General features: G+C 39.9%; 10 protein-coding genes across 23 annotated transcripts in view; 8 read left to right on the top strand and 2 right to left on the bottom strand.

Moving 5' to 3' along the window:
- Positions 1-11,427: 11,427 nt before the first annotated feature.
- Positions 11,428-22,323, top strand: lhx3 (LIM homeobox 3). Of its 2 annotated transcripts, none has more exons than XM_028602270.1 (6): positions 11,428-11,503; positions 17,350-17,521; positions 17,649-17,851; positions 19,619-19,770; positions 20,929-21,100; positions 21,890-22,323. In XM_028602270.1, the coding sequence occupies exons 1-6, from the start codon at positions 11,428-11,430 to the stop codon at positions 22,321-22,323; spliced, it is 1,209 nt and encodes a 402-aa protein (XP_028458071.1). The 2 variants fall into 2 exon arrangements, with proteins under 2 accessions (XP_028458071.1, XP_028458072.1); XM_028602271.1 differs by having other exon boundaries at positions 11,428-11,497.
- Positions 22,324-58,464: 36,141 nt separating this feature from the next.
- tmem250 (transmembrane protein 250) lies at positions 58,465-60,694 on the top strand. Of its 2 annotated transcripts, none has more exons than XM_028602024.1 (2): positions 58,465-58,710; positions 59,354-60,694. In XM_028602024.1, exon 2 carries the CDS (start codon positions 59,543-59,545, stop codon positions 59,960-59,962), a length of 420 nt encoding a protein of 139 aa, XP_028457825.1. In that variant the 5' UTR covers positions 58,465-58,710; positions 59,354-59,542; the 3' UTR covers positions 59,963-60,694. The 2 variants fall into 2 exon arrangements, with proteins under 2 accessions (XP_028457825.1, XP_028457824.1); XM_028602023.1 differs by having other exon boundaries at positions 58,465-58,681.
- Positions 60,695-61,314: 620 nt separating this feature from the next.
- nacc2 (NACC family member 2) lies at positions 61,315-95,649 on the top strand. Of its 7 annotated transcripts, XM_028601659.1 has the most exons (9): positions 65,339-65,792; positions 70,356-70,386; positions 83,551-83,641; positions 86,909-87,090; positions 87,201-87,965; positions 89,558-89,734; positions 91,191-91,296; positions 91,535-91,632; positions 91,728-95,649. In XM_028601659.1, exons 4-9 carry the CDS (start codon positions 86,979-86,981, stop codon positions 92,252-92,254), a joined length of 1,785 nt encoding a protein of 594 aa, XP_028457460.1. In that variant the 5' UTR covers positions 65,339-65,792; positions 70,356-70,386; positions 83,551-83,641; positions 86,909-86,978; the 3' UTR covers positions 92,255-95,649. The 7 variants fall into 7 exon arrangements, with proteins under 7 accessions (XP_028457464.1, XP_028457460.1, XP_028457459.1 ...); XM_028601658.1 differs by lacking the exon at positions 83,551-83,641; XM_028601660.1 differs by lacking the exon at positions 70,356-70,386.
- Positions 95,650-98,871: 3,222 nt separating this feature from the next.
- Positions 98,872-136,770, top strand: nup214 (nucleoporin 214). 3 transcript variants are annotated; one of them, XM_028601164.1, is made up of 36 exons: positions 98,872-99,093; positions 99,913-100,105; positions 100,235-100,389; positions 100,945-101,143; positions 101,237-101,307; positions 101,420-101,483; positions 101,675-101,778; positions 102,456-102,562; positions 102,717-102,783; positions 103,179-103,302; positions 106,238-106,396; positions 107,073-107,508; positions 107,614-107,744; positions 107,879-107,967; positions 108,764-108,847; positions 109,737-109,886; positions 110,898-111,056; positions 111,160-111,263; positions 111,353-111,532; positions 111,923-112,011; positions 112,100-112,183; positions 112,616-112,912; positions 113,073-113,240; positions 113,821-113,929; positions 115,580-115,643; positions 117,846-117,915; positions 118,055-118,139; positions 118,733-118,785; positions 118,883-120,403; positions 121,376-121,443; positions 121,573-121,747; positions 122,536-122,688; positions 124,589-124,760; positions 126,152-126,297; positions 127,104-127,137; positions 136,447-136,770. In XM_028601164.1, the coding sequence occupies exons 1-36, from the start codon at positions 99,052-99,054 to the stop codon at positions 136,460-136,462; spliced, it is 5,922 nt and encodes a 1,973-aa protein (XP_028456965.1). In that variant the 5' UTR covers positions 98,872-99,051; the 3' UTR covers positions 136,463-136,770. The 3 variants fall into 3 exon arrangements, with proteins under 3 accessions (XP_028456965.1, XP_028456963.1, XP_028456964.1); XM_028601162.1 differs by lacking the exon at positions 136,447-136,770 and adding an exon at positions 128,597-129,465; XM_028601163.1 differs by lacking the exon at positions 136,447-136,770 and adding an exon at positions 128,597-129,465 and having other exon boundaries at positions 121,576-121,747.
- Positions 136,771-142,415: 5,645 nt separating this feature from the next.
- On the bottom strand, positions 142,416-152,880 carry fam78ab (family with sequence similarity 78 member Ab). 3 transcript variants are annotated; one of them, XM_028602054.1, is made up of 3 exons: positions 152,296-152,880; positions 151,183-151,486; positions 142,416-145,199 (listed from the first exon to the last, which is right to left on the bottom strand). In XM_028602054.1, the coding sequence occupies exons 2-3, from the start codon at positions 151,443-151,445 to the stop codon at positions 144,674-144,676; spliced, it is 789 nt and encodes a 262-aa protein (XP_028457855.1). In that variant the 5' UTR covers positions 151,446-151,486; positions 152,296-152,880; the 3' UTR covers positions 142,416-144,673. The 3 variants fall into 3 exon arrangements, with proteins under 3 accessions (XP_028457855.1, XP_028457854.1, XP_028457853.1); XM_028602053.1 differs by having other exon boundaries at positions 151,575-152,880; XM_028602052.1 differs by having other exon boundaries at positions 151,183-152,880.
- Positions 152,881-153,459: 579 nt separating this feature from the next.
- Positions 153,460-163,352, top strand: LOC114571105 (inactive phospholipid phosphatase 7). Its single transcript, XM_028601910.1, has 3 exons — positions 153,460-153,637; positions 153,804-154,535; positions 161,547-163,352. Exons 2-3 carry the CDS (start codon positions 154,052-154,054, stop codon positions 161,933-161,935), a joined length of 873 nt encoding a protein of 290 aa, XP_028457711.1. The 5' UTR covers positions 153,460-153,637; positions 153,804-154,051; the 3' UTR covers positions 161,936-163,352.
- Positions 163,353-166,309: 2,957 nt separating this feature from the next.
- prrc2b (proline-rich coiled-coil 2B) lies at positions 166,310-201,594 on the top strand. Its single transcript, XM_028602437.1, is given in 35 exon segments — positions 166,310-166,502; positions 173,571-173,748; positions 173,856-174,033; positions 174,449-174,551; positions 175,056-175,119; positions 175,291-175,434; positions 175,971-176,284; positions 176,461-176,585; positions 176,693-176,843; positions 176,845-176,856; positions 177,191-177,276; positions 179,570-179,732; positions 180,333-180,672; positions 180,788-181,080; positions 182,859-183,042; positions 183,163-183,370; positions 183,574-185,610; positions 186,530-186,693; positions 188,578-188,693; positions 188,782-188,923; positions 189,325-189,401; positions 190,036-190,323; positions 190,519-190,620; positions 191,115-191,307; positions 191,393-191,487; positions 191,623-191,756; positions 191,908-192,148; positions 192,313-192,480; positions 192,684-192,760; positions 192,922-192,994; positions 193,321-193,530; positions 194,721-198,277; positions 198,969-199,110; positions 199,216-199,320; positions 201,190-201,594. Coding segments are annotated over 31 exon segments (6,765 nt in total). The 5' UTR covers positions 166,310-166,502; positions 173,571-173,633; the 3' UTR covers positions 194,889-198,277; positions 198,969-199,110; positions 199,216-199,320; positions 201,190-201,594.
- Positions 201,595-201,940: 346 nt separating this feature from the next.
- On the top strand, positions 201,941-205,190 carry edf1 (endothelial differentiation-related factor 1). 2 transcript variants are annotated; one of them, XM_028602436.1, is made up of 5 exons: positions 201,941-202,214; positions 203,192-203,243; positions 203,373-203,533; positions 204,434-204,527; positions 204,615-205,190. In XM_028602436.1, exons 1-5 carry the CDS (start codon positions 202,137-202,139, stop codon positions 204,674-204,676), a joined length of 447 nt encoding a protein of 148 aa, XP_028458237.1. In that variant the 5' UTR covers positions 201,941-202,136; the 3' UTR covers positions 204,677-205,190. The 2 variants fall into 2 exon arrangements, with proteins under 2 accessions (XP_028458237.1, XP_028458236.1); XM_028602435.1 differs by lacking the exon at positions 201,941-202,214 and adding an exon at positions 202,279-202,820.
- Positions 205,191-213,750: 8,560 nt separating this feature from the next.
- On the bottom strand, positions 213,751-229,044 carry prag1 (PEAK1 related, kinase-activating pseudokinase 1). Its single transcript, XM_028602272.1, has 5 exons — positions 228,790-229,044; positions 224,965-225,306; positions 223,109-224,862; positions 215,815-215,960; positions 213,751-214,014 (listed from the first exon to the last, which is right to left on the bottom strand). The coding sequence occupies exons 2-5, from the start codon at positions 225,229-225,231 to the stop codon at positions 213,851-213,853; spliced, it is 2,331 nt and encodes a 776-aa protein (XP_028458073.1). The 5' UTR covers positions 225,232-225,306; positions 228,790-229,044; the 3' UTR covers positions 213,751-213,850.
- Positions 229,045-275,166: 46,122 nt separating this feature from the next.
- Positions 275,167-281,147, top strand: part of tmem38b (transmembrane protein 38B) — a 14,036-nt gene continuing 8,055 nt past the window's right edge. The window contains exon 1 of the mRNA XM_028600774.1: positions 275,167-275,619. Coding sequence (XP_028456575.1) covers positions 275,496-275,619 — 124 coding nt within the window. The 5' untranslated portion in view covers positions 275,167-275,495. The remainder of the gene's footprint in view (positions 275,620-281,147) is intronic.

Below are 281,147 nucleotides of genomic sequence, written 5' to 3' on the forward strand. Positions count from 1 at the left end.
TGTGCTTCCACTTGTAACGGATGATGTGTATTTTCTGTTACACAAGAAGATGAAAAAAGGTCTTTGGTAATTTTGGTGCATGAGAAATAAAGGCAAATGTGAAATACCAGCAAATCTTTTTTTTTTTTTTTTTTTTTTTTTTAAATGAAGGCAAACGTAAAGTTGATGAAGAGAAGCGGACCAATCAAGGGTTTTTAATTAACAACAAACATATGAATCATCAAATATGACTACAGCTACTGTTAACACCAGAAAGTCACCAGTTTTATGCATAGAAACCAAGTTTTTCACCTAAGACAGGGTTAAACAGATAGAGATAAAAGATGAAAGCTGATTGTAAACAAGGAGGAAGACATTTATGGCTGCATGCTGTTAAAACATACATTGTTTGTCTCTGCTCCAATAAGTTCCAAACACAGCTTATTTAACAGTAGGTATTAAGTTTGTCCCTCTGTGCAGACTGCTAAATATGTAAAGCTTGGGTTTATCATATGGTTTACACACATGTGTGAAGATTACTATCAATCAGTGCCCTCGCTGATTTAATCAGTGGGATTTACATTCTTCTAAATACATGCATTTAAACCTTTTAACTTCAATTTTTTGTTATTATTATTTTACGTTTTGCATTCCAAAGATTCAAACCATGTACCCATGTAGTCAACTTTGATTTGCTTTGTTTGCATGTTTGTACTTTATAATGTCAAAATATACAATATTATCAATCCAATCAATCAAGGCAATGCCGTCAACAATAAGATATCACTTTTAATTTGAAAATAAAAGCCAAATAAATTAAATTAAATTAATTAAAGTTTTTGGCTTATGCTTCATTCGTTTTGTGGTCAAAACAGCACCTGATGAATTACCATTACAAACATCTTTTCTCTTACAGTGTTGTTTCACGTCAGGACGATTATCCTTCAAACATTTGGTCTTTCTAATTTCTGAAAGCAGGACAAAAGGCCTATGCAGCTCATTATAATACACTACACTAAAAGCTGGCTATTTTATGTGCAGTTTGGTTCTAATGATAAAGCAATCTCTCAACAAAACTAAGTGATGACTGGGGGCTGGGGAGGAGAAAACAATCTGCATAATGGAAAAATCAGACCTAATCTACATCACAACTCAGCCTGCACAGGAGCTTGGAGAGAAGATGAAGGGAGGGAGAAAGAAGGGGAAAAGCAGTGGATGAGCCTTTAAATCTGAGAATCCAACTGGAGCTCAAGTCTCTCAGCTCGATCCTTAAACCTCTTTGAATGCCTGTTATCTTGCAGCAATACCCAAGACAATGCTTTAGCCTCCAACAACCCCCTTCTTATAGAAGCATAGCTTGGTTTGTCTCTGTTTTCCATAATGTTATGCAGGCATGTGTGATTTCCAGCAAATCCTGTAACCATCTACTGTAAACTCAACATTCCTGTGTAGATTTTCTCCTGGTGACCAAAGGGTGGCAGTGTTGTTTAGTCCTCTCTGGCATGAGTTTACTCAAGATGGACAATTGTTAAGGTGAAGATTATAAAGTACATTAACATTAGCATGCAGACAGTAAGAAAACAGTAGAAATGTAATCATGTATTCTAAAAACAAGTCTCAGATGTAAGTACATTAAAACAGTTGACTATAATGTAATTGTTAAGGGGCATAATCCACACAGTCTTTGTTCTGGGAAATTTATATTTTGATAGAGAGTATTTTATTGGAAGGATTGTAACAGAAAAAGAAGATGTTTTTCTTTCTCAACGTTGGATGATTCCCACTTTATTTGTCAAACTCAGTGCTAAAGCCTCATATTATTTGTCTTAACTAAGGAGTCAGGACAAATGCACTCTTGCAAACAGAACATGTAATGTGGATTTTGTCCTCCATGACTTGCAGTACAACGGAATTACATTTGGAAGCGATCAATTCAAAACTAGAGGCATGATTACAGCAACAAAAAACAGAATTGGCAAACATATGGCCATTTGATTGTTGATACATGAATTTTTAACCAATCTTTTAAGCAGCAAATCGTTAACACCTGAAAAATTTAAGTTGATGTGAGTTTCATGCTAAACCATTGGTGTGTAATTGGATTAAAGCTGACATATGCACCAATAAACAAGTAGATGTGTCTGATAGATTGATTGATAAATAATCTAAGAATGTTTAACATGTTTAGAAAGTTGTCACCATTCCTGTTCATTAAACTGACCACCTGATTTCTTTTAAAGGCAAGGATTACTTTTGTAATTGAAGGGACCACTACGCACATGTTTGCGACGCAACCCTGTCGCTAAATGTGCAGCAGCAACACTCTCAACCTTAACCAAGCTTTTTAAGTTGTCATTTCATGTTTTGACCAAGGGTATTATCTGCGCAAGCTCACAGGTTGCTGAAAGCAGCATATGGGGATTTATATTTAGAAAATTATTGATTTGTGTTCACAGCTTATACTCAGCCGTTCCTGCCACACTGAAAACAGGGCGTCATCTCCCATTAAGCCACTGTACCCTCAAAGAAAGTTATTATCTAATCAGAGGAAATGGAGAATAAACACACTAGAGTGGAGCTGATCCATTTTCCCTTCCAGTGGCAAAGTCAAACATTGAAAGGTGACTGCTGAAGAATAGAATATGGCTAAAGACAAGTACTGCAGGAGTCTGCATGTTACTCAGAATTGTGTAAGGAGGGCCTAAGAGAAACCATTGAAGCGAGTGTGTGTATAATTTCAGGTTAGCATCTGGGTGTGTCTATATGTCAGCTTGTCTATATTATACTGTATACCAGCTTATCCATCATCTGTCCATGCGTCTGTCTGTGTGTGTGTGTGTGTGTGTGTGTGTGTGTGTGTGTGTGTGTGTGTGTGTGTGTGTGTGTGTGTGTGTGTGTGTGTGTGTGTGTGTGTGTGTGTGTGTGTGTGTGTGTGTGTGCCAATGTGTGTGTCACTCTTGTCTGTCTGTCTGGCAGGGTGATAACGCTGAGCCCTTGTGAAGCCGCTTGCCTCTCTGTTGTGGTTCCTTGTTCTTGGCCTACTTTGGGAGAGGTGAATTTAGGGCAACTCGAGTCTATGGGTAAGGGGATTAGGTCCCCAAACACGCTCCTCTCCAGTTTGGGATTTTGCCCCGATGCCAGACACTTAAAGTCTGCCAGGGATTAAGATACAGAGAGAAGTAAGAGCGGCATGCATTGTGGTGCGCGTGGGGAGATGTTTTCAACAACAAAATATGGAAGAGGAGGGGCAGGTGGTTGTTTATAAAAGAATAAGATGTATGGTGGTGATATGATCTAAATAAATGCATCCTTGTTGACCTATTTGCTTGCGGCTCGTGCCATGATGTCGGTCATTATGTTTTCAAGGGATAAGACGAGAAGAAGCTGTTCTTTTCATTTCCTTTGTAATAGTGGATGATCTCTGCTTAATTCAGTGGTTTAATTAGGAAATAGCTTGGATCTTTGCTTAGTATTATTGGTCTCACAATTTCCTGATTAAGGAAACAAAAGCAGAGTCCCTGCATTTGACAAGAGCATCCAGTGTTAAGAAGCATCCCAAAAAGAATCATAGTCCATCTGACAGGAAGGTCAAGCGTAGCTTAGCAAAGTCGGCATGTTTGCCACTTTGTTCCACTTACTCATTTTGAATCTTCAAGTAAAATTGAACATCATCTGCATAAAATGACATTTTCGCAAGTCAAAGCTTAGCTGAAATACTGTAGTTTATATAAAGAATCTCAAGCATAACAACAACAGGTGCATTCAGGAATAAAAGAAGACTCCAACTAACAGATATTTCACACTGAGAACAAAGTGGCCCGTTCTCTGAATTATTTATTAGATAGAATGATAAGAGCATCAGGTTGAGGTATTAGCATTCATGAACCTCATATTTAGCTTTCAGGAGTCTTCTCAAGAGTCTGTCTTTTCCTTTGTCTTGACAAAGTGTGTGTGTGTGTGTGTGTGTGTATGGGGGGGGGTCCACCCTGCGTCTGGAGGCTCCTCCTGGGTAAGAGGCCGCTGCTCCACCACGCTCCTCCAAGAAAGTGGGTCATGAGTCTGAGACTGTGGGATTACCGGCCGTCAGGCAGGCGTGTGCCGGGCCGCCTCTTATCCGTAATGTTTAGACCCCCACCCACACCCCCTGCCTTCAGTGGAAAAGAAAGGCAAAAAACACATGCACTCCACCCACCAATCCCCGGTAAACAAACATCCATCTTTAGCCATAAGCCTGTTAGTCTAATATAATTCAGAAATGACTCCCAATGCATCATGTGCATCACTAATGGAGTGATTCAGGGAAAAGTACATCCATTAGTACAACAGTACAAGTCATGGAAATGCATATTCACAACAATTACAACATGGTATTACTAAAAAAAAATTAAAAACAGAAAAAGATTTGTACGATCTTCCCAATAAACAGTTTTCTAATTTACCGAATCCAAACCAGCACAGCAATAATGACATCTAATAGCGACACCATGATAAATGCTAGCTTTTGAACAGCTGACCCGGTGATAGTAATGGCAGGCTGGATGTCTGGTATGCTATGACATGGAGTATGATTAATCAGCAAATAAATTACTAATAAGAAATATATTCATTTTTCAGCAGAATGATAACATCCATCATTCAGAACTTTTGCCTTGTACAGTCGCTAATCAGTGTCCCGCTCTTGCCTTCCACCTACTGATAGCCAAAGAAAGGAATACATCAATGAGGGATTGTGGAGGCTTTGACAGGCGGATACAAAGTAAGAGTTGGAGGAAAAGAAAGATGGGGGTCAGGTATTAGTAATATGTGTAAGGGAGGGGTTTAAAATCAAGTAAAAACGAAACAAAAATAACACAAAATAATAGTTTGTTGTGTTTTAGAAATGAGGCCGTTTCATGCTGCAGAGAGGGAACTATAATTCATCTGCTGCTCTCATTGTTTTGGCCAGATTGGGGGTCTAGCTCACTTTGTGTCTATGGGGGTTCATTAGAGAGAGAGACAGAGAGAGAGAGAGAGAGAGAGAGAGAGAGAGAGAGAGAGAGAGAGAAAGAGAGAGAGAGAGAGAAAGAGAGGTGGGACGGAGATTTCAATTAGAGTTCAATTATAAGCACTCACTGCTACACGTGACCTTTTTGAAAATGCAAACGTGACATTAAATTGAGCCATGGTGTCCTTTTCAAATGAGTGAATATTTTTTGTCATACTAGCAGTTTATTTTCTTTAGGCCTTATAAGGGTGCTGACATAAATAAACAAAAATATTTACTGTATCAACAGAATTACGTTATGACTTGATACCATACGGTTAAATTACAAGACAGTAATATTACTTTTTGTCAGGAATTTACTTACTTACTTACTAACATTTTGTCTTCTGACTCTCTCTGGCACTTGGATTAAGATATTACACATACTACATGATCCCAGTACCCTCTAAAGGGTACAGGACAATATATATATTTTATAAAATTGTGCTTGGTTAAAATATTTCCTTGTCTTTCATTAAATCTATCAATAATTTTACACAGCACCGCACAGTTAATTTTACAATAAAGCTCTGAATCTAGACGTTATTATGAATTCTTTTTTATATTTTTTTTATATAAAGTAGCCTGCCTTAAATTTGTCACCTATATCCCACAGTATAGGACAATACTTACTGCTGATTGTCTTGACAACAAATAAAATTGCTTTTTGTGTTTGAATGCCAGAGCCCTGGTTTTGTCCTGTGGTCATCATCAGTGCACTAGTTACACCTGTGCTTTTCCACACTCTAAAAACTCCTGGGTAAAAAATATCCTATAATGGGTTGTTTTTGACTCCTGGGTTAAAAAGGGACCAACTAATTTCTGGGTTATTTCAACCCAGAAATTAGGATTGAAAACTGTCAGAATTGCTAATGGTCCGGACTCTGGAACATATTTCTTCTATAAAAAGATCCTGGAAGATGCAGACTGTAACATCAGAGCCATAACTAGAATTTTATAAGTAAAATGTTTCACTAATTTCAGTTATATTTTATTTATTTAGTTAAGTGTTACAATTTATTCAAAATCTTATTTCTCAAAGCCTGTTTACAAAGACTTCTTGACTTATCTAAACTGGACAAGAATTCAATTCTGAAGGGTAAATAGTAGGCAGAAATTAACCCAAATTCCCAGAGAAAATATGGAGGGCATAACTTCAGTGACCAAGCTTTTAGACAACTACTTATGTGGAAATATTAATTTGTGTTAGCTGAGCATTGTGTTATAGCCTCAAAAACAGCGGAATACAACAAGATAAAAAAAAACTTAATGAAGAAGAATAATTCAGAAATGTTGATATATTTGATTCTGTTCTGTCCACAACTGCATCATTGGCTACATGGATGCCTCTTTTTGATCAAAACCTGCCACTCTGCAACACAATAGTAAAACATAATAATAATAATAATAATAATAATAATAATAAATATCCTATCAAGCCTTTTAAAGCTGATTAGGTCTACATAACTTATTTTAAATCATCCTGTAGTAAAGCTTGTATCACTGGTAAGGTCTTCAGAAATCTTTATTTTCTTTATCAAGTATTTTTACCAAAATGTGCCACCTGCATACCAGATAGACCCCACAGCCGGCCAACATCTGTAATGACAAGCTAGGTCGAGCCTCAGCTCTGCCTGAAAGGTTTGAACTCTGACCTCCCAGGCATTATGTCTACCTCTGGGATGGCTTATCATTGCTCTAAAAAGCTGATATTTCTCACCCTGGACAAAGACGGGTAAAACACAACATAACCAGTTGGGTCCCCAGACAGTGCGTCCGAACAGAGTAACAGCATCCCCCATATAAATGGATGGACAGTTGTTGGCCTTTATTGTCTGAGCATGAAACCAGGGACACATGTTGGGTGGTAAAAGTGTCAAGGCCTGACTGAAGGGCCATTGTATTGGTTTCCAGTGGTAGCAGGCAGGCTTTGTTCCCTGTGTTGTTCATCATTAGCATATCAGTATTCAAAGGGTCTGATACTGGGCAGAGGTGGCAGCCTTTTTAGCCTAGAGTAGACCCTCATGCACAAATAATGAAACCTGCATTCAACTCTTAAGGGCCAGCTGTTGAGTTAAGCCCATAATGATAAGAAGTGTGATGAATCATAGAGCGGACTTTAAAACACAGCTTAGAGTGTTTGTCCATTTCGTCCTTTTCTCTACATTTCCAAAGGTTATTTCAAATATCTCATACAGTACACATGAAACAGTTTTTAAACCATTTTTCCAGTTCTCTTAGGTGAATAACAAAGGGCTAAACGGTGTCACCCACCCCACACCACCCCTCCAGCATACCTCCCTCCCCTTCCTTGACTCAAGCCAGCTGACCCCAAGACTGGCAGGCCGGGGAACAGTTAACCTTGTGTGTGTGTGTGTGTGTGTGTGTGTGTGTGTGTGTGTGTGTTGGAGGGGCAAAGCCACCAGAGAGTGTCGGTTACTCCGAGGGCCAAGCGGAAAAGCGGTTGGGCAGTTTAGCCAGCTGCTGGGGGAGCAAGCCACGGCTGGCCTGGTCAGTGAAACCTTGCCAGATGGAGCCATTTCAAAACAATGAGAGTTGCTTGCGATGGTTGGAAACTAGAGGCTGGTTGCTCTGGGGACGCAGCGGGTGGACCTACAGTATCTACAACCTGTGGTTGGGTTTGCAATATCTAGACATATTCTTTGGGTCAGCAACTTCTTCCTGCAGAAATATTAGTTTCCTTAAAGTGTTCCAATTCTAATAAATTTGTTGACATATCTCTCTAGCACTAATTGATTCAGAACTATCTAAAAATTCATACAACATCTAAATAATGTTAAGAAGTTTTTTCCTTCATCCCCTATTATATTGCATGTTCACTGTCAAGGCTCGTTAATTTCAGATTCAGAAGTCATTCTCCTGCCATCGTTGACATCCTATTGCTAATTATTTATTTCTCTATCTTATTTTCCCTCTCTCACACTCCTTCACACTCTCTTCCTCTTTCTCTCCAGACAGCAACAGGCTGAGGTGTCCTGGGACTACTCCGCTTAGGAGTAACCAAGCCTGGGTAATGAGGCGTGTGATTGGTCCCCTCCCTCCTGAACAAGGCCAGTCTTTGGAGGACATGATTGATCATGACAGGAGGACAATGGCAGCCTGGTGTCAGAGGGGTGGCATGGGTGCACATGGACCCCCCGCGGTAACACTCAGTCACCCAACTTAGCTGTCCAAAGGCAGTTACACACACACGGCATGTATGCACATATATGTGCACAGTTCAGGACAGCACAGCATACAGAGGCACTTGAGGACATACACAAGCATGTAAAATGGCAAGCACAAACAAAGTAATGTGCTCCAATATATGCATGTAAATACATAAAAGGCTGCACATTGACAGTCGGACTACACATTTTAAAAGATTTCTGGTCAAATCTGATGAATCACTCTTGAGAGATATAGGCAGTAGATTATAGAAGTTTATTCTCAAAATGTTTCATTCTTCTATTCAAAATTTTTGTCATTAATGTAAGGCCTTTAATGTTTTCTCTTCTAGAAAACCGCTATCTGTCCAATTTTGGTCATTTTTCAGTAAATGTTAACATTATCTATTTTGTAAATCACTGTCAAAACTAGATACAAAACAGTATTTTTATTAGTAGTTGTATCACTTTATATTTGTCTTAACACTTTATATTTGTTTACTTACACTTCCTGTATTTATATTTTTCTAATATTGCACTACATGTTTGTTATTGCACTATATGTCTGTATCTTGTCTTGTATCTTGTTATATGCCTGTTTTCCTATCTTGTTGTTTGCACCTTACTTAAGTTTAATTATCCATTCTTTTGTTTTTGCACTGGGACCAGGGAAACACAATTTTGTTCCTCTATGTTCAGTACTGCACTCTGTACAGATAAATGACAATAAATCCTCTCATATCTCTTATCTTCTTTAACTACATTATACATGGCTGCCAAAAGAAAGAATTTGGCTAAACATATTTTATAAAATGTTAAAGACAAAAATATACCATTCAATTATATATTGATAGCAATCCCCCAAGTGAATGGGGATTTTTCTTTTTATTAAAATTTAGTTTGGATCAGAAAGTAGACATTCATAGTAGACGTTCACTCTCATGTCTTATTTTTCTATTATACATGAAACACAACATATGTGAGTAAAGATTTGAACAACTATTCAATTCTCTTTTCAGGTAACAGAGGTTTCATGTGCAGTATACTGTTTGTTCTTTTCGAGTAATCCTTAAGGGCCGAGGCTTGTCATCCACTTGTGAGCCTGTTGAACCATATTCAAGGCCCAAAGTTCTAATAGGTGCAAAAAGCAAAGTCTTTATGGAGGACCCTTAATGTCTGATTGCAACTGCTTTCTCAAGTAGGACCCAGGTGTGTTAAGACTTTACCAATTTTCTGTGATGATGCTTTAGGTTCCACAGGAGACAAACAAAACAGGATAAAAGCTTTGGCTTGTTTTCAGGGTTGGCGCATCGTGATATTCATTTGAATAAATGAAAGAATACTGTACCAGAAGAAAAAAATGGCAGTCTCAGCTTAGTCTTTCACACAATTTATAATTTCTATTGCTGTTTTTTGCTCAGTTCATCCCTCAAATTATTTCTTTAACATACAGTAACTTAATGATATAAGCAATAATTGTGTTGTTACACTTTCTCAAAATAATAGAGGTAAAATGATTATGTTGTGGATTATGAATTCACCTTTATTAGTAACAGCGTCATTTGAGATCCTATTTTGAAAGGTTTCAAATGTGCATATGTGTTCCAGTGGAATAGTAAAGACTCACAGTGGATAAAAGGAAAAGCAAAGCAGTCCTGTTGTTGTGCTTGTAGTCTAAGCTCATTTGACGCTGCATTGGTTTTAGGTTACTGTGTACAGCTCCTTCCTGATTTGCAAACAGTTCTCCCTTAATCTGCATAAAGATCCACACTGACTTGTTGACCAGAGATTACTACCCATGAAAACACCCAAAATGTGCTTCTCATCCATAAAAACAAACATCCTCTAGATGTTGTTTTCTCTACATCATGTGAATGTAGTGGAATTACTGGATGGAGGGAGAGTGAGTGTAAAGTCAGTGAGGTATAATGAGAAGGAAAAAAAGATGGTTGATTTCTTTCCAAGTTTGGGAGGCTAATTGCCATGAGTGGACTAATGAACAGCATAGGTATAATTGGCTTACACCACTTGTGGGCTGGCGTGCTGGGCAAGTAAAATTGAATCAAAGCTGTAGGACTACGTCAGAAGAGTTTTGTGCGTTGTGGTGGTAATTGGCACAGTGTCAAAGGCATGAGGAATGGCACTGAGCCAAATAGCCGCCCAGCTCTGCGCAAGCGCCTGAATTGAAATCTTACAGGAAAGCATAAATTAGCGACAATTTTTTTTCTTCTTTTTTTTAGTAAGAAAGGTGTTAGCCTACTAATGGACTGCATTAATCTCCACTTATACCTATTAACCATAACCATACTATTCCGTACTTTGGGTAATATTTTTGAATCAAAAGTATTTTTTATTTAAAACAGTGTTGAAAACTACGTGTCTAAACTAATCCCAGCAGTAAACATGTGCACGTACTTTCTGTTATTCCAGTATAACATAACCGTACACCATAAGCTAACGGTATGTATGCTCCGTCCACTTGTATCACTAATGCGATGCGGTCTATTTTTAACCAAACAAAAGAGAAACGCAACGATGGAAACGCATGATACCAATGTCCCGAACAGTACCCAATTGCCCCATTATGCACTTTGAAAGACAGACACGTGCACCACAACATTGATAAGGAGAAAGAGGGGAGGACGTGTGTGTGTGTGTGTGTGTGTGTGTGTGTGTGTGTGTGTGTGTGTGTGTGTGTGTGTGTGTGTGTGTGTGTGTGTGTGTGTGTGTGTGCGTGCGTGTGTGTGTGTGTGTGTGGAGCAGCACACAAGCCTCCAGCGTGGTTAGAGAAACTCCCCTTTTCAGCACCCTGGACAGAGGCAGAGCTGACCGCCGGTTACTTGAGTACTTTAGTAAAGCCGCAGGCTGCCGGGCACACAGTCAGGTCAGCTGACGCTGCTAATGGTCAGTGGTTAAGGACCCTTTTCCACAGCCACCCGCCCCTCGTCTCCAGCGCATCTCGAGCTTATCAACACGGAATCCAAGAGCAACTTGATGAATATTCAAAGTTTCCGTCCTCGGTGGCTAACGAAAGGAGAAAGTTCGACAGGCGTCATTTTTGTGAACATTTGTCAGAAATCAAGCTGCCATCGAACAGAGCTCTCGCGAGGATAAATCTCCAGGAAAGTGCGGTTTTTAATCTATCGTCCATACTCAGTAGCTCGTTAGGCTTTTTTTTCTTCTTCTTTTTTTTTTTTTACAAAGTCACAGGCGTTTCGGCGCTGCTTTCTTCCGTTGGAAGAACGGAACATCTTAAAAATGTTGCTTGAACACCCGGGGTCAAGCTGTCAAAACACCGGAAACTTCTCCCGGTACAGTTCAGGCCAAGGTAAGAGCCCATTTTAACTGATTGCACTGTGCCTATGCTCAAGATTTGGGTTTGGGGTCAGATACAGACAGTTCTGAGGTTTAATTGATGCCCTGGGGTCAGTTGATGAGTTACAATTAGGCGTGAAATAGAGGATAATACAGCAAATGAGCACAGCAGGACTGAACGCGGCTCTTGTTTTACTGAGTGAACTCTGACAAGCGTGAAATGGACCTTGTAAACGGTCTTTATTTCTATTGTGAAAAGCAAAGGCCACGACTTTCAAATTTTGTGTTTGGTAATGTGAGGGTTAGATGCGCCGAAACAGGATACCTTGTAGACATCAAAAAGTGGAATACAGATGCAAACGGTTGCAGAAAACCTTTTGTTATTCACCGACCCATGTTGATGTATACAGACTGTTTAGAGGCGCTTCCTTTGCGCTGCGTGTGAGAGACGTTATGAATTTGTAATGAGCCTTCATTGTTGGAGAATCACACGAACAGATGTTATGCGCGTGCTGTCATTTCACACCGCCGCGTGCGGTTGTAACGGGAGCAGATATGGAGAGACCACCGGACCCACTGTGGCGACAGCAGCCTCTCTGCGGCTGTAGACAGACTGCCAGCAGGCGCAGAGCTGCTCCTTCCCGCAGTCCACCGACACAAAATGCTCAACAGGTGTCCCATTCCTGCCCTGACAGGTGGGACACCTGACGTTGCCAGTGGAGGTGATGATGTAGTAGTAGTGCTCGGATTCATCTTCATCTCATCTTCCTGATGAGAGCTAAATTATTAGTGGAATGTACAAATATTTAGTGTCACCCAAAGATAGGGAAATGCATGCTTTTTTTTAGTGCGGCCTGTTTCTATATTTTCATTTTATTTTGAATAAATATGGTGTGCGGTTGTGTGTGAAATTATGGAGAATTAAACTCTAGAAATACCATTTGATTCAGGTCACCCAAATTCATTTTAACTAAATTTACAAATTCACGAATTTACTTGATCATCTTGCGACCTTCTCTTACTTTCTTACTTACTGACCATTCCTCTGATAGTCATTTTATCGCTTTGTTGGCACATTACTGTCGGGCTCACCCCTCAAAAATGAGCGATCAATATGACATAAAAATTATTACAAAGCTGAAAAGTAAGAGGGGCACCCATGAACCCCGCACCTTTCTCCTAAACGTCTTTCATATACTTCTAAAATGCAGGCAAATAGGACATTGATTTTGGATTCATCAGCGGCACAGGGCTGTGGCACTACCCGTGATTTCCCCAGGCGCTCTTTTGTGCCAAAGATCAGTGTCAATAAAATTCATTGGGGTGTTGGCCCGATCAACATGTTATTGAACAGCCAATCTGTCCCCTAAATAAACACTTGTCTTTGAGCACTCAACGCACATGAGATGGAGATTGTGTGTGTGTGTGTGTGTGTGTGTGTGTGTGTGTGTGTGTGTGTGTGTGTGTGTGTGTGTGTGTGTGTGTGTGTGTGTGTGTGTGTGTGTGTGAGTGAGTGAGTGAGTGAGTGATAATAGCGACGAACAAAACAGTGTTTTTTTGTGTGAAAATATAGCACGTTTGTAAAAAAGAGCAATTATTTGAGAGAAAGAATTCCTATTTCACTGCTATTGTTAGTTTTTTATTTTATTTTATAGTTTATATTCTGCTGAAAAAAATAAATGTGATAATTAAAAAGGCAAGGGTCTAAACAAGACTGTATAGTGTTCCCTCAGGGCCCAATCTCTCCTTTATGCAGGGCAGTACTGGAATCTGAACTAAAAATGGATTACCATGGCAAATCCTCGCGAGAAAGGACTTGGGTTGATTCACATAATACATCAACAACCAGATTATGGTGTCCAGTTTTGTGGATTTTTTGTGGCTGTAGATCTAGTTCATTTAGTTGTTTTCAAGTGCTCATTGCATCTGTCTGCAAAGGGGTCATAAACATTTTAGGTAATAATGTTCTGTCTGAACGCATGGCTTCTTACTCAAAACACATAAGAGAATAATAAGAAAAACTGGGTAAAGCAATACTAAGCCTGCTATCAGACTTGGTTGCAGAGTATTTGGCATATACTATTCAAAAGTAGTATATGCATGCATTTACAAAACTGTATATGAACACTCTCTTTTTCTTTCCCTGTTATGCATGATCAGCTCAACCAAAATATATATACATATACACACATTATATATATATATATACATACATACATACACACACACACATACATACATACACACATACACACACATATATATAAAAAAAAAATCTTTTAAAAGGTTTACCAAACGGAAATCGAAATATAGCTACAAAATAAATTTTTTCCAACTCTGAAAAAATTTCCTATGAGAGTTCATTTCTTAAATTATTGTCACCATTACATTCAACAATAATATATATATATATATATATATATATTTTTTTTATATATATATATATATATATATATATATATATATATATATATATATATATATTATTGTTGAATGTAATGGTGACAATAATTTATATAACAATTTATTTAACAACAATATATATATATATATATATATATATATATATATATATATATATATATATATATATATATATATATATATACATGTATATATTATTGTTGAATGTAATGGTGACAATAATTTAAGAAATTAACTCTCATAGGAAATCTTTTCAGAGTTGGAAAAAAATTGATTTTCTAGCTATATTTCGATTTCCGTTTGGTAAACCTTTTAAAAGATTTTTTTTTTTTCCTATATCCTTTCCATGTTATTTGGAGAGTAATATAGGCTACACTATTGTAACGCGTATCCGAGTAACGTTACCACCACCCAACACTGAAACGCCGTAATCTATCTCCCTGTCGCCCAGGAAACGGCGCGCAGCGTAATCCCGCACAGGCTTCAACACAGTGAAGCAATAAAAGCAAACTCCACTGCACAGTCGCGCGCTCGTTGTCGCCATTGGGGCTCCTGATACACAAATTTGACAACACTTGCCTGGTCTGAGTGTGAATAGATCACAAACAAGACAGATTTGCATTCATGTGAGCGTAAATCATGAGCAATGGATGGACATGGTGAGCGCAAGTCTCTAAAAGAGGGACCCAATAACACGGAGATGCTCCTTGCTTTGCTCTCGCACAGTGAGGAGCTACGGAAAGGTAACCGGAAGCCTACATATAGTCAATGTATTCGTTCTTGCACTGTTTATATTACACATATTTGTGTGGACCTTCTTTAAATATGCCATTAAGTGTGGCTATAATTGCAGCATGTTGATAATGTTTCCACCATGTTGAATAAGTGTTTACTATCATAACTGGTATATGGATGATGGATGCTACAGCTGTGCTGTGTGTTTTCATTTAGGGCAAATTGTCCTGTCCCACGAATCAGCTTTACAGCTGGTGCGACAGAGGACGTGTGCCGTTTCCTTTGCTTCAGATCTTTTACGCATCTGGTTTTTTTTTTTATTTGGAAATTGTTTTTACGCATTTTCGAGTCTGACATAAACCTTGTGATAAAGATTCAGAAGGTTGTAAAGCACTCACACGTCAGCTCGCGTTGTTTTAAGTGTGCTTTAGAAATCAATTTGACTTGAATTGTAGTTGTTGAAGAGTACAGTTTCTACCACATGCTAAGGCGTAAACTAGGCTATACATAAAAAGTTTTGCATGAACTTTTGTTAAATGTTTGTAGCCTATGTTTATTATTCACCACAGACAGACGTCCACTCTGTAGTATTTACCATTACACGTGGAGTGATGCATCGAACCTCACCTGCTCCACAGTTAGATATCGTGAGTTTAGAATTATAAGGTTCTATCTCCGTTTAGGGTAGTTCTGAGATATTGAGCATCAAAGTTTTTACATCCCAGCTGGCAAAACTGTATCTACTATTAATAACTAACTAACAAAATATTTAAATATAACCCTTTTTTTTTTTTACAAAAATAACACCACATAGGCATTAATAAACACCTAATGGATCAGATTATGTCAAAAACTCAATTTCGACCAAAAGTGGAGATAGAACCTTATAATTCTAAGATCACGATATTGTGAATTTATGCAAGAGCTTTCCATTGGGATTTGCAAGCATCTATATTGTTAATATTTCAAGTGGGCTCAATAAGGCCAACAATTTACTTGGACACCTTATTGGTTTGCACCGTGAGACTATAGGCCGCAGCTTTCTAGTTTTACAGAGCGCATTGAATTAATGATGACCTGGATACACCTGTTCGTGACGTGGCTCCCAGCACCAAACTTGTGTAGGGCTTCGCTGGTGACGCCAGAAGAAATGGTTCATTAATGTTTCACGAATTAGAACAATAGGAATGCGATTCCTTACACAGATGGAATATGAAGTGGTTGAGCCTCTTTTAATTAGTAATAAAAGAGGCCGGATAACGTCTTGCTTGGCATTTTAGTTGTCCTTGTTTTTACTTATTTATTTATTTTAAGTCTCAGAAAGCTGCTGTCTTAATCGGTCGTCGTTGCTTCGAGGGGACATTGCTAAATAAATACCTCACTGTAAGCCTGTCTGGCTGAAACTGACCTGGCATAAAACTGCTGCTTGTTAAAGATCATTACGCGTGACAAAATAATAACCAGCCGACCACTATTCGATCAACGAGCTATTAATTCCCAAGATGATGCTGCAGCTTTCTTTTTGTCTTTTTTTTCATTTTTAAGAATCCTGCAAACTTCGGTCTGCAAAATTGGATATATGGCTTTAGATTAAATTCTATTCAGTATAATCTATTGGCAGAATAAGTTTGTAAATGTCTATTTAAATCCTGAATGTTTAAAAAGTAGTTTGGTTGTCTATTTATTGCTACAGTTTGCTGTGATATCCATACTTATTTATAATATTTCTATGACAGTTTTGATAAGTTCATCACTCTGAAATGTGAGTTATTTAATAATCTATTCATCAGTGAGATATATAAGGATAAATACACTAGTGGTTTTTAAGTCGTTTTACTTAAATGTATGAAAGAGCCTCTCTCTTTCGAGCCGATGAAACCCTTTTTTCCCACAGTAAGGACAAAGGCTGCCTCCGAAATGTAAAATAGAAACAATCTTTATTTATTATCTAGGTTAAATATTTCAGGCATGTGGTGATTAAGTGATTGAGTTTGGATAATGGCCTTTTGTTTTCCTTTCTCGACCATATGGAACTAAAGCCGAATGTAAGATATATTAGGAAATGGATTTCCTAATATAAAAGTCTGTACTGTAATGTAGCCTACTGACTAATAGGCCCATGTACGCTTCCATACACCACTGCCATTTCTTTACTTACTCTTTTTTATTGTTTATTTGTGTGTTTATACTGTGCAATGTAATTATGTGTATCTGCTATGTAGTAGTATTTGGGTGGTAGGCTACATTGATTCTGGGTTATGTACTGTAAAACAAAAAGAGTAAATATATGTCGAAGGTTGAAAAGGTTTTACATGCTATTTATGAAATACGTTAATATAATTAGCTATATACAGTATATGCTATTATTTTAAAGACTGTTTTATAAAATCATAAAAAAACGACCAAATAGGCTAGTATCTAACATATAAAATACAAACATAGAGAGAGAAAAAAAAGGATTAAAAAAGTGAATCGTTGTCTCGAGGTACACGTTATTCACGCTGCTGATCTTTGTTCCAGCTATGAGGTATAACATTCTTGTATAAGTTAACGTGTGTAGCACATTAACAGATAAATATACGTATTACGTGTGCACATATTTAGCACAATAAGCTGGTTCGGTTGTTATTCGACGCGTGTGACAATGTTTCCTCCACGCCATTTAACTTGTCTTAAACTGAAGTCATTCCATAATGTCTCCTGCAGAAATCCCAGTATGTGCAGGCTGCAGTCAACACATCGTGGACCGCTTTATCCTTAAAGTGTTGGATCGCCACTGGCACAGCAAGTGCCTGAAATGCAGCGACTGCCAGGCGCAACTGTCGGAGAAGTGCTTCAGCAGGGGCGACAGCGTCTACTGCAAAGAGGATTTCTTCAAGTGAGTAGCTTTCAAAAACGTACCTCAAGTCCATTTCAAATATATTTATTTATCTGTTACTTAAAATTATAGAATATTGTTTCGAAAGTTATTATGTATTGATGGAAACCGTCTTATTTCCCAAAAGGAGATTCGGGACCAAATGCGCAGCCTGTCAGCAGGGGATACCGCCCACACAGGTGGTGAGGAGAGCGCAGGACTTTGTCTACCACCTGCACTGTTTTGCCTGCATCGTGTGCAAGAGGCAACTGGCCACAGGTGACGAGTACTATCTGATGGAGGACAGCAGGCTGGTGTGTAAGGCCGACTACGAGACCGCCAAACAGAGAGGTGAGCTGCAAAATGACTGGCTCTACATTTCTCTTATTAGCCTGAAAATCGCGTCATCCGCAGACCTAACTCTGAATGTTATATGACGCGTGTGTCTGCAGAATTGTTTTTACAGTACCTGCTTTGAGTTGTGCGTTGACGTAACAATGAGGTCACCCATAAACTGTGACCCACCTGTGCTAATTGCGTCGTTGCCCCGCAACCCAATCGATAGCAAACTGCGTAAAGTGAAGGCCTCGAGGCTTCCACTTGCACTCTGCGCCTTGAAGGAATCAGCTTTCAATAACTCTTGTAGTAGATACAGAAGGAGAGAAGTATGTGTGTGTGTGTGTGTGTGTGTGTGTGTGTGTGTGTGTGTGTGTGTGTGTGTGTGTGTTAGAGAGAAAAAAAAACTATTATTATGTTTAATTATGCTATAGGCCTAGTTGCAAAAACTATAAAGCTATACAAAATTGAAATGAGTTAAATGAAAAAGGTATATATAATATTTAGTATTATTTTATTTTTCAGTAAATTCACTCTGTAGTTTCCTGCTTTTCTGCTTGTGTAGTAGGTAGTTGGCCGCAACTCTGAAAGAGAGAATTTTCATGTATGTCTCAAAAACAAATTAGCATTTTTATAATTTCAAGTCACGCCATTGAAAATGCATCAGAACAATAATGCTTAACAACAGTATTTTATTTACCTCAAAAGAACTCATATTCATATTTTGTTAATAATAGCCTACTTTAACAACGTGTTAACAAACAAGTTATAAAAAGTTCAATCAAGTCATATTATCAAAAACAAAGACCTACCTCCAGTATTTAGGTAATTTGCTGTCCAATGACAAGAAATAATTAACAATCATAATGGCTTTTACAACTAGATGTGATTATTGCTATACACAATTTACCAGCTGAAACGTATTGCTTTAAAATAGTTGATTTGCAGTAGTTAAATATACTTTAACATGTGTTGTCAGGAAAAAGTTAATATCATTTCAGATATCCCACCAACACTTTTTATAAGCACAGAAATATTTTCATTATATACCCTGATTATATCAACCAAGGCCACATTAACTTCCCAGCAGGCTCTGGGCAGACTGGGCATGGTCAAGTTTTATCTCCCCATCTGTTTGTTTGAATTTACTGCCCGGCACCAAGTGTTGATTTATGCAGCGAGTTAACGCTAAGTTTTCACTAAAAACACACACGTTTATTTTACTAATGAGAGGGCGCAATTACTTGGGCAGCATCCATTTGGATGATGGTTTTGTATTTTGCTGTGCTGGCCAACAGATGTGCAGACAAGATGCAATTATGCACAGGATGCCAGGTTTTGCTTTATAGACAGAGGAGAATTTATCCATGTATGGCAAATTAGAAAGTTGTATATTATACAAGCTTGTTTTATGCTATCGGTTGCTGTGAATATGTGTTTCTATCACAGGATTTCATGTAACTGACCCAAAATACATCCACATAAAGGAAGATGAAAGTTATATTTTTATTATCATAATTTCTTTTTTGCATTATAGTGTAAGAGACAGCAATTAATTGATAAACTGTACAAGTATAATAGCAGTTGGAATTATTAGACTATTTCTGTCCATTCTCTAAGTTGTCTTTTATTTTCTTGTTAATTTAATTATTGCAAAATGAAACTATTTTTCTTGAGACGTCAGACCTGAAACCTTTTTAAAAAAAAAAAAAAGAGATGGCTTTGAAGCAGAATAACTGTCAAGCATTGGCTTACATTGTGTGTTGTCTATTCATTTTTCAGAAGCAGACTCAACTGCAAAAAGGCCACGAACAACCATCACTGCTAAACAGCTGGAAACGCTGAAGAACGCTTACAATAATTCTCCCAAACCTGCCCGACATGTCCGGGAGCAGCTATCATCAGAGACGGGCCTGGATATGCGGGTTGTGCAGGTAAAGTATATTATTATCCATTAAGAGCTATTCCATTAGTGTCTTGGCTTCATTATCAAGGGACAATCGTGGCTGAACTGGCACAAGCCTACTGTCCGAATAAGTGTGTGTGTGTGTGTGTGTGTGTGTGTGGGGGGGATTTACGGCTAGATGGAGTAAAACGAAGTCCACATGAAAGTCAGCATGGTTTAAGTGCAAGCTCGTTAACAATGCTAAGAGGGCCCCTCGCATATTGTCTGCCGCTGAGGAGCCTCACGCCGGTTACTAGGTGGTGGTCATATATATTGTTTTATTTGCAAGGACAAAAGTAGAGACTGAAGCCACTAAAATGCTCCTCATTATTCAGTGAAAGGGAAGGGGTGAAGAGGGTTCACTTAGGGCGGAATACCATTAAGGTGAATGTAAAACTGCTTTTTGTGCCTGTGCCTGAAATTAATTAAATTTGTGCGTAAGATAAAGATTAATAAGAAATAGGATGCATTTCTTCATTTTGTATCAGAAATCATAGACATTTGCAAGCAATGAGGTTAAAGGCTGTTGAAGTTTATGGCTATGTTGCGTTGGTGTTTTCTAAAGCTAAAGTCTATAGATCAGATCAAGAGTGGATAAAGAAAACTTAAACTTGAATAATTTATTGCTAACCTGTCTGCTCCCGGGGTGAGGACAACTTGTAGCTCTCGTGGAGTTAATTAAATGCGTGATAAATCTGGTCTGGGGGGACGCTGGTCCCAGGATTACAGTTCAGTGTCACTGTTTCAGTCTTCCACTTGGACTCACAAAGGTGCGAAGCCGGGTCCAGACGGTCCTTGAAAATTAATTTGGTCTTTCAATGTTTTAAAGCATAATATTATATCATTGAAAGAGCATGCAGAGGACTTTGGATGTAGATGACCTTGACTTGTGTATGGAGGCATGATGACTAAAAACATTGAGGGTTATTTATATAGTTATGGTCCTCCATACTGAGAAGATTATGTAAATTAGGTGAATAAATGTAAATTGTGTCAGAAAGCATTTTGTTTAATTTTGCTGTATCAAAAGTGTATTTGTCTGTAGTTTTTCTTCTTTTTATTTTATACTCAAGCCTAATTTCTCTTGTGCTAAACAATTAAAATGTATTTCTAATAAGTCACCAAAGCCCATCTTTTTCCCCTTCAGGTTTGGTTTCAGAACAGGCGAGCTAAAGAGAAAAGGCTGAAGAAAGACGCCGGTCGGCAGAGGTGGGGGCAGTATTTCCGCAACATGAAGAGGTCACGAGGAAGCTCCAAATCGGACAAGGACAGCATCCAGGAGGAGGGCTTGGACAGTGACGCCGAGGTGTCCTTTACAGGTACAGAGTCAACCACACTAAATAAATAGAGTAGGCATTTTTCACAGGGGACATTTTGACTTGTCATAGGAAAAGCACAGGTTCGATTCAAGCATTGTATGCAAAATATCAGGACCCTTTTATATACCGGGACCCTTTTATATACATATCCATATACATGTGCTTTTTCTACGGGGACATGTTAAAATGACTGCCAGTAGTGCCTTGCTTTATTTAGGCATGTCATTGCCAGGAGTTTTACCTCCTAATGCAAAAACATATTTACTATTGTTCCAGATAATTCATTGTTAATTATCTGAAATGGTTGATAATCTCGAAGAGAAATTGAAGTGTTTTGTACTTTAAAATGTTTGCCATTTCCTTGCGTTTGTGGTTCTAGAAGCTTGGTGAAATAGTGACTTATTCATGAATAGCTGGCTAAATATTGTAGCTGGCGAGCACACTAGGGAACATGTTAGCGCTATGCAATCACAAAAGCTTGCCAAACTTATTTCTATTGTTCCTGTACTATACCGTTTACCCCATCCTTGCATTTTGTTCATGAATTTGTACATTATTTTATTTAATAAAAACCCCTAACCCAGTTATTGAGGAGGGGATAAAGCTATCCAAGCCAGTGAAGCAAGCATGTTAGCTCAGTCACTAAAGGGTCAATAACTGCAAGAAAAAAGATGGTGAAGAAATATACAAGAAATTCATGTTTTTCATTGTGGACTATTTCAGTTTTAGTAAATGCAATCCAATCAGAATAACACATTTCACATTTGCCTTCTTGTCCTTGTTGCGCAGATGAACCCCCAATGTCAGAGCTTGGCCTCACTAACGGCATCTACAGCAGCCTGAGTGAGTCCTCCCCAGCCATTGGGGGCCGCCAGGGGGGCAATAATCATAGCTCCTTCCCCCTAGAGCATGGCGTCCTCCCCTCTCAAGACCAGTTCCACGACATCCGCTCCAACAGCCCCTATGGCCTTCCTCAGTCACCGGGGTCGCTTCAGGCGCTACCCAGACACCAGCCTCTCATCTCTAGCTTGGTCTACCCCGACTCCGGCCTTTCTATCATGACCCAGGGCAGCGGGCCTGGGATCAACTCTGCCGTGAGGGTCTCCATGGGGGCCGCCAACGGCCCCAGCTCGGACCTATCGACTGGCAGCAGCGGAGGATACCCTGACTTTCCTGCCAGTCCTGCCTCCTGGTTAGATGAAGTGGACCACGGGCAGTTTTGATTGGTCAACAACTAGAAATTTGACTTTTTTTTTTCTTTGGGTTTCTGTGTCTTCTTTTGGATTTTAGGAATTGGAAAATAGTCACACAGGACAGTGATTGTGCAAAGGACTAGACTGACCTTGGATCTGGCAAACATCTGATTAACAGGTCCATTCAATATCTGGGATCAGGATGGAAGGAAGGAAGGAAGGAAGGAGAAAAAATGTCCTTCATTTACAGCACTTGGCCTAACAACTGCCCCTCAGTAGTTAAACTGTATTTAAAGCAAGACATCTGTCAAAATATTCAGTTTTCAGATACCACTATAAGCTTTCTCAAAACAATGAGACTCACTCGATTATTCGGATTTGCACCAACTTCCCCTCTTTATTCTCATCTCGTTTTCTACACTGTGTTCACGTGCAGAATTCAGCTCAACGTTCAGAGTCTTTAAATGTCTGGTTGTTGCCAAATGTCGATATATATATATATATACTGTATATATATAATGGTTATCATTGTGGAGACTTTATTTTTATACAAACCCCTTCCTGGAAACGAAAAGGAACCCAGATATGAGGACTTTGTACATTCTTAAACAGGGATATAGGCAAAATGTAGATGTTGTCTTAAATGGTACCTAGGGGTCCAATTACTTCTATGCATTTGTGTGTTCTCAGATGTATCTTGTTCGATTTGTTCTACCGAAAACAACCCCAAGGAAGAACTTGCTGTAGCACTCGGGGTTTGATGTATATGTTTGTTTATGTGGAAAATGTTTTATGTCTTATTTATTCCCTCTGGTAATGATGACAATGATGATGATTCCTGATTAAATGACAGGACTTTAATAAATTTGTCACCTAAATCAACAAAAGAGTTCCATCTTTTTTGGCTGGACTACAACATTGTGCATCATATGAGACAAAATAATGTAATGAGTGGTCTTAAAAATAATTGTGGACAGTGGTTAAAGAACTATGATACATTTCAAAGTAATATGTACAATTAGAAAATGTCTTGTCAAAGCCAAGAATCAAGAGCCAGGTAGAATCATCCTTGACATTTATCTTTAATCTTACCTGACGCATCTATCCTCCCTTGCATTTATCTTGCAAATCTATAGCATATTACAGTGCTGATAGTGAAACCAGAGCAAGTCCACAGTTTTGCCTGTGTCTGCAAATTGAGTATCTGGCTAACTACCAACACTGTATCAGGGGTTGAACAGCTCTTTAGTGGAGAAATTTGATGCAGACAGAGAGTCAACTCATCAATTCAGAGATTACTGGGTCTTGTTTGCCCAAATGCTCCTATGGGAAAGGAATCTCCAATCCATTAGCTGAGAAGGGATCAAGTGCCCCTTGTGAATTTCCTCATTTGTTTAGTTATTCAAAGTCAGGTGCAATTAAGTAGATTAAACAGTATACAGTATGTGTAGGTGTGTGTGTGTGTGTGTGTGTGTGTGTGTGTGTGTGTGTGTGTGTGTCTCTCTCTGCCACTCCGAGGGCTAAGCGGAAAAGCGGTTATGTGATATGAAAGGCTTGCATGATTGAGATAATCAAGTGATATATTATAACTTTTTTATTATTATTTGTTCCTAAAAAGTTTGTGGGACTCCATATTTCAATTTCAACTCAATCCTCCTAAATATGTAGATCAAATTTGTTTGTTTTTTGGACAACCAGAAGTGGAAAGTAACTAAGAACATTTATTCAAGTACTATACTAAAGTACTCCTTTACAGTAGCCTGCTTGTGCTTTACTTACAGTAAGTATTTCCATTGTATGCTATATAAGTTTACTGCATTTCTGGGGGAAATGTACTTTTGTTGTACTCGCTACATTTATCTGACAGCTATAGTTACAAATTACTTTGTAGATTAAGATTTTACATATGATGCATATTCCAGCAACATTAAAATGCATCATCTATTAACACGTTTCCATCATGATAATTTTGACTTTTGATACTTTATTGGGAGTATATTTGCTGATGGTACTTTTACTTCAGTAAGACGTTTGAGACAAAGCAGTCAAAGTAAATACCGTTGTGTGCTTATTGTGTTACTATATGCATGAATGTCCGTCTGCATGACTGTGCAGCTTTTTCTGCAGATGTATGTCTATGTCATGCAAGTATGACATGCATGAAGGTGATAGCCAGCTGTCCTCAAACCTTTTGTTTTGGAGTGCAACCTTCAACTTCCTCCACCATTAATGGCTGCCTTCCTCTGCATCTCAGGTTCCCAAAACAAGAAAAGGAACACCAGACAGGATATCCAGATGAATCCTTCCAGCTGAGTGGCAGGTATCATTGTTGCCTCACAAAAGCGACAGGTGTGTAACTTGAGCCAAAGAGAGTTTGGTGAAGACAGTAAGGGGGTGAGAGTGAAGTGTCAAAGGCTGTGTTAATCTCCTAGATACCTGCATTGGTCAGTTTACTAAACTGTTTGTATTTGGGATTAGACAGGCTGAGTTGTTGCAGACTCAAAGCAAACAGGAAGTACTGGGCTCAAATGTCCAAGCTGTGTTTCTGTTTAGCTCAATTAAATTTACCAGTCAATCAACAGGCCACCTACACTGAAGCTACATGCACTTGCACATCTTTGAATTTGTTGACTGCATGGCATTTCTAAAAACCACAGTGGGCAAACTCTGTCACAAAGCAGGTGTGAGATTTTGGTGACCACGGGCTGAACTCTTTAAGCAAATACCTGGGATTATCCGAACCACTCTTTCAGATTGAGTTGGAAATCCACCGTTTTCTGAGTAAAGAATTCAATTAAATTGGGTATGCAATTTGTCAGATGGGTTGTATAAGACCGGCAGAAGGTGAGAAAAGGAGTTTTGGGTGGGTTTTAGTGTCAACAAAGGGAGCTAGACAAAAATTAAGTAAATGGTGGGAAAGCTAAGTGAGAAAAAAACTCTCATTCCTGGTGATGAAGTGTAAAGCTGCCGGAGATGAGGAAGCTGAGAGATACGAAATGCAACGCTATCAGTTATCTTGTATCTAAGGCATGTACGAAGATAATTGAAAGCTAGTATATGTGCAGAGAATAAAAACTTTGGGAGAAAAAAAAGTTAACAAAAACTGTGCGTATTGGACATAATTATCGTTCTAAATTTAAAGCCATTTGAAGGCCAAATGTTTTCTTTCTTTGAAGAGCATAGTAGTTTTCAGATACTGAGCATTAACTTTTTCTTATCCCAGAATTTATAATCTAATAAGAAATAAGGGAAACACAGATACAAATATTTTAAATAAATAATGAATCTACATCTGATCTAATCTGAATGTATTAGATATCTCATCATTTTGAGTCTCATATCATCTCATACAATATAATACATAAAGAGAAATATCCCCACTAACACCACTTTTAGGTTTGCACACCATTAGTGCTCTTTCAGAAGACATTAGCCTCTGATGAAAAGATTTTGATTGGTCCTCACTGGGACAAGTTTGTGATTGGATTAACAATAAATATCTACCATGCAATTTCAGAGATAGACCTTTTTATTAAAGCGATTTAATCTCTAAATGCTTTAAGAATATAACTAAATAAATTATATAAGCATATCATTCTAAAGACCAGGCTTCAATATTTAAGGCCACAATCTATAAACTTCAAGGTGTAATTCATGAAAAATAAATTCATATCCCAATGACTGTTAAGGTTTCCTATTTCTTTGCAGCTACTGTTAAACTGTTGCTTTTGACTGTCCTTTCTGTAAAGGACTCTTAGCCTGGCAGCATGCCTTTTTGTCTCCACATGCATGCACACACACACACACACACACTCATATATACACACACACACACACACACACACACACGCCCCCCAGTCTCACACACACACACCCCCCAGCCCCATGTCAGATGGTGGTGAGTAAATCAGGTCTGACAATAACACCTCCCTTGGGTCCCACACATCACAGCTACAATTCAGACCTAATGGAGCAGCAACGGCGGGGAGGCCGTGTGGTGCGTTTTGTGTGTGTGTGTGTGTGTGTGTGTGTGTGTGTGTGTGCGTGCATTCGGCGTGCGTGCACAAATGCATGGAGGCAGCGTTACTTTTTGGGACCTAGGAGGAGAGGGCTATGGGGGAGAGAAGAGAGGAGGAGCCCAGTGGATTATCTGTGCTACAGATATCAATCAATTAAGACAATGTGTTAATTAATAAGATCCTGCAGTGGTTAGGGCTTTATGGTTGTATGGAGGCAGATATGGTAAAGAAAAAAGCTGTTGGGAAAACTAAGAGGGAAGGACGATTAGTCACACATAGAAGATGATTTGAGTTTTTGTTTTTCCAAAAAATGATCCGATAATATTTTTTTTGGTTTGCAATGGTTATTTTCCTAATAACAAAATAAAAACGATGTATAAAAGCTGCTTTAAATTGAATGTAAATGACTGGAGAGTTTAAAAAAGGAAAATACAAAACGGAGTGTCTCCATGATGGTGCACACATAGAGGCAAACAAACTGCAAACACAGGATACTTTTGTTTATGCTGTAGATTAATGGCAGCAGCCGCATTAAAGCAATCTAACTAATCAACACGGTCATTAGTGTTTACTGACAACTTTAATCAAATCTATCACGGCTCCACCTCTCCATTACCCGCCGGCCACATAATTATCTCTTCATTTCATTCTTAGACGGGAATGCAATATCTGGTAATCTGTCTGCAATGGTTGACTGAAATGCATTCAGGAACATTCATATTAGAAATGTATTGGTTAATGTATCACTCAGCGCTTCTTCTCACTGCTGGCATTTAGATGTTTGTCATTTTTTATGCAATCTTCAAAGCACTTCATACAGGCATTCACCGGGGAGTGGGTACATGAGAAGCATACTGATTTTCAGCATGTTTGCTCATCATTAACAACAGTTTCATTTGAGCTGTATGTGAACCCAGTGATATTTACCAAATGACATGGAAAGTTAACATAATTTTAACAATTATTATCCTATCTATCTTATCTTATTCATCAATAACAGTAAAAAAATATATATATATATATATATATATATATATATATATATATATATATATATTTATATTTATATTTATATTTATTTGTTTCTAATGATGAAATTGTTTACTTATTTTGACCATTTAACAAAAAACTCTCAATCTTTAATGATAGAAAACTATTTTGCATTATCAAGTTGTTTTGATAAACGACTGAAACAAATTAGATTATCCAATTTGGATTTAATTAATTTTCCATGGTTCAACTGAATAATTGAGTAATCATTTCAGCATTAATTGTTTTTTTATAGGTGATAAATCTTGCTTCTACAATTCTGTTGGTTTATCGCAATCAAATTCCCTGGTACAATATAAAAGCAATGATTTAGCCGGTTGCTGTGTGGACAACCTGTCTGTGTACAGGCGCTGGCAGAAATTCTATGAACAATTTTAAATACTGATGCCTTAACCATATTTTTTGCTGGATTTTGCCATCTTATAACTGTTGTCAGGATTCATAACAGCACGTGTTTATATTTGCCTCACAGTGGGATAATCACCCTTTTTCTCATTAGGAGCCTTGGCTCTGCGAAAGGCCATCTTGGGGCCTTTCGGCATCTACGAGGTGTTAACAGCTCCCCACGGGAGGCTGTCTGGCTCTCACATAACCCTCGACCTCCCCGCCCACAAACGCAACACTCACCAAACCACTCAGGCTCACAGATGGTCGCTATACCAGCAGCCAGCCATCATGCTTTTCAATTATCGCTACACCCGGGAGAGGCCATTGCTCAGCTGTCACCACTCAGTGACACAGAGGGTAGGGGTGGAGCCAGAGCGGGATGGGAGACATAGAATTCCTGCATCCAAAAGTTGGAAAACTCAAAAAACAGACTCTAGTATTTGGGGAAACGCACACACGATCATTGCTCCAAACAAAGAATCCAACCAGCAATGCACTGCTTGACAGTGACCATCAAAGAGGGTCTTCCTGGTACAGAGTCTGCTCTGATCTCTGGCTGAAGGAGGCAATAAATCACTTAGTATAATTGTTGTTTTTGAAGCCAGCTGTTGATGTGGCAAAGGATAGCTGAAGCACTCGTGGCTCACTTTTGTTGCCTGCATAAAAATTGAGGGAGGGGAGGGGAGGGGAAGGGAGGAGGGCAAGCCTTGCATGATTGCTTGTTAGCATTTTATTTTGAATATTGCTTCATAGTGGAAAGAGGGCAGGAAATTGTGGATCTTGAGTGATGTTCTCCAGTTGGCTGTTTTCAGACAAAAGCACATGTATCCATTATATCTCAATATGTATCATTTCACCATATGTACCTTCACATACCTGTAATTTAGCAACCTATCATCAGCCATCAAAAAACAAGCAATATTAGTATTCTACCTGAGGTGAATTTATAGCTTCATGTTTGACAAACAGACATGAAAGTGGTATTGATCTTCACATCTAACTCTCTGCAAGAAAGCAAATCATTTCTAAAATGTCCAAAAGCATTCCTTTAAGCTTTTTGTGTCATAACTGTCTCGAAAAAATTAAAAATTAATGCACTCCAGGTGATGCAATACTTTGAGAGATTGTGGTGCTCACCACGGTGCACAATATAGTATACAACCCCAATATTGTGTATCATTTGCTTTATGTCATTACAGTTTACACTTATAGAGTAAATCAAGTGCATATTTTCCAAATCCAAATGCAAATTTCTTTTGACATTTTCCAAATGCCAATTTGGGGTTTTCTTTTTACCATTTCCAACTGTATCCATCATTTAGAGTTCACCTTATTCATTCCCTGCTGATCCCTGTTGGGTGCTGCTTCTGGGGGGCAAAAGGTAATCAATGAGGCCAGAAACATGTGGCACGAGCCAGGTCTTCTCTCATTAGGCCTGACAAAACAGGAAGACATCTGCCATATATCGGACCGGAGTATACCTCTGCTGTTATACAGATCACAGTTTATGGATTTATCTGTCTTTATTTGTTTATAGTGGTTTTAACAGTTTATAGGTAGTTCCTTTTTTGTGATGATATACATTATAACTGCAGTTTGATTATCTTTCCACTTCATGTCTAATTACGTAGTTATGATATATAGTTGTATATAGAGATTAGTTTTATGTGAATACATTGCTGGTATAACAATATCTTCTGATGCTGTAATTTTAGGTTTAATATGATTTTTCAAAATTTCTAAGATGCGAGGATGGTGTAACCGTCTGTAAATTCATTCATTGTACCTATCCTTAACATGAGTGCCTGGGTTTCCATTTGACTGTTTCCTGCCATGCTATTTGTCTTTCCCAGAGAGAAGTAATCCCGCTTCAGCCCGAGGGCCCCCCAAGGTTATCGCCATCAGTCGCCAACACTCAATCCAGGTTGGAACATTTGTTCCAGCCCCTCTCTCCCTCAACTCTAGGCTGTTGTTTTCTTTCTTCTTTTTTTTCATAATTCATGTCAAAGCATCTTTGGAGAGATGAGTGAGGGTGGGGTGGGGGGGGGGGGGGGGCGATGGGTGGAGAGGACAAGGGGGTGGAGAGGGCACACACTTAATCCCTGGGTCAAGATGTATTTATTGAAGATTAATAACCGAGCAGCAATCTCATCATGCTCTCGATGATTTTATAATTTGGTTTCTGGGGGTAGGGGGTGGTGGGGGGCGGGGGGGGCAGGGACAAAAGCAAGAGGGAGATGCCAAACTATTGTTAACATTGGAGCAGAATGCAGTACAGTGCACGACTTTCACGTTGTGATTTTAAGCTTAGATATTGTATCTGAAAAGGTTTATGTGCTTTTAATGTTGCAACTTGGAGATTCATACAGAACTGATCTCTTCTCACCGTAGTATATTTCAAAAGACATCGCCCACCATACATTTTTCACCAGCACTGAAAGGAATCTCTCTCAAAGTCTAGTTAAACTACAGCAACTTCTCATTTGACATGTTGTAACCAAACCTTAAAGTTATAGGACAGCATTATGCGCTCTCACCTTCTGTCCTGTGTGTGCTGTTACGTTAACCAACTTCACAGAGGTGAATTATGGATTTACCACCGTATTTTCTTCCACCAAGCCACCTGGTTGTGTCATTTTTTTAATATAATAAATATTTTTTATTCCAACTGACCACAACTAATCATAAATATCTGAAATTACATCATGTTGACGGTATTTGGGGTTTGAAGATTCATATTAATATTTTCGGGCATACAGTGTTTCTTGCCAGTGTAAAAAAAATAAAAATAAAATAAGAATGTAAATGTATGAAAAAATTTTGATTATATTTAACCTATGTTTCAATAAAAAACTATATTAGGGCCATACATCTGTCTAACTCTACAGTGGAACAAGACATTTGTCTATGTGGAAACTGTATTTCCGAATATTGCATATGTAGAGTGGCAGCATCCATCTCATTCAGTTAATGGATTTGTTGCACACAAACACCACAAGAGAGGGAGCGGTAGAGAGGTTGAGGAAGAGACACCTTTTGTCACCAAGCAACAGGGGGAAAATGGCAAAAAGATAAATTTCAGCTCAGGGGAAAAGGTTCAAGGTTCAAGGTGCAGTCTTCCATCCAAATTTATTTATACCCCTAATAATAATGAGTGGATTGAATAGATTGTTCGTCCCTGACCTTGGTTATCAGGCAAACCTTATGCCACTATATCAAAGCAGACAGGCAGACATGTCTGAGCTGTGTGACGGCTGCCACCGGGAGCCACCAGGAGATGGAGGGAAGGCAGGAAGGAAGGAGAGGTGGAGGGAGGGAGGGAGGTATGTAGAGCAGAAGTGATGGGAGGTGAAGGGGCACCGTCTTTGCATTTTGTATGGAATGAGGAGCGTGTGTGAAGGACACTAAGAAAGGGCAAATGTTCTGTGTTTTTATTTTTGCATGTGTGTGTATTTGTGTACCTGTGCGTGTGGCTGTTCATGAATGTGTGTGTGTGTGTGTGTGTGTGTGTGTGTGTGTGTGTGTGTGTGTGTGTGTGTGTGTGTGTGTGTGTGTGTGTGTGTGTGTGTGTGTGTGTGTGTGTGTGTGTGTGTGTGTGTGTGTGTGTGTGTGAGATAGTTTTAAATGAGGCAGAAAAAGAAGGCCTGGAAATTCTTGACTACACTGACGACAATGTATTTTTACTGGTCTGTGTGTCGACTAATTGCCATGAACTATATGTCTGACATATACAAAGGAAATACTAGTGTTAGTATCCTATGACAAATTACAGCCTTGTATATTGTTACTTAAACTTTCAGTAGTTTTTGGTTCATTTTGGGGGTTCAACATTAGGCTAAAATATTTTAGTTAAGATTAGGGTCAATTTTGAGAGGGTTAAGAATAGAGTATATCACCCTGACCTTAGTCAACAAACTTAGTCATCTGGTTTGGGTAATGGTTCTGTGTAAAAGCTGTGTAATGTGTGCATATCCGTTGAAAAAAATGTAACTTATTTTTTGCACAAGTAAGTAAAAATGTCCACTGAAATCAGGCTCTTACTGCACGTAGTCCCACTGATTTCAACATCGAAGCCCTTTTCCAACTTTCTCGTCACACAAACTGAGTCAACCTTCCTCAGCACATCCCTCCTGAGACAAGACCATCACTTGAATCTCTGAGCATTAGCCATCAAAGGGCCATCCCTGGCTACATTAAATGTATTTAGATCTTATAAAGTGCTCCCCCTTGAATCCATCACTTCTTTCCATGACTTGAGAAGCAAAAAATAAAAGGAAAATAAGAAGGAGGGGGTGGCGAACAAGAGAAAAAGGGAGCTCTGGGATTTACGGTGACAAAATGCCAGGGTCAGGCAGGGTGTGTGGCGGCGGTATTGATCAGTGAGGCATGCAGCGCACACGCAGCCCGAACCCTGACCCTTAAATAGCGAATGAATCTCAATCCAATAGACTGGAGTGTCTGGTATAGCTTGTACACACACACTGCACATAAAAGCACACACACCACACAAATATATATATATATATATATATGTGTGTGTATAAATACACTCACGGTTTCACTGCCATTGCTACTAAATAGCACACCACCCCAATCAATATCAGCACAGCATGATTTCCACATTATAGATTGGCAGTCCCTTAATAAAAGAAAAGGTGTGCATCTGTGTATGAGCATCAATGTTCACGTGTTCATGTGTGTGCATTGTGTGTACAATGTATGCTGTTTATGTAGAGAGAATATAAAAGATACTGAGAGGAAAAGAGAGTGTCTAACTATAGTTCCAGCTGCAGCAGTTTTCAGCAGCTACAGCTACATTACGTTAGTTTTTTGACCTTCCAAAAAAATATGTTTCAAATACATAAGGAAATCCAGAAAGGACATGGGAACAACTTTGCGCACAACAGAAGAAAAGGCAATCTGTTGTCACTAACAGCTCAGTGAATCACCCCTTGAACAGTGAGCTGCTTCATACACACACAGATGGAAAAAAGGCTAATGGGAAAAAACAATGCAGGACATGATAAAATACTCAACTCAACCTCTAATTACACTGATTGAATGAAATCCACACAAGGACATATATATATATATATATATATATATATGAAAATGATGGCGTAAGCAGAGCAGCATGAAAATATATTAACATGCACCCACAAGGACATGCAGAGTGATAACATTTGGAGATTCATACATGGATTGGATTGTATGTCAGAATTGTGTATGTATTTATTGGAAAAGGTATTCCTGAAGTCAAGAGAGAAACCGTTTAAAATGGATTATGCATATATTTTGTTCATGTTTGATTTTGGGCTGAATTCATGAAAATGGTGAATGATTAAATTAATTTCATAATAAGCTTTTATTATTGTCTGTAATTATGGCCACTTTCATACTGATTTTATTTTATAGTAAGGCTGCACGATATGAGGAAAATATGTGATAACATTGTTGAATGTCGCAATAACCATATTTCTTGCGATAAATAAACAGATGTTAAAGTATACTCAGTTCTGCATTTCTGCTGCTTTCAGAATTCTGCTAAAATACACAAATTGCTCATTGAATTAAGACAAAAGAAATTAAATAATTTCCAACATTCTTTTATTGAACAAATTGAATATTGAATTGACTATAAAAAGGTACGCCACTAAAAAAAGAATGACAGTGACGTTTTAAAGTGCAGTTTTCCACTGCTATTTTCTTTCAACTAACACAAAAATCTCTCTAGTGTTATCTGTGAAATGTCACAGCCTTTGGCAATGTGTATATTGCGCCAGTTGATGAACGTTACTGTGAACCCGTTCATTCTGGTGTCTGTGAACGGCACGCTCTCTCAGTTTAACTTCGTTCAATAGGGTGCTTGATTTCTATATAGCCTTCCAGGCGAAAACCCGGCTAAAACACATCGTAAACAGGCCTTCATATGTAGCGGAAAAAACACCCAATCTGGCAACACCCATTGACATATATATATAATGGACCAATAGACCCCGTTGCTCTGGACGGAGACCAGTGAAGGCTATTAGAAGCACTTTTCCGGTGATCTCTTGCTTTGCTGCGCAGCCTCCAACTGACAGAGACAATGTGAGCAACGTGTCTGAAAGTTGTAAGTCTTCTGGTAGCTGTGCCGAGAGAAATCTCAATCATTTCCAATCTTACAGAGACGGAGAGTGTAGGTATATGTAAGGAGATAACATAAGCACAGGCTAAGTATTGCTAACTAACATGCTAGTTAACATTAGTAATTAAACCTAAACAGCTAATGTAAGTCGAAACTGCCTGCAAGCTTCTCCTGTACTATACGGTAATTCCTCTACTACGCGACAGTAAGTCACTTGGTTATGACACAATCGTTAGCTTATTTTTATAAAAGCGTCTGCTACGGAGCCATAACGTGAGATACAAGGTAATGGAGCCTTTTATACATTGTCGTGTTTCTTTAGAAATAAACAATGGACAAATAGAGTCTTTAAAAACTTCAGATGTAAAGTTATTCGCAGTCAAGTGACGTAAAAAAAAAATGGCGGTCAGTGTAATGCTAACAAGAGGTGATTGCTTTGTAGCAACAAAATGGCGCCATCAGAGGTTTGCGTTCTGAAGCGAAGCTTACCCCCTGGCAACACCAGCCACCAGTGTCGCACCGCCGCATGCGTCATCAAAACAAAAAGCAGCATGTAGGCGACGAAGCAGCAAGGAGGCTTCGTATGATCATTTAAACGAGTTTTATGACAAGGTCGGTGAGGGTGGGAAAAATCTTACATTTCTGTGCAAATTTGCCCGCCGGCTTTCAAAAAGAAAATCTGTACTTCAGTCACATCCACAGCAAACCTGACACTGCAGAGTGAACTAATTGGATATGAAGATGAAATCTGACGCATAGTTTTAGTGTTAAAACTGATAATATAATTGCTGTCTGTGGTTCTATATGGGCAGTGGCAATCATTTTGAAAAATAATAGCTTGCAGCAACATATGAAAAAAAAAGAACTATGAACTAGTTCATTTTTGGAACTGTGAACTTAGTTCAAAATTTTGAAGTATGAACTATGAACTGAACTAACTTTAAAATCTGTGAACTGAACTTTGAACTAGTTCATGTAGAAAGTGAACTTTCCCAACACTGATTGTGCAGCCCTATTTTACAGCTTGCTTTATTTTTGTTTAGCTATTTTAGTACCATCTAATTAAGCAGCTTCTTTGTTATGACATGTAAAATGTGTCATATATATCAAACCATCATATAAAAAACACGTCTTTGTATTATCTTTATGAAAGAACGCTGAACAAAACACAAAAGCATGCTGTTATACAAAACATTAAATGGTACATTTTACAATACGCATGATTGTATGGGATTACTGGTATATGGAAGTGCTGTTTTTAAGCACCATAATAAAACATACTTCACAAAATAAAGCACATTTCTAATCTTCATTTATGTTTCTCATGAGGTTTATCAAAGTTGAGATCAACCTCTGTTTTACATTACTTAGAATATTACAAATTATTGGGATCTGACCTTTTCAATTTAGTCCCATATGTAGAGTGCCTACCTACATAAGTGCATGGTCAAATCTCCAAACAAAAAACTGTTTGGATTATTCTAATGTCAATGAAAGGCTCTCCTCTTTACTTAATGCCTCTGCCTACTTTGCATTTCTGTGATATTCATGCTGACACACATTCACCCTACACAGTACGCACAGGCATGACACAAACATAAGGCTTTACTTATAATCACTTCTTCTATCTTCTTAACCCCCAACCACAAACAGAACACGTGCCCACACACACACATACATATACCTCCCGCTCTCCAACAAACACAAAAACCTTTTACGTAATGAAATTACATAGAGTCATATGTTACACCGTCGACTAGAGTTATGGGTACGTTTTACATAAAATTCACATCGGGGCATTGTCCAGGATGCATGTGTGCATACGGATTTACATTTTAGAGAGTATTAAAGAAATGAGCGGGGTGCAGTAAAATAGGAAGGGGAAAAAATAAAAAAGCGGCCCAATTTCCTGTTCTATCATCTCAAATCCTGGCAGCCATAAATTGCATAAACGCACACACAATTTCTCTCTCGATCACCCTTATACACACACACATGCACAGAAAGAAGAAGAAAATCAAAGGCATATACAGTATGTGCAAAAAGTAATTTTCTCTTCTTTTTTATATGGAGGTAGAAAACATATTTGTATTTCTGAACCAAACTGGTTTGAGATTTTTTATGCACGGATTTTTGCCAGAATCTTATCACTGCTTAAGATGTTTTTTTTTTAAACATTTTCATTTCGATGTCAGTACGGCTTCACTAACTGGAACTGTTACACTATCCAATTCTTGTGCTTTTCACACTTCCCTCCATGTCTCTCCGTCCATCCAGAGCCCTGATCAGCAGGAGGCTCAGAGCCACCGCCTCTGGGCCAGCCTAGGCCATCTTTAATCCAGCATGGTTGGATTCCAACAAGCAAATCTGATATTTCTAAACACTGGATTATGCTTTTCTTTTATTACTGCTGAAGCTGGAGGAGAGTTGTGGGGTTAGGGGGTAAGGCCGAACTGATAGGATTACCAGAAAATCCTGTGGACTTAAATAAGAAGGGAGGAATAATAATAATAAAAATACATATATGTGTTCATTAAGATGATGGCTGAATGAAAAACCTGAATAAAAGAATGGCTAAAAATACTGATAAAAGGTAAAAGTAGGTCTGACAGAATAATAATCCCAAGATAAGCCCAAAAGCAGTTCAACAATGACACAGAAGAGAATACGATTGCGCAAAGGTCCTTGATTACACTCAGAGTGGAAACATAGTGCAGACACATCTCACATAAGCTCCCTAACAAAGAAATGTGCATATCGGCTGAACCAAAGAAAAAAAAAGGTATACACAGACAGCACACAGACACACATTGCTTGTGAACGTGGGTCAGATGCTATGATGCTAAGGATAACCTTGTCACGATGCAGCCCTTCCTACGTGTGTATGTTTCCCAGTGGTCACCCCTTTACGAGCATAATAATACCGTCGTGCCTCGGTGTCACGCCGTGCTAAGAAAAGCAAAGAGGAGAAGCTGAGGGAGAGCGAGAGGGAGAGAGACAGTGAGACATAAGATGCAGAGGAAGGGGGTAAAAATGACCTTGCTGAAAATAACAACAGCAACCCTTAATGTGTTGCATTACAAGATATGTGATAAAACACTTTTATGGGGAGGGCTGTAAATGCTTTGGTCTCATCCCACACTGTGCCCACTCAGCGACCCATTTCGTCTATGTGTGTGTGTGTGAGTGTGTGTGTGTGTGTGGTGGGGGAGGTGTGGGGGGGGGTGTTGGTGTCCAGTGTCCAGATCCAGTGATCCTGAATGAGGGGGGGGTGAGGGGGGCAGAAGCAGCACTGACTAATTGTCTTTGTTCTCACCTTGGTCCAGGCTCGTTGTGGGTAAATTAATTTGTTGCCTGTCTCAAGTCATGCAAACACTTGTATCTCAAGTGTGCATCATTACTTTTATGAGAATTTGTTTTCTCTTGAGGCATTTATCATAATGAGGGCTTCATTTTTCTGCACAGCTATATGATACATATATGGGGTTTCTCAAGTTGGCTTGAAGAGGTGTTTTTCATGTTTTCTTTTCTACTGTGTGTGTGTGTGTGTGTGTGTGTGTGTGTGTGTGTGTGTGTGTGTGTGTGTGTGTGTGTGTGTGTGTGTGTGTGTGTGTGTGTGTGTGTGTGCTGAAAGAGGAGCATAGAGAAGATGCACATAAACTCAGCATTGCCCCCTGATGGATGTGTCACAGAATAACAGCACCTTAACTTGAGGTATAATATGTGTTACATACGTGTTACCTAAAACAGGGCAACAATTAACAATTATTTTCATTATTCATTAATTTGATGATTATTTTCTTTATTAGAATATTCATTGTTTGGTCTATAAAAACCACCTTAAATTACCTTAAGTTCAATATGCTGTGTTAAAATGACCTGTTTAGCCCAAGCAGCAGTCAAAACCCAAAAGATATTCAATTTACTGTCAAACATAATACAAAGAAAAGCTGCAAATCCTCACAACTGAGGAGCTGGAGAACTAGATCATATTTAGCTTTTATTTTGCTTAAAAAATGACTTAAAAGGTCCAATATGTAATATATATACTGTAATAAATCCAAAATTGACCCCAATGCGCCATCAGATATTAAGGAAACATGCTAAATTAAAATACTATCTTTTCTGACAACAATGCTAACGCCAGTATTTTCTCCTTTTGAAATTTCCGTTCCGTGACGGAATTTCTGTTTGTGTTTTGGACTGTGTGATGTTATCAACTACCCAGTTTGATAGCCAGGCCGGGTTGCCAGATATACCTGTAAAAACGTAAACCCAGCATGCTACAGCTGTAACGTTAGTACAGCCATGAAAGCAGCAAACAAACAAACAGGATCAACGGAGATAGATTCTACCCGACATAAAAAAAATGCCATGTTTCTAACAGTTGCGTGACCAGAGACGTAACAAACCCCGGGTAAATATTGGAGATGTATTTGAAAGAAGGAGACAGCTTAGAGCCCAAAAGGATGCCAAGTTGAACAGGTAAGCATTAGTTTCAGGCTAATATATCACGGCTACAGGGGGGGACAGGCTTTTTATGTCATTTCAACATTTGTGTACTTACATTGAATTATATAGCTACCCAAGTTGTTTACTCGCAACAACAATTGAGGCACAGCCAGTAAAGTGATCCTGACTGGTCCTGGCTAAAGCCGCCATGCTAACCCTGCTAACTGCTAGCTAACATTACCAGAGGACCAGTCAAGCGGGCCACAGCTGTTTACAACGTGTAGCCTGTTCAGCGGCCAAAGCCGACAATGGTGAGTTATTTTAAGCCAAGAGAGGGGGGCTGTAAATCGGTTCCTACTGTAATTCCAAGCCGAGGAAGTGTGTCTGTCCGTCGGGGGGAGAGGACGGCGAGTTTGTTGTGTTTTTAGCGGTTCCTACCATAATTCTAAGCAGAAGAAATGTGTGTCAGTAGGGTACAGAGCTCCACGTGAGCACAGGCTTTTATGACTGTCAATATAGCCAGCATCTAACGTTAGCTACTCCGCTGTGCTGTGGAGTAACGTCTGGCTATGTGAGACAAGCGTCTAGCAACATTGTTGTGGATGCTGCAGTCTCAGCCTGGCAACCAACGTCAACTTCAAGTCTGGGGAGGAGGGGGCGGGGGGAGACAACAGTATTTTGAATTTGGACTGCAGTAGCTATTTTAAACACTAGCTGTCAATATTGCACCTTTAAATTAATAAACAATTACCCATACTGTATGATTGCAAATACATTCAACTTGTTAGTCAACTGATTTATCAATAAATCAACTAGATTAGAAGTTCTTTGTGAAAAGTAGACATTGTTTTAACATATGTCAGTTTGCTTAAAATGCACCCGTTCAAATTAACTATGAAGCCTTAAAGATTGCAACTGTATGGTGGTTTATTTACATAAAAAGCTGCTTAATTGTATTTCCTTCCGGCATTTCGATCATGTAATATTTCCACTTCAATAGCTTTATATATAAGTGTTAGAAGAGAATTGGAGTTGTACAAAGGCTGACAGGCTTTCTGTAGTAGGTGCATCGAGATTAGTGTAAATTAATCAAACCTCAGTTGTTCTTTCACTCACTTATTTATGATGTTTTTGGTTCATGTTCTTGACCATGTCATCCATCAGTCTTGTACACCACTTCAGCAACATGTTCCATCCTTTTCTCCCCTTTGTTTCAGCATCTGAACATGCCACGTATTGTCATTTTCATTATGTTTTCAATATAATATGATTTCCAAACTGCTCTCTCTGTGCTTCTGTCTCCATATCTGCCTCTGTCTGCCTCTATCAATCTTTCTCTTTCTGTCACTTTTTCCTTTTTCAAGGTTCACCTTTTTTCCCATTTGTGGACCCTGACACTCCTTCTAGCCCTCATATCCAGGCAGTGTAGATGTTAGGCCAGGACTTATCGATCAGACTATAAATTACCCATGCATCACTTCTCCTCTCCTCATTGCGTGTCTCACAAGCCGTCTGAGACCTCATAGAGAGAAGAAGAGAGGGGTGGGGATGGGGAGTAGAGCGGGGAGGGAGAGAGAGTCTCCAGCAAATTGTTAATTAAATACGAATCAATCCTCTGCCATTTATCAGGCCATGCATCCACCTCACCTTTGAGAGGGGGGTGGGCTGAGAAAGGTTGGGGGGAGAGAGAGACGGGGAAAATCAATAAGGCGGACTGAGGGGAGGGATAAGTGTTTAATCCACGTATCAAACTATATCATGGCCATTATAGAGAGACAACTGGACAAGGTGGGTTCACGTTTTAGCATCTTTTAGCCTACTACGGTATGTAGGATTCCAAAAGTGGCCCACTGGATTGTGGCAAGTCAAATATAATGACACATTTTATCTTGAAAGCCCTATTCAGTATAATTTGAAAGACCTGAAGAATGGTAATTGCAGAGATAAACTAAAATCCATTTGAAGTGAGAGGGCCACACAGTTTAATCAACAAACATGTGTACTGTGGAATCATGACCAGTGTTGGAATGTAAGACATTACTTAGTCATTTATAATAATGTGATTATTTTTTCAGTAACAAGTAGTGTTAAGGGATTACACTTTGAAATGTAGTACTGTCCAATATTCACTCCTTTGGTATCTACCAACTCCTGAGGGAACTATACAGCTCTTTAGCTGATAAATGCTCCACTATGTTCACCAGCTAGTCGCTGTGTCTGTCTGCCATTTGGTGCTCAGCAAGTAGAGTACAGTGGTTTTTTGAGACCTTTCTCACTAAAAAAAGCTGCCTGCTGCAGCCGACAACGTCGCTATGAGAGTGAAGCAAAACAGTTAAATTGCAGGCTTTAATGTAATTATCAACATAAGTGCAATTTATTGTGATAACTGTCCCATTATGCACTTTGAAAGACAGACACGTGCACCACAACATTGATAAGGAGAAAGAGGGGAGGACGTACGTGTGTGTGTGTGTGTGTGTGTGTGTGTGTGTGTGTGTGTGTGTGTGTGTGTGTGTTTTCTGTTCTGGCTGACCAGAGAGACTCACCCAAACTCCATAAATCTGTGTACACTGAGAATAACAAGTAATCTGACCCCTCTCAACTGTAAATCTGGAGGAGAGTGCCAAAGTTAGCAGAGGCAGGAAAACGATCGTGATAGGAGTTTTAACACGTTTACATTGACTGAATGTCTAACACAGTAGGTCATTCTGTGGTTAGAAAACAGCCGACTGATGTCAAGTTGGATTTGATGAAGCAGCAGAGAAGGATATTCTGTCCTGAATTCCGTTGTGACCTTTGCCTGTTCCAACGCAGAGATGCACAATGTGACTTTTGTCCACAGACTTGATTAAATCCATAATTAACATGCTAATATTTACAGTGCAATAAACAGCTAAATGTATTTAGGATTTATCATGATGAATTGGTTAAAATATTTCAGGGCCTTGGCTGTACCAAGTCCAAGCTCCTGTTGTCCTTGACCTACATTGCTTTTCTGTTGTTTCTGCAATTGGCCATTACAATAAAGCAGATTAGGCTAAATCTAAACAGTGTGGGTTAGTGGGGTTAGGCCTAACTTTCTTTCTGTCAATTAACCAGAGTCTACAGCCATGCCAGCTCTGTGAGGCTGTAAAGTGTTGCTTTTAGCTAAATGCTAACATCATTATGCTAACTTGGTGATATTTACAGTAGCAGGTGTAATGTTTACCATGTTCACTAACTTAGTTTAGTTTCTCAGCATGGTTACTTTAGCATCTTACCCTTAACACAAAGTACAGCTGAGGCTGATGGTAATGTCACTAATTTTGCAAGGTTTTGGTCATACCCCTCCAAAGTACTGGAAACATTAATATTTTGACCTGATGATGGCGCTACATCAAATTACCAAAGTTATTACAATTCATCCTGAGGGGGTCAAGACATTTCACTCAAAACCACAAATGTCAACGTCACAACATCCATGTTGAAATGATGAAAGTGGTGGACTGACCGACCAATCAACAGAGCAATATTGCTCCTCCTAGACACCGCTAGCATGGCTAAAAATGCACTTAAGTTTGGAGTAACCCCCAAATTACAAGAAATAACTGCAGAGAACATGACCTCCGTGCTTCAACCCTTCACTCTCTTTCAATGGGTCTTAAATGTACAGATAATAAGACATCCCCAGCATCTACAAAACCTTTCTCATACTTATTGACACAGAGCTATTTTAGAGCCACAGTCAAGCCATTGGCAACTCTCACTTCTCCTTCCCTAAGAACCCTGAGAGCTTAACAATCATCCAACATCTGTCTGGAGCCCAGAGAAAGGCAGAGGCCCAGATGTCAGAGAGATTGGTCTTATGGGAGTAGGCTTCTTGGCCCCTTCACTGGGCAGCCCAGTCAGTAAACTATGGATTAGAGTTACGACATATCCTGGAGCCAAATATAGCCGGATTCTATCCTCAGATTTAGAATTTGTAACTGTAAGAACATCTCTGCTGTTAAAGTTTTCACATCTTTTATTAAAAATAATTAAAGATATAGATAGCCATAATAGTTTTAGTAACATTTCCAGTCATTTTGTGATGCTATGTTAAAGATTAGAACAATGTCCTCATAAAAGACAAATTAACAAGGTGTTCTAGATCCAGAACAGTCAGGGTGATAAATAATGAGGCTGATTTATGACAAATATTTATCACGTCTCCCAAATATTGCTCTTGGCCCACTGTCTCATTGCTGCTAATTCCAAGAAGTCTAAAATCCACTTTTAAGTATGTATGTTTTTTTTTAGTGTGGAGTTTATGTGTATATCTCTGTGTCTGTAATTTCTTGTTTTTGTTTGCTTTTGCTAATGTGTCTTCCTGGGTGGGTGACAGAGTTTGTTCCAGGCAGCTGGATTGTCCTCAATTAGTGTTGCTTCTGTTTCGCAGGCGTAATCCTCTCCACTGGAGCCTCGCCTCACTCCTAATCTGAGGCAAAATCTCTCCTGCAGATGGTTCTCTCCTTAAGCATCGAACAAGAAGTGAGCTCATCCTTATCTCTCCTGTTATCTCTCAACTCCCTCATCCCTTTCTCCTAATATTACTCTCTCATTTATCACCCTGATCACTTGATTTTCCACAGAACCATAAAGCATAGAGCACTTTCGAGCATAGAGCACTTTCATGCCATCCAACAGTGTGGATGTGTCAGCCTTACTTCCTGCACTCCTTTAAACCCACACAGACTGCACACTGCAACCTAAAGAAAAACCCCAAAAGACTATTAAAGAAGATTTCTGTTTATTACAACATGGGTCTTATTTTTTGTCATAATGTATATCTATATAGGATTTTATTTTGCTCACCAAAGCAATTGCTGAGTTCTGGGAATGTGGCCAGTATAGTATTACCAGAATATCTTAACGACTTTATTTGGGGTTAAAATGTTTAAGATATTTAATTATTTTGTGATGACCTGAATGTTTGCATTCCCCTTTGCCTGTTGCGATGTACAATGTGATTTACATTCTTAGATTCAAAAACATAAAAGGCCATATCAGAGCTTCTCCAATTTACTATGAATCATGTTTTACATGATTTTGCAAGCCATTGGTTTCAGTTTATTTTAGAGTGGTGAGCTAATGCAGACTTGATATTTACTGTGAAGAATTACACAAACCGGATAAGCTTTATGAGTCAGCTAACTGATTTTCATACTGTACAGAAAAGATTGTAAGACAATGGCTGCCTCGAATGGTGGGAAAAATACATCTAAAGACGCATTCAAAGTGGTCAGAAAAAGGTGAAATGTACACAGAATCTGTTGTTAGAAACCTACACACAATCCATTTCATTTAATTTCTCTTTATTTAGACTAATGTAGGTTATGTATTCTTAACTACTTTATTCACAAATTTGCCCAAAACTGTATTTTAAAAAGGGTACTTTTGAAGAGTCTGCACAACATAGCCTTTCTAAACTGTATGGCTCTATTGCCAAACTTCCACATCATCCAACTCAATTAGAGAAGCAGCTGCCCTCTCCCTGGAGGACTTTTACTTTTTCTTCCACTCCTCCCCCAGCAGCCACACTAATAGTCAACAACTGATAGCACACTCTGATAGGTAGGTGTCTCTAAATGCTGCACCAGGAGGGGCAAGGCAAAGAAAGGGATAAATGATGAGGGGTGATGAACAATAATCCGAGGCAGGTTTCTATGGCAACAAGGAAATAAGAGCTAGGTATACAATCTGGTACAAGGTGATCAGCTGCTGTCAGGATACTGGGGAGCGGGAAGTAAAGCTTTGGGTGTTGGAAATGGATTGCAGGGTGTGATTCACTGCAGAGAGAGAAGAGAGACCAAAGAGGGGGAGGGAGGAGGGGAGGAGGGGGGGCAGTGGAGATGAGAGTTGCAGCACCATTTTTCACAGCAGACAAAAACATTTGCTGGGATATCAATTTGAAGCTGCAGCAGTCTTCCCCTCCTGCCCCATCATCCATCATCTTTTCGTACTAACCACCACTTGGGCACTCCACCCCCCCACTCTCCTCCCCCCTGCGACCACCCACACACATGCACCCTTGCCCCCTGTTTTCCTCCCACACTCATGGCCACACATACAGCAACACTTTCTGCAACCTCAAGCAATTACACAAAACATACATGCACAAACAAACACACATGGATGCAATGCAATGCCTGTCTCAAACAGGACATAAAAGTGGGACCCATAGATGCTGTGTGTGGGAAGAAAATGCAAGGCAGAGTTGAAACGCAGTGCTGAACGGGGTTGGGGTTGAGAAGGCGGGGCTGAGCGGCCGTCTCCCCTAGTCTTCTCCCATTAGCGCCAGTAGGGAGACCCCACCCTCCGGCTGCCCCCCTTATTGGCACCTTTGCCTGCACCCCATCACTCATCTCCCAGCCATCATCCATCACCCATCGCGATCAATAGTAGGCCACACATTCATCAGCCCCTGGGTGCTGATGGGAAAGAGGAGGGTCGGCGGGGGGAGAGATGGAGCGAGGGATCACATGGTAAGGAGAGGGAGTAGAAAAAAAAGGCGAGAATATTTGAAAGTGGGGAAAAGGAGTAAAAAAGGAGAAATAAAGGAGGAAGAGCATGTTGGAGAAAACGTAAGACTAGGAGCTACACTGAGAAGCAACAGAGGTGCACTGACAAAGCAGCAAGATGACAGCAGAATTTTAACTTGTTATTTGGTGTCACCAAGAGGGAAATTAATATGTTTTGGGGCGTACGATATAAAAATGTATAGAACTACATTAAAATGTAAAAAGAGTGGCCGGGTTAGCTCAGCTGGTAGAACAGGCGCACCCATATACAGGTTTACTCCTCGACGCAGCGGCCACGGGTTTGACTCTGACCTGCGGCCCTTTGCTGCATGTCATCCCCCTCTCTCTCCCCCCCAAAAAAAGTTAAAAGAAACAGTTACAGGAGTCTTGGGCAAGGATTAACACCATTACTCTAGCAATGAATAAAGAAGGCTTGTAATTTTCCAAGTCACATTTCTATAGGTGACAGTGTTGAAGCCATCATAATGATAAGTGGTGGTTGTGTACTATGTGACGAGTGGTATATAAAAAAAACAAAAACAGAAAGAACCTTTAGGGCAAAGAGAGAAATATAACTGAAGGGAGGTTTAATGTGCATGATTACACACACGCATACAAACATGCACACACACACATTGAGAACATAATGGTGCAATGTCCCTGTCAGTCATTCAGTGGTTGTCAGTTTCCGGCAAGGCTCTGCACTTTGTGCTGACAGCCCATAAGTTGTGCCGACACACACACACACAACCCACACACACACACACACACACACACACACACACACACACACACACACACACACACACGCTGGCTCAGGCCTTTCCCCTTCTGACTGAAGGTGGACCGGAATAGATCGCACTTTAAGATGATGGATGCTCCCGCTACCCAGAAAGGTTAGGGACGGGACGATAAGTTACTGAGCACCATGTTCAGGGCGACTCTTAGAGGTTGGCCACAAATATACAGTAATTGTGATTGCTTGACAGCTGGGACATGAACCTCTGTCACAGCTGGACCACACCATGACGTACTTTGGGGGAAATGTATTAAAAAGGTGCAACATTGTTTTTCTCAAATGCCTGTGTGTATTCATTTATTGTGTATTTTATTCATTTTCTCAACTACCTATTTGCAAATATAAATAAAAAGAACTGTCATCAGAGTTTGTTACATGAGGTAATATCTCAGAAGATTCTCTTCTCCGCATCTTCAGCATATTCTTTTTGTCTACAAAATCAAATTCAGATGCAAAAATATCAAGCCAGACCAGAGACTCTCTGGTGGTAACTGGACCCTTCAAGGCCAGGTGAGATTGTGTGTTTATTCCAACCACTACCCGCTCTTCCCCATTTAGACATCAACAAGGGCTCAAACGTGGGTGGGGGGGGGTTTAGATGACATGTCCAGAAGCCACACCACCACCAACCACCTGAAGTCATCCAGTCCTCAGGTCCCCTCTGTGTGTGTGTGTGTGTGTGTGTGTGCGTGCGTGTGTGTCAGATGTCGCTCTCGGGTTTCGAAACCCCAGGCCTCCATCTACCGGATGCTCTCATTGGATTATTCAGGAGAGGCTAAACGTTCTTTGTAGCAAGCTGACTGGGACAAAACCCCACCTGGGCAGGATAAGCCACCACAAGCTCTGAAGCAAGTCCACTCTTGTAGCATGAAAATGTTGTTACATGCTAGGAATTGTGGAGGAACTAATTATCCTGGTAGGAATCATCTCTTGGTGTGGAAATGCTGATTTTGAAAAAATAAAACTTGTTTAGTTCCAACCTTTTTATGATAGTGACAGTTTTGGAGTTTGCCAAAGAAAATGACACCGGAATCTATATGGCTATATAAGTGTAGCCATTTACTATTTAAAAAAAAAGGTTTTTTTCATGAAGGTGTGTTAGCATATATCTCAATAAGACAAAACGTATAAAAGTGAAACAATAGCCTAATTGATTTCCAAAAAAACATGTTTCTTTCAAAGTTCTGAAAAACACTATATATACAGTATAAGTGAAAATAGGAGAATGGTCGCAAATATTGAGCTAAAGCACATGTGCTAAAAGCTAACATTAGGGATGTTGGGAGGAGCAGGAAACAACTGCATGAAAGCACAGGAAGTGAATGTTGCCAGGACCATTCCAGTTTTAAGCACAGAACCACAAACCTCTAACACCATATGTGCTGCTAAATATTTCATTGTACTTATAGTTTTTTTTAAAGATTACTTATTTGGGCTTTTTCCACCTTTAATGGACAGATGGACAGGACAGGTGAGAAAGGGTAGTGAGAGGGGGAAGACATGCCGGAAATCATCACAGGTTGGAGTCGAACCCCGGACCTTTGCATCAAGGCAAAAACCTCTAAATATATGTGCGCCTGCTGTACCCCCTGAGCCAACCCTGCCACATACTTATAGTTCAATTCACACACACATACATACACGGGCACGCACACAACCACACAAAACACGCATGCATGTGTAAAGGCGGTCACTTGTGTATGTGCTTTCATGTGTGCGTCTCTGTGTGTGTCCCAGTGTAAAGGGAGCTCAGTCGCAGATAATGGACGTCTGTGTTTAATATTGGAGGAGTTTGGAGGTAACCGCAAACCTGCAAACCTGGGGTCACTGTGTGTGAAGCTGGACACCTGATCTGCAGCACTGCTGAACACAGCTATTGTCAAAATGGCAGCCTGTAGGACTGATATCCCTAACCTGATTTTTGTTCCATTTGCTTCACTTATTGATACATTGTATGTGTGTTAAAGGGACTAGAAGATGTAACAGTTTATTTACTGCTATTCGCAGCCAAAATAATGCTATTCCTCCTCATGTGAAATTTGAATGCGAAATAGCAATATGCAAACGAGAAGAGTGCTAATAAATGCTGTATCTTTCTTCCAATAAGGTTATTAAGAGAGTTTGGGGAATCCTATAAACACTAATTGACACCGGTAATCTCCTGTCAGCTAGACAAAGAAATATGAGGTTCAAGAGCGATCAATCAGATACTTAGAGCCCTCTGCTGACGTCTGGAGCAAAAGGTGGAGAGAAGGAAATGTAGGAGAAAGGTGTAGACAGCTATGCAGCGAGTAAACTCATGCTGCCAGGTGGAGAGATAGTGGAGAAAATGTGCAACTAGAATGAGTTAAGCGGGAGCAGTAATATGTGAAATTCTGTGAAAGGCGACTTAAATGAAAAGCAAACATGGCTTATGCAAGAAACAGAGAAGGTACAGACAGCAAGTCCTGACGTCACCGCTGGGCTGACTGCTGTTCCACTAGCTTCTGTAACTCTATACAATCTCTCATTGAGCTTTCCTGGGGTTCAGGGCTATTAAAGCTGTTATCAATATTTTTACATCAACAATATGCAGAGGTGAAACAAGTTACTCATAGTGACCCATTCACATACACAACTGATGAACACAGAGGAGCGTTTAGCTGCTAAAGAGCCAGATATTTCCCTCAGGAACTGGAGACCAGATCAGAGCCGTGAATATTGGACTTGCATTAATCAGGATGACACAAGCATAACTCCAAATGAATGCTAATTTTGCTCCGTATCTGCTGGATGCATAAATGGCCAACTGTTTGCTAGCATGTTCCCCATATTAACTTTATAAGATGATGGTTGGATAAGCTTGGCTTCTCCCATATAAATGATATACATTCTATTCTAATGTCTTTTTTTATGTTATCCACAATCGTTGCTGTGTCTACAACACCATTGGCCGTCTGTCTCTTCAGACATGTCTGAACTAGCACTCGACTTGCCCATGGATTCACTTGGTGACATTTAACAAGTGAAAGTGAAGTAAGTTCGTTATTTAGATTAAGGTTATGTTCCAGGTCTGGATTTTTGTAATTAGCTTTTTTTCAAATCAATTTGATGGATTGATTATTTATATAGCACTTTACAGTAAACAGCAGGTATCCAAAGTGCTTCACATCAGAAACCAAGAATAAAACACATATCATACAACATATCATACAATAAAAAGAATGAAACATAGAAAACAGTAAAATCAGAAAAGGTTACATTCTAAACAGATTTTTTTTTAGTTTTGAGTTTAGACCTAAAAAGAGCTACATCTGTAATCGTCCAAATATCAGGGGGCAACTTGTTCCAGAGTCTCGGAGCAGCAGCCGCAAAAGCCTGATCACCCCACCGTTTATACCTTGACCTTGGGACTTCTAAAACCAGCTGATTTGAGGACCGCAAGGACCGGTTTTGAAATTTAGGTTAACAGGTTTACTACTTCCCCCGTTTGAATCATTTCATTGCTGTGTTGGTGGCAATGATGTGATGAGGTTAGGTCACCTGCTTTTCTGACCCTTAACCTTTTGAACCCTGACATCATGTGGCCTGGAGCAGCGTGTGGAGGTATTTCTTTCTAGTGGCTCTGGCAGATCTGGATTTGGCAGGTTAAAGGAAGAGTGGTATCCGAGCTGGGGTACTTTTGTACTTGCTGTATCATTAATGGATCACAGATAAAGACACGCAGATCTTGTGGCACTTTGCTACAGATTAGGAGACAGGCTTCGAAAACTGATGCGTTTATCTTGTGTTTTCTATCTAGGCCACGTTTTGGTTCAAATCACATGTAGGTCTGGCTTTTTTTTTATTAATAGGTGTAATTGATACACTAGTGCAAAGACAATGGTGATATATTTTGTTTTAAAAAGGTGAAGTGAAATTGTTTTAAGAAATAGATCTTAGAAATATCACACACAAATATCAGATTTCTTACCGTGTGTAGTTTGAAGAAAAAATCCAACACAAACACACTGCTCAGATGTCAGATCTCATGCACTCGTATTTTACAACTGTGATGTAATTTGCAGCATAAATCTGCTTACATTAAAAATGTTCTCTTGAGCTGGTCAAGAGGGTTGACAGGGCAGCGCAGTCCTGGCGTAAATCAGCATAAGTGATCGGATAGATTTTTCTGTGTTAATGTAACGTAGCCCTGGCGTGCACAATAACTCAGATGAAAGGGAGGGAGAGCAAGCGTGTCCAGCGTCCAGCCCTCTATTTGCCAAACCAATGTGGTTGGGTCATCAAATCGACAATGTGATTGACCCATCAATTGACCCTTGCTGACCTCTCAGGCCAATCAGGCTAATGGTGGCTAGTGGTTCGAGCTTTACCTCGCTGGTATCCTTTCACTTGCACTCCTTATTTGTGTGTCCAAAACACACACACACACACACACACACACACACACACACACAGACTGACATCCACTCTTATCTCACACCCTAGGTTTCTAACCCATCTCAATTTTAACTGCATGTATTGGCATGCCCTTTCTGAGGGACTCTCGTTAGCATTGACCTTTCTCCCTCTGCATGCTTGTTAAAATCAACAGACCTTTGATCAGTTCACTTTATGATACAATAATAGGCTAGCCTGTTTTGGAAGCATGACTACAGTTCTGCTGTCACAGTTCTCAGTCTTGTGTAAAATGTACAAAATACTACGTTTGGTAATCACCATATTCCATCAAAACTGCCTCATGTGGATCAATGTTTCTGCAGGCTGAATCTCCATAAATCAATTGTATAGTAACATTCTGTGTGTGTGTGTGTGTGTGTGTGTGTGTGTGTGTGTGTGTGTGTGTAGATGGGAAGTGGCAGTGATCAGATCCAGTATGTGGTAACTGTATCATGTTTCCACTTATTTGATGTAATGGTAGTGTATGGATCCTTGATTGACAAGAGGGTTTACATCAGGGGTGTCATTCTATACACTGTGGGGAGGTCAGGTCAAGCTCGAGTGGGATAAAAAGAAGTTGACAGTTCAGAAACCAAACCCTCATAGGGCGCCTGTATTCACTGTCACTTCTTAGACATGCCGGAATCACAGCATCACATCAAATAATGGTTCAGTAGCTGAGATGTGCCAAACAGAGGAACAAATGTGATGAATTGCTGCTTTTCCAGAGAGTTGAAATGTGTCAAGATGTAGCCAGCGTATGGGATTTTATATTGATAACAATCGGCACAGTGGTTTTGCCTTTAGAAATGATTGACTTGCAGGGCGGCCTGTAGCTCACCCGGTAAGAAAGTTCACCCCATGTTGGCTGAGTCCTGCAGCGGCGTGGGTTCGAATCCTACCTGCTGCCCTTTGCTGCGTGTCATCCCCTGTCTCTCTCTCACCCTTTCGTGTCTATCCACTCTCACAATAATAAAGGAAAAATGAATAGGGGCAAACGCTGCTGTCACTGGGTAGCACGAGCTACACATTGCCTGCACCACTTTATGTAACCAGTTTACTACCTATTCTTTTCGATGTTTGATTAAAACTGCTCTGCCAACGAAATAAACATAACGTATAGGACTTAGCAGTCAGTTGCTAACCTTGGTGAGTAAGTCAACTCTTCATATCCAAGATTAAACGGTCAGCGATGCTTTGCTGGTGGAAGGTACTGAAACAGCAGAAAGCCGTGAGTTTGCACAAACAGTAAACACTGCAGCAACCTTTAATGCTCTGCTAGAACAGCAAAGTAAAAAAAGGATCCAAAAACAGATGGCACAGTTACATTGGTTGCTGTCTGTTACATGGATGTAATGGACAGTGGTCTTACTGTTTTTGGCCTCACATTGTATGCCGTTTACTTCAACACAGCTCATTTATAAAGAATTAGACTGCTACCACAAATAGCAAAAAAAAGAGTTGAAAGATTTTCCTAAAAACAAACTGCTGCAATGTGCTTGCACTGTACTCTGGACTATCATGATTTATGTTACTCTAGAAACCATGCACATACTCACCTGTTTTTAACCATACAATGAGTGAGATCACCCTGCCAGTTTTACACTAACCTCATCTCAGCCCTCTTTTTCTCTCTCTCTCTCTCTTTCTCTCTCTCTTTCTCTATCTCTCTCTCATATCAGCTGAAATAAATTGCACATCTTTTCCAAACAGAGCAATTTCTCCGCCATCTGTTCACCAACATAAATCAGGGCTTGTTGATGTAAACCTCCTCCTTCAAACTCCCCCCAGTGACGACTGAATCAGGCCTAATCCCAGTCTCCCCTGCCCTCTAAATCATCCATGCATATTAATGGATCTATGCAGATAGAAATGGGTATATGCAAAATATGCAAAACACAAAACCCAGGCCTCATGATGAGCAAGAAGAGAAACAGATTTGTTTAACAGCTGAGTGTGCTGGCAAATTGGCAGTAAAGTAAAACAAAAAGAAGAAGACTTTAAATATCCTGATCCAAGAAACGTTACATATCAAAACGATTTAGTAGCCTTTCAGTATTAATTATTTTAGAGTAGGCCTAACAGAGTTATCAGCACAATCTTAAAATAGCAGAGCTGTTTGAAATGTGGACAAAAATAGTTTTCTTATTTGTTGAAAAATGCTTTTTACTTTTACTATAATGTTAGCTAGGTAGACTAAATTAAACCATTGATTATGTTATTTTCCTCTTAACACCCACTAGCCCACTGGCGACCCGTTTAAACTGGCATAAATGTCAATATGAAACACATAGTTAGACCGGCTGGACTCTCAACTATTCAGTTGTTTATTTTGTTTCTACGTAAACCATGTTGAGCAGGTTATAATTCATTCAGATTGGCATGGTTAACAAAACAGACGAAAAACAGTGGTGACTCCCTACCTTTCCTTTGAAGCTGTCCTAAAGTCCCAATATATGTTCATTACATTATTACATTATTTCCTTTAGTCCGTAGGGTCCGCCAGTCAAAAGAACCAAAAGGATTTCTCATAAAAATGAATGCAATATGTGAAGTCCATTGCTAACTATCACCTAGCTAGCTTAGCACATTTTCCGAAAGAATCAAAGAAAGTATATTTTTTTAACTTCCTGCAATAGTGTTGTTGGGTATGTTTGTAGGTTGCTGCCTACAAAACGAAAATATCCCCCAACTTTTTTAGTTAAGTTTTCACCCCAGGACAGCTCTTGGAGTACAGCAAGCGCTCCCAGTTTGGAAGGCCAATCATGGATGTATTGAGGCCAATGGGCTCTGTCAAGTATCTTTGCGGCCATGATATGACGAGCTGTTATTGGCTAGCAACAAGTCAATCATTCAAGATTGTAGCAAATCATTTTCCCTTTCCAACGGCGTATGGTGCAAAGTCCCTCCTTCAGAATCTGAAAAAGGGTTTATAACTGTTGAATAAGGAAAAAGAGTGTAGTGTAGTGTAAAGTGTAGTGAGTTGGGGGTGGGGGGGTGGGGTGGGGGGTTACAATGTGTTGAGTGAGAACAATTATGATCTGCTAATCATCAAAACTACAACAGCAAAACAAACTTTTGAGCCATGTTTGAACTGATGTAGTTTAGGTTGTGTTTAAGCCACATGCTAAAGAATTTTCAGAGAGGATTTGTCCTAGCTTTTCCATTGTATAGTTAAAACAAAGAAGGAAAAAAAAGGTTGATTTTAAATTAAACTCTTAAATTAAACTATAGTTGTTAGAATGCTGATTCTGTTGTGTGCTAAAATAGCAGTTGAGAAAAGACATCCATCACAAGATCTGGTGATGATATTTATGATATGTGACATCTTGGAGATTCAAATGCAGCTTCACCACCCTCTCATCCACGCATGCAGATGTTTCCAGATAATCGATAATCCAGCCTAGCCCCCTTATGCCAAGGATTAACACTAGCTAGGCCCAATCCAGCCACATGTGGAGGACAAGAAAGCAAGACAAGACAGACCAAAAGGGAAACATCTGCATCAATGTGAACTGTTCTCTGTTTTGTTTAATAATTTACTTTTTATAGACTAAATCTGTAGCTAAGAAGTGCATTATTGAAATAAAAATATTGGATAGCATTCGTATATTCTGAATTTGAGCATTTCCCCAAGGTGTAACTCTTATAAAAGTACTACAGAAACCACTACTGACATATGTGAACTTTGAGGTTTGTGCAAAACAACCAGCAAAACTTTGAGCTACAATAGTTCAAAGGAACATCTGGCCAGATGAATACTTGGAATCCATGGTGCAACAGGAGCAGGTTTTAATGACAACAGATGGCTTGACAGGATTATGAAACACACACACACACACACACACACACACACACACACACACACACACACACACACATGCATACACTTAACAGACATGCACAAGAGATGATGAGATAAAACCACAAGAAAAAACACTGTGAAAGATTAAAAGTGTTTGAACGGTCTTGGGGCTATTTCCTTAATAATTCAACTTTATATAGCATAGAAACTTGGAAGCAAAAGTCTGACCCGGCTGCCTGCATCCTGTTTTATTTTAATTAGCTTAATTGGCTACTTAATTTGCTCTCTGAGGCTTGGCATCCTAGGCACACCTAACTGTGCTGGAAGTGGATAAGTGTTAGGCCCTTTTCTCATCTTTTAATTTTATTCGTTTTACTTTTTCAAAAGGTTTTTCATTAATAATTTGATTCCTCAACAGAAATGTTTAGACACATGCATTACATTCCTTAGAAACAAATAAAAGAGGGCAGAAACTCATATTACTAAAATGGAACAAACACATAAGCAAATAAAACACTTATATATAAATATATATATATATATATATATATATATATATATATATATAACACATATATATTTCATACATGTGGCCAAAGTTCAGTCTGGCCTAATGGATCTTTCTATAGGAGATCCATTGAGCTGCTTCAGAGCGCAAACATGGCTTTGATTAAACTTTCACTAATTAAAGTCTCCCTCATCTTATTAGCCCGACTAATTGATTTAATTTGTCTTAGCTCCACTATTGGCTGTGACCTCTACTTAGTTAATGAATTAATTGATTTAGCCCAAGTGTATTTGGAAGCATCAAAGAGTATTTTGACATGTTGCCCCTTTAATCCTGCTTACTCTAGACACTCTTTGGGTCACTATGGCAATGTATTGGCAAAGGTTTGCGGGGATGGAGGGGTGAATAGCTGTGGATCGCAATTGCCACTCCACAAGGCTACGAGAACAGGGTAGACTTTGGCCTTCTGCAGTTTGTCAGTGAATGAAGACATAGCCTTGGCATTCTTCACTTGCTTTCAAACTTGGAAAGAAACTTAAACCTGCACAGAATCTGCTTTACCTGGCCAGCCTCTACCTTCAGGAAGATGAGGCAATACTCCAAAGTTCAACATGTTTTGGAGGAGAAAAATATGAGTCAATAATATTGCCATAATGCATGATAAGAACCAATATACATCCTTTACAAGGGCACTTGGATGCCTAAATCACTAGCATCCACTTTATTGACATCGTTTTTCTTAATAATGGTACGAGACAGAGGAGCTTCCTGAGCTTGGATGCAGTTATTAACCAGATGTAGGTGAAAGGCAACATCTAAACTTGGCACTTTTTAGAGGCATTTGCAGCTGTAATGGGTGCTGCATGTGTTCATTTATCAAAGAAGGCAGTAATGTAGGAGCTGGATTTTGTTCAAATACGCCTATATAAGAAGGAAGAGATAGAGCTTGGTGCCATGCCCTTGAATGTGCTGTTCCTCATGGACACTGAATTGGAAGGCACTCTTACATGCAGTGTAACCTGAACAAACAGCTCCCTCCACTGGTGGAAGGGCTACATGTTTTCTTTAGCAAGCTCATCTCCAGGCCAGCATCCAAGGAAAGTTTCATCCAACTTTTCATCCAAGACGGCAGAATAAATGAAAATGCACTGAAGTGTTTTAAGACAAACAAGCAAACAAATAACAAACAAGTGTAAAAAAAAATATAATATAAAAATAAAATATCTTTCTGTGAATATTATATACAGTATTGATTGTTATTTATAGTGAAAACTTCTACTGTTGTAGGCCTGTGTTCCTGTGAGCCGATTATATCAGATCTCCCATTGTGAAACACCAATTTGGAATTTGGCATCACAACTCCATTCAAATGTTGCTTTGTTCTGTTTGATCAGTGAGCCTTGTAAATAGGCCAACTCTCATTAAAAAGAAACAGCTGATGTGTGTCAGACAACAGTAGATTGAAGAAGTGTTCTTGTCCGTTTTTACAAGATTATGAGTATATGCTTAAACGCGCACTTAGATAATCAAAGTATAACCGGATTAATTTTTCATTTGCAACCCATCCTTTGACATTTACTCTGACCTCAAACTTCCTCTTCTTCTGCTTCTGTTTCTAAGATTTGTCCACAACTAATTTCATATTTGTATATTTTTAATGCCCCGATGGAACCTTGTCCTTTCCTCCTGAGCCAACATTATATATCATTGAGAAAGGAATCTCGTTCTTCACTACCTGACAAGCAAGGATAACCCTCAAGGTATTATTTTTTTCTCCAAACGACCACCATTAATCTTCAAACCAGAACTCAAACCTCAAACCTTCAAACCTCTCTAGTGAGTTACAGAGGAAGATAAGCAGAAAGTTTTTTTGCCAAATAGAATCAACTCAGCTGAGATAAGAAGCACAACAACCTGCACAGCAGGTTCTGGTCCTAAAGTGATCCAGAATCTAAAAATCCAATTCCGATAAGAAGATTCCTGCTGAAAGTCTGAACCAAGTTACTGCTGTGATAACTCAGTGATTAACAGTATAAGGATGTTTTTGTGAGTTCACAATTACATGGTTCAACTTTTGTGAGATATTGCGTTTCAAAAGTTTTCAGCATCAAATTTTGTGAGTTCTATTTGGTTTATGTTTAAATTGCAGTCTCAAAAATAACTACCATACAGAAGTTCACCAGCACAGGTGGAACTGCTTTGGTGGCTATAGGTGAACTATTGTTTGGGGGTATGATTGAATAGTTATGAATAAATCGTGAATAAATGTTCAAGGTTCCTATGACAAATGTCCTAATTAATATAATTTAATATTGATTATATTAATTAATTATGATTATTTTGAAAATGAAGAGGCTTCTCTTTTTTCTGAAGCAAGACTTTCAGTGTCTTGGTTTAAGATTGTTTGTCAGAGCGATGGCATTGATAAAAAAAAAAACGAATTCACACAGAAGCAATAAGATTACATGAGCAAAGGAAAGAGAGCAGTGAAAGCAGCTCTTCCAATGAATTCAACACATGACCCTGAGCTTTAGAACTCTTTATCAGAAAGCCTTCATAGAGAATACTTCAGAGAAAATAAGCCATTTAGGCAAAAGGACCATGCAACACTACTGTCGACAACACACTGAATATAGAATGGCTGGTGCGTGTTAAGTGGGTTTTAAAGCTGCAGTCAGTTGCCTCTAGCCAACACACACTTTTTGTCATAGCTTTGATGTTCACTGATGTAGCAGATGACACTTCAGATTTGGTTTTGATAAGAATAGATGAGACATGATGAGCTGATATTTGTAAACCAGGACTCAATTTAAGTGTAGGCTGTGACCTGCACAATCAGGGTTTATTCCAGACCACTGTGGCTTCCTCAAGTGTCAGGTATATAAACTGTAAAGTACAGAAGCTGTTTAGGTAAGTGGTGCACCATGAGCGCTCTCTTGTGGACAAAGAAAACGCTCTCTCTATTTTTTTTTTTTTTAAAAGCAGCCATTTCAATATGGCCAGAGCTGACTGAAGACTTTGGCTGCCACTCAAATTAGTATGCTATGGATTTCATTACTAAACTCAATCATAATGTCAAAGCATAGTACACAGATTAATATATTCAGCCTTAGCAACAGCTTTATGTATGTTTGATTAAATATTATAAGGTTTGTTTTTCTAAGTTTGCGTAATACATCCAATAAAGTGATCCAGCACTTATTAACAGCAATGAACTATCTCTCTCTCTCTCTCTCTCTCTCTCTCTCTCTCTCTCTCTCTCTCTCTCTCTCTCTCTCTCTCTCTCTCTTTAAAGCATGTATTTATTATGATTTTTTTCATCAGTGTCATCTGGCTTGCTGACAGATAGCTGGGATGTAATCATTTGGCCTATAAATCTGCCCAATGAAGGTTACTTGATATACAGAGTGAGAGGCTTCACACACTTCTGAGGACGTGCGTTTGGACGCACTGTGCAACCTTGTGTTAGGTTTACAGACACATGAGATGCACACATGACCTTTGCAGTCCAAGTCTTCTGTTTGGGGAATGTGGAACTTGATTGTAAGTAACATCCATGCTGCAGGTAGATAGGTGATGGCAGAAATAATGATTATGAAAAAAGAATGTAATACACATTTCCTCATATTTTGAGTTACTCTGTGTTTTATTGTATTTTATTTATTCATTTTTTAACATTGAGACGTTATTCCTGAATCTCTGGTCTTTGTGGTCAAATGTTTCACACAATGCCATGAATCTTGTTACATATTAGCTGCATGTTATTTTAAATGTCATGAATGCTGTACAAAATTAGTTTAAAGGCCAACTGGTTGTGAAATTGACCTTGCCTTCCCCTATGTTAAAGGGAAGTAGGAAAAATCACAATTTAACAATGCAGTTTGGAACCTAAAATTAAACTAAGACCATCTTAACCAAGTACTTTTACTTCTTTTTTTAAATGACACCCACACATACACAACACAGCGTAGCTACAATCCCTACGTGATGTTTGCTAAATGTGTGGTTGTTAAAGCTGAAATGCAAAGCGAACATACTTGGGGCACTTCCCCTTTAACTCGGCAGCTGTCGTCACAGCAGGATGACTCGTATATTTTGCGACAGGATGTACATGCGCCGGCTCGCCGTCGCTGCCTCATCTCCGCTGGCATAAAACAAATGCGTCCTGTATGGGGGGAGGAGGGAAAAAGAAAACAAATTCCGTGTGTTTATGTTAACAGCCAACTGTTTATAATGTGATACAATGTTCCAGTCTTTTGAGACTCAAACACTAGCTGTTTTTGGTAAGGAGGAAGACGTCGTAGTGTTGCATGTTAGATTACCATTGGTTCTGCTCGATCACTTATTTCTAGACCAGAATATGGATGAAATGTCCTTTTGGGGTTAAGAGATACTGTGTGCTAGCTATGATTTAGCCATTAAAACATAATTGATTGAATTTATGCTCAGACATAGGCTTACAACCATCTGTTAAAATGTAGCCTACCTATACCTTTTGTTTGCAACTTAAAGATTTCAGTCCTGGTTGCTTTAGAATTTCTATTTGAGTGAAAGCAATGGAATTGTGCTGAGTTCAGCAGTCTGGGGCATATCAATTTAATGAATATTATTCTATTTCTATTGTCCCGATTCTTGTTGTTGATACAGAATTGTGTGCATATTTCCATTTTTGTGTGTATACATAAATGTAATAAGGTGTTTTTCCAGCAATGTCACCACAGACACCCAGTTCGTAATACTGCAAATATATAAATATTGCAATACTTTCATCAGTGGACCATAGGCTCAATCAGCATTGTGTTACCTCCTTCAGCGATAGATGGTGACTTTAGAGATTACAGTACATTAAGTATGCACTGTTCTGCATTTCTTGTATTAGGTTTGCAACAAAGTGTGCATATGCATTTTGAAAATGTATCAAAACATACAGTAACATTATCTTGTTGCATTCAAAGGGGACAACGTAGCTGACTGGAATCCACAGCAGACAGACATTAGCAGCAGCTACATCCCATTCCTGGGCTCCTGTAAGAGCCACTCTTTGTCCCACAACCCGATGAAGCTAACTTCCTCCCCAGAAGCAACACTCACAGAGGACTCCACCTATAACTGGGACACTTGTGCAGGGCTCCAGTAGCCCACCCATGCCTGTGATCCCCATCCCACGGCGGGTGCGCAGCTTCCATGGCCCCCACACCACCTGCATGCACTCGGCCTGTGGGTCGACGCACGCTTCCAAGCTGGTGCGCACCAAGTACAATAACTTTGACCTCTACCTGCGCTCGCGCTGCATGTACAGCTTCCTCCGTTTCCTCCTCTACTTTGGCTGCAGTCTGCTGACCTCTCTGCTCTGGGTGGCGCTCTCTGCTCTCTTCTTCCTGCAGTACGTCAGCGTGCGTGTCCTCCTGCGGCTGCAGTACAAGCTGTCTGTCATTCTGCTTTTGTTAGGACACCGGCGCCTTGACTTTGGGGTGCTTAATGACCTGATCATCTACAGCATGCAGATCACCATGTTTCTGGTAGGGGGGCTTGGCTGGTGCTTCATGGTGTTCGTGGACATGTAGCTGCAATGTAACCAACGTGGGAAATGTAGTGTGCGATGTGGATGCTAAACACTAACTTCAGAATTGTGTGATGCTACGGGACAACATAAGCCTTTAGCATGTTCTGTAGGACTGCTCCATATCTCCGCTCTAGTCAAAAAGACCCATTTGACGTCAACTCAAAGTTCTATATGGTTTAGTTTCAGATATGATAGAATCCAATAAGAGTCTGTGTACCAACTAACTGTGTCCATCAAAGAATTATGCATGAGTCTGACTGGAGTCATCATGCAAGACTCTCAAGAGACCAATAGGGTCCAAATCGCTTCAGTTTCAATTGTATTTTAATGCCATTTGCAAACCGTTTCACACATTTTGAAAGGCATCTTGACTAAAAACTAATTTGTTTATAATAATGGAAAATGTGAATGTCAAAGTCAGTGTTGCATGGAAAAAGTGACTGATGTGCATCATGGCTGTGTGATGCAAGACAGTTGTTTGTGCTAAAATGCAATCCAAACGCAAGTCTACTCTGATTCCTAGATTGTGATAATGACAGTTATGTATATATGCAAATACTGTATACATGTACCACAGAGACGCAGTCACTTATGGTGGATAAAGTGACCAAAAACAAGTTGTTGACAGTGTGTGTAATGTGATTTTGTGGAAGGGGATGGGGTAGAATAGGAGAATAAGTGACAAACGTCAACTCTTTTTGTAAAGTGAATAAATACATTTTCTGTTGATGAACTGTTTCGTGCTTTAAAATGCCAAGTGACTGTGTTTACTGTGTTGGCTAACACCCACGACGGCATGCCTCGAGCTGTGTCACAAGAGTGTGTGACAGTTCAAATTGAGAACGTCTTTGGGTCAAATGTTCCATCAGTCGCTCTTCATGTTGATTCAGAGCTGCTCTGACAGACTTCTCTGTTTAGCTTCCTGCAGCACGCAAACACCAGCCACAACTAGACCCAGCTGTTGCTGCCAAGCATAACAATGGCAATGGCTGTGTCCCAATCACCTTATATAGCCTCATTTATACATGGCATGAAGTAGGCTTACAGGCTCTAAGGAGGACTGAAGCACTCAAATACGCTTTTTACTCTTAATCTGGTTTAATTGTGAGGATAACTGTTCTGTCATGTACAAAACATCTTCGATGTTTATCATTGGCTAATACAGGAAACGGAGCAAGTGGCTGGAAACTACCATCTTTAGATATGAACTTTAGACAGAGGCTGGTGACCTGAGTGAGACATGCTTGAGACTGGTATGGCCTCAGGGCTGTAATTGGATAATCATGGGGGAAACAAAAAGCTTTTGTTCTGAGGATCAACACATCATATGCCTCATGCTCTGCGCTGGGCTGATCGGACAGCCCAGTTACAACAGAGGAGAACTAGAGAACATGAGTCGTCTCGTGATGTCAATATAGTGCAGAAGGTAGGTGTGATGATTAAGTCATGACCTACTGATTTTCATTTCTCCTTGTTTGATAGGCTGAAGTTGATTGCTTATGTCTGAATGACTTCTCAGTTTCAATTTTTGTCCTGATCATTGATCGACATTGACGGCTCTTCTGCGTTTGATTACCTTTTGAAGGTCATGAAGTATGTCATGCCATGTCATCTTCATTCATCCCAAGTTTGATTTACTGTGTTGCCACTACACTGCAGTTAACAATAGGAGTGAACAAAATCAGTTGCCATTTTATTAGGCAACAGTTACAGTTTTACAGGTTTAGCTGAACAATAAGCCATGATGAAACAGCTTTAATTCCCTTGTAAACATTAATCTAAGTGTTCTAACGGCATTGAGCTAAGTACAATGAGATCATTATAAACTCGCCACTGAGTACCATGGATACCTGATAGTCCCTTTAGGAATAGTCTACTGCTACCATACACTTCAAAGGTCCAATGTGTAGGAATTTCACCCATCTACCGTTGAGATTATATATCGCAATCAACTCTTTCGCACCACGCAGTTCAAAGTACGTATTATAGCTTTCACGCTTCAAAAAGCTGGGCTCTTGCTCTTTTCAACATCCTTTTTCTTTTTCTGGGCAAACAAGAAGACTCCTGTTCCTGAAATTTGGATTTTGAATACATGTGGTCCTCCATGTTTTCTTCTTCAAACTTGCCGGGGACAGGAAGCTACGATACCCATGTGCAGCATTAGCAGCACCTATGAGTTTATCATGTGACGCGAAAGGCGGAGCAGTATGTCCTGTATGTCCCTTACCGGCTAACGTATTTCAAGATGGCGCATGAATATGGAGCGTCTACCCCAGTGCATGCGAATGCAAACGTAAAATTTCAAGCCAAAAGGAATACTTGGAATTGATGGTGGTGGTAAATATTCATGAAAAAGGACAAGTTTGTGAACAGGCAACACAGATTTTGATAATGAACAACTAAACATGTTACACACTGGACCTTTAAAAACCAAGGGTGCAATAAGGGCACTGTAAACTCTTATTAAATGTCATCAGCCCACTGTAAGCTCATAGAGGAATATAACGGGACAGAGGAATTTTCATCATGGTACAGATAGATGTACATGGTACTTTATTTCAAGGAAACTGGGTACCACATAGAAGTACTTTCACAGAGTAAGATATAATAGAGAAGAGAAGAGAAAAATAAAGGTAATTCAGTGTTACATGAAATGAAGAGATAAACACCAATGTCAGATGAAAGAAGGAATTGTAGAACAACTGGGATATGGCCAGGTTGGACCTTTTTCACAGCAGACATTTTGAATTGTCATAGTAGGAAAAGCACAGCTGAAATTGATAACCTTAACGATGGCTCAATTCCATCAAGTGTCCCAGGCCTAGTCCACACGGACACGGGTATTTTTATAACCGTGATTTTTTTTACGCGGTTCGTCCTTCCGTCCACACAAAAACGCAGTTTCAGGGCACTGTAACCGAACATTTTTGAAAACTCCGGCAAGGGTGAGCATTTTCAGAAACGCCGGTTACAGTGTTGTCGTGTGGACAGTATAACCGGGTTTTTTGCCTTGCGACGTCAGAGTGTGCGCCGTTATCCGCTGTGTTTGACGTCATATTGTGCGCCGCTAACTGCTTTGTTGATGTTTGTTGACGATTCTTTGCAATGGCGGATGAGTAGGATGTAACTTTTTTTCTAGGCTTCTGATTGGCCAAGGTGACTTTACGATTTGGGTTATATCGCCGCCTGCTGGTGTGGCATGCTCTTGACAGCGCTTGACAGCGTGTTTTTGCGTTTTCATGTGGACGGAGATTTATTTTAAACCGAGCATGTGTGGACGGGTTTTTTTTTTAAAACGGAGGAGAAAAAACTCCGGTTATAAAAATACCCATGTCCGTGTGGACTAGGCCCCAGTAAGCTGTTCCAGTGAGTCAGCCATATATATATATATATATATATATATATATATATATATATATATATATATATATATACAGTACAGGCCAAAAGTTTGGACACATCTTCTCATTCAATGTGTTTCTTTATTTTCATGACTATTTACATTGTAGATTCTCACTGAAGGCATCAAAACTATGAATGAACACATATGGAATTATGTACTTAACAAAAAAGTGTGAAATAACTGAAAACATGTCTTATATTTTAGATTCTTCAAAGTAGCCACCCTTTGCTTTTTTTGTTAACTCTGCAAACCCTTGGTGTTCTCTCAATGAGCTTCATGAGGTAGTTACCTGAAATGGTTTTCACTTCACAGGTGTGCCTTGTCAGGGTTAATTAGTGGAAGTTTTTCCCTTATTAATAAAAAAGCAAAGGGTGGCTACTTTGAAGAATCTAAAATATAAGACATGTTTTCAGTTATTTCACACTTTTTTGTTAAGTACATAATTCCATATGTGTTCATTCATAGTTTTGATGCTTTCAGTGAGAATCTACAATGTAAATAGTCATGAAAATAAAAAGGAAACGCATTGAATGAGAAGGTGTGTCCAAACTTTTGGCCTGTACTGTATATATATATATATATGAGTCAGCATGCACAATACCAGGGCCTCTCCTAAGTAGAATGCAGCCATCATTAATGGTTTTGAATACACCTGTGCTTTTCCTACTATGACATGTCAACATGTCTGCCGTGAAAAAGGTCTATTTACAGTAAAAAAGAAAGGAAAAAAATAAATAAACAAATACAGTTTTGGAGACATTGTAGGCTACTTAAATGTATGTACCAGGCAGTTTATTCATTTTATGCAAATTTGTAATTTATACTCAATTTATTTTTTACTCAACATGTATCTGATGGCTGTAGTAATAAGGTATGTTGGATTGCTGTAGTTTAACATGGATCACTTACAACAGTGGTTCCTAAGCTGGGGCTTGGGATCCCTTCAAGGGGTCACGGGATCAATTTGAGGGGTCACAAGACAATTAAGGAGTTAGAAAAAAAAGGAAACATCTTAACATGCAACTATGATTCTCTTATCTTTGGTATGTACCTTTCACATAAAATGGCTTTACCTCTTCGGGCCACTAAAACGTAATCAAATTAAAAATCAAGGAAGGTAGAAAAATGGCTGCTTGAAAGGCTCACAGCTTACATTTATATGTAAACAGGTCGCGTTTTGACTTCATTTTGTTTAAAAAGGTTGCAAGCCAAAAAAGACTATTAAAAGAGAATATTAAAATACAGGTGAATACAAGTTTATTTTTCCTTTTTCTTGTTTGTTCTTGTTATAAAAAAACAAAAACAAAAGTGAACCCAAAACAATTGGAAAAAAAAAATTCAGAGACAGAGACAAAATTTGCTGTCTTGACTTGTAATGAAATAGTTTCCATCACTTATGGATTTAATACAATGTTCACCACTAGGTTTAGGTACAGCTCTGAGGTATGTCAATACACTGTGGGTGATACCCTGCCATGGATGTGTAGGAAGAGTGATGAATCATGAGGTTGAAGAAACACACAAACATACAGTATATTAAAATCCTAGTGCACGGTAAACATTTTAAGTATAATGTTGCATGCTATGTAGATTGACCATGGTTACCAAAAAAATATGATAAGGGAGAATATTCTTCATGAAGTACAGTACCCCCTGTGGTTTAGTGAGCTGTGGTATTTTGATATCGCATGCCTGCAGTAAAGAAAAGTTGACGTGAGGACACACTGCCAGCAGTTGGCGCTTATAATTTAGCAGAACAGCACACATGCGCATCATGTAGCCTGAGCTGTCATCACATTGGGACACGTGAGGTAACCACACTTGTACAGTAAAAGGAGTACAACTACGCATCCCTGTCTTAAACATAGCTGAAAATGTGCCCCCATAAGTTATCTTTTCATAACATATTACACACAATGTTAGTAGCAGGCTAACTCGCCCCGTGGGTTTGCTGTACAGTACTGAAGTCTGCACCTTTAAGCCTGCAGAGTGCACCGAGTTCGTGTGTCCGTAAAGGCGCACGATATGACCGAACACTGCTGACAGTCCATTTGCCGCGTAGACTACAGTAGGACAGTGTACCTACAGTAACCTGGCAGGTCCTACTAAAATGTCTGCGTCTTTAAAAAGAACTATTTGCCGAGTGGTGCATGATGTCAGGCTGCCTGCACTGTTCATGTGAGCGGCGTTCACTTCCTGCAAAGGGATAGAAGCGGGCAGAGAGAGAAAGAGAGAGTGGGATAGAGAGATGGGGGACGAGCAGCCAAGATAGGACTGGAGCGATAGAGTGAGCCAGCGGACGAGGTGAAACCGGGGCCTGCTTTTTTTTTTTTAACACCCCGCAAACTTTATAGGTTGTCCGAAGAGAAAGCCTGCCACATCTGCGCCAGCTGACAGCCGCAGTTTATGGAATAGCGACATATATCGGGTAAATATATCCCCTTCTGTCTTGGCTTGATCTTTACAGTGCCTGATTTATGTGACGCATAGGTTTTACCATGCATTATTTCCTCGCTTCTCCTTCTTTATAGGTACGATAGGCAGCTGCACACACCGACAATCTGCTGACATTACAGCATGGGAGTTGATTTAGGTAAAACTACCAGCTAAACTAAGTTAGACTCTTAAACTTTCATGAAGTAATATCGCGAAATGTGAAGGTTTTACGCGGAGGATGATAGGTGTACCACGCGCCACGAGGAGAATTTAATCAGACTGATATTTGTAGTTCCCAAATGTCATTGTAGTCCAGTTATAATGTTGGGCAATACTTTTAAACACTTAACCACAAGAAATAGTGGTGTCATTAGTTTCAACTGTATGGAGAAAGTGGCACGACATCTTGCGTCACAATGAAGCCAAAACAAATCTCCACCCATAATGCATCCATTGTAGTGCTATATGTTGCATGATTGCGACAAGCATTACTGTACACAAATCAATTGAAGTTGCTGGTGTTGTCAGGGCCATAATTCCACAAGTGAGTATTGTCCAATAGACTACAGCTGGCTTCTCAAATCCTCAACCATAAGTATTTCCCTTGTATTTAAATTGCCTACACTGTTAAGATATATATATATATATATATATATATATATATATATATATATATATATATATATATATTTTTTAAATTATATTTATGTCTTTAAACTCTTGCCTTAGTACAAGATACACAGCACTAAGCTTTCTACAACATAAAAAAGACATGATATAAGCTATAAAATATTTGAGCTCTGACGATTGTGAACCAAAGTGGATCAAGAAATTTAAAATAATTGTGTGAAATAAGTTTAGCAAAATCAGAGTGATTGCATATTAAGATTATATTTAAAAAGTTAAAACAAATCTAATTTATACACTTTACTGTCAGGTAAGGTCAGTTGTGGCTTTATTTACCTTAGCTGAACCCTGCAGGAGTCATCTGACTATACATGCAATACTCCCCACCCCCACCCCCTTTCTCCTGTGTGTACATGGGTGCAGTGTGAGTGTTGCTAGCCAGTATGTTTGTTGCAATTTTCTTCATTTCCTGTCACTTTCCTTCCCTCTCACATGTGCTATTTCTCTCTATCACCCTGCTCTCATTCTTATTCTCTTGTCTGCCGTCAAGCAGTGAGTTTGTTCTCAAGATGACTATGAAAAAAAGCCCCAACATTTGCAAGTTGGTTATGGTCTATATCTTTATCTATATGTGTGTAACTCTACAGTAGCATCCTGGTCCCGGCCAGGTGTCGCACAGGTTGGAAGTTAAAATGACAGCTTTCCTTATAGAGTCATATGAATCATTTAAAGCAACACAAGATAACTTTTTGTAACTTAAAATAATTTTTCCCAAATCGTTTCAGTGGTTCATCAACTCGTAACAGGGTGAACGGCATTTCTGCATTCGCTTTGCGGCTCTCTACCGGCTATAACCACGCTATGCAAGTTTGCCAGATCGGGTAGCGGATCTGTAGTTCGAATGAGACATAATGGGACAATTCCGCTTCCAACCTGTATGGGGACAGAAGCGGTTAAAGTTCTCTATTGTTGCTTTAAGTAGCGTAGTGTGAAGTGTGTAGCGTTCCTCACCATTTTACAGTTTTGAGTGTTTGAGCATTTTAGTGCCCAACTGTTTCTGCCTCTCCCATGTAGAAATATCGTGGGGGATAACAAGATGTATTATACTTCCCTTTTGAGCAACTAAAACAGTATGAATCCATACCTGCCAGCCCTAAGGCAACACAATATGGGGAAATCAGGTTGGGGTAATTTGAGTTTGTGCTGCCAGGTTTCTATCTTCAGTGTTTAACGCAACATACATGGAAAATGTGGGACATTTTTGTTTTTGTCTTTCTTTCTCTATGGAGGCCTTCCACCACTCGTCTTTGACTTGGATGTCCGCCAAAGGGTTGTGATGGCTCTCAACAGCTGTATTTGTCTGTGTGTGCGTGTTTGCATGCATGTGTGTGTGTGTGCTCTCGCCATGTCCCGGGATACCCTTCCTCCATAGGCCTCACATTATACAGCATTCCACAAGGGGGCCCGGGGCTGTGTGCAAGTGGGGAGTGTCAAGGAGAGAGAACGACAACACAGTTTCAAATATAACCGATGCGGATACTGACAGAGAAGGTGAAAAAGGGAGGGAGTACAAAGACTCTGAAAGTCTTGCCTCATTTAGGGTATTGCGTCATCTCTTGTTAGACCCATAAATAAAGAAGAGTTGATGTTGCCTCGACATATTGATACACTGTAACAAAAAAACAAGCTCTAAAGCTTCGTAAGAGACACATAAAGGCGATTTCCACTCTTTAATTCTTAGACTGCACATATTTTAGGACAACAGTAACACACTTTATTGATCCAAACTACATTTAAAACCTGGAGTTTTTGTCCAGAGTGCTGCTTAATTTGCTCTGTGTGTGTGTGCGCCCTCATGCTGAGTGCACTTTTATCTGCACTGTATATGCGTGTATACTCATGTGGGGAGTGTGTGTTTATGTCTGTTTGATTTTTCTTTCCTGAGATGGTGATGAGTCATTGCTGATGGTATGCGATACAGGGAACCAGTCATACATCATATTCTCATACATCTTCTACGTAGAAGTACTACGGCTGCTGGTGCTGCTGGTGTGTTCAGACTTGTTGGTCGCTGTTAATGGAACGGAAATTTTAGCAGGTTATCTGTGAAGAAATGTCTTTCTACTGAATGTAGTGTCACCGCAGTGAGAAATGTGAATTGTATATTTTATTAGAAGCTGATTATAATTATATTTACATTTCCTGGACCAATCGGTTGGCCTGCTCTCCAGCACACAGTAGTCTAGTTTCTAATTGACTGTGTAGGTTTGAAGGTGGTTTTGTCTTGAAGTGGCAACAATTAAAATCTGATTGTAAATTATACTTAACTATTTCCAGGTTTGCATGGCACTGGTTCTGTTTGGCCAGCATGCAAAGGTTTTGTAAGGTAGTTTTTCCTCTTGCAGCATTTTTCGTAGAGCACTGAAACTATTTAATGTACCACAGAGAAGGAAAAGAAAGTTTGGTTCTCTTCTTAGTGAGGTGATAGGTCTGTCAATATGAGATTAGTTCAGTATAAATGCCTGGTTAATCCGTACATCGGAGATGACTTCAATGTTCGCCATCCACAAGGTTTGAAAGATACAAACCGAGGAAGAGTATCCACTTAACTCAATGTGTGGGTTTAAAGGGATATAAATTCTCCTGAAATGCAGATGGATAGTAAGTTGAAGGCCCCCATGTCCTTGCCTTGTCCTCATATTTTCTTATCAAAGCCAAAATGAAGTTGAGAGTCACATCAAATCAGATTGACTGCTAAATCTGTGAATTTGGCAGCGCTGCTGAACAATAAATTAACTTAGATAAACAAAATTACGCTCAAATGACCAATGTTCCCCTAGTCTGTCTTCTAACTGATGTACAGTAGCTACCAAGTAGGTAACCTGAATCAATAGTAAAGAATGTTTGATCAAGAAGGGGAAGTAAAAAAAAGTAAAGATCAGCCTTTAATGATATAAACATGTAAGACATAATCAGTAAAGATGGCAACGGAAGATTTGCATTTAACCTGCATTAGTTCGCAGCCAAACTACATGTTTATGGTGTAAAAGGTGATTGCCAAAGCCACAAAAGAGGGTTGGGCACTTCCTCAAATGCAATGCTCATTTAATATGGAATGTAGCAGACTTTGTTTCTTGGAATTTGCTACTACCCTTTGTTAGTCCCTCCTAGTTTTAGCCTCACTTTAAGAACACACAGATTTGAGGATTTAAAAAAGGAATACTTCACCTACAAAATGATCATTTGTATATCAAATCCTAACCCTGTTACCTTGAATTAAATTCTTCATTCATTGTGGAGCCATGTAAGAAGACAATTTTTCTTTCAAGAATTCAAGGTAACAAAGGGTTAGTAATTGATATACAAATGTATGTATGTATGTATGTATGTATGTAAGTATTCCTTAAAAAATAATTTCTTATTCCCTTATTGGTTTGTAATCCACACATTTCCAATCCACAGCTTATTATCTAAGTTTCTGCTGCTACCATTTCCTTTCCTTTTTTTCTGTACTGTGCACAAAAACACGGGTACAGTCCATTTATGTACATGCTGAAATACAGTAATGTGGAAAAATAATGAGGAAGCAAATGAAAGAAAGAGAGGATCAGCAAAAGCCATTAGAAATCTAGAAATGTAACTGAGTTGGGCTGCTTTGCCTTGCTAAATGCTTTTCAGGAAGCCTTCCAAGAATTTAGACAATGAACAGTAAACATGGCATGTTCCTCATAACAATTCCACATTAGATCTCAAAGATCACGTGGCTCTTTTTCTCAGAATCGACTGCTCCCACACCACACACTACATTGCTGATAACTGTAGCAGCTAAATCTCATTTACCCTGTGTATGTACTGTACTTACACTTGACAAGGAGCTCTCACAACTGACAAATGTGCAGACTCTCTCTTTTTCTCTCTCCCTCTCTAGCTCGCTTCTCACTCTGTCTCAGAGATTTCTGGTAAGTGACATGTTTGGCCGTTGGCATAGTGCCTAGCAAGATCACATGGCATGAATGTCGTGCCTGTGTTGTTTGAGTGTGAGTGTGTGTGTGTGTGTTCATGTCTGTGCATTTGTGCTTGAGTATAAAAAAAAGAAAAGAAAGGGAGCATGTGCACATTTGATTGTTCCAAGTATTTTCAGCATGAATAGGAGCACGTAGCCATAGAAGAGAATTACACAGTGCCGAGAAGTATGACGAGGATGTGTTTCTAATACAGTCATGAGATTGCATTCTCAAACTGGATAGAAAATTTGATTTTGCACAATAATATGTCATAGTCGAAGCTATTTCAGCAGATAAAAAATTCCTTATGTAGCCTTATAGAGAACTTATTTCACTTGTGATACTATGCATCAGGGGCGATTCTGAAAAGCTTAAAAGATTTCCAAGTTGTTCATTCAATGACTGTAATCACTCTCAGTATTACCTGGTACTTAAATTCCAGTTCTGGGAACCTTGGTTGAACTCCTTTTGTGTATTTAATTCACAGTTTGTCTGGGCTCACGACCATAAGGTCACTGGCAATCACTTAAATATCTCTAGAGAAGAATGTGTGAGCTTAAATCAACTTTTTAAACTCCCAATATATCTTAGACAGACAGTAGTCTGATACATTTTCTCAAATCCTTAGCATTTCAGCGACGGGGACATTACATTTACTGTGAAAGTCAAACCTATAATTCGGGGGATGACGCACACAGACATGCACAAACACACACACACGCATTCACAAACATAAATAAACCCCACAGAATCATGCCGATACATACACTCACACAGAAGCAGAGAGAGACAGAGAGCACACACACTGTGGATGGCATTTATGCTTGCAGCCCACCTCAATTTTCCATGCCATTTTGCTGTCTGCTGTAAATAATTAAATTGCTGCAAACTTCAAGCCTCTCTCAAGACTTGTGGCAGTAAAGAAAGCTTGCTAATTAGTGCATAAGGTTATAAGTGAGGAAAGCAAATAGGCTGACCCCTTCTCTGTGGCGATGATCTGTCCTGTATGTGCTCTTCATGGCCTAACAACCTGGCAGAATACTGGTAGGAGCCAGTGGAAAAAGACAGGAATCTTGGGGGGTAGATTTTACTACCACCCCAACCCTTCCCATTTTCACAGCTATCATGCGTTAGCAATTATTGCTAAATCACAGCATAACCTACCTGATGCTTTCATCATGTGTGTTCCCTGCAGAAGGCGAAAGCCACTCTGACTTGAAATTTTGCCCCAACGTTTATTGGTTTGTAATATATTAAAATGCTAGAAATGCCATTTGTGGTTATTCTGATGGCAACAATTCATTTTATCATCCATTGATGTACATTGTACACCTTTTTTGGTTGCCAAAAGTTAGATGAGAGAATTAGAGGATACTGTCTGTTTAGTATGTAGCTGCAGCCATAAGATGGTTAGCGCTTCTATAAGTAAGGCCGGTTACACACTGCCTGTGTGGTGTGAGCGTGGCGTTTCTGTTGCGTGTCAGCTGCGTGGTCTTTACACACCAGAAACGTGTGTAACGCGGAGCTGCTGCTGCTAGACTTGTCTGTACACATGTATGTTTCCCATTTGATAAAATGAAATACCATGTTAAACATAAATATATACTGATTTGATAACGGCAAAGACAACATCGGCAGTATTGACGGCAAAATAGGCTGCAGAATATTTTGTTCTGTTTTGACAGGTGCAATAATTTTTTTTATTACATTTATATCTGCATTTATGTCAAAACCTAGAGACTTTCAAACATCAACATGTCATTTATTAATATGTATTTGTGTCAAAATGACATATAAACATATTTTCCTATTCTATTTTGTCTGGAAACGTTTGCATGTCGCGTGAAAAATAGGAGTCGTCCTATTTCTAGCATGCATGCGTTTTTTCTGAGACGTGTGTAAGCTCTAACCTGTTAACATTGGAGCCAAAATATAAATGGACACGCCATACAGCTGACACGCTCACGCCACACAGCCAGTGTGTAGCCGGCCTAAGACCGGAAACATCGGCAACAGCTAGCCAGGCAAAAAAAAAAAAAATCTGCCTATCCCTCCTCAGAAAAGCAAAAAGCTATCTATTTATATGCTGTGTCTTGTTTATTTCATCCATACAAAAACCGCTGGTTGGAAATCACTACGCCAAGAAATAGTCCAGCACATAAACCCCTGTAAAACCACAACTTGTTGTTTTTATGATATGTTCATTCAGCGATTACATACAAAGTAAATGCAAAGAGGCAAACAGACACAAATTCGCACTTGGCGATCAAATGATGTATGTGAATTACGCAAATTACGTGATGCAAATTATTTCAACCTTTATCTCAACCTTTTTTAAACAGAAATGGAGGAAGGAAATGATTGTAGTCTGTGGGCGGTGAAATACGCAGAGCTGTACGTGCCTCCGATGATTTCATATACCCAGACATGGACGCCGTTTGATTTTTCGACGTATCTCTACAGTACATGGAGCCCCTCCTCCTCTTCGGCACAGTAACGCAGTAACTGTTTTCAGTCTTTGTGCTAAACTAAGCCAACTGGCTGCTGGCGGTAGCTTCATATTTATTGCACAAATATGACCGTGGTATCGATCTTCTCATCAGACTTTTGGAAAGAAAGGGGGGAAAAAAAGTGAATTTTCCAAAATACTCAAATAAAACTTTCATTGATACATTTTTAGTTTCATGAGAATATTATAGGCCGCATTGCTCAACAATGTCAGTCCATCAGCATATCAAAATTACCAGACCTTTGTACAGCAAGGAAGTGTTCATTTTGTGGAACTGTCACATGTTTAAGCAATAATAATTCACTCATCCTCAACTGACCCCCATCTACATATGTACATATAACTGTGCATAGGACTTTTGTGCTGTGTGAGGGTGCTTCCTCAGTTGTTTACTCAAATCAGACTTGAAACAGAGATAAACAAGCTCTGTTCACATAAGTCAGCTAGGGCCCTTTTCAGTGTCTCGCCAGTGTGATCAGGTTAACCAAGGTGGCATGTTATTTGAGCACATGTATGCTAGCTTAGTCTGGTGTGCTGACTGGAAGTTTCTTAGGTCACAGTAGTGTGTGTGTGTGTGTGTGTGGGGGTGTGGGTGTGGGTGTGGGTGTGGGGTGTGCACTCAAAATAAATGTGTATGTAATGCTGTGCATTTGAACAAACAGTCTTTTATGATACATTGTAACTCAAGACCACATTATAAATGTTATCATTTGAAATGCCACATGTCATGAGACTTTCTTTTGATTCGCCTACCCTGATCATATCAAACTGCATTTTGTTCCCCCACCTTTTTTCTTTTCTTTTGCATGAAGGAGAATGAATTAATGCATTCCGTCTGCTCTGATTGAAAAATGTACATGGGGCACTCAGTCAATGTGGGCACTGCTCTCCCTGTATGTCTTTGTGTGGGTGTGAGTTTGTGTATGCCTGTCTGTAGACAGTGGGGCACTGATGCTGAAAGATGTGTCCTCATTTTTGCATTGCACTGTGCTCCTCTGGCAGTCATGTTGGGCTGCTCTGATGTCACGCATGTGTCACAGCAAAACAACACCGAAACAACAGCGCAGGGTTATCAAAATGGCATCTTCATCCTCTCCATATCTCACCCCTCTTTCTACTTGTGTGTCACTCTCTTCCTGTCACTCACTCTTTTACTCACTGTGCTATATGCACTGGAAACTTTAACATACAATTTGTCATTTAAGTCCCCCCCCCCCCCTCATGAGGCAGGAGAAAAGCAGCTGCTTTGCTGGAAAGAATTAAGCACTGCTTTCACACTTATATGTGCCACAATCCTATCAGAGCACAACCTAACAAAGTTTGATTGACATGCTTGCTGCAGCTGCTATCCAACATGTTTAATTGTTCTTAGATGAACATCCACTTACATAACATGTCACATTCTTCCAACATGTGAATACCTATAGACTTTTACATAGCGTTGCAGCAGGTAGAACAGCATTGTTTTCCCAAACTGTTTTCAGCTGAAATCAGACAAGGCTAGAACTTGCAAAGCCCTTTAGTCTCATGGATTGAGCATAGGTTAGGTTAGGGGAGGGTAGGATAGGACAGGCCTTCTAACAATGTTAGATATATTTTTTGATATTTTGCTGGATAGCAAAACATATTCTTTTCAAGCCACACCCCTCAAAATCTCTGTTAAGTACAGCAATTTTCAGATTACTTAAATGTTATGGCTTTTTTCCATTACATGGCACCTGCTCAACTCGACTCTACTCGCCTTTTTTGTTTTTCCATTATGAAAAAAAGGACCTAGTATCTAGTGGTCTAGAGGACTTGGATCGATGAGGCTGTGAAATTGATAAATAACTTAACATTTTTGCTATTTAAATTTTTTTTTAAACACTTTTGCTTAACACTCCTGTTCTCGGTTTAAAACTCCCGTAGCAAAAAAATAGTCTCTTTGAGGTTTAAATGTCTGGGAACTCCCCACCTGTCAGTAGAATCAATAAAGTTCCTTGGATGAGTATAAAACAGCAAATGTAGCTTGCGTTGGCTTCTAGATAGCTAGATAGATAGATAGATTTGACCTGGATGACTAAGAATCCTAGGCCTAGTCCACACATTAATGGGTATTTTTAAAAACAGGGTTTTTCCTGTTTTGATATAACCCCAGTCAAGCAAAGAAGACGAAGCCAACATCATGGCCAGTCAGAAGCCTGAAAAAAAGCTCTTACCGGAAGACTACTTATCAACTAGAAGTCCAATGGTCTCCTTCAAGGTCTGTGTCGCGGCAGTGTTGGATTATGTAGCAGTGACCTCTGTAGACGCCTCCGTTCCACAGTACAATGAAAGAGTAACTTTACATTTATGTGTAACATGTAAAAAGTCCACCTGTACTATTTTGGCCACATCTGCCATTGCAAGAAATACCTCCTCATTTATGACTCCTCACAAAGGACATAACGGCGCACACTAATAACATGACATAAACTCTTTTTTTCCCTGTCTACACGACAACAAACAAACTGCATTTCTAAAAGTCGTCGACGTGACCTTAATAGACAAAAACCACAACGGCGATAACAATATGAAGACCAACATATCCACCAGCAACATGTGGAGACTAGGACTAGATCCGAATATTAGTTTGATGGGTAGGTATTTATTTTTCAGTTTTGGGATTCAAATATTCTTTTTTTTTTTTTTTTTTTTTTTTTTTTTAAACTTGCATGCAGGCTGAATTTCACTGTGGTGTTTTGTCTGGATTAAGCTGCTTGCTAAATGTCCACTAGCTGCTGGCTAATTTATGCAGCACTATGTCGTCAATCTCAGCCAAGAACGGAGAAATGTTGAGTTACAAGCGAGCAGTCTGATGTTTGTAGACGGCTGTATGGTTACTGTAGCAGCCTTGTGTCCTTTTTGATTTGAATTTCGATTTGATAAAGGTAAAGACAGTATGGCTGTGCATAATGTCAATACAGGCTGAGGATTCATTTCCACACACCGTGTCTGTAGTCACTCGTCAGACAGTCCGGCAAAAACGCAGGTCTTTCCGTTTGTTTTGAATGCCTGCGGAAAAAAGTTAAGTCAACTTCAAACAAACAAATCAACTTTGGGAGAAAAGCAACCCAACGTTAACCAGCTATCAGACTCATAAGTCGCAGCATGTGAGTCCCGTAACATTACTTTTAAAATTTTCTTTAAACAATATTAAGGTCAAAAACGAAACTCATGCACTGATCTGCCCAGGATTTTGTGTAACAAAAGGTGTCCTGCAATAACAAAGCAGTCGCTTTATTTCTCGCTTCGTCGCCTTTTATTTTTTCTCATTTTCCATGAAATAAAGCTGCCTTCAAGTGCGGTCGGAAATGTTGGTTTCCCCCGCCGCTGCTGCTGCCACCACCTCCGCCGAATATTCAAATATTCGCTGTTGAAAAGCTCCAAAGCTTCTAAGCTCAAACAATTGTATTCGGTACAGCCCTAGTGAAGACAAACTACAAAATAATAGGATGTTTGTTTTATTGATAAATCAAGACGAAAATATCAATAAACGGCAACATTTGTTTTATCTCTAAGTCAATCTATTCAACAGATCCATATTAAAAAACTGACACTTTGTTTTTAATCAAAAGAGATTCCACCTTCACATTACTGACTCCAAAATGTCAGCTCCACCACGGAGTGGAGCATTTCATTGTCCATATAGTATGTACAGTGACATCTTTTCTTACCCACTCCATTCACGTGGTGTCTCTTTTCTGTATAGTATATGCGTGTGCAGGATCTCCACTGATATGCTTTTATTTCATGCTGATATATCCTATTTCACTGTCCCGTGCACCATGAAAATCAAATCATGTTTGGAACAAATGCATACTGAGTGTCACCACCGATACACATACACTCGCAAACATACAGACCTCCTGTGAAATCTAACCTAATTGTAGTCCTTGTGTGACAGTCAGTGACACTCAGCAGGCCATCTCAAGGCCCTTTTTGTCCCCAGATGAAGGTCATGCTAAGGAGGAGGATATCAATAGGGTTTTAGGGCCATTTGCTTTTTAAACAAAGTGCAAGCAGCTGCTCAAATCTGCTGTGTTTTAGCATACTTGAGTATCAAATGTCTTGTGGCCAGGAGTGCTAGCACAGCAGTGACACACCTGCTTTGTAAGTGTACTTGCAAGAATAAATTATCAAGGAGCTCTAAAAGCAGGCATCAAGTAAAGCCAATTAGCTCCTTTTTAAACCTGTACACTCTCTGCCATGGCACAATCACAGTTAATGAGGGAGCGCATTTGAGATGCCACAAAGGATTCTCCCGAGAATAAACCCGATGTCCTTGTCAAAGCAGAGTCACAAGGCAGGAGTTCAACACCCCCAGTGTGATGCCAAGGGCAAATTATGTTTGTTTCAGTTCACTTTTTCTGTAGATGAACATAGTTTTTCTGCAGTCACACGGTTGCCACTTTTTAGGTACATCTAGCTAAAACGAATTGAGTCTAGAACAGCCTTGTAATAAACCCTACCTTCATAAAGGTAGGATAAGGAAAATTACATAATCATCTACTGGACACTAATTTGCATACAGTCCCTAACCTTACAATTAAACTATCATTAATTATGCCATGCAATTGACACCAATATCAGTTTGCTCTTCATTGACTATTTATTTTCAAGTAATGTCATCACCAAACAGGCAAATCTGCCTGAGCCCATCAAAACTGATACTTTGCTGGCAGAAGATAAGTGAGCGCCAGCATGTAATTAGGGCCCTCTGGCTCATGGAAAACGTACAGTTCTGTGTTACGCTTTGGACACCCACCAGTCACATGGCAGCTCGGAGCTGATGCCAACGTAAAGGATTTATTAGAAACTGTCCCAAAGAAAGAGACATCACATGACAATCATGGTGTAGTATACTGTATCATTGTGTATACACACACAAATGCTGCTGCTTAAGATACACACAGTCATTCTGCTGATGCCCCCTCATTTCTTGTGTTGGTGGACTCTATCTTCCCTACTTTTCTTCCTGTGCTACTTACGTGGCTTCCTTTTTAAGTTGGAAATCAGGGGGAATTTTCGGTCTTGTGTCAGTGTTTGTTCAAAATATCTCAGCCTTGCGTGAGTCCTGGGCCTGAGTTTCCCTGCTGCTCTAACGTCACACTTATGTGTTGCTGTAAACTGAACGACCTGCTGGCCCCCGTAGTTCTGCAATATGAGCTCAGTATTACCAAAAAATGTCTTTGTCATTTTAACACTTTCCTTGTTGTTCTCATGTTATACTTCCCCTTTCCTGTGTCTATAGCAGGATTTTTCTCAGAAAATGGCAGTCTTGGAAGCCTCCGTGGTGGAGCTGACATTTTGGAGTCAGTAATGTGGAGGTGGAATCTCTTTTGATTAGAACAAATGGTCAGTTTGTTGATATCACTTGGCTTCATCTGTTGCCTTGCTTGGACAAGCAAACACCAAATGCAAACGTTTGAAATGGAATTACAACGTATACCAAGTTATTGGACATTCTGATCAAGTTTTGAATGAGAATATCATTGATACAGGCAGTCAGGTCTATTTTGCGTATTTGATTTCTTTCTTTCCAGCATTTTGTATTTTTTTCCCGTTTTGGCTCCAACAGTTCTTTCCTCACCCAGAAGTCTTTTTCTCTATCACTCCGCCTGATTTCCCTATTCCTCTCTAACTCTCTTCTCCCTGTGACTGCGTTTTGTCAACTTCTGTCTTGTTCTTTTCTATTTGCCTTTTTCACACACCCTCTTTCTGTCCTATCTCCTTTTGTTCGTCTATCTCCTCGTTTCCACCCCTCCTTTTTGCCTCTCTCAATTTAATCTCCCCTTATGTAGCTTTCAGTTTGTCTCCCTCTTCTATCTCTATCTCTGTCAACTGTATGCCCGAAAGCCATCATGTATATTCAAGGGTATGTGGGTTGATATGTTTCTGTGTATGGATGTGTGCAGCAATCCCGATGTCCTAGTCGGCAGAGTTTGGTGTGATGTACCGTAGTATCCGCTGCTACTGTTTGTTTGTTTACCTCCCACAGCCACTTGGAGTTCATTAGCAATGCCTTTGCCTCAGGAGGATTATCCACACACAGTCACAAATGCACATGCACACACACAGACATGCTCTTCCTCTCTTTGCCACTGTCTGGTTTTCTCTTATGCCCATCACCAGATCTACAAGCTAAACTGACAGGTAGTCCATCGTAAGCACAACTTTGTGTTTGATAAAGTCTCCTATCACTGTGAAATGTCAGAGTTTTATGTGCACTGAGAGGTCGTTAACTTGCTGCAGTGCTGTCTTTTTCCACAAAGCTGCTGATATGTTGGCTATTTGTGTATAAGTGTGTGCATGTTAATATTTATCCCCTGTCCCTGCACTAGAAAATGGATGGGTTGATGTTAGGGGTGTGCATCTCTCCCTTATAAGACAATCCGATGCGTATACATGGGCTACGATACAGTTCTGGGACAATACATTTTAATATTGAATGATTCAGTTTGATTCTACGTTGAAACGATTCGGTGCAATTTGATGAGATACGGTTCAATCTGATAAATACAGTTAATATTTGTTTAATGTAAACAAATTCATTTCCCATCATAAATTAAAATAAGCCAGTTCTATAAAAGAAGCATTGCCCACCTTCAAATAAATATATATTTTGTAAAAGGGACCAGGGAATAGCAAAGCTAGGACATGCTAATAGTATAACTTCAACTTCATTTGCTAGCCACATAACCAAATAGCATACACATCAGCCCCATGTTAAATTAAACAGCCTCCTTGCTGCTATAATCTTAGAGACAGTAACTCAACCATAGGTCCACATTACACAGCCATTGTGAGCACTCCAATAATAATCCTACAGTATTACACATGTAGTATCGGACACCACACACGTACAGTATCTTCGATAATACAACCGGATACCGATTCGTATCGGTGAATCTTTACACCCCTAATTGATGTTATTGTTCATTTTACACAAAGGACAATTGAGCCTTTGACTGATTCACTGTGAATAATATAACCAAATTTATCAAATTACCAAAATGATGTCACAATCCAAGTCTCAAACTGCAAATTTAACTGAATTACATATAATCAAATTGAGAATATCTACAAAAACTGCTATGGCTGTCACTTAAAATGATTGAGAACTAACACGATATGTGTTCGGATAAAATTGAACACAACCCACATAGCCTAGTTTACCTTGTAGAATTGATGTTCAATTAATTTGCGGTGTGTCCTCTGCCTCACTTTTGGCCACTTGAAATGCCTGAAACAAGCTGTGAACACAACCCTGAAATGATCATCTCTTCGTAGATATGGCTAACTTGTTAGCATGCAGTTGCCTATTTACACATCCAGCAGATTCAGAGTAACATTATTGGGTTTCATTTGGAGTCATGTTTCTGTACATTAAGCGAACGTAAGTCCAATATTCACTTTCCTTTTAACTCTGTTTTTGGTTTCTACAGACTCCTGAGAAAAATATGTCTCTAGCTGCTAAATGCTGCACAATGTTCACCAGCTAGCTGCTAACTTTCTCTGCCTGCTTTTTGGTGCTGGGCAAGTAGGTTGCAGTGGGTTGATCAAATATATTTAGCTAAACATAGCTGTCTGCTGCGGCCAAAACAATACTATGAGTGAAGTGAGAGTAAACTAATTAAGTTACAGGCCAGAAAAATCAAAACAACGTGCTACCTTTTACCTGGCTGGAAACTAACACTAACACAGGCTTTTCCGGTGTCCAGCCGAAATCTGTGACCCTTCAGAATGTGTGCTCTGTAGCGCCGACTACTTACCGTAAATCATTTTGTGACTTTGCAGGAAAAATCGGACCCGGGCAGAGGCTTTACTAAAAACTATTTAAAAAATAGCGTTCTTTCACTGTTAGTCTTGTTTGCTGTTACATGTCATTTATGATCATCAGATGAAATATTATACAGTTTCAGAAACATATAAAAGTTACATATAGTCACTTTAATGGAAATAACCCAAAGTTAAACAAATCAGTCTGCTTCAGTCCAATCCAAAAGTAAAAAAAAAAGAGTTTTCATACTATATTAATCAGGACAAACAAATCAGCCCAAGAAATTAATTATCAGGCGCTGATGTATGAAAAGAATACTACTAAACTAAACTAATTGTGACAAGATATTATGACACAGGTGTTAGGTCACATCATCCAGCCCTATGGTTTTACATGACTTTATATTCACATTTTTACAGTATATTGCCACAGACAGCATTGTGTCAATAGTTAAACCTGAAATTCAGCCACTTTTTCTTTTCTCCTACTCAGACCACAAGTTATATTATTGGTGCATATTGAGTGAATACAAGTGGAAAGATACCAGACAATATTCAGCCCACAACAAATCATTTCATAGTTGTCTGTTTGTTACATAACTGCATGAATCATAGCAAGATTCATTTTTTTTTTTTAAGATGATTTTGATCCTGACTATGTGCAGACAACTTCACCCAGCAGGGACTATACACAGAGAATGATGTTGCATTATAAGCAGTGATAAGCAGCCTCTCTCACTCTTTCTCTCTCTCTCTCGACATCCCATAATGATACTGACACAGACTTCGGCAGACACCCGCTCAGTCCCGATTGGTAGAACTGTTGCCAGGGAGCGTTGCCGTCTCAACGTGGATAGAATCTGTTGTCTGGTATACTTTAGACATGAGAACAACTGCAGGATCTGAATATTTATAACGATGGAACTGTTCATATTGAGATTGTATGGATGCAACATAAGCAAGAGAGGAAAGAGCTGTTCCTATTCAGCTCACTTCAAACATTTCTTATCTGTATTTGTCTTCTAAATCATAGTTAGGTTTTTGTTATCTGCATCTTGGATACAAATTAGTGTGACACAAACTTAACTTCAAGATTCAACTTACTTGGACTGTTCCATAAAGTACTAAATGGCAAAAACATGAATCATAACTGTGTATGACTTTTAGTGTCCTGTTTGAATGTTACCCTATTGTCGTGTGTGTGTGTGTGTGTGTGTGTGTGTGTGTGTGTGTGTGTGTGTGTGTGTGTGTGTGTGTGTGTGTGTGTGTGTGTGTGTGTGTGTGTGTGTGTGTGTGTGTGTGTGTGTGTGTGTGTGTGTGTGTGTGTGTGTGTGTCCGTGTGTGCCATCTGGCGAATCGTTTCAATTTCTTCATATTATTTAAAAGTGTCTGGACCTGCTGCTACAGTTAATAAAACTATGTGCGTAGGTATGGATGCTTGATTAAAATGGATGTAACACATTCCAGCAAAGCAGACAACAGCATTCTGAACAGCAATTAGATCTCATATCTCTACTCACAAACTACGCCAGCAGTCACGCACACACACACACACACACGCCTAACATACGGTGCCAAAAGTCACAGCCGTGTATATAACGATGATTATAAAAACATGCCTTGGTATGCAAGAAACTTTGACATGGAAATGTAAACACAGAGATAAATGAGAACACAAGCGGCAGAGAGGCAAACACACACACACACACACACACACACACAGACACACACATAATCACCCGTTAGCCACACAAGTTGAGTGAGTTCATGCCTTATGTATATATTTTCATCACGGATGTGCAAAGTCTATATTTGATGCAGGCAGAAGGAGGGTGCAATTTCCGTGTGAATGTTTATGTGTGTAAATTATGCGTGTTTGAATGTGTGTGCATATCCTCATAATGTACATGTACATGCATATTTGTTTCAAATTCATTCATGCATACATTTATGAACATGCGGCTGTGTGTATGTGCAGTGTGGCACACCGCCGTCCTGTCTGCCTGACTCAACATATTCTCTGTTCACTCTTCTTTGCTCTTTCACTCCCCCTCCCTCTTCCTCTTTTCCCTCAGTCCCCCCCCCCCCCGCCCACCGCCCTCCCTCTCCCTCTGCCTGGCTGGCACGTACATGCACGTCTGTAGACTCTGTACTGTGCTTGCTGCCGTGGCACGCGCCAACCTCACTGCAATGCAGCCCTGTGTGCATTAATTGGCAGAGAGACAGTGGGTATGTGGTATGCAGGGCGGGGAGGATAGAGAAAAGGGAGCGGGGAGAAGCAAGAGGCGATGTAAGGACACAATAGTGACAATAACTGATGGATGGACCGATGGACAAGCAGTCTGGCAGGTTCACAGAGGGACAGACAGACAAACAAACAGAATGTGTATTGCTGAGTGTGCACAGGGAGATTACCTGACTGTGTGTTGGCGTGTGTGTAAGAGAACAGGGGGGAGTGTGTATATGTCTGTTTGCATTAGTGTGTTTGCGGATTTGTGTCTCCTGCATTTGACTGTGCTTTTTGTGTGTGCTCACTCATGTGTGCCTATATGTGCCGTGCAGATATCACACTGCTGGGGCAAAGCTCTCTAAACCAAAGTCTGACTCACTGTATTCAACGCTTTGTGATATCCTTGCTTTCATATTTCCGCTGTGACTGAAGAGTAAAAGTTTGCTCAGTTTAGCATAACTTTCTCCACTTAAGGTTTTTTTTTGGCAAAAAACATGAAGCGCAATGTGTCTGGATACTTTCTGGGGACACGCTCCTTTATACAAATGCTCTGCATCAGCTTTTTTTATTTCTTTAACAGATCGTGTTGTGAGGGGAAAAGATGAAATGAGATTTTGAAATCACCAATGTTTACTGTCTTCATGTCTCTTCGACCACAATGCAGTGCAGAGGTCAGAGAGCTTCCTCCACTGTGTTTTTACTCTGACAAGAATTACACAACGCTTTACATGTGTGTACGCACATACTGTACAAATGCATCTGTCACAGCAATGTTGCATTCTTATCCTCCCACACACATCTTTCTGGAACTTATCCTTTCTGTTAGCTGTTGTCTTTTATCTTTACTTCCCTGTCACAGGCTGCGACATCTGGCTCCTGTCCTCCCTTATCCACATCGATAGAGCAACATTTAGTGAGGCCTTCCATGTGCTGGTCAAAAAATGTAACAACAAAAAACACCGAAAATGTCACCTGAATAAGCTGACCCAGTAAAATGGACACGTTGATCAATCGTTTAATTTACCAATTTATGTATAAAAACAATAAATTAATACACAAAAAATAAAATGTCTTTAAGACAGAACTTCTCTCCACTTGTGTGTAGGTGTTTGGCAGAGAGGTCTTGCATGATTCAGAGAAAACACTTGCTCAAAAGTTAACTATTTTAACTATTGTCCTCCAATAAATTGTAAGACAATGGGAAATACCTTGAAATGATAGATTGTGTTTTCGATGAACCTTTTTAATTCTCCAATTGGAAGGATAGGAGGTTTCAGGCATCACGTAAATTAAAAGCTTCCAGTTTAGTAAATCTTTGCTTTACCAAGATGAATAAAACCTTTACTTTCCCCCGAGGGGAATTTGTTTTGCACTCAAGGGAGCCACATTGAAAATGAAGCACAGACAACAGTAAATAACAATAAACAATAAAAACAACACAGAACGTGGCCGGGTTGGCTCGGTGTGTAGAGCAGGCGCACATGTGCTGAGAGGTTTGTGCCTCGACGCAGGGGTCCGGGGTTCGGGTCCGACCTGTGACGGTTTCCTGCATGTCTTCCCCCTCTCTCTCCCCTTTCTCACCTAGCTGTCCTGTCAAGTAAAGGCGGAAAAGCCCAAAAATAATCTTAAAAAACAAAACAAAAAAACCCACACCAAACATCCAACAACAGTGAAGACGTAGAGGATACAGAAAACACAACAACAGCAACAACTACAACAACAACAACAACGCAGCAATGGTGGTGACATGCAGTCAACAGTCCATGTAGCTAAGATGAATCAATAAATAATTAAATAAATAATCACTAGTGCACATTATAAAATGATGTAACGCATTCTCTCCAGAGTTGCGTCAAACAGGGATTTCAGAAGTTTCACTATTGCATGTTTAATTAATTAATGGTGGCTATGACCTCGGTAAGCTTTTCTCATTTCTCTTTTGTCTTAGTCATCATCATCCCCCCTCTGCCCCCCCTTTCTGTTAGACCATATAGGAATCTGTGTCCAGGGGCAAGTGGCAGAAGTTGCTTCAACCTAATTGTCTTTCTCTACTCGTACTGTCCTCAAATGACTTTCTCTCTGTCTCAACTCTCCCCTCCCTCCCTTCTTTGCTTCTCTCTAGCTCTGCCCAGTCTCTGTCTCCGTCTGTAACTGTAGCCTGTGTTTTTTTCTCCCTCCCACTCCCTGCGACGTATAGATACTGCATTGATCAGACACACGCGCGCAGACACATGCACACACACGCACACACTGAGCCTCCCACTCCTTTCATCATTGATTCGCTCTGCTCTCTTTCTCTCTCCCCATTCTCTTTCTCCCTCTCTCTCTTTCTCTCTTTCTTTCTCTCTCTTTCTCTCTCTACCTCTCTCTACAGCAGCACTTGTTGAATTCAACCCTTGGAGAATAGAGAGAGGGGAGAGAACCAGAGAGAGATAATGACAGGGAGGCAGAGGGAGGCTTTGAGACAGCGCTAGAACAGACCGTGAGCAGAGAGAGAGAATGGGGCTTTGGAGGATATAGAGATAGAAGCTAGGCTGGGGAAGACAGACAGAGGAAAAGTCAGTCAAGACTGCAGAAAGAAAATCATCTTTGAGACAGTGGGAATGACACTTTAATTGAAAGAGAGAGTCAACCAGACGGAGTACATCAGAGTGCTCTCCTTCCATCTCTAACTACTCCTCTTCTGTCCTGCTGCTGCTGGTGTGCTAGTGTGTGCCAAGGCTCCATGGTGTGTTTTAACCAGAAGACTGGCTTACACAGGTCAGAACTGTCTGGGATAACTGTGAGCGCTTTTCTCTGCATTTGTGCATTTGTGAAAGACTGTAAGCAGAGGAAAGTCGTGTGCTAGTTTCTCCAGGTGAGTGCTTGCGTGCCAGAGTACACAGTCATTTCCCTATGCAGCCTGTAGTGTGTGTGTGTGTGTGTGTGTGTGTGTGTGTGTGTGTGTGTGTGTGTGTGTGTGTGTGTGTGTGTGTGTGTGTGTGTGTGTTTAGGCGTGCACACTTTTATGTAAGTAAGCCAGAGTGCATGCCTGTCTGTATGGAGTGCATGAAGTGGGAGAGAAAGCGAGAGTGTGTGTGTGTGTGTGTGTGTGAAAGAGAGGCGGTGACATTTTTTTCAGTTTGTATTCCTGGAAACTGTTCTGCAGCATTGCTTAATAATGAAACCAGTGCATATATGTGTGTGTGTGTGTGTGTGTGTGTGTGTGTGTGTGTGGGAGGGGGGGGGTTGGTGGGGAGAAGAAAACAATGAAACAAGGTTCAGGGAAGGAAAGAAGGTGAAAATATGCAAAGTTATTAAAGTTAGTGTGTATGACGTGAGTTGTGTTGTTTTGTTTTCGAGCCAGAGTTTAGAAAGAGGACAAATGCTGACAACGGTATATAGAGTCAGAGAAATCAAGGAGTATCTCTTAACTCTGAAATGAAAACAGGTTGTATTTAGTGTGGTTTCCTCCTTTGGATAAGTTGTTGTTAAGGCTGAATTACAAGTCATCAGAGTTCATGCTTGATACAGTGCAATACATGGAATTTAGGAATTTAATCCATGTTTAAACAATACATAGCCTTAAGGTATTTCACAGCGTCCTCATGTACAGTAGGCAAAGCATTTTATTTGTTTTTAGGTGGACTGAAGTGACTCCTCCTTCTCTCTCTTGCCTCTATTCTCTCACCCACTATCTCTGCATATACATCTCTCTTTCACACACCTCTCACTTCTCCCTCAACAACTGTATTCATTTTCTCACTTCATCTCAACTCTATTTTTGTTCTTGCTCTTTCTTTTCTTTTAAGATTCTCTGAATTTTCTCTTCTCGCCCCTCCATCTCCCTTTGGCATCCCTTGTCATCTTTCACGCATTGTCTTTTCACTCCATCTTCATCACTGCATTCCTTGTTTTCCCAATGCATTCTACATACCTTTTTTGTTTTTTTTTCACAGATGCCTCTGTCAGTGGCAGAGTCTGCAGTAAATATCTGAAACCCCATCTTCCTATTCCTCTGCGGCCAACATGTCCCAGCTGCTCCATGTGGAGATCCCGAACTTTGGAGCTACAGTTCTGGGCTCCCTTAATGAGCAGCGCCTGCTGGGACACTACTGCGATGTATCCATCCTGGTCAAAGGTTAGTTGGTAGTTAATCTGGAGACTTCAGTTACATAACTTTGAAATGTTTCATAATTTGTATCAATATTCTCAACTTCTTTTCTGTTCTCTGTTATTTCTATCAACCAGGTCAGGCTTTCAAAGCCCACCGGGCCGTTTTGGCTGCCAGCAGCCTCTACTTTCGTGACCTCTTCAGCAGCTCCACCAAGAGCCAGTTTGAGTTGCCCTCCTCAGTCACACCTGCTTGCTTTGAGCAGATCCTCACTTTCTGCTATACAGGGAAGCTAACAATGGCAGCTAGTGAACAGCTGGTGGTCATGTACACAGCTGGCTACCTCCAAATTCAGCATATAGTTGAAAGAGGCATGGACCTAATGTTCAAGGCAAACTCACCTCACTGTGACTCGCAAACAGCAGGGTCTTTAGAGGAAACAGGATCCGAGCCGCAGAGTCCTTGTAATAATGGTAACGGCCTAGCGGTGGCTGCCCTTTTGGGAACCCCGGGCTGGTCTCCATCCCTACTCATGCCGCAACGTAAGATTAAACTAGAAGGGGGTGACCCGACACCCTTGACAATACCTTTAATGCAAAGCAAGATTTCGTCTTCGGAGTTGGGCAGTCGGCTGGCGAGGGCCGGTTCAGTGTTTTACACGACAGCCGGTGGGACCCCCATCCCCGGTATGCCTCCGTATCACCTTCAAGGGGCCGGTGGGGGTGGAGCAGGAGGAGGATCAGGAGTTGAAAGGTCCAGTCCTGGAGCGTCCAGCCTGCCAACCACTGACAGTCCTACATCCTACCAGAATGAGGATGAGGAGTTTGAGGAAGAGTCCTATGATGGGATCACAGAGGATGCCTACAGTCATCTCTATGGACGTTCTGCTAACCCCTACGGGAGTGAGTATTATGCTATATTGATGCTTTTATAACATATTTGTGAAGTGTTGGAGTGCTTTGGTGTATCTGGTGGAGAGCACTCATCACTGAAGCTTTACTTTGGATGTTTTTCATCATTAAAAACTTCTAAAAATGCAGTATGTTCTCAGTTATAGTCACAAACTAATATTACATTTGTATCTTATGACAAATGTGATTCAAAAGTATTTTATTCCACTACACTATTATCGTATTTACTCTTAACTCAAGTAAATTAAAGTCAAGACAATTTTCATTTCAACCCTGCGTCAATATCCTCTCGTCAATGTCTTCAAAATCTTTCTAGTCATGTAAGATCTCAGTGAGTTGCTTTCCCAATTGCCCTTGGCTCAGATGGAGGTAATTCATTTGATATCAGACCGATCTAAAAGTAAAACTCTGCATGACTTGCAGAAATATAAAGCTACCGATGAATGTAGGGTTTATGGAACATAGTTGCTCCTTGTCCAAACTTGTTATTATGTATTGTGCAACAAAAATAAAAACTGATACACATTGATTTCATCCCAGTTAACTTTAATCTTTCATAAATCATGTATCCTGAGCATCTTGAAAAAGCAGAATTGTGTGCCTCCGGTGTATGTGTGGGTTCTCTCAGCATAAAGATAGCTTTATGGAGTTATGATTGGTGTGCATCGTGACCAACAACACACGCCTTATCATTGCTACAACAGCTGGTGTCTACTGCTTTTTGTTATAGTTTTCATACTGGTACAGTTTTGCCTACAAATGCAGGTGCAGATGCTATAGTATATTTAGTCGTGTTTGCCTTCACACATAAACACAGACCATACACCAATGGAGGACACACTCAAACTCACAAGTGGATGTACGCACGCACGCACGCACACACACACACACACACACACACACACACACCTTCCATCATTCTTAGCATCCTGCAGCTCAAAGGCATCACACAGGTTTGTCAAATTCTAGAGTTTCAGATATTTATGAAATCCACTCTATCTGCAATCAGTCAGAGCACCCCAGGGTGACATTGCGGGATATTTGAGAACCATGCACATCTTTCCTGTGCATGTGTGGTTTGTGTGTATACTGTCAGCGTAAATGCACATGCAAATGCAATAATCCACACTTTTCTGTATACACTATGTGCATGTGTCTGGCAATTAATGGATACATGTCTCCTGTTCTTTATGTGTGTTTGCACATGCATGTGTTTGCATGTGTCTGCAAATAATCTCAGAGGTTAGGGAAAACTATTTTGGGAGTAAGAACCTAACACCCAGCTTTGGAAATGTCCCCCTCCAAAACTCAAGTTGCTGATGCAGCATCATGACTTTTCTGTGATACACTTGCAATGCTCTAAAACATTTATGAAACATAAGAGGCTTGTATGAGATTACACCAACCTGCTTTACCAATTACATTTTAGCCCATATTTAAATAGAGGGCACAGTGGGTATGGGATGGTCTTTTCTGTAGTTTATAGTCTGATAATTATATTGATGCATACACATTTAGTTTCTGCGTTGCTGTGTAAGAAAAAGCTTTCTGAACACGTGTCTGTTCTCGCTTGAATTAATCAGTCCAGGACAAGCCAGAGATGGCAGCGATGCCCTTGGCCTTGGAGAGCCGCAACTGTGTGCTGATCCGCAGGGACCTGGTGGCGCTGCCTGCAAGCCTCATCAGCCAGATAGGCTACCGCTGCCACCCTAAGCTCTACACTGAGGGGGACCCTGGGGAGAAGCTGGAATTGGTAGCTGGTAGGCACACACAAACAATTGCACATGCATCCACTCACACACGTTTACTTGCTAACATTTTATCACATGCACACATATGGAGAATGATTTGTATGCAGTGAGATTGAAAAGTATTCATATCTCCACTTTTTTTTTTGCACATTTAGATAATTTAAAATTGTCAACTTAAACTGACTGTATTAATTTCAACTAAAAATTCAGGACATAAGAGAATTCCAGCTATTGCATTGTGAAAAAGAAAACCCAACCAACCAAAATCAGTATCTGGGAAAAGAGGCCATTGATTGAGGAGGTTATCCACAACCCAGTGACCCTTACTAATATCCCTTTTATGTAGGAGACACATGTATTCCACCTGCATTTGACCCATATGAGACTGCAGTCAGAGGTTACTCTCTGGTCATCTCTAGCTCCAATATACATTGTGGTAAACCATGTTATTACGATATTTTGGTTAAACTATGTTTAGATGTCAATAACATTCAATTGAATTCTGATCCCTGATGAAACCACCATTTAGAGGTGTCCAAACCACATTCAACCAGACTCTGAATGTCCACCATAGTGGTTTTGAGCCGCGTGACTGTGGTGATCTCAAAGGGACAAAACAAAGCTGCAGAGTTCCTCTGCAGAGATTGAGGACCGTGGCAGAAGGACAACCATCTCTGCAGTATTCATCAATCAGGCCTTTATGGTAGAATGACTAGATAGAAGTCACTCTGGAGTAAAAAGCATATGACAGCCTGCCAGGAGTTTGCCAAATGGCCCTTACAAGGCTCTGAGAGCATGAGGAAAAGGATTTTTTGGTACGATGAAACAAAAACTCTTTGGTCTGACTGTCAGATGTTGCTCTTGGCAGTCAGACCATAGACTTTCAAAGAGACTGTTCAACATGTAGCTAATATAATTCATACAAAGGAGCAGGGCAAAAAGTTTAATCAATTTAATATTAAATCTTTTCACACAAAAGAACAGTCTGAATACTTCCCAGTGAACTTTACAGACAGACACGATGACGCGCATGTTAGAGTCAGTAATCAATCCAAAACTTTCTGGTACAAGAGTTCAAAACGTTACTGCATGCTCAGATTCAATCAGATAGTGATGTAATTGAAAAACCCCAGTGGAAACGGGTTATTCAGTTCTGTAGTCTGCATGTAACATACAGAACACAGTAATGTGAAAGAGATGGTTTTGAAAATAAAGCAAAAAACAATTGCGTGTGCTGTTTTTATGGCCTTCAACTTCCATTCCTCTCTTGATTTCTGATACTTTGTACAGCTGAAGCTTTGTTTTACTGCATTAAAGATCTCCTTGAACATGAATTTCAAATGTAGCAAAAGAATAAAAGCTGAACTGGCAATTGGGCCAAAGAGAGAAAGGACAAAGCCCTAGAGTCTGCAAAAATAAATGGATTGTAATATGAACGGTTTTCTCAGCAAATTTTTTTTTTTAGGTACACAGGTGTTCATGACCCGAGGACAGCTGATGAATTGTCATCTATGTGCTGGTATCAAACACAAAGTCTTGCTTCGCCGTCTGCTAGCCACGTTCTTTGATAGGTGAGTATAAAGACATGCACACCTAAGCAGAACAGTTTGTATGAGACTATAATGGCCTACTGTAAGATGTGAGTTCTTTGTATGACTCCGAACACTACCGCTGTTGTTTCAAACCAACTTTCACACTCCATCTGTGGCAATGTTGTGCAATGCCTTGGTTGTGTGTGTTCACATGTTTATCTACTGCATGTGCCTGTTGCTGACTCTGCCCCCTGGTGTTGACTCTGTATCCCTGCAGAAACACTTTAGCCAATAGCTGCGGGACAGGTATCCGTTCTTCTACTAGTGACCCCAGTAGGAAACCCCTGGACAGCAGGGTCCTCAATGCTGTCAAACGTAGGTGTATTGTCCATATCATTAAACATATTTGATCACATTTTAAAATGGAACAATTTGTCTAGATTGAGGTTGTTGTTTTCTCTCTTTTGCAGTCTACTGTCAAAATTTCAACCCTAACTTCAAGGAGAGTGAAATGAATGTGATTGCTGCTGACATGTGCACAAATGCGAGGCGTGTCCGCAAGCGATGGTTGCCCAAGATCAAATCCATGCTGCCTGATGGCATGGAGGTGTACCGTGCAGGAATGGGCATGGGTGCTGCTGTGGGTCTGGGCCTGGCACTGGGTGCCTCTCAACCAGGAGTGCCCCTCCCCTTCGAGCCTGACTTCAAGGCCCTAGAGCAAAGGTTGTATCCAGATCGTAAGAACCCTCTCAGGACTCACCCACCGCTGACAGAGGGTAGCCCTGGGCCTGGGGCAGCTGGGGCAGGGGCTGAAGGTGAAGGAGTAGTCCAGGAGGAACAGGAGGAAGAGGAGGATGAATCTGGGTTAGAGGGTGTAGACGCATCACTGAGGGTGCCAACTTTGATCCCAGGAGCCGAGGCAGGCAATAGTGGCGACACGCCGCCTGAGCAGGAAGCGGAAGGTTTTGGACAAGGTCTGAGGGTGAACGGACAGTGAATGTCCCTTTGGGCTGCCTCTCACATTGTGAAATCTGTATAACGGCGCATTTTCTTTTGCTTGCTCGCTAACTCTAACATCTCGTCTACCACTCTTTCTTCTCCTCTGTGCTTCCTCAACAGGAATTTTTCAGCACAAAAAGCTGCGCTCGTAGATCTTACTATACAGGAATTTGTAACACATGCATGTGCACATGTGTGCTTGTGTACACGCATACTTACTGATAGTGGAAGTAGATCACTCATAGTAGCAGTAGACACAGGCATGGCATTAGCACATTAAGAAAATCAACCCTTTCTGCTCCACCCTTTTCTTAGTATATTCAGTATTTACTCAGGACGAAATCACAAAGAATGGATTGCGGCCGCTGATAGCACCATCATTTGCGCATCACTTTCAACCGCGATCTGCCCTGTCTCAAAGTCAGATTCACAAAAGATATTGCGCAAATGATATTACAGCGCAAACATAATAAAGTTTTGCAGCTGAGTGAAATTGGCCTTTTTTGCCTCCAATTGCATTTATTCATGTGGCAAAGTATGAATGTTGCCTTTGCGCCAAGAACACACAGGAACACTTAACTTAGATATGTGCAAATAGCACAGGAGCACTGAGATGCTATATGCTCGGCAGCGCAGTTTGGGGTGCATTTCACCCTTTAACGCGTGCTTTTGCGAATTACATAGCTTCTCTCTGTCGTATTAATGCAGGTTTAGTGGCAGCAAAAGCCACGCAATCCCTTTTTTGAATTTGCCCATTAGTATTTTGGCACCTGCAGCAATACTACAAAGAACAAATGGCTGCAATGATTTATCATTTCATTGTAAAACAAAAGAAACCGCTGCTTTGCTGGTAGTTTATTGAGTGTGGTATAATGGTTTGTACAATGATTCAGTTTTCTGGAAAAATCTGAAAATACCCTGTGTACCCTTGGGGAAAACAGTTCAAAGAAACAAAGCTCTCATAAATAGTCAGCTTATTTTGCTGTATGATAAATATGTATAAATATATATAACAAAGAATGTATTATAACTAAAGGTCAAGTAGTGCATTACTGCCATGATACAGAACAATTTTCCTTTCTGTTTAAACATCACATAATTTTTAGGATAAAGACGAGGAAAACTTTTTATGCAAAATCTAAAGACTTCTCGACAATCCTACAAATAATCTATCACATGGAGTTGTGTTTTCATGCATATTTGCCTGTGACAAATTGGATTAAGTTGTCGATGTGATGCCTGTGTCTGCTCCAGACCGCCCCTCCCAACCACACACGCATACAGATCCACACACACACACACACGTACGCACATTTCTCACCTTATGATACTTGGCCTTTAATAGCTGCACCGATGCATTAAAAATACATTGTCCAAAAGAAATGTAACAATGCTTTTTATCTTTGAAAAAATCCTTTTGAATTACATCATTCTGTCTTGGAGATGCAGAGAGACATGAACAAAAACATGCACTAAAATCCCAGCTTGCATGCATGAATACAAACAATGGATACAGAGAATCATTGAAAACAACAACAAGCCACAAATCTGCATCTAAATAAGAAAACAGCTACTGTTGCCTCGAGATATGCCATTAAAGGACTTTTTTCGACTTCTCACTGGGATCTGACATCAGTGTGACACGTTAGAACTGATCGACTGTGTTTGACACAGTACCGATCGGATTTTCTTTTTTAACTATGGATCGTGTTGTCACCATGAGTAGAGGAGACTGAATATATGGAGTGGTAAGAGGAAGTGCACTACACTGAGTGGTAGAAGAAAGAAGCACTGTTTCACCTTGATGTGGTGGTGTGATTGGCACCAAGACTACATAGTCCTGCTTCCATCCGGTTTATTTTTCCTGGGGGGTTTGGGCGGGTAAATTATTGAATAAAACTCGTAAGAGCAATTTCTGCTAGCTTATTGCATTTGCACTCAAAAAATTTTAACAGGTGGGAAAACTAAGGAGTTTGGCAAAATGTGACTGTACTAAAGACTGAAAATGTCCTCCCCATCCCCCTGATTGTTTATTTGATGGGGAGATTGTAGGTTTGGAAAGAGAAAATTGGTCTTTGTGAAGATAACTGTTTCTAAATTTTGGAAGGGGCGGAGTGAGGCAATGTCAAACAGGGACTTAAACCTGTATTTGTCATACTCATTTTCTTTTTTGATATCTGTTTTCATGCTTTCTGCCATGCATAGGGACACAGTCCAAACAGCATTCCTTTCCTGTTCTGTGCATTGATTTTAAGAGATACACTGTTGTATGTTTTTTTTTTCTTCTCTGTGTCAAAGCACATTTAATCACAAGGTCAGACCACCAAATTTAGTGGCAAAATTAATCAGACTTTTTCCACTGCAAAAATTTATAGCATAAGCTAACAACCAAGCAAAAAAATACAGTATATGCCCCTGATATATTTGATTTGTTTGTTTATGCTTCAGTGCTGTGCCATCTTAAAGGTTGTAATCTTGTTTTGGATTCTTTAGGAGAAGCTTTAAGATGGTCCTGCACAAGAAACACAGGGTTATAATTGCACTAGGTAATAATAATAATAATGACGTTTACAGTATCTAGTTTTTTTTCTTTTGGAAGAAATGTGATCCATGATAAAACAAGGCTGTGATGGAATGGCTGATGTGAAGAATGAATGTAAACCGTAGCACTACTTTGCCGAAGGGTCCAAGCCTTGATTGAATATGGTCAAATATGGTCAAGACTCGCTTTTTTCTCAATTGTAAACTCATACTCATGCTTAAAAATGGGCCGCAATATAGCATTAAGTTGACTGTGAGACTGGATGATGTTCAAACCTAAAGCTTTAGTGATTTAGTGATTTTTAAACTGGTCTTCCAAATTTGTAAACACCAGGGAGTATTTTGAAAACTGAGTGAGGTTCAAGTACAGGCTTTTATAACTCATTGTTTATTCTATTTTTATCCCAACGAGCTCCTCATTTTTTAGATATTTTGATAGTTATGTGTGTCTCTAATGTTGAAATGACATATATGTGTTCACAAAACAAAGAGATCATGACATTTTCTGTATAGACTTCAAGATTTCGCAAATTCTTTCTTTATCTCACTTTTAATTTATTAAGATTCAGTTCCTAAAGTTGCTCTTGTAAGAAAAATAAAGATATTCCGTTGTTTATTGGAACCACTTTATGCAAGGATCGCCTGCACTTCTGATTTTGTCTTCCACAACTGTATATAATTAAAGTAAACTAAATTCACAGTTATTACTTTAGATCACAAAATAAGTTTAATCAGCCTGCCCCCCAAAAATTGAAACCTGTGTACTCCAGTGTTAAACTGTGCAGTAAGTATATGTTTATTCTACAGTATTTTTCTCTTTGTATTTTCATGCACAATAAATCTATGCTTTTAGTTCTATTTTCAAACAGGCAGATTTGTTTTGCATGGCCATGACTTTAACTTAGAGAAATTTGAAATGAAACGTTGATATACTCCATTAGTGATAAAGGGGTGTGGAGCAGTGCCTACTAAAATTAGGCTCCAAGCACCTTTGCTCAGTATAATGTATTTAATATTTAATTCACTGATCTTCTTACTGTTTGTTTGCTATCATTTCATTCTTTAAGGAAATTGTATGCACCTGCCCAATTCAGTTGAACTCCTAACAGATGGCACTTAAATGCATTCAACAGCTAGCTGGATGGATCCCTTGGACTGACATCCTCACATTATTTATACGATTGACAGACCTAAATATAATATACTTTGTGTGTGTGTGTGTGTGTGTGTGTGTGTGTGTGTGTGTGTGTGTGTGTGTGTGTGTGTGTGTGTGTGTATGTATGTATGTATGTATGTATGTATGTATATATGTATATATATATATATATATATATATATATATATATATATATATATATATATATATATATATATTTCCTTGTTTGCGTTTAAGATAAGGCTTTTGGGAGACTTCACTTTGGAATAGTCTTCCTCACAAAACAATCCTACAAACATTTTACATTTATTTTCCTTGATGCATTTACATTTCAGCTTCTCCACCATTTGTCTGCCTTACTGCAGAATATGTCTGACTCTGTCCTGGCCAAAAAAATACTCACATTTTTGAGGAAATACTATATCTTGCTTCTTTTCTGCTTTGGGTGTTTTTTGTTTGTTTTTCTTGGGCAGGGTGAATTTGAACATGAATGGTGTTGCACTATAAACTGAGATATTCTCAGAGAATGTCATGGCTAACCCTAAGGGAGGATGAGCTGTTTGAGGTGGCTGGAAGAAAAAAGTCCTGTAAAATGTATTTAATGTTATGTATTTGACATATATCTTTAATTGAAAGCAGTATCTACTGCACAGCAAACTTTGTAGTTAAGATTGTTTTTATTTTTTATTTAATGACATAAATTTGTCTTTTGCAATATCTGCCATTCTCCTGGATGGTCATTGAAAATGACAAGAAAAGAGATAGGATGGGATTGTTAGTTGAAAAGAACCTGTTTTCACAACCATTTATTTTTCAAATAAATTGTTACTTACTTTCTACATGGTCCCCCATTACTGTAAAACTAATAGTAGTTTGTGTTCCATTGAGTGGTTTGTCCTGAAAACAATACATTTATATGCAAAAAGACACTTGTATCATAAAATGCATGCCATTCAGACACTCACTCTAACCCAATGAAACCTCTGATCTTTATGTAACATGTATTTTATGCTGAATAACTGTTGTCACTGTTAGCAAACAAAGACTCTTGCAATGAGTAGGGTTGTATTTTTTATTACACACCCTGGCCTTTTATTGAATGTTTGCGACAAGTTTAATCTATTATAGTAATAACAGCAAAGTAGTGATAAAGAGTGGAATACGTAAACTAACTACCCAGTTGAACCTTCAGCATAGAAATGCACTAAAAGTTTTTATGTGTATGTATGTGTCCTTGAACATAATGCCAGCACTTTAGAACTACTTCGAAAAATGAGAGAAAAGAGTGACCGAGGGTTTGGCGAATGAGGAGAAAACGCAACTTTTAAAGCCATGTGTTCAGAGCGCTGACAATCAGAATAGGGATGAGACCCAAAGTGCATTATGGGAGATCTGACATGACTTGCTGTGCTCTTGTTATTTGCTTTGTCTTTCTCCAGCTTGCTTTGGTCTGTGCTAGCTTACTTTCCAGAGTGGAGGGACATGGTGTTGTTAACTCCAGCCTTCTTGGTTATAAGTGTGTGTCTCTGCAACAAGGACTGACTGATATTTGACTGATACCTTGGTGCTTCGTGAAAAGAGCTGTCCCATGTTGACATGGACCATATCTGTAATGCTCTGGTAAGCTTGGGCCGAACTTGGTCCTAAATCTAGGCTTATTGGTAACCTCTCAATGTCCATATGACAAAAGAGGATCTTATCATGCAACCCTAAACTTTGATCATGGTAACGTTCTTCACTATCAACAGGGCTTGGACCAGGCAAACTGGGATGGGACAATTTCAGTGTTAATACTGCTTTATGTTTCAAATGAAAAATGTTAAAATGTTTATGCGCCTTCTGACTCAAGCATCAATAATATATACAACAGAAATGCAAGTTGCCACTTTTGATGTTGCATAAGAATCTACCTGTCATTCCCATCATGGTATTTGCCATCACCAGTTTCAGTTGTGTAGTCCAAGAGTACCTGATTTCTTTAAATGCAATACAGAAAAATCTGCTTTCTAATAAAAGTCCTTACTTCACCATACACTGCCCTCCTCTCTTTTGTCTATGTTGCTATTAGGTTGTTTCTTAAAGATAGCTGTGTACCTTTTTTTTTGCCCAGTGCTAACTCAAATACCTGTTACACAAGAGAATAATTTTATTAAGATTTCACTCCAAGAAACCTTGTTTCAGAAGTTCTTGCAAGTTGTGATGTATTGTAGAAATGCATTACATTGGGATTCATATGAAATATAGCAGGAGGACATTGTCAAGAAGCAGGGCAATCACGCTTTATCTTATCAAAAGTTTGTAAATCATCCGAATTATTTTTTCAAAAGGCATAAAGATAGTGAACCTCTACAATGTTGTACATTTATTTACTGAATGTACTAAAACCCATAATCATCAGTTATGGTGTGGTGTTAGTGCTGTTGGGGATTTGGCAAATGGTATAGCTATATAAATTTGTGTTAAATTATATCTTTTTTAAATCTGCATTGGAACTCAATATATTTTTTTCTGTTTGTCTTTAAATGTAACATATTTTGGCACAACTTAGTTCCAAAATAAGCCAGATATTGTCCCCATTTTTGTGAGCTTTTGTGTATGAGCTCAGTGTTGTAGTCTCAGGATTTTTCTGGTTTATTTATTTAAAGGAAAATAAGTTAAAACTAAATATTTTCTTTTACAGCCAAGGCCCATTCCTTTTAGCCATACAAATACATAAAAAAATATATATATGTACAAATAAAATGATTCATTAATATTTAATAAGGGTGGGGGGCTATTTTCAAACGTATATGACATTTTGATCCAAACACTCAAATAAGATGTGTCGATGTTTCTATATCAGCTTTGGTAGAAATTGCAGTTATTTAAATCCAAGTTGATCTGAGTATGTTGTGGTCTCAGGCATCCATAGCGTCAGGGTGCTCTGGCATCAATTTGTCATCCTACGTAGCTATGACGTTTTTATGGCAAAATCGCGCGGTGTCCTCCTGACAGACTAATGTAGCTCACCAGAAATTTGTCTCAGATACAAACAAGGAAGGTATATCTAAACTAACGCAACAGATCGCCTGGAAAAGGATCAACCTTGGTGTTTTAAAATGAGTGACGACACAGACTCCCCTCCTGAGAGGGAAATGAAGGTATGCTGTTATCCGAAAGTTGTGTTGACAGGTTAGCATATGTGAGCTAATGTTTGCGAGCACTGTGTCAGTTCATCTTTAATGGTTCTGGCTAGCTTAGCTAGCTGGTCGGGTTTAAGTTTTTGCTTAGGTAACCCTAAGCCATTAACATTTAAGTTACAGAGCCATATTGATAACTTATACAAAAATAGCAGTTAGAGACCTTGGTAAGAGTTTAAAAGTCTGGCAAGAAAAAGCTGTTCCAGCAACTTTTATCTTCTCAGTTTGTAGCCAGCTACTTATGCTAGCACGGTAGCGATTAGCACATTAGCTAAAGCTACATCATAAAACGTTATGCTCACTGAGAGTTTAATGTTAACTTGAGGTTATGTTAATAAACAACATCCTGTGTGTGAAATAAAGTCATTAAATACGTGTCACTTCAATACATTTGCTGGAACGTTACCAACGCAGCTTAGCATCATTAGCGTAGCATTAACGTGACGTGACTGCACAGCATGTTGGCTATCCACCAAGGTTTTAACTTTAATTTTGAGGCTTTACGTAACTTGTGTTGGTAACAACTAGTTGAGGTTAGTATACAGATACTTGTTTAAAAGGCAAGTATACCGCTTCATGTTACTCGCAGTTAAAAAAAATGTCCCTGTTAGATTATACTGCTGCGCACATGTTTAGCATTGTTGACAATATATTCTTGTTTATCTTACTAAAAGGAGGTACGGTTTAGTTAAGTTTGCAGTTATTGAACTGGAACCTCGTGTTTACCACCCATAATTGCTCACCCTGAAGTAACAAGCACTGCTTGTTTTTATTTTTCAGGACTTTCAGTTTCGTCAGATGAAGAAAACAAGAGTCTTTGACCCTGCTGAAGATTTGCCCAAAGAAAGAACTAGTCTGCTTACCATCTCAAACAAATTTGGTTTAACTTTTGTCGGACTCCACAAAACATTCAAAGTTTACCTAACTCAAGACATTCTGTCTGATAAATTTGATGGTAACGCCAACGAAATAGGTATGAATATGACCTTACAGGTTTTAATTTTAATATGTATCCAATCAGTTTTGCACTACATTTTTTTGTTTTTTTTGTCCATTCATGTCTCTTACTCACATTTACCTCCAATTTTCCACTTCGGTCTAGTCGAGGGTACAGCAGCATTGGCGGAGGTTAATGTGGATCTGGCTCTGCACCACTTGGCTCTCAGTTGTGATGAACTTACTTTATCAGTGTGCGGCATGACTGAGGAGGCGGGATTGTCCTTCACATTCTATGATGTCCGCACCTTCATAAACAAGGTGACTACTTTAGTCTGTATTTAATGTGCCAGTGTATTAGAAATACATCACGCTTATTTCAGGTTTTGCCGGTTTGTCTTTGGATCACCACAGTCCTCCAGTAAATACTTGCCCAATGCAGATAACTTACTGAAATAAACAATGTCTACAGGGAAATTTCTGGTCTATTCTTATAAAAATGTTGTACACATTTTAACCTTTTTTAAGTTGACATTGTTATTCAGAGCTATCCACTATGAGCAGCACAAGTCAAATTATCATTTGTAATTTAATTTATCATAAAGGCTCCAAATAATTCTACCTTTTTTATTTTTGACCTATTAATAAATAGTTTGTAAACCTCTACTGCATGGGCAATGAACAGTCAAATTTATTATTGGAAGATAGTACATAATGAAATAATTTCATGGAAATTAAATCAATTTCCATATTCACAAATTTCAGTTGAAATGTGATTGCTTCTCTTGCCCAGATATGTAGGTATTTATTTATGTTGTATTCATTTGAGTTGTTTTTTTTAATTTATTTTGTTTACTCTTCTTTATGCCCTTCCAGGCAAGACTACAGAAGCTACCTTTTGCATCACTGCTGCCAGCAGTACCCCCTGGCAGTTTAGTGCAAGACCTGAAGTGGAATCCTGTGCAGGCATCCATGTTGGCTGTCTGTCTGTCTGACGGCCGTATGATGATTTTGGATGTTACTTACAGTGTTAAAGTGCAGGCCGAGCTACCTGCTTCAAGCGGCATCACATGTCGTGAGTGAGACTCTGCGCATAATAGTTGAGTTCACTTGTCTTCTATATCTCTATTGTGGCTCAATTTTAGTTCATGTACTCTGTTTCCCACAGTTTGCTGGAGTCCAAAAGGAAAACAAGTCGCTGCAGGAAAAATGAATTCCACAGTCAGTCAGTATACACCAGTAAGTGAACCTAATTCACCATAATTAAAAATAAAACACATATTGCTCCCTCAGAGCTGCAGCATCCGATGACTGACAAGATAAATTACTGATTTTCTCCTCGGTTGAAAAGGCACTAGAAGAAAAGAAAGTTATCCCATGTCCGAACTTCTACACCTCTGACGAACCTGTCAAAGGTAAGGCGAATCCTGTACCGATTACATTGAATGATATGTGTTGTACGACATATACTGAGCTGGATTATTAATGACATATAAGATGGAATGTATCTGTCACCAATATATTACATATTCTAATTTAGTTTTACTTTCATAACTGTGTTTAAATCCCATCTGCAGCTAATACCTCTCTTTCCGTTTTCTCACAGTTCTGGATGTGCTGTGGCTGAGAACCTTTGTGTTTGCAGTGGTATATGCTGCTGCAGATGGCTCCCTTGAGACCCCTCCTGAGCTAGTGTTGATCTCCCTTCCTGTGAGTACGCCCTACATCCATAGTCCACTGAATTCACCTATTTACATTTGGATTATTGTCATCTTGCACCCCTACAGTCTTTAATGCTGTCTTACTCATCGCCTCAGTAGATAAATTTGACCATATATTTATTTTTATATTTACATGAGTCTTGCATGTTTTTTTTGAAGCTATGTTCTCCACATGGCCACAACAACAAGGTGAAGAAACAAATGTAGCATTTGATCCTCTGCCAGATTACATATTGTAGCTTTTAAGGCCACATGCTTTGTGGTGTTACCATCATTTTGTGAAGTGGCTCTGTAGTTACATAGAGGCTCCTACTGCAGCTCCCATGCGCCTCCTTATGTATTGTTATTTGAGTAGAATGCTTCATGTAACTGACCATTAAGCCATACAGTATAAGGCTTTTGTTGAGCTACTGAGGTCACAACTTGTTACACATCTCCTTGTTCATACATCAACTGTCACATAATATGTAAATTTAAATTGCAGCTGGGCAGCATGTACTTCTCAGTTTTTCTAGTGGCATTCTTTTTCTGGTAAAATTATAAATTATTAACCAGCTAAAATATGCTTCCACCACACAGTATTTTAATCACTTGTTCCATCTTGTTAATGTACCATAACCAAATGTGTTAAATTGTGATTTGTTTTTGTTTGTTGTTGTTTTGTAGAAGAAGGATGAGAAGGTGGACATAAAGTATTTGAACTTTAGTGACTCAGTGTATGGAAACTGCACTGAGCGACAACACCACTACTTTCTTAGCCATGTAGAGGACTGGTAAGAATGATCACGATTTACAGGCATGGATGGCATAGGAGGCACCCAAAAGCATTATAACTGTTTTATAATTTCAAACTCAAGTTTGATTTATTTCAATGTCATGTTAAATTGGTGTAATGTTGTGCTTTGCCTCATTGTTTATTTCATCCAGGGACCTCGTGTTTGCGGCATCAGCAGCTTCCATTGAAGTCAGCGTCATAGCCGCCAGAGAGGACAAGGTACGTAATCAAGTGAAAAGCTGAAGATGTTATCGAAATCATTTAAATTCATTTTAAAGTTTCACTTTAAATGACGCACTGTTTTGAATGAAGATAGAAATGAAAGGTGTCTCTCATGATTATTGATTTCCATTTAAATTCCAGGAGAGCAGTAAGCTATAAGATCACTATAGTAAAGTACCAAGGACAGTTACATAACTGTTCTACCTAATGCTAAATTCTCTTGACAACAGTTAAGCCAGTTTTTGGACGTGCTGAAGTTTTTCAATTACCGTACTGGGTCTCCACTGCAAATAAATAATGTTATCTTGGGTCTTTAGTGCTGAATGCTTACTGTATGGTGTGAGGAAATGTCTGTAGCCTGTGATGAGCACGACTGATTGTTGTCCTTTTAGATCTGGGAGCTTTGGATCCTGGAAGATGCAAGTAGGGCTGAGCTTCCAGTGACTGAGACAAATGAAGACACGCTGCCCCTTGGCTTAGCCATAGACTACACCAGCCAGCAGGAGATCTACATCAGTAAGTGGAATTTGGCTTTCTGTGTACTTCCTCTCTTCTCCTGTCTGACCACTGATTTCACCACATCTACTCAATTCGACTACACTTACCCTATTGTTAAATTCTCTTCAGCAAAGGGGGCCCTCAAAGATGGTTGTCAGTTGGCCTATTAACACCAACTTGGAGCCCAGTAAAGTATTTTTATCACTTTTCAAAAAACAAAGTTAGGCTTTACTTTCCTATTAAATAATTGGGGATTTTTATCGAAGATCAAATGCCGTTTATCACAAATATGTTGTTTTAATCAGTCTTGTTGTGGTGTGATAATTATTATATTCAAGTTCTGCCAGAACCCCTGTAAAAAAAGAATTTGGCTTAAAGCTGACCCCAGCGTAAAGTCATTTTGGTGCATTGTTTTAAAAATAAAGCTGAGGTAGATTTCTACTCAGGTAGCAGAGTGTTTTCAAATCATTGAGCAGGACTGGTTTATGGCGGCAATGTTGGATTTACAGGATTCATGCATCAGTGAGGTGAACCTTGATATGGCATGTATTTAATTAATGTCCTAAACAGCCTCTAACATCTGTTTTTTAAATTTTTTTTTATTTAATTTTCTTTTTTATTTGTGACCAGTTTCTGAATTAAATATTTAGAAAATGTATTATATCCCAATATTTTGTATGATCGCTATCACAGTATAAAATCACATAGCTGGTAATAGAATAGGTTTTCAACCATATTCTCTGCCATAATCAAGCTAAAATCATAACATTTCCTACTTCAATAGTCAAAATATGTTAAATCTGATCTCTCCCAACTGCAATTGCCATCTGCGGTGAAGCTCACGGAATGCACTGGGTTTTGGGTTTCGGTGTAGAAAGAATTAAACCAGTTTAGACAGGTTTGTACACCATCTGCCACCAGCGATACCGCCCACCCCAATAAGCCTGTTTTAATAAACATCCATGCTTAAAGTATTTCGTTCTGTAGTGGTAAGATACATTTTTAACTGTTTTAAGAAAAACTTTAAAGTACTGCAGCTTTCTCCATTTGTCTTCTCAGATTCCTGGCATATTTAAGAATTGAGGGGCTCTCTGTCATCTTAAAGTTAACTTTAATTTCATAATAGTTGGTGATATCTCTTGAACTGCATTCCGTTGTCTTTGTTTTAAGATGTTAAACACTCCCTTAATATTCAGATGAAGCTGTAATTCGCCAGGTTTCTTTGTGCATACAGCATCCACTGCAGTGCTCTTTTGCAGCATGTGCAAAGAATAGTGATAAGCTACCGTCTCAGTATACGGTTTTATCTTAAATGGCCCAGTCTGCCAGACATAGACGTAGAGCTGCCGTTACTGTCTAGTCACATCTATCCCGCTCACTCCAAGAACTCCTCCCCAGCAAGAAAAAACCTGCAATTTGAGCAACATTTTGACATGATTTTAGTCTGATCAAAACCTTTTATCCGGAAATGAGACATTGGATAGGGAAAGCGAAGGGAGAGTAACAAGACTCATCTGTGGAGAAAAAAATGTGCTCATTAAAATGGCTCACACAAGCTAGAGGACCACAACAAACACCAAAGCCCAGACAATCCTGTTGCAGAATGCTGATGAGGTTTAGCGTGTGCCTCTCCCTTCTGTTCACTCTCTTCCATCCGTTTTGCTTCTCGCTATCTTTCAACCATAGTTTCGTAACTAAGATTAAACTAAACATTAGATGCTATATTTCAGTTTTTGTTCTCTGTATTGTGTGCATATTTTTTGGAGAACGTAGGATCACCTTATTTCTTGAAACATAATACTTGCAATGTTCTGTTTGCTTGAATATGTATTTGTATATTAAATATGTAAATGTATTTTTGTGTGTGGGTGTATGTGTCTGTAGTAGATATAGCATTGTATTTATGCAGGCAATAAAATACTAATATACTTTAAGAATTTCAAAAGCAGACATGCAGTGCGTGGAATGAATAAACAGTAAATGCAAATTATACGGTCAGTGGTAATTAATCAAACACTGACATGTACTTAGAAAAAGCAGTTAGTGCTGTCATCCACTGGTGACAGTGAAAGTTATACTTGAGGAATAGTTTTAGATATGAGAAAGCTGTAGAGAGAACAAAGTGTTCAGTGTACTTTTTGACGTATCTGAAATCACTAGTATTACCTTGACCTGTCCATCTTTAATTTGGGAATTGTGAATACTCGGTTTCATCGTTTAAATGTTGGTTTAGACTGACTTTGCCTGTTTTTGTCTGCAGCCCACAGCACATTGCATGATTTTGGAGAGTGCAGGAAAGTGGGTGTGAAGAGCAGGAAAGAGTAACTCTGTTTGGGGGTTTGCCAAGAACAAGAATTCGGTGGACTGTGTTTTACCAAATGAGGCGTTTTTAGGAGAGTTTCTGTACACGACCACAGTGTGCCTTTTTGAACCGAATGCTGGCTACTAATTTTAACCACGGGGGCAGAATGAGCCAAGGTCAATGAGATTAGTACATCACTAACATTTGTGCTCAAATGCTGTCAAAATGTTGATGATTTAAAGTGACAAACTGCGTTTTGCCATCATGAACATAGCAAGCATAGTGAGCATATAACACTTGCTGTTAATCATTTTCCTGATGCAGTGGTGTGAGTTGGAAGCACAAAGCTGTGAAGAATGCTAAATCATTTTTTTTTTTTTTACAAAAGTCTGTTACTGCGCAATGTACAGTAGGTTGCACATGCATGTGGCTCTATTATTAGACTCTATACAAGAGCTACGGATTCTTTCTGTCTCTGATCTGTGGAAGGTTACAAAATGTGTCAGAGGGAGATGAAATGGACTTGTGTAAGTTTTTCACATGTTTTGTGAAATTATAGTAAACAAAAAAAAATTTTTTTACTACACATCATGAAGACTATAGTATTTCTCTGTCTGAATGTCTGTATCTCATCTTTTCACCCTTTCACAGCTGATGAGAAGACCTTGCCCCCAGCGCCCACAATGCTGATGCTCTCCACGGAGGGATTACTCTGCCCATTTGCTCTCCTCAACGTTAATCCTGGGGTTAAGCAACTGGTCTCAGCCCCCACTGCCCTCGCCTTGGATGGGGAGAGACAACCCAAGCCAGGTAAGAGAGCCAGTGAACTCAACAGATATTTTTGTATAAAATGTTGAGAGGGCTGGACAATTATTCCTAATCACACATTTCAGTGATACATTTCCTCAAGTAATGATCATCTAATGCAGTGATACCATAGTGTGTGCAAGTGATTTCCATTTCCTGCTGTAATGCCATCACAGGCTGTTGACATATCATCGGACATGTCACCCATTTGTTTCTAAAGAGTTTAATGTCACCGCTCAGTTTAACAGCCTGAGAGACCCGTCAATCAAGTTAACACGTCCAAATATATCCCTTATCAAGCTTATCTTAATGTCACACTTTTTTTTTAATTTTTTTTTTAACCCTAACCTTCAAAGTATAAAAGTGAAGGAACTGAGGCAGGCTTACTCAACACAGCAGGTGGCTTAGTGGCTGAGAGTGGAGGGGTGGTCAAACTACTGGAATTGGAGGCAGCTGTTTTGGGCAGCAAGGGATTAAACGAGAAAGATTGTGGTGCTGGGGTCTCCAGCGCTGAAAACCTTGGGTTTTAACCCAAACCTAACTATAACCAGTGCCTCCCAACGGTGTATTCCAGGCAGCGCTTCCTGGAAGGCACCGTTGGGGGCAAAAAACACTGATAAACCAACTTGCCCAACATGTGATGAGATTAAATGAAAGCAAATTTATTTTCTGTTTACAGGTTCTTTGGCAGCCCAACCACCCAAAATTGCTGCCTCCTTCCCATCTGCCCCAGCAACATTCACAAACCTTGGTCTTACTTCAGCGGCTGCTTCTACTCCTTCAGCCCCTGCTGCAGCTTCCTCCGCTGCCCCGTTCAGCATGGTTCCCACAGTTCCTGTTTCATCGGCATCATCAAGCTTCAGTTTCTCAGTGCCAACTACGTGCGCCACCTCTGCACCAGCTTTCTCCCTGGAGGTATCCACACCTTTTGGCTCAGGGTCCCCAGGCTTCTCCTTTGCCTCCAAACCTCCCTCTGACACTCCCTCAGCACATTCAGCGTTTTCTTTCATCCCTTCCATCAAACCATCAGCAGTGGCAGCTCCAATTCCAGCTCTAACACCCCAGAACATTGCTACTGCCTCTCAACCAACCGTGAAACTTAATCTAAATGAGAGGTAAATCATTATTTTTGGCCTATCATTTATTACGGTATTCCGACTGAGACATTGAGGTTTTTCTATATACGTACAAATACTTAGAAAATCTCTCTCTTTCCCAAGGTTTTCAGCACTGGAGACCCCAGCACCACAATCTTTTTCATTTAATCCCTTGCTGCCCAAAACAGTTGCCTCCAATTCCAGTAGTTTGACCGCCCCTCCACTCTCAGCCACTAAGCCACCTGCTGTGTTGAGTAAGCCTGCCTCAGTTCCTTCACTTTTATACTTTGCACAAGTGTGTCATTCTTATTTGTTTTTGTTTTATTCAAGAATTCTTAAGTGTACATGGCTTAGGTCATGATTTCTAATATTGTTGGTTGTGTCTCAGCTCCAGTGCGTCCACTTCAAACCAGCACACCGCCCACAGTTGTCCAGAAACCTGCACCTGCTGCCCAGGGCCGTCTCCAAACTCCACAGGTCCTTTCTGTTTATTATGAAGGAATTTTTCGGTTCATATATTAACTAGACCTCTTTTAATAGTAGTTGATATTTTGTTTAAAATTGTGTCAAATATAAACATATCCATCATTGGACACACTGAAGTCACAGAGCCTCCACTCATTGTTATTGGATAAGAGTTTAGACCACAATTATTGTTTAAATGGATTAGTACAATCATAAGAAAACTGTCAAATTAGCGACATTCTACCTCATTGCATTAAGAAACAATGTATCACCTGTGAAAAAACCACATTCAGTCCCTAATTAATCTAGTAAACATCCAGTCCACTAGAGTAAAAGTAAAAAGAGTGCATACATAATATCAGCAGTAACTTAGACTGTTATATTAGCAACACATTAGCCTCAAACAGCTAGTATAATGGCTACATTTAGCAGTAAACTGATTGCATTTAATTAACAAATCACTACTAAACAATTAAAAACAGCTATGAAAAAAAACAGTACCTATTGATAATACTTCAACAATTGCTTTAGGGGAGTAGAGATATGTGACATTTGTATGGTAACACATCTGACAAAATGGTGGATGTAACAATGTCAGTTCAACTGCAACTGCTATGGAACTGTGCTAGTAGCGGTTGCTACTAGCAATAGAATGTTCAACTGAAACCAACTGTTAGTGAAGAAAAGTGTTATTAGATACCGGAAACCTTTCCTAGTATTTGCGCAAAAGTATTTTGGTTGTGTTTTGTTGGTGTGTTTCGTACTGACTTAACTAGGATTTGATGTACTTAATCACTTCTTGATGCAGGCAGCTGTTAGTGTGAAGGCCCTGGAGAAACAGCTACAGCAAAAGAAAGACTCTGATCCCATTATGGCTGGTATATTAGAGGAGGTGAGACATATCATCCTGTACACACTGGAACCACTGTACCACTTTGGTGAACTTAAATTTTTTATATATATATATATATATATATATATATATATATATATATATATATATATATATATATATATATATATATATATATATATATATATATATATATATATTAATTATATGGGGGAATATGCTAGCTACATACTGTTAGCTTAACTGACAGAACTGATGTTAGCTTGCTAATATATGACTGGTTCAGATTGTAGTGAAAAAAAGAGATTAAATGTACTGTACATATCTGTTGTGACATGTGATCAAAATGCTGTTTAATAATGATGTAAACTAGGTAGACTACATTTCACAAAACAATATAGCTACTTCAAGCATTAGTTATGCTAATGGTATCAGACTAAATTCCCCCAATTACGTTAGGTTAGCTTAATTAGCTATTTCCAGCTTACTCTTAACTGCATAAATACTTCTAACTCTGAAACACACATAAAGCAAAGTTATAGCTATATTTAGAAACGATTGCCACTGAAGTTAAATATATAATTTGGCCTATTTTTCTTTTTTTTTTAATGAAGTGACGCAACACTTACATCTGTTTACATAGTTAACTGACTCATTAGTTTCTTAAAAACTAATTTTCACATTTATATATGTTGTAAATAAATATTCATATTATACATACAAACATACATACACGTCTTTATTAGCTAAGACATTTTTTAACTTTAATAGTACAAACCAATTTAGTAAATCACTAGTTTGAAACGTGCTACTGTTACTGTTACTACTCGGTTCTGGTCAGGATTAAGATAATACTGTACACCAAGTGTCAAAATGTTTCCTCAAATTGTTTAGTTCATAACTAAACATGTCTTTGGCCTGTCATCAGATTGCACACTTCCAGAAGGAGTTGGATGACCTTAAGGCACGAAGCACAAGAGCTGACTTCAAGGTTGGCACAAATGAGGAGATGAAGGAGTTGAGGAAGGAGTCAGAGGACCTCCATATTTTCACCTTGGAGATCAAAGAAACAACAGAGGTAAGACCACGGTTGGAAAACCAAAATATGTTCAGATATTTTTTGGGTTAACCCAAATCCATGTTAGCTAAATCACACTCGTCAGCTAAATCCTACCCCCAACAGCTACCTCCTACTCAGAATGCAGTGATCTTAGAATAACACCCACTGCCATAAGTTTACCATCTTCCCCTCTTGTGGCTGGGGGAGACGATGCATAACATTTTGTTATTATCATAAATTAACACATCACCCCAACCCTCATCCACCTTCACTGCCTCCCAATTAAGTCCTGCATCAAATATAAAATCCTCCTTCTCACCTACAAATTCCTCCATGCCCTGGCCCCACAGTACCTCTCTGACCTCCATCCATACACCCCACCCTAAAACCTGCGGTCCTCAGACCCTGGCCTGCTCTCCATTCCCCACACCTGACTCTGTACCTTCAGAGACAGAGCCTTTAGTGTTGTAGCCCCATCCCTCTGGAACACCTTCCCTGCAGATATCTGAAATGCTACATCCCTGGACATTTGAAAAAAAATCCTGAAACACCACCTGTTAACCACAGCCTACAACCTCCCTTAGCTTAGCCACAGTAATTCTGTAAAGTGTCCTTGGGTTTCATGAAAGGCGCCAAATATTAACGAGAACATTTTGAAAGTGTGTAGCTTATTTTTTTTTCTCCTCTCCCTTTTTAACTTTTGATGTTGAAAAGTACACCACAAATATTTTGTACAGGCCTAAATATTCTATTCTTCAAAGTATGTATTGACTTGTCTATAGTTTATAAACTATATACAACCATTTTAGTCTTATTGGTATTTCCCAAAAACAAAATTAAGAGAACCGGCAGCATTCCAGAGGACTTAAACCGCAAAAGAATCACCTTCACTCAACTACAACGACTACATTGTCATTGATTTTTATTTTTTTATTTAGTTTAATAGCTAACTCCATGTTGAATAAAGGTGATTGTTGCATGGAAATCCTCTTCCAACCTTTTTTTTTTTTTTTCTTTTTAAATTCACAGTCTCTCCATGGGGACATTGGTACACTGAAGACCACCTTACTGGAGGGCTTTGCTGGGGCAGAAGAAGCCAAGGCTCAGAGTGAGCTGAGCAGAGACCGAAATTACAGACAGCTACTGTACAAAAAACCTCTGGATCCCTGCAGCGAGGAACAGCTCAAGGTGAAATGTTTGCCTCAATGGATACCTTTCGTAAAACTTTTAAATAAATCACCTTCACACTCATAGCATTTTATCTATTGTATTGAAATATTTCCTTATTTAGGAGATTCGCAGGCTTTACCAGTATGTAATGTTTGCTGTGGAAGATGTAAATGACGTACTGGATGTGGAATGGGAGAAACACCTGGAGAAGAAGAAAAAGCAGAAGTAAGCACAGCACAGCTATTTAAGTATTTGTTACTGAAAAGATTTGGGGTTTGGAATAATTTTATTATGAATAATTATCTTCTTCACAGACACATGGTCGTGCCAGGGCGTGAGGGACTATTTACTACACTGGCCAACAACCTGTACATTATCAACCAGCAGAAGAACAGATTGGACCAGTTTATTAAGCAACTCACTTCACTGCGCCTCTACAACAACACTACCACTCCAACTATACACTGCAGTTCTGCTGCAGCAACAACTGCTGGGTAGGAGCTGGCGAATAACAAGGAGAGGGGTGGAGGAATGTTAAAATCTCGAGTATAAATAAGTCTTGCATTTTGTAGATTTTGAGTTTGTTGTGACAGAGGAGACTGTGGAGTAGGTTCAGAAATCAGAGACTTAATATTTTAAGCTAACCTTGAAATTCTAAGTTTTTGAATAATTAAATACTTCAAAGGTTATTTGATTTCATAACAGTATGGCATAATAGCTAACAATATAATCACCATAGTCCATGAATAACATAGATTGCAGTTTGGAAGCCTTTACAGGATGTTGGCATTCATTTTTAATAATGAGCATCAGTACCCTGCAAATAGCTATTAGAAAATGTGTTATTTGCAACTTAAGCAACTTTTATTCATGTTTTATGACAGCTTGGAAAGCGAGCTGGAGAGTTTAAGGGATGCACTCCTGAAAGCCAGACTGGACACCTCCCCTCCTAAGACCAAACCCAAATCTCCAGGTATCAATCTTTATATATTTAAAATTAGAATAATAAAGGATATCATTTTTCTAAATTGTAACATACACTAACTATGTTTCTCCCGCAGTCAAGATATCGCCAGTGAAACAGTCCCAGCTGCGTAACTTTCTCTCAAAGGGGCAGATGCCTCCTGTCCGCTCAACTGCACCAGGTACACATATCCTGCTCAAACTAATTTTAAAAAGGGTTACACTAATATCCTGTGATTTGTGTAAAATTTGGTTTACTTAAATTTGTGTTTGCATGAAAGTTTACAAATTTAGTTTAACTCTCAAATGGATTCCGATAACAGTCAAACAAAGAAAAGGTCTATTTAAACAAGTTGGGAAGAATATTCACTTGAATAGGGTTGTTGAACAAGAGTAAAGATGTAAACTGTAAAATCATCAAGCCTCTCCAGTGCATTTAAAAGAAATCTGAGACTGGTTTTGATTTCATAATAATTTCATCAGAACTGGAAATACCTTGGAACTCCATATCAATGAGATTCATGTTGAATTTTTTTTATTATTGTAAAATATTACAATAAAGCAGCTATATCAGTTTTGGGTGATTTAGAGGTTCTTCATTTATTGTCTTCCAGCCAACCTGTCTCGCTCAGCCTTCCTTTCACCTAAATACTACGAGGACTTGGATGATGTAAGCTCTACGTCCTCCCTGTCCCTGGAGCCTCACCCAGCTGACTTGGAGGAGGAGGAACTGCAGCCAGAACCCCTTCCCCTTACTGTCATTCCTCCAGTATTGTCCACCCCCCGCCACCCCACAGTCGTAAGGACCCCCTCTATCCTGCCAGGCTTTGGGGCCATTCAGTCCACCCCTTTAACAAAAATGAACTCAGTACAGGGTATGGGGTTTGGACTCAGCCCTATTGCCAGCCCTGGTGAGTAAATCACATCAACTGTTGTTCTAGAGTTGTTTGGCATTCAAAGCCATGAGAAGACTTAAGCTTTTAAATGTCACATGTAAAACAGAGTACAGCTGCTAAACCCTAGTAGACATGCTTTGTTTCATAAATGTTGCTCACTGTATTGATATTTCAGTTCCAACCAATAAGATCAACCTCAGCGGGGCTGAAAGCACTGCTCTTGCCACAAAGACCGTAAAACATGGAGCCCCACCAACTGAGAGGAGCATCCCTGTCACCATCCCGGCCCAGCAAGCTGCAGCCAATGCTGCTGTACGCAGACAGATGGCCAATCAGAAGACAGGTAGGAAGAACATGACTTTGACTGTGATTGAAAATAATGATTTGTTTATTTTTAAAGTGTGTGTGTGTGTGTGTGTGTGTGTGTGTGTGTGTGTGTGTGTGTGTGTGTGTGTGTGTGTGTGTGTGTGTGTGTGTGTGTGTGTGTGTGTGTGTGTGTGTGTGTGTGTGTGTGTGTGTGTGTGTGTGTGTGTGTGTGTGTGTGTGTGTGTGTGTGTGTGTGTGTGTGTGTGTGTGTGTGTGTGTGTGTGTGTGTGTGTGTGTGTGTGTGTGTGTGTGTGTGAGAGTGAGAGGAGCGGTTTGTATGATATTGTATTGTTATGCCCACTGTAATTCACCAGGGGGAGACACAGACTGTCAGACCAAATAATGTGAACCTGGTAGCTTTATATCCCAGCACGGTGTGTGCCCTATCATATCTGAGAATCACTTACTAAACTGTTTAAGTATAATTTAAATCACCATGGAAACACTAAATTCATTTAAATACACCTGTTTTTGTTTTTTAATATAAACATTGTTTGTGGGTTATGTGCTCATCTCTGTGTGTTAATTGCTTACATATGCATTTGTGTGTGTTCCAGCTGTCGTCAGTACTTCCTTGACAGAGTCCACTTTGAAGACTGTTCCTCAGGTGGTCAATGTCCAGGAGCTCAAGGACAAAGGGCCTCCAATGCCAGTTTCTATCATCAGGTAAAAACCAAAAATGATATAGATTTATTTTAAATGATGTCATGAAATGTCATAAAGTGACAGTTTCTAGTGTAAAGGTAGCGGAGGTCCAAGAATATAAAGGAGTAACGTCAGACTGTATATTGTATCAGGTTCTGTCAGCTAGCTATCTTTGGATGAACTTCAATCTAGAGGTTACTGAAACTGGATTACAATATGTAACGTTAATTTGGTTCAGAAAACGTGTATGTGGCGGACACCGCATGCATCCGACATTACATCACAATTTTTTCTTTAATTAATACATTTGTTTACCTTTACGGCTTTCTTAAATGTGGTATACCATTCCATACTGCAAAATTGTGAAAACAAGTTCAAAAATATTATGACAACCACCTTTTTATAAATTACAGACAGTTAAAGTCAAGAATATCTCCAAAGTTCTGAGGTGTAAATTATGCTGGAGTTTTCTGGTCTGGATTACTTATGATATAGTGACAATGATGTCACTAAACATAATATGTGAGCTTTACAGAGAACTGGTACTTTATTAGTCACTGGAATGTTACTATGAGTGATTTTGACAAACCTGCATGCAGACACTACCATTTCATTGTCTTATTTTGCAGAATAACTGTAAACAATCACACAATGTTTGTAATTTGTTGGCACTCACTGATGACACATTTTGGCTGTTAATCCCTGAGTTGATATGGTAAGTACTTAAAAGCTTCAAAGATATGTCCTGACTGGCTTTTATGCATTTCACTTTGAAATAAAAAGAATTGGAATGTAGTCTTTTTGGTAAGAGTAAAATTTTAATTGACATAATGGCAGACAGTTGATCAGGATTTTGCATTATATAATATGTATGGCGTTGGTTCCTTCCTGTATCTACATGGATCTATTTTGGATGCAGTGAGTAGTAGACAGTCTGTCACTATTGGTCCTTGATGGGTCCAGTGTTTGTTTAGACTGTGTCTCCCTGGCATAGATTTATCAGGTCACTGACTCCACCTAATCTTAGCCAATGCACACGACTGGCAGATACCAGCAGTCTTTGAGGACTAGAGAATGGAGCCAAAACAAAACAGTGTGAATACTTGGACTGCCACGTATGCGCAATGCCCAATTGTCTCTTTTCATACCGTTATCCTCTTCAGTTCCCTTTCATCTTTCATTTGGCTCTTTATTTACTCCACGATTCACCCTCTCTTGTTTTGCCCCTTCCAGTCTCCTGCACCTTACTCTTTCTGCCTCACTGGGCTGTGCTCCACTTGTGTGGCTATCCCTCCTTGAGGCTTTTCCCAAATATAGCCTGCTTACAATAACAAACAAACAAAACAAGGCATTGTGAGAGTAAGATGAAGTGGGCAGTTCTACACTAACCTACCCTTTTATCTCACAGTACAGTAATTGTTCAGGCTTTTCTTCAAATAATTCCCTGCTCGATATATTTTGTCTTACCACAACAAAATAAAGTGTGTGTGTTACTTTTTTGTTGAGCCCTAGTCAAAGGAAACATTTGGTAGCAGAAACCAGGTTTTTGGTTTTGCATAACTCATTTTATTAAACATGAATACCTAATTTCACAAAATTTCAAGGAGTTTTATAATAATGGAAAAAACAAAACACTTGAACACTCTCTTCTCCTTCTGCTCTCTTTCCCAGCTCATCGGTACCAGATCCAGCAGCTCCGGTCTTTGCAACAGTTTGTTCCAACCAGGCCAAACGAGTGAGTAATATACACCGGTAAAAAGTTTGGGGTCACTTAGAAATTTCCATTCCACTCCATTATAGACAGAATACCAGCTGAGATCAGTTGCATTGTTTTTTAACTAGGGCAGCAGTTTTCAGATTACATTATGTGCTTACATAATTGCAAAAGGGTCCTCCACTGTTCTCAGTTAGCCTTTTAAAATGATATCAGATTAGTAAACATAATGTGCCTTTGGAACATTGGATGAATGGTTGCTGATAATGGGCAATGTAGATATTGCATTAAAGTAGAGATGCACCGATAGACCGGCCGGTGACCAGAATTGGCCAGTTTTCACGTGCTCGGCCATGACTGGCAGGTCAGTCTGACGTATGCCGATTTCATGCCGGTCAACGCTACAATTAACTGACAACATAAGTTATACGAGTTACAGTTCTCAGGGACGCACGCACACACGGACGCGACAGCACACTCTTTTTCCTTTCTCTCAACTTTTCCGCCGTGTGTCACGCATACCTGCTCGCGGTGTGAAGCGCGTGTCAGCGCTATTCTCGTACATGTAGGGAACCTCATGAATTAACCTGCAATAGGAGTTGGAATCACCAGAGGCCTCACGATACGATATCATCCCGATACTTGCGTCACGATACAATATTATTGCGATTTTAAAGATATTGCAATATTCTGCGATATATATATATTGCAATTTATTACCTTTTTTCCAACTTCAAATTTTTCCCAATTTCAAATTATGTCCCCAAAAGAAAACTGTGTCAACATCTGTTTTATCTAAAAAGATACATTTCTGTTTGTTCATCTCACTTCAATTTTATTGCTGCAAAATGGGATTGTCAAGCAGACAAACCAACACATATATAATAAAAGATTGATACTTGGCATCTGTGTATCGATACAGTATTGTTTAAAAAATATTGCGATACTATGCTGTATCGATTTTTTTTTTTTTTTTTTTTTTTTTCACCCCTAACCTGCAACATGTCAGCTGTTTGGAAATTCTTCAGCGTGTGTGCAGAAGATAACAAGTTTGCAATATGCAACACCTGCAAGGAAAAAGTAGGGCGTGGAGGGACGACACCAAAAAGTTTTTAGTTGGATATTGGATGTGAAAAAAAGGAAATGGTTGCACTTTAGATGTGTGTGAATTTCCCACACCAGGAGTAATTTATATAGTTCTATTTTATATTTATGAAATTCTGTTAAAGAAAAGATAGAAAATAAATATTTGTGTGTGCTGTAAAGTGGTTGGAAAAAATGAAATCGGAATCTGCTAAAATTGGCTAAAAACTACTGCCCTGATTAAAAAAGCAATGCAACTGATCTCAGCTGGTATTCTGTGTGTAATGGAGTTCAATGGAAATTTCTAAGTGACCCCAAACTTTTGATTGGTAGTGTATCTATCTATCTATCTATCCATCACTCACCAAACTGTCATTAATTTTGTCATGTGTTTGTATACCCACACAGCTATATAGTGACACGTTCTTTAAATAGTCTGTAAAATACATCTTGACTGGCTCACAAGTAAAATGTTTTTACAGAATTGATCAAATCTTGATGAAGCTTATGAAAATAATATCCACAGCGGTATGTGGATATTATGTTTTGCTCATATCAACCACTTCTATACCATAAGATTAAAAAAATACCAGATCTGATTCTCAGATATTCAGATTATGAGATTATTGACTTGACAATTTATAGTGGTTGAGATTTCCAAATTGAACTGCATGATGCAGCCACACATAAATGTCTTCAATGTATTTTTATCCATTTACATGCTGTTACTTGAATACTCAAATTCAGTGTTAGTATCCCTCTAACTGCAACTTTAAAGAACAGTAAACTTGCGAGAATTCACAGATTGATGACAGTTTTGCATGTGAAGACAGACCATTAACTGCATGGGTGAGAAATGTCCCAGCTCCCTCCCATGTCGATGTTAAAAATTGCAGTTAGGTGACAAGGGGAACTCCTCGCACAAATCTTCGCCACTGTTCAGGCCCAAGTTCAATGTAACATTAATGGGAATGACCCACACAGATCTCCAACTAAATGTGTGCACATGCACAATTGCCTTTTATCTACATCAGCATACGATTGCAGTTTACCGGCTGCGCTGTAATATGTCGCCTTTGCATTAAGGTTTTGCAGAATTAAGCTCCGATAGCCAATGTCTGTTTAAAACTGTCTGTGCAGAACCCTACCCAAGGTATGCAGAAGATGTCTGCTGAAAGTACAACCACCCCACAGACAAGCTTTGTGTTTGGTAAGCACACTACATAAGTTTCCTCTTACCTATTGCCCAGATTTGGATACACATGAACCAAATTGCAGTCAAGAACATTGCCTATGATTCTTGACCATAGGTGTGCATTTGATTGACTTCATAAACTTCTGTCTTTCAGGTCAATCATCCAAACCGGATGTTTCAGTGGCTCCAGCTAGCTCAGCAGAGCAAAACACCAGCAAAGGTTTCTCCTTCGCATCAGGGTGATTCAACTTGTGAAAATTAAAGAAGCATTCTGAAATAAAAAGAACGCCTAACATGTTGTTTATTATATGTTCATGATTTGATTTATCGTAAAGACAAAGAAATAAAAAATAAAACATAACAAACAGAAAATATTTCATTTCAAATATTTTTGAGTATTCATATATCAAAATCAGTCTCTTTTCTCTTCCTGTAAAAGGTTGAAATATTTTTGATGACTCATCCTGCACTTAGGGGTGTATACATCAACTTATTTATCCAAGCAACCTACTAACATCTTCCATCATATAAAACTGCTTGACCATCAGCTTGTGGGTGGAGCAGTGTCATGGGTTGTGTACTTTTCCAAAAAAGTGTTAAGGTTAATTTATTAATTTCTCCCTCTGCGCCTGACTCCTTATCTAACCACACAGGTGAGGGAGGTGTAGCTGTGACAGCCACCTATAATTCCCTACTGCTATAAATCTCCAGTTACTCCAGCGATTTGAGCAAATCTCTAAATCAAGAATATCCGCCCCCACATTTGTGACTTTACAGGAGCTAAAGATGTTCTCACTGTTGGTTCATTGTTAACTTAAATTTTCTTCTGCAGGTCCGCAGGCTTCAGTTTTGCTTCTGTTACACAGGGAGTTGGAATCTCACAAGGTAAAAACAATACAGCAACTTGGTATAGTCGTTGGATGATGTCAAATGTATACGCCGCATCATTTTCAATTTTTTTTCCCCCCTTATGTCTCTCCAGTGAAGGATGTGAATAAATTCTCCTTTGGTGGAAATGGCAAGATGATGTTTGGCCAGCCTGGAGAGGAGCCATTCTCCCTCACCCCAAAGTCCACCTCCCCTGCTCTTGGCACTGGGTCTCCCACCCTGCCTCCATACCCGTCAGGTGACAAACCCGCCTCTACCACAACTGCCTCCAGGATAGAACCTCCACCACTTAAGACAATTGGAGGAGAAACTCTGGGCTGTTTCTCTGGACTACGTGTGGGCCATGGAGAAGAAGCGAAAGATTCAGCCACAAAACCAGCTGCTGGCTCATTCACCTCTGGAGAAACTGGACTTGGTATGTGCAAGGGAGCAGCCCAGTTTAGCTTTGTTGCAGGTCCCCAAAAGTCTGCAGATGATTCTACAGGAGCAGACTTGTCCAAGGGGGCAGCGTCAGGCAGTTTGTTCAAGCCTCCTGAACCGAACCCCAAGCCGGCCTTCTCTGTTACCCAATCTAGCTCAACTGCCTCAGCTTCACCTACGTCTTTCAGTAGTCTTCTTGCAGCTTCTTCAGACACCTCAGAGGAACCAAAAGTTTCCCCACAGCCTTCAGAACCCACACCACCCCCTGATAAAGAACCTAGTACTGGACCAGCTGTAGTGAGCGCCCTTGTAGTACCTGAGCCCGCAGCGGATGCAGCCGTCACAGAAACAACAGCAGCCGCAGTTACAGCACCAACACCCCCACTTCCTTTGGCCACAACGGCCCCTACCCCAGACCCTCCCTCCTCCATCTCCGCACCAACTGTAGCAATCCCTCCAACTACAGCCAGTGCAGCTGCCACAGTAGATGCCACCCCAGACAGCAGCAGCACCACCACCACCGCTCCTCTGCCTACTTCCGCTGCTGCTGTACCTCCCGTCTCCCAGGTAGCTCCACCAGCGTTCCAGGTGCCCAGTTCTGACAAACCAGGTTCCATTTTTACTCAACCTGCCCCTACAATAACAGACAGCAGTTCCCTTGGACTTACACCTGTTATCAGCACAGTTGCTGCTGCAGCCACAACTACCACGCCTGCTGCTGTTAACAGTACAACTACTACTGATGCTAGCGCTGTGTTTGGGCAACCCGCTGCACCTCAAGCTTCCTCGGCCCCTCCAGCCCCAGCATCCACAGGATTTGGCTCAACGGCGTTTGGTACATCAACTGGAACTGTTTTTGGCAAATCTGTGTTTGGCCAGGTGAGTGGCTTTGGCCAGCCTGCCAGCAACACTGAAACATCCGGTGGCTTTTCTTTTGGTCAATCAGCATTTGGAGCAAGTTCTAACAGCGCGACTACTGGAGGAGGTCTTTTTGGTGCTGCTACTGCTACCAATGCCAGTTCTTTCTCCTTTGGCACGAGCAGTGCCAACACAGCCAGCAGCACTGGCTCAGGGCTGTTTGGACAAACCACAACACCAGCATTTGGCCAGAGCTCTGGATTTGGCCAAGCGTCTGTGTTTGGGAGTAACACCACCACATCCTCATCTACAGGGTTCAGCTTTGGACAGCCCTCAGGTGAGTTTGAGGATGCATTTGATTTCTTACTGCTCTCATTGGTCAAATATGGTAGAGTAGAGTAGGTATTAATAGAGTTTAGTAGAGTTTGTGGCTAATGGTTTTATTTATTTCCGCTGAGTAATGAAACAAAAAATTCTGTGGAATGCAATAGAAGTATAGCTATTGAAGCAAATGTTTTGTAAAAATGTGAGAGATCCCGACTCCCGATCAAGTTTATTTAGCCCTGATCCGATCAGATACCTTTAACATTGGGTATTTGCCAATACAGAGTCCAATGATTCTGATATTTATATTTACTTAAATGTTTTAAAATATGTATCTGATACATTGAAATAACAGTAGCTACTAGATTCGGCACATCTTCGGAATCCTGTGGCTATTTATAAATTTAGAAAAATGACACCTTCAGGTTTGTAATTGTAATTGGGTATACAAGATTCTCAATTTCAAACCTGTCAACTGTAAAAACAAGCCAGCCAGATACTTTATTTACACTCAAAGTTATATTTACTATCAGAACTACACAGCCACAATTGGGTAAGTCATGTCTGACAATGTTTAAGCTAACACCGTCAGACAACTCCTTATTTGTATTGTATGTTAAGGGCAGTGGGCAATAACGAAGGCTGTGTAAACCTAACTAATTTAGCTGACAAGACATCCAATTGTGTCTGTAGTACTGTATACTACATGCCTGAATGGGTTGGAGGTGTAACACTGGCTTTGAGATTTTGGCTGGTGTGGCAGTCTAAGTAAGGAGGGTGGCATGAGGGGAGTTGTCCCATGAAGATTCTTGAAATTCCCAACACAGTATGGGAATGACTGTGTCTCTGTGGACAGCTGATGGTAATGCATCAGCTCAGCAGTTAGACGCAGTTTGTCACACCTGTCAACAGATTTTAAATGGGGTCTGAGTTTCCAGAATTAGCTCATTCTGTTTTATGACACTTTCTTGTCTTCTAATTACAGCTTTTGGCTGCTCTTCTGCCACCCCTGTGTTTGGCCAACAAGCGAGCAGCGGGAGTGTATTTGGACAGGTATCATCCACTGATTGTTTTTAATTTTTGATTGATAGAGCAACCAATGAATAGTATAGTCTTAAAATACAATAAAAAAAATCCCATTCTTTTTGATACATTGTATAAGTAACATTTCTCTCCAAACAGCAGCCATCATCTGGTGGGACTCTGTTTGGCTCAAATTCAGCCAATACAGCAGGCTCAGCTGCTGGTGGAGGGTTCTTCTCTGGCCTTGGAGGCAAACCAAGCGAAGATGCTGCCAACAAGAACCCATTTGGCACCAATGTCTCAACCGGAGGGTTTGGGCAGCCTGCTCAGACAGGTAGGCTAAAGCCCTGACACACCAACCCGATGGCCGACCGTTGGCAGAAAAGGCAGTCGGACTGATCAGTCGGCTCCCCCTGGTCCAAAAAGTGCCTCTGAACACACTGAAGCGACGCCCACGTTTCTGCGCGTGCACAAGACGTAAAACGTCTCCATAACAGCAGGCGGTGCTAATCTGTATTGTTGCCCCAAAAAATTAAAACCGGCAGCTGATTGGACGAACGAGTCACGTGGGTCTGGCAGCTCCTGGATTTTACAACCAGGCATAATGGCAGCTTCGTTCGGAATACGATCTCATTTTACGAAGGTAGTTCACCGAAACGTGTTTCTGAAAATCTTTTAAGTGAGAAATAGCCCATGCAGTTGCTGAATTTCTTCATTTCAGATCGACAAAGGTCAGTTTAAAAGATTTTTGTCCGATTTTGAGAAGCGTTAGTCAGGCTCATCCTGCTCGTCATTTCGAGTTTAGCGCTCCACCAATCAGATTGGCCATCGAGTCCGACTGCCGGCCTGTCAGATCGGCCCCTCCAATGGACGACGGCACGGAACACACCGAACAGACTCGAGTCACTGACCTCGCCAGACTGTCCGACGGCCAATTATCGGGTTGGTGTGTCAGGGCCTTAACGCAATCTGTACATAAAAAATTAAGATTGACCTTTTTTTTTTTTTTTTTTTTTTTTTTTTTAATCAAATATTTTTGAGTGAGTGTTAGACTTTTACCATAAACAAACCTCCATTTTACGGTTGTTGAAAGATACATGCATCTGCCTATTTCTACTCTAGGTGCCAACACTCTGTTTGGGAATAGCGGTGCCAAGACCTTTGGTTTTGGACAGTCGTCCTTTGGTGAGCAGAAACCTAGTGGGACCTTCAGTACCGGTGCAGGGAGTGTCGCATCCCAGGGATTTGGCTCCTTCTCTTCTCCAGCAAAATCAGGTACAGCTTTCCCCATATTGCTTTTAATTATAATAGTGCTGTGGTTCTTCAGTCCTTACTGGGTCACCCTTAAGATACTCTCATCCACTCTGTGAAGGTGATGCCTGCTTGTACTTTACAGTTAACATTTTATCAGATAATTTATAGTGCTGACATTTTCAGACCAGACTTCTTTCCATGTGATGTTCATACATCCTTAGGTTAGGGATTACTTTTCTTAATTAGAATTGAGCAAAAGGTCTAGCAAATGTAAATATTGATGATAATTTTTATAATTCCCTGTTTACACATATTCACCTGACAGGGGCTTGCATTAGTTATGTTTGATATTCTCTGTTCGACATTTTTGGGGTCTGGCCTAGGGGCTCTGGTTCAGTGATAGAGGGATGGCTATAATAGAAGCCCTGGGAACCTATACACAATCACATTTTACACATCAGCTGACTCTTGACATTGTGTTCCTTTATCACCTGAGCTACAGCAAGTGCCCTTATCTCCTCGCCCCAGCAGAGCAGAAAGTGAGGTAGCCCTGCTCTGTCGTTACCAGCCAGAATATTGCTGATGCAGTGTTACCTCTCAACCTTACAAGTCACAGTGCATATGAATATTTGTTACACACAAAGTTTTAAATTATTTATTTAAGCTACATTTATTTCTATATCTCAAATAATCACCGTCCAATAAAGCTGCAATGTTACGGGTAAAAAAATGTAGATTTAAATCCATTTTTATTACTTTTTACAACAGCTTGCAGTTGCTATACAGTTAAAATAGTAATTTCATTACAACTGATTATTTATGGTTTTATTTGTGGTACAGTAAGAGTCGTGTATGCAGGATTTAATATCAGTTAAACCTCAAGTCGTATGGTTCATTTGGGTTATGGTCACTGCTTTAGAAGTGCTTTGCTGATTAGGTCCTTAATAAACTTGTAATAATAAAAACATAAATAAGACATTTAGCATATTTAGACATTGCACATGGTCTTACCTGCCCACTATGCTCCTATACGCCCAGGCTCAAAACTATTCAGCAGATCAGAATTTAGAGGGGATCAAGTGCAAATTAAATTAGCTGTAGAGCAAGTTTAAGCAGGAAAAATTTACTTTGTTCCTTCCCACACAGACACATGGTTTTCAAGATGTAGATTGAGCTTTTTTATTTTATTTTTCTTTGCAATTCTTGGTTAAAAAAAAACAGAAGCTATCTCCGTTCCACAGGGATATTGGTACCCCTCAGCACACTAATGCCCGATCATTGGCCTACGTACAGGGAATTTAATCTTGTTACATTAGCTCAATCAATTATTTACTGAGGCATGCTGGTAACCAGGCTGTAATTTCAGTACACCCTGTCTTTCCTGCCACTCCTACCTCTGAGGCTTTGAGTTGGTGTGAAGTATTCTTCCTGTCTTTAAGCTGGCACAGTGTGTTGTTCCAAAACAAAAATGTACTGTAAACAACAAGACACAATGTCATAACTGTGTTCAGTCAATAGGGGGAAACTTTTATTGGACATTATTTTCACTTTTATTGGACATACTCATTTTTATATTTATTCATGTGTGTACAGTTATTACTCTATAGGTAGTATCAACTCTGGTTCAGAGCACATGGGGATTGTATGTGTAGTTATTATTTTACATATTTACACGAGTCCAAGCAGAACTATTTATCCTAACCTCAAAAGAAAAAATACTTATACCATAGGTGAAATATATGTAAATAAGTTGTAGTCACACCATGCTTCAAGAGCCACAGGAAGAAACTTTATCTGATCAACTGACCCTTTTTAGATTTTCTTTGTATAAACGGTGAAGAGGACCATGTAACACCTTGTATATGTTCTGCTGCTTTCTGTTACAAAACCTTTTAAGCACTTATCTTTTCCCCCACTACAGGTGGTTTTGGCAGTGCTCCAGTGTTTGGGAGCCCCCCTTCCTTTGGTAGTACCCAAGCATTTGGTTCTGCAGCAGCATTTGGATCAAGTCCTTCCTTCCCCAACAACATGGTTCCCTCAGCTGGTAAAGTCTTTGGAGAGGGAACAGCAGCTGCCAACATGGGAGGATTTGGGTAAGAAAGTTAATATGCTCTGTGAAAGATTTCAAAGACACAGGTATGGCAGTAGTATGGATACATCTGGACTCACTTGGCAATATATACAATAGGGCTGCCACTTTTTCAAAAAGTCAACTTTGAACAAATAAAGAACTAATGCGTAATTTAAACACAACCCATACAGCAAAATGCCAACCCCATCCCATCTACGGTGTAGAACCCTAAACCTTTCCACTCGCTTCTTAATGCTTCGGTGGTGTGATTATCCAAGCTTAGTTTACTCATAGGTCAATGGGGCATGCTATAGGTCAAGCTAATTTGAAATTTTAAGATTGTCCTCTGCTGGACCACAAGGCAATATTATTCAAACGGTCTGTACTGAGGGGGGAGCGGGGCAGCAGGATTTTGCGTGCAGGGTGATGCAGATTTTTTTTTTTAAGGAATCCGAACATCTGTGTTCTCTCGCGCTCAGTGTGCCATCACTAAGCATAACACATAAAGCATTGACCACATTTGTAAACCCTCTAACATTATAGTGATGATGTGATAAAATTAACTAAATAAAGCAAGTTTTGGAAGTCTCATTGAAACTTTGTCCATTTATGAATGGAAGTGGCTTTCACACTGTAATTTCTTTCTAACCCCAAATTTAAAATTTGTTTTAAATACGACAGAAAAATCTTAAATCAACCTCCATTAACTGAATAGGACATTCTGTCCAGCCGCCAGCAAATCAACCTTATTTCAATTTAAATTTCATTTTAAGATAAAAAGGATTATTTTAATCTTTTCCTGCTTCCCATCATTTCCACTCTAATGATTTCTCCAGCTTTCTCAACATTTTTTGTCCACCATGTGCATGGGTTTGGTTACAGTGAGCATCCTTATGAGCCCAAATCTATGGAGCCCTGTGTAGGACTAGATTATTCCCCTTAGATAATCTCACTCTGGGGCCATGCTGCCTGCAGATTAAACTGGCCTGCTCTTTCTCCCCCTCTTATTCTCCCCGTTCTCTCCCTTGGGAGTCAATGGTAGTGGGATTACCACTTAAACCCCCATCTCTCAATCCTCACACACACACACACACACACGCACACGCACACGCACAGACACACACACACACACACACTATCTGACACTTTCTGCCTTGTAGCATGTTTACTTAGGAGCTAAATATAAACCTATAGTAATTTCCCTTTCTTATATCCCTGTTTTCTCTCGTTGTACAAATACATTGCTGGTTGAAAGCAGGGCTGGTGAATGACATCTAGCCCCATGTCTTAGTATTTTCATTTTGTCTCATCAGCCCCACTCAGTATCAGATATTTATTTTAATTTAGTCGTCATAGTTTTACCTTCTTATTATTGTGTACCACATCACGACGTCTGTCTGCTTCCATTTTCAGGTTTGCCTCACCTCCCAGCGGCCCGTCCTTTGGTGCTCTAGCCAATCAGAGTGCGCCATCATTCGGGGGCCTGGCCCAGCAGGGCTCTGGGTTTGGAAGTCAGCCCAGCAGCTTCTCAGGCTTTGGACAACAGCCACAGGCAGGAGGTAAGACTTGCTACTTTAGTTCCCCTTGTTTTTCGTTTTTCCCGTCATCATTTTCAAATGTTCTCTTGCTCACCAGCACTAAATGGTGGCTAAATCAGAGCTCAAGTGTAGTCGGTATGCAATTCCTCCAACATCAGTGCAGCTGAATAGTAATGACAACACCGCATCTTGTAGCTTTTGAGATCAATCCGGTATACCTCTTTTCCTCCTATAAAGTTATACTACAGTAGCAGTGCAAATCACAATTGTAATTTCCCACCATGTAGTGGTTTATCTTATGTCTATGCACTTCATTTTCTTAGCTGAGGATTTTAGAAAACTTTGAAATGCAGACATACGTTATTTATTATAAAATAGTAATAAAAAGAAATCGTAATTTTCATGCCTGACCCAAAGCTAGCAGGTCACAGTTCTCTTGCCATCTTCCTCAAAACTTTTTTCTCTCTCTCTTGTCTTCTTTTTTTCTCTCTCTCTCTCTCTCTCTCTCTTCTCCTTTATTTGTTCAGTCACCTTTTGCTTCTCTTCAGCCTTTAATGACTTTGTTGGTTAATCATATACATATTGTACAACTGACCATCCAATTCCATCGATTCATCTTTCTACACCTTCTCTGTCTCTACCTTTGACAGGCCTGGGTGGCAAAGCTTTGCCTGTGTCAGGTCACGTTACTTACACAGCACACAGATCATGCTGTGAAATAAGAAGTGCATTAGGATTGTGGGTTTTTATCTTTTGGCACACTGATCTTAGTTATTGTGTTTTATTTCTATAATCAGCCAATTAACCACTTTTTCCCCATCTCATAGGATTCTCTGGAAACACCTTTGGCTCTGCAAACCAGTAAGTGTGGTCATCACATTTAGTTTTAATTTAGTCTTTTTTTTGTGTGAACTAATGAATGGATAGACCCATATGTCTCCTCCTTGGCAGAAGTGTGTTGTGCCTGTGGTGTTTGAACTCTGCTGAAGCTCACATCTTTCTTTCACAACACTGTACCCAATAGAACCGTTCAGATTTAAGACCATTTCATGTACCCTCATTTATTTCCTACTCTTTGTCTTTTCTGTTCTCTTCATTTGTTTATAGTCAGACTCTGCTTTAAAGCTATTTCACCATATTGAAATACAGGGAGATTTGAATGATACATAAATACAAGTAAACTTTTAAAAAGTTGATCCAATAAATAAAACCATAAATACTGTACAATGCTGCACATACTAAATATACTGTATGTACTATAATACATCATTCTGACCCTCTGTGAAAAGTTGCTGTCCCTGAAATGGGTGGTGCGTGATTGAATGCTCTAGTAGCACTTTCTTACTAATTGCCCCCTTTTGATTAGTTTTTCATTCTCATCCTGTAGTCTCCTTTTCGGTTTCTCATCCCTCCTTTGCATTTCCTACCTCTCCTTCTCTTATTACTGCTTCTGCTGCTGTGTGTCACATGGCAGCCAGGGTCCCCTGGGGTGGGCTCCAGTGGAATGCACTCTGAAGTGTGCAGGAGTGTGTCAACGAGGCTTAGCCTATTGGACGCATTCGTATGCTGTTAATAATCCTTCTCTCCCCATCTTTTTTTTGTTATGTGACTTCCTCACATAGTAAAGTCAGCTTAATGCTTATTGTCGTCTTTGCTAAGCTCTACTTATTGGATCGCGTTACTATTATTTTGTTGCAAATATGCAAAACAAGCCTCTATCATTTTTGACTGAAAATCTAAATAAAAAAACAACTTTTGTACTATAATTTAACGGTTAACCACAGCCAGACCAAAAACAACAACATTAAACTGAGAGAACTGATTAACAGAAGTCACCAGCCCATCATAAACTCACTGTGGTCATCGTACGGAGTCCTGTGAAACTCTCACCTATTCACTGGTTGAAAAATCGTAATGCCATTTTATTTACAAAAATATTTGATGAAGACAAGAGGTGTCTGTTTGTGTTTATTTTTAATATGAAGCTGTCCATCCAGCTCTGCTTGTCTGTTTATCCTCTTGTACCCCTTAAAATCCCCACCTCCTCTTTTAAAAGACAAAACACAAAGCTCTTCAGCATCACTTAGATTATCTGTCTGCTTGTTCCAACACTTGGCTGCAGCTTTTACCATTCTTATGCTCAGAAATATTCAAATCCAATACACAATATGTTAATAACGGCACCATAACATCAAATGGAAAATTTTACAGGTCTTGTGGTAATTCTAATAATAGTACGACAACTGGTACCGTTTTAAGCATTGAAGCTCTTTTTCAATAATCTCTCCCTCTCTGCTTTGTCTGTCATTTCTTCTTCCAGATCAAGTCCACAAACATTTGCCAGTTGGAGAAGCTAGTTTTATTAAACCTCCACGTCACTGCTACAGTACTTTCTGCAATCAAGCTCTTTGTGCCACATAATGGATGAAGGGAAAAGGGCGAAGATTATGTTTCATTGGTTAAATAAAGTAAATTAGAAGATAGATATACATGCATTTTCTTTTCTAGAAAACTGTACGTTTTCAAGCAGCTTGCGTGCAATTCATTCTCTGTATATAGATTAATTTGGGAAGTTTATGCCTGAGCTTAGTATTTTCTTAGACACAGAAGAATCAAGTATTGACATCCATATAAACAGAAGACGTGTTAGTGAGGTACTTGGAAAAAACGATTTCCTACAAGATATTTGAAAATCAGAAAGAATTATAAATAATCTTTTTGGTCCATGACCTTCTTCAGAAAATGTAGTACATTGTTACACATTGATGCAGTTTACAGTTTACTTGTCATTCTTCGTTGTCATAACAGTCAGACTCCAAGGTGTGTCCGGCATTTTAAAGTTGTTTTTTTTTCCCCAGCACTTTTAAACATAGACATGCACAAAACCTTTCAAGCTTCTGAACAGTTCACTCATTCAATTATGTTAAATTGTGTTTTCAGCATGGCTATACAAATAAAAATTCAGTCCAGTTGTAGATGCCAGCCCTCTCGTAAACAATTGTCAAAAATGTAAACCCATGTCGAATTTACCAAAATTAAACTCAACATTTTGAACTGTAATAAAAAGATTTTTGGTCTGAGGTGAAAAAGTTATATTTTTTTCTTTTCAAATCATTTTTGCAGTAAATCCCCGCTTGATGTGTATATTTTTACATGAAAAAGTGGAAATAAACAAAATTTCTCAAATGATTTGTCTATTCAAAATTGTATTTATTAATGCAGTCACGTTAATGGCTCATTGATTATGCTAATTCTCTCTAGTGATTATAAAATGGAAACAAAAGCAAACTTCTTTACTAATGTAGTGCTTCTTTATGCCGTATGTGCCGTATGTCATGCATGTATAGCACATCTGACAATAAAGCTGACTTGATTTTACATTCTTGGAAGCAAATTTAAAAATATAAAAATTGTATAAAGCCTTCAGCATGCTCCTTAGATCACTGACAAGTCATCTTACATACTTTATACTTTGGTTATATAGGATTTTATTGAATGTAATGTTTTGCTAAACCTTAACTAAAGGATTTTGACATACATTTCACAGTTGAAAAACAGGCCATCACTGTGCTTAGTATTTCCTTAATACAGAGGAAAATCAAAATATTAGCCATACAAAATGAAACGGATTAATTCGAGGTGGCGTGAAGAATAGCATGGCCGCAAGCCCCAGGCCATGTGTACACAGTTCACTTATTAATGCTAAATCCTTGATATGCAGCTCATTGCTTCATCTTCGGTAAAGAATTCATTGACTTGCATACAGAGCTAAATTGGGCTGTGGGAGAATGCTGATGGGGATCCGTGGCTCGTACCAGAGCCTCCATGTTGTTGCATTTGGCCACCATCGACCGAATGACATTCCCGGCTTATGGCTGTGGAGCATGTCATCGTCACTCTGTCCATCCTTATCTTGCGTCTCTCACCAAACGGTGGCAGAGATCCTGGTCGCGCTGAAGTGGCACAGGAATGTCAAAAATGTGACCTGCACCCACCCACCCACTGCTGAAATGGTCATAGCCATATTCCCCAATAGTCTTCAATAGATATAAACAGTAGAGCCAGTGGTTTTGTAGATGTGAAAATAATTGGCTATTAATACATTTTATTTATATATATATATATATATATATATATATATATATATATATATATATATATATATATATATATATATATATATATATACAGTATATATATATATATACAGTATATATATATATATATATAAAATATAATTTTTTTTTTGTCTGAAGACGTACTGAGCAGCGTTGTATACATGATCACAATGATGTTTGATCAGCATCAAACATTCATTTGATGTCTCAGGTAAAGAATTACAGCTGGCAGATTAGAGACACACGGGCAGTTACAGAGCCCATAGTCTGTAATGCTTTCAGCTAAAGCAGATGAGCTTATGAGATTTCCAGCGCCCACTCCACAACTATGAAAGCATTAAAGACAGTGTTTTTTTAAAATTATTATTATTGTTCTATCACAAATAGAAACAGAAATACTAAATAGTGACATTACTTGTTTCTTGTGTTCCTTATGATGGAAAGTCTGACAAACACTCGGGAGAATGGCAGCTGTCTTCATGGAATCCAGATAAAAATAGCGTAGTCAAAACCACCTCTCACCACTCTTCCAACCCCACCTTCATTCTCTGTGTTTTCCCAGCCTCCCCTCCCAAGTGAGTGATGATCAGCACTTGAGCACATCCTGTCTTGCTTTGCGGACATATTCATCATCTCTCGATGTGCCACTGCATCTTTTGGGTCTTAAGGTGTTTCTATGAACAGTGGTGAAAGCTACTGATTCTGATGATCCATGTACCAGCCGGGCTGTACAGGTTATACTATTGTGTAAAGTGAGTGTTATCCAGGGAATTTGTGAGCACCAGCTCCTCTGATAGAGCTTGCTACAATTGTCTCTCATGGGTAATTTTGTCTGCGCAGATAATCCAAATCCAATAATCCACTAACAGAAAAAGGAGACCTTGCCCCCTGCTTCTCTTTGCACACTGTCCTGAGATGGTGGTGATCTAAGGCCTCGCCCTATTTGGATAACGGCACCTAAGAGTAGCCAGTGACCACACTGTTGTGAAAAGTTTCACAAGATGTATTCAGGAAGATTTCCAGACACAAATATTTCAGAGGTGTCAGTTTTTCTTACTTTGCAGAACAACAAAATAAGACCGAGTCCGCTTGTATTCATAACATTACATCAAAGAAAAAAATCTTTTCATACTTTGGTTTATGACCAAATACCTGCAAAACTACTGACATTCAGCTGTACCTTGTTTTGTTTATTGCTAATTAGCAAATGTTAGCATGCGAACACTCTAAATTTAGATGTTAAACACGGTACATATTATAAGTACATAGCATTTGAATATTTGCGTTGTCATTGTGAGCAAGTTAGCTTACTGACGTTAGCATTTAGCTCAATTTATCATCATTTAGCTTGTCCCTTCTTTCACTACTGTCACACAGCCCTACTGGTTCTGGTACTAATACTTACTAGCTTGCAGAATGTAAGGACATGATCACTTTGTATGCCAGTATTCATGCTTAAATGCTAAGCACAGCTTTGAGCATTGTAGCGGCGGCACTAACACGAGCATCATGCATGATAAATAACACCGAAGCAGCTACTGTATACCAGTAAGTCCACCCCAACCTCACAACCTTTAAATTACCTACCTCACTCCGTTCCTCCTCTTTCACTGTATTACCCTTTCTGACTTTAACTGATTCACAGGGATTATGCAGTTCAGTGCCATTACTTATCCTGATACTTCAAAGGAGCTTTATACTGAGAGCTTTAATTTCAATCAAACTCCATTTAGTTTTCCGAGTATACACAAAGTGTGCAGAAAAAGAGCCCTGCCTCTGCATTAGAAGTCAACACTCCCTCGCTATTTATGTGCACACAACAGAAACCATTGCAGAATTTTCAGCACTTGCTCTGCATGTGGATGGATTACTGAGAATGGGCTTAAAGTCTTATCTAATAGTCTTGATCATGGATGTTAGGCATTATCACAGATGTCAGGTGGGGGGAGGCTTTGAGCATCACCAGAGCCACAGAGGGATAGGGCTGGGTACCGAATTCAATACTTTTTAGGCACCGACCGAATTGCCTCTAAAGTATCGAGTATCGAAAAATGCCTCGTCATTCAATACCCAATTTCACTACCGAAAGCTGCCTACACATGATAGGCAGCAAAACCGCTTTGGGCTGGCTGTTCCATTGATTTCCTATGGGGAATTTGCCGCTTTGCGCTGTGCTCAAAGTTCAAATTATTTCAACTTTGACCTAGTTGCCGCTGACCTTTCGGAAGTGCAACCAATTAGATAACAGCTATCGTTACCTAGCAACGGGAAATATCTTCCTTGCCACCCTCGTTGATGAATGCCTGCGCTGCACTTTGCTCTGCGCCCTACCTAGCGGTGCGCAGAGAGCAAATCGCTTATCTTACAGAGTAAATCTCATCCGCGTCAGTGAGCCAATAAGCATGCAGCATGTTTCTACCAAGATCTGATAACATTTGTGATTGGCTGTCTAATGTTACACGTCGTAGAGACACGCAGGGAACAGGGCTCACATAGTAGGAGCTGAAAAATGAATAAAAAGATTTGTGCCATAATGTGTAATGTAATTTATTTTTGTTCTATAAAATTGGAATCGAAAAAAGTATCCGTTTTGGAACTGGTATCAAAGTCACAGTATTGGTATCGGTACCGGTATCTAAAGTTTTTGAACGATACCCAGCCCTACACAGGGAACATATAAATCGTCCAGAAGAAGGGAAACTGATCATGTTGAAGAGCATTACTTGCTCTGACAGTATGTCAAGTGCACTCGATGCTAGCCCCTTGCTTTGGCCCCAAAGCCACAGCTGTTTTTCTGTGTAAGAGCTGAGCCACGGCTGGCTTCCCAGCATCACCTCTAAATTTCCCACTCAGGGGAGCATTCCCTGTTTCTATAGTGCTGGCATCCTGTTTGAGTTTGAGCTTATGGTCTCAGTCATCACTCAGGTTTCATCATCCTCTTGAAGTTCAATGTGATTGCAGTGGGTTTTGATATAATTTGTGGAATCGGTTTTGCAGCAAAGACTTGCATTATTTAATCTGTATCCCTTTGAGAGTATTTCAGTTACTTACAGTAGCTCATTCTCTTATTTGCTGAATCTAGGACTTTCCCCTTTTCACTAAGCAAGCATCTTGCATTTGAATGCATATTAAACACTGCTGGTGTCAGCAGATGTCTTGCACTGCCCACATTTAGGGTACTTAATCCATATCTGCCCCAAAAAGTATTGCCTTTTTTCCCTCTGTTTTTTGTCAATCAGTAATCTAAATGTTTGCAGATGAGACATTGCAATGATTCGGCACAAATAGTATTTATTTATTTATTTTTACCTTTTTTTTTTAAACAGTGGCGTGTTTGTCATTCTCTCTGGTCTGTTCAAACAAAACCACGTCAACTTTATTGTGTTCTAGAAAATAAGTTACTGTGTGTGTTACGCAGACAACGTGCATGCTTTTATCTTTATTGTATGTTTGTTTTAACAGGCATGTGGCCAAATGAATGGCTTTCTCTCTGATTGGTCAGAGAGGATAAGCATAGGAATCCTAGGTCATGTGCTCACTAAGCTTTTACATTAATTACATCCAAACAGGGGCGTCGCACCCGTGGGGGTTGTGGGTGTTTTAACACCCACACTTTTCCCGGTGAGTGGGTTCAACACCCACACTTTTTCTGCAGTTTTTCCGCAGTTTTGCACAAACGCCTCGCGTCGAACTGCCGCCGTAGCTACGTCGTAGGCTGTGTGTAGCGATAGCAACGCTCTGTTTTTCATGGCAACGGTGTGTACTTCGCAGCGGTCTTAATCATCCCGCTGCTCCGCGATCGCTGTCTGCACCCTGTCATCATATAGCTACCCAATGCATATACCGTTGGAAAGCTCTCTCCTCTACAATGCTGTCGGATCCAAATATGGAAATTTCCTTTTCATTAGCAACCAATCGTGAAAGTAAAAGGGGGATTTGATTCTAAAAGCGCAATCTCATTGGCTGATGCCAATTTCTGACAACGTGATTCGCTTAGAATGGTCACGTGACGTGCTTTGACATTTCTGCGGTAGTTCAGAATGTCAAAAGAAGTGCGTCGAAAATGGTCGAAAATCACCTCAAAGAAGACGAAAACAGTTATTAGTAAGAAGACACAGGGGATTACACACTGAGACAGCAGATGATGAAATGCCTTCACATAGTACGTTGATGTGTCAACTGTCGTTCAGAAAACAAGAGTTTTCAGACAACGGAGGTAATCAGTCTCTCTCTTTCTCTCTCTCTCTCTCAGCAGTTTACAGAAATTCATAGCCTACAATACATGTCATATATTAAATATGTAGGTGTCACATATATACTATTCTAATTACTATACAATACTAAACAAATCTGTAATTTTGGGATCCTAAGTGGTTGTGAGTCCCTCAGGCTGTGGCAGGCAGATCCATGTTTATAGCTGTCAGTAGAGCTGCTGTCCCCTCTGGTAGGAGAACTACCAGCTTCTCTTCTGGTGTTAACTTTGGGAAGTTTTATTTTTTGGGCTATTTTTCCAAGGTGTAATTCTCTTAGTGAAGATAGTTTTTCCCAGTGGTGGAGGAAGTGCATCTCTGTCTGACCCAGTTGGTGGTCACTGAGCCTGTATTTAGTATGGATGGTAACTGCACCTTTTTAACTTCACTAGCAACGTTAAATGAAAGCTAATACAGTATGTACAAGTAGTTTCCCATGTAAAAAGTATAACGTTCTGTAACATTAGCTACATTATAGCATTCATAAGAAACGGATCATAATATAATTACGTATGTGGTAATTTGCATAAATAGCACAACAGATCTAAACATTGGGTATAGCCAGGTGAAAATGTCTTGTTGACATATAACAGTAAAAGACTTAATGTAAAGGTCTGAATGGAACCCATTTAGGCTACCCATGAGCTTTAATACATAGAGGCAGGAAGAAGTGCTTTAAACCAGTATTGATTATTGAGTGTATTAAACCAGGATTATTATTGCAGAGATGGGGTTTGGGGCTGAGTCAGTGGGACTGTTTCTGGGGGATGAGTCTGAGGGAAGAACAAGGGTAAGAGAATGCAGAAGACAAAAGGTAGGTAAAATAAAAAAGTGAACCCCCAGAAACAGTCCCACGGACCCAGCCCCAAACCCCATCTCTGCAATAATAGGCTAATTAATAAATGCTGGTTTAAAGCACTTCTTCCTGCCTCTAGGGTAGCCTATGGGTTCCATTCAGACCTTTACATTAAGTCTTTTACTGTTTTACGTCAACAAGACATTTTCAGCTGGCTATACCCAATGTTTAGATCTGTTGTGCTATTTATGCAAATTACCACATACGTAATTAGATTATGCTCCGTTTGCCCATGTTAACAAACAGTACAACACCATTCTCTCTACACAGACTTTAAACGCGAACTTATTTTTTGTGTGTTTTTATACTTTTCTAGTATCGCTCATTTAAATGAGAAGCTTTTTATATCTTGTATGTTATACATTTTGTACCCCTCTGTCATTGTATCCATCATTTTTATTGTTAATAAACAAATCACATCCATCCCCCTCACTTTTGAAAAGCTTGCTACGCCCCTGCATCCAAACATTTGATTGCAGATAATGTCAGGGTATGCCAGCCAATGTAGGTACTGTTCCAATCTCTTATTGTTGCTTTGCTTTAGTTCAGTTGGAAAATACTTAAAAAATATTCTGTGTAGCTTTACTCTTTGCCATATATTAAGATATAACAGTGAAAATAAATGTCCTTAATAAAACCCCATCTACAGATAATGTATTGTTTCTGTTTTGTAGTACATTTGTACGATGAGCGATCTGACTTGACACATAATTCGTTTACTTTCTAAAAGGTGCTAGAAATTGTTCATTCAATGCATTTTTTTGTTAGACGACTGAATGGCTTGTTGATGTATGGAGGTGCTACACATGGCAGCGGTATGGAATGACGAGACATGACATTATACACACATGACTTTTGTTAAGAAAAATGGCGAAGAATGTTTTGCACTTTGTCCTTGCTATCAATCTTAATGAACTGTTTTGATGTTTTTGACATTTCTCAACAGTCACAGAACCTCATGAGATTAAAAAGGCCCAGACATGTGAACATATATCACCACGTGGCAGCACATCATCACCTGGGACAATGCTGCAATACCACACCGACACTGGCCGTGTAAAGAATGATCAATGTGACCTCAGTAAAATGTGTCCGTAATTGAAATTATATTAAAAAAAAAATGGTTGCTCTTTGTGCTTTTTTTTTTTTTTTTAACCTATTTTAGACCTGTTCTCATCCTACTGGATTTTCTCGACCTTATGTAAGCCGATTTAAATTGTACAACTGGGGAGAGAGAGAGAAATTAAAGTAACTATGACATTAAAGGAGACTAAGTCTTATGTTTTATTAATGTGGGTGAATGTATTAATATTCACAGAAATGAATTATGTACAAGGCAAGTTCAGGTCCGATGAGGTGTTCAGTTTAACTTCTCATAAAGTAGTTCAGCTTATAATTGTGTAAAGGATCTAGATGCTTTCCCTCAGGAGCTGCTTATGATGTTTGTGTTCATTACAAAAGCCTTGGCAGAGTGTGAGATGCTTGTGGGATGTTCAGTGTTTAATGGCTAACATTAATTTAATTGGAAAATTACACTATACTATATAGTAAGCCGTTATTGTCCTTATTTAAGTCTTAGTGTGACAGTCCAGATGTAGTCCTGATGTACATGTTTAAACACCAGTCTCTTATATAACTGTGAGATTGTAATGTGAGCGCAAACAATGATTTATTTACTTTGCTGCAGCAATACATTTACATTCAAAATTACATGATATTGTCTGCAGGCCTTGAAAAAACATTGAATTCAGTTCCCTGAGGAGAAAAAGGCCTTTGAAGGTATTAAGAAATCTTTTTAATTTAATTCACAAGAGTCTTAAATATATATATTTTTTTCCCTGTTGTAGCCAGTAATCTCAGATAAAAAACAGTTTTGTGTATTAACCCAAAGTGGAATTGTGGCGAATGTATGTAATGATTGTGTTTGCAGCAGGCTGTTTAATCCTTTTTGTGGAGTTTCAGACATGTAGCCAACACTGTCACTACTGCTAACTGCAGTCGCTAGGAAGCTCAACATCCCATAATGTACACGTGTCTAGCAAAAACTTAATTGATTAATGAATACACTCATTTCTGCCACTTACATGAGTCCAGGTTGTGATAATTAATGACATCCTAAGAAATTATTGTTATATTCTGTTGGGGGAAAAACAAATGTGATGTATTCATCATACTTCCATGCTTTGGTCAGTATGCTTGTAAAATAGTTATTAAATTGTGTTTTTATGTGGTATTAAAAAGGTATTAACGAGACTCAAATTTAACTTGGAGAACTCTGCAGAAACCCTGTGACTAATACTATCAACAGCAATCTCAAAACTTGTGACTGGAGAAAAATATGTGGCTCAATAGAAATCCTTCATTGTTTCTCCCTCCATTCATTTGTCCTATGTGTGTTGACTGAGAATCCAACAGGCCGAACGGGATATTACATCATTGAAAGCGCAGTGATCCGAACATGGTGCAGTTTGTGTTCTCTTCAATCTCTGATCATTTCATAACAGACCTAAACATCACAGTCAGTGCCTTCAGAAAGTATTGATTCTTTGTCAACACTGCATCAACACTTTCAATAGAAGCTGTACATAGTTCTGTACCATTAAATCCAAGTATAGTATCTGTGTACCTCTATCTTCTCTACTTCACTGTTATCCAGACTTTTCACACTTCTCACTAAAGCCACCAGTGGCTAAATCCCAAACTTGTCTTAGGATTTGTGAGTCGCTGTCCTCCATATCGGCAGTGATTCTCTGAGCCTGTATAAGCTCCCTGCTTACGCTTTCGACTAAAGATTCATTTTAAGCCTTTACCTACGTGCTTCATGTAATATATAACAAGTGATAAACTGAAAATTAGGCAACCCAATAGAGCACTTTGCAATCCTTTAAGAACTCCTTAAAGAGTTATAATGGCAGTGCAGAAGCGGTGCAAAAGTACTCATGTTCTATTATTGCTGTTCAGCGGGTCTTGCATTTCGGTGACTTAATTCAGATTCATACATTTTGACTCATTTGACCCAATTATTGTGTGTTGGTGGGATACAAAGAGTTTCCAAAGCCACTGAGAGTTAGTCATTGCTCCATTGTGCCTCATCTTATATAATGTAGCTCAGAATTTAAGTCAATTAGACTTTTTGATATCCTTTATATCTCCTTTGAAGATAAGAGTATAAATAGAAATATGACACATAAATATATGAACGGATAAGGTAACCGATATTATATATTTTACTTATTGCCATCAAATCCCATGAAAAAATACTTAGAATTATTGCCTGCTTTGTTAAAGCCTAATATAGATTATTCGTCTGTGCCATAGACCTCCGTTGTTCTCTGAAATCTATTAAAACCACATTAATGAGCAACACAGGGCTCCTGGGTAGCTCACCTAGTAGAGCACATGCACATATTTATTTAATTTAATTTGTGATTGAAAATAGTCCCAATGCCCAGCTGTTTTTGGAAATTACTGAACCTTTTTTGAAAATGAAATGAAATATTAGTGAGCAGTTTTTAAAGATTTAATGCCACAGGCAGGGTATGGAAGTCAGAAAGTATTGGTCTTTTAATAGGATTTATTGACAATAAAAAAACAATATATTGCCAGTCTTATCTTTTAAATATCAGTATAGCTATAAGTGTAAAAGAAAACAAAGTATAAATGAAAATCCAGAAAATAATGGGCTGCTATAAATGAATCGGATTGAAAAGAACTTGTGAAGGAGTCAATAATGAGAGATGGAGGAGAGATAATAGAAAGAGTCACTTCATGAGTAACCATTATCCACACTTCAACAGAGACTGGAGTATTTTTTTTACCAGTACTAGTATTGTTATAATAGTATTAGTACTTTTTTTTTTTTTTTACCAGCTTTCACATCGGCTGTAAAGGCAATAGTGTGTATCTTGTTCATCCTCTCCTGATTTTATCCCATCCATTCACTCTACTATATGTCCTTTCTTTTTTTCATTGCTTTGAATCACTGTCGTCAACAAAAAGAGACACATATAGAGCAGTAACATCCTTTCAGATGCTGTAGAAATCTCTTGACTGTCCGAGGCATACAGTGCATCATGTGCTCAGCCATGTATGTGTAGCCTTTGGGTCTTTTGTTCATACGCGTGCAGGCTTGCAAGATTTTTCAATTCAGAACTCAAGACTACGTTTCTGTCGTGACTCAAAGGGTTATCTGGTTTGATTTGTGCAGTAAAGGAACACACAGCCCAACATGTTTGGTAAGGAATCACGCAGAAGTCATTAAGGAAGGCAATGTAGACAGCAAAGGAAACTCATTGTTGTTTTCAGTTTGAATATCAGAATGGGAAAGGTATATCTCCACATTTACGCTAAAAAGAAAAGGAAGGACAACACATAATAATTGTACGTTTTATTCATTCATGAAAAAAACCTTTTTATGTATTTTTTCAGGGGTTGCATTTTCACAGTTTTAAATATTTGCCAGAACTGACCCATTTTCAAGTATCGGTTTAAAAGTCAAAGCTATACAAAAAGAAAAAACACAAACTGCTTTAACTATTCCAGTGATGTATTTCCAGAAAACAAGCCAAACAAAATGAGAAACATACATGGTTGCTCATATTATCGTATGTGCTACATTTGTATTTAAAACATGTTGACTTCATTTTTGAAGTAAGGAGAACAGCAAGATGAACTGAACTTTTCTTTTTCATGGGATAGAACTAAAAGTCAAAGCCAGGATGAAGGCAGGAGGTCCTGAGTGTGAACTTGGGATGCTTTATTTTGGTTTAAATAAAAGGAGGATGATTCACTGATGTGTCATGGGAGTTAAATAACTGCATAAAGTTCTGAAGCAAAGGTAGCAGCCCTCAGAAGAACTGTAATGGTGTAGATTTAGGTGGGAGGCTTTCATCCACATGGTACAGTCCTACAAGCAGAAGACACTACAACAAAGAATCTTCCACATGGCTACATTTTGCCTTTGTGATGTTTCTCTGGAAATACAAATATGCTAATGGATTTAATGATCAAAAACAACTGAAAGCAGGCCTGTTATTAAGTGCCAAGAGGTTTTAGAGTTCACGAGTTACTAACAATGTCCTTCTGCATAGTTTTGGCTTTGTCCAATTTTGGCACCGTTTTCCCTCCATAGAGCAAACTAAAAATGTGTGATTTTGTTTTTCTGTGGCTTAGTTAAGGAAGCACATAAAGCATTTATGAAGTTCTTCTGTTGTGTGAACATAAAATACACATCATTAACACATCTTAAACAGACTCAGACACACACAGAGAAGACAATTAGTGCCCTTATCCTACAATATAACATGACATGCTGTTGATGTTGACAGGCACCCACTCAGTGACCTCAGTACTTCCATTTCTCTTTCATAACCTACTCACTCTTATTTAACCACACAAAAGATACATGTGTCACTTCCTGTTTGTAAGTTAACAGGAGTGTTTGTGAATATGGCTTTGTAGCATGTGTTCAGCCGGTCCACGTGCAGGGCTGATAAATAAGTTCTCACTGCCAATGTGACACTGCTGTGACAATCGGATACCACGCCAGGCCTGCTCCTTTCCCCTCAGGGAGTGTGTGTGTGTGTGTGTGTGTGTGTGTGTGTCAGACAGAGGCAGACAGACACAGAGAGGGGGCAAGCTATTTTCCTGTTTTATGACAAGGACGTAACCTTCCCTGCACTGTTTGTGTGTGAGAGAGATTCATGACTCAACAACAGAAGCACATCAGTGAAACTCCTCATCCTGCCTAAATCCCTTAAATGGGATTTAACACACATACGCTCACATGAATACACACACACACATACATGATGTGAGTGTGGGACACTTTGCGTGTCAAGGTTTAATTACACAGTGCAGCTTGAGTACTATCCACAGTGTCAATAGGTAATCGCAAGACATTACGAGGCTGATACAAATGCTACGTTAAGTGAAAGGTCACGAGCCGCAGCTTTCTCTGCTCCCCTCAAAACAAACCCCAAATTGAAATAACTTGTGGTTGACATGCAAGTTGCGCTTGGTAAACGTCACTGTTATTTTAAGCTGGTTTTAATGTCTAAATGGGTTCAATTTGTTGTCATCTTCATATTCATTCCCTCACCTACACTCGACTGTCTGCAGTACATTTACTGGCTCCCTCTCACGCAAACACTTTGACCCTGACCTTTACTATCTGATCTCACTTAAACCTCACCCATGACTCTAGCTGGCCCTTGCATAGCATGGCACGACTTGGCACAGTTCAGTCCATCTAGGGCATGTAAGTGTGTCACAGCAGATCTAATTATGACAGCAGTCCCCCAATAGCCTTTTATTTCTCTTCTCCCTACTCCACAGTGCCATGCGACCCAGCCTACCCAGAGCAGAGGCTATCGTGGTTATACATGAACCAAGCCAAGCAGGGGTGTCTATATGTAGCCATGTGTGGGCTTAAAATGTAGTTACTGTATAATGTGAACAAAGGAGTTTATGTGGTGGCATCAAATGGACATTATGAATTGATTGATTGTGCTCTGGTTCAGCTAAATATTACAACATGAATCCATATGGTGCTCTGCAGAGCAGGTTCTCGTTCTAACATTGGATTTACACAGAAAATTATACAATTTATGGTTAAAGAAATATTTAGACATTTTACTTGTTTTCTTGCCAAAAGTTAGATGAGAAGATTGATATCACTCTCGTATCTGTATACTAAACGCAAACGCAAACTGCATTTCACTGTCTTTGTACTTGTACACTGCACAATGACAGTAAAGTTGAATCTAATCTAATCTAAAAGGAGACGGTTATTTAGAACCACCCCCTGTGAAGCCACAACTTGTAATTTTTACACTTTGGTTTTTGTACGGATAAAACAAGTGAGATATAATGTGTTAATTACTGAGCTTTAGAGGTGCTGGTAGGTGTATTTTGTTACCTTTGGACAGAGCCAGGCTGTTTCTAGTCTTGCTAAGCTAAGCTACATGCCAGATGTAGCTTCATATTTAGCGCACAGACATGAGAATATCTATCTATAATCTTATTCTCTGCAACAAAAGTGAATAAGCGTATTTCCCAAAATGTTAAACTATTCCTTTACAGTCTTGGTATAAATATTAGCCAAATCAAAGTACTACTGAGTTGAATCATAAAATAGTTATGTTTTGTAATGGTTAAATGGACAGAATATCTTTTTAAAAAAACACAAAGAAATGTGGCTTGAACCATGTTTGATGGATGAATGCTTACTGATTTTTGTGAAATATGTGAGCAGGTCAGACTTGCATGCAAATTATTTCTTTGGTTGGAGGCAATACACAGGAACTTGGTGAGCACAGTGAGACTATGTTTGTAGCATCTGAAAGTGAAAAACTGGCCATTAACAGAACAAACTTACAGAGCTCATTAACACATTTAAAATAGTATGTACATAAATAACTTTTTACCCATATTTCCTCATGATGCCAAATGATGCAATTTTTCTCTGCTTTTAAGAGTTTGCAGTTTGCAGCTGAAGCCCTTTTGAAAGCTCAACAGCTAAACTGACATCATCTCATGTTGGTATTTAGCTGACCAGAGCTGTTTGTGTATGCGTCTGCTTGTGTCTTACATTTGCTGGAGGTTAAATTAAGGGAGACAAACCCTACATTTCTGCAGCGAGAGCTACCACTGGCATGGCACAGAAGTGGGTCATCTATATGCCAACCGAGGAGTCAGGATCAAACTTGCATGCCTCCTGCTCTGCTTCTCAGCCTCGAAGACGGATCAAAATGGGAGAAAGAATAGTGGAAGGCAAAAACCACTGTTAACATGAGAGACATGTTTTGATCTCTATAACTGGAGAATAAAAAACAGCAGGCTATCTGCTGTGCTGTCAATCTTGACAATCGTATAGACATTTTATTCATTTTTTTTGCCTTCCAATCAATAACGCCCTGTTTCTTTCTATAATATTAAGTCTCCAGTTATTTCCCCTGTCTGTGGCTGCTTATTAATCAAAGCATTGATTGTTCAACTTGAGCAATGCAAACACTTAGTTACTCACTGTGGCAAGAAATAGTAGGCCAGACAGGATGGATGAAAGAAGGGAAGGAAGTGAAAAGGGGCCCTGAGATGGAGTTATACAGACAAAGGTAAACTTGTGTTCTGATATTGAATGCTACGGCTGCCTATAAACAGAATAAAGTGAATGAAATAAGGTTAGCTGAGGAGTGCTTTCCTACTTTTTGCTCAAGTTGTTATTGCACGTTATTATTGTGTTGAGTGCTATTGACAAGGGTTGGCTTTACTGGTGTTCTCTGTATCAGTACAAAGCGTCTCTTCTGTTGCATAATGCACTTGAAACACAACTAGTTAGCTTGGTTGTATAACTGTGTCTACGCATAATGCTGGTTTTTTTCTCGTGAGAGAAAATACATTTGTCAGGTAAATGCAACTCAACATAAAAGCCTTCAGTCCCGGGTCTTCTTCTGTGGTATTGTTTCTGTCCTAAACATACACATGCCAGCACCAACAGTCTGGAAGAGATGGGACAGTTGAGCAAAATACTGCATTGCACTTTGTTTAAGGCGAGTGGAAAGCGATGTAAACTTAAGGCAGCATGGATTGAATGTCTTGCATGTTTTTAAAAAAGTACTAATATCTAGTAATATCATCCAATGCAACAAAAAACTAAATTCAATGCACTCTTTCCCAGCCCATAAATAAAAATTGGTATTCATACATAAGGTTTGTGCATGTCCATGTATGTAGCATGTGCACAGACATGTTCATGTAAATACTTAAATACACTCACAAACCCCACAACACTTGGCCCAAACAGCCAAAATATAAAACTGAAATAAAAAACAAAGAAATGCTCGTTTTTCATTTTTGCAATGATTTCATTTAGCACAGTGCGACCCGACCCAGTTTGAAGGTAGAATGGTTGCAGTTTGTTCGCTCCAGTTTCAAAAGTGTGTTCAAGCCCCGACCTCTGAGCAACACCTGGTCTTTTTCTCAGAGCTTGTTTTGTTTGCCTGTTTTTCTCTCTGTCAGTCTTCTTTAAAACGTAAGAGAGAAGTATATAGAGGCATAAAGGAGGGAAAAGGTTAAAGCAGTGGAAGCTGGTGATGAGCAGAAACAAAAGAAAGAAAACAAATAAGAGATGACACTGTTAAGGTATCCAAGGCCAGTCTGGTCAGTGAAACAGGTCAGTATTTGGGTGGGATGACCACCACGGGGTCACCATTCTTTGGCCGCCACATCAGCACCTGGGCGTCATTGGCGTTGGGCTTGACCATGGCGTTAGAGGGGATGGGCTCATTCTTGCCCAGGATCTGGGGCTGTTCCTGGGCCACGGGCTCGTTCAGAACCGCCCTGTGAGCCAGAGGCTTCTTTGGGTCCACTTGAATGTGAAGCCGCATCCTCCAGCGGATTGTCTGCAGGACAAGTGTCTCTGAGGTGGCCTGGTTAATGGCCACCAGCCAGGTCGTAAAGCTCTGGTCGCGGCGGATGCTGCTAAGCTGAGGCACGTTGCTGTCGCTGACGGGCACTCCCCAGGTCACGCTGGGGTAGAAATTGTCATTCATACTAACAGTGAACTTGCTGTCCTTCTTGGTGGGGCCTACCACAGTGCAGGTCTCCGTGGTGTTGCCGTACCACGGGTAGTTCACCCCATCCGAGTCGCTGATGGCCTGGATTTTGCCATCACGCAGGTCGGGGAGCTCCCAACTTGACCTGGAAGTTGACAGGAGTCACAGATGAGAATTCAACCAGAAATGGACATTAAGTCGCTGTTGAGATTAAAGGATAATCATATTTTATTGCCACTTTGGTCTTTTGATCATAGTTTTCGTCATCATTTCTATCGGTTATAATAACATTGTATTCGTCATCATCATCGCTACAACTAAGTCTGATGGGGCCGGAAACATAAGCAAACAACAACAATCAAGCCAGTTCTTATTTAAAACTCTTTTGGAAGTTAAACTGGAAGTTAGCTTAGGTGAACTGTAATAATGCCTAATTACACAGGAAAACGGTATGCTTGCACAAGTAAGCCAAAGTTGAACCAGGAAGTTGTCTCTAAACTGAGATGGATGACAGTTTGGGTCATAATTCTACCGTTTGCCTTGCCTCTACCTATGTTTCATGATCCGTCTGAGTTCTTCTTTTGTTATATCATTGTTTCTATTACTGATATAAATCATGGCCAAAAATAAGACCCAAGTTGTAATAAACCAGAATGATCCATTAGGTTTATCTCTGGTGCACTAAACCAAAGGATTCTTCATGTTAAAAGCGTTCCTGTCTAATCTTTTCTGTATAAATAGGTGAGAACAAGTCTCTCTCTTGATATCACTGTATATCCAACAACACATGACAGACACAAGGAGTCAAAGCCTGACAGTTGGATATTTCTGCCAATTTTTAAACTGCAGAGGAGAAATACAATACAACAATAAAATATTGTGACACGCACAGCAGGCAACACTGAATGGCTTAAGTGACCTGGCATCTATGGTCTGTCTCACCTATAGATTTTCTGCTCGCAATAGGAAAAAGATTACCTTTCATTCCCTAAAGCCAAGGATTGGCAGGACAGAGGAGACAACACTGTGATCACCAGCCACAGGACTTACTGCCTGCTTATGCTGGCCTCGCATTCTGATTTATGTATTTGCCCAGGGGGTGAGATTAGCATGTCAGGCATGATAATAGCCTGACATGATTGTGTGTGTGTGTGTGTGTGTGTGTGTGTGTGTGTGTGTGTGTGTGTGTGTGTGTGTGTGTCTGTGTGTGTGCGTATGTGTGCTTTCTGAAAATGACTTAATCCTCTCAACTGATGCCACCAAAACATTTTGCAGCAATTCTCCATTTTGCCCTGAACTTAGATTACATTTTAACAGTGAATATCTGCATCTGATTTTCAGCAGAAAACTTCTCTTATTTATTATTTATGAGCACATGGCTTGATATACATCTCTGGATCTTTAACCGCACAGACAGTATGGCTTCACAAGCACATGAACTTTATCACATGTGCTTGTGAGGCCATATATAACATGTAATGTCCATAGCATTTTACTTCATCAGGTGGTACTTCCCTCGAAAGCAATACACTACACTGCCGAAATGCTGGTTTGTTTGACAGACAAACTGAGACAGTCCAGTACATGAATTGCTGTGAAACTGTCCTGGTGAAAAAGTATTTTTGATGTACATCAAACATACTGTTGCAGCAAGCAGCAATGGCACGTTTGGGGCAAGCAAATACACATCAAGCAGAGTAGACCGCACACTGGTACCATGTGGAGTCGTCTACCCGGTGAGGAACTTTGATTATGAGTGGGGAGAACATTGCAGCGATACGCCTCACTTCCTGTTTGTGTCTTTGCAGCCTGCTTTGTCACAGCCAAATGGTCTGCAATAAGTGGTGTAAGTGTTTGTGTTAGAGCCGCAGGGATGTTAAAAAGCATTCAGTCAACAAAAAAAAGTACTAAACTGCCCCACATTGTAACTCCAGAGCATGACGGTTATGGCCAATGTTGCCAATGCATTATAGCACAGAAATGTTCTACTTCTGCTGCTGCCAGGGGGTACTTGGAAAGGATTTGAGTTATGATTTGACGAAAAAATATATATATTATCCACATATGGAGTGAGCTGTAACACCTGAACACCACAGTTTGTGACTGAGAGTGGGTGCAAACAAGTTAGCAAGTGAGCAGAGAAGTCTAAACAGATAGCTAAAAGTAATGGATAAATGGATGGAGCAAATAGCTAACATTAAAAAGGAATAGAAACAGTTTTGACAGTTAGCTACCCTTATTAGATACATATCTGAAATGTCTAACTTCTGCTACTGGTGGTACAAATGTAAACTTGACCAACCAAACTAAACACTGGCAGTTCAATTGTATGAAAATATATTGTGACAAGAGTGTTAAATAACCTCCAATTTAAAATCTGTTCAAATGACCACATTTGGAACATGACTGGTGGCGGTGATGAAGCTACTTGAGTTCATGTGATAGGGCTGGGGGGGGGGGAACTAAGTTTGGAAAACACTGCTGTAGTACACTGTTGCAATTTCCTGTTCACCTATGGCATTAAACCTTCAGTGATTATATGCCATGTGCTCTACACATCAAAATGGACTGAACCAATATCTTAAACCAATTTCACTGCCACGTTAGAGAGTATAAGAACCTTATTGAATAGCTGCACCAAATGCATCCAAAAGATATCTGCTGTCTTCTGTGAAGATTGCATGTGTTTTACTCTAAATGGAAGTTGATTTCACAGAGCTGTAATTGAGCAGACTAGATTGGTGATATGTAAAAGGTTTATAAGCTTTAGGTCTGATGACAACACGAGGAACAAGGAACGGCTTCATTGAGAAATCGTGTATCTACTGAGTAACGTGGAAACACAGCTTATTTCCTGTTTCTGCAACTTTGCTGCCACATTCATTTGCATGTTGCGGGCAAATTGTTCAGTCAGTCAGAATTCTGTTGATAATAATAACAGATGGCGAAGATTGGATCAACTTTGTAGGAGTAGAAGGGAAGAAATAGTGTGCCAATGCAATTCATTAATCAACTACAGCATGCTCAAGCCCCACCACCTCTATGTGTTGTGTGTAGACACTTACACACTGCTCCACCAAGAATACTGCCAGCAAGTTCTGGGTGCAATATTAATTGTTATCACAAGGGTTAACCATCTTTCTTTCTTTTTAAACACTCTAGCCAGTGCAAATTTTTACAAAAGATGAATATTCATTTCATTTTTATTTTTTTTCACTTCTGCCACATATGTGCCACGTATGTGCCTGCCTGTTGATGAAATTACATTTTAAATTACATGTACAACAAACAGGGAGGTGAGACAATGAATGTGTCTAGAATCCAGAGCACATCATCCAAAGCCAACAGAGAAATCCTCCATATTACCGTCCTCAGCTGTTCTCTCCAATTACAGCACGCTGAAGCTTTATTGCCATCAAAGAAACTACTTAGTATTGGAGTCTCAGCAGTGAGAGCAGGCTCATCTCTTGCATCCTAAGAGCGGATTCAAAAATGAACATGAAAAATAAGTGGCCTTAATGTGGTCATGAAGTTTAATGACTTTAATACTGGGGTATAGCATGACATGTAAAGTAGGCTACATTTGATTTAAGTGTGTGAGCTACATGGGGTAGAATAAATAATGTAGACACTGCACAAAGAGGGGATCTGTGGGTGGGTGCATTTAAAAACCCTTATATATAGTGCTATATGCTGTGTCTGTTACATCCATGTTGGTCAGTTGCAGTTTGTGATCACTGATCTTTTTTGTTGATGTGGGTTGTTCATATATAGTCTATATCCACGACGTTCCACTTCCGGGATTGCTCTGGTGCTGCAGGAAATTCCGCCGGATGCATGTATTTTTCGCCAATGTCCGTTTCCTTCCGCTTTCTTTGTGTTGGATTTTTAAATTTATGAGGACTATGGTTAACTGCTCCTCAGATCTCTGCATGGTAAATTGAGACAGCTATGTAGACTATCTGTCCAATCTGAGTTTTCTCTCGCTTGACTAAAACAACTTTTGAGCGTAAACGTTCCACTAAAACAAGTTCCTTCACAAGGCTTTTTTGCAGTGGCTCCGTGCGGAGCTTAGCTCCACCCATGGCGATTGTGATTGGTTCAAAGAAATGCCAATAAACCACACCACGTTTTTCTCCCATCCCGGAATGCTGTGTAATCTCTTAATTTTGTGTGGGCACAGATACTTTCCTGCCTTAGTTATGTTCTTAAGCACATATTATATGTTAAAGTGCTGATTAACCATTACTCTTTAATAACTGAAGTGACATTTGACCCACTTCTGTGACAGTGTTTGTAATTTCAGAATTTAATTCCTCTTCAATGACAAGTTTATGCTATTTTGCATCCCGTTTGTTAGACGTTATTGCCATCTTGAAAGGAATCTTTTACACCTTGAAAGATTAGAGAAAACTAGGCTACAAGAGTGCAGAACACTGGGAATTACCTGTCTCCAATTTTATGTTTTAAACTTCAAAGTGGGGAGCTATTTTACTTTTTGTCTATGTTGTGTTTCAAAATTGGACATTTTTGAATCTATCTATGTTCCTTCTATATGAACAGTAAAAAAATAACTTGACAAAAGAGCGTAACAATTTAATTTCATCTAGATAAAAGAGTAAATATTCACAATACAATAGTGTTGCTTGAATGAAAGCACAAATGCAGTTTACAAAAGGCATTAATCACACTGGACTTTTAGAAAGGAGGACTTTCTCACTGTCTCTTTCTTTCTCACACACACATATTCAGGGCCAAGCTGGGTTTGGGGTGTTGGGGAGGGGACTGTCTCTAATCTTAGACATGCAGCACTCAAACATCCTTAGCTGCAATATCTACAGATAATGCATATTCTGTGTACATGTTTGCTTGTGGTTGCCCAATACAGGATATAAGAATGCTAGTTGTCTAACATTTGTCCCCATATCCTACACACACACACACACATTGAGAAAGAAAGGGACCGATAATAAGAAAGAAGAAAGATACCTGTTAACAATCACTCTGTGTCATGAGCATATTTCTTGAAAGCTAAATTTGTAATCGCTAGCTGGTTCTAAATAACTGTGTATTGACAAGTGGAGGGATCTGAAAGGTCATAGCAATTATTTTCCATCCCAATGTCCTGCACTCATATCTGTCAGGTTTTTAAGTACTTTGTAGTCTGCAGGCATGCAGCCCCAAGCCCACATACTGTAGATAGCTGAGCTACTGATTGAACATTAAAGTTCACTTACAGACAAGTCTATTTATTTCCATAAATTGTTTACTTATCTTCCTCAATACATGATGTTATTGTGTAATATTTTGATTGCACAGCACAGACTAATTCTGGTGTTCAACTGGGAAACCCAGATGCAGACTTGACAAGTTTCACTACCCAACATTATTTCCACTAAAGAATAATTTTAGCATAATGTCTAACACAAACACAGGAACGCCAACACTCTCACAATGACATTACACTGAAATTAAACGTTTTCTTTTGGTGGTTGGTTGACTCTTTTTGTTTCTCTCCTCTGTCTGTCCAGTTTGGCAATGAGTGCCTAATGTAGGCCTACTTGAAATGGCATTCTTCTACTGAAGAAAACTTGAAATTCTCTCCATGTTGTTCTCTACTTTGGGTAAAGACCCTTCTCCAAAGTGTCTCGTGTTTTAATCAGATTTGGATGGTACAAACACAATATATGTAAAAGTGTTGATTAACAGAAAATGAATCTGCAACTATTTTGATAATTGATTCGTTTCATTCGCACATTTTTCATGTCATAGACCAAACAATTTATCGGTTAATCAGAAAAATAATTGGCAAATTAATCAATACTAAAAATGTGTTGTTAACTTGTTTCTGTAAACCATGATCAAAGTTCTGAAGCGGTAAAGAGTAATTGTGATAAAAAACAACATTTTCAAAGTAAGCCTGTCAACCTTGATTTAAATTACATAATCTGATTTGTGGCAGTGTCAGTCTGAATAGTGTTGGGATTCAATATTCCAAACATAAAGCATTATACTTTATATTTCCCATTAATGCCTGGTACAACCAAATGCTCAACACATATTCATCACCTAACAATGATGCCCGTCAAAGCCTGACAACACAGTAAAAAAGAGCCCATGATACTCACATCCCTTTGTTTCCATACGTATTGTAGAACTCCATGTGATTACAGGCTTGAATCCAGCCGATGGTCCAGCTCTCTTTACCGGCTACTGGCGGCACCAGGACCCGGGCTTGAGCTCTGAAGTGCGGTGTCCGGTAGCGCAGGACCACGCTGGATGACTCGTCGATGCTGGTAGGATTTGGGTCGATGGAAGTGTTCACCTCCTGGACGATGATACTGTCTCGGAAACGCTTAGGCTTACACCTGATACTCTGGATACAGCCCATTGCATTAAATAGCAACACAATCCACAATAACGTCCAGAGGTCTGGAGAAGAAGAAAGACGCATGGAAACAGCAAGAAAATCACCACAGGCGGATCCAAATCATGGTAAAAAAAATAAATAATAGCTTACCAGATTAAAAGTGTTTATTTATAGCAGAAAGGCTCATGAAAAATGTCATGCATCTTTGATGCAAAACTACTTTCAGATAAGAAGAAAACATGCCTAAAAAAATCTTCATTGCCTAGTTGTAGAGCGCATGCTTTCCGGTGCGTAAACGCAACTTCATCAAACGTGCAGGTAGAATAACTTTCCATTATCCGTGCACTGATGTTTTCATGCTGGCAAGTTACAAGTCATTGCCTCCTCAATGTGCTTTATCACAAAAGGACTTTAGGCAACATGCATCCATTGCAAAGGTGCGCGTAAAAGGTTCTGGTTAATTATAAGTTAAATAATTAACGAAAACTATAATGTTACATCTTGGCGTCAAATTATCTTTTGTGTGATTTTCGATGTCATTACCAGCTAATCTCTGGACTATCCAAAGGCTAATGCTCTATGTCCAGCTGGTGACAAGAGTCATAATCAAAAATGTTGTGCTGGACAGTGCACGCGGACAGTTAGAAACGACAAATGGCAGCTCAAAGCTGACGCTCACATTATGTGGAGCAGCCTTATGTCCATTTAATCCGCAAGAGCTTCAATTCCTCCAAAAAAAAGTGCAATTTAACGATTTAAAGAGCGTTATACTGAACGCTTTTATACATGTGCGGATTAACGGCTCATGCAGTGAAATTGCATGAATTGGATATGTTCAGCCGTCAGAAACAACATGCAAAAAGAAGTCTACCTATAAAACAATTCCCTGGAAAGGCTCCAGTGTCCTCAGCAATGTGAAATCCTGGAGAAATTCAGAGCGAACGGTGGCTCACACAGTTCTTCGGTCAGAGAGGTAATTCCGTTATCTCCTTCACACCCGCTCCCGTTACTATCCCCCTTACTGCTGCAAATTATTTCACCGTCCCACAGAGAGAGGTAGCATTTCCACAAGCATTGAAACCTAGTCGAGTTGGAGACGGAGCGCCGCAACATCCAAAGGACACCGCCGGGTTAACTTTAGCACCCATTTCACCGGATCCATTCTTAGATTTAAAAAATAATAATAAAAAAATATAACGCCTCGAAAGGGAGAAATGCCCGCTGTTACATAGTTCGACCGAGCCGACAGTTGCAGTCCTGTCAGTGATGGGATGCAGTTTAGCCTAAATTCCTGCACAAGCTGTCATTTCTCCGTGCTCGTCCCATCGCCGCCACGGCAGGTTCACCCCCGCTACGCATTGGTCTATGCAGCTGCCTGGGAAGCAGCTTTATAAGTATCTTTGAGACGACACTTCCGCTCTGAGCTGCAGGCATGCTGGGAAATGTAGGCGTAGCGGATTTCAGCCTACAGAAAGATGAAATTCTACATGTTTGAACAGTTCACCTTACATCACCTTCTACGCTGAGCCTTTGTGTATTTTGCCCATAGACCTATGTCTATAGACTTATACGCATGCGTGTTCAGGCTAAGGATAGGCTAATATTACTAATCAACAGCCTATAGCAGCACTATCATGTTTTACTGACTAGATCATATTCCTAACAGTTTTTAACCTGGAGATAAATTAATAGTAACTTAATAATAATAATAACAACGTGTGATAATTTCTCTATTTTGTTTTGTTTAGACTTTTTCGTGATTCCTTGTTTATTAGGCTTTTATCCACAAAACACAAATTATTTATCGTTATATAATTTAGGCTACTCAATTACTTTTATTTGTATTAGCTTTTTGTTTAGCAGCATGGTACCACTGACAATCCTCCCTCTGTCTCTGTAAAGCTGACATCATGACATGGTGCTCCTCTGTCCTGCCGCTGTCTGTTTAAGCACCTTGGAGAACTCCGCTCCACAGCACAGCGCACTGCAGAGGTTGAATCGGGTTTGTGCGTAAACTACGTCAAATCCTCACGGGAGTACCGAATGCTGCACTGGCTGGGCTGCCTCGTCTTCACCCTTTGTTGGCGATATTGGCTGACGGTTAACTGTTTCAGGTTTTGCCTGCGTCGCCTTATGCTAAATCCCCCTCTCTTCGCTGCCGGGATACCAGAGGTGTTATCGAGACTGCATGGCAGAAGGGAAGCCTTCGCTTGGTAAGATGACAACACCGTGTCTTGCGTAGCCTATTCCTTGCACATTTCCTACACTGAGCCTGTTTTTCTCAGCAGCACACGCAGTGAAGCACCTGTTAACTGTGTAGTTGTGCCATGCTGTGGCGTAACAAGATGCTCATGTTGTTATTTTATCTCCATGCTTTAGATCGGGTTTCAGTGGATTGGCCGAGGCAAATGCCATTCAATACACTCTCCCAGCGTGCATGGGTATAAACAGCATGGCCATCGCGCATTCCAGTTGGTCTAAATATATCTATTAAGGCCACAGGAGGGGGAGGACTGTTGTAGGGGCTTTATCCTGGGACGTTTCACTGTCGCACCACTTGAATTATCTTCTGGAGATTGACAGTTGGTTATTACACCCACAGAGGAGAACTTGGCCCTATCCAAAACATGCCCTCGAGTAACAGTGTGAGATCCAGGGCGAGGGAGAGAAACAGCGTCCTGAGCAGACCTGAGTTCATATCCCTGAACCAGCCCCTTCGCGGCGGCGGCGCTGGCTGCCCCTCTGAGAGCCGAGGCAGCGCCAGGCGACCGGGTCAAATCAAGCACCAAACAAGCCAGCCGAGTGAAGAACCTACCGACAGTGGCAGCAAGGATAGGAGAGAGCCCATCAAAATGCCAGAGGAAGACTGTATGCTGCTGAACCCTTCATTTAAGGGAATAGCGAAAAACTCCCTCCTCGCCATTGACATCTGTCTGTCCAAGCGCATGGGGGTGTGCGCCTATACGTCGTCCTCCTGGGGAGGCTGCCGCTCCATGGTCGCCCTGTTAGCGCTCACAGGGCACGGCATCACTTGGATCATTGGCACTATAGTGTGTCTCACAAGGAGTAACACTCTGGCTGGGCAAGAGGTCCTGGTCAACCTGCTGCTTGGTAAATGGCACACCACACTCACCAACCTCTCCAAGACTTCAACAGTAGCTCAGGCAGGGGCGGAGCCAGATGTTGTAAACATCGGGGGTATATGATCCCCTCTGGAGATTTTCCCCACCATGAATGGCAGCTATAGCCCTATATTTTCAAGCCATTTACTCTGTACATCATTTGGGAAAAAACATGATAGTCGTCAAAAAAAATCATCCTGTAGAGCCTATACATCCTATTTTGTATCTAACTGTTCTGCAACTGTCTTCATCATTCTGAAATATAATAATTATGACTCATTTCACTCCTGCCATCTAAAGAGAGGCAACAATTGATGTTACTATTTTTAAGTTGCATAACATAGATAGAGTAGGAATTCGGCATTAACAGCATTACTAATCTTGAAACCTAGTTTTGTTATAGAGTGTACAATAGGGCTGCACAATATATCGTTTTTTAATCGTCATCGTGATATCAACTGGCGCAATAAACACATCGCAAAAGGCTGTGACAAATTGCAGTTGAAGTTGAAAGAAAATATCAGCAGAAAAATGCACTAAGTGGTGCCTGTTATGTTCAATTCAATGTTCATGTTTTGAAAATGATTTTCTTTCGTTACAGCGATATTCAACAACATTATCGCATATTGCATATTTTCCCCATATCGTGCAGCTCTAGTTTTCAGAATTAATTTTTTAGCTGAAAAATCTAATACATTTGAATCAATCCCATAATAATCTGGGCTGCTCTGACTGCAATACACCTAGGAAAGCAATAAATCCTCTGAATGCCTTAGGTCTCTAGTTTGAGGTTCTAAAGTTTCATGAGAGTGTGATTATTCTCGAGGTCACAATAGGTCATTGTATACAGTGAAGTCAAGTTTAAAAAAAAAAACTACTATGAAATGGCTACTTCGGGGACTAACATAATCACACGTGAGTCTCAGGTTTCCAGTCATTTTCAATTTATGCAATTCCAAGACTGTTTAGGACCTCAGTATTTGGGAATATTGAAATATAACATTTTAGAATAGGCGAAAAATTAAAAATAAAAGATCTTTGTTGTTGATTCAGTACTAAATTGTCCATCCGGTAAAAATAGTGTAATGCACATTTTATGTCAACATATATATATATATATATATATATATATATATATATATATATATATATATATATATATATATATATATATGACAAGACACATGTACTGTACACACACACACACACACAGTCTGGACCCAAACACAGATGATTGACCTAAAAGCAGTACAAATCTCCTGGCTGGGCTACCTTGAGCTCTGATTGGAAGTCCGTAAATCTGTGGATTGACGACAGTATTGTACTGTGTTTGGGACATTGTTGGGCCCCAAATGCTGGTTCATTATTTGTCGGCCCAGGATCATTTCTATTGAGGTCTGTCAGGAGAAAATCTGCAAACATGCTGAACAGTGGGTGGGAATTAATATTTAATGCTGACTAAAATTCTGTTTTGTTTTCACCTAGCAGGAAAGTAATCAACCAAGACTGGTCAGGTTCAGTTTAATTCATTCCACTGCCATGAGCATATGAACTGTGCAGTGCAGAAATATTTCCCATATAGTGTTTTGAAATGACTGGGACTGTCAACAACACTACTGAGTAAGCCAGAGACTCCCAAAGCAGACCTTGACTGTGCAGCGGATGTTCCCATTCTTATCAACTGAGGTGTAGCTCTGCTTTGGTGTTTTCTGGTTTCTTCTTCTTTCTTTACTTAGTTACTCTGTTTCTCCAAGAAGCCATGTTTACCTCATATCACCCACACTTCTTTTAAAACATTAATTCAAAGAGGAAAGATATAGACAAGTGGTAGATGCTTCAGGTATGCAGTTGTGATCACAACAATATCGATAACATCACTATCACTGCTTCTCTTGATAAGATCATTGAGGCAGAGTCTGGTGTAATTGAAATGCCCAGCTCCATGTACAGTATTTAAGAACTGCATGGATGATGACAGTAACAAACACATGACATCACACAGCTGTTGTCTTTAATTGCATTTTCATAATGCTATTTAGCATTATATTTCACCTACCTGTGTGAAGCTCTTGATTTTGTGTTTGCAGAATAATTCAGCAATACCACAATGATTGAAGCAGCTATAATTATAGAAAGTAGTGGAGCATTTAGTGTTGAAGAGATAGATATTTTGCTCATTAGTTGGTGGAGATCAAAACAATGCTAAAAGGAGAGTGAATACTTACATTCATCAGCTGAACACACACACACACACACACACACACACACACAACTCCAAATAAATCCTAATGTTACTCCGTATTTGCTGGATATGTAACTGTTTGCAAACCATTTTGCTACATCAACATAAAAAGTGGTAATATGTCAGTTTTGTTAACAGATCTGTGGCAGCCTGACCAATTATATGCCCACACCTGTTCTGAACTTCTTGGAGAGGGAGTTTTCTAGGGTTGCAACTAACTGTTGAATAATCTGGCAATTATTTTCTCAATTAATCGATTTTTTTTTTTTTTTTTTAAAGATTATTTTTTGGGGCTTTTCCCTATATTGGAAAGTGGATAGATATGAAAGGGGGAGAGAGATGGGTGATGACATGCAGCAAAGGGCAGCAGGTCGAATTCTAACCCTGCGCTACTGCAAGACTCAGCCAACATGGGGTGAACGCTCTTACCGGGTGAGCTAGAGGCCGCCCCGATTAATCGATTAGTTTGGTCTATAAAATGTCAGTAAATGGTGAAAAATGTTTGATCAGTATTTTCTAAAGCCCAATATGATGTCTTCAGATTACTTGTTTTGTCCACAACTCAAAGATATTCAGCTTACTCTCATAGAGGAGTGAAGAAACTAGAAAATATTTACATTTAGGTAGCTGGAATCAGAGAAATTTAACTTTTTATTCATAAACAATTACTGAAATCGATTATAAAAATGGTTGCCGATTAATTTAAAACAACTACTAAAAACTTGACAACTAATTGATTAATCTTCGCAGCTCTAGAGTTTCCATTCTCAATATAGCAGTTTCCTCTTCAAACATGTTACTATACTGTGCTGACTGCAGTTGTGCTGTCTGTTCGGACGATGTTTCACAGTCAAAAACGCTGAAACCGTCTTCACAGTAACAGAACACACTGCAGAAAAGAAATCATGGCGGAAACGAAGAAGTCACAAAATCTGCCAGCAAGTTTTTTTTAGAGAACACAACTGGGATTTTCCAGGGGGAAAGCAAAAACCAGAATTTTGCACAATTATACCCACATTCCTACTAAGACTGAGTCATCACTGTTGCTTTAGTCAGCTGAAGGGCACCAAAAACAGGCTTCTCCTTACAGCTGATAATATGATGCCTCATTGCTTGGCTCATCTTCTGCCTCCCCTCAGTACCGTTGGGATGTGGACTGCCAGAGGGCACCATAGGGCCCTGCACCAAAGTCCTCACTCACATCTTACCAATTTCATTGTCTGCTTAGCTCATGTCCTGAACAGTTTTTACTTTTTCCACTAGTCTGCCCATCTCTCTTTTGTCCCTTCATCTCTTCCTTTTGGAATTTAGATTTATCTTCCACCTCACTAGCCTGCCTTGAAGGAGCTGGAATAGAATTAAATAATAGCCCTGTTAGGACAGCGAGTGGGCGACTGGAATGAGAAGTAGGGTAGCAAAACCAATATGTCAGACAACTGACAGTTATTTAGCTTGTGGCTGGTTGAGTGTGTGTGAAGATGGCAGACTTGAGCAATGTTGGGGATATTTTTGGGAGTGCTATGAAGCTATAAAGGGCATCTGCAAGTGTCCGGTATGTGAACTCAAAGCAAATGCTTCTCAGTACTGTATGGCTTATCGGTTATTCTTGGTCACCAAGATATCTGTTTACATATGTGCTATAGCTGTTTTCTGCTTTATTTGAAGACTCACTGCATTATATAAAAAGTCACGATAGAACCACGCTGTCCAGTTTGTCATTCTTATTTGTTAATTGTTCTGTCCAGTATTGTTTTCAGATTAACAAGACTGTGAGTCTGCCATGCTAGCAGCTATGTGAGGCTGTACTCGGGGACAAAGTGCTTTGGGCTAAATGCTAACTTCAACATGCTAACATGCTGATGTTTAGAAGACATAATGTTTACCATGTTCTCCAAATTAGTTTAGCACAGAGATGTTCACAAGTCATTTTTTGGAAGTCCAAGTCAAGTCTCAAGTCTTTGAGGGGAAAGTTCAAGTTAAGTCTCAAGTCTTTTGCCATGAGTCCAAGTCAAGTCTCTAGTCTCTGGCTATCTGATCTGTCTGTTTTTTGGGGTTTTTTGTATTTTATTAGTGTCCAGAATCTCGCATACACCTATTTCAACTTTTCAGATTCTATGACAAGCCATATACTTATTCATTTACTTATTCAAGTATAGAGGTTAAGAGATGAGATAAACAAACAGATATACAAATGAACCAACAAAAATAACACCATAATAACAAAACTATAAATAAAACAGGGAGACATCAATTTCAATATAATGAAGAAATACAGTCAGGCCATTTATCTGAGACATAGTTGTACCACTTCTGCCAGTGTTCAAGAAATGTTTCCATTTTTCGGTTAACATGAGCTGTAATCTGCTCCATTCTGTAGATTTCTGTTACAATATCTCTCCATGAAGTAATTGTTGGACACTCTGGTAGTAGCCATTTTCTGGTAATAGTCTATTTAACTGGCCACCAGCATTGCATTTATCAATTATTTGTCCCCTTTCAGCCAACTTTGAGGTATATTTCCAAGACACAGAGTCTTAAAGTCCAAAGAAATGTCCTCAATGAATATGACCTGTAAAGCATTGTGTATCACCTTCCAAAAGTTTTTAATGCTGGGACAGTCCCAGAAGATATGGCAGTGATTTGCGCTTTGATATCCACACTTTCTCCAGCAAACAGGGATGTTATTGCTCTGATCTGTCTCTAACACATTATTGTTAAATCTTATGAATTCAAAGCATGTCTTGTAGCTACCATCCATACAGTACAGTATCAAAATCAGTTGTAGGATAACTTTATGGGGTCTACTGCAATGCAATCTGAAGAAACGCAAATTAAGAACTCTGTTTCAGTTTCATAACTGTATTTTTCAACATTTTGGTATCTGTACCAAAGAATACATGTTTGTCTGTGTTACTAACTGGCTGTAAAGCCCAACCTCATCATGCATTACACTTTTCAGTGTTCATAGTTTGAGGGAAACATCTATATTGAAAGTTAATACACCAACCATGGTGCAAACATGTGAGAACTGATACTTTCCTTATTGCTATTTAACAACACCCTGGTGAAATATTAACCTAAGTCTATCACATGATACAACTATAAAGATAAAATGTGCCTGTTCCCAGCATTAGCACAACACTTTGCGATGGTTTGCTTGTTACCTTATGCTAACTGTAACGTCTCTTACACTCAAAAAAGTGGAAATCAAGAGAATAGTGGCACCGCCGCCACACCAGTTAGAGAACAACATGCATCTCAGTGTCAGTCCAAATTACGCACAATAAGCAGTTTGAACGCTCAGTGAAACTGAGTCCAGCGCGAGGGAGATCCGACTCAGAGGAGGAGAGGTTAGTGAGGCCGGCGTCTCCACGGCAGGTGACAGTGGGCACGGTTCCACTGCGCCACGCATGGATGAAATAATGGAATAGTAAATAGGACTACAGTAACCGAAATATGTGCAGAATTAACAGTCAAGACGGCCCAGTGTTTGGTTGACCGGGTACACCTTGTTCACTTAATAGCCTACAAATCATCCACGGGATCAATTACGCATCACATGAGTTTGCCCACCCAGCACAGCGTTTGTTCCTGGGGAGATGGATCCGTGCGTCCCGCCTCCTGTGCGCCATGGATGTCTGAGCCTCAGCAACTACTAACGATACAATTTGCCTGTTCCCAGCATTAGCACAACACCTTGCGATGGTTAGCTTGTTACCTGTGACGATATATGCTAAATGTAACGTCTCTTTCACATTAGCGTGTGAGTGACTGACCTATTTGGGTGCGTTTTGAGATGCCTGATGAAGTTCGACGTTGTTGATCCGGCATCTTGGTGCCACACATCTTGCATGTAGCTGTTCGCTTACTGCCACTGTTTACCATGTTATTGAAAGCCAAACTAATGACAAAAGGCACAACTCTGGGAGGACTTGGTGTCGCCATCGTCAATGCATTTTTTTTATATGAGTGCGCGCACACAGGCATAGCGCATGCGTTACGTTGCACATTATGACAAAGGGCAGGGGACATACAGCTCGTCATACGTTTCCCCAGCATATATGCGCTAATAAAAGAAAATAGAAATACATGAATTAATTTAGATTTAAAAAGAAATAATTGCATGAAAACAGGTTGTTGACAAGTCTCGAAGCTCGAGTCCGAGTCAAGTCTGAAGTATTTTGGGTCGAGTCGCAAGTCAAGTCTGAAGTATTTTGGGTCGAGTCGCAAGTCAAGTCTGAAGTATTTTGGGTCGAGTCGCAAGTCAAGTCTGACGTATTGTGGGTCTAGTCCAAATCAAGTCTGAAGTCAGCTGTTTGTGCGACTTAAGTGACTCGAATCCCCATCTCTGGTTTAGCATGTTGGTATTGCAACATTTGTTAATTAGCGCTAAACACAAATTACAGCAAAGGCTTATGGGAAACTTTTGTAAGTATTTAGTCAGAAATTAAAGTACTGGACACTTTAAAATCTTGACCTGATGATGAGGATCACAAAGTTATTACAGTTCCTCCTGAGGGCAACATGAATGTCTGAATGTCATGACAATCCATCCAATAGTTGTTGAGACATTTCACTCAAAAGCACAAATGTGAACCTTATGGTGGAACTCAGAAAAAGTCTAAGTCTAAAACTATTGGTACACTCATAGACTGTAAAAAAAAAAGTAAAGGATCTTAATTACTGGAATTGTCTAGGTTATAGCATGTGAACCAAACTGTTTTGCCTTTATAATCTAACTCCCTTTTTTCGCGACAGCCCTCATTCTTGACGTCATGACTGTGGCTGGAGTACAGAGACTGGTGAAGCGCAGAGGACCCTGGGAGATGATGCCAGGCTTCATGGACTGCATCGCCATGGACATCTACTCCTTCCCCGCTGCTCATGCCAGCCGGGCCGCTATGGTATCCAAGTTCCTGCTGTCCCACCTGGTCCTGGCTGTGCCGCTCCGCATCCTGTTGGTGCTTTGGGCCCTCCTGGTGGGCATGTCCCGGGTGCTGCTGGGGAAACACCACCTAACTGATATGGTGTGTGGCTTTGCGCTGGGCATGCTCCACTTTAGCTTGATGGAATCAGTGTGGCTCTCATCAAGCACTTGTCAGACTCTTATTTCCATAAGCACGCTCAGCTGGAGCCCCTTTTTCTGAGCTTTTGATATAAGGCTATGCTAGCACACAAAGCATATTTGATACACTAACCTCGCAATGTCAAGGACTTAGGTCTGATGAAATTATTTTTGAAAGGGTCCGAAGTTCTATGTGAATAGAGAAGCATTCGTATTTGGAATCAGATGCTGGCTTGCAATTAACACAAACGACAGGCAGGTCACAAGACATTACAAGACCTTCATAATGCATAATGCTCAATTGCATACTAATAATATAAGGAAAATTAAGACAACTGAAAACTGACAATGATTTGGTGAAAATGTACATGATTTTTTTTGTTTTTATATTTTTAATTCTCATGCTGTATTGAAAGCTGGTACCATTTATCCAAAACTGAACCACTTTCTATTCAACAAAATCTCTCCTGAGTCTGTGTGCTCCTTTATCTTTGCCATCTTAACTCATTTTACTTCCTCCTTCCCTGCTACCTCTTCCTCTTTTCTCATTTTTTTTTTTTTTTTAAGTATTTGTGCTTTTATTTTGAAATATTGATATACTTAACGTTGGACACTGAATAGTGTGGTGTGAAGCTGTAATATTGGATGTAAAACACTAAAATATATAAAGTGATTGTTGTATGGATATTCCACATTGTTCCTGATTGGCATGATGTTTGTATATTTCTGATGGAATTCTGTTCTTACCGAATGTTGATCAAATATGAACTTATTTTAATGCCACTCAATTTAGCTGCTTGTGTAAAAGAAATGTCACACAGAATTTAATTTTTTTTTTTACAGGGTCAAATATAATTTCCTTTCAACATGCCATTTATGCTCCAATGAGTTTAATTTCTCTTTTTATAGAAGATATTTCTCATTTCAGACTGCTGCAGTCTGCAAATCAGCCTAACAGATGCTTATGGTTTGTCAGTGAGGCTGATTATATGCCCCACAAAACAACTGAAGTGTGTGTGTGTGTGTGTGTGTGTGTGTTTCTGACTTAGGCTATACCCTCGGGTACACATTTCAGACTAAAGACCAGTTAATTGGGGTTGGCTTGTCCAAATGGGGACGTGTGGGGTGTGTGTGAATGTTGGTATACAAAGTAAAAAATATCTGTTTGCAATATCAGCTTTGAACAAATTATAACTTTCTTTTGTGTTTTAATAGACCTTTGAATGAAACCTACTGTTTTTTTGTGGTTTGGTGTGTAAATACAGTTGTGTGTATATTAGTTTGCTTTGTTCTGTACAGGGATCTGTATGTCATGTTTTTACTTTGTTTTTTTTTTCCATCTCTTTAATAAAGCATTGTGGGCTGTCAGTAGAACGTGGTTGCGTTTGCGTTTTATTATTTTACATGTGAATAAATGTGGTTTTACTGAGGCTTGTCCATACAATATGGCTGACGCCCCCCTCATCGAATACTATGTACAGTATATGCCAACAACAGTGCAACTACACGTTCACAAGTGTGCTCTGTGCAGTATGCAAAGTAGATGTTTACTTGACATAAAGCTTGAGTGGTTTAAACATAGTGTTTCAGTCTTGTGATTGTTTTTTAACTTCAATCATCTCATTTTTGACCAAATACTCACAGCCCTTGACACTAGTTTCCTGTCACGTGGCTCTTAACACAAAAAAATCTGTCAGGAAACAACACCAATGCAATGGTGTGTTCTCTGAAACAGTTCAAATAGCAGGAACCGAAACTGTTTTAAAAATACTCTCTGACAGAGAGAGTTGGACAGGAGAAAGAGTTTCAGCAGTCCAAGATTCTTATGTGTTACCTGGTTGTGTGTACATTGTTAGACATCAGAAATAAACGTCAAAAATTTAGAGCAAATGGTTGTTGTTGTTGTGACAATGTTGATCGAGCAGTGTAGAGAAGCAAAGAAAGAATTAGCGAAGAGACAGACGCATGGGCTTAAAGTTTGAAAAGATATGGAGCAGAAGGGTTTATGTTCTCAGCAGGAGCAAACTATACATTTGTGAAGCTTTGACATTAAGTATTGCTACTGCAAACACTGATTGCTGATTGTAATTTAAAAATCGGGTTCAATCAAAGTCAGTCGGCTTGTTGGTACAATGCAAGATGCAATATCATACAACAAAATGAGGATGACTGTTCATGTTAATCAATGCCATCACTGGAACAAAGTTTTCACATAAACACAATTAATATAAATATGTATGCACACAAAGAGATGGGTGGAGATTTACAAAAATAGACAGTGTCATTAAGCTACAGTAACCTATCTTGACACCATGGTATGAGGACTCTTTCTCTACAGTTTCTCAAAGTAAAGGAGTCTTTGCTGTCATGTCATAACCATGCATTACGTTATAGCTTCATATATATGAGGATTTGCTAGCAAAACATGTGCAACATCACAAAATTAGAGCTTGTTCCAATACAGGTTTGTTTGTTTTTGCACCAGAATTAAGGCCTCTACAACCCTGCATAGCATGTACCCAAAATATCCCCGTGAGTAAGTGCTGACAGTGCTTACAGGTCTGTTTTTGCAGTGTTCACATGCACTGACTCAACAGACACTACACTTTCTACTGTTGTGTCTTTGTGCTCTGTTTGTGTCATGCTCTGGGGAAACATTAGACACCACAACTTTCCAGGTGCCACTGACCTTTGTGTATCATGTAGGTATGTAACTCTGAGCATGTTATAATGCCAAACAGGTATTCTGGTGATTGTCAGTGACATTTGCATTTTCTCATCTTCCTAAGTATTCAGAAATGTTCCTTCATTAGGATAAACAGTATGGTCTAATAATATATCACCATTTAAAGTATTCGCAGGCAAATAAAAACATTTGTCACTGCATAAAAATGTAATAAACTCAAAATAAATTGAAATTGGCCAAACTGATGGAGTGAATTATATGTTTACACTAAAAACATAAATCCTATAGGCTCAGTGTTAACTGCTTTAATAAACATTTGTGTAAATTCATCATTATTTTTGTTTATAGTCCAAATCTGTACAATGTGACTTTTATGACTTTATTACTGAGAAAACAAAAAACATACAGTAGCTGGTGGATCAGTGGAAGATATTTGCAGCCATTTAAAATGAATGGTTGCAGAAGAGTGAGACAAGTGCTCCCTCTAGAGGGTTCTGTTTGTCTTGGCTATCATGAGCTCTGGCAATATTTTATTTATTCAAAGTAGCAAAACCCTATTTATTTAAAATTATTCAGACTCTGACCTGTGAAAAACAATAAATCAATAAAAAAGAAATGCATGATACTGAGAGAAAAATCCTTGAATCCATTGGAAATAAATTTAATGATTATCCGTTGTTCCAGATTTGAATGTTCTGCATCTCTGTTTCATTCTCATTGCCTAATTTCATCCCTTTATTTCATTGTATATATTTTAAATAAATCACATCACATTGAAGAGCAAACATGTTCCTTTTACAGACAACTTTCTTGTGATGCAGATAAAGCATTAATAAAATAGCACCTTCAATTTAGAGGGGATAATAAGTAAATGTGTAAATAAATAGTATAAATAAGTAGATAAATGAAAAGCTAGAAGAAAGAACGGATTGTTTTTACTTTTCCAGTTTTTGGTGGAAATATTTTAATTGAATAAAAAAATATTTTTCAGTAAGAAATCAGTCAGTAAAGTTAGTAGAGTCAGTCATACCTGGAATAAGATCAAAGCCAGGATATGACTCAAAACATGGACACTGATGTAAATGTAACCTTACTCACTGACATAGCCGGATACACTGTTTAGATTAATTATGAGAGGGGAAAGTCTTACATTTCAGAGTTCACTTCTCTATCTTTACATTTAAAATGTATTCCTCACATATCTTTAAATTTACAGGGTATGTTTTGCTGTAGGCTACATATGGCCACAGAGATTTAGTTGTGAATGGATGAATGAGATGCAAAATATAGAGCTCTTTGGTTAAAAGAAATATATAAATGCAGTCCATTTTCCATGACATATCGCCATCCAGATGTTAAAAGAACAGTGAATGCATTTCAGCATAAGAGGATTTTTTTTATTGATTACAGTTACTTTGTGGCTGCAACAGACACATTATCTCTGAAGTTTCCTACTTTTATATATTTATAGATAGATAGAAGTTAACATTAGATAAGTTTAATACCCTACCCTGCAGTTGTCTACCTCATCAGCTAATCACTGGGTGCAGATCTCATCTTTTTTTGTTATTATGTTTTCATTTAAATGTTAATATGCCTGCCATTTCACAGTATATTTTTAGTTTTACTTTAGTGACATTTACTGCAGTTTGTAATCTAATTTTCATAAAAGACTAATGAACATTGCTAAAAAAGAAAAGAAAAGGGTGTTTCTGGAGGTGCTAAAATAAACCAGCAGAGGCGCTTGTTGTGTTTCCCTGCCAACGACGTTCGGTTACGTATGACGCTCTGAACCGAGCCGATCAAGCCTACACAGGCCGGGTAGGACCCCAGCAACAACGCTGCGATCGGTTCAACCTATGAAGATTGGGCTTTTCAATCGCCATCCATCCTTTGAATAGACAACGTTTTGTGGAAATATATCACTGTCACTGATCAGAAGATACACTAAGTCGTTCAACCGGTGAGTTATGGATGTAGGTGGTTATTTCAAATCTTCAGTTTTGCTCGTCTTCTCCGCTGCCCAGTTTTATTGTTGCTTTGTTCTGGGCAGCAGCCATTTTTAATCGCCTTGTCCTACATTCCCATCGCAGTCGTGAGACCGTCCTGAAAAAAACACCAAAGGTTCAAAATATAAGCATGGGTCTGAGTGTTTTATAGAGATCTACCAAAAAAAAACAGTGTATTTAATAATGTCAAGCATAAATGCAAATGTGGTGAAATTACCGGCCTGCCCGGGTTGTTTTTGAATACTAGCTAGCTAGACTGGAAGTTGAACGGGATTGTTTTCGAACAAGCTGTGACTATCGAAGCTAACTTAGCTAACGTTAATGCTAAGTAAGAACAATATGCGGGGTGTTGATATTTCTGCATGCTTGCTTGAAAAAACAAAAACAGTAATTTATCCGTATCTACACAGTTTAGTACCGTGGCCACTGTTTGCCATGTTTACATAGCCATTTTTCTTGAGCCACCAGCTAGCATATTTTACTAGTGATGGCTAGCAACTGCACTTATGGTCCTTTTTGTCGTTCGTGTTATTACGTTACAATTTCAGTAAGGTTAGGTAACTGTTTAACCATTACCGGTTTTGTTGTATCGTACTAGTTGAAATAGATTGTTTTTGTTTTCGTGCAGCGAACTGGCTGGTGTCAGTTTCATGTGCTGGAATTAGCTTTACCAATGAGGTAACGTTAAGGACACCTAGCTACAACTAACATTATTCTGCGGTCGTCAAAAATGATGTCATACTTGTAGCTAGTATATTCATTTGTAGTACTTGTTATTTTCTATTGGTTGTCTGATTGAAATCACCTTTAAAATTCAAATATCGTTAAGGAATTTGTTAGCTGTCATAATGCTAGCTTCCATTTCCTAAACGTCAACTAACGTTACATTTATAATTCGGTGGTCCTTCTAGTAATCTATTCTGAAATCAAAGTAGAAGGTAATTGCATGATCTGTTTTGATACTCTGCTAAATCGACCTTGATGGACAGATTTTTCTCAGTAGTCCCGGTAAAACGCCTATGCGGAGCTTTAACAGAGCGGCCTTCGATAATCTAGCTAGGGTCTAGGGTTTTCTTGTATTCGGCTGAAACGACCATATTTATTCGCATAGCTACGTTTGCGTATAAAATATTCAAAACATCAGCTGTGGTCTTTTTGGCCGCAGCTAACGTTATATAAAGCTCAACACGAAAATGTAGCCCACATTATTAAAGCTTTGTCTCTCCATCTCTTCACATTGTTTTGGTAACGTTGTTAGTGTGAAGCAGTCACTTTGAAATGTGAGTGCAAGTAACGTTAGCCATCATACCAATGTTCTTTCGGAACATGTCTGGCTATGTATCGCAACATTTAACTCGAGAAAACACAATTTGGAGTGTGCACTATATCTGATTTGTCTTCATCTTCATCTAAACCACTTCATTTTAAGATAAAATAATTCTGCTTCTTATGGAAATGCAGTTGGTGGATCTGCTGTAACTGCTATTCCTAGTAAATGTTTGTTGCCAATTGACTATTGTGGCAGATTCAAGTGTATATAATTTATATTATATAGAAAATCCCTCCTAATTTTTAAATATTTCATCTGGTCCTGAACAAATCTAGGTTTAATAAGAGCTATTTTTCATAATTGTGTCTATCCACATGTTTTTGTGTACTTCTGCAGTTAGTATTGTTGAGTTACATCTGGTTTATATTAGCATATTTCTGTTAGGTAACAAGGAGCCTTGTAGTTAACCATTTCATGTTGTTAAAGTATGTAACTTAAGGATTTTGTCAGATGTGAACTACATTACAGGGCTCCAGAAAAATGTTTTACATTAACTTTTTCATTGGCGCACCAGCACATAATTTTAGTGCATCCAAAAATGTTACCGCGCCTGTTCCTGCCGCACTCGTACGTTTAAGCGTTATTAGATAATAGCGTCTCACATGTTATTACCATATGTTTGCTTTTTATACATAATGCTACTTAGTTTAAATAATTAGTTCACAGGCTAATAGACCCTTTCAGAACCACATCTCAACTTCAACTGATCGCATGTATAGCTCTGTTGGGCAGCATCTGCCTCCTCTCTGAACCCAACGACACGCACGGAAACAGAACTGCAGGGCATTGGTGCGAACAATAAAAATGGTTAGTCGTCGCACTGGACAGATTTTTGGTGCAAACCATACAGATGTTTGCAGTGACTGCAAAGTGGAGTGGAGACTCCGATCAAAGCATAGAACAAATATATTTGAAAAACTCAAAAGCAATATACCAGAAAACAATGTTCCCGTTTAATCCACTAACCTGAACTGTTCTATCAAACATAGAGAGAAGTGAAAAAAAGGGCGGTGCTCTGATTGATTGGTGTCTGACATTAGAGTAAACAGTCAATTTATCTTGTTTAAACTTATTCATGTAACTTTATTGACATGAAAGGCAGCATGTCTTTAGCATTGGTTTTGATCACAGCAACGCAGTGCTGTTTGTAAGTTATGTATTTGTACAAAATGCCAGTAATCCTACACAAGGAACTGTGACACGTAATAGACAATTTGGACATGTTGGTGTCTCTGCCTTCAGGTCAGGATGTGGAATAAACAGAAGTTGAAGTTTCACAGCAGATGTAGACAAGGAGCAAATCACACTTTTTCATATAGTCACGTGCATTTAAGGACAGGACTAGTGGTGCGTTATTTTTGTCCACCGAAGTCGATTTACGAGTTGTTTTCCGGAGTTACGAACCGGAAGGACTTTCAAAGATGGCTACGTCGTGCATCACACGTAGTAAACATTGTGGTTTTCTACAATTTTAAGCACTTTTGTCTTTGTTGTAACCAAATGAAGAAGTGGTACACATAGCACTGTATACTGCTACCTATAGGCATGTTGCTACAGTCTTATTAGGAGTTAAATACCGCCTGATTAGTTACGTTGTAGCTTGTGCAGCTGAAATTGGCTAGAGACGCTCGGTTGCTATATGACAACAACGGCTTAAGCCGAGCCATGAGCAGAAAGCAGAGCAGTAGCCGAACGTTAATGTTAATCAAAACGTAATTTTCATGTATAAAACTGTAAAATATATGTGTGTAATATGTCAATAACTGGGTGAATAGAATCCTAAATGTTACTAAAAATGTTACAAAAATCCATCTTTTCTCCGACTCTTAGTATTGTGTGACAAAAAGAACGCAACAACCCACGGTTACTCGTTTTCCGACATGGATGTGACGTCACACTCGAGCTACTAGTTGCGATTACAAGACAAAAAGAACGCACCATAGGGATGTCACGTTAACAAAAATCTAGCAGTTGGTACGGATACCACCAAAAGTACATGATATTCAATACCAAAGTCACCACCACGGCGTGTAAAAAAACAACCAATTCCTTTTTATTTAAACATTTGAGCATTACAAAAAACACAACACTAGTAGCAACATTCACATAATACAAAAACAATTACAAAATGGATGTATAATAATTATATATGCTTCCCCCATCAGTTGTGGAAGAATTGCAACCTCGGTACCTTCATCACCAACCGTACCTATATTGCTGCAGAAAAACAAGTACTGTCACTTTTTAAGAATGTTGGTATCGAATAGAGATGTTTAGATGCCATTTTTTACCTCCCGATTCCGATACACGTCCTGTGGGTATCGGCCGATACCGAGTACCGATACCAGTGTGTTTAAAAAAAAAAGAGATCATACTACGCCTGCATGACTGTGATATTATAATCATTGTGGTAAGGCCTGGCTCCGGTTAAACCTTTTGTAAAACATGAATGAATACAGCAAATCGAAGAAATTTATTTTTAAATAGAACTGTATAAAACAGCATACAGCAACTTAAATATAGGAATAATTATTAAAAAAAACTAAGTGCAGCCACAATTTTGTAAAATAAAAAAGGCATTTAAATAGAACATTATAAAACAGTCAAACAGCAACTTTAATGATTCCTTTATAAAAAAAAGAAATAAGTGCAGCCATTATGTACTAAAATAAAAAGGCATTTAAATCTTTAAATAGTGCAGTATTTAACAATAGTGCAACACAAACCTATAAAGTAAAAATACAAATGAAAAGAGCAGCAGCTACACAATAAACAATACTTTAAAACAAGTAGGCTACACATTGCTGTAGCATTTTAGCAATTTAGTATTGCTCATAATTTCAAGAGCAAAGGCAGATTCTTCTTCAAGAAGATGAGCATTTCTGCCCTCTCTCCTCCTAGCCTGTTCCTTCTTGCATCAACAATGCTGGACGCTGCACTGAACAGTCTCTAACTGTCAACACTGGTACAAGGAGCACAGAGAAACTTTGCAGCAGTGGCAGCCAGGGTCGGAAAATGAATTTGGTTGACTCCCCAGTACTGGAATGGGCTGTCTGAGCGTGGGACCGTTTGCTCTGTCAAATATGTCTGTATTTGAACTTGTGTGCTTGTGCTACTTGCCCCACGTTCCTCATCATGCTCCTGCAGGATTTCCTCAAACAGGCATTTCAAGCTGCTCTTTCTGCTGTCTGGCTGTGCTTCCATACGTGGAGCTTTATGGGGGTTTTCTGGCACTGTCTCTGCTCCCTCAGGTGTGGTCCTGCTCAGTAACGCCTCCATCTTCTCCACCTCTCGGGTTAGAGCATCCTTGGCATGCTTACTGTTGTCTGCTCCTGTGAAGTATCTAAAAACAATGACAAATAATAAATAAATGTCTTAATGTGTAAAATAGCAACCTCCTCCATAGTAGTTTTTAGTGGTAACATATTAATGCAATAGTAATCAATAATAATGCAATATCTAGTTATCCAAAATACCATTTCAAAATGTTGTTTATAATATAGACTTTGAATAAAAAAATATTAGACATACCGGTCTTTGAATCTTGGGTCTAAAAGAGTGGCAACTGCATACAAGGGCTTATTCTCGATGGTCTTGAATCTTTTCTGGACAGCCTCAAGAAGGGTTGTTTTCATGGTTTTTATACCTGTGTCCCCCTCGTTTTCCCGAGCAAGCAGGCGTTTCAACACTGTGACTGAGGGGATGACTTCAGCTGCAGAAGAGGTGGAGGAGCTAATCTGTTTGGTCAGTTCTTCAAATGGTGCCAGAACAGTGATTATTTTCTCCAGTAAAGCCCAATGGTTAGCCGTAAGGGTCACTGGCAGGTCGTGGTCAGCTCCATATGCTGAAATTGACCTCTTCTGCTCCAGTAAAATCTCAACCATATAGTAGGTACTGTTCCACCTCGTTGCTACGTCTTGGTGCAGACGTTTGATGGTCATTTGGAGATCCAGGCGTGTAGTAGCCAGTGGCGAGTGTTTGAAATGCGCGACTATCTTCCAACCATTCGCCAGTGCATCACTCACACTTCTCTGTGACCGTAGCCCTTCATGCACCACCAGCTGGAGAGTGTGGGCTAGGCATCCCAAACTTGGTACATCCATCTCGTCCATGGCTTTCTTCATGTTGCTAGCGTTGTCGCGCAAAACAACATGAACGTTGGACTTGGGGATTTTCCACTTTACTAGCATCCCCTCAATTGCTTCGGCAATTAAAGTGCCAGTATGTGACCCTCGGAACTCGTTGGCGTGCAGCACCGCACTTCGAGGGGTTAAACTTAGCAAAGACATGGGGCACACGTCGGAGCTCCAAATGTCCGTGGTAAAGCTGATTGCCTGCACGTCTTTCAGCATATACGAAATGTGTTTCCTAACAGCCTCGTATAATTTGGGTAGCGCAGTTTGGGATATATATTTACCACCTGGCAAACAGTACCTTGGCTCCAAATGCTCCATTAAGCGGCGAAATCCCACATTTTCGACAACAGACAGGGGTTGGTCATCCAGGACAATAAACTCCAAAATTTTGTCGGTTATCTTTGTTGCTTTTTGGCTGTCTTTAGGGAATTTATCTCGTCGCTGGAAGGCAGTTTCCAGAGTTTGCTGCTGCAGTTCGTTCTTCTTTTTCCCCTTTACTTTGGTAAATTTGTCGTGCTCTTTAGCGTGACGCGTCTTCAGATGTTTGATTAAGTTGCTGGTGTTGAAATTTGCAACACTTGTGCCACCCCTCGAAATTGCTTCTTTACATATGTTGCATGTCGCCGTCTTACTGGTGGGAAAAGCCACTGTAAAGTACTGCCAAACCGCCGACATGATGCGCTAACCTTAGCTCCTTTTTAAGGAAGCGCCAGGTGAACAATTCTTCTTCGCCCCTCTAAAACAGCAGCTGCTGATGGCAGCACAGCGCAACTTTTTTAAAAGCGGCAAAGAAGAACTGTGTCAGATGTCGGAGCTTTATATATATGTCAATAGAGCTAACCAGTAAGACATGCATTTGTTTTCAAATAAGCCGACAAACGCACGGAGCGATGTCCACTGAGGTAGACCGCTAGTAGTAATAGTTTTTGGCCAATTTTGACAGCCCTGCTGTCTACTTTGTGTAGCCATAAGCTGGAGAAACATTTCATGCAAAGTTGATTTATTTTATTAAACTTTGAAAACATTAATCCTGTATTTACATTTCTCTTGTCTTTTTATGTAACCAAAAGACAAAACAAAACATACGAGTCCTTAATTACAATTTACAGTTTTTTGGAGCAAAGAGCTTCACCTTGCGGCCCTCCTCACCAGCTCAGGACCACCAGAGACCTTAGCGGCTGGAGCAACTCAAATTCAGCCAGCTGGGCACAAACCCCAGCACCAGTTCTGGGATAAGACCCCCGCCGCTGCGGTTTGGGCTGGCTGAACTTGAGTTGCTAGCGCATAATTCTGTGGGAAACACTGCATGTTTCATGTACGTCATTATTTATTCACTAAATCTGTTTCCATTGTACTTTGTTGCGTTTTGCTTTTACTGATACACCAACTTTTCCACCTCGGGCAAGTATTTAAACTTGTTTGCGATACTTGCGATGCTAATGCTTTTCCCACTCAGGTTTTTATATGCAAATTTAAAAAATACGCATTAAAAACCGGTGGATGAAAACCGACTTAGTGAGGTCTGCTTAAGGTTGACATTTCTTTTCTCTTTGTAGAATCAGAAGGCACTGGGAAGAGGCGCAAAGAAAAATTTCCATACTCGATGACATTACATCGCAATGTCCGATCGTTTGGGGCAAATAACCAAGTCCAAGGATGGGAAAAGCAAGTATTCCTCACTCAGCCTATTTGACAAGTACAAGGGAAAATCAATAGAAGCTCAGAAAAACGCAGGTAAGGTTGATTTATTCGATTACAATATTTACATCTCCATTACTATGTGTCAGTCCCGTTGGTGATGTCCCTCCTCTTGCTTTATCTTTCTGTGTTTTCTCTCCCAGTAGTTCCGCGACATGGCTTGCAGAGTCTTGGCAAAGTGGCCGCAGCCCGGCGCATGCCCCCACCTGCTCACCTGCCGAGCTTGAAGTCTGAAAACAAAGGAAACGATCCCAACGTGATTATTGTGCCGAAAGACGGTACAGGATGGGCGAACAAGCAGGAACAACCCGATCAAAAGAGGTAAGAAGAGAAAGGTTAACACACTGTTGAAACTACTCTCTCATCTGATCATTATAACAAAGTTCAGGTAAATCCTCTGTGCTAAAAGTAATTATTTTATATTTTTATGCACTACAGTGTTTGACAGCCAGGCTGTCGAACATTAAAAGAAAAGTTAGTAAGTTAACTACACTGCCTGCAATAGGAAGGTGCATTCTGAAAGACCAGCATCACACTTTTATCCTTCTCAGAAAAAGTTTTGTAAAAGTCAAGCTGTTGTTGCAAAGCTTTTACTGTATGATTAGAAATAGTTGTTGTCCAGTCTGTCAGTCTAGATTATTGTGTTTCTGTGCCTTTTTATCAAGTCATTGTACCTTTTGGTCCACTTTGACTACATTTTACAAAACTTTTATCTTCTTTTTTTGCTTGTTTGTAGTTCTATTGCATCGATACCACAGCTGCCGGAGTTGCAGCCGCAGCTGGCTTTACAGAAATCTGTCTCCAATCTTCAGAAGTCCTCACCGGTAGCCAACCAGGAGGTGTGTATGTGTAGCTATAGTTATGTTCATCCTAGGATATTTTTTGCAGATTTTAACCATCATAAAGATTGTCTTTAAACTGCTGTCTCTTATTTAATCTTCGAAAAGCCCTTCTTAACCCACAACTGCAGGACTAGTGCAGTTTTCATTAAATATATAAAAAAGTCAGGAAAAAATGCCCCTCCTGTGCAAAACTCACTGCAGTCTTAAAGGTAAATGACTGAACAATTGCAGTACAATTTTACCTTTTTATAATCAATGTTGGTACTTAATAAATAAACATTCAGTTTGTCCCAGTGTGTATTAAATACTTTGGGCTGGATTAAGGGTCTCAGTTTGACTCAACGTGTCTGTTCTGTTCCCGTGTAGCTAACACAGAGAGAAGATCAAGATGGCGTTGGCCGTTTTTAACCATATTTTGTCAGGAAAAAAACCCCCAAAAAGGTCAAAGAGACATAATCAAAAAATATTTGACTGTGACCTTGGTTTTCTTCATTTCCACAGAACACAAACACAGGTGGACCAAAGCAATGGGCCCAACTAAATGGAAAGGCAGTAGAGCAAGATGGTGAGTCATTTTATCTTTTATGAGAGGTATGTTTGAAATCAAATGGCATTCTAATGGTGAATCATATGTTGTCCAGGTTGTGTGTATGTCTATGACAATTGGCACATCATTCTCCTGTTTGCATAAGTCAGCCAACAGTTTTCTTTATGCCACGTCTTTTAATGACATCAGGTTCAAGGGCCTCAAACCGACTTCAGCCCTTCTCTCACGAGGAATTTCCCACACTGAAGGCAGCTGGAGAACAGGACAGGGCTGGCAGGGAAAGAAGCGGCTTCGATCCGTCGTATGGGCCCGGACCAAGCCTCCGCCCCCAGAGTAAGTCTTAACGTTTAGGAATTGGCTGACAGTCTCATAGATAACATATGCCTGCTGAAAAGCAAATTATTAAATTGGTGGCAAGATGTTTGACATTAATGGCATTAACTAAAGGAAAAGACTTCCAACAATGGGAGGAAGAGAGCAGTTTACTGTTTCTACAACCCAATGCTGTGTGTCTGTTGATGTCATGTTGTACTTGAATATTTTTCAAGCAAGTAGAACTCCTCAACAGACATGTTGACATATTCTCACTGGTTCACAGCCGCCACCCCTGGGTCAGGCAATTGTCCCTAGTGGCAAATGGGTGAATAGATGTCGTTTTTGAAGTTTCATCGGACAATTTGGGATGTTCTGGATTTGCTGTTTCAGTGATATAGAGAGCACTGATCGACTTAGCACTACGCAATTAACTTCTGTCATTAAAGACATGGCAATAAGGTTAAAAACAGTGTGGTATATTTCGCCAGGGCAAATCATTCCATGTAGAATTAGTTCATCGACGTTTCTAAAATCTCCCTCTTCCCCACTTCAAGATGTGACGAGCTGGAGGGAAGGTGGTGGCAGGAACCTTCAACCCTCAGCCCTGACCCTTGGCCTGCCGGCAGATCCTGAGGGTAAGCTCACTGCCCTGGGTGAAACTGGCTCCCCTCCGGCCTTATCCCACCCCCCTTCTGCCACCGGCACAACCTCTTCTAGTGTAGTGACTGCTCAGTCACCAGTCCTTGACCCCAAGGAGCCTTCCCTGCGACCTGCCCAGCCAGTCCGCAGAACAACCGTCCCCACTGCCCTGCAGTACCAGCTTCACCACACTTCAACTGCTGTCTACCATGACATGTTGCCTGCATTTGTAAGTACTATATGACTCCTTTAGGCCATTAAAAAACAAACAATAAAAATGCATCAAAGACAGTCTACTGGTTTTACTTGTACAAAATTAGCTGTTGAATATAGACAGACACAGCTCAAATCCTTGGTGGCTCCATGTATTTCTACGAACACATTGCTTCATCCTGCTGTTTTCAGATGTGCTCTAAAGAGACACGTGAAGCCCCAGGTACAGACCATGTTCCGACCACCGTAGCTGCCCCAGCCCGATTTGACAGCAAACCCACTTTTAGACAGAACTACGCCAAACCTGAACTTGTTAAGTAAGTACATTCACAATGTGAGAACATTTATCCATTAAGTAGTTTTACCAAGAGGTTTGTGATGTTTGGCAATTGTTAATTTGTCTTTCTACCATCTCTTATTGCAGTGGTGATGTGAGAAGAGAGAACCGCTTTGTCCGTGCTACACCTCGACCCTCGTCTCAGCCCATCCGCAGGCCTGGTGACAGACCGCAACGCCCAGCCATCATTAATCCAGAGGACTTGAAGGATCTGGATGAGCTTGACAATGACTGCGAGGATGGATGGGCTGGTCAGTATTACTTGTTTAACTGCCTCCATACCCCTCTTACAGGAGGCAAAATAAAAGATTACAGTTGAATGTGTGAAGTTAGTTTGTGTTACATTAGGTTTCTTCTCAAGCTTATGAATATTCACTGCTGCACTAGTGTGCATGTGAAGTTTTGCTGAGATAGTCATCATAAACCAGCATTTATTACCATTCACTGCTCTGACTTCATTAATGAGTTCAGCTTCTGTAATGTGTAAGTTAACCAGCAAAGAGCATGCAGATAGGATACGAAAGCCTGTTCACAATGCTCTATATCCCATCCTACATTACTGCTGCTGACTGTTTGTTTTTTCAGGACTCCATGAGGAAGTTGATTATAGTGAGAAGCTTAAGTTCAGTGATGACGAAGAAGACCACCACGGTGAAAAAAAACAGGATGTGGTGAGTAGGGGCTGTACCAAATACCAGTTTTTGATCTTCGAAGCTTCGGTGCTTTTCAACAGCGAATATTCGAAGCTTTGGTGCCGCCCGCAGCGGCGGGGGAAACCAACATTTCCAAACCGCACCTGAAGGCAGCTTTTTTTCATGGTAAAAGAGACAAACGAGATGAAGCAACTGCTTTGTTGTTGCAGGACACAGTCCCCTGTTACTACAGTAGGCTACGTTCTTACTGTTCGTCATTAACTGCCGTAGCCTATTCGCAAGTCACGTTATTTTCCATGAAAATTAAGTGCACATTTTTATCACGTGTAAATGGCGGATAAAAGCAGCTCGTTCTTCTTACAGAACTAAGGTGATTTCTCAAGCTTAATGTGCTGTTGTGGTAGGCCAGTTTCAAATTGCATATTTGACACTCTGCCTTTGTCTTGTCCTCACTTAATTTAAAGTTCTCCCACACAGATGAAGTCTTCGGCATTTTTGTCTTCTTTTCGCTGAATCCTGACTGTAATGACGTTCAACTCATGGGCGTTTTAACTGGGGCATGTGACGTGACATCCCAGTAAAATCTCCTATATTGTCCTATATTTCGCAGTAGATTAATTTAGATTGATAATAATGGGTAAAAAGGATAATACATTTTGTTTCTATTATTTTATTATCCACAATGTCAAAGCAACGCAGCTCAAGGCATGCATTTCTGTCCATGCAAACTGCGCTGTTCTGCGCTCTAGCCAGAGAATACTCCCGTTGCAGGAACACTTTAGTAGTCCAAGAAGAAGCAAATATATTTATTAAGTATAATGAGGTTGGGTTGTCCATCCTATTAAAATGGCTAGGCTATATAAGAAAATTGTAAAAGAGTATTATATTTCGAACATATTCAAGCGCGGATGAGAACCGTTTGGAGGGAGATGCCAGGTTGTGCAAAAACAACAAAAAAAACAAAAAAAAACACGAATATTCGACTGTCAAATTTTCAAATCGAATACTAACCCACCGAACGAATAATTGAATATTCGGGTCCAGCCCTAGTGGTGAGATCTCTTTCCTGGTAGCTTATTATTGCTTTAAATAGGCTCACACTCTTGTTTTGTCATAATTTAAAGTAGGGGTTTGCAAAAACATCGATTCACATTCGTATCACGATTCAAGCTCTACAGACTCAAAATCAATTCATAGAATTCTAAAAAAATCAATTCACACACACATATATATATATTTATTTATTTATTTATTTTGCGTTTTGTAATGCTGCGTGTATACCAGGGGTCAGCAACCTTAGGCACGCGTGCCACCATGGGCACACGGGACCTTAACCAATGGCACGCTGACAATATGTGTGCAAGAGAGTTATTGATGCATTGAAATCATGGTTGAAATGCTGAAGCACTCTCTCATCCGCATGCCAAATTACAACGTTCACAGTTGTAATTTTTGTTTATCTTAGTTTGCAGGGAATCTTGAAATTTGGACAAATTCTTCTAAACTTAAGCTGGCTGAAGAAACCATCCTCTCTGCTGGAGCCGTATATGGATGCATTATAAGACCAAAACAAATACATGTGGTTAGGCTACTTAATATGCACGTGAATGACGCAATCGTTATGTTCGTGTTCTTCATTCTTGATAATGATGCTGGTTGTGTTATTATTTTGCCACAGCATCGTTTCATTGAAAATGAGGCATACAGGACCTGCTTATCAGTCCATTCATCATTAAAGCTGGGCTTTTCCACAACTTTTCTCTTCAGGCTCTTTGACAGTGATATTTTTGTCAGCACATTTTCCACCAATCAGGACGCTGCATACTAAAACCATGTTTCCATAATCATAATAATAATACACAATAATAATTACAAGGTCCTGATTATAAGAAATAAATGTTATCAAATGTTGCTATGGAATAAAATTACAGATTCCCTGGATATTACATTTTGATGTGATGTCATAATTAAACTTAATGTTGACATGGCACACTAATAAACAAGAAATTTTGAAAAGGGCACTTCATATCAAAAAGGTTGCCGACCCCTGGTGTATACTATCGTCCTGAAATGAGTTTAGCTTGCCATTCCCATAGATGGCGCTGCGTCAAATTCACACTGATGCCTGGGCACTCTTGGTATAATCAAAAGAAGAATGATTGCAGCAGAAGTAGTTTAGTTGGCGCAAACAATGGCAAATCTCACAGAAATAATTATTTACATTGACATGTTTAATAATTGTGACATTTTCTGAATCGTGCACCCCTAATTTAAAGGGTTCCTGGTTTAATTTTGATCTGTTACTTTTTAGGGCTGAATGGGAGAGGGAGAACCAGCGTGACTGCCAATCCTCCCTAAATTCAGGTGAGGTGTCTTACACCCAGGAGGGCCCTGAGGAGAGCTATTCCTACCAACATCACCACCACGAGCCTCCCCGGAAGACCAACGGCAGATATCTCTCTACAGACACCCCGGTAACAACACACCGTGCTGTTTTTTTTCCACTTTCGTCTTCCTCCTCTGGGATGTCTTGTCTAAGATTAACTCATTATGATATATACAGTTAAAACACATCTTGTTCTTTAATCCCTCTGCAACTTGGGAGGGTAAGGCAACGCTTCAGAGCATATGAATAGCAGCGTGCCTTCAAACACCCTTGAGTGAGACTCGAGATGACCTTGCAGTCACCATAGAGATGTGTGTCTGACTACTTATCACTTGCCATTCCTTTTGCTAGGCAACTGAAAATGAAGTGACATACATAATGGAAATAAGGATTCTTTTTTTTTTCTTCTTTTTTTTCTTTCAATGTGAAAAATATGTCGGAATTTTGAAAGTTAAATTATCAGGAATATTTTTTGAAGAAATGGACATGTTTGTTTTGTTACCTGAAATATCAATTCTGGGGAAAAGGGATAAAAACCTCTAGCATGCATACTTTAAAAATCAGCAAATGGTCACTAAGAGTAATTTCCCAGTTGAACCATTTCTCAAAGGACACATTATAGATTTATATGTGCTTTATATACTATACTATTTACCTCCCCCTTGAATTGCCTCTATTCCATCTCTAGACCCAGCAGAAAAACCAAGGTGAGCCACAGGCTGACCAGGAAGATCACCAGCGCCAGTCTCAGGCTCCAGCTAGGGCAAAGTATGTGTCCCCTGAGTTGTCAGAGGCTGTTGAGAGGGCCCGCAGACGCCGGGAGGAGGAAGAGAGGCGTGCCCGTGAGGAACGGCTGGCTGCCTGTGCTGAAAAACTCAAAAAGCTGGATGAAAAGTTTGGGAAGACTGAAAGGCAGACATCAAGGACAGAGGAGGGCCAGAAAGAGGGAGAGGGCAAAGAAGTTCCACTTTCCCCAGACGGGGAACAGAGTAAAGGCCTCCATGAGAACTGGCAGTACAGCACAAAAGGTAAATTACATGTAGACTAGTACATTAAGGCCTATATATTATATATAAAATGTAAAGATTATTGCACATTATAACCGCAAATTCTAAGCATGTGTTACGATTAAATAATTTCCAGATGTAACGGAGTGTCCCCCAGAGAACTCTCCTGGCCATAGTTACCGTGAGGAACCTGCTTTCTCTAACTACCGTGCCAGTGATGACGATGTCCAGGAGCCCTCCTCCCCCTCAGGAGACTACAGTGGACGTCATCCCTCCAAACCCATCCCACCCCGCTTTCAAAAGCAGCCCCAGCCCCAGCCCCAGCACCATCAGCAGCAGCAGCAGCAGCAGCAGCAGCAGCAGCAGCAGCAGCAGCAACAACAACAACAACAACAACAACAACAACAGCAGCAGCAGCAGCAGCAACAGGTGGGCGCCATGAGCCATAATCCATAAAGTCTTGATCCCAGACTAATGTGTCAATGTATTAGTGGCTGGTTTGTGAGAAGAGGGGTTTAAAAGACATTGTGGAAGCAAGGATTTTTAAGGTTGCGGTCATCAACATGCAAACAGTCTTGTGAAGGTTGTTAACCTATTTATCTTTGATTGGATTTTCTGTTAATTCTTGTCAGGGATTTTTTTTTTTTTTTTTTTTTTTTTGGAGCTGATGTTGTTTGGTTATCTCATGCAAGAAGAACAGAAAATGAAATCTGTAGAGGGTGGATTTATTCATTTAGCGAAATTGCAAAGTTTCACTTCACCTGTCACTATAGGAAAAGACAGTTGTAAATTATAGAATGAATGATGGCTGAATTCCAGTGCCGTGGCTAACTGGGACACATGAATAGAACGGAACCTTTCCTACTATGACAAGTCAAAAAAGGCTGATTGCTAGACTATATGGTAATTTTCTCGTTTCCAGAGAACAGCTGATGAGAGCAGCTTTAACATCTTCTGTGTTCAATCGTAAATGTAGACTTAAAGGATGGGTTCACATTGTTTTCAGTTCTCTTAAAATAAAATGGAACTATCACAAAATAGATCAATTACAAAATCCCAAACGGTTACAAAAAACATCAACTTTAACCACTGTATTCTGCTTAAGGACATTCTCCTGTCTGATACTGGCAAAAAAAAAAAAAGGGTGAGAGAGATATTTTAGTTATCAAACATACTGTCTGACAATGGCTAATAAAACTAGTGCTAAGGTGCACTCATAAACACGTACACACACCTTATACTCTGAATGCAAATATTAGTTTAAATTCACTGACATGGTGGCGGGTCGAAAAGATTTATTAAAACTAACATTTCAATAATAATTTAATCCGGTGACATTAGGCTACAATTTGCTGACCGGACACATGCTGAATGGTGATGCATGGGAGCCCATTAGGAGGTAGTTTATAATGTTGAAATGCATGAGCATCATTGACAATTAACTAACCAACATTACATGGAGCATAACATTAGCTGGTTTCACAGCAACAATGCCAGCTGCCTCAAACAAACATATAGGGCCTGTTTCAGGATAAGGATTACAAGTTTTACAGTTTGCAATGTACAGTAATGTTAATGACTTGAACCTCACTCATCTTCGTTACCAACGGTACCTACGCTACTGCAGAAAACAAGTACTGTCACGTTTTAAGAATGTTGGTAATAGCTGCTTTCCGACTGAAAGGGATTTTTGCAGTTCCTAGAACATAACGTTCCTAGAACCCTTTTTTTCTCCTGTTCCGACTGGACCAATTTGGGGATAATTCCCCAAGTTCCTCTGGCCACACTTTGTGTAACCCTTTCAGCTCCTACTTCAGGGCACGGTCTTTTCCCTTTTCCGCATAGTGGTGGTTAGATGGCTGTGATTATAGTAACAAAAGGTCAGTTCCTATGGCCACTTGGCCACTGTGAATGCAAATGGAAAAAACGGTTTTGGGGGAAGAGTAGTTAGTAGTAGAACTGTTTAGAAGTGGACTGTTCCTATAGCTACGTTCCTGTAACTACTTGGTTGGAAAGAGGCTAATGACTTTGTACCGAAGTACCAGTTCTCAAGACATCCCTACTAAGAAGACGAACACTGGAAGATATTCTCTTGACTTTGCCAACTCTGAATTCTTATATTGGCTTTAGCTGAATGTTAGAATTCATTTTTACACAGAACAAGGACTCTTAATTTTCTCTTACAAGTTGTTGTATACATTCTACAGGAACAAGTATACAAGATGCAGCACTGGCAGCAGTCAGGTCACCCTGCCCCATCTGGGTCCAGCCACGGCCAGCGAGGCTACTACCCCCCACACGTCCTCGGGTTTGATCCCCGCTGGATGATGATGCCACCTTTCATGGATCCCCGCATGACCCAAGGACGATCTCCTGTGGACTACTACCCTGGTACCTTCCACTCTAACTCAATAAAATGAGCACATACCTTCACATCTGAAATCAGTTTTTTTCAGTTTTTTTTTTTTTTAATAGGAAAAACTCCTATTTGAACTCTGTAAATGTTTTCAGCAGGAATGATGAAACCCATGATCCATCAAGACCACCTGAACAGCCCTGGTTCCGATGAGGGATGCCATCCTAACCTGCACCAAGAGAGAAGAGCCCCTTCCACTGAGCCTTACCCTATGTGGAACCAAGATGGTTACCCCTTACGCAGCTTCACTCCACCTTACCAGAGGCAGCATGAAAACTCAGATAGTGGCCAGCCAGATCACAGGTCAGTATATTGGATCCTGTGAATTTTGCAGTTTTTTTTAATTACGGCTTTTTTTTGTATTTTGATAAAAGAAATCCCTGGAACTGACGTCACAAAGCAATATTGCCGCCTAAAACCTTACTTCGGGACATAGGCTCCCCTTAGTGGGCCTCTGTCTGTTTTGTCATTCTTCATCTTTTTTTGTATCTTTTGTTTTTCCACAGAAATGATATGGCCTGCCCCCAACAGGACTCCTATGAAGAGGGGGCTAATGAGTGCTTGACCCACCCCCAAGATGATATCCCCCATCATGCTTACCAGAGCCGAGGCCCAGACAGAGAACACCAACACCATGACCAAGGCTTGCTGACCACTGCTCATAACCACTCCATGAATCATGCGGATAGTGATTACCCAAAACAAGACTCTAGAGACAAGCATCTGAAAGACGGCTCTGAATCACACGATGAGACCTTAGATGGCTCCAAGGACAATTGGAAGAGAGATGGAGGCCAGAAACAAGACGGAGGACTCAACAATGCTCAAAGCCAGTGGTCCGAACCCAGTTCCAGTAGTAGTGTTAGCCAGCCATCTGAGACCAGTGGGCGCACCTTGACTCGCAGAACTGGGCCCATCAAGAAACCAGTACTCAAGGCTCTCAAAGTGGAAGACAAGGAGAATGAGAAGCCTAAACCTGAGCCTGAGGAGAAGCCTGTCCCTTATCGCCTGGAGAAAGAAGTCCTTACTAATGTTTACGACTTGAAGAAAGATAACCAGCCTGCCAGCAACAGGCATGCAGCCTCACCTGTTGTTGAGAAACAGCCCGAAGAGAGGCAGCGTCAGTCACCAGCTCCCACCAAAACAGAGAGGCCTCTGAGCACCCACAGCGACGACTCTCCCAAGGAGAGCACCTGGGACAGTGGCAAGAGCCAGTCATCTAGAGATAGCCAGGAAAATCGGGAGCCCCAGGCACCTCGGCGTAATAACTGGATCTTCATCGATGAAGAACAGGCCTTCGGTGCAGTCAGGGGAACGGGTAGAGGCCGCAGTCGAGGCTTTAGGGAATTTAGCTCAAGAGGTGGAACCCGTGGTGGCCGAGGTGGAGACAATCTCAGAGGGGCTTATAACAACAATAACAACAGCGGCGCTCAGCGGACAGGCAGAGGCAGAGCACCACCAAGGGACCTTGTCAAGGTGGAGGAGTTCCAGAGAGGCAAGCCCCGCAGGCGAAATGTCAGTGAGACCTTGAGTGAAGCCTCTGAGTATGAGGAACTGCCCAAGAGGCGCCGTCAGAAGGGATCTGAAAATGGAGAAGGTTACACAGAGTCTGGAGAAGTCCGTAAGGCTGATAGAGACTCTTGGAGATCCAACAAGGTTTACACAGATGACCAGACGGCCCCAGATTCCAGAGAAAAGGCCAAGGCCAGCAGGGGCTTTGGAGGTCGCATGCTGCCTCCCAGACTGAACACCACTGGAAGTTACAGTCGAGGCTTTGGAGGATCCAGGGACATTTCTACATGGAGGGGCCGTGGGCCCCAGCTTAGTAGCACTGGTGGCTCCATGCAAGAAAATGGTTATGGTCCTGGAGCTGAGAGTACTTACTCCTGCAGACCACCTGTTGAACGGGAGACTCTCAAGTATCCCCCTAAATTCACTGGCTCCTTCATGGAAAATGGCACAGAGGACCGTGAAGGAGAATTCTACTTTGACAATGACAACCCTGATAGGCAGATGTTAAGGAGACGGCGTCCACCCCGTCAAGACAAGCCTCCCCGCTTTCGTCGGCTACAACAAGAACGTGAACCTGGCACAAACCAGTGGACAAGTGAGGAGTACATAAATGGAGAGTTTGCAAACCCATGGCCTGGTCGCCCCAAAGGCAGTGGGGAAGACAACTGGCCCAGTGGCCACTACTCTGGTGCACGCTCTAACCAGCATGGTCAGGCAGAGGAATGGGAGACGGGATCAGAGAACAGCGACTTTGGTGACTGGAGAGAGAAGCGAGGTGGAAGTGGAGGGGCAGCTACACAAGGACATGGTGATATTCCTTCAGAGTCTTGCCATAGTGAACCAGGCTCAGGCGAGAAGAGGGAACTTTGCAAGAGAAGCTTCTCCAGCCAGAGACCATTGGTGGAACGGCAGAATAGAAAAGGGGAGCCATCACTGCTGGAAGGGAGCAAGATGAGACGTTCACCTGATAACCCCCCTACCTCCTCAAACAGGAGTGACAATTGGCAGAATGGAGTGACTTCTTGTAAGAGGTGAGGTGAATAATAGAACAAACTTCAAGTTGAAGTAATTGTCCATATCCTGTACCACCTGGGTGAAGCATCCTCAATACCAACACATCCTCAATGTGTTGGTGAATTATTTTAATGCTTAACTGTCTGCTTGTTATAGTTGCTTGGAAACCAAAAACACAGGCTGTCTCCTTATTGTTTACAGTAAATATACTCTGGCTTACACTCAGCAACAGGACTGAAAACAATTTCTTTGCTCACCTTTATTTGAGCAAACAAACTATTTTGTTTGTACAAGCAAAGAAACGTTTAAATGTAATATGTAAATGTTCAATAAGATACCTAGCTTTCATTTTACCAACACTGATTATACTGCTGGACGTTCTTATTTAGTTAAGTTCTGGATTGCTTAGTGAACAGGTATCTGTTGTTGTGTCTTTTAACTTGTACCAACGCTTAGCTTTTGAGGAGTAATTTTTTCTTGTCTCTTGGTCAAAACTGATTTATCACTACTCACTAGCCTTGATTCTGCTCCTTTGTTTAAGGAAGTAAAAATGTTTTCCCTTCTATTGAACAAAGCCTAAGATACTGAGCAGTACTCAGCCGGTCCCAGATAAGGGTGTAGTTCAGTTTCATTGGCTAGATGAATGTGGGAAAGGCACCTGTGCCTGACAGGAGGATTGGTTACTAACACTGTAGACGACATCGCTCCTGAGCCTGAATTTTTGTGGTCATTCTGTTTTTGTTTTTTTCTTGTTGTTCCACTTGTCATTTGTAGCCTTTGCTGAACTTAGGTGGCTAACTGAAAAATTGGTTGAAGAGATTTGTTTTTAACTGCCAAAATGATACTCAAATTGACCACAAGATTCTCGAGATGTTATTTGGTTGTGTTGCCATATCCAATTAAAACCCATTTGTCTCACTCTTTCCTGTTTTTCAGCAGGAGCCCAGATGAGTCGGGCCCAGTCTACAGCATAGAGCAGCCGGAGGAGAGGGAGCCCAGTGAGCCTTCAGGGAAGAAATTAGACAAGGACCTCAAGCAAGGACCTGTCAAGACAGATATAGCTGAACCTCTGTCCCAGTATGAGCTCAGCAGCTACCCAAGTGAGTCCAATCTTTTTCAATTTAACTTTTTGTGTTGTTCATGTTGTTGGAAATGAAATGAAAAATTCTAAAGGTGAACTGTTGCCATCTACATTGAAAAAAATCATGGACAATTGGAGCTGCAACATTTCTAGGGTAAATCTCATTTAAATCTTCAATATGTAATATTTACTGTATTTAATTACAAAATTGCCACACCAGACCAAAATTTGAGTGTGCGACTGAATTTTAAATCCAGTCGCACATGTGCGACCAGTAAGTTTGCCCCCTTTTTTTACATGTTAAATGTCAAAATGGCGGTACCTGAGAGCGCGTAAGCGCAAGCTTATCTTTCCTCTCTGAAAATTGACAGAGAGCAGAGCTCTGACACAAACACACACACTCACACACACACAGAGCTGCAGACGATTCAAACTACATCGGCTCTGCAGTTTTGTTGAAGTCACAGTGAGTCACGGAAATGCCGATAAGGCACAGCAGTGGTTTCTATGCCCTGGTGCATAACTGACAGGCTGAGGTTGTAAGGCAAGGCAACTTCATTTCTACAGCACCTTTCAGCAACAAGGCAATTCAAAGTGCTTTACATGAAGCATTAAAGAGCAATTAAAAACGGTCATGATGAAAATAAAACGGGCTAAAAAATAATATACAAATACAATAATAAAATATATATATATTTTTTTTTTTTTTTTTTTACTGTCATGACAGTGATGGGGCTGTCAGTTTACCTTTTTATATGTTGCATCTTCAAAAGTGACACTGAATTTGAAACAGCACATTTCTGCATCTATTATCAAAGTATTTATTAGTAATACAGTGGAAATTAGAAATGTGAATATTTGGTTAGCATGTTGATTTACGGTGTGTCCCTAAATTTTCTGGTTGTGCCCCTAAAATTTTCAGTTAGGGGGCCACTGTGCTCCTAGTGAAAAAAATTAGTCTGGAGCCCTGCACACTGTGTCATTGTATGACAACAATGCTAAAGTCAGTATTTTCTCCTTTTAAAATTTCCATTCTGTGGCAGAATGTCTGTCTGTTTTTGTTTTGGCCTGTGTGTCAACTGCCCATTTTGACACCTGGGTTGCCAGACATGAGATGCAGAAACAACGGGCTGCAGTGAGGGTAGCAGCAACTAAACAAACTGGATTAACAGAAATATTTCAATCTTCCCGACCTAAAAAAAACTTGCCATCTTTCTAAACAGTTGCATGACCAGAGACATGGTAAAACAGAAGTAAATATTGGAGATGCATTTAAAAGATGGAGACCAGATTAGATTAGAGCCCAAAAGGACGCAGAGTTGGCTAATTTCCTCCTGCGCTGTGGAGTAATGTCTGGCAATGCGAGACTAGCATCTAGATAACATTGACATTGTGGGACGTTGGGTTTAGCATTTGCAACCTGGCAACTTTTTGATGATGTTCACATAGCGTAATTACGTCACTTCATAACGTTCCCATGGCAACAGGGGAAAATGGCTGCTCTTGTGTGAAGTAAACGAAACATTTTTTCAACTTTCTGCTAAGATATATGTGACTTTTTGCACTTAAAATGCGGGATTATGAAATCATGCAAGCACCGCATATTTTGCGCGGAAATCTGCAATTTATGCGGCGAAAGTGCGGCATATTTGAAAAAATGCGGGCCCCGCATGAATATGCGGACTTTGGCTGATTATGCATTGAATTATGCAATCGCATAATCACATTTTTCTGGAGGGACTGCATATTGGACCTTTTTATACGTGTAAAAAAAAAAAAAAAAAAAAAAAAAAGACACAAAACAAACCAACCTGAAGATGAAACCGAAAAACCGGTAATGTTCAGTACTGCAGTTCCTACCTATCTGCAGATAATTTTGCATGACTATATGCCTGTTTTGTAGTTGAGGGGGACACAGGGGGACCAGTTTCTAATCCAGATGGATACCAGGATGCCCTGTCAAAAAAGCAAAGACGCCCACAGGAAGATGATAGAAGGAGGAAGGAACAGGGAGCTCCAGTAAGTTAACATATGCTCAGTAATTATGCCAAGGATAAACAAAAAAATGTGTAGTTTGTTGAGCTTTTCTCATTGTTGCCTGTATTAGGTGCCAGTGAAAAACAGGACTATCACATCAAAGATACCGCCACGCTTTGCCAAAAAGCAGGGAAGCTTGGGCATTGAACAACCTGAGGAAGCACTTTCTTCCAACAACCTGGGAACTGAAATCTGGGAGACAAACCGCTCCGGTAGGAGACAGACGTACCGTTGTGTCAATGCTTTGTTCTTGATGCTTTTGTCTGGGCTATTGAGCAGTAGCCTTAGACACATTATAGTAACTTTAAATTGTTAAAGCATCTTTGCTTTATTGCTACAAATAGCAGAAGTTAGCTTTCTGCAGGTTTTCTAAAATATTAAAATGAGAGTTTATGATGACATTTCTTTACCTTTAAATTTATTTTTCAAACCGCCAGAAAGAAGAGATGTTTAGATTAAATTATTTAAAACATGCATCCCTAGTTAAAATCACTTTTAGTTTTTCAACATTTATCAATTGTTTTTGATGTTTTAGACTTTTTTTGCGAATGGAAATTGTGTGAAAATAGATAAAATGATTTTATTCTTTACTAATGACATTTATCTTTTTTAGCTCTTTCAGTACAGTCTTCAGGAGGAGACTCATGGACTAAACAGGTGTCTTACACTGGGAGCGAGCCCAACTCTGAGGTAGTACAATGCAGTTGCTCATTGGAACTTATATATTTGACTGTATATATTTTGTGTCTGCGTTGTTTGTCTGCAGTTAAAACTAGTGGTGTAACTGACCATAATTGTTCCGTGGTCTGTACGCTCCAAACGGTTTGGAATGCATGTTAAAATGCTGACGGCTAAACTGTAAACGGTGTAAAGAGTGTCTGTCTGTATTTCCCTGTAGAGGATTCCAACACCGGGACTTAGAACCATAGATATAAAACAGTCTGCTGCTAAAGCTAAGAGCTAAAAGACACAAACTAGCACTTGGTCACTGCTGTGACCCTTTTCTCATATGTTTTTGTCATTTAACCGCAGTTTACTGGGGAAAGAAGTAATTATTATTCAAAGTTAATGTTATTACATTTTTAATAAATCATTTAAATTCACCCTTTTTTGTGCTGATCTGAAAATGTATCCGATCCGTGACTCAATACCGGGATCTGAACCGTGAGTTTTGTGATCCGTTACACCCCTAGTAAACTATATCTGAATCCCTTATTAGTTTCTTTTTTCTGCCTCATTATTAACATGTAACAAATTGGCTACAACGGTATCTGATTCAATTGAGAAACTTAAACAACTTTTTGCCAATTCTTCTTTTGGCCAGGACTCTGATGCTGGCCCAGAGCAGAATAAAGAACAGCACAAGCCAGGGCCCATCGGAAATGAACGCTCCCTAAAGCACCGTAAGGGATCAGAAGCTGTTGATCGGCTGGAAGGTGGCCCAATTACGCCAGTCAATGGTGTGGACCTCCATGTGGACACTGTGCTGCCTGTGCCTCCTATTGAGTTTGGTGTCAGTGCCAAAGACTCTGATTTCAGCCTACCACCGGGCTCCACCCCAGTGCCCGTGTCGAATTCTGTCAACAAGCTTCAGGAGGCTCTTACCACCAATGTGAGTGATTTATATCTGTACTTCTGTGGTGTCTTGTAAATAAAATAACGAGGTCATCCAAATGAATCAAAGATTGATGTGACAATCCCCACGGTTTTGCTTCGTTTGTTTTTTATAATAGAAGAGTCTCTTTTGTTGCTTAAAAATAAGAGCTATTGACATACAACTGATTGATCATTGTTTGTTTTTAAACAGACGACTCTCAATCAGAGTATCCCCATGCTGCGTTCCAATCACCTACAGCCTGGCATTAACCTCAACCCCATCTCCTTTCCCAGTGCTGACCTCACTCTCAAGGTATTTGTATAACAATTCAATGTATACATAGCTGTATCTTTACATACATATAACAAAGGAATGTCCATTTATGCAACCCATTATTGAATGAAAAATAATATATTGGGAACATACAGGCAAAACTGAGTGTGTTATTTAAACATGCGTATCTGGGCGTGGCATATGGGGGCGGCTATGGCTCAGTGGTAGAGCGGTTGCCTGCCAATCGGAATGTTGGTGGTTCGATCCTTGGCCCTGTAGTCCCATGTCGAAGTGTCCTTGGGCAAGACACTGAACCCCGAGTTGCCCCCGATGCTGCGCATCGGAGTGTGAATGATTATCTGATGAGCAGGTGGCACCTTGTACGGCAGCCTCGGCCACAGTGTGTGAATGTGTGTGAATGGTTCCTGTACAATGTTAAAGCGCTTTGAGTAGTCGTTGAGACTAGAAAAGCGCTATATAAGAACAGTCCATTTACATTTACATATCTACCTTAAATGTTTATTTTTCTTCAGATGGAATCAGCACGCAAGGCGTGGGAGAACTCCCAGTCCCTCCCTGAGCAGGGCTCTCCTGGTGGAGGTGCTTCAGGTGCTCAGCCTCCCTGCAGTGTTGGCTCATCCAGTGGTGTTAGCTACAGTTCCTTTGGAGGGGTTTCAATGCCTCCGATGCCTGTGGCATCAGTAGCACCTTCCATGTCCATGCAAGGTAAAAAAAAAAAATTATCTATTTAATGGGGGCTTAATCTTTGAGGGGAACTAAACTAACAGCCTGTTTAATGTCCCTTCTCTAGGTAATCATATTCCCCCATTGTACCTGGATGGTCATGTTTTTCCTAGCCAGCCCCGCCTTGTACCTCCCATGACCCAGCAGCAGACCTACCAACAGGTAGAGAGAGAGAGAGAGAGAGACACACACACACACACACACACACACACACACACACACACACACACACACACACACACACACACACACACACCAGCAGAATTGTCATTATCTTACATTTGTTCATCCATTCAGGCGGCCGCAGCACAGCAGATTCCGATCTCTTTGCACACGTCTCTTCAGGCTCAGGCTCAGGCTCAGTTGGGGCTTCGGGGAGGTCTACCTGTCTCTCAGTCCCAAGAGATGTTCAACTCTATTCCCCCCTTCAGGTACTACCCCCTCAATGTATCATGGGATTTCTACTGTTCCCATTCATTTGCTTCACTTAAGTTATCCCTTTCATGTATGTGACACCTCCATGTAGTTTATATTTTCCTTTCACTCATGCTTTTCACTGCTGCCCTGTCTTGCTCCTTTCAGGTCCCAGGTTTACATGCACCCCAACCTGTCACAGCCCAACCCCATGGTGCTGTCAGGCGGAGCCCCTCTCAAAGGGCCTTACTCTGCTTTCCCTGGCATGCAGCCCTCAGACATGGTCAAGACACAGTCAGGCTCACACTATCAGCCTATGAATGGCAGCCAGCAGCTAGTCTATGACAGCCAGATGAACCAAGGGCCTGGTATGGGTTCCTCCCAGCTAATGGACTCTCAGCTCATCCAGGTTAGTGGATTGCTGAAGCTCAATTTCATATCCGCTATTTCAAATGGATTTATTAAATTGTACATTGCATTCATGTTAACCCAGCAAGTATAAGCCTTTGTAGCATAAACAGACCATAATTGGACTGTTGGTTTAAATAACAGTAAAATCCTTTTTTTCACTAGGTGACCATGCCCCTACCTGGCTCTCAGCTCCGCTATGGCTCAGCTCAGCAACATCTCATCCTCCCACAGTCCATCCAACTGCAGCAGGGACAAAACCTGTCAGTCGGGGGCCCACGCCGAATGCTGCCACCTGGCTCCCAGGCTTCGGTCATGACTGGCAGCCGAGAGGTGTGACTTACTCATCTTTTGTTGCTCAACCAAAAACGGATCTGTTCAGTCATTAGTGCAATAATGGAAGTCAACTCCCATTTTGTCCCACAAAAACATGTAGACAAATCTATATAATGTTGCATATATCTTATCTATAACTAGGCCATCCACAATTGTTTGTGTGAATTGACAGTGCGTCTTTGTTATTGCCCTATTCTCAGGGCTCACAGATGGAAATGAAAGGCTTCCAGTTCACTGAGAAGAATCATTCCCCAGGTATATCTGGGGGGTCCTACAGGTGAGTGGAAATGACTTGTGCAAATAATATAAATGAACTATCTACAACACACATTCAGCTTTGCTCTGTCAACAAATGTGACATGGTGTATCACAAATACACATTTTAGGAAATGGATCGTAAAGCTATCTTTTATTTTCTTTTTCCCGTCACCTCATCAGGCCTGGGTCTGCCAGCCCCAGTGGGAAACCCTCTGGTCCTGGGGGTCCTCTGCCTACACATTTTGCTCAACAGGTATTTATTTTTCAATTATATACATACTGAGATAAATCTTTCAAAAAAGATTGCCCAGAGTTCACATTGTTAATAACATGATTGGTTTAATGCATTCACATTTGCATCACCTGTCATTATGCAAAGTTGGAATGCAGTATACAAACTATATTTACTATACTACTATTACTATAACACACTGATGGAATGCAATTGAAGAAACAAACCTGCAACTGAATTCAAGTATTTGGACCAAGTCTGAAAATTACCCTAAGAAATTCAATACTGACATGCTAATTATTTGTGTTTTCATTTATCCCCCTCCCTTTCTTTCCTGGGACCAATAGGTCCCAACTTGCCAGGGCAGCATGGTGATGCACATGCGGCCCCCCACCACTGGCCCTTTCCCCAACCCCATCCAGAGACCAGTCATGCAGGTCAACAAGCCTGTCATCATCCGCCCCCCCCCTTACCCCAATCCTGGCCGCGACCTTTCCCACTCCACCCCTCCCTCGGCCCCCGAGCCCCATGTTAAAGGGCCAGAGGATGGCATGAAGGTGAGCCACCCACTGTAAATATAGGTAATTTAATTTTATCCATTTTCTTTTTCTCTATTTGCATTGCTTGTGTTGTATGTTCCTTTGACTTTAAGTGTAGAGATGTAGTTAACATATCTGAGAGGTCTTGACAGGATACATTTGTAGTGCTGTAAGACTTATCTTGGATAGTATAATTCCATACTGGTATAATAGTTATTTTGATGTGTTTTGTACAGGGTTTCCGCGGGGTCTTAAAAAGTCTAAAATTTAAAAATCAAACTTTTAGGCCTTAAAGTCTTAAATTCGCTTAAGTATTGTGTTCTAGGTCTTAAATAATTTAAAACGTTGCAACGTTACCTATAATGCTCTTTTTTTTTTTTTTTTTTTTTTTTTTTTATTCTTTTTATTCCGTGGTGTTCAATACATTCGCTGTATTACGACTCCAAATGAGACCATCATGCAACTTATATTGAAGCCAATCTACTTTTGTGTGATTGGCGCGAGTCTCTGTTTCGGATTGTACCACCGACATAAATATTTTATTCTTCAGCTTTGGGCAAGTGCAAGCTTAGCGTTACTTGGCTTGAAAAAACTGATTTTAGGGCTCAGTTGATGTTGTGATAAAGGTCTTTAATTTCATTCATAATGGCCTTAAAAAGGTCTGAAAAGTCTTAAATTTGACTTGTTGAAACCTGCAGAAACTCTGTTATAGACTAAACTTTACTGTACTAACTCTACTAATGTTTTACAAATGGTTATCAAAAATAGTCAGCATGGATTCAGCATGATAGTTATGGTAAGAAATGGTCAAGTTAGAGAAGCCTTTAAAAAACCTTAAAAATAGGGTCAGAGACGAGACTAAATCATTAATCTGTAGCATCATAAGCATATTATGGCAAATGAGGTAGAAGTATGGTGTTCTGGATAGCTGAGAATCTTTCCTGCCTGACACTGTAAAACTTATTCGTTATAATCACCAATAAGTAATTGCCAATATTGCTTTTCCAGACAAAGCATAAATTGTCCAAGTAACTGCTAAAATTGACAAACTGTGCAGATGTTGAAAATCATCAAAAGATTGTTGGAATCTAGTTTTTTTTTTTTTTTTTTTTTTACCCGAAAGCTGAGCATCAGTATGTTAGTGCATACATCTATGATATTCCAGGCTCTGCTGTAGGTCTTAGTAACTCTGCCTTTTCTTTGTGTAGAATAAAACCATGCGAGAAGTGCGAAAGGCAGTGGGTGAGGGCAAGACACCATCTGGGGGCATGACCAGCAAACTCCAGGAGCCCCTACCCTCCACAGGGCAAGCCAAACCAGCACGCACTGGAGCCATCAAACCCCAGGCTGTCAAAGTAGAGGAGGGCAAGGCATAACAATGGACCTTAAATCCTCATCATCACTTAGCCTGCCAACACAAGCCCCTTGACCAATGTCAGAGCCTTCCAAGACCCACGTTATCCAAAGGCACCATGGCAAGGGGCAGACATCATAATGAATTACCCCTCTTGAACTGTCAGAACTGGACACCATTTCACACCACGTATAGAGATATATAAATATATATAAATATATACATAGACACGGTCTTTTAAGCAGATCTCTTCAAGGTCCTCTTTAATTTATTATTAGTCACTTTTAAGGGGAGATTGGTAAAGAGAAAAGATTTTTTTTTTTTTTTTTTTGTTTCTCTTCAAGGTGGGGAAAATAAAAATGGCCATCTCAGACAGATGGTTCATTTTTCATACCATTTTGCCAAACTATTTACTCCCTCTTATGGACTGTTGCCGTTAATATCAGGCAGACACTTGATATAACTCACTATTAGAAAGCAAAGTAATTTTTTTAAACAAATTTGAAATGCAGTGGGGCACTTTTCTTTTTTCTTTTTTTAAAAATCATTTTTCATTGGCATTTTCGCTGGTAAATTTAATGTTTAAGTCATCACCCATTCCTGCTATTGGTAAAGGACTTACTTTATTAACCCAGAAAAAAATCCACCAATTTGTGGACATCATTGCATGTCAACATGTCATAAGTCAAGTAATGCATCTTCTGGGATACTTCACCCAGCCTATGAACTGTGGCAAACTGCTTTGATTGCTTAGAAATCATTTCTTTTCTTAATACTCTGTTCTTTGCTTTTACATCCTGTCGCTCGCTCTTTTCCGTATGTAAATTGAAACTAAAAGGTGGACATTTTACCAAAATCATGTTTCTTCCATGGGAACTTCACTGGTATTGATACAGCGTGTGCATGTGATGTGCTGAATGTGTGTTTAAACTTGCGGGACTCCTACTTAGAACAGAGCAACATTTTCACAAAGACTGTACCTGAACTCAGCATTCATAGTGCTGCCATCGACTTGTGTGGATTTTGATCAACCAAGCTGGCAACAATTTTTTTGGGCTCATTGTAAAGTTTTTTTGTGTGTGCAGGGGGGGCTGCATTCACAATTGCTATAAGGACCCCCCAAAATAGCTGATTGAAATGTTTGCTTTCTTATCGCTTTGTTTGGGTTGTAATTCATCAAGTTGTCGGTTAATGAACATGTGATGTAAGTGATGATTTTTACATCCCTAAGTCTGGGGCGTTAAGCTTTCTTCTTTAAAGGCTCTTGAAAGACTTTCCTCTCTAATTCCAGTAAAATCCCACTTAACCGTACTGTGGGGGACTTGCGAAGAAACAGACTCATCACCATTTGATTATTCAGCATCTGGTCTCTGAGGTGGCACTAGCAATAAATGCAGCCTAACTATAATCACAATCAGGGTCCAACAAGAAGCTAATGATCACAAACAAGGGGCATATAGCATTGCTTGTTGAATAAAATACGTTATTTGCTTAAGCTTTTTTTGTGAGCACTGCAGTTCCAGTGGACTACGAAGGACTTTTAAAAGTGTTTGTTCTATTTGAAAATGTGAAGCTGTTGGAATCATCTTTTATTCTGTTTTTTTTGTAATGGACACTCTATTGAAACTCACAATGCCTATGTCATAACTGGTTAAATGTTATTGCTTACCATAATGCTCCATGACACTACAAAATGTTAAGATTTATCTTTGACAGTGTTTCACTGGTATATATGTATATGCATACTTAACTGTACAGTCGAGCCTTGTCATCGAGGGGAGGCTTAAACCCACATTTCATTTTAGATATTGTGGCACTATAAAGGATTTAATGTTGGAAAGGTCACTGTGTTCTCAGAATGGACTGCTTTCACTTGTTGATAGGTTTAGTGGGCTTGGAGTTATTTTTTTTTTTTTTTTTTTTGCCTCATCCCTTACTGCAAAAGATCATGATGCTTCTCATCATTGTACCTGCACCAAAATGTTGCCCTGAGTTTTTTTTGTTTTTTTTTCGTACTTTTAAGATGCATATTTCATTTTGTCAAAGGACCAGTGTTTTCTACAGCTGATCCGGCATTCTATTTATCCTACCTGATCTTTATCCTTTCAGATATTTGGTCATTACTCTCCCTTGTTTAAAAAAAAAAAAAAAAAAAAGAACTTATTGAAAGAAAAGAAATAAAGCAGTTGTGTTTTCTTAAATGTACTGTTGATTCTCTATTCTCACTTTGTCATATTAAAATCATGTATCAAATTCTTGTGAAAGCAGAAATGATGGGGAAATGAATTTAGGCTATGTGTCCAGCACAATATCTGATAAACACTGACTGTTCATATGTGGTGTTTTTAGCTTTTCACACAGCATTTCCTCCAGGCATCTGAGCATCTTTTCTCCCAGTAGCTACACCTTATATGTACCCCATTCTCAATCGAGCATTTCCACTTTAAAATAAGTTTTAACAAAAGCATTTGGTTTGGATAGACAGTTTTGCCATGCATGGTTATGCCATACAACTACAATACATTGTGTATTCCATTCACACAAAGGTTTGTGGATGTGCTTGGTTACTCTGTTTGTTTTTGTTTTTTTAAATGTTTTTCCAGTTTAATAACCAGGTTTAAATTAAAAGCCTTTTTTCCAAGTCATCAAATAAACTAAAAAATACTCTAAATCCAAGACAACTGTTTGTGCACTATAAAGGGCCTTTTGGGTCTGGCTGGACTGTCAACCCTTGTCCAGCAAGCTCTCCCTTTGGACTTGTCTAGTTAGGAATTGTACTCCTTTTTAATTAGGGAGCAAGGAGTCCCAAGATGAGTAAGGTGTCCCGAAGGGATATGAGAGAAAATTATAGCAATGTGTCTGTTTATTTCTCTATTTTTTTGCTTTCACATTTGGTTTTAACTGCTCATAACTATGTATAATAACTTCATAACTATATACACGAATGACCTGTAATGAGGGGTCACAAATAGTCTACTTATTTTAAAGTAGTCACGATATAATAGGTTGGGAAAGCACTGTTCTAGACACTTAAATTTCAGCAATGCATTTTGAATAATTTAGGATTTTATGAGCCAGCACTACTAGATTGTCTTTTAAAACACCTGCCATATTGAGTGAGATTGTAATAAAGTTTGATTCTGGTTACCTTGAAATCAAAGCGGTGATTCTCCATTGTTTGGTCACTACTTCATTAATAACACAAATACCGTAACATCACAACAATGCGCCTGTAAAAAGCAGGCTACATGACGTCAGAAGTGTCACATTCCTGATTTTCGCAGGATAAAAAGAGGCTTGTCTGGACAAAGAAAGTTTTCCCTTTGTGGTCGCAGAGCGAAATCTCGTACTTCGCCGCAGGATTTGGCGTTTTACCTCCGAGCATTTGGGGTGTTTTCGTCATATAACAAGGTAACTAAACTTCTGTTTTTAACTTTCTGTCGGCCCCAGCCGTAGTAGACATGTTGTACCGTGATGTGTTGCATGCACGAGTAACCGAATCCTACGTTTGATATCCTAGACTACAGTCTATGTTTGATATGCGACCATGATGTGCTGCTAGCTAAAAACATAAAATCCCTGCATACAACGCTAGCAAAACTATTATTCTCAGTTTATCGTTAATACTCAAATGAAAGTGGTAAAAATCCATGTCGCTCCAGAGAGGAAACTATGTCAGCCATTTTACGTTACCTGGATCGAGCTCTTGTTTGTAAAACGGACGTGTGTGCGTGTGTGTGTGTGTGTGTGTGTGCACGCGCGGTTCTCCAGTTGCAAGTATTGAAAATATATTAATAAATAAATATTGAGTTGATGGGAAAACTAATATTTTTTGCTATTTCTTATGATCAGTGACCATTGACTTTTAGGTATAACCACCAGAGGGATACACAGTAAAGTAAAGCTTTTAACACTATTTAACGCTACTATCAAAGGATTCCATCTCTAAAGTGTGCCCTCTAAATGGGAAAAAAAATATATATGAGAGTATTAGGATGTGGTTTAAAAAAACATTTACATTTTTGATTTTCATTTAAAAAAGACCTCATGTCACAGTATGTTGCAGTTTTCTTTGAATAACAAGTGTGTTTCTGTGACCCAGGATGGCGACCCAGAAGGGCGGTGTCAGGCCCGATGAAGGCCTGATGATGATGCAGGAGCTTGACGACCGGCTGAAAGAGCAGATTGACAAACTGGAGCATGTTCGCCTTGCTGCTGTTGAACTGAAGGACAACTTGTCTGGGGTACGTTCAGCATGCAATCCAATCTAGAATAATAAAAACTGTTTAATCAAAATTAATTTCCTGTGCGCTCTCTTCTATTTTGACATTATTTTCTTCTGAAAACAGAGCAACCGTGATCTTACCCAGTCTATCGCTGACCATCTGGAATGGTTGAATCACTTGTCCGAGCGAGTGGAGACTCTTCACATGAACACAACGGTTTTTGTTCAGGTGAGTAGCGTTTCAGAGGGGTTCTGGGTAATGTGCATGCAAAAGTTGGCAGTACGCCTCTTCTGTTGTTTTTAAACAGAACTGTGAATATTATACTAGTTATTCAATAATAATAACAAAGGGTCTTAAATAGGGGTTAGGGAAAAAATTTATACAGCATAGTATCGCAGTATTTTCCATGTCAATATTGTATTGATACACGGACGCCAAGTAGAGAATTCAACTTTTTGGTACAAGATTAGTCTCGCTTTGCCAGACCTTCCTCCACCTCTTCTGCGGAGGGTCTGGCTATTAGTCCACACAGCATTCTGGGATGGGAGAAAAACGTGCTGTGGTTTATTGCCATTTCTTTAAACCAGTCACAATGGTCTTGGGTGGCGCTAAGCAACGGGAAAAGCCACGGTGCCACTGCAAAATAGCCTCAGGAAGGAACTTCTTTTGGTGGAACGTGTACGTTCAAAAGTTGTTTTAGTTGTGCAACAGAAAACTCAGATTGGACAGATAGTCTAGCTAGCTGTCTGGATTTACCCTGCAGAGATCTGAGGAGCAGTAAACCATAGTCCTCATAAATCCAACAGAGTTTAGAATTCCAACGCAAACAAAACGGAAGGTAACGGACATCCGGCTGAAAAGAGTGAAATCCAGCGGGATTTCCCACGGCAACGGAGCAATCCCGGAAGTGGAATGTCGTGGATATAGACTCGTACAAGATCTCCTCACACACCAAAAAAACACACACACACACACACACACGTTCCCCCAAAACATTGAGTCTAGAGCAACCAACCAGCAGTGTTGTAGTCAAGACCACCTAAACCGAGACCAAGTCATTACCAAGACCAGAGTGTATCGAGACCGAGACAAGACCAAAACCAGACCAAATAACTGAAACATTCAGTATATACACAACTAGCTAATATTCGCTTAATCCCTTTGGGTGAGGGGGTGAAGAGATTTCTGGGGAGTTTTGGTACAGAGGCAGATTGATAACTTTAGCTGGCTAGCTTAGCTAACGTCACTTACACTTCCCTTTCTTTATCCTTCATTACTTTGTGCAGATAAAAAATGTAGGTGGTCCCAGCTGTCTGTCAGCGTTACATTGCAGAACACACTGATGTGTTTTCTTTTTTAGATGTTTTGCAAATAAACTCTTTTTAAAAAAATATAATAAATAAAATGTTATTACTGACGATTTGACTGAGATCTCTGAGACAGCCAGAGCTTCTTCTCCTGTCACCTACATTTACTTTGGGAGTGCGTGTTAAGGGGGGGTTAACGGTAACACATTTCAAACTAGAAATGAGTCAAGTTATTGGTTACATTTGAAACAGGAAGTTTTACATCCAATCACAATAAAGATGTTAAAACATAAATCAGATGATACACAGGCAATTTAGTGATATCCCTGCAGTTGTGGTCTTGACCGGTCTTGATATAAAATCCAGAGTCCTCTTCATTCAGGACTGAGTAAATATGTGGTTGATTCCGAGACGAGACCGAGACCTTCAGAAAGTGAGACCAAGACCGGTCTTGAGTACTACAACACTGCCAACCAGTATTCCAAAACTGTAATACTACCATGTCCTGGGTCTGCTGTCTGCCAGTTAGTTACTAATAATTTGATTAAACCGAAATGTGCTTGAAGATATGCACCTTAAAGCATAATTCCAACTGAAATATGAATTGTATAAAAAGTAGATTTTGATACTGGCCCTCTAGACAACACAACAGGTACCCCAAATTGGGTATAAATACAGTAGCCACCTTAGGGTCCTTGCCATTTCAGTTATTTCTAGACTATTTCTGAAACTTGGAAATACATCGGACAGTGTAAAATGCTCTTCAATAATTTTCTTAATCTATTTCCAGATGAATCCCAAGCCTCGCGCATGGACAGGGAAACAGGGTTCCAAACATGGCTACCGCTTGGGACGTCTCCACCAGGCTGAGGACGTCCATTCAGAGATTGGCTGGTCCCCCATCCGCACACGACGCAACAGTGATGCTGCCTCTGAAATGTCTTGTTACTGGTAGACTGTGGCTTGTAGATCAACAGAGGTTGCAATTAGTGCAAAATATTGTACAGCTGGCTTTCACCAAATTGATGTTTGAAAACAAAACTCTTTCCACATTTTCTTATTGGTACATTTTTACTCATTATGATGCCAAGTTTTACATGTTGTGTAATACTTTGCATTTTTATATGTCCTGTATTGTTGTGTTGTTGAACATGAAAGATTTTTATTAAAATCATGGCTAATTTTATCTCCGCTACCTTTGTGTAAAGTTTGTGAAATCCTCTAACTGTTATGTGTAAATAAAAAAACACAAAATTGGTACACTCAGTAATACATTATTCAGAGTAATGTCAACTAATTCCTGATAAATAACTATGTAGGCAATTTGTTAATTTTTGTTCTCAAAAACAGCCAACAGATACAACAAACTGATGTTTTGTAACTACTGGATAAGAGGCCGTGTGATTGTTCCCCTGTCTGATGTAATGTGCGTTTTAAATGTGCCATCGTCCATTATGTAGCTACCATCACACGGTGGAAAAACCTGGCATGTGGATGTAGGTCAGCGTGCTCCACCAGCAGAGGTCGCTGCTGAAACTCGTCGAATTATGTGACTGTTCCTCACTCTGTTGTAAATAAAGCTTTGGCAGAACACGTGGATGATAATTCTGGAAGGAGTGTCTAGTCCGCTAAAGTAACACTACCTTATTTAAAAAGGGGTAATTTCGAACACTGAGTTGTACTTATTTTTTTTAATCTTTATTAAATATTACGGGTAACGAGTGAACCCCTGAAAACATGGCAGAAAGTGACTGGGATACCGTGACTGTCTTGAGGAAGAAGGGGCCGACTGCTGCACAGGCCAAATCCAAGCAGGTTAGCACCTCACTAACGTTGCGTCTGTTTTTCTGAAGCTAACTATTGATCCTCTAAACTAGCCAAAACTCGGGGTTGGTGTTCCAGTGAACACCCGAGTAAACAGCTAGTTCATAGTGTAGTTAAGTTAGTAAAACGTGGTAACGTTGCACGTAGTTACGGGTTAAATTGACCAGCAAACCTTGCTCATGCTCTGTTGTTCAGCCTTGAAGGGTTTAGCTAATAACAACAGTGGATGTGGCCGTTTGTCTCTTTCTTCAACCCGTTAATAACTGTCGGGATGTAACGTTAACTTAACTGGCTAGCTAGCTAGCAGCTAGGCGGTGTGATTTAGGGGTGACGTATCATCTGTTAGTGTCGCTAGTGTTCTCACTGCGATAATAAACGTTAAATATTTGACGGTGACAAAAATAGCAATTAGCATTAACCAGCTAACCCTAAAAGGATACTCGGCTAGCTAAGGTACAGTCTAGGCTCCTAAGCTAGCTAGCTTTTAAGTGGGATAGGACGTCTTGCCCAACCCCCATGCAGATGTCTGGTAACTTGATTATTGTTGGCAAAACATTTAACTTCAGCAAGTTAAACACCGAAGGTCATGCTGTAAAGGTAGATATCCTTAACGTTAAATGACCGAGACAAATCAACACACATCTAGCGTTAGTTACTGTAACGTTAACAGCTGTTTTAACATTATGTGGGAACATGTTGCTACGGTCCGTTATGGGAAATGAATGTTACAGCCTAAACAGCTGTAAAGTTGGCGTGGCTGTGCTCGGACAGGACTGCTCATGTTGTCCTTTTGTTTAACTTATGCGTCATACGCATATTCGTTACTTATTAGCTAACTACGTGATTTCTAATCAGGGTTAGCTAGCCAAAAGCTGAATAGAGCATGTTCTGGTTATTATGCAATTCAGTCAATGAATTTGGAATATATTTTGAAATGTAAGATGTGTACATATCCATCTTTTTTCTAGGCAATCACTGCTGCTCAGAGACGTGGGCAGGACGTTGAGACATCCAAGAAATGTAAATTTATACTTTTTATAATTCTGCAGGCAAAACATGACTTAACAGCTTGTGCTGTCATTATGCTGTTTTTGCACTTTTGCCTCCCTGATGCCCCAGGCTTACTTTGATCAACTGCTTGTCACACAGGGTCTGCAGGACAGAACAAACAGCATCTTGTGACAAAGAACACAGCCAAACTGGACCGGGAGACAGAGGAGCTTCACCATGACAGAGTTCCCCTGGAGGTGGGCAAGTACATTCAGCAAGGCAGACAGGATAACGGTCTGACCCAGAAAGACCTGGCTACTGTGAGTATACAGACATTGAAAACATGTAACAATTGATAGTACTGCTGGAAGAGATGCCTTTTTGTCTGCCTTTGTAAAACATTGTTTACCTTGATTATTAGGGTTGGGCATCGTTTGGATTTTAACGATTCTGATTCCAATTTCCGATTCTTCCTTTCGATTCCGATTCTTTGAGGGGTGCAGTTGAAACGGGTCACATGCTTATTCCACAAATAAGCAATTTATTTTTTTCTTCTTCAATGGTGGGTTGCAGTTTTACCAGGCTTTTTCAACGTAAAATAAAGTCACACTAGAGCGCCGCTTACTGTGCTCCAAGGCTACAACACAATAAGCGCCTGGCTGCTACGGAAACCAAAACTTGCGCATGATCAGATTTGAAAGAATCTGAAGAAACGATTCGTAAATTTTCTTTTTTTTTAAACGATTCCAAGTAGGAATCGGTTCACGATGCCCAACCCTATTTATTATGTATGTTGCTGAATTGGAAGTTCACTTGCACAAAGTGATGTACAGAGGGGGAAAACACCTAAAAGTAGAAAACTAAGACAAAGCTAACAAAGTAACAGTGAAGCACATTGCATCACATATCGTGATAACCTAACCAATTTTCAGCCACATTTGACATAACACCGCTTAGAGGTTAATGCCAAAATAGTAGGAAGTAGAAAGCCTGATGGGTTCCCTGATCAAAAGAGGCTGTAAGATCTGTGAGACACTGCCTCTTATTGAATACCGTATCTTGGCTAGGATATAGACTTTGAAAGTCTTTGGAAGTATCAATTAATTGCAATGCACAGTCCTGTATAAAATAATTACACACAAACTATATTATCAATAAAATTTTGTATTAATTGTATTAACACAATTATGATATTATTTTTGGCAAAATCTTTTTCTCAGAAAATTAACGAGAAGCCTCAAGTCATTGCGGACTACGAGTGTGGGAAAGCAATTCCTAACAACCAGGTCTTGGGCAAGATAGAGAGAGCAATTGGTAAGAATACTCTTAATTAAATGATTTGATTATTATGTCTCAATTGCTAGCTTTCTAACACGTATGTTCATCCTCTATCATGAACAGGGCTGAAACTGCGTGGGAAGGATATTGGCCTACCACTGGAGGCAAAACCCAAGAAGAAATGAATACAAAGCCTCGAAATCAGCCCTCCCGCCCCATCTTTCCCTGTTTCTAGAAACGGAACCTTTTCCCCACCCTCAAAGAATCTCCCCCATCCCTCCCTCCCACTACCTGGGCTGATCTCACCTGTGTCCTGCCTGAGGACCTGGTGCTCCACTGCATTACAGGCTGCATACTGAAACAGTTACTTGACCACATAATCAATGAATGATCGAACATATTTTTCAACGTCACAAGCTCCAAGTTCTGTGAACCTTCTTTTCACCTATGTCTGCTTAGACTTTGGCATGATAAATTAAACTTTTTGATAGTAATGTTAGCTCATTCAAAAAGTTGACTTATTTTTCATGACCAAACAAACTAGTTTGACATTAATTCTGAGCATGATGTTAAGCCAAAAGTGCTTGATTGCATCTTTTTCACACACTTGAGACAGTGGGTGTATTTACAGTGTTGAATTTCTTTTTTAATGCTGTGCTTTGTTTTGATCTAAAAAATAAAGTTTGACAATTCATGACATTACTGGGTGTGAATTTGTAGCCACTGTAGCACAGTATTTAATAACAAAGTGTTAAGTGTTCTTAGACATTCTAAAAAGTCATCTTTGCAGTTTTGTCAAAGCTGTCTCTTAACAACTCCGATATTATTTGTAACTGCTGAACTTGGATGTTCAAGAAATGAATGCCTCATAATGATAAAGGAGGCACTAATCGTATCAAACTGTTGAGTTGAATGTACAAAACTGAAGGGAAATGCTCGTTTTCATGACTTTAGTTCTATGGCAACAATTTTAGAAACCAGTATATATTCAATCAAAACTAGATTTGGATCGCTGTTGGGAGAATAAAGTGCTGCAACAACCTCAAAACTGAATGTAGTAGTAATATTGTTCCACTAGATGTCAGCATAGTACCACAAATATCGGGACTGTTCTCCAAAAAAGTTGTAATGCAGTTAGACATTTGTGCAAAACATTTTGACTGCTTTATGTGAAAACACTAACATGGTACATACATTGCAATTTCTTTTTTAAGACTTCCATGAAGTAAATCTTGCTCTATACATTACAATGTTTACAACTGCTGATAAAGCACAGGTGCATAATTTAAATGGTGTCAATTAAGAATGTAGGCACTTTTTGCAGAGATATTTTAAAATGTTCAGGCATTTGTAATGTATCTTTTAGTGTCTTCAAAATTAACTTAAAATTAAGACATGCCTGCCCCCTTCAAATGTACAACACTCTAAAATGACAGGCATTGATGAAGCTTGACTTTAAGTAGCCGCTTCTTTCTCTACAGTGTTCCACTTTCACCTTGGGTTATGGAGATTTGCCTTCTTCTGCTAGTGGTAAGGCTGCCTTATGTTTTATTAAAGATTCATGGACCTTATTGTTGAAAAATCACAAACCGCATGGTAAGGAGAATTACATTCAAGGACTGATGTAAACAAAGAATTGCGCAAGGTTAAAAGCCTCTTCAGGTGAGACTGTCAGAGATGGAAAAAAAAAGAGCATACAGAGAGGTCAGGCAGTGCAAACCGTGAAGTCCTCTGTCCTGATAAACCTCCATCGAGCCCGACCGCGCAATCTCTGGTTTGGTGAGATAAGACCCTGGGGTGCCCCTGGCACATCTGTAAATCAGTGTGGCCATTATTAGAAGGAAGCATCAAGGAAATATAATAGGAAGCAGAACACACCTGAAGAACCATGGTGTGACTATACTCATGGGTTTCCTAACAGGCCTTTTTCACAGCTGACCCAATAGCCTAACATACAGTAGAATCTGTCAAGGAGTAAAGTATGCTGTTCAATTAGCAGTAGTGAGTGCTTTACCTGAGGAGACAAATAGTTGCAAACAGCGGTGTGCAGGAGCCCACAGGTTATGAGGTCAAACATGGAACCAGAACAGCAAGGACACAGGCGGGGGACAATCCTAGCTACCCTACATCTCCATTGACCTTCATCTGGCAATTCTCCCCAATGTTACTGTTAGTGAAGTGAGTAGTGTGAAGTGTGTAGTAATGTTGAACTGACAGTGCAGGAGCACTCTGGGCTACTGTCAAATCAGCCGCTGGCTGTGCTGTAAGTTAACAATGTGGATGGAAATTTGTCCTGGCTGAGAACTTTCCTAAATAGCTTTCTTAAGGCCAGCTGAGCCAGCCAACAATGAGCGTGACATATCCAAACTGTTTTAGTGGGGTTAATGGATAAGTATGGGTTAAATATAGTTTAAGCACCATTCACAGTCATTTAAGTTAACATACTTGCATGTGGTTTCTGGGGGAGTTAGCGTTACCAAAGAAGTGCTGACATGCACATATATATATATGTTGTGTCTTTGTATTGGGGCTATGTGTTGGAGTTTAAGTGTGCAAGAAAAGTAGGTAAATGCACTTTTGGAAAGATGGTACAGAAAGTTGGATGGAATAGAAATAATGACAGTGTAATTACAAAGTAATTATGGCTGGATGCACAGTAGTGACTTTGTGGTGGGGTGGGGGAACAGTCATTACATTTGTGTACTGGGAATAAGAGTGTAGTTTTCCTTTAACTGTCTATGTTTCACATTACTTTAAATAATGTGTCTTGTTTTTTGTCTTAGGTTCTGTGCTGAAGACGGTGTGCTGGGTTGCATATTTGCTCAAATAAAGTATGCAACCTTCTGACCAGTGTTCACTGGACAAACAAAGGAGGGAGCCTTACTGTTGTTACTAGGGGGTTATTTGGATTCTTGCTCAACAGGCTGCTTCACTCGGTGAGTGTCTGAAAGAGAGAGGGAGACAGAGACTGACTGCGTTCCTGGAAATGCCATTCCATTGGTCAAAACACCATAGCAACATAGTTCCACCTATGACAAGGGAGCAGCCAGTGGTTTTGAAGGAGTGATGTGAAGCAGAAAGCTACATTGGGGGGGGGGGATTGGAAGTCTGGGGTCTAGTTTTGGCCTGAGGCTCCAAAGTCAAATTGAGATTCCACTCCACATACAACCTGTTGTGTTGATCCGTGCAATGCGCTCTCTGTAACAGCAGATGCTTCTCTTTTAGCTGGCTTTCTGTGCGTCAAAGAATTGATTTCAAAGTACTTCTGCTGGTTTATAAATCACTAAACGATTTAGGGCCAAAATACATTTCGGATCTGCTACTGCACTACGAACCACCCAGACGTCTCAGGTGGTCTGGGACAGGTCTGCTTTCTGTCCCCAGAGTCAGAACTAAAAAGGGAGAAGCAGCGTCCAGTTTTTATGCTCCACATATCTGGAACAACCTCCCAGAAAACTGCAGGTCCGCCGCAACTCTCACTTCTTTTAAATCAAGGCTGAAGACCTTTCTTTTTGATGTTGCCTTTTTTAATTTCTTATACTGCACTATGAATGAACTATTTTTATTTATTCGTTATTCGTTTCATGTTGTATGTAAAGCACTTTGAATTGCCCTGTTGCTGAAATGTGCTATATAAATAAAATTGCCTTGCCTTTAGAGCAAAAGGAATTTTAAGTTGGAAAATAGAGTATTACAAAACACATAACAAAGACTAAGTTACTTTGTAAGACCCTGTGTCACAAGACATGAGGACTGGACTCCAATCAAGCCCTCATTTCCTGTTGAATTTTACCATTTGCAAGGAATGTCTGTCTAAAAGTTGAAATCTTTTGTAGGTGTTTTAGTAGTTTTACAGTAGAGGCAGCTGCTTATGCCAACATAACATTAATAGCCCATTCATTAAAGGGGATGCATCCAAAAAAAAGGTCAAAACACCAGATAATACTGTGAGAAAATATATGCACAGTTTATTGACAGATGCAAATAGTTGAGGCACACACAAAATAATTCAAATCAATAATGTATTAGTTGTGAGTTCTGAGAATGTTTTTTTCTTCTTTCTGCAACATTAGAAACATCAGTCAGTCATGGACTAAAACCTGGTGCAGGCTGTTCAATTCTTGACTTTATTAGGAAATTCTTTGTTGGAGATAAAATACTTATGAACTTGAAGCTTTCTCTGCAGCCTACATGGGACACATAGGCAAGAAAACAGGCCCAGTTGCTGCTGTGCCAAAGAAACAAATAACTTGATAATCCACATATGAAAATAAACAGAGACATTCCAGTGACTACTACAGGATAACAAATGATAACATAAATATTTTTTAACTGCTGCTGATATTCATGGCTTTTTAAGACCTGCTTGGGCTCATTTTTCTTGTAATATCATCTACAAATTACTGTACAAAATTGTTCATAGAACATTTGGTGAAAGGCCAGTTTCACAAAGGACGAATGATCATCAAAGGACAATATTTACATTTGGCTTCTGAGTCACTGTAACGTATACAAAGAACAAAAGGCACTGTGACAAATGTCAAAACATTTAAATATATACTTAAAGTAAGCACAAGGAAAAACTGGGCATCCATTCAGTAGAAGCAATCGCCAATGTTGCCAATTGTTTTTTGTCAATCCAATTAAAATTGAGTTGTGTTAGACAGTATGGCTTATGATTAACTCATACTAAATCTTTATTGTGCAATGCTGTGACTAGGATTGTGCAACTAGTACACCAGTATTCACTGAGGAATTTGCATTATCGGTAATGGTAAAGAACAGTTAAATGTGTGTTGTTTACACAGTATACAGTACAGCACTATGTGCCCATGAATAAACGAGACAGAAAAGGTGCTAGTGACCTCATATTTCTATTAAAATTAAAAGTTAGCTGCACATTTACATAGATATCACACAGCATTACTTTGCAAAGCTGGCTGACACAGAATAAGGTTAAGAATTATTAGCCTGTTCTGAGTGGGTAAAATGTCTTAATTGATATTTAATAAATACACACAATACAGTGTCAAACATGAAACTTTGGTAAATGTATTACAGAATTATGAATACTGTCCATATTCTTCCTTTTTTTTTTTTTTTTACAGATGTATTTATCAGCATCACTGGCACAAAGGGATTCTAGTCGGTAAGTGAATATTTGTGTGATTTTTGTCCATATGTCTGACTGTTATAAGAACATTTAAAAACAGCTGCATTTTTACTGGTTATTTCTTTGCTAAGTTGACAGTCTGTGTATCAAGATACTGTTTGCGTAAAAGGTAAAGAGTGGACGGTTAGGTTGATGCACCGCTCTCATGCATGCAGCAGTAGCGCAAACACTGGGTAGGTTCACAGTATCTCCCATCCATAGTGTCAGGACATTAACTTTGACATTATTGGTCTTTCTCATACACACATTCACACATTAATTTGGCTCCACTCACACACATTTTAGCGTCACTTTAGCGAGTAGAGCAGTTCAGCAGTATGGCAGAGAGACAGAGGGTGAGCCGAGGAAAAGTACTGACAGCACAACCAGTCCTCCAGCTCGGCGTTCCTCTCGGGCTCCAGTGAACGCTCTGCGAATTTCATCATCAGCAGGGCCCGTTTCACGTCCAGCCAGTTCAGGAGGCCCTCATGTCGGGATCCGTCGACAAAGCCGACTCCCTGTCCGTGTTTCTCCCGCTGCTGCTCCATCAGGTCCTTCCTGGGGCCCCAGAGAAGGCTCTGCAGTATGCGCTTGGCCTCCTGGATATGGATGCGTTTGATGGGGTCAGGTTGGAGCAAGAGCTGGGCCAGCCTCTGGAGGCCGGTGGAGTAAAGGGAGACAGAGGGGATTGGAGGCAACTCCTCACAGCGGTAGTCTTGTTCCTTCAGAGCTGGACTCACCTCAAATGGGTTGGCTTGGTGGAGGAGCTCGTAGATCAAGATGCCTGTCTGGAACTCGTCAAATTTACGGTACTGGGCCGCTGAGACGATCTCAGGCGCCAATCTGGCGTGGTCACGTTTGATGCGAGGGTCCACACTGGTTGAGGCAGCATCCTCGGAGGAGCGACGCTTAGCCTTAGCAAAGTTGCTGATGAGGAGCCGGGGAAGGTGACGCTGACTGTCTACACCACTTGAGCCGTAACTGGGGCCGTTATCAGTGGTGGTTTGTTGGGGGAACTGGGAGGGCCTGCGGAGATTAGGCACCAACAACAGGTTTTCGAGGCAGAGGTCGCGGTGCGTGACCCCGTGCTCCTTCAAGTGCTCCAGACCATGGCAGAGCTGCAGGAGGAGGAAGCATACACGCCGCTCATAGACTTCGGGCTGACTTTTATGGAACGCCGCCCACTCCCTGACAAAGTCAGCTGCCGTCTGCCGAGGGATCTCAGAGGTGATGACCACCACTCGCTCTCGTTCTACCTGTTGGCCAGGCGCAGACATGGAGGGCTGAGGCAGCGATGAAGGAGGTGTGGTGGGCAGAGAGACTTCGTCAGAAGGCAACATGCTCTGGGGGACACAAGCGAGAAAGTGGCCACAGTCCTGCTGGAGGTTGAAGTGGGGAGGCATGCTCTGCTGCACTGACAGACCGTAGAGATGGCCCTGTTTGGCGTCCATGGACGGACTCTTGCAGATCTGGAGAGGTATAAACACAAAGATCAGTGGGAGGAAAGGATGAAGCAAAGGAGAAGAATGGGCCCGAGGGGGGAGAGAAGAATTCCCCACGCAGAGACGGTAAGGGAGTGGAGCCAAGAAACATAAGAATGGAACTATTGTTAGTGAGGTTCCAAGGTCAACGCCAATTCAGTTCCTGCTCTCATTCAAGTGAAATCAATGTCCTTGATGCAAAAAATGCTTTACAAAACTAAAGTCTTTAAGTTAACTACTACAGCCCCTCCGTTCCTGTCATTCCCTTGCAAGATGTGGGAAAATGTACACTTCTTCAATTAATAATTCACACACTATCAATACAATCTGAATTCTGGAACAAATGTACAAATGTTACAAATCTCATTTTGTGTTGGGGTCAGATTTATAAATATAATCTCTTCTTAGTGATCAGCTGGACTAAAATCCACATTCATGGGGTTCAACTTTCAGTCAGCAATACACTGGTCTGAATAACCATCAATAATGTTAAACACATACTGTATAACCCTAATCAATGCTAATTTTAGATTATAATATGATCATTCATACTTGTGCTAAATGGCCCTGGTTTTTGTGTGTGTGTGTGTGTGTGTGTGTGTGTGTGTGTGTGTGTGTGTGTGTGTGTGTGTGTTGCTTGCGTGTGTCTGTCTGTAAATCCTGCCTGGAATGGAAAGATTACTTGGGCCTAGAGATATTAAGCAAGGCTGTGGGCACCCATGCTGTGGCACAACACATACTGTACAAACAGATGCTGCTTTGTTCAACACTAATGACTTTGGGACAAAGGTTAGTAAGACTGAATCCACACCCTTCTTCCTGGTTGTTTACGCTACATGCCCCGAAGGGTTGTGCTGTAGTGGGGCCATCCCATCTGTAGCCTAAGAACAAACAAGACCACTGCCCGATTTTAATCTCCTCCTTCTATCCTCACACTGTCAAATCCCTGCTTAAAGGATCAATTTACAACACCCACTGTGCAAATTATTCCTTAAAAAAACAGTAAAGATGAGCTTGAGTGGGCTGCAAGTTGCTCTCTTGACGACAAACTCTTGAGTGGAGAGAATAAACACAATCTGTACATTACGAAAACACAACCAACAGCCAAACACAGAACCAACACTTGTGTACAATACTACACATATTGTCTTCTGTATTTCAGGCCATCCATAAAATAATGATAATGTTCATATATCAGCAAATACTTTTCAATCCCTGTAAAAATCAATTAAACATTTAAACTGCATCAGGTGAATAATGATGTTGCAAAAATATGGACATAATTTTCTTACTCTTGAGCATTAAAGTTATAATCCCTAAGATTTCCCTCAAATCCTGTTTTTGATCATATTTATGTTGGGCATTCTTCTGCAATAATAATCTCTATAAGTTAGTTTTCCTTGTTAGTTGTTGTTGTTGCTGTTTCACATTAAAAAGTGTCCAAATGGTATGGTGGCTTTTATTGTGAAACAAGAAACGCAGTGTATTTGTCATCGCAATCATTGCGTAACATGTAGAGATGCACCGATTACAACTGTCGCTGTCGCGTCCGTGTGTGCGTGCGTCCTTGAGAACTGTAACTCGTATAACATATGTTGTCAGTTAATTGTAGCGTTGACCGGCATCAAATCAGCATATATCAGACTGACCTGCCGGTCGCCGGTCATGGCAGAGCACGTGAAAACCAGCCAATTCCGGTCACCGGCCGGTCTATCGGTGCATCTCTAGTAACATGGTCATTTTTGGCATTTTTTGATGGTGGATCAGCAAGTGTGTGTGCCCTGCTGTTGTTTGTAAATGATGGAAAAGGGCTTATTATTGACTAATTTCCTAATTCAAGCAAAATTGTTTATTTGGCGACGCTGTAAATAGACTGACCAGCTGCGCTTTTGTTGTATTTCTGACAAAGTAGCTGGTCATGTTTGCTGCCCTCAGAAGTCTGTGACCTGCAGTAAACACTGTACTTTACTGTTACCACCAGCAGCCACAGGTATTACCAAATGAATCGGTACTGAACTATTACGGATCATAACTTTAAGACATTCTGGAAGTGAACATGGTTATTCCAAGCACATATTTGACAAAGTCACTATATAAAATATTAGGCCTAGTATTTAGGGATTACCTTTACAGCGTAGGAGTTGCTGGGGTCTGAGGCGCAGGCAGCAGAGTAGTACACAGCGTCCCCTGAGTTGCAGCTTGGCTTGTTGGAGGTGAGCCTGAACAGAGACCAGTTGCTCTCCTCAAACCGTAGTGGGTTCCTCTGGGAGCGAGTGAAGTGATCCTCACATTTGAGAGCCAAGCGCCGCAGAGACTCTGCGTACAGACCTCCCAGTTTGGAATACACCCCCTCCCTACTGTCTATGTTACTCAGAAGGGTCTGGAGCTGCAGGTTGGAGCCCATATTTGGTGCAGAACCTGGTTCTGAGGCTGAGAAGGGCACGCTGAGTTGGGGGGAAGAGGAGCAGGTGACGCTGCTTCGGCAGTGGACACCCAGACGCCCGAGAGTCTTCTGTGGCTCATCCAGTGTCCTGGACCTGGAGGGTCGGCTTTGCGGGGCATGGCAACGCTCCAGAGACTCATTGGAAGAGAAAATGGGTCGTGGGTCAACAGGGCTGGACGGTAAACTGGACCGGGAGCTAACATCAGCAGGTCGACACACGTTGCTCTCCGAGCCAGTGAATGGGAGGCGTGGGTAGGCCCGGACAAAAGGTCTTCCGTTTGCGCTATCCGGAGCTGACACAGTGCGGTTGACCATTTTTTTTCTCTGGGAGTGGAGGTGGCTGGTTACTGAAGCTGTTAAAGGAGGGCGGGTGAGGAGAGCCTGGAACTGAGGCCACTGGACTTCTGGAAAAGGGAGAGGAACAAGACATCCGTGGATCCCGAGAACCTAAGAAGATAAAAGAAATAAAAAATTATTATAGTAAGCATGTCAGCCTAAGGAATCGGAATAGTTCAACAATTTGGAAAATTATTCGCTTACTCTTAAACCAGGTATAATTAGATTTTGACACCTTCGGACAGAGCCAGGCTTAAAGGCCTTTTTATAGTTGTGCGTAGGATGGACAGCGCAGGGTAGACGCAGACCCATCTACGTCTACGCCGGACCCTACGCCGTAGCCTGATGTGCACCTCTGAAAAAATTTAACTACACGTCGCGGCGACGCACGTCGCTCGGGCCGTGGCTTGGTAGCGTTGCATTTCCCCCGACTCATTTCCTGGTTCTCCTTCTCCATAAACAACATGAAATCAAGGAGAGGGTTAACTTTTCCTGCTCCAGATTTCCCACCGTGGTCAGAAAACACAGGGGAGACACTTTGTTTCTCTCACTATGACTCTACAGTCGGTACTCGCTCCGAAGCTAATCGCCGGCACTCTCTCACTTCTCCCTCTACCACACACTCCCCACACATGCGGCTCGATGCACACACCAGCGCACAAGTATAAACATCAGGCCACACATAGGCTACGGCGAGAGCTCTGCGTGGAGCCTCCGCACAACTGTAAAACGGCCTTTAATGTTTCCCCCTCTTCCCAGTCTTTATGCTAAACTAAGCTAAGCGGCCGTGGCTTCATATTGAACGGACAGATGTGAGAGCGGCATTGGTATTTTCATCTAAAACAAATAAGCAATTCTCAAACTATTTCTTACACAGAATTAAGCGTCATTTCCATCAACTTGGAAAATAGGCACACAGATACAAATAGAGACCAACAACCATTGGAGGCTTTTTCTCTTCACTGGATTCACACAGTACATCCTTTGCTTTTCAATGTCCTTGTGAGTTAATTTCCCGTAACCTCACTGTACTCACAGACTCACATATTCCTGGGTGACAGCTGTGAACTTGATTTATTTACTACACCCCTTCTGTCACTGCCTCCTGCTCAGCCTTAGCACAAACACATACCTCGTTTCCTCAAAAGAGCTGGAAATTTCCACAATCCAGGGTTCAAGCTGACATTTAAAATATCCATCCAATTATGATCCATTTTTCAATTAAAGACTTAAAGTTGGAACTTGACATTACACTAGAGGAGACAGATACTGAGATAATTGTGTGGTGCAGTCTTCAATAACTGCTTTCACAGAGGGGGAAGACTGTAAAGGGGGAAAAAAGTACTCTATAGGATGTAGCCAAGCCCTTTTTCCCTCGTTATCAGAGTCCATAATTATCTCTTCAAACAACATTGCCCAGGAAGTTACAGCAATTACAAGCGTCTGCGCCACAGAGGATATATGAAGGATGACAATAACTTCTAAACCAAGGATTTATGCCACTCATTCTGAGACACGTCTCAGGTTTGATGATTGTAGAAATCTTAAACTCACGTTATGAAAATGAACACCCAGTCAATACAAAGTGTGAATGTTCCCTTCACAAAAGAGGAAGAGAAGAGATAAGCTGACGGACTGCAGCGCTCCCTTTCCTCTTTTCACTGTTGTTGCACAGTTACACTCTGGACAAAGTGAATCTTCCTAGTTGAACATGGTGAACAGTGTCTGAACAGCAAGACAACTAAAGCACACGTCTGTAAAAGCACCTGACTTGCTTAATAAACTACACATTCTTTGCTTTATTAGCTACTCTATCAGACAGATATGATCCTTGGACTCCCTGTGCACGTTTCTACTGTAGCAAATGGACCTGCACAAAAATATAATAATACGAGAATGAGTGGTACTTACCAGTGTCAGCAGTCAGGTTGTCAGTGGAGGCCAGGGGTAGGCTGGAACTTCCCAGGCCCCGTAGAGATGAAGTAGGGCTTTCTACTGAACCTTGTTGGCTGCAGCGGTCCAGCTCCATGTTGCTGCCACTCATCTTACTGCACCCTCTGTAATGGAAAAAAAACAACAGAGTGAATATGTTAGGACAAAAAGATGAAAACAAACGTGCATTCAAATCATATTTTGTGTATATTCTTTCTGTCTGCATTGCTGACATTGCCAAACATCAGCCAAGTAAAGTGTAGCATCCGCTGGTTAGTCTGTAGGTTTTTTGTTGAAATAGAATATTTTTTCATAAATGTGGAACCACCCCACTTCCCCTCAATGTTTTCTTCATGCAATATGTCTAACGAGTGCAAGTAACAGAGCACACTGTTTCATTTAAAATTACCAACAAGTATCGTCAAGAGTAGTTTCACTTCCTTGTTCAAGCCGCTCACTTTTTGATTCTGCGTTGATTTATAACTGCAACAAACAAACCTCAATAAAAACTAAAAATGTAATCTAAGGGCACGTTATGAGTCTATCAGATAGGGCAGTTTTACTTGTTTCTGGTATTGACTCCCCTTCTTGACAACAGTGAACTGCCTCAGGTACTAAATCACTTGTCATATCTGGGCCTTACAGTGAAACTATGTAACCTTTGCTGAACACTGAACCAAGATTCAAAGTCTGTTTACAGGTCTTTGGTAGTATTGCTGCATTTATGAAAGAAGTCGTATAAAGCTTTTTGTGACTCAAAGTCTGATAAATTGTCTCAAGTGGTCTGAAGACTGCAAGTTTGAAAATGAAAAGAATCTGGGGGTGTGGAGTTTACACTCCTCATCTCTGCTTGAGGCGAGCTACATTAGCCACTACTAGCATCGCACATCTGAATCTCCGACCAAATTGTCAGTGGTCGAGTTTCATTGTCGGTAATCTAGGCGCCAGGTTTTAACAGGGAATAAGAATGTGTGCAATAAAAAAAAAAAGCATCAAGTTATGCTGCATCGATTTTGATCTTTTTTAAAGAAAACTCTTCAAAGGTAACCTGGGTGTTTTTACTTCTCCTTGAAATCCTATCCTGTCATGCTAGAGCATGAAACGTAACAGAGCAAAAGAAGTGAGGGGTAATAAAGTCAGCAAACTAACTCCATTAATGTCAGTTACGCAGCAATATCTATCTGCAGTTTCATAACATTAGCCACCATTACCTATGGGTCATACCAGACAAGGTAAAGCTGTGGCAGCAGGACACAGCTGGGGACCTTTGTTGCATGTCATTTGCCATCTCTCCCCTTGTTTCCTGTTATCTCTCTACTACAGACTATAAATAAAGGCATAGAATAGCACAAAACTATTTTGAAAAAGCTGGGCGTCAATGCTACATCATCTCTGTAGAAAACATCCAGTCTACTCATCCATTCCATGGAACGAAACCCGACACAAGGTGGGCTAACTAACATCTGCTGCTCTTGTCCACTGCGCTGTTTTACACAACTAGCCTACAGCATGCTACTCTGTAAATAGCCATGTTTTACGAACGAGATAAAACGAAAGCTTCCGGTTTGTAATCTAACTGTTTTCTAACAAATGTCTGTAAACTTAGCTGCTGCTGGAGACAAACCAGCCCCCCAACCCCCCGGAACGGTTAACCTCATGGCCTCATGGCCGTGGGTGCTCAATACTGAGCACCCACGTGTGTACCAGACTGCCAGTTCATTTTTACTTTCATTTAAAATTAAACATTGCAGTTGTTGGTGCTAAGTGGAGCGTATGTCATAGTGTGATTGGTTATGTCGGTGGCATTGATTCTTAATTTCCCACAAAGCTGATCGCGGTTACGTGTCAATTAAACTTCTCATCTCCAATCCTGTCTGTATTTATGAGAAGTGGCGATGTCCTGAGTTGAAAGATAGCCTACTTTACGGCTTTATTATGGTGTGTGTTCGTGTTGGCCGCTGTCCATTTCCTAAGGTTCTGAAATGCAAACATTTTTTGACTACTTTTTTTTTTTTTTTTTTTTTTCAAAGGGTGTGCGCGTGTGAGCACCCACGGAGGAAAACATTAATGCTCATGGCTACTTAATATGCACGTGAATGATGACACCAGACCGTGCCGGTGATGTCTGCATTCTTTATTCTTTCTCCTCACTCAGTATTAGCCTTCTTAAAATGTGAACAGTGTAGTTGAATAGCCCTGCTGTAAGATTTGTACATTCTCATTTACCTGGGCTTAGTGAACAGCTCTTTTGCATATCCAGTGCAAAGAGCCAGAGGCAAGAAGGAGAAGGGGCGAAAAAGATTTACATTTGGGCCAACAAAAATGTACTTTTGTGGCCCGTGCTTAAAAATATTAGCATCTATCCCTGTTATTGTATGCAATTTAGGCAATAAAAATGTTGCTTTGTCTAAAAAAAAGGAGACCTCTCTTTTGTATATTTGCTATTGCTGTTTACTGTAAAGCAAAAGTATTTCTTATCAAATTACTCAAATAATCAATGAAATAATCAGTAGAATACTCGATTACTAATACAATCAAAAGCTGCAGCCCTATTATTTAGTAGACTACCATGATGGTCACTTATAATACCAATGAAAACTGTGCATGAGCAGACTTCCTAATCAAGGTGACCAATTAAGCTGAGTGACAACCATTCACTTGTCTCATTATACCCGCCAATGTCTCAGGGAAGCATCCCTTCATCTCTCTTTCCTCTCTTCCATCACAAAATTACTCCTCTATCCATTTATCTGCTGGCCCCGACTTCAATTCCACCGTAAATCAGCAGAACAAACAGATGAGGAGGAGAAAAGGAGAGGAGCGCAGGGGAGAGACAAAGGGTTAGGTATTCTCTGTGGGCAGTTAGCTAAAGGATCCGCTATCGTTTTACAAACAAAAGAACGGTGATAAAAGGCAGTAGAAATGCTGAGGCAGCGTAGAAATGATAATGGGCACAGGAATAGTCTATGTGCATGTGTGCGCCTGTGCATGATGTCACACTCTAGATCTCTCAGTTTTGTATCCAAAACATGAGATTTTCCTTGGTGAAAGAATGTCATTGCTTATGTCCTGCGGGAGGATGTGCATGGCTTAATGAGCCTTCTGAACAAGGGCATGCAAAAAAGACCTTAACTATAAATAAATACACATATGTAGGGATGGGTACCGAAGCCCAGTATTAAATGGGCCCGGGGGTAAATTATGAAAGACCGGAGCATCGTTTAGCTCCGACATTATCGGTTTTGCTATAGGTACTGGAGGGGAAAAAAAGAAGCCTATTTGTTGCTACATAAAAGCAATAATAATTTCATCACAACTCCAATTTCTTTTCAATTTACGACGTTCGTCTATGATGCATTTTTGCTATTCCCAATCCAAAAGAAAGATCTCTCTCTCTCTCTCTCTCTCTCTCTCTCTCTCTCTCTCTCTCTCTCTCTCTCTCTCTCTCTCTCTCTCTCTCTCTCTCTGAACCCATGTGTGAGGGGCACCATGTGTGAGGGGCGGGGGCAGCTGAGCCCTCACTGAGCCCTCATTCACACACGAAAACCTGTTTTAGCGATGGCGGAGAGAACTTAACATTGAAAAGTGTGGTTACACTTTACTATAATTGATGCTCACAAATAATCCTTGTTGCCACAAGTGCAACAAGTATTTTGCAAGGGCAGAAACACGAGAATTTCTATAATCTGCTCAAAACAATGCTTTTGTAGTTTGATACTCAAGAATGTTAATTGATATACGTACACTACAAATGAGAAAATAAAGCAGCATCAGTTCTGTTCCCTTAAAAAAAGTACCGTATCAATAAGCAGTATCGATAAGAGTAGTAATACCGTTAAAATCTTAACGATACCCATCCCTACACATATATAAGCATTTAGGAGCTTAAACTAACAATTATTTTGCATAGGAATTAATCTGAGGATTAATATCTTGATTCACCGATTAATTGTTTGGTCTATAAAATGTCAGAAAATAGTCTTCACATCAGTTTTTGACTGAACGATGTAAAACCCATATATATTCTGTTTATTGTAATTTTATACAAGGAATCATGTTGGCAATAATATTCTGATGACTAGCTAATTGTCTAGCGCTATAATCACTTGTTGTCTACAACCTGACAGAGACAGTATCAAAATGAATAATGAATTTTAACTGAATTCAATTTTCCTCATGATGTCTTTCCTTATTCAGTACAAGCCACTTTTATTGATTTTCCCCACATCACATAAAGTAACACTGAATCAATTTCACTTCTCATCCTCTTCATCTTACCCGTATTTTAATCTTACCAACAAGATGGGCTCATATAAAAGAATTAAAGATAATCTAGGAAATGATTAGAAGAGATTAGAAGAAGAGCAACAGACAGGGTGTGAAAGAGGGGGGAAATAAAGAATGAGCAAAAAGTTGACCACATCTGCCACTGTGCCGTTAAAAAAAACCCAATTTCTTCAGTTTTACCGAGCTCCTGATAGAGGTGTGAAAATATGCTCTGTGGTTTCCTTTTGAAATGCTCTCAAAATGCGACCATTTTCCTGCACGAACAAGAACATCACCACTTTGCTTCACAAGTCTAATGATAGACTTGTGACGCCAATGCTTACTAAGGGGCATATATGAGAATAAGATGCTATCAGGTGCCTACCTCATGCTGGACAGGCAAAGGTCCTTGTCGGGCTGGCGGGTACAAAATGCCCCTGGATCAGACTGGTGGCTCTCTAAAGCCCCACCATGTGTAGTAACACAACCCTGGCTCCATACGTGTCATATGTGTATTTAAGTCCCTCTCAGCAGGAAAAGCAACAGTAACCATTAGATGCGCAAAATTTTAAGCACCCATATCTCATTTATAGCATTCACTCATTGAGCTAGTAGTTTACTTCAGACAGCAACAAGATGCTATCTATTCTGCTGCACTGAAGGGATCAGGGTGGCTCTGTGGAGGGAGGGGCAGCATGCCTTGGAATGATAGTTTAGAGAGCAAAAGGCAATTCAAACCCAAGTCAAACTCAGTGGACTTGAATCCACATGGCTGATCTATAAAATCTACTTCTATTGGTGGCAACCGACCATAGATATAAACCAAGACTGGGACAGTTTGGGAGTTGCCGGGGGCAAAAATCTGTTCACTAAAGCCCCTCCCTTTGGCAAACTTCACTGACCAGTGGACACGCCTTCCCATTAAAGAGTACTTATGCACACACTCATGCATGACATAGACACATGCACAAACACACCATTTAGGCTGACCCACTACATGATATGTAGGTTGACCTGTTAGGAGGAAAATAAGAGGGAAACATTGGTGTTTTCCATGTGATCAAAGGCTCTGGGAGGCAGATTTTTTCATACCATCTGTGGCTTTTAAATGATTCAGCACATCAAAATAATGCCTCACAGGGTGCATGTACACGTGAGTCTTTGCATTGTGAATGTTTTTGATTCATGCTACACACAAGATTCCATTTTCTGTCAATAATAAACCTTTCCATGAAGTTTTGATTGCTTTGCAGACAAGATATGGAATATGATTCCCTGCGGGACTTTGTCGTTGAGTTTCCAGTACTGCCTGGTGACCGGGGAGACTTGACTAAATACACGAAACCCGCTTTTAAACTTGGAAAGCCACAACTGTCGCTGGCTGGCTCGAGGCGTGTTCCCACATGTGTCACAACAAGGTGTATTTTTATCAGTGCAGAATGTCGGCAATGTCATAACAGGAGAGATGGGTCCTTACTAGAATTACCACAAACATAAGTGCCCTAGAAATGTGATCAGCAATCTGTGTTTTTGACAGCAAAACACACAAATTGTAATAGCTCAAGATGGCAGAACATCTGTTTGTCTTGAGGAAGTCACAGTTGTGTGTTAGACCTCATCACACCGTCCCAGACAAAGCAAAGTTTATTTTGAGGAGATCATTTGATATTCTACTAACTGCAACACGAAGCTTCTTCTCTGTTTCTTCTTTGGTGTAGCTGACTCAGACAGCAAAGTGTATTCTCAGCCTCACGCAGACTCAGGTTAAAGCATGTTTGCAGATGTTACTGCTAATAAATGGCTATGTAGGCTAGAAGCCCTGAGCAGAGTAGGTCACAAAAATGTGTGTCTTGAATAAAGGTGAAAATGTATGTTTCTGCACATCCTGTAAGTGATGCCAACAGTTCAAATATGAACATTCTTTTGCCCAAAGATGCACCTGAACACCTGCTAATGACAGATTTGTCCCTGTATGACAATATCAATGGAACAAGGCCTATTATTATTATTTTCAACAGTTCTGTATATTGTGCTGCAGCCAAAACAAATTTACAGCAATGTGACACAGCAGGGAACTATTTAACAGACCCATTTTGTGTGTTAATTAGAATTGAAAAAGTCACATTACTGGCATGAATAAACAAGGCTTGCATTGAGGAATATGCCGGAACAGTTTGAATGATCACAAGCTGCAAGAATGGAGGCTGATTCAAGGCTGAATAATGATGCTATGAAAGGAGAAGGCACAGTAAGATTCACACAGCCGTAAGATGCATGTATGTGCAGTTACAGGCAATATACTTATATTACATAAGTAGCACCAACACTTACAGCAAGTGTTTAGTATACTAGCGTGAAATTAAATCTCTATTAGACTTTTTCTTTTACATAGCTCACTTATTGTAAACAAAAGACCAACTCTTTCTTGGTGCATTTACTCTGCTTTACCCATACTTAACATAAAGATTATTATGAGAAATGTATAATAGGTAATTTGTTGGAAATTACATGTGAACAGATGTGACCACTGAGTCTTTTAAGCTGCACTAAAGAGAGTTTAAAAAAATGGGATAAAAAATAGTTAGTGAATCTGGAACTAATTTATGAAGCGGAATGACGATGGTGAGATTAATAATTAGCTCGTCTAAGTCCTTTATCTAGAGCAAATATTCGTCATCTAGTGGTGACAGCTTCCTAATTATCAAGAACGGCTTACTTTCATTGCTTCATATAGTAAACTGAATACCTTGATGATGATTTGTGTCTATTGGTCAATCTTAGTAAGCAATGTTATTGTCTCACACCTCCGCTAACATCTAATTGGCATTTTGTCATTTCTTCTGTCAACATGATTAACTGAAATAGGTTAATCGATAATGAAAATATATATTTTTTAAATGTATCAAATATAGTGATACCCAGATACAGTACTAGTGTTCTGTCCTATTTGAGGGTTAATAATTGTTATTGTGTAAATGGTAAACAAAAAGTTATTTTTTATTCTTACCTGTGCAGTTTCTTAGGTGGGGGAGGTGGTGGATTGGGCTCATTGTTGGCAGCTCCCTTCCCTGCTGCCAGCAGCTCTGATGAGCCGCCATGCAACGGTTGCTTGGACGGCATGCTCCCGTTATGCTTGCCCTCCTCCTCTGCACCGGTGCCCTCAGTCTCCCCCTGACAGGCACCATTGTTAGGGGCAGCCGGGGGGGCCGTGCCTGGCTCTGTCATCGAAGGGGGGCTGGTGTGGGCCTTCCAGTCCCTGGCCTCCTTCCAGACAGCGGCACCATTGACCAGGCCTGACACCCGAGAGGTTGTCCCCGGGTTGGCGGCCAACTTCTTCTTCTCCCCCTCTTTCCGCTCTCTCTCATCCTCTTCCTCTTCTTCCTCGATGCAACAGTTCCAGCCAGAACTGTGGTGCGGGGGCTTGTGCCAGCGTTCGGATGCTGCTGAGCTTTGGTTCTCTGCATGGACCTTGAAGTGGCCCTCTCTAGCAGAGACGAGGAAAAGCATGGGGAGTTCAGGGAGAGGGACAGGAGACGAAATGGACGGTGAGAGGCTGGAGGTACTCAGTCTGGGGAGATCAGGTAGAGGGACCGGAGAAGACATGGATGGTGAGAGGCTAGATGTGCCCAGTTTGGGGGAACGGGTGGTCCTTTTGGGGGGAATGGGTGGGCTAGACTGAGGCTTGGGGTGAAGAGCGGGGGTAAGGCTGGCTTCTGTGACCAAAGAGGGTAAGCTGTGGCTCGGGCTGGGCCAGCGGAAAGCTGGGCTGCTAGGGTCTTCACGTGCTGTGGGGCTGAAGTGGCATTGGGTGCTGATGGCTGAATCTGGACTGCTCAGGAAGAAAGTCCTGTTCTCCTCTGTGTGAGCGGCCATTACAGTGATGGTGGCCCGTTGACTCTCTCCTAAAAGCTCAGAGCCCTGGGATGAGTTCTTAGTCTGGTTTGGGCACATAAGATGGGACTGCAACCCATTTCCTTGCGGCCTGCGCTTTTTCTTGGTGCTCTCTGCATAAATGGGTTCAGAGTCTGGCTGTCCATTAGGAGAGTTGGGAGATGACTGTGAGCTACCCATGGCTGGTGGGCTTTGGGGGCTCCCTGACCTAACTTGTCTTTCTCCCGACCCCTCTGCCTCAGGAAGTGAATCTGTACTACTATAATAAGAACAAGAGGAGTTCAATAGGCTATTCTGTTCAGACAGTACGGGAGGAGAGCGGAGCGATGGTGCAGAATTGTGGCTAATGGTGTCCACACTTAAGGCTGTGGTGGGAAAAGTGGTAGAAGTGCTGGATGTCTTAGTTGTAACAGTAGCAGGACTCCCACTGCTGATACCATTGCTATGAACTTTGGCAGGACTGGAAGGGACAATATCCACAGAAAAAGGTATCTCCACAGAGGCCTGATGGAACTCCTGGCAATTTGCCATGGTAGTCACACTAATTCCATTATAAGTGCTCTTGGTTTTAGTGGTAGTTGTATTCTGTTGTCTACAGGTGTCTCCACTGGCATTTTTCTTTAAACTCTGAGAACCTCTCCCCTCCTCCTGGGTGACAAAGATATTGCCGATGATCATGGAGTCTTTAGGCAGGATGTTGGGGGATAAGGAAGCCAGAGAGAAGCAGTTGTTGTAGTCCATCTTGGTTTCAGGACTCTGGAGAACTGCCTCTCTGTGGGCCTTGTTGCAGCCGTTACTGTCAATGTAAAGGGACGACAGGTCCAGGAGCTTCTTCAGGCCCAAACGCTGAACTGGGCTCTTTGTGTTCTCCTGAAACAAAAACAATGGCACACATTAAAGAACAGATACATCATTCTGAACAGTAATAAAGTCTGAAGTTAGTTACAGAAAAGATAAATTTAAGAGAATCACCTGCTCTATGTTCATGTTGACATCAGACATCGACTCATTGGTATCAAGGCTCATCATAGTGGGTCTGACTGCGATGGTTGGCTTGCTGTAAGGTGAAGGCGCTGTTACTACCGTTTCTTCATCACCTCCCAGGATGCTCTTCAAACAAGCGGCTTGCACACCATCCAGGCCGCTGACAGTCTTGTGGTGTGCACTAAGCGGGTGGAAGCAGTTCTTACAAGAGCCGGGTTTCCACACGTGTTCTGCAAAGTCACTGCACGCTGACATCTTTGGTTTGCTAAATAAGGTTCGGTCATTAGTGGCTGTTGAGTGATGTGGCAGATACCGGATGAACCATCATGGCTGACCCACAGAAGGTTGCAACGTCACAAGATGTTGATCAGAAGGCAGTATGTAGAGGAGAGAGAAGAATGAGGTACATTATTAAAAGAATGAAGTCATTATGTCTATGTAATCACTTTTCTGCCCATAGGTAGAATCCCACATGTACATGGGACTAAGTGAAACTGCTTGTATTACATAAGAACTGTCAAAAAACTAATTTTCAACAAACCCATCTTCACTTCTCTTCACTAATTTATCACATAATTTCCTTTTCCACACACGCAACTAACAGAGTTTCAGAAAATCAAAATGTTAGAGACTGCTCCTTTTGTCTTGGGACGCACCAATTCGATACACCACCTTATAAAGCAGATTTGGATTTGGCCATAATATGACTGATCCACATTAAATACAGTGTCTTTGCCAATGTGATATAACATTTGTTTGTTATTTTCGGTAAAATGTTTAGCGGATCGGAACAGATACCCTGAGTTGAGGTATCAGAATCGGAGAGAAAAAGTTAGATAGCTGCATCTCTAATTACTTGTGTTTATTCTTCACCTGAGTTGTATGATTTTGTTAATCAAAAAAGAGAAAGTAAGTTTAAAAAAAGTTCAGACATCTACTTGAAATTGTGAAGACAGTGACGAGGAAGTCCAGACTGACAAGTGTTTCCAAGCTCATAGTAGACCTCCGTGAGGATTTAAGTGTCATCCACAGATGTAACTTAAGAAGACTTGGTGTGTGCTGTGCTACTTGTTCCCATGGCCTCCTAAATTAGAGGGTATGTGGTTTCTGTTCAACCAAAGGGCCTGCTGGTGTGAGCCGAGGGACATAAAAGCCCTCCAGAGTCCTCTGCAGCCCCCGACATGCTAGAAGAAGACGGAGGAGCCTCAAGCATCCGGGAGGTCGGAATGTCAGGAATGTCTAAAATCTCACCAGGGTGAATATCACAACCACGACAACATCCCATCCCCCTTCACACACACACACACACACACACACACACACACTCCCACTCAACATGTGTGTCCTCCTCTCACAAACAAACTGACCCACACACACCTCCTTCCTCTCCCTCTTCTGTGCTCTGTTTAACTGGTCTGACAGTGAGAAGATCAACACATTTTCAGAGAGATCATATGTTTCCTTGCATCTGGGTGTCCCTTTATGTTCTCTACACAGCTTTAATTGCCTCTCAACAAGGTGCTGAGGTGCAATGATAAACATCAACATTAGCCCACCATCGACAGTCATTATCCAGAAAAAAAAAAGAGGAAGAAAGATGTATACTTACTCCCCCAAGGACAATGAAAAGTGGTAAATATATATATTGTATGCACTTAGTTAGCCTAAATATGACTGTTGTATTGGCCACAGTGATTCTTGATTTATACAATTGTTTAGTGACAAAAACCACTAGAACAAAAAATAAAGAATGCTTGGACTTCTTAAGACTCCTTGTAATTCATGACTTCGGTATAAAAACCTTGCCATCTACTAATACTATAGGAATTAAGCGTTTCCTGTTGGTAAAGATAATGCATGTTTAAATTTTTCTTTGTTCTGTCTGACTCAGTTTATGGCAGGAAAGCACCCACTAGGTCACTATTTGTTTAACCGTTCCTGCAACAACAGAGGAAACAGCCTTGCCTAACATCTTTTAGCCTTGTGCATTAGTCATATGAAGCGATGACGTATTATAAGGGTGCTAGGCCTGCTGCTGTAGAGAACAGAATGACTACCAATCAAGAAGCTGTTTAGGGGTTTTTGTGGGGCAATCAGGCAATAACAATGCATAGACAGACGGAACACTGGTGTTCAGTAAGTTAAGACCAAACTGACAGGGACAATTGACTCTATGTTGTTCCACTATCCCTGCAGGGAATTAAAGAAAACAACAGAAGTGGACATGTGGGAATTTAATTTGAATTTCAAATGTTGAAAGTTTTCTGTATTTCCAGAGAAAACAGAAACACATCTCAAACTGCACCTCAGTTTAGGTTATTCTACCTCTTCTTGTTTACGTGTTCATGCCTGCTTGTTTGAACAGAGATAGACCCCGCTGTCTACATTCCCCACACCTTCTCAAGCTCAAGGTCCAATATTTCTCACTTTCTCTTGTAAAAACACACAGAGGGCATAACCGCAAGAAGTCCAGCCAATTGACAAAATTCAAGGCCTGCCTTCAATAAAAAAAAGACTATGGAAAATATCTCATGAGCATGTTAGAAGTCGGGGGCTGGACAAATAAGACGAGTGCAAGAAAAAATGACTTGAGGTCGATTTTGGTCTGGTGTAGAATATATACATTTGGGCCACCTAATAAAGACATTATGAGCCTTGAAGCCACATGTACTTATGACCTCTGTACATCACACACTGTCGCCTGGCCACTAGATGTCTCAAAAAACACATGTCTCAATTTTGCTGATAAATTAAAACCCACTACCCTTATGTGAGGGACTCTAAACGTCATATCCTTAGTCTAAAAGCCAACTGTGTATGTCAGTTTCCCTTTAAAAACAAAGAACCATGTATTTGCTTTGAACTAATAGGTAATGCACAGAGGAAAGCAGTCAGGATGCAATGTCAGACTGAATGGCAACATTTTAAATAGCCCAGAGATATGGTGAGTAAGAGGAGTAATTAAGGTAAAGGTCAGAGGGCTTATCAACAATCAACAGCTAGTAAAACTACACTTTGTCTGAATCATTCTGCAGCATCAAGCAAGCAAGCACCAGCAGCAGGACATAATTCACTACATTATCCTACTGACTGTTTTTAAGTGAATTGCTGTGCCGTGCCAAAAAATACCAATACACTTCAATGAATACAATTACTATACAATAACACAGTCCAGTCATTCATAATCAAAATAATTAGACAACCTATAGTCCATATTACGGTCTGATAACCAGGTCACATCAGCGCGTAGTCACCCACTTTGAATACAAATGCTTTCACGAGCAACATTTGTCACGCCTGCCTCACTCACACAGCCCATTCATTCATGGGGAGGGCACAACCTTTTTTTTTCTTCTCGAAACTCGGTAGGGATTTCCGCCAAAACTTGTAAACTTTTGACAAATACCAAAAAACTTCCACCTTAAGACCACTGATTTCAATGTTTTGGTAGCACGTTTAGTTAACACACATTCGGCATAGGTTACACACCCGATGAGTTTCGGTTTAAGACTCCTTTTTTGGATTTGATAAATGAATATTTGGCTAAACACTTGTAGCCAAGTTTGGTTTACGGTACATTATTGTAGCAGAATAATCCTTTATGTCCTCCTGCACTGAGGGAACTGGCAAAAAAATGGCTGTTTTATTATGCATTAATACAATACTTAATTAGAAAATGTAACAACTTAGCTCAACATATAGGCTATCGCTGTACCAACAAAATAGGTGTATACAGGAGAAAAAAAGAATAGCTACAATGTAACCATGCTAAAGTAGCCAAGGTTATCTAGTGCTTATTGACTGGCTGCTTACCTGTTCGGACTTTCTCTTCCCTGGCAACACAAAAGCTCTCAAAAAAAAAAAAAAAATAAACAGACAAAAAAATCCACAACACAACTGTGTCGTATCTGCTCTTCTAATTCCCGCAGAAGCCGATATCCGTCTGTCTCCAGGTATTCCACATGCGACAGATAATGACCCAGGAATTTGCTTCTGCTGCAGGCTGGTTTCGGCTCCCGCTGCTGCTGCTGCTGCTGCTGCTGCTCTGTGCAGAGGTGGAGTGCTGAGGCGGAGCAGGAGTCCTCTGCAGCAGCGTGGAGACAGCACAAGGAGGTGGGAGGAGCTCCGAACCAACCGTGCGGTCTGGTCAGTGGCCACTCTCACAGATTTTCATTAAGGCTTTTGTTCTTTTAGCTGTCATAAGGATGTTTTTTTTTTTTTTTTTAACAACCCAGCTGTCATTTGATTTGCAGAAAATTACAGGACTGTAAACCTCCCCCCAAATTTAAAGTTGGAGCTTAAGGTAAAGGACTCACAAAAGCAAACAATGTGGGGTTAAAACCCCAATGGGCTATGCAGGTTTATTCTGCAAGCAATTCATTTGAATCAGAAGCCCTTTGATGTGGTGAAGGTGGATGTGTACAAGGTTCTGCTGCCCCTTCCCTCCTACTACCCCCTGGACTGCTCCTGCTTCTGTTCATCATGCCTGGGGTGACAGCGATAGAAAAACACTGCCGCTATTACCGAGCCAGGGCTGGACCCCTGCTGGTTTCCATTACAGGCAGCAAAAGGAGAAGCAGAACTCACAGAGTGACAAACACAGCCGCTGTGTTGGCTGAAGGCGGTCATCCGTAGAGATTAACCTTTTAACTGAGCATCTCCTCTGATGACTTACTGTGAAATAACACTGCAACAAGGTTCTATCAGTTAGCTTTTTTGAGTCATTTAAACAGAACCAGAATCTGCTCTATTTTGTGCTCTTATCATACATTTCCTTATGGTTTTCTTTAGTTTGTCATAAGAAGGCTAAAAAGACAGGCCCTGAAGAGAAAACACAGCACTAGATCTGTTAACCCCCAAATCAAGTAGCCCTTCCCTACTCTCTGAGGACCCCATTGCTCTGGTCTACCTCCTGTGAAAGGACACATCCATGTACATGAATCGATTGGACACAGAACCCACCAGTTTCCTAAACCTCGCGCAATGATTTATAGCAGAGCTGAGACAATCAGCATAAGTGGCACAGCAGAGACTGGATCCAGGAAAAGTGATATCTTTTACAAGACCACCTGTTGAATTTGGATAGAGTCACAATCCTCTCAAGAGGATTAAAAGTCTGTTGCATCTATTTCTGGCAGTGCAGAGCATGTAATTATTCTCATAATTTAAAACAACTTGTGCTTTGCATAAAAAAATAAGGAAGCTTCTAGATACATTCTGCTATTTAGATTTGGCCTGCAAATAGCAAATTATTATTTCATCTTACATTAAATTAATGCAGGAAGTAGTATATCCTGTTCTAGTAGTGTGTGTCTGTGCTAAGAAATATGTGGTGTCACTCTGCATGCTCACAGGAAGGGCTGTCATATAAAACCTAAGACACACTGAGATAAATCTTCCATCAAAGCCAATATTTTAGTGCTGAGATGTTGTAGGAAATTCAAATTAGAGGAGCATAGCAGGGAGCTGGAATCACTTAGGCCTTTTCCCACTTTCTTCAGTAGAAGTTGCATAGTGAGAACAATCACAAGGGTGATTAAAAGAAAAAAAATATAAAGTGCGGGAAAATATATTTCTTTTGCTTGATTCTTTCTTGATTCACGTTATATCAACCAAACCACTTACCACATATCTATAAATTATTAGTGATAAATCAAAGATGCCATTAGTCTAAATTTATGCATGCCACATGCGCAGTGCTTGCTTGTGCTGGCATGAGGCTAAAGTTGTCAGGTTGTGTACAGCGTGTACCATAAAACATTTGGAGTTGCTCATATTTTATAGCGCTTCCTTAAATTATGAAGGGAATCAGAGCTTCTTAATGGTAATCTGGCCATTAGAAACTCTGCCACACTATGCACACTGATCAATTAGCAGTTTGTTGACATGCTGCAGACAGCTGTGAGTTTGTGTGAGAGAGACTGGAATAGGGGCAACCACTCTGTACACTGCAACATGAAGATGCTGTTGGAGAAGAGCCAACCATAAACTGCCCAGGTCCCAGACACAATGTCAGGATGCTGAAATATGAGCAGCACTTTGGCAACTCTATAGGAGGTATGTTGTCTCCTGATGCACCTGTACCTCTGCACCATGACCACTATCACTCAAGTATAGAATATTAAATAAATAATAGAATATTTAATGTTTGAAAACATATTCATCCAATTTGGCATAGAAAGATGGATTAAGGCTCTACGCCCCTACATGTCCACTGCTTTGCCAGCATTCAGACTGATGTACCTGCTCACTTTTTATTCTCAGCATGGATGAATTATTAAAGGGACAATCATTTCAAATTAAATTCAGCGATGAGAGAAGTGGTTTTTAATGCAAAGTAGCAAGAAATAGACTTCTTTTGATGATTGAAGGCATTACTCAGGTCAGATAGGACTGGATCTCTCCCTCACAGTCTACTGTCAGTCATGATATGTAGAGTAATATTAAACTACTGAAAATGGGTCTCTGTTAGGAACAAAAGCTCAGTAGAGTGAATATCAGAGTACGTTTTTTTTTTTTTTTACAGTAGATTAGGAGGGCTCTTCTGTAAATTTGTATCGGACAGATGCACTTACCTGAACATTCAAAATTTATATATCCAGTCTTTAAAAATGCTGTGTCATCATCAACCTTCTACAAAACATTTCAACTTTCCGTCAATACCAGAGAGAAAGAGAGAGAGAGACAGAGAGACAGAGAGAGGCGGGGTATGACGTGTTACAAAAGTCTTTACCAGATTTCCAGGGTTATATATTTCTCTTTCCCAAAAGGAGAAGTTCAGAGTTTAACCCTCTTACTGTGTTTGTTTGAACTAATTGACAAACCAGGTTTTGTGATGCTCAGGTTTCTGCCTGTTTCTGTGTCACTTCCCATTACCACAGGAGGCCCCATCAAAGATATCCTGTCACGACACCAAAAGGTCTTTGTTTGCATTTGGCCTGCATGTGAAGAATACTTTTTAGTCAGTCACTTGAGACATTAGACATCCTATTTGAAACACAATGCTTTTTCTCAGATTCTCCTCTGCTGAAAAAAACAACTAAAAACTCAACTTTTAAAGTTGAAGTGAAATTTGAACATTTTCAACAGGTGTTTGAAATAAAGGATGAAAGAAGGAAGGAACTTCTTTTTGCAGTCAGTCTGTTTACTGCTTGTCGGAAACACTACAAAGAGCGAGAGGGGCTGAATGTACACCAGCTCCCTCAGGACTCACTTTCTTCTCCACAGGTCACCCCTCTTAAAACCTGAACAGTCAAACGTAACCCCCTTGTGTAACTGTATGCCTCTGAGAGCTAGGCAGCAGGAATTAATCATGTGTGTGTGTGTGTGTGTGTGTGTGTCAAAGGGAGAGATGGGTGTCAGATGTAGTGCCTTTCCCCTTCTAGGTTGCCAGTGCAGTTGTGTAGAGGAGTTGGTGTAGAAATCCAAAGATAAGGCAAGACAGAGTACCTCACACACACACACACACACACACACACACACACACACACACACACACACACACACACACACACACACACACACACACACACACACACAATCAAACACATAAACCCACCCTGTATACAGTACCTTCTATCACCTACACAGTCTCCCATGATGATATTTCTCCACTGCCTCCATCGTTGCATTCCTGTACCTGTCCCGACAGGCTCTTTCTCTGATTACGAAACACACACAAAACACTTGACAATCAATAGGACACATAATTTGTTTATAGAGATTGAGGGATTTTCTTATGGGATCTCACTTTAATTTACCAAGATTACTCATAATAGTATACTATACTGTATGTCTTAAAGTTAGACCATGAGCTATCCCATTTCAAAACTTTACTGAGGTAAAGGCAATTCATTATTTTCTATATAAACCTTGCATCCAGACAGCTCAGAGTGCATTATCACACGCAAACCACAAAGAGAGGCTGTGTTTAAATCCTCATCCATTTTTGAAATTCTGCTTGTAGGCCAAAGATAGGTTAAGAGTTAACTGGTAACACAATGTGAAGAATAAGTATTGTTGCTATAGTTACCTGCCGTTTAATAGAGTCTTATTAGGGGGTTTCAAGTTAAAAGTTCTGTTTCATTTCAAGGCTTGGAAGGAAATGGAAGTACAAAAGACGCTTTAGAAAATAAATGGTTCTTGGATAAGAAGTCAGACGTTCATGCCTGTGTACATAAACATGTAAGGAGAGACACTCAAGGAACATTTTGGTTAAAAAAAACCAAACCAACAACATTTAAGCAATAGTTTGAAACTTTGGGAAATACGCATATTTTCTCAGTTACCAAGTTAGATGAGAATGTTGATACCACTCTCTTGTTACTGCATTAAGCATGGAGCTATAGAGGCAGGAGGCAATTATCTTAGCATGGCAGACAGCTACTAGTGGCAGTAACTTCCTGTTTGCCAAGAAATACAGAAGCTATTATACAGCCAGGTAATTTACAGTGAAACCACAATTTCTCATTTTTACATTTCTGTTTCTGATTAAATGAGATATGTTTTTTAAGGCGTGTTGCTAGGAATATTTTTGAACTTTAGACAGAGCTGGGTTTTTTGTTTCCCTGTGCTACCAGTGTTTTGATTGATTTCTCAAAGTTGAAATAATTGAAACTCATTGCCATAATTTTAACATATAATAATGTAAATTTATTCAGGAGACTTATCTGTTTCTTCATGAAGGAATACTGAGGATATAATTCATAGAAAAATGGTAATTTACAGGGAGGAAAACACTTCCTCCTTTTTTGCAATTTTATATAGGCCTACCTGTCATACTGATTTAAAACAGTAGTTAAACTACATACCGGAGCTTTATTTGAGGTGTCCCACCTGCTATTTTCTGTAGCCATGGTAAAACGCTTACATTTTTGCTGGATAAATGTACACAGGATCGTAACAAGAAACATGAGACATACTTCCAGTTAGAAGGTAAAATCTCATACAGTCTGCAGGGTCAAAGCTGATAGATTTTCAGACAGACATGTCTGTCAGGCAGTGATACAAACACATACCAGCTGGTCAGTTTGTGATTGGCTGCTCATCTGGCTCACACCCAGACTGCGCTAATACCTATTGCACATCATTGACCTGTTTGTGCTGGGATGGGGCTGCCGCTCTGCTTGAATACTTAACACACATAAACACAAACAGATGCACACACACACACACACACACACACACACACACACACACACACACAGAGCCATCTGCCAGATGCATTAGCCGTCTACAGATGCCCAGGTCCAACCAGGCCTCAGCTATCATAGCAGGGCACTGGAAGTATGTGAGTTCATGGGGGGGCTCAACATTTTTTAACAAGTCAGCCAAAGCCCTATTTTCTCAGAGGGGGTTCTCTCTTACACACATACAGAGCTCTGGTCATCTGCAAAAATCTAAATCGTTGTCAAATGCCTTTATAAGAGCTTTCCCATTGTGGTTACAGGAATCTATTACTTGTTAGAGTTTTGTGCCAAATCAGAGAGCCTGCAGTTTTACCCAAGTCTCCCAAACCAAAGCACAAATCACACAGAAAAAAATCATATGAAATTGACTTTACAGAGACAACAAGTAAACCTAAAAATAACCACTGAAAATAAAGTAATGCAATACAATGTTAACAGAATACAAAAGAAAACAGAAGAAAACAAAAAGAAAACCCAAGTCACAAGAGGTATTTAACACTTTGCTGCTGAGATAATACCTTTACTGTAGGTGATGGGACACACAATTAAAATGGGAAATGATATAGACAATACAGTTCATTAAAACAAATGCAGTAAGTCAAACAATGTGATGCTTAAGGTTTATTTGCCGCATTTCTAAGAGAGTGAACCCATAATTACTAAAGAAACCATTTCCCTCAAGGGCAGAAAGATAGTCCATCCGAGTTCCATACAATACACTACTGTAATAATACTCCAAAGTATTCATTGTTCATATTGCTTTCTAACAGGAATGCTATGAGGTGTGCGCCAATGGACATTAAGTTGTGACTTCCAATTTCAACATATCACAAACATTGCATCATTGTCTAACCCTGCGGTCTCCTCCTGTCTGCCTTGCAGTGTTTTCCAGAAGATTGATCATCCTTGGTGCTGTGATTACAGACTTTGACTGACTGGGTGTGTAGTCTCTTTCTGTCTATCTCACTTTCTCCCTCTCTCACACATACTTATCCATTAAATGGCCTATTATTAAAGAACCCACCTAACTATCTGTGCGTTTTGTCTGAATAATGATGAATGAACAAAGGTGCACTCTCATTATGCGGGTCAAAGGCAAAGGGTACATTTTTAATCAGCTTGGGGTGAAACAAAGGGTCCAAAAGAAAAACAAATAGAAAAAAAACATGGGGACAAAATGACCACAGAGAAGAGTGAAATCAACCCACCATTCCAGTCTCAATCTGAGCCCTCTGTGCACGACTGTTCTTATTTCTGTATTTCTAATTTAACACAGCATCTTAAGAAGCTCATTTAAAAGCTTGTTGTTGTTAAAAAAGGCTTACCTGAAACAAGGATTTAGGAAGTGTGAAGGATGTAGTTGGCATGGAGTTGTGAGCTTTGTGACCACTCTGATGTCACTTTCAGGTCCTTAACAAAGGGATTCAGTACGGGCGGTGCTCTAATTGGCTCTTTTGTGGATAATAACAACCCTCTTCAACTTGTTATCCACTTACTGCCACGTGTTTAGCGAAACATCACAAGTGAACAACTTTCTAAATATGCACTGGCTTCTGTTAAACAAAACAAGTTTGAGAGGGAAAACTGGAATCATGTAGCATTGTCTTGTCCTGATCGCTTCCTGGGCTGAACAGCTGTTTTTTCTTTGACTTGTTTCTTCCTGCAGGGCATTCTGGGTCTGAGAAACAAATGAGTAAATGAATGAACGATGAACCCATGATTACTCAGATGGAGACAAATGAAATGTACAGTTGTTGATCCACAGGCGTTTTTTTTATAACTCTCACTCACAAACACTCAGAGGACTCCTAACAAAGCCCCTCTCTCGGTGAAGTGCCTGAGGCTCTGTATAGAACAGAGATGTATGGTGATGAGTAGCGTGTGAATAACACTTGGTTCCCAGACACACGTACACTCCAGACTTCACCTCCCCCCCCTTGTCTCTCCACCCTCTGATGGCCTCCTGGAGGTCACATGTCTTTATATCATGTCAAACACCAAAGACAAGAGCGCTGCTCATTAAAAGAGATGTAACAGCTTTCTTACTTTTCATGTGTGCAATAGATGCAGTGGATTCTTTCAGTGCTGACTGTGCATGTGTTTTACTGTATGTGTGAATGCTCATATAGCCTATGGATGTGTATGCATGTGCACACTGATGTGAATTTTTATCAGTATTAATTATGTTTTGAGGGATAGCTCAAAATGCGTACAGAAAACACAGATAACACGCCATTTGGCTTTAGGAAAGTGGCGTGTATGTTTACGCAAAGTCATGATGTCATATTGAAGATTATGTTTAGTTGGAACATTCTCCCCCCCCCCACCCCAATCTTTTTATGTTCTTGTATCACTTTTATGAAGGTATTACTGAAGTAAACATTTGAGCACTTATAAATGTTGAAACATTTGGTCAGAAAACATTCACAAGTGTTCTGCAGTTTTAATGAAACTGTTTGTTAAATGTTTGGTGCAGAAGCCATTTGTACATGTGCCATCCAGACATGTGCAGAGAAATAGGGGAGGGGCCATATTTCTGTAGAGATGCAGTGCAAATTATCATCATAATTTTGGATTCTCATGAATCTTACTTCACTTGACTTGGTTTTCAAGTCAAGTGGGTTTTATTGTCATTTGAACCACATACACTGTATATAGTGGGACAAAACAACTTTTCACCGTGGATCAGGTGGTGTTACACATTTAACAGCGGGATGTAACAGTCTGCTCTGCAGCACAGCAGCTGCCGTTGTCGCAATTCATAGATATACAGTATGTTTATATGGTCGGAATTAAACAACACAGACGGTGCGTTCACTTGCAGCTGCCATTGTCGGAATTAAACAACACAGATTCACTTAAAACTGGTAGCCTCGTGGTGCATTGACAGTAATTGTAAAATACCCTTTTCCCATCTGGGGTTCAACAGCAATTTACTGGTGAAATAAGTTATTGAGATTGTTATAGTTATTACGTTATTATTAAATCTTTAATTTTGACCATGGCCTTAGCAATAAACAAGTCACTGACTGTTGTTTACTACCCTTATTTTTTTTATTTTTTTTTTTACTTTATTGAAAAGTACCGGTTCAGGCACCGTTTAGGCACCGGCACTGTTTTAAAAGTATCGATTTAGCACCGGAATCGAAAAAAAAACAAACGATACCCAACCCTATTAAAGACAGACTTAACAGGCCTCAGCAAAATGTGGATGGAGAGGCTTATCTCTTCCATTATAAAGCATTTTAAGTTTGGGTTTTTAAGTCCTAAACTGTGAGGTGCACTAGTATATTTATTTTTTAGGATTTGAAAAGACATTTTGCATGCAAATGATTTATAGGATAGGGCTGAAATGATTCTTCGACAATTTGATTACTAAAATTCCTCAATGCAAAAATTCTTTGCCTCGAAGCTTCGTATAATCAATGTAACTAACGTTGTACGGCTCACTGTGTTTCCACACGGATGATTATTACTAGCGCACAACGGGCTGGCGCTGAACACAAGGTTGACAGTGCAGATTACAAAATGAAGGAAGACAGTGAAAATAGTTAGGGGTTAAGAGAAGAGACAGGCAAGAGAAAACGACTGCAAACATGCTGCTACATCATCTCTGTAAAAAACATCTAGTCTACTCATCCATTCCACAGAACGAACCTGACACAAGGTAGGCTAACTAACATCTGCTGCTCTCCTCTATTGCTCTGTTTTACACAGCCTACAGCATGCTACTCTGCAAATAGCGATGTTTTAAAAACGAAAGCTTCTGGTTTGTAATCTAACTGTTTATTAGTTTGCTACTAATCTTGAAATTTTGACAAATTCTGTAAACTTGGCTGCTGCATGAGACAAACTAGCCCCTCCCCCTGGAGCGGTTAACCTCATGGCTACTTAAAGTGGCCATATTATGCTCATTTTCAGGTTCATAATTGTAATTTGAGATTGTACCAGAATAGGTTTACATGGTTTAATTTTCAAAAAGCACAATATTTGTGTTGTACTGCCCATTGCTGCAGCTCCTCTTTTCACCCTGTGTAAGGTCTCTGTTTTAGCTACAGAGTGAGACCTCTCAACTTCTGTAACATCTTTGTTGTCAGTCGCACATGCGCAGTAGCTAGGTAAGGATTACATGAGCTAGCTAGTTGCTTCTCCAACTTTGGTCTGTACAAGGCAGGATTAGCCGGGGGACTTCTTCTAAACGAGGGCGCACTTCCAACTTTGCGTGGAATACCTGCAGAACAGGGACGTTTAAGTAGTTCTATACAATTTATTTTGTAGATTAGGGTGAATTTGTGTGTGTTGTAGCAGTGTTTTGCCATTGAGAACGAGCTAGCATGCTAGTGCTAGCATGCTAACGGTTAGCCCCCTAGCCCCCTCGTTTCGGCTAGTGACGTAGAAAGCCGTGCAGATTTTGAACAGCTCACATGGAGACTGAAGGCAGGACACATTCAGAAACCCGTATCTCACTCAAAACAGCATGGATGTTTTTTTTTCAAAGTTTGTATGTGTGTGCGGCACCAGAGACACAACATAACATCCTGAATGCTTTTCATAATATGGGCACTTTAACATGCACGTGAATGACATCACCAGACCATGCCGGTGATGTCTGCATTCTTTATTCTTTCTCCTCACTCAGTATTAGCCTTCTTAAAATGGGTCCCCCTGAACAGTGTAGTTGAATAGCCCTGCTGTAAGATTTGTACATTCACATTTACCTGGGCTTAGTGAACAGCTCTTTTGCATATCCAGTTTGTTTGTTTGTTTGTTTATTTAGGATCCTCATTAGCTCCTGCATTGCAGGCGCTATTCTTCCTGAGTGCAAAGAGCCAGAGGCAAGAAGGGGAAGGTGGCGATAAAGATTTACACTGTACAATTTGGGCCATCAAAAATGTAGTTTTGCCAACAGAATAAGGGGCTTGGTGGCCCATGCGGCCCGTGCTTAAAAATATTAGCATTGTATGCAATTTAGGCAATAAAAATGGTTGCTTTTTCGAAAAAAAGGAAACTTCTTTTGTGTTTGCTTCCTAAAATAATCGATAGCAGCACTAATAGGAACTAATAGAACTTCGTCTTTTTTTGTATTGGCTTCCTGGCTGTTCCACTGTCTTGTTCCGCCAACAATCATGGTTGATTAAATGGTTGCCAAGTTTATCAGAAGTCCAATTTCACCAGATACATGCAAATACAGTCTCTTTGCTGAGGACTGTGTTAAATATTAAACTTTTTTTTTTAAATACAATTTTTTAATGTAGCGACTTGGTGTAATTATTAATTATTATATTAATAATTTAATTGCGAGGATATTAAGAACAGAGATGGGAATGTAGAAATAAGGTGATGGAAGAACAAGAAACAAGTTGGGTGGTTAACACAAAAAAAAAATTAAAATTGAGGGCAATGAGAAAAAACAGAGAACAGTTAGTGGGAGTAGAGGCAGATTGCTTTATAATTATAACAGCAGATGTGGAAAAGACACGTCTTATAAAGTCAGAAACTGGGTGTGATCTGCTTTCTTCTTAATCTTTGCTTGTTAAATCTGTGGTTTAAAGCACACAGACAGAGTGGGATAGAGAACAAGTGAGGAGAGGGTGTGCCGTGAAGTCAGGGAGAGAATCAGTAAACAAGAGGGTGACATTTCCAGCATGTAAAAATAGCCAGTCATGTTTTCAGAAATAACTTCTGTCTGTCTGGGGAACAGAGATGAAAACGGCAGATTTGAACGACTTTACTTCTCATTTTATTTAGAGGCTGTGGTTGACTCCTGTGCCTATATCACAGCTTTATATTTGTATCAGAGTGCATTGAGTTTGGTGGTGGTTGTTCTAAGTTTAGCAGAGACTAAATTGACTTACACGTCAGTGGGAACGTAGTCGACTGTGCAGCATGAAAGGGAACCTCCGTTTAGTTATGAATACATTTTGTCTCTGGGTCAGACATGTTAGTTATTGCTAAGTTGCTACAATGATTCTCAAAATGTGAAATGGTTCAACACTCAAATAGTATCCTACTTTTGGTTGTTCCATCAGCAATTCTATATAGCTGTGGCTCATCAGATCTCTCATTATGTCTGTGACCAGTTTGAGGAATGCGCAACATTTCATATACGGTCAGCCTCTTGAATGCAACTTGATCACTAAACCTTGAAATTCCACACAGGTTAAGCCAAAGGCAGCTCCAGTTGCAGGGAACCTGTCAGTCCAGTGATTCCTCACTCACTTACATTTGTGTGTTGAACCAGAACCAGAGACAAAGGGCCTGGGTTTAGTCAAGCATGCATGTGGTCTTTGTTTACAAGCCTCTTTTTTAAGAACAATAACATCAGTGTTAAAACCATAGAGTCAACTAGATGGGAAACATTTAGCAAGATCTTCAATCTCAAATGTAGTAAAGATAAAAAATGTTCCCGCATTGCATTGAACAAAAGAATGCAATGGAATAGTTTTTTTTTTCAAATACATATGCACAAAATATACATAAAATTAGTACAAAAATGGTCTGTAGCATCTAACTGCTATAATTTGCCTCATTGCAAAACTTCACTGCTATCTTAAAATACAGCCTGTGAGAGAGAAACACAGCCCCAGTGGCATTAATTATAAATAAATGTAAAGCAAATCAATATGTGAGGGTTATTACAGTGCAGCAGCGTCGCACAATAAAACATTTTTGACCAGGCACGGATCAAAACAAATACGTTCACAGTGTAAACCAGAATAGACTGTTAATAAAGCGTCAGAGGAACGGAGTCTGTATGCAAGTTATGCTTCCTTTTGGTAATCCTGTCATGATTGGTAAACCAGATTTGCATTTCCAGGTTTCACACAGAGAGAAGCGTCTACAAGCATTACCTCTCCCTCTCTATGTTGTCTCATCTGCATTCAAATCAGCCATCGTATCTTCTGCATCTTGCTTACGAGCAGCTGTGATAGTAATTTCCTGATTGCTGTAATGATTGTCATTATAATGATTAATATAATCACCATCGCATATGCACTGTTCCGAAAATATTCTTTAAATTAAATACATTTACATTATTATTATTATAATATCTACTGTATTTTCCAATTTCCATTGAAGATTTATCTGGTCCTCTTCTCTATACAGTATTTAAACCATGTGTCAGAGATATGAAATATAATCAGTGTTTTTAAAAAATGTAATAACAGAGGCAGTTGTGGGAAGCTTTAAGCCACACAAACATTTACTCCAGTCACTACAGAACAATAACATCCAGGTAGTAATGATCCTGCTGTCAACTGTTTGTATTTCCCAAAGGTGCAGCTTTGCTCTATTTTAAATGTTTAAACAAGCTGAGCAAATGTGGATGTTATGTGTGATGTTATTTATGCCAAACAAAATAAGGGATTGGGTGAGGATCTTCTAAAATGTTATCTAAAAACACGTTATGAGTGAAGAGATCATATTCAATATTGTGAAGGAACTTATTCATCTATTGTTTAATTAAATGTGCGTGTGTGTGTGTGTGTGTGTGTGTGTGTGTGTGTGTGTGTGTGTGTGTGTGTGTGTGTGTGTGTGTGTGTGCGTGTGTGTGTGTGTGTATCACAATTATTTTATAGTGTGAAACAGGGCTGTGGACACGGGTCTCAGAGGAGATGAAAGAATGATGCATTAACCTCTGGTGCACCCAAACATCTGCCCCACCAAATTAAAAAGAGAGAGGAGAAGAAGAAAGGATAGGATAGGATAGGGGAGAGGATAAGAAAACAGGGTCAGCAATTTTTTTGTCTGGTACAGCATATCTACTCTGTAAATCACATGCCACAGACTTTGAACAAAACCCACATTAGCTATCTTTCTCCTTATTATGTAACTTACAAACATGAACACATGCCTTGTCCTCCACCTTAGCTTGTTAGTTTGCAGGCTACTGGACCAATCACAGTTGTTGCAGTCTATGTCGCCGCGACGTGTAGTTACATTATTTAAGAGGTGCATGTCAGGCTACGGCGAAGGGAATGGCGTAGGGTCCGTATCTATACTTACCTTGTTTGCTTTGTCTCTCTATCCCCATGCCGGGGCTCAGCCTGCCAGCTACTGTCAATCAAGCATCAACACACCCCTCCAGCCGCCGAGACAAAAAAAAGAGTATTACTGATATTTTCCCAATGATCGTTATAAAACAGCTATTAACAACACATTTAAAAAACCCACTGACATTATTTTTGACTGCAAAAAGGGACGATTAAATGGGATTTGAACTGGACCTTGAAGACTTTTAGACCCACACCAATATGACAATGACATATTCAAACCACTTTCACCATGTAGCAGCAGATCTTAGAGACAGACAAAGAAGGGACATTGATGTGGAAACCCCATGCAGACCTTATGTTTGCCACTATCATCTATAATGTAACAGGGGCACATCTGGCACTTAGTGCCATTATACTGCTGATGGTTGACCACACACATGCACACATAATCTTGCAGACTTGGACACAAGTCTGTTTTGTTTCGGCTGGGAGGGAACTGGGAGGCAGGAGGGGGAGTGGTTACTCAACACTGACAGCGGTTTGTGCTTTTTGCATTAAGTCATGTTCCGAATGGGGAGGAAGGTTTATTCTCAGACAGAGGAAAGGAAATAAAAAAACACATGTTACAAACAGGTAATCTAAGGTAAAAAGAAAACAAATCAACTGATGATAAGTCATTCAAACGTATGTCCATTTCAATAATTCAGACGAGCATAATTTTTGCCCCATGGGATTTGAAGAGATGACAGAAGAAGAACAGCTCACTTACAACCCGTCTATCCAGGAGATCGCATTACCAGCCAGTGCATTAGGATGATGAGAGCACCTGCTCACTCTCATAGTTATTATCAGACACAGAAAGGAGGTCAGAGTCTATGGCGCTAAATTAAAATGTGGTGATTAATAAATATATGTGTCGAGGGAGAAAGAGATGAGGAGTGAGATTCAACTCAGTTTCGAATGAGGCATAATTATTATTACAGTTTCATATACTGTGATTAATGACCACAACTGCCACCAATAATACTGATGATGATGATGATGATGATGATGATGATGATGATGATGATGATGATGATGATGATGATGATAGTAGTAACAAATCCATGGTATAGAAGAATGGTAAACAGTATTTTGGTGGATGCATTTTGGTAATAGAAAAGTAGTAGGATTTTTTTTTTTTTATCTGTTTAAAGGAATAGTTTGACATTTTGGGAAATATTTGCTTTCTTGCTGAGAGTTAATCAAAGCTGTAGTGGTGCTGGTAAGTGGATTTTGTAACCTTTGGACAGTTTCCTTGGTTTCCAGTCTTCAAGCTAAGCTAAGCTGAGCTAATTGGCTGCTGTCTGCAGATTCATATTTACCGCACAGACATTAGAGTGGTACTAATCTTCTCATCTAACTCTCAGCAAGAAAGCGAATAACTTTCATTCCCAAAATATCCAACTACACCTATAAAGTGCAGCACCATAATGGAGCAAAATATATTATATGATCAACCTTCTGTTCACTGCTCATCCCCTCAGTTGGTGCCGAGTAAATCTTATCCCTCTATGGGTCCATACACACCCACTGGGCCATGCCAAACCAGTCTTTAATGAGTTACAGTAACCATCCAACCAAGCTTAATGAGTGCTGTAAAGTACAGCGGCATATTGTACCAGATACACACAAGCTTTCCTCTGAAGCATGCGAGTCATCACACACACACACACACACACACACACACACACACACACACACACACACACACACACACACACACACACACTCAGACACACACAATGTAACACACATACAAAATATAAAAACTGACATAGTTCTGTTTTTTTTGGCAGCTGTCATGTCAGACCCATCATTGCACAAACTTATGCTGTTTGCGTAAGGAGGGGAAAAAAGGCCACAGAATAAATAACCAGAAACATCCCATCTACCCACAAAGGAAGTGCTGTCTTTGCTCCCACACAATCTCACTGATCCTTCATTCATAAAGAACATACCATTCTCCATCAATAACCACCCCAAGAAACCCCAGAGCGCTTTGGCTTCACATATCAAACAACTTCCAGATTAACAACGGGGCGAGGAAAACCACAACAATAGCATAAATATTAAAAGCAGAGTTTGTTTCAGACTGCTGCGCTCAGCAGAACGGAGGGTTGTCCAGAGTTATTATCACTGAGAATGGGAGTCAAATCGCTTGGTAATGAAATGTAATAGTGAGAAACAAACTTAAAAAGGATTTGTAAGGTAAAATGCAGCTTCATCTAAAAGAGGATAGAGTAAGAAAACAAAACATTTTTAGATCCTCTAAGCTGGTTTCAAAGGCTTTATGAATGTATATGGATTTCCTTCTATCTGTATGGGAATTCCAAAACAGCTTCCGAGGAAACTTTGAGACTTGACAAAGCCCTGATTTTATCTGCTGTCAGCCAGTAAATAGAAAACGACGTTTATTGTGTTATATCAGTCTAGTGTCTTTAAAGAAGTGGGCGTGGTTAGCTGATGGACAGGGCCAGTACTGACATGACACGTGAGGGGTTGTGTTTGTGTGTTGCTGATTTAACCCAGGCCAAATGGCAGAATGGAGATTGATTCAGGAGATTCAGATTGAGATTGTTTATCACAGAAACAGCACACTGCAGGCTGATGCTGCAAACCACACGCAACCACACCGAGAATACTATTAAAGACAAAGACGCTGAAAGACTATTCTTTTTTTTTTCAACTTTTGTAAATACATCTTTTAAAATCCGATGACTGACACTAGCAGTCCTAGCCCCGGAAATGTGGAATGTGAAAGGACACGGCGGCTGGGTGAGTCAGTTTAACACAGCACAAACCCTCCTATAAGTAGGAAAGACATACACTCATCCAGGCCAGCTTATTCTCATTTTTGTTGTTCGCTAAACGCAACACACAGGGAGAGGAGACAATATAATGAATCTTGCGAGCTAGGTTAGCCTTTAGTAGCTGAGTTTCTTTGTTATACGAGCCCAGGTTAATAAGCCGTTCCGATAATTGCATATTTATCCCAAACGGAGCTGTACAGCTTTTTCGGTACAATCAGTTGGCACACTGTTGAGACAGGGGAGAATTTGGCGACATCGACCTCGCTTTTCTGATTTTATACATGAGAGAAAAAAAAAGAGGAAGTGGAGATCCTGAGGATGTTGGTGGGTGGTCTAGAAGAAATCTTCATCTCTCTCTATCTTGCTTTTTCCTCTCATATTCAGTCTCTTGACCTCAGCCAAGTAGGGTACAAGAAGAAGAAAAGAAGGGCTTTGCTGTCTTAATCAGCACCTGTCTGGGGGGCGGAGGTGGGGGACCAGAAATTCCTGTCTGGTTTTGTGTGTGTTGTTGCGTGTGTCTGGTGAGCCCCATCACAACGGAGATCACTGATGGCTTGTCATTTGTTGACAGAACAGCCACAGGTGCAGGTTTCTCCTGCTCTATTACTCTTTTCCGAAGTGTGCTCAGTTTGGAGTTTCAGCCGTGGTCCGTTTAGAGGCAAATGTTTGGCTACAGTTGAGTCTTTGTGTGTCCCTTCTCAATGTCTTCAATCTTTCTCTCTCCTCTCCTCTCCTCTCCTCTCCTCTCCTCTCCTCACACTCATTTAGTTATTCTTTCTCTCTCCTCTCCTCTCCTCTCCTCTCCTCACACTCATTTAGTTATTCAAAAATTAGACACGAGAACAAGTTGGAAGCAGTGTAATTTTGAGGGTGTAGTCAGAAGTGAAACAGTTTAGATAAATACCAGAAATGGACACAAATGGTGATACTGGTGATGTGTTACAAACTGGTCATGGTTTGATTCTTAAGGTTGAAGATTGAACTAAAAAGATTAAAAAGTATGGAATATGATGAAACATTTTGGAAACAGGAATGTTATTTTGTTTTAATGAAGACATTCTTGAATTAGATGAAGCATTTAAGTAGACGTCCCAGGCACATATGATATGGAATTACGTTTGAGAACTTTCTGGTAAAAAAACAAATCTGGTATTACTGTAAGCAAGGGTTACACCTGCATTCAAAATGGTGAAATCAATTAATTCAGTATTTTGTATCAAGTTCAACAGTGAAATTTGATGCAATAAGGTGCAGTTGACTAATAGCAAGCCATCTTGACAGTTATGACCTTTGTGGGAATGGAGAGCCAGAGTGTCCAAAATGGCGGGATGCTATCATAGCACAAAAGAGGGCATTTAAGACAGGAGTCAATAATACGTCTTTGGAATAAACTATGTGAACTTATTGTCACTGTTTGCAACCAAACTGACTGTAAGCAAGCTTGCTTGCTCAGAGAAATTTTTTCAAACCTCAAACCTTTATTGGTTGAAATAGTGCAAAATCCAGAAAATAAAATTCTAGAGGGGAGTAATAAGGCAAAACTTATAAATTTAAGACAGTGTTAGGGAAAAGAACCTTTGCCTATATAGGGGCAGTTCAGTGGAACAAGTTAGATCGTCATATTAAAGTCATTTCCAGCCTGAACTCTTTCAAAAAGAGCGTCAAGTTCTGGTTACTAAAGAGGGTTGTGGAATAGATCAAAGGGCAAGTTACCATTTTTATTTTTATTTATTTAAGAATTTTTTTTAATGTTATGTCATTGATTATCACACACTCTGTAAGTGTCTTGTCTTGTCCTGATGTTATGTGTTGAAGACCACAATGGAAATAAGTCTTGGACTTTATTGTGTTTTTATCCTCGATTGTATTTGATGTATTTTTTTTTTCATGTGTAAGGAATTCTTGATACAATTAAATAAATCAAATCAAACTATACCGAAAATACAAATAAGATCGGAGAAATATTGTGACTGACCAGTGCAAGCCTGGCTGGCAAGAATGTTAGTGGTTAGCTAAACAACTAATTCAGATACAGATGAATTTTCACTGTGTCACTTTCTGGCCTTTATGCTGATCCGCCTGCAGACTTGGGTCACATATTAATAGAAACCCTTTTAATCAGTCTCTTTGCTTTGGTTGTGAGCTAAAATAGACAAATGGGTCAGATTTGTATTCTGGAGCTGGATTTGCTCTAATGCTCCAGACATAATCAATAAAATGAGCCAACTGTATCAGACATGCCCAGTAAACCTCTCAAATGTGATGGAATGCTTTTCTAATTGTTATTTAATCAATGCAATATTTATATATTCACACTATAACACATTAGTTCTGTTTTGTAACATTGAACTACAGGACTCAACAAGCTTAGGCTGAACTATGTTGTGGGCACTCCATCCTTCCAAGTAATTTCATTTAGCAGGTTTAAACACAAAAAAGAGAGCATGTTTATGATTAAACAACAAATACACAAATAAATGAAAGAATTAAAAAAGCAAGATGGAAAGCAGAGCAGAATGGCGAGTTAGAGGAAAAGAAGCAATAGAGGGAGGAAGAGAAAATGAAGAAATATGAATCCTGGGTAATGAGACAATAGACAAGATCTTCCTGTTGTGCAAACCTCAGCAGCGAGGATGTCGGCCTACAGATGGTGAGTTCACAAGTGCACACAAACACAATGATTCGACAAGATGGAGAAAAACTTCCGCCTGATTTGGCCTTAGAGCATAGCTGAACATTGTTCTGTGTTTCACTCCACATCATTTGAAAAAAGACGGAGTGAGTGGAGCAATAAAGCGGATCGCTGTGGGACAATCCTGATTGCTTTTCTAACATGGTTGAAGTGCTGAATCAGAAAATGGTGCTCTGTGCAATTACACCAGCCTCCAGCAATAATAGATGATCCAAAGACAAAGAGACTTACTCTGCCGTTTGGAAAAGGGCAAAAAAACTCTCTCTTTAATTGTTGTAACAACTCATGGATGAGGAAACATATTGACATTTCCATTTTTTATTTCTTAGCAAGGCTGTACTTCATTTATTAGCTGTCCATGACCCTGGGAAATGGCAGAGCAAGTCTTAGCTTAGGTCCCAAATTTGCAATTGATTACATTTTTTGTTCACTTCCAGCTTGAACAGGGGAGCAACACTTTCAATTATTCAGTAGTGTTTTAGTTTTGCAATTTAAAGACTTTGTATCATAAACATTTTGCTGTACTAAAAGAAATTATTAATGCTCAGCTCAAAAAACTTGGCTGTAAACTACTTAACAGATTGATTTGACCCTACGTTATGTACAGTGTATGATGATGACATTAAGAGATATACTACTCCATATCCTCAGTAACTTTGGAAACAATGGGTCCTTAATTTCAGACACAGGCTATATTCCAAACCGCCTACTATTCTAGCAGTATGTACTTATTTGGCCAAAATGTAGCATGTAGTATTCAGTATGCAGTAAGTAGGCTATAGAACAACCAAGATTGTCATCTGAAATGAAAACTGTCGCTTTCGGACTTTATCATCATAATTAAGCTAAAGTTATCTTCACGAGTTGGTTGGAGGTTTTATTTAGGTTAATAAAAACAGTCCTATTTTAATAAACTGAAAAAAAGAAATAAAAAAAACAGACTGCTACTAGTTGGATATAATCCTCATCCAAGTACAGTACAAGTAAAGAAGAAAAGCACTGACATGTACCAACAGTGACAGCCACTTTGGAAGAGCAGCATCTTACTGATGATTAAATGATTAAAAGGAATAGCCTCTAACTGTACAACAACACCTAAACCCTCATGTGAATATTTAGTTTTTAGCCCAAAGCAGAAGAACCCTCCAGACGGTTATATCTTAATCTTGTAGCCAATTGCTTGATCAGTGGTCTCAGAATAGACTTTTTCTCCTGTTGGACTAATGTCTCGTTCAAATCCTCAGTTCAGGAGAGAAAAAAAAACACCTGCTGCGTGCAAACTATTTCAAGCGAGGGAAAGTGGAAAGTTGGAAAATTCTGAACAATTTCTCCCAACGGTGATGATTAGATCTGCATTCCACGCTGACGCTGTCACCATCAAAGAAGACAGAAAACAAACAACTGATCCTTGAGGTTATAGCCCTTTCTTCCTTCATCCTGCTCTGAACAGGGAAGGAAAAATCTGATGGCATTCAAAACTCTCTTCTTGTAAATGTCACATAAATTACAGCGGGAATGTGAACATGTGCATCCTCCTGTATGTTTTCTTGAACTTTTCACACTGAGTGTTTCACATGGTGTTAGATCAGGAATATGTGCAATGATAGATGCTTCTCTGGTATGTGGGTACTGTGTATTGTTGTTTTAAATTCATTATCACTTCACACACTGAGATCAAGAGTATATATGCGTTTTCACTGATGCTTCATATTAGAAATGCTCTAGTTTGTGTGTGAGAAAACAATCTATAAAGTATAGATTACAAATGAATGACAAATGTAAATCAAACATAAACCCCAGCTCCTCTTTCTTCAACATTTTAGGAAACATGCCGAAAGTTAGACAAGAAGATCGATACCACTCTATGCGTGCGTGCGTGCATGTAAAGATGGAGAAAAGAAACTCTCCCTGCTGCTGAATTATTCAAATTCTTACAACCCCATGCAGATTGGAGCATGGTATCGATGGAGGTGTGTGAAGAAATCAAATCAACTGTCTTTATGTGCACCCATGTCGGCATCTGTTTGCATTAATGTATGTATTTTGTGAGATGGGAGGTATTCAGGAAAAAAGATTAAAATAGCTTAATAAGAAACAGAGTGTGGGTATATATACTTAATACTTAAATAATAATAATTATTCATAGTATAAACAACTGATATTGTCTATTAACTATTTACTTCACATTTATGGCTATATTGACTTTACAAATATTTTTAAATATGCAACACATTTTAATAAAACATGCATACACAACACAGATGCACAATTAAAAAAAATCCAGCCACAATCCTATCTTCGCTTCACACTCGTCTTTTCTGGTTTTCTTTCCCAACAAGAACACAATATGTTGAATTATTACCATAGACACTGTGTCATTCAGTTATTGTCTGTTTGGATGAGTCAAGACATGCCCACTCCTCTGTCCTGTCTCTCTTTTCTGTCTGTTTTCCTTTTCTTTTCCTCTTCTTTGTCTCATTTAATAATGATTCTGTTATGCTTGAACAATGATTTTTTTTTTTTTGCTGTGTGAGGGGTCACTCTTTGTCCAAACCGTTTTCCCTCTATTTCCCCGACGCCACTTAATCGCTTTCATTTTCTCTCGAGCTTTCACTACTTTGCTTTTTAAATGAAGGAAAGAAACATTCAAAATGTTGTCAAATTCAGGCATGTGAACATGGAAACCGGTGTCCTCTGGGGGGCTTGAGGGACATCTTTTCACATGCTTCAGTTCTCAAAATAATTGGTCTGAGAGACTTTACTGTAAAGCAGTGTGAACATATGGAAAGGAGGCACAATCTGTGTGAATCACACGAGTCTATAATGGTTGCTGGCCACATAGTAATGTATGCATAGTTAATCTTTTCCCATATATTCAACCAGTGTGTGTCAGTTTGGGGCAGCTCTACAAAAGCCTTTTGTGTGCTTCCAGTAACCCCAAGCTTTGCTGCTCATCTTACTTAATTGGCTATGCTCCATTTGTGTCTGTGTGTGTGTATGTGTGTGTGTGTGTGTGTGTGTGTGTGTGTGTGTGTGTGTGTGAGAGAGAGAGAGTGTTTGGGGAGAGGGATGGCTATTTTTTTTAATCATTAGACTAGTCACCGCTGCAGAATGCTAGTTGGGGCTGCAGAACTATTTGGATCACTTTGAAATCCTTGAATTTGAGGTGCACTTTTTCACTTGAGTGTTGACAGAAGAGAAATTATTTTTGTGCATACACACACATTTATGCACACACATAATCCTGAGCTGGGTGTTTGAAAGCTAGACAGATTTTCAGTTTTTTTGCACAGCATTGCAGTTTACAATAATAACTGGGGCAGATTTACCACTTGAAATCATAGACTGTAAAAAATGAAATGAAATGCTGGAAATTCAGAGTTATTTTTTTAAACAGTGTGTCCTTGAATTCAGACAAAAGTGGGCTTCTCATTTGTAGTTGGCAACTCTCAATTTCGTCGGCCGAAATGACAACTGTCGATAGCTGATTTTATCAGCTATTGCTAGCTTGCTAATTAAGCTAATGTACATGTCTGATGCGTTTTAAAATAAGAACTCTGTGGAAAAATTCTCATTATCATCCCCAGCAGTTGATAATCCATGTAGATGACATGCAAATAAAGACGTAGCATTCTTGTACAATCTTAGTATTGTAAGTTAAATGTAACATATTTGTAACATAACTCTGTTTTGCTACTTTTCTTATACTTGTTTGAATTTTCAAACACACACGATACTGACTTCCTGTCTCCGTTGCTCAAAAATACCATCATGTGCTGACCTTTCATCTCCTTTCCTTTAGGAAGGATCGCTAGCAGCAGGACATCCTGAACTGTGTGTCATCCATACCCACAGCTCTGGAATGCAACATAAAGACAGGAAGAGTCTCCCATTGTATACAAATACTCAACTACCAGCCTGCTGGATAAGGTTAGTGCAGGTGACTCACTCTTTTTAGCAATTTAGCCCACTGTTTTATCTTTTTTTCAAAGTCACACGTGAGAACTCAAATTAGGCCACTGAGTTTTCTTCTGTAGCAGTTTTCTTGGTGCTTCCTTTTGATTCATCCTGGAATTGTCCAAATGTGTGCCAGTATGGATTATTACTCCATACATGCAGAGATGTTGCAATTCAGCTCCAATTGCAAGCACAGAATATAGTCCAATTGTTTCCATCAAGCTCTCTTTTTGATGAGAAAACATTTTGTGGGAAATGTGATAAATTTCGGTCAGAATGAGGAATCTGCCGAGTGTGTTTTTTTTCTGCAGATAGTGAAACAATAAGCTCATTTAGGGTGCTGCACACAAAAGAAAACAGTGCAAGCATCTTTTTGGTCATAAATCATGTCTCATAATCATGCACACAGTCCCAGGGTAGTCGTGGTGTGTATAAGTCTGTGTGGTTCAGTGTGTGGTCCTCTTTACTGATATATTTTAAAGTTGATCATTGTCTGTGGCCATTTTTGCTTATACCTTTGACTTCCTGCTTTTGAGCTGCTAGGGGAACTGAAACCAGATCAGTGATCTGCTTCCTGTCTGTGTGATGCCAGCAAGTGACAGTTACTTCTCTCCAAGGTCCGGTCAGATCATACGCACACCTATAGTCTGGAGTCAAAACCTATTGTTTTCCCCACACACACACTTCCCTCATTGTTCAAGTGTTTGGTCATGATCAACCATTCAGCAGAATGTGATAATGATGACAAAAAATGCAGATTAATGACACTGCAATCTCAGACACCTTTTGGTTTTATTAGCTGGTGTCTAAGATGACTCACATGAGCACAGGCTCGTGTTGCTCATGTGTCAACATGCATGACTAATCAAAGTTAGATGACTGTGAGTTTGCCATTTTAGATGCATAATAAATTATTGCCACTGACATTTGTTTGCGAATACATATCAATCCAACGGACAAAAGCTGTACATGAATTATAACTTTGTCAAATTGGGAGAAAAAAAACTCCATAAAAGTGTTATTGTAACTGATCATTTAATCAGACATTATCATTTAATTAATGGGGGAACTCCTTCAATGTTGCCTCAAGTGATGTCATTTTATTGTGGGTAATGTAGGCGCCAGGTTATGACAAGAATATGTGGATTTAAAAAGTTAATAACTCTGTTTTGGCTGCATCTATTTTAACCTTAAAAAAAAAACTGCATTGAGAGTCTGACAATGTTAAATCGGTAGAGTCTTGCATAAATACATAAATCTGACAAACAAGTGCAGTCGGAGAAAAGAGTCAAAATCAACAAAATTATCCAAAGATGGACAGTGTTTTAGGGGCATGTTACTAAAATGAAGCAGCTTAATGTATGAGCTATTGTGAAGTGAATTGCATATTTCAATGTAGCATTTTCTATTAATCAACTTAGCATGCATTTATACTCCTATAAAGTTTTGTAAAGCATTTTTAAAGTGTTTCTTATTTATCACATTATTGATTTGCTTTTTTGTGCATGTCTCACAAACTTTGATCTCAATGGGACTTCCTGAGTAAATATGCAAGTAAAAGGTATCTTTCTTTTGTTTAATCTTGGCGTTGGCCGGCTTTTGGTATGAGAGGAATGCACACGTGAGAGCTGCTTCAGCTTAAAGGAAATTCTTTTTGTCTCTATCTCCTTGCCAACTGCTTTGAGGCACAGTGTGAGATTTACTGCGAACACTCGCTTTGACGAAGGCATGACATGACACGTACACGTAGACGCTGGCACCGAAACCTGAGTGTAGAAAAACACACACTCATGAAAGCGTTGGTTTCCCCTCAGACAGACGCGCATCTAGACAAACACACACACACAGAGAAAAATGCAGTACACACTGTGTTCCTCTAAGTGAAGGTCTACGTCAAACAAGCATGACAGCCACAGCTGTCTTGTACGCATACGTATGTACATCCTGCCATCTGTCTCTTCGTATCAGTGGTTTGATAAATAACTGCAGTGGTTTTGTTAGCTGTCTCTTTTTGTCCTGTGGCTCAGTGTGTTGATACAGTCTGTGAGTGCTGTTATGCCTGTTAACACAGTAACACAAGAAATCCAATTGGCTCACATAGTTATGCTTCACTCAGGCACTGCTAGAGTAATCTAGAAAGAACAATGCTTTTGATGGCGTAGAGCAAATGTAGATTGAAAAGTGGTTTGATACGCACACCTTCAGAATAAGGTACCCAAAGTTTAAAAATTAAAGTATTATTGTGATATAGGGGGAATAATGAATTTGAAAATAAGTTGATTTATAATCTAGGAATTTGATTAGTTTAAGACAAAAACTTATTTTTGATATCTTTATTTCATTTTCTGCTCCTCTGGTATTTATAATAGTCATTGAAAACTGCAACACTCTAGCTGTTGATCTGCTTCCTCTTCCCTGCATCTCCATTGTTCGTTTACTTTTACATGAGATGTAGCCTACAAGAGAAAGTAATCCCCTGTGGGAGAGGAATATGAAATGAACACATCTCAAACTTGTAATAAATCATGTATAGCCTCTATAAGATGGCTGCTCTCTCTCCCCTCTTTTGTAGGGTCAGGGAACCGTGTATGAAAAGCTTTTACCTGTTGTTTCCATATAAGGATGGAGAATGAGATTGAGGAAGAACGGTGAGGCAGACATGCACACAATGAGAGGCGGAGAAAGGAGATAGAACAGGTGATAGGAGGGAAAGCACAGAGATAAAGGGAGAGTGTGAGAGAAGGAAAACTGAGGTGGATTGCTGATTGTCTTAATAAGTCTTAATAAATGTTTTTTTGATAAATGGATAGTGAAAACACAGCAAAGCACAAAAAGGAATACTTGTTTCTTATCTGCTTACTAAAATACACATTTCTTATCGCTCCAGATGTGTTGTGTTTTACTACTGTATAAAATATATAGTGTTTGATAATGTTTTTTCAAAACAAGCCTGACTTTGTACAAGGTGTGTGGGCATTGTTTTTTAATGTTTTATTTTAAAATTTTATAAAGGTTCCACTTTCACACTAAGCCAGTTGGTCCCCCCGATGCCCGACTGAAGATTTCGCCCTTGTACACTGCAATACAAGAATCATGCAGTTTTTAAAATGTTCCTTATCTTCTACATAGATCATCAATGTGAGGATGCTGACTTTTTACCTGAGACATGCAACTTTATAGACTACAACATGTAGTCATCAAGTGAATATTCAAGACCTCACTGACAGGATTCCTATTTTATAACTAGTCAGATGGAAAAATTCAGTTAACCGTCTTTCTAATTGAATTTCTAGAAAATATATTATATCACGCTAAATATCGATATTGCAATATGAAAATGAAAAAATAAAAAACTGATTTATCCATATCAACCACCCGAATATCAGAAAAGAATTCATTACAATAGAATAATTAACGGATCCTCAGATACACATCAGCATATCATGACTTCACACACTATCTTGAGTGACCTCTCCAAAGGGCAGGGCATAATTTGCAGTCACAAGCAGATAAAGGTCTCTCGGTGATTAAACCTAATCAGCGTTGCTAAGCAACAGCAGGCAGACTTGGGCAGACTCAGGGAATGTTTCATGTTTCATTCCGCTAGCAACCAAGGCCACTGCAGCCGTTTGGTCTTTTCAATGAACCTTACTTCCTGGTATTCATCCGTTTCCTTCCTGTCAGCCAATTACAAATGGCCGTATATGAGCATCAGCTTCTTGGCGGTTTGGTCAGCTCAGCTGACTTTTAAATGATGAGCCTTGACCTACTCCAGGTTTCTCCCTATTGTCGAGATGCACCGAGTGGGCTGAATCTGGGGATAAGCAGTACTGTTTTGACAGATATGGAAAGACGTTAAATTATATTTAAGAGTATTTGACCTAAGTTCACACTGTCCTTCTGGGACAGATGGAAATAACACTGCATGGTGACACAGCTAAAATCATCATCCCACCAGCCTGCCCTTTTACCTTGCAGGCATTCACATGGAAACTTATCAACCATAAAAGAGCCATCATTTGCACATTTACCCTCAAGGATGTTTGGATCTTTATATTTAATCACATGAGCTTCTACTTTTCTCATGCTTTGACTCATTTCCACTCTTTGTTACATACATGAGCAGTTACACGAAGCCTTTCTCCCACTTATTTCCCCGTCCCAGTAATGTGATCCCTGTCACTAAGTGCTGTCTGTCCAATGAATGTTCCCGTTATATAGAGCGTGGAGCCTTGAGAACATAACTGCTCCCTGGGGAAACTCTGGAATAGATCGTGTGAAGGGTGTTAGGAAGAGCTGATTCAGCACTGACCTGATCTCCCCCCACACACACACACACACACACACACACACACACCACACACACACTGCCTTTCTTTCTTATCAACCCATCACTTTTCTCTCCATCTTTTCTAATAGTATACCCTTTATCAAGACTATCCCTCTGGGAAACTGAAAGAAGAGACGCACTCTGAGGTTGTGTTTGAGGGAGGGCTGATTCAGGCAGAAACCAAGACACAGAGAAGAGAAATGCTGTAAAAAAACAAGGTGTTGTTGAAAAATAAAAAAAACAATGAAATCAATAAATTCTAGGAATATTCCCTAGATTGAAAGTGAAATAGTTCCCTTTGTTGCTTGCTCTGTTCTCTCTGAATCTGATACTTTTAATCTTGTCAACGCCTTACAAAGAAAAGACATACTGTTTATGTTTCTATGTGCAGTCATCTGTGCTTGCATGTGTCAACAGACCCACAGTACACAATCTGTGTGCCCTGTAAACATCACAGACATGCAGGCAAACAGGTACTTCACAGCATCATTGTCTGTCACTTTTTCAGCAGACGAGACTCAAGCATGTTTACACACAGGTCGACATCCTGTTTTTTAATGGTGTGTTGATTTGTGACAAGACCAAACCAACAATGTGTTGTCCATCTCTCGGCCCATCACTGATGATGTAAATCTTAAAAAAAAACGAAAACAAAAAACAGGTCATAAAAAATGTAACTACTAGTGCTAAGTTCAAGTTCAATTAAATTCAAATAACTTTATTTGACCCAGAGGGGCAATTAAAAGGCACAAAGAGTAGTACATAAAGGACAATTCACAGATACGGTACAAATATGAATAAATCGATAATTAAATGCATTTGTTGGGGATTTTCAGCTGCAGGTTCATACACATGTGGGGATTTTGCATTTATGGCAGCAAGACGGATTATGTGGGATTGACGTCAATATAAACTACAGGGCCAGTGTTTATTTTAATGACAAGTCACTCAGTGCAACAATGTGGCTAATTGATGTCATTGTTTGTTTGTGTCTTTAATGAGATTTATTGATAATAATATAACATCAGTCTTATCCTTTAAACATTTAATATTAGAGCATATTCTTCGATATAAACCAATGGGTAAAGGTACATGAACATATGAGTCAGAGTGCATTGCAGAACAGTTGTTCCCTATATCCCTTTCAGTGTGCAGATGGAGATGGATGGTCCTATCTTGTGATCTAAGAATACATGGCAGGCATATACAGCTGGCATTTGTAGGTTTTGCAGTCCATTGTCATGGATTACACAACAACTCACTGACTGATGTTTATTTATACCTTTTTACAAGAAAATATTACAAAGCACTTAATTCAGATAAATAACAGTTGATGTTCATTGGTGTTTTGCCTCTAAAGAGCGAGCGCATACTAAATCTGATTGCCGTTGCACAGCAGAAAGAGGTTCTTAGAGGCAGAGTTTTACAGTGCAGAATTAATGGAGCGGGCTCAAAGTGTGAAGCATTCATCTCAGTGTTTCACTTTACTGCCTTATCTAAATAGTAAAAAACACTGAAGGGGCCGATTTGTTCTGACATTACACGTGCACGGACACCTGCAGGGTATAAATCAGGGCACAGAGCTGCCCCTCCTTGGCAGCTGGGGGTGAGAAAGAAAGAGGGAGGGTCCTTCTTCTCTGCTTTGCTTCTTTGGCCCTCTGATGTCTGCGGAGTCTGGTTTCACCAAAACACTGCTGACATACGTTGACAATGGGATCTTTGGGGATGTTACAGTGGGCCTTAACTGTGTGTGTGTTTGTGTGTGTGTGTGTGTGTGTGTGTGTGTGTGTGTGTGTGTGTGTGTGTGTGTGTGTGTGTGTGTGTGTGGGTGCATGCTCATGCATGTCTATGCATAAATAGACAGTAAACCGTTTTCTATCTTCAGTTTTGTCTGGCCACAGGAGCCTTGCTGATAACATCTATTTTGGAGCCACACAGTTCAGGGCAGCTCCACACTTGTGTTTTTCTTTTCTGTTTTAACTGTGTCTCTAATGATAGCCGGATTATCCAGCCCTTTTTTTTTTTTTTTTTAAAGCTTGGCTGTTGCTGCCCTCTTTTCAAACTCGGCAAAGCTGCATCTTGCATCCGTGTTTAGATGCAGTGGGTTGATTTGAGATCAAAGTTAAAAAACATCAGTAATCCTGCATATAAATCCCCTCATCCAGGTAGGCACACGTACATGCATGCATATACCCACATTCCCTTTTCCAAAAAACTACATCAGTGAGAAAGTGTGTGTGTCCTTGCATAATCCTTTCCAACATGTCTGGACATGTCTCAGAGGAATGTGAGTTATGTATTGTGGTGGACAGACAAGGCTTTTTCGGCCCTTCGTGCACCGACTATACACACAAAATCCAAAAGGCCATTGCCCCAAGCCCATCCACCACCACTACCCTCACCAGCTACCAGCACCCCCCTAAGCGTGGGAAAACCACACTGGAATGTCTTTAAGAGACAGCTCAAATAAACAAGCCTCCTCTTCGACAGGTATGTGCTGGAGAAGATAACGGGGTGTGTATCGGCACACATGCGCCTTTGTCTGTACATTGAGTGTTTCTTTTGGAGACAACAAAGTGTGTCTATGTGTTTGTGAGCATCTGTGTGTTTGAGCCTTTCCTCATCAGTGAGCAGTGAGTACACATAGTAAGAGGTGGTAATCAGTACCAATTATCCTCAAACACGTAGTAGAGAGTCAAGAGGAGCATTCCTCCCCAGCACGACAACCGCTCAAGTCAGGCTTGATTAATCTAAATGTCTGTCTGAAGCTGCACGGGAAATTAGTGGGACTTAATGTACAAAGAGTGAATTATCTTTGTTGTAAAAGGCAGAACTTTGAATAATGTTGATAACATGGGGGTGATGTTTGAATTACCTTCAAGAAAATGATGGAACAAGTTGTTTATTGCATGTTTATGCACTAGGGATTAAGGAAACATAATGAATTCAGTCCTTGCTGTCCTTGACAGAAAGCTTTACAATGCCTTAGTTGGGACTTGGCCTTGAGTTTAACACAGATAGCCCATATCTTTTCACTAAGTGCAAAACATTGCCAGTTTTCCCACAGTGGATCCTTACACACACTGACACACAAACACTTCTTTTTCCTCACCAGTAAAAAGCAAACAGTGAATGGGCAGAGCCTTTGGCAGTGTCTCAGTGGGTTAAGCTTTAACTGACCTGCTGTCGGACACCCTGTTAATTGTGATTTTAGGTGAAAGAGGAGAGATTGATCACTGGACTGTGGTCCAAATGAATAGGCCAGATAATCAGAGAGAGATAGAGAAAGAGAAAGAAGCAAACCAGCAGCATTACAAGAAGAGTTGAAGAATGTATTTTTTCCTCATATACTACAACTGAATGCTAAAACAACCTCTTGTGTGTAGAGTTTTGTTTTGCTCTCATGCTACTGTTCTTATTAAACTTAGATTTAGCCCCTCCGTTTTCTGAAAGTCCATTTTTGTAATGTTAGTTTACTATTAATACACACTAAATAGACTACTGTAGGTTCTGCAGATGCTTTACAATACAAACCTTTCATTTGTGCATTATTGCTTAATGCAGTGGATTAGATTTCAGTAGACAACAGTAAAAACATGTATACATAGTATGCATTCAGTTTATATACTGTAGCAAAACATTGTCCGAAAAGTGCTTTGAGTGAGAGATTGGTTAAAGCACTTGTCCTACTAGGGGGCATTTGCTGTGATGCAGTCATAGTAGAAAAATATCATACAATACAGTGGGGGAAATAAGTATTTGACCCCTTGCTGATTTTGCAGGTTTGCCCACTTACAAAGAATGCAAAAATCTACAATTTTAATCATATGTACATTATATGTACAACAGTGAAAGACAGAATCCCAAAGAAAATTACAGAAAATCACATCATATGAATTTATTAAAATTGATAACCATCTGATGAGGAAAAACAAGTATTTGACCCCCTGGACAAACAGCATGTTAATATTTTGTAGAAAATCCATTATTGGCCAGCACAGATGTCAAACGGTTTTTATAGTTGGTGACAAGGTTTGTGCACATTTCGGCAGGGATGTTGGCCCCTCCTCCCTGCAGACAGCTTCCAAATCATTCAGGTTCCGAGGTTGTCGCCTGGCCACTTGAATTTTAAGCTCCCTCCAAAGATTTTCAATCGGATTCAGGTCTGGAGACTGGCTAGGCCACTCCAGAACCTTGATGTGCTTCTTCTTCAGCCACTCTTTTGTTGCTTTGGCGGTGTGCTTAGGGTCGTTGTCGTGCTGAAACACCCATCCTCGACCCATCTTCAGCTCTCTCACTGAGGGAAGGAGATGTCGGTCCAGAATTCCACGATACATGGCCCTGTCCATCCTCCCCTCAATACGATGGAGTTGTCCCGTCCCCTTGGTTGAAAAGCACCCCCAAAGCATGATGTTGCCACCACCATGCTTGACGGTGGGGATGGTGTTCTTTGGGTTGTACTCTGTGTTCTTTGCCCTCCAAACACGATGAGTTGAGTTGAGGCCAAAAAGTTCTATTTTGGTCTCATCTGACCACATCACCTTCTTCCAGGCCTCTTCTGAGTCGTCTAGGTGGTGAATGGCAAACTTCATGCGGGCCTGTACATGTTTCTTCTTGAGCAGGGGGACCTTGCGTGCGCTGCAGGATTTCAATCCATGACGGCGTAGTGTGTTACCAACCGTTTCTTTTTGTAACTGTGGTCCCAGCTGCCTTCAGTTGATTCATCAGTTCCCCCTTGTGGTTTTGGGATGATTCCTCACCGTTCGCATGATCAGGGACACCCCACGAGGCAAGATCTTGTGTGGAGGCCCAGACCGAGGGATGTTGGCGGTGGTGTGGTGCTTCTTCCATTTCCTGATAACTGCACCGACAGTTGATCTTTTCTCTCCAAGTTGCTTTCCGATTCTCTTGTAGCCCATCCCAGCCTTGTGCAGATCAACAATCTTGTCCCTGATGTCCGTGAGAAAGCTCTTTGGTCTTGCCCATGGTGGTGATGTTGGATGCTGGTTGTTTGGGTGTTGACAGGTGTCTTTTATACAGGTAACGAGGTGAGGCAGGTGTATTTGATGTAGATAATTGGTTCAGATTGGGGCTGTGTCTTAAAGAAAGACTAACTGGCTTGTAGGAGCCAGAATACTTGCTGTTTGTCCAGGGGGTCAAATACTTGTTTTTCCTCATCAGATGGTTATCAATTTTAATAAATTCATATGATGTGATTTTCTGTAATTTTCTTTGGGATTCTGTCTTTCACTGTTAGAATGTACATATGATTAAAATTGTAGATTTTTGCATTCTTTGTAAGTGGGCAAACCTGCAAAATCAGCAAGGGGTCAAATACTTATTTCCCCCACTGTATATAAGGTTGTTAATCTTAACGTTTTTCTTTCTCAGACGCGGAGTGATACTTATTGTGCAAAGGAATTAGACATCATAGCCGTGGTATGTGGCTATCATATCACGGCTATGAACCAGTCAGATTGCTTGATTTGAGCTACCTGTTTTATAATTTGTCATAAAAAATCAGTGAAGTATAAAAATGATGCCCTCAAAAAAACCAATCATTTAAAAAAGTTACAATCACATCTTTGTTCTGTCATGGGAACAACATGGCCTACATACCCAGGGTGCAATGTGTGGGTCATCTCCCTTACTGATGGTCAGCAAAAGTTCAATGCTTGCTTGACCTCAACAATGCCAGAGTGGTTTTATGTCTGCTGTCGCTTTCACTCTTATACGTGTCTTCTGGTTAAACCTGCAAGTTTTATTTGTTACCCTGTGATCCACAAGTCCCTGATTTCCAAAGAGTAGAGGTGCACACACACACACACACACACACACACACACACACACACACACACACACACACACACACACACAGAAGAGGGTATACAGTACATCATGTAATTTTGGTGATGCCAATTCTTTCAAATCGCCACTTATATTTCCACTGAACTCTCTCTGACTAAGATAAACAGTCATAGTTTCTATTAAGGTATTGCCACAGCCATTTCTCTAACCAGCTGTGTGGTGTGGTTTCACCAGAAACAGACAACACCCACATTTGGCCTTCCCAAAATGATACGGTGTAGCCTGGTAGCAAAGGGAAAGTGCACATGGGTTTTTTGAGAGAGAGAGAGAGAGAGAGGAGGTTGGTGAGGTCTGTAAAGAGGGTGTAGTTTACCCTCCACCCTTTCCGCGTCTGTATCTGAGTGTATGATGCATGCAGAGGTGTTTCATTTGTTGTCATGACTGGAAGGGGTTCAACAAAAAAACTGAGCTGGTCCGTGTGTAATTCTTACCGATACCCTGGTGTGACATACAGGAGCATTTAACACTCCTCATTTCCTGGTTGTATGCGGAAACAGCGGCTGCATCCGGAGAAAGATGGAGAAGGAAGTGGAAAGAGAAACCTGACGATGCAATCAGAAAGCCATCATAACCACTTGACATATTACTTACATTAGTGCTGGAAGAAGTACATCATACATTATTATTCTTAATACTGATGCACCAATGTGTAAGCAGCATTTTACTTGGAGCAGGTTGAAGTGTCTTAAGTGTCTCAAGATAAATCTGAGTTATTAAAATGACCCATGTGAGAAGTTCAGAGGGGAAATGTCTCTTTTGATGAAACTGCTAAAAACTCAAAGACATCTGAAACATAAAGTGGAGCCCAACAAGTCACTGCTTTTCAGTAAGGGGTCATAAGCCAAAAAGGTTGGCCACCACTGATTTCATTTTATATTGTATTTTATAAATCATATTCTTCAGGGTTTCTTTATGTAAAATCATAATCTGAAAATTAACTAGTAACTATGGCTGCCAAATAAATGTAGTGGAGTAAAAGGTAAAATATTTCCCTTTGAAATGGTGAGGTATAAAGCCACTCAGGTGCAAGTATCATGATTTAAAAAGTAAATTATTTGAGTATATGTAATTAGTTACTTTCCACCAAAAACTCCATCAATAGCAACTGTAATAATCCCAATCAACAAACTTTTCCTTTCCACTGATAGAAGATTCAGTAGTAGACGTTTTAGTGATACCTTTAACCTTTTTTGGAAATCATTCTGTGCAACTTTCTTTAGTATAATACATAATTATCATCCAGACCTCCTCTATGTAATCAAAGAGAGAACACTTGGGCAGAGTCGGTGGTGTTTAAGCTAAGCCATCATTTGGTATGCACGTAATCAGAGACTAAAATAATCTGTTTATAACATGACTACTAATTTACCACAGAGTGACGCCAGCCACACGACTCCCTGCATCGTTGTGTGGTCAGGCTGACACACACCAGCACACTCGGTTGAGGATGCCATAGATAGAATTCAGTGCATTTATGTGTCTAGGTTATGTGTGTGCATTTGTGTGTGTGCGCCTGTCTGTCTGTCTGTCTGTCTGTGTGTGTCTGTGTGTGTGTGGTTGACAGCTGAGAGGACTGTGGAAAGGTCTTGAGGGTGAGAGGTTTTTCCCTCCAGACCCAGAGGCAGCCAATGTCCCACATACAGTACAACTAGTTTCCTAATGCGGAGAACAACAATCTGACTCAGTGGCTGACCTTATGATGTGCAGTAGAGACCACATTGTCCTATGCGTCACAGTCACAGGGAACGGTGAACTTTAGACTTTTTCACTTTAGAACTTTTCTGGGTAAAACTTGTTTCAGTGAGCGGATTTGCAGCATTGGGAACTGGTATATCATTCAGACTATCATATTAATACAGCTGATAGCAGATCAATGATGATATACAATCCAACCTTGACATTTTACAGTCACAAATACAGTATTTTGCCAAATTAAACTACTTAACCCCTTAACATCCAGTTTGGTTTAAGCCATCTCAATAATTTCAAATATGCTACAATTACAAAACAATTACACAAACTGGCTTTAAAGCAGCATTCATTTGGTCACTTGACATATTATCACCTAATGAAGTTGTTACTGAAAGTGTCCCTCAACAAATTTCAAAAACGTCTCTGCACACCTAAATATGTGACATGTGCGTCGGAGGAAAGCCCAACTTGGATAAAAATTCAGGTACCTGATAAAAGTTAAACAAATCGAAATGTCGTAAATTAATAAATATTCCAACAGTAAGTCAGACAGTTTGTGGGAGTTTTCTAAATGTATTTAAAAAGAAGAGTCTTCAAAGGTTTTTCACTGATAACAGCTACCTGCTGCGTCTGAAAGCAACGATGATGAGAGCGGTGAAGGTGAACAAACTATTAAAGCTAGGGGCCGTAATACCAAAACAATAAATTGAAAGAAGGTAAAATGAAGTGATCCATTGTTAATGTAAAAATATTGATTGGTGCAGCTTTAACCAGAAGCACCAAAACCTTTTTTTCCTAATGTATATTTTGTTGTAGAGAGTCCGATGATTAAACCCTGTCAGGCAAACAGCCCAAACCAGTCTGACAGTTAGTTGGTTAACTATGCAGCACTGTTGTGTGTGCACATGTGATGTTGTTGTCATAAATACAGTTTTACAATGATTGTTATAGAAAATAGAAAATAGATATGCGATAAGAAAATAGTTCTGGTTTATCCTGTTGGTCTTCTTCAGGACTGGCCTGCCTTTTGCGTCTTCCTCAGCCTAAAAGCTACGTGGGCTATTTACACGTATATTCACCAACTGTCCACAGTACACCCTCTAGGTTTTCTCGCACACATATACATAATGCATAGTCAGCCCTTCTGTTCATGCAGTCAGCTCTACAGTGGCTGTTTTTCTTCTTTGTCAAAACACTCAGCTAGAGATAAAGCCAGAGTTGAGGCAATGACTGTTGGAAAAGATTGAAATACAGCATTGTGGTATTATCACATTAATCACATTAGCTATAGCTCAGGATTAGTGTTTGCTCATTTACACATTCACTTTAAGTATCCGAAATCAATGTGAATGCAAGCCAGATCAATGCAACTATTGACTGTCTGATGAAACTAGTTGCAGTGGTTTTATTCAGCTGGATATGGCCAAGAGAGAGGGGGAAGGGGTGGGATAACTTGAAGGAACTGATCCTGAACCCCTTTTGACCTTTGCAGTCATTATAAAGGCAGCACTTCTGTTTTCATATAAACATGGAGTTAAGGATAAAGACAAGTGAGTCTTTGTGTAACCAGCTTCTTTGTGTCTGCTGAGGAAGTTTGATCATGAGACTCATGGCAGCGAGAGGAGCCTCAGGAGTTTGTCACACTGCTGAAAATGAACAAAGCATCATCAAGCTGTGTGTCTTTGTATTTATAGCTGAAACATTGTTGCTGTTACTGTTATTCTTCTTCTGGGAAGTTGATCCCAACAGGAATTGCTTTTGTGTTTGTGTAAAGAATCTTCAGTAGAAACAAACACAACTAGGTGAAGTCCTTTAAACAGCTGTAACTTTATATGTTTCATGTCATCACTTGACATATAAAGCTAACCACACAATTCCACAAGGTTGTTACAAGGCAATTTAGAGTTAGATTCTGTTTTAAGCACTGTTGCTGGGGATGAACTTTTGAAGGTGACACGTCACCTGGTCTGGAATAGACGTTGATGTAAACAAATCTCTGTGACATTGTTTACCTCACTCTGGCTTTCAGAGCAGATAGGCAGGGCTCTGATGACATTTTTTGCTTTATGAAAGTGGTGGATGAAGTACTCATAACTTTCACTTTACTAAAAATACCAATACCACACCTAAGAACACCTAAATACAACTAAAAGTCCTGCATTCAAATGTTATTTAAGTAAAAGTGTTAAGTAAAATGTACTTAAACTAACAACAACGTGTTCTGCAGTAGAATGGCCCCTGTGACTGATACATTATTATATTACATTGATGATTGATGCATGAAGGCATAAGCAGTATTTTACTGTTGAAGCTGGTCGACGTGGAGCTAGTTTTAAAGTGGCTATATGTAACTTTCAGTTTGTGTTGATTCTAGCGGCCAAAGCGGTAGTGTTTTTACCACACCTACTGTTCTAAAGGTCTTTTCTTTACGGTGCTGTATTGCCCACTGTATTACTGAGTTACCGTTACCGGGAGGTTATATAGTCGCGATGAATGTTTTGCTCACAGAAAATCATTAATTTACAATAAGAGAATACATTACAGATGCATTGTTGTATTTCAAGTGTTGCATATGGTAACTTCGCCTACTTTGGATGTCTTGTGAGCTAAACCGGGTATCACTGTCACTGTGTCACGAGCCAAGTATTAGGAGTTTGTTGTAGCAACAAACGTAATCATAATAATAACTTAGATTTATATAGCGCATTTCATGAAACCCAAGGACACTTTACATAAGTACAGGGGGGACAAAAAGAAAATAGGCCAACACAAACACGGACCGAAAAGAAATAAAAACTAGGCACTAAATGGAAGGGGGACGTAATATAGACTACTGACGTACATCAACATCGCGCATTGTAAAGTTATTTTATAAAATATAAATATAAAATAGATGTATAACATACCTGAGGGCCAATTCAAAACATACCTGGGCTAAGGCATTAATAAAACTAAATACAAATATTTATGTCTTATAAATATAAATATATCTTTTTACTGTTATACTCGTTGCTCGTAGCTGTTATATACAGTTAGGTGTTTCCGTCCAGTGGTTCTCAACCTAGTTATCGTGCCCTTCCAAAGGGTCAAAAGATAAATCTGACGGCTTGTGAGATAATTAATTCTGCTAATTTCTACAAATTATTTATGAAAGCATTTAATAAGTTTAGAGTTCTAATTGGAGAAACTGCTCAACTCTGAAACATCTGAAACATGACTATAGAAGCCCCAGCTAAGACACTATGGTTACTGGTTTAATTAAAACAATGTGTTTTATTTACACAAATGTAATTTGTAACATATTCCGTTACGTTACTCAATCTGAGTAACGTATTCTGAATACTTGGATTACTTCAGGATTACTTAGGAATGCGGCTATCACATCCAGTTTACTAAACAGGCCTATAATGGTGTGTTCTTTTTATTCCAACTAGCTGAATGTGTACCTGAACAAGCAGATAGATTATTGTATTGGTAGTCCCGAACTGCATACTACAAAAATCTAACTGCGGTCTAAGCTACCACAAGCTAATTTTAGCTAACGTTAGTTAGCATGTCAAACGGAGTCAGTCTTTAAACGGCTCTGGAGCTAGTAAATCAGCACCTATCAGAATGTAAAGTCGCACGTCAATGTTAAAATAGCAAGGTGACCAGTAAAACTACAGCAGACGACTACCCTTGGCTAATTAAAAAAATAACTTAGCTGAAAGGAGGCTGGTTGCTGGCAAGCAGAGGCTGCACGGCACAGTTAGCTGTATTTCATTCTCCCTATTTGTTCTTTAATGTGAAATGCTGTTTGAATTTCCAAGATAGAAACTTATTGCTGCCCTGGCTCTGTCGTGCCGGTTCCGACTCCATTGTGACTGATCATGCAAATAGCTGTTTTTTTCTATTTCATATCGGGGCTTCTGGAAAATGCATTAAGTTGCCTTAATTTATTCAGAGTGAATAAACTCGTGAAACAAAGAAGTATCGTCATGTAATCCATTGATTTTAACAATGTAACTGTATTCTAAATACCAACTATTTAAATTGTAACTGTAACGGAATACAGTTACTCATAATTTGTATTCTGAATACGTAACGCCTTTAAATGTATTCCGTTACTCCCCAACACTGTATATATATATATATATATGTATATATATTATGTGTGTTGTCATGTGCTGTAAAAGAAAAACTCATCCATCATTGACAATAGAAATCAACTTTAAAAAAGACTTGTAGTGCATAAGTAAGCAGTTTAGGAAGATTAGGGTTTCACGCTATAATTAAAAGCTGTTTGAATGAATGATTCACAAGAGTCCAAGAATGCATGGAAGACAAAATCAGCTACAGCTGTAAAGCATTCCTGAATAAGGCACTTAAAGCCACATTTTGGTCTGTTTATCTTTTGTCTAGAGATTTGAGATATTTTTTCCCATACATACTTTCATTGTTCAAATAATTGAATCCATGGCCCTGACCATGACCTTCTGTTTGACTCGATGGAAAAAATCCTGACGTAGAAGTTTATATTACTTGGAAAGTAATTTACTGCAGAGCAAAGAGAGAGTCACACACGTACACACAAATAATGGCTCTGCACAGTGGTTCAGTTTGATTAATGGGCTGGTATACTGCATAATGCTCACCATACCAAGGAATTCACTCTGTTGCTACACCACAACATGCAGACCAGCAGAGTTCCATGTGCCATTTTCCTCTGTTTCATCTGTCCTGTGTTTTGTGTCAGTTGACCTTTTGTGTGTCATGGCTTACATTTTCAGGGGAATTCCACATGATTTTGGCACTTGAACAACACCTGAACAACAGTGTAATCATATGTGTAGCTTCTTCACGATTACTCATTCTGTCTTTATGTCATCTTTCATGAGGTGTTGCTTGTGTACTGCTACCACCTTCTTCTCTTTACGTTTCTTCAAAATAAAAAAAACTTTTGTGCAAAAACTTATGTTTCCTTTATATGCATTATGATTCATATTCTATGTCTAGTCTATCACAACCCATTCAATCTAACAGACAGTAAGACACTTCTGACAGCTATAGTCTGGTAAAAGATGACCACAATAAGACTTTATTTTACACAATGACATGGTCCTCCTCCGCATTGGGAATGCATACTAAAACATCTAATTTAAAGCTGCCTTAATCAATATTTTATATCAACAATGGAACAAGACTATTATACAAGTGACTATAAGTAAGTAAAATGGATCTCTTGTAGCGACAAAACCTACAAATAATTATGACCTGACTGTGCAGTTCTTTTTTAGCTCAACGGGTCATTTTAGCATCTTTCAACTCATTGTTTTACTTTTATGGCCTGCAACCTTACTGTTTTGGTTCACTCTTACCGCTCTCATTAGCATCATCGTTTCCAGATGCAGAATTTTTCAGTAAAGAAGCTCAAACAAAATCCACTGTAAGTTTCCATTAGCCCAGGGCCAGACGGCAGACAGACAAAGTTAGCAACTAGTTGGTGAACGCAGCGGAGATTTAGCATCTTAGGAGCCTGATATTTCCATCAAGAGCTGGTGGAGAAGAAAATAGAGCTAAAAGAAAATATATTGGACTTAGATTAAATTCATCAGGTGGACAAACACTTTAAATTAATTCTTATGTTGCAACGTGACTGCCAGATGTGTGAATATAGTCAAGGGGTCAAGGCTAACACATGCGCGCACACACACACACACACACACCTGACCTTCAATTGTTTCACACAAATAACAGGAACTGTTCCAAGACCAGCAAACTCTCCATTAGAAACACCAGCACACCTTAATTTGGCTTCATCCCTGTCTGACTTTCACTGTGAAGACAGCACTGTGGGGTTTGAACTGCAGGGGTAACACACAGGTGACAGGCTTGGGGGCCACAGACGTAATTGAATAAAGATTCTAGTTGTTCTGAAATACCCAGTTTTAGCCTGTGGGTCTTAAAGGTGGGCCCCAGAAAGCCGAAGAATGAGTCGGTGCTGCGGACACAGTTTAATCCTGCACTACTGGAATAATACTGATGAGAAGTGTGTGTGTGTGTGTGTGTGTGTGTGTGTGTGTGTGTGTGTGTGTGCACATGTGTTAGCCTTGACCTTGATGGACCGAATCCCCGGTCCTATAATATATTTATGGGAGGTGTCACAATGTAGCTGGGCAATATCTAAAATGATAGCTCTTGTAATAATGTACAGCTTTCAGTGACGACATAGCCTATTTTACAAGTCAGAGGTTTCAACAAGCTGATACACATCTCAGCACTCTGCCGGCTACCAACACAAACACAGGAGTGGTCGCGGGTGGAGTTTTAAATATGTGGTTACATCATCACCTGGCCATGTTAGGTATTGTGCCTCTTCTATGTTATCAGTCCATGTTCATTATGGCTTTAGAATCACATCATCATGGATTGTGTAGTAAAGGTCACAGAAAGGTGAACACCACCATGTTTTCCTATTCCACACCTCAGTTAAGCCCAAAGTTCAGTGACTAATTCTTTATCAACTTATCACCTCCTTTTCTTTTTGACAATCTTCTGCATGCATTCACTTGCTAATTTATCTTTTTTTAACATGAGAACATGAAATATGAATATGATATAACTGATTATTAGACTTTTGCTGTTGATGGATGGTAATGTTCTTTACATACAAGATGGCGCCGTGGATGGCAGCCTCTGTACTTTGCTCTCTAGTACTTTGTTTTTGTGCGTTTCAGACTATACTGATATTGCACTATTCCTTCCCTCTCTTCAATTGTTATTGTTATTGTTATTGTTACATATATATATATATATATGTATATGTATATATATACATATATATATATATATTTTATAAATTTGTAAATTCTATTGTATGTTATACTATATACTTAACAGTATTTTTTATTGTCCTTTCTGTTTTTATTCTTTATATGTTAAGTGAGTGTTGTACTTTGAGAGCAAAGATTAACTGGAGTTAAGTTCAATGTTTGTTTATGCAAACCTGGCCAATAAAGCTGATTCTGATTCTGTTTCATTAAGATTTTATGAGAGCAGAATGCATTGAATTGATGGCTGACAGACTGCTTCCATCTTGTGGATATAACTTCACATTACAGCTTCTCAAAAGCTCTTGAAATACCTTTACACATTACACTGTTTTGACTCACATATCATTTACTATTATTTAATATTTGAGTGTAAGAGCAGTTGATTTCAACTCACAAACATACTGAAATGTTAGATGATATGCAAACATCAGGTGCTCATTCCAACTTATATATGCGTTAGTTTCATTGTTCTGATTATTTACTCTTGGTGACACCAAATGACATAATTACTGCCTTACATGCCAGAACAAGTTTAGCTTCATATGAAGGATACCACAACTTTTTGTCTGCAGCTCCTTATTAGAAGGTGTATACAATATTTATGAGGGCACTAATTTTAATTTCTGTACAGATTAATTAATTATAAATGTAAAAAAAAATTGGTTTAAAGAGAAAGTGTATTTTTCAGTTGCTAAGTCCAGCCATGTAGTAGTGAAAAGGCTTATCCCAGAAAACAAATGAGGATGGATGTTTCAGTGTCTCAATAGTAGCAGAAGGAGCTACTATGGTGTGAATAGATCCCGCTGTCACAGAAAAATGTATATTAGATCTGATTCAAATATTTAAAGGTCAAATGTTAAAACACAAACAAAAAAAAAACAGTCAGAGACAAACAAAAAAACTAATTCGAAGTTACCACCAGGTGTCATGCTCATGCCGACCAGAAGGTTAGCTGACTGACTTGCTCATGTTGGGTGTTTTCGTGCTCAAAACCTTTTTTTTGCTATATCAAATTATACAAACAACCTCGCAGCTTCTGTCAATGTTTCATATATTTGGTATATTGAAATACATTGTTTGAATTTAATTATTTTATGAAACCACTGATGTTGCAGTGATTCTGATATGATACTGAATAGAGAAATTCAGGAGTTTGAAAAGGATCACTGCAGCTCCACCCTTTACACATTTTGAATCAGTTTTACATGCTTTCATGTGTATGTTATTGCAAATAACATGAATAGTAGTGAACTGATTGTTGTATCAGCACTTCCTTTAAGTTTCTGTGTACTGTCAAAGTAAAAAAATGACCTAATGTGAGACTACAGACTAAGTGATGATTACCATATATTGTGTTTTTTTAGTGATGATACACTACCTTTGCAGCTTTTCTGAGTGATTGTTTTCTGCATTCCACTCACATGTTTGCATGCCTTGATAACGTTAGTGTTGTGGTTTTGGATGTTTCTGTTGGGGTTGTTTATATTTCTGTTGCCTGTTATTATAATTCTGTATGTTTCCTGTTTTGTGTATTGCATTCTGTGGACTGTGTATATTTCTGTTCCGTGTTGTGTATATTTCTGTTTCCTGTTTTATTTAGATGGACTGTTTTCTGTCTTATCATGTCTAGTTTTGCTTCCTGTGTTTTCCCGCCTGTGTGATTGTCTAATGTGCTCCACCTGTTGCCCAGCCTTGGTGTCACCTGTCCCGTGTTTGCTCGTTACCTAGTTTATTTAGCCTCTGTGTTTCCTTTGTCTTTTGTCAGATCGTTTTGTGTCCTTGCCCTGTTAGTTTGTGTGTGTTTGTGTCTCCCAGTGTCAGCTCTTGTCAGTTTCTGTGCTTCCCATTTATTCCTGTTTTTTATACCTCCTTGGTTTTTTTGGATACCTTTGGATCTTTCTAGAATTGTTTTTCTTTTTTTGCCTGCTGCAGCTCACAGGACTCCCTTGGTTTGTTTTTGTGTTTTAATCAAATAAATCCTCAACTTCAACTCTAGCCTGCCTGCTCTCTACATTTGGGTCCTATTATTCCCTGCCACGTAACAGAAAGTAGCCAAAACAAATGCTATCAAAATGTTACAAGGGCAGTCCCGATCGATAGTAGGGTGTCTATTTTGCAGCATAAATGTGGCTCTACTTTTCTTTAATTGTACAAACTATAATTGGTAGGGCTTTAAACTGTATTGATCAATGAATAATGAGAGGCGTGGGTGTATGGGAGGAGGGAATAGAACAAAAGCTTTCAAACAGTTTCTTTAGAATTCTTTTATAAATCATAGGCTACCACAAGCAATTGGAAATACCTCAAAATCACATATGTGTCAAATTCGTAATTATAAGTTAGGGTTGAAGAGTAATAAAGGAATTGCAGTGCAGGGATTATTGATTTTGTTAAATAATAAAAAGTTAGCAACTAGTATATATTATATCAATGCCTTGTAACAGATATTAGCATATCTGTTACAAGGCATGATTGGAAGTGTTGTTTGCACCTGCTTTGTGCCTCGTCTGTATATTGTTTGCATGTTTTCGGTGTTGATAATATATATATATATATATATATATCTTGTTATATACAATATTATACTATTCCGTATGTTACCATATGGTATCCATATATTATAATATATATCATATTGTATTGGCCTATTGATATTTTATTGTGTTATATTGATGCATTATACTACACTTTATATTGTTATATTGTTGTGCAATACTATATATTATGTTATTCTATACTAGAACACTACTGCACCTTATACTATCAGTCTCATTTCCCTCACTATTTCATAATGTACCATATTATACTATAATATGTTAATATGTTTAATTTACCTTTGCAATACTGTATATTTGATATACAATTATATCAAGACTCACTTTATCACGACATCTGTCTCCAAATGCTCTTCACTGGGGATCAATAAAGGGATATCTTTATTAACTTACAGTATATAACAAATCTCTTTCTGTGTAAGATGTACACACAGTTGCCTTAAGAACAAGCTATTTCCTCAAAGCCATGGAAACATGATACACTGAGCAATCATGAAAAAGAAATATATGTAACTGTGTTAAAGTAAATATAAACACAAAAAAATACTCATTTCACTTTATTAGGTGGGACTAGCTGCTGGAAATGAAAACCATTGTGTCCAACACTCGAAATTAAAGCACAAATGATGAAGAGATATAATATTATTAATATAGACAGATTACATATTAAAGTGGCTACATGTAACTTCCAGTGTTGATTCCAGCAGCCCCTTTGGACAAAAGCGTTAGTGTTTTTACCACACCTGCTGTCGTAATGGTGCCGTATTACTGTATTATTGAGTTAGCGTTACCGGGAGGTCATATAGTTGCGATGAATGTTTTACTCAGACAGAAAATCATTCATTTACAATAAGAGAATACGTTACAGATGAATCATTGCATTTCAAGTGTTTCATACAGGTGTAGCCTGGATGTATCGTGAGCTAAACTGGGTATCACTGTCACTGTGTCACGAGCCAAAGCATTAGGAGTTTGTTTTGTTGTAGCAACCAATGCAGTAATAACTTTGAATTATATAGTGAATTTCATGAAACCCAAGGACGCGTTACACAAGTACAGGGGGGACAAGCGAAAAGAAAATAGGCCAACACAGGAATAACATGTCAGGAATAACACGTCAGCGCTAAATGGAAGGGAGACGTAATTTAATGTTGGCTACTGACGTAGGCTACAACCACATCACACATTGTAAAGTTATTTTATGAATGAAATAGACATATTACATACCTGAGGGCCAATTCGGGGTCAGTTTTGAACAGTTTTGAATTTTAACCCTTACTTCTAAAACATAAATTAAAATACAATTAGGCCTATATAAAGAAATCTCCTGATACCTTTTATCTGCAAACTCACTAACACAGGCTTTTCCGGTGTTCCTCCAAAATCTGCGACCCATCAGAATGTGTGCTCTGTAGCGCCGTCTACCTACCGTAAATCATTTCGTGACTTTGAGGTAAAAATCGACCCGGCAAACGGCATTAATAAAAACTATATAAAAATAAAACTAGCGTTCATTATAGTGTTAGTCTCGTTTGCTGTTGCATGTAATTTATGATCATCAGACACAAAATTACACAGTTTCAGAAACATTTAAAAGTTACATATAGGTATCTGGCCCTGTAAGTTTAAAATCTGTATAAAGCTCAAATATGCTGAGAAATCATGAGCACTGTATTAGTGATGTAAGTTTAATGATTTCCCACTCAGCAGAGTGATGGGTTGAAGAGGATGTCCTATTTGATTCTGTGATTAGGTGACTGAGTGAGATCAATGATTTTATGAGTAGTGTTGGAGCCAACCCCCCCAAAGAGACTCTGACCTCAAAGGGACTGAGACCTTTACTTGCCAACTCACAACTGTTTACTTTATCTAACATGTTACCTAAACGTACCCCTTATAAACCATGTTCTTGCTGCAGCAAGACAGAGTGCATATTGGCTTTGTCTCTCCGGGTTCTGCAGGACCTGTCATTGATGCTGAAAACTTGATGTAATAAAACCTTTATGACATAAAATCAACAAAACCATGTTAATCAAAACATATTAATTGTATCTCATAATATTTATGTAAAATATAACCATTTGTCATTTCCACATGTAGGCTCCACTTGTTAAAGGTACAGACCTTTAACAATACTTTTTTTGTTGTAATAATACTGACCAATGATTGGCTGGCTGGCTCTCGCTCCTCCAATCACTAAGCCGCTCTGGCTCCGCCTGCCACATCACTTGCATGGCGGAACACGGAACAGGAATTCCTGCTATGCGGCCGGTGACAGCCAGCCATGGGTGACAGCGTCGTCACAGCCCGTCGTTCGTGGTGACACCGATGGTGACCACCGTCTGGTGTTCCAGATCTGTTGCCTGGCGACGAGCGGCGATCAACTAACCAGCTGTGAGCAACTTGGCAGCAGTTTATCCGAAGACGCACAGCTGTTTGGGCCACTGTCAGACTTTACAGGCGGTGGAGGAAGCCCTGATGCTCTGAGTTGGACCGGTGCCTTTTCTCCACTTGAACTCTTCGCAGGGATTAACTAGACTAGCTTCCTCTTGCTAAGGAGTTTTGCAGATAAGATTATGGATTTGTTCGGGGTGTTGCATCTGGACGAGCTGTCCCACGGACTGGCAAACTTGTCAATGTTTCCATACTTTGACATGGCGCACTACATCGTGTCAATCATGGCTCTGAGGGAGCAGCCAGGTAAGTGGCTGTCTGACGTAGTTAAAGTTCAAGAACATTGTAACAGGTCTCAACGGAAACACGTTTCACCAAGTTTGACCAGGTGCAACTTTAACAACAGACATAATGTTACAGCTATCGTTAGCTTTCGCTAGATCTCCACCAAAATGCCACGCAGCCCCTCGGGATGTTGTGTTGTAACTTAAATGAAAACACACCTAAACTTAACGTTATTGGGTGGTAAATTAATAAAAAAAATAAAATAAAAAAAAACATACAATCTCTTTAAAAATAATTTTGTATTTTAAACCCGACCCCTCTTTTGTCCGATTGTGTTCTTTTCTGGTGATGAGGACATTAAATAACATGTTTGCATTCAAACTGTTAGCCTTGCTGCTATTAAAAGCTACATGACTCATAATAGCCTATTTTATATATTATTATTCGTTTATTAACAATTGTTTTGTCAACCCAATTTATCACGACCCTGGTAATGAGGGTAGGGTAGACTAAATAATAAAAAAATCTTCTCTGTATAATGCAATACAGTTCAACAGCACCACACAGTACGTTATACCTTACTGTACTTGAGTTCAAGACGCATTTTCCTACAGGGACAATCAAGTAGCCTATGTTGTATCCTCCAAAATGAGACAACACTGAGATCCAGTTGACGGTATCAGCTCAGACCAAAGGCAGGCACTGAGCCAACTATGTTATGTCCCTGAGATAGTGTCTACAGGGACAGGTGGACTTTAACTGCACAGTGAGTCCATGTTCCACACATACAAAGATAGAAGAACACACACACAGTCCATTGTAGTCCCGCTGCTGTAATTCTACAGTCTATTTTGGGACTTGCCTTGCAAAGCATCTGAGCTCCCATGACCTTTTAACCCCTCTTCCTCTGCTCACATATATCTCTCTATCTCTCTATCTATCTATCTATGCATAGAGTGAAAATATGGACAAACAATATGCTAGAAATCAGCAAACGCAACACGCAATCCTTATTACGGAGATAATAGCAAAAGAATGGTTTAAATCTCAGGATCATTTCAAAAGAAATTCAATAAAACAGGAATAAAAGTCAAGACAAAAAAAAACACTCGGGGAGCCAGCTCAAGTTCTTCTTTTCCCCAAAAAGGAAAGGAATGCCCTTAACCCAGTTAACAATTCCATTTCTTTTCTTTTTCCTGTGTCATAACCGAAACAGTTCAGTTGTTGCTGCTGCAACCTGATCCAAAACAGTAATTTAAGCCTTAACCAGGACAGCATATCTCCTTCCATACACACTAACACATATGATCTAACTTTGTAAATAATATATGCGTCCTCGCTCCTGAAACTATAGGCCAATAACTAGATAAGAAAACAAGTGGCTTATCTCTGGTTATTTATTTTTTAGCCAAGTCCCCACAGACTGAGCTACCGCCGCCCCCGTGGCTATATGTCAATCAGTGGTTCTCTTTTCAAGACCAAAAATAACCAGTGATAAGCCACTTTTTTCAATCTATTTATGTATCTATTTCAGGAGAGAGAAGGAATGTCTTATTTAAAAGGTTAGATCACGTGTAATTGTTTGTACATCCCCTTCATTCTGGACTTATATGCATGTAAATTAACTCATGTACAGACTTTACAGGCAAAGCTGATCTCAGATTACAACAATTGCATTTGTTTATGGCTCTGAAGAGATATTTCCAAAAAGGGAACTGTTTGGTTTGTTTTAATTCCTGGGAGAACTGCGAAGAGAGAGCCCACTCTGTATCTTCTCATTAGAGATGATAAAAAGAGCGAGAGAGAAAAAGAGAAATTGTAAATACAACCAGTATGACATGTTACAGCTGTGGTGAACTTGGCCTGTATTCCTCAAATTTGACTTGTAAATAAATGTGTCTCCTTCAAATGCAAACCAGGAAACAGGAAGTTGATCTGGTAAAGATCTGTGTAGTAGCCCAGCATGTCAGAGCACTCCAACCAGTGTATTATATTTCAGCATAAAATGTAAGAAAAACATAGCCTAGTTTTCTAAAAACTGATATGTGTGCTATGTTGAAATTACGCTTTGAAAAAAAATTATAGTGCAAAAGTTACCACCTCTTATATGAAAAAACATTTCTGTTAAAGTTTGTGCTCGGCCAGTTGGGCTCAGACACTGACTGCAGCAGTTTGTTTTGCTCCGGAACTAAAAGTGATGACATAACGACCCTATTTAGTATGTAAGCAATGTGCTGCATTTGTGAACAGAGTGCTACAACTGCTGTAAGACCAAACACACTGATACTGAACATTTCTGTCTCTGTCTCATTTCTGAGGCTCTCACAGGAGGAAAGGACATGTATGACAATTAGGGTGTTGGCATATTTTAAAACTACTCTTTCCTGTCTGACCTGTTTTTTCTTCAAACTTACTCCTATTCTAACTAGGGCTGGACCCTTTGTTTTTTTTGGTTTATTTATTTTCTGCATTTATCGCTCGTTCACACTCCAGTCCAGTTGGTGGCGGTAATGCACATTTAAGTTGGTTTGCCAACCGCCAATAAACTACAAAGAAGTAGAAGAAGAAGAAGAAGAAGAAGAGACTGTCGGTACATGATGACGCCCACTTCGAGCATTTAGCAAGCTGGGCAGAGAAGCTAGCGGCGATAAAAAGTGCGGAAATGGAAAACTGTTTCCCGTTTTTCTGTTGTGATTCGGCCAGAAACTTCAACATTGTGAGGCGAAGAGATCGTTTTGGAATATAAAGCTTGGATATTACATTTCCTTGGACTCTTGGGGATTTATGAAAATCAAGTTTTGGTCAAAATACCACTTTGTTGCTGACAGGACAACGACAACAGGTATGCTTGTGCTCTCGGCGGCGCAGATTACGGCTGAGTTGTTTTATTTTCTTTTACTTTGTAACAGTTGTGTACATGGCTGTATATTTTGAAGATTTAATGCTTTAAAGTTATAAAAACGCTCATGAGTGGAAGTTTTATCGAGGTTACAGCGACACCCCAGTCACAAAGTGTCCCGTTGACGGGAGGGTGATCCTTGAGAGGTTAAAAGTTTATTAATTCTGAACGCGTCTGGCCTGTCTATCTATACTGCACCAAATACAACACTGCACTCCCTTGTGAAGTCATTTGGATGAAAGGTTCTCAAAATAATCAACATGCAAACAAACAGACAGACACATAGAGATTACTGCCTTTATTAGAGATAATAATATGTTCAGCCCCCTCTCCGAAGCTTCGAATATTCGATGCTCATTACTACCGAAGCTTCGAAGCTCAAAAAATGGTATTCGGACCAGCACTAATTCTAACTGTTGTTGCTAGTTTTGAACCACAAATGTTCATTACACCAGACTTCATGTACACACAAAATAAAAAAGGAATGGTTGTGTCACTGTTGCAAAACTCATATCACACACAAAGACTGTTAGTACAAAAATGTGTTAATACCTCACTGTGCCTTTGATGCTGAAGTTGCGCAACCACATTGTACTTCTTACCACTCACTATCATTCCAGTTACCTCTGGTGTATAGCAGATGTTTTCAAACTGGGTGGGGGCTAGGCCTGCACGATATTGGAAAAAAACTGACATTGCGATATTTTTTTTCATGCGATATATATATATTGTGATATGAAAAAGTACTAATTTTTACAAGATGACATAAATAGCTCTGTTTGGAAATAATAAATAATTCTTGACTACTGGGGTGATTTTTGTAGGGGAGTGCATCTACATAGAAAATAAAAATGAGAAGGAACTTTTCTTATGTGAACCATTCTTTGTTGAAATGTAATGCTTTACAAACACCAAAGCAAGTAAGCGCTGTGACTATAGCCTGACAAGCCAGACCCACATCAAGATGTTGGGTCTGGGAACTCACCATTGGCAGGGCTCAGTCCAAGGGGCGGGATAAACAGTTGTCTTTAAAATTCCCTCTGCACGCAATAGGATAGCGCTACAACCAGACAGAGCAAGGAAGAAGGTAGTTGAAGGTAGCCAGTTGATAGATTCAACTTTTGCCATATCCGGTTGGCAAAACTCCAAACACATCTTCCTTTTTTAAGAATGAATTCAGTGCCGTTTTTTGTTCTTTTCTCAAAGAAAAGCTTAACTCACAGTCTTCCAGAGTCATGGCCAAAGCCGATTCAAATGACCGCTGTTCGCCAGCAGCTGCAGCCATCTTCTTTGTTTTCATGTAGCAGGGAATTCCCGCGGAACCGTCGTAACTCTGCTGTCATTATGTTAAGCCCGCCCACCGACTCTATACACGATGTGATTGGCCCGGCTAGAGTTTGGTTTTTCCAGCTCGCAAGGTTGCTAGACCTCTTGGCTGCAAATTACATTTGCCGCCGCTAGGGTGTGTCTAGATTTCTAAGCTACTGTGACTACTCTTCTGAAGTGATTTTGGAGAGGGAAATTAGATGGTTAAATACACTGGTTGACAGAAATGACACCATTGTGTTCATATAATACTATCAATCCAGGCTAAAGTGAATGATAGTAATAATGCATGCATGTTGCTTCCTCCAAATTTCAGGTTGTGGTTGACTAGCGGGCCTGCTTGTTTGTTAGATAAATTGATCAACATTGATTGTGATTGGTGGTTTGCTGTGCATGCGGACCTGTCCTAGCCTGGCTGGTAGCAGCTTTCTGCGGTGAAAAATGGCTGGGAGATGTTGTAATAACGTTGCATCAATCATGTGATTTATTTCATCTTTGCAGCAAACATAAAACACTGACTAATGTAGCTTCACTATGGAAAAGTATGTGCATCATGGTGTCAGCAGCAGCTGCCGCGGTACTTTTCTACACACGGAGAGGCTCTCCCATAACAATAAACCCCGTCGGACTAACGTTACGTCACATACACACGCTGCCCACATGGCTACCTGTCTCAAGGGGAAGGGTCGCTGGTAACAATCATTTAAAAGGAGAACGGTGAAAGTTTACTTTTCTATCAAGCAGCAAAAAAGTTTTAGCGTCAACAGCGCAACGTCCTGCGATGTTACTATCGCACATGCGCACATTGAAATGTAGACAATGAAACAAAATATCGTGCAGCCCTAGTGGGGGCCACTAGAGTTTGGTTGATTTCCAGTTTTACCAGTCCCATGTACCCGGCTAAACCGGTTTGATTGTATGCAAACCGTTGAGTTAAAAAGTACACTACATTAGCAACCTGTGCCAACGACATCACAGCACTAAATCTATTGCAATCAGTTTTGGACAGTAGCATTAGCTTAGCTCACTGAACTTTCCAAGTAGCTTGGCTAACACTGGTATAAGCAGTAAGACTATGTGATTAATATAATATTATGTTCATAAACAAACAAACTAACGGAGGCACTAGTGTCTGACAGCAATTTACGAGTGGCGATTTGAAGGACATTACATTTCAGTAGTGGTGAGAGGGTGAAAGGCACACGTGTTTGTTTACTAGAGGATTAATTTGTTTTTGGGGATGACGAGATGGTAAGTGGTAGCCTGGATGCCAGCCAAACTTAGCCCCGCCCACAAAATTTGAGGTCGGGAAGTTCACATTCTG

This window comes from Perca flavescens, chromosome 16 (assembly GCF_004354835.1).
Source record: "Perca flavescens isolate YP-PL-M2 chromosome 16, PFLA_1.0, whole genome shotgun sequence".
Taxonomy (NCBI): domain Eukaryota; kingdom Metazoa; phylum Chordata; class Actinopteri; order Perciformes; family Percidae; genus Perca; species Perca flavescens.

Excerpts from the sequence above, each read along its gene's own strand:
- lhx3 (XM_028602270.1), top strand. The coding sequence starts at position 11,428 with ATGTTGCTTGAACACCCGGGGTCAAGCTGTCAAAACACCGGAAACTTC. Across the intron at positions 17,852-19,618 it reads CGAGACCGCCAAACAGAGAG|AAGCAGACTCAACTGCAAAA; the intron begins GTGAGCTGCAAA and ends TTCATTTTTCAG. Across the intron at positions 21,101-21,889 it reads CGCCGAGGTGTCCTTTACAG|ATGAACCCCCAATGTCAGAG; the intron begins GTACAGAGTCAA and ends CTTGTTGCGCAG.
- tmem250 (XM_028602024.1), top strand. The coding sequence starts at position 59,543 with ATGCCTGTGATCCCCATCCCACGGCGGGTGCGCAGCTTCCATGGCCCC.
- nacc2 (XM_028601663.1), top strand. The coding sequence starts at position 86,979 with ATGTCCCAGCTGCTCCATGTGGAGATCCCGAACTTTGGAGCTACAGTT. Across the intron at positions 87,091-87,200 it reads TGTATCCATCCTGGTCAAAG|GTCAGGCTTTCAAAGCCCAC; the intron begins GTTAGTTGGTAG and ends TCTATCAACCAG. Across the intron at positions 91,633-91,727 it reads GGTCCTCAATGCTGTCAAAC|TCTACTGTCAAAATTTCAAC; the intron begins GTAGGTGTATTG and ends TCTCTTTTGCAG.
- nup214 (XM_028601162.1), top strand. The coding sequence starts at position 99,052 with ATGAGTGACGACACAGACTCCCCTCCTGAGAGGGAAATGAAG. Across the intron at positions 102,563-102,716 it reads CTTAGCCATGTAGAGGACTG|GGACCTCGTGTTTGCGGCAT; the intron begins GTAAGAATGATC and ends TATTTCATCCAG. Across the intron at positions 103,303-106,237 it reads CCAGCAGGAGATCTACATCA|CTGATGAGAAGACCTTGCCC; the intron begins GTAAGTGGAATT and ends ACCCTTTCACAG.
- fam78ab (XM_028602052.1), bottom strand. The coding sequence starts at position 151,508 with ATGCGTCTTTCTTCTTCTCCAGACCTCTGGACGTTATTGTGGATTGTG. Across the intron at positions 145,200-151,182 it reads ACGTATGGAAACAAAGGGAT|GTCAAGTTGGGAGCTCCCCG; the intron begins GTGAGTATCATG and ends GTCAACTTCCAG.
- LOC114571105 (XM_028601910.1), top strand. The coding sequence starts at position 154,052 with ATGCCCTCGAGTAACAGTGTGAGATCCAGGGCGAGGGAGAGAAACAGC. Across the intron at positions 154,536-161,546 it reads CCTGGTCAACCTGCTGCTTG|CCCTCATTCTTGACGTCATG; the intron begins GTAAATGGCACA and ends TTTTCGCGACAG.
- edf1 (XM_028602435.1), top strand. The coding sequence starts at position 202,740 with ATGCAGATGTCTGGTAACTTGATTATTGTTGGCAAAACATTTAACTTC. Across the intron at positions 203,534-204,433 it reads CCCAGAAAGACCTGGCTACT|AAAATTAACGAGAAGCCTCA; the intron begins GTGAGTATACAG and ends TCTTTTTCTCAG. Across the intron at positions 204,528-204,614 it reads CAAGATAGAGAGAGCAATTG|GGCTGAAACTGCGTGGGAAG; the intron begins GTAAGAATACTC and ends TATCATGAACAG.
- prag1 (XM_028602272.1), bottom strand. The coding sequence starts at position 225,231 with ATGTCAGCGTGCAGTGACTTTGCAGAACACGTGTGGAAACCCGGCTCT. Across the intron at positions 215,961-223,108 it reads CCACCTAAGAAACTGCACAG|AGGGTGCAGTAAGATGAGTG; the intron begins GTAAGAATAAAA and ends TTTCCATTACAG. Across the intron at positions 214,015-215,814 it reads CAACCTGACTGCTGACACTG|GTTCTCGGGATCCACGGATG; the intron begins GTAAGTACCACT and ends TTATCTTCTTAG.